This window comes from Lissotriton vulgaris, unplaced genomic scaffold, assembly GCF_964263255.1.
Source record: "Lissotriton vulgaris unplaced genomic scaffold, aLisVul1.2 SCAFFOLD_2510, whole genome shotgun sequence".
NCBI lineage: Eukaryota > Metazoa > Chordata > Amphibia > Caudata > Salamandridae > Lissotriton > Lissotriton vulgaris.
Genome location: NW_028243377.1, coordinates 86,376 through 361,131, shown reverse-complemented (window position 1 = coordinate 361,131; position 274,756 = coordinate 86,376). Strand labels below are relative to the sequence as shown.

The window sequence follows — 274,756 nt, the reverse complement described above, 5'->3', positions numbered from 1 at the left end:
AGCGTTCTGCCCGCTTGTGATGACGTTAGACTCTCTCTCTACACTTTGGTGAGCGGGTTCTTTCACGCTCCTTTACACATTAGCGTCGCATTGTTGTTTGACTGCATGTTTCTCTTACACTTTGGCGAGTGGGTTCTTTCACGCTTTTTTGAACATTTGCGTTGCATTTTTAGTCACTGTTCGACATTTACACGGTGATTCTCTGGGGTTTTTCCCGCGATTGACACGAGGGTATTCCTAGCTTTCCTAGCTTTCAGTTTACTTGGCCTTCCGTTTTGAACTTGATCAGTTTGTTTTGCATTTTCTCCTTTCACTTCTATCACACGCACCATGGGTAACTTGGCCATTCCATTGAACACACTTTTAGTTTTCATGTGTTTTTCAAGTGATACCAGTTATTGTGGCTTGTGTAGGTTGTTGATGATACTTGATTTGATTATGGCATTTCCTTTGTTTGTAGTGCGATCCCCTGAGGAAGGGCTTTGCTGTAGCCCGAAATGCATTGGGATATTTAACTTTCGGACTATTATTCTGCTGACGTCAAACTTCATTTGCTTTTGGATCACGATGTTGTATACATGGAACTTAATGTATATATACTAAAACCATGATGAACTAGTAAATCATTTGGATTGAACATTGATTAATTTGTTTCAAATCATTAGACCTGTGTGTCACCTCAACGCTGTGCACTGGGGGGTCTACCTCTCATCAGGGGTAGCCTTGTATTAGTCTTTGATCTCGCGCTGACGGTCCAGACAGCGTTTACCCCTGGTTGCACGCTCCACTGCCCAACCTTGTTGGAAATTGATCACTAACAGCTGTGCAAATACCTCCCCATCATACTTTGAGAGTAGAAATGCCCTCATCTACGTTGCTGTCCACCTCGTCTTCATCCGGCGCGCTTTCACAACTCTCTGTAATCTGGTGGTATGAGGTGCTGATTCATCTTGATCATTGTTAACCTCTCCACATTTTTGGGCGAGAGGCGGCTCCGTTTGGGAGTTACAATGGCACCAGCAGCACTGAAAACACGTTCAGAAGACACGCTTGCGAGTGGGCAAGACAAGTAGTTTAAAGCCAGGTTGGAGAGCTGTGGCCACAATTCTTTTTTCCCATGCCAATACGCCAATGGGTCAGCATTAACATAGACCTCTGTTGAGTCATTCAGATAGTCCTTCACCATCGACTCAAGGTCCTCCTCCAAGGTTCCTCCACTTTGCTTAGCTGTTGCTGTGACCTTTTGAGAACCAAACCCAAGCCGAGCTAGCCAATCCTCTTCAGCCTCCTATGTTTCTGTTGTGTCTGTTGCAGATGATCAGGTTTCCGGTGTCTTTAACGGCTGAGAGGTCACTTGAGCCACAGCCACAGGTGCAGAAGTGGATTGTTTTGACTGGGGATGGCCTGCTGATGCTGATGTACTGCCTTTTCCTTCAATTTTCTGCCGTTCTCTTTCAAACCTCTTGGCTGACAAGGCTAGCCAACGTTTGTACTTTGGAACATGTTCATCATCAAAAGGAAAGAATGCTCGGCCTGCCAGCGCCTTTCTGTAGCGTGGATCCAGAATAGTAGCACAAATGTAATGCTGGTTTGAGTGGATCATTTTAAGACGTTCATCAGCTTGTAGGCGCTCTAATAATACCTCGTACGCTGGACTGTCTTTATCACTCAAGAATTTTTTGACAACCAGGTTTATACAGTGCGCCAAACACGGCACTCTGAATTACTGACCCAGCTCCATGGCCTTAACTACATTGGCGCCATTATCCGTGGAAACATAACCAATCTGGCGTTTTTTTGGGGACAGCCAGTCAAGGACCTTTGTGTTAAACTCATCCAAAATGTTTTGTGCTGTGTGGCGTTTCTCCAAACCAAACATGGCTAGTGTTGCATGTTTCTGAGCAGCTTTAAAAACTTGGTCCGGGTCAACACCTGCGTTTAGCTTTGCTTTAACCCCTGAAAAAGAGACCCAGTGTGCAGTGATGCACATGTAATCAGCGCCTGCGCCACTGGTCCACATGTCTGTTGTCAGATGTATAGTGTGAACAGCACTCTTCTGCAAAGCTGCCCCAATCACCTCCAGAACATCTTCATGTAGTGCTGGAACCACAACTCGGGCAAAATAGAAACGGCTAGGAACCTTCCATTTAGGGCAGAGCGCTGCCACTAATTCTAGAAAACCAACCCCTTCTACAAAAGAAAAAGGGAGAAAGTCCAGAGCTAGCATTTTAGCCAGCTTAGTGTTATACAGACGCGTCAGTGGGTGGTTGCGTTCATATTGCACTTCTGTAAACAACATCTTTTTAATGTTGCCCTGGACAGAGCATTTACGGGATAATGATGATGATGATATCTTTGACCCAGTTACGCTCGCTGATGAACTTTTTCTTATTGGTGTCTCACTCTCTCCCACACTCTTAGTGTGGCTCACATGGGGTGTGCTGCTGACAGGGGTACTGGGTGTAAGTGAAGTGTTTGACACATCTTCTTCCTCCTCGTCATCATCAGATGAAACATCAACATTTTCTTGACTTGCAATTCGGGCTTCCTTGATCTCCTTTAGGTGTGCAAACCATTGGACAGCGTGCTGTCTCTCAAGATGACCTCTCTGGCCCCCGGTACCATAGTTGGTACCAAACTTACAACGACTAACTGCAACCTTACAAATGCTACAAATGGCGAAGTTTTCCCTTTTTGGGCAAACACTAAAGAAGTCCCAAGCTGGGGACTTGAATTGTCTGTGGGGGCCGGAGGAGGCGGCGATATTGGTGGTGGTGGTCTTGCTGCTAATGCCAGATGAAGTGGAGGATGTGGATTGCCGAACTTTAGTACGTTGTGCACTTTCACCACCACTAATTGAGGTCGAGGTGGATGGAGGTCCCTTCTTGCGAGGAAGAAATATGGAAGCGGTAGGTGTTGGTGTACTAGTTAACTCCAATGATTGTTGTGTTTCCATTGCCTCCTCGTCGACATCATCATCACGCTCAGCAGCTTCTCGGGCTAGGGTCAAAATGTCTCTTTGCTGCATGCCCGCTGGGGCTGCAGTGACCTTTATGATGACTGGCTCGTCGTCGTTAGAGGCTTCATCAGCAGCAGTATCCGCCACTTCTTGTTGAGCCTCATCACACTCCATAACTATGAGTTTTTCTACGACCTTCCTTTTACGCTTATGTACCTTTGTCAGATCATGGTGTACCTCACTCTCAGACGGCCGTGATGGTTCCCAATCTTCATCCAGATCATCAGAAGGAGGTGGGCTTGAAGAAGATGTAGACACCCCCCTGATCTTTTCCTTGCTAGGGATGTGGAAGACAATGAATGATCATCAGGAGGAGTGGCTTCCTCAAATGATACCTCGGCTTGATTGTCGATTTCCTGATGTGCCCCTACTTTGGGAGGAACAACTATTGTGGGCACTTGTGACCCTCCATGCACCTCTGCTTGCGCATCTCCTTGCGCTGCCTCTCCTTCCACATGTACTTGGGCTTGTACTTGCACATGTGGTTGTTGTTGCGGCTGTGGTTGTTCAACACTTGTCAGATGAGTTACAACAACCTATGTTGATTCAGGGACATTGCTGCTACTTTCTTGCGATAAGCCAACATCACTGGTCGATGGTGATTGAAGAAGTACACTGACTGCCTCTGCAGCACTCAAGGGCTTGGACTTAAGTTGGCGTGGTGGTGGAGGCACTGAGCCCAATGGAGCGGGGGTGCTGCTCCCAGCTTGGTCCCCAGCAGATCCCGCTGCTGCTGCAGGCGTACTTTTTTTTTACTCCCAAAAAATGCAGCGGCCGGCACACCAGCCTCCTTGGTAACTTGCTTCTTCTGCTCCTTACTGGCAACTTTCTTGCTAGAGGAGCTACGGAGAACTTTTTTTGGGGCCATCTTCTTCAGAAAAGGTCAGAACAGCAGGCCGCAGTTGCACGAGTTGCAGAGTTGTCTGTGGCCAGACGTGACGTCGCGTGATGTTATGCTGCACACACACACCGCTGCAGGACTTCTTCCTGGCACTGGTGGTTCTCTTGAGTCTTGTGCACCTATAAGCAATGGAAGACAGAGGAACATCAGTTCAGTTATACACCCCCAAAAAATCGAGAAAAAACAGAAATATCAGCACAATCCCATGCCCTCCATGATGTTTAAATTCAAGACACCCCACAGAAAGACTAGGCCCATGCAACACTCACTAGTCACTACCCCTGGTGAAAAGGCCACAACAACAGGCCAAAAAAACCAAAATCACAGAAAAATCAGCACAATCCCAAGCCATCCAGCCCCTCCATGATGTTTAAATTCAAGACAACCCACAGAAAGACTAGGCCCATGCACCACTCACTACCCCTGGTTAAAAGGCCACAACAGGCCAAAAAAACGAAAATCACAGAAAAATCAGCACAATCCCAAGCCATCCAGCCCCTCCATGATGTTTAAATTCAAGACAACCCACAGAAAGACTAGGCCCATGCACCACTCACTACCCCTGGGCATAATGGATGAAAGCTAGGCAAAATGGGTGCAGGCCTGAGAACACTGCCTGCATTCAAAATGGCCCCCTCCCTCCCAGCACATGACCAGGGCCTGTAGCAGCACTCAAAATGGCCCCCACCCACATGGCCTGTCCCCATGAACACCCCAAAAAATCGAAAAACACAGAAAAATCTGCACAATCCCAAGCCATCCAGCCCCTCCATGATGTTTAAATTCAAGACAACCCACAGAAAGACTAGGCCCATGCACCACTCACTACCCCTGGTGAAAAGGCCACAACAGGCCAAAAAAACGAAAATCACAGAAAAATCAGCACAATCCCAAGCCATCCAGCCCCTCCATGATGTTTAAATTCAAGACAACCCACAGAAAGACTAGGCCCATGCACCACTCACTACCCCTGGGCATAAAGGTTGAAAACTAGGCAAAATGGTTGCAGGCCTGAGAACACTGCCTGCATTCAAAATGGCCCCCTCCCTCCCAGCACATGGCCAGGGCCTGTAGCAGCACTCAAAATGGCCCCCACCCACATGGCCTGTCCCCATGAACACCCCAAAAAATCGAGAAACACAGAAAAATCAGCACAATCCCAAGCCATCCAGCCCCTCCATGATGTTTAAATTCAAGACAACCCACAGAAAGACTAGGCCCATGCACCACTCACTACCCCTGGTGAAAAGGCCACAACAGGCCCAAAAAAAACGAAAATCACAGAAAAATCAGCACAATCCCAAGCCATCCAGCCCCTCCATGATGTTTAAATTCAAGACAACCCACAGAAAGACTAGGCCCATGTACCACTCACTACCCCTGGGCATAATGGATGAAAGCTAGGCAAAATGGGTGCAGGCCTGAGAACACTGCCTGCATTCAAAATGGCCCCCTCCCTCCCAGGACATGGCCAGGGCCTGTAGCAGCACTTAAAATGGCCCCCACCCACATGGCCTGTCCCCATGAACACCCCAAAAAATCGAAAAACACAGAAAAATCAGCACAATCCCAAGCCATCCAGCCCCTCCATGATGTTTAAATTCAAGACAACCCACAGAAAGACTAGGCCCATGCACCACTCACTACCCCTGGTGAAAAGGCCACAACAGGCCAAAAAAACGAAAATCACAGAAAAATCAGCACAATCCCAAGCCATCCAGCCCCTCCATGATGTTTAAATTCAAGACAACCCACAGAAAGACTAGGCCCATGCACCACTCACTACCCCTGGGCATAATGGATGAAAGCTAGGCAAAATGGGTGCAGGCCTGAGAACACTGCCTGCATTCAAAATTGCCCCCTCCCTCCCAGCACATGGCCAGGGCCTGTAGCAGCACTCAAAATGGCCCCCACACACATGGCCTGTCCCCATGAACACCCCAAAAAATCGAAAAACACAGAAAAATCAGCACAATCCCAAGCCATCCAGCCCCTCCATGATGTTTAAATTCAAGAAAACCCACAGAAAGACTAGGCCCATGCAACACTCACTACCCCTGGTGAAAAGGCCACAACAGGCCAAAAAAACGAAAATCACAGAAAAATCAGCACAATCCCAAGCCATCCAGCCCCTCCATGATGTTTAACCCCTTGTATGCTGATGACGAACCCCAGCCGTCATGCACTACGGTGCTCGTGTGCTGATGACGGCTGGGGTTCGTCATGGCCCGCCCCTGTTCGTTTGTTTACCGCACAGCGGCGGAAACGGGCCAGCAGCGAAGGGGTTAAATTCAAGAAAACCCATAGAAAGACTAGGCCCATGCAACACTCACTACCCCTGGTGAAAAGGCCACAACAGGCCAAAAAAACGAAAATCACAGAAAAATCAGCACAATCCCAAGCCATCCAGCCCCTCCATGATGTTTAAATTCAAAACACCCCACAGAAAGACTCAGTGCACCCACCACTGATTACCCCTGGGCAAAAGGCCCCAAAACAGCCCAAAAATCGAAAATTCCAAAATTGTAGTTGCAGCAACTGTAATGCCCCAAACAAACTTACTTGTGACATTTCTAATCCAAAAGTGATCCAAAGAAAGTCAAAAAGGCCTCAAATCCAAATATCCAGCAGCATCCACAAAAAGTAATCCTTCCAGCTCCAGATCCAAATGAAAAGTGACCAGGAGATGGACAAAGCACTGGGAGGAGCCTGCTGGACAGGAACAGGAAGTTGAAGACTGTGGGGCACTTCCTTCCTCCCACCCCCCCTCCCCAAAATGGACTCCTCGCAAAAAAAGTGCAGGCAAATGTCAACCTGAGGAGTTATTCAGATAAAAATCATCATTTCCAGAAGGTTTATGCTGCTTGCTGGTGGATTTCTTGTGCAGAATTGCAAATTTTGTATTTTCGTGAGTGCGAGATTGTTGCTGCTCGCCGCATCTACAAGCTCGCAATTGCGAAGTACCGCGATACGTGATCACGGCGTACTCGCGTTGACAAACTCTCGCTGTGCAAGTTGGCAAGCCGCGATTACGTAATCGTGCTCGCCAAATTCCCGCGGGATCCCGCAGCAAGATCCAAAATGGCGCAGCACTCGCAAAATATCAAGAAAAACAACTCGGCAAACGCTGAATGACGGTAAGTAAACGCCGCGCGCCGCAAAATTGTATCACCAAGAAAAAAAAATCTGCTGCGTGCAAATTTGCGGATTTTCGGTAAATTCGCGAGCGTTCGCGGATTGCGAATTTACCGAAAATCCGCAAAATCCGCGAGCCTAACGGATATTCCGCCCATTCTTAATTAGCACCAAAGAATTAGGAAACAAATCAGCATAAAAAATTTACAAGAGAACAAATCTGCAGTAAAAATTTCACAGTACGCCAGTAGAACACAGCAAATGAGTCAAAAACATATTAAATAATTACATTAAAATGTATTCTATGCAGTTATACAATGCACATTTTAAAAAATCATTATCTACATGTTGAAAACAATACACAATACATTTTTAGAAAACGAAAGTCGGCGCAGCATTTCGGTGAGTGGTCAATTGATCACCTTCTTCTTTTCTAAAAATGTATTGTGCATTGTTTATACCATGTATATAAGGAATTTTTTCCTTCAGATCAATCCATAATTTATCCCATTCCTACTCTGTTGGGCCTCTGATCACCCACCTATCTTCTCTAAGATCTAAACCTGACCTCACCACGATCGCAGTAAATCATTCCAAACCACTAAACTACAACAGCCACTCCTTCTGTTTAGCTCCTTTCTTTTCTGACTTCTATCCAAGACAATGAACACGCTTGCAGAGCAGTCTCCCAACTCTCTTCCTTGCCATCCCCATTCAATCTCAGCTCTCAACACTTCCCTCAACCCAGCCTTTATTATCTTAGGAACAACTCCGGGAACGAAAATCTACCTAGGAGTAACTGTGACCTTAAACTTAACAGAATAAAACCTGCAGTGAATAATGATGATCTCAATGAACTTGTCAGAATTTATGTTAAGTTAAAATGTGGTCAACATACCCTCCATTAACCGAATCTAGGATACCTCATCTAGCCCTACCCTTCAGAACCACAGCACTCCCCCCTCATGCCCTCACCTAAGGAATAAGGGCCCTACTAACCTCACAAAGGGTTCAACTCACCATCCTGATTGCCCTTCTTCCATATCCACTGATTCAACTCTCCAATGTCTGCTGCATACCTGGCATTCCACAGTTGATACTGTCTAGATTTTCAGACATGATTGTGATCTACAATCTTGATATCCTTGTTCTCACAGAAACTTGGCTCAATGAGGCTTGGAACAATGTCCTAAACCTTCTTCTCCCCCCACACTAGTCCATTCTTCACTGTGATTGTGAATCCCAAGAAAGTGGTGGTCAGCAGTAATTTACAGGAGCTAGATTAGTTAAAATTACTTTAGAGTGAATAGTTCTGCTCCCTCCATTGCCTATCGCTTGAAATCTATGCTCTTAAGGCATGTAGTCTCAGGAAAGACATTCTGTACCAGCCACCAGGCGAAAATAAAAGATTTGTTTGGGTGATGCTTTGATTTGATATAATCGCTGCTGTTATGTACCCAGACCTTTATCTTTCCGGGTGACCCCAATCTCCACTGGGATGTAGACAATAAATCAGTTATTTTGTTCTCTCCTGTCCTCCATTACTTTCTCCAACACTGTTAGAAATTGACTCACTGAGAAAGTTATGTCCTGGATCTCATTATCTGCAAGGGCATACTTGAATGAATGAATGAATGAATAATACACTTGGTATAGCGCATGGCTACCCTAAGGCATCCCAGCGCTTTGACCCAGGGCAAATCACCACCACTCATCGGAAAAGGAAGGTCTTAAGTTGTTTCCGAAACATAAGATGGGTTGGTTGAAGTCGGATGCTCTCAGGTAGATTGTTCCAAAAATTGTTCCAGAGTTTGTCAGATTACTTCTGACTACTAAGCGCTCCAGTCCAATGGACTGGTCTGATCACCTCCAAATTCCTATCAAGTTCCTTTATCCTTTTCAGCCCAATGTAAGAATGAGAAATTCGGGTCCAGCAACACCAAAATAATTGACACAATCAACCTTGCTAACAAAGCTTGAGATACCCTTCCATCTCCTGTTTCCCAATGGAACATTAATACCAAAATATGGATAACAATAAATGCATCGAAAATCTGATTAGTAAACACGCTCCACAGAAAAGCAAGAGGAAATGTTCCAAACTTTCTCTCCTCAGGTACTTGATGGTATTATATTCCCAAAGGTAACATCTGAGACTTCTTGAGAAAATTGGAGATAAGCTCCCTCTCCCTCTAGTATATCTACTGTAAGTGCTGCTAGAAGAGACTACAAATTGAACATCTTCAAAGCTAAATCCAATCACTTTAAAATGTATACAACCTTCAACTAGTGTCAAAATGTTCATGCTTAGGGAAGGTGTTAGAAATCTAATCAACCTTTCAACTATCTCTCCATGTCCAGACAAACAACATCCTTGAAACAAATGTTTCTAAAAAACTGTGGAGTATTTTCTCTGCTTTCTCGTCTCTGGTGAATCCTGCCTACTAGTGCTTCTGGACTTCTCAGGTGCCTTCTGTACAGTTAGCATCCTGTTCTGATTAATATCCTTCAGCTACTGGAGCCAGTGTGGGCGGGTGCTCAGGGGAGTGCTCTGTGCCCCGCCATGCCTGTAATTTAGGGGGCCCGTGGGATCGGAGGGTGGCAGGAGGCTTGACCCAAGCCTGCTGGGACCTACAAGGGATGTGCAGCTGCACCTGCTGAGGCTGCGCTGTGACTTTTGTGCTCTCTCCCCCTCAGATTGTGTGTGGCTGTGGGGAGCACTCTGGCACCTGTCTTTGGCCCGGAGCCAGCTGCAGTGAATGAGAGTACTGATCCCATCAGGGACCTGGGAAGCTACCGCCCCAGACCGTGGGATGCTGCCCGAGGCCTGGGAGAGCCTCGCTTTGATGATTTTTTGGCCCTGTAGCTGCTAGAGCAGAGATGCTTCCTGGACTGCTCACAGCAAAAGGGGCCCAAACTAACATTAGCTAACATACTCCTGGGGGCTGAGAGAAGCCCACTTCCCCATGGACATTTTGACGAGATGGTGCTCCTGGTGAGCCATAACATAACATATATTGGAAATCAAGCAAAGCACACTAGGTGCCCCATGGAGCAATCTGGTGACCCATCCCCTGGCTTTTAATTACTCCCCCGTCAAGGACTTATTTTCTTCCCAACATAAAGAAAGGGGAATGCAGGCCTTGCAAACTGGGAGACCTCTGGGCCTGGACAGCATCAGGAGGCCTCAGGCTCATTCAGCTGTGTATGGAGAGATGCACCTCTGGCCACTCAGGGCGGTCTTCGGTCTGTGTGTGATGCTCAAGCAGGTTGGGCTGGCGCAGACAGCCGATCGGACTCCCATCCAGCATTGTCAGCATCTAGCGTGGCCCCCTGAAAAGCAATACACCTCTGGCCCCATGGCTAGACGCAGGAGTTCTTGAATACCCACTGTCCAGTAGAGCAGTGCGGTCCTGCAAATTCCCTCCATCTCATTCACCTGTATCTCTTCTGCAGACTCCTGAGAACTTTACCACTGTGCCCTGGCTCCTGATCCCTGATCACTGAGGACAGCATCTGGTAGGGCATGTTTAGGCCAAAAACGTCCAAACCTCTGTAAAAAAACAATAATGGCTATGCTGGCGGCTTCCCCAGCACTGGTAGACACGATCCGACAACTTGAAAATACTCTTGAGAAGCACACTGGGATGTTTGATTGGCCTGGGATTCAAATTTCGCTCTGCTCATGAAATCTACAGAATTCAGGAACTCCGGTTTCTGTGTAGAATGCAGAGTTACTGAAAAAATTCTGCTTTCTGCCTCATAGAGGAACTTATTTTTGGTTGGCGCGTTCGAGCTGGGTTATTGCGAGTGCTTGTGAGCGGATTAGCGGGCAACCCCTGAGTGCCAGCGACATTTGCCTGCCACCCGCAAGCACCAGCAATACTTGCTGACTGCCCACAAGCACTCACCAGACTTGCAGGCCACTTGCACAGCTTTTGGCCATGCCTGTGACATCAGGAACCTTTTTTGTGATGATAGCAAGCAAAAGAGAGTGCCAGTGACTGTGGCTGCTTCCGGCTGCATCATCAAGCAGATTTTCTCTGTGAGCGCTGGTTGCACTCAATTTCGAGAGCAAGAGTACGCTTCACATTGCCGAATGTGAAAAGCATAGTGTGAATGGGTGCGTTGAGCAGCTCCGTCCACTCGTGGAATTCTTCTGAAACTCACAGAGTTTTTGGGCTACTACACATAATTCCGCGTAGCAGAACTCCATTAGCTCTGCCCAGGCCTAATGTTTGATTGAGTGCTGCAGGCCATCCAGGACTCTTAAACCGCCGTGGAGACCCACCTTGGGGCTATCTGGATGAAGACGGGTCTATTGCATATTGATCATGACAAGCTCGCATAGAGGGTGAACAATGTGGTGTCTTCCCCGGCTGCCCTTTGATCCTCCTTGATGGCCGTATGAGATCAACTGAAGCTCTTACAAACGGATGTGCGTGACCTCATGGTGAGGGCAAAAGATGTGGAGGGGCATTCGAGTTGAAAAACATCAGTTTTCTAGGCTTACCCGAGAGAGTGGAAGGCACCAACATGGAGCTATTTCTGGAGGGCTGGTTATCTCAAAAATCTTGACCAACTAGACACCTAGGTTTTTCTCAATAGAAAGGGCTCATCGTATTCATGGCCATTAACCTGTTCCGTGGGCCCCTCAATGGCCGGAGAGTGCATGCTTGCTTAACTACAGGGACAGAGATGTCCTCATACAACTGTTCCGGGTGAAGGGGCCCTTGCCTCATATTTGGAACACCATCACGGCATACACTGACTACACATCTGAGGTGTGGATGCGCTGCATTACCTTTGTAGCAGTGAAGGCACAACTGCAGTGAATAGATCTGGCGTATACCCTTCTTTTCCCTGCATGACTCAGTGTGGTGGAAACCGACATGACTCACATTCCTCTCTTCCCCAGAGGAGGCCTGGATGTGGTCACTTCCCTCCAATGAACAAGCAACAAAAGAATGAGCGCAGGCAGCGGCAGAGGTCTCGCTCCATGGAACTTTTGATTTCAGGCGCTGGTACCTAACAGCAACCAGGATTCTGTGCTGGGTGGGTCCGGCTCAGTGATGTGACTCTTGTCATGCCGGTGAGCGAACTGCATTGAGCTTGCGATAGGATGCAGAGGATGTGGGGGTGATCACTTTCTGGACACCTAAGGCAGTATTATACAAGTGCCCAAGAGGGGCAATAGGCATTTGCGTCCAACTTTGCGCACCCGCAGGGCACTTTGGTATTACAGAAGGCACCGCAGACACTTGTGTGGCCACTTCTGTAATACCGATAGCGCTGGCGCACATACAACAACAGCACTATCTTCAGAGGGCATTTCCTCATTTGCATGGGGGTGTGCCCCATACAAATGAGAGAATCTGATTGCCTCTATTCCCTCGCCATATTACAGGCACGGCACAGAGACAAAGAAGCTCTCAGGAGACCATTGACACTGTTTGTGTGCCACTGATGGCAGCCCTCTGGAGGGGAAAAGGGGGTCCCATGGACATCTCCTTGCAGGCGGGTGCAGTCTCTCACTGCACCCGCCTGCAAGGGGATCTCTAACCTCCCTTCAGATGAATGGTAGGTTGTCGCCTGCATTGTGAAAACACAAAGCGGTTTCAAAGCAGCTGCTCTGTTTTTCACATAAATGCGCTGTCCCCAGGTCAGCTCGAGTTGGCGGCTTCCCTGAGGGCAGTGCATTCATCATAATACAGTGCATTTTCCTTCATTGCACCAGAATGCACCTTTTAAAAAGTGCGCCCAGATGAAAGAAAATGTGCTGCGTGTATAATATGGCTCCAGTAGTATCTGACTGTAGGTAGATTCTGGGAGCTGGATGCTATGTATGGGTGAAAATTGCAAAAAACACAGTTGATGGACAGAATGTAGAACAATGTCATACATTCACCCCAGTACAAGGATCTGGGCCTAAATCCATCGTTTTTTTGCACTCCACACCACCCTGGGTTAGACACTGGCTATATGCAAATCAGCTCTGACCCTGTGCCTCATGGGAACAGTCCAGTCCGAACTACCAAGCCATGTCTTTCCCAGATCGGAATCAGGCATCCAAGGACCGGTTTCTGGCTATCAGCCTTCATCAGCCTGGATAGATTGACTCCAGTGGTGTGGAGAGCCTGACTCCAGTGGTGTGGAGAGCCTGGGACTCACGTCTGAGCATCCCCAGCACACTCGGGTGAAAATTGCAAAAAACACAGTTGATGGACAGAATGTAGAACAATGTCATACATTCACCCCAGTACTAGGATCTGGGCCTAAATCCATCGTTTTTTTGCACTCCAACCCACCCTGGGTTAGACACTGGCTATATGCAAATCAGCTCTGTATGGGTGGCTGGGCTGCTCAGGGACACATTGGACCTTCACTTTACTCGCCGTTTGACCTGACCCTCAAAGACTTCCGCAAAGAACTGTTTAGCATTAACATCTTGTTTTAGTCACTAAATGCTCTGTTAGGGACATTGTGGCATGATGTCTGTTTGCCTCCAAGCCAAGGGGGTGGGTGTTACTGTTGTTTTTTGTTGGTTGTTATTTACTGGAACTGAACAGGGTGGCAAGGAGGCAGGTGGGGGCATTCAGTTCCAAGTACTGCATACACACATTAACAAGCCTCAGAGATGGGATGCTTTGTCTACCACATGTCCACCATGTACAACATATTGACATGATATATAAAGGATATTGTGACTCCTACACGCATATATGCATATCTCAGGCAAAGAGACATACACATAACCTGCCTGAAGGAGACCCCCCTCACTGCCTCTGAGTTAAATCAAGTATCCATGTGTTGGAGTGGCAGGTGTTTGGCACTAAGTACACTGCATTTGCTAGAGGGGTTATGTATTACTGGAAGGTTCATTAGATGGGCACTCACTATCAATGGTATCACTGTATGCACCCAACAAGCTCCAAAGGGACTTCCTATGCACACTGTCTCCAGCTCTGCTCATGAACCCCCAAACTTCTAGTCTTTGGGGTGGGGATTTTTGATTATGTATATTCCACTGAGTTGGACATATCGCTACTCCATCCACCTGGAACACAGGGCCTTCAGACGACCAAGCACGTTAGCCAATGTACATCCATGACACATCTCCATGATGTCTAGCGATTGGGCCACTCACGAGATGCAGAATACTCCTACTCCTACTAAGCACCGGGACATGAAGTACATACTAGGCTTGATTGCATCTTCGACAATGTGGATATCTGGCCCTGCGTGCAGAGCTTGGAATACTTGAGTCAAAGAACATCGGATCATAGCCCTCCTAAGGTAACATTTCACTGGGAGGAGGATAAGGCGCTGATACCAACCTGGTGTCTGCGGACAGAGGTCCTCCTTGATGCAGTATACAGAAACACCATCAGCACTCAACTGCTCCACTACTTTAAAGAGAATGAAGGATTCATAGGTTCCAAGGACATTGAATGGGATGTCATGAAGATAGTTATCAAGGGACACTGTATTAAGACTTAATGGGGGGAACAGGTGTCCCACTTTGCAGTGTACTGGTGCAAGAGATGCATCTGTGCACCACTGAATTAGAGGCTGTGACGGTGTTGGAGGCCTGTGAACGACTGCAGGTCCTGAATGCTCAATATCAGGATGAAGAGCGCTGTCTTACCAACATTGATTACAAGGAGTACCTAGCTTTACAAAATGCAGATGGGGACAAACCAGGCAACAAGCTGATGTGGCTTTTAAGCTCTAAGGTACCTAGCACTATAAATGGGATGGTTCGCACCCCTAAGGACGACAATGTATACTGTAAACTGTGAGGCAGATATATGTGAGGTCTTTGCTCAATACTATGAGACTGTATATTCCTCCCCCCGCCGAACCTCCCCCGGACTGCCTCTGGAAGTACATTGCTGGAGTTGCCCCCCCCCATTAACTCCTTTCAGCTGCAGAAGATTGAGCAACCCATACAGCTAGAGAAAATATCGGTGGTGATGGGTCAGATGGCTTGCAATAAAGTCCTGGGACTAGATGAGTTTCTGGTGAAATATAATTCACTCTACTGGGCCACCCTAGCGCTCGAATTGATTGATGCACCAGGATGTACACCAACAGGGTAAGCTGTTTGACTCTTTATCTGAGGCCCTTATAGTGGTGTTGCCTAAATCTGGAATGGACCCCTGGAGGTAAGCTCTTATAGCCCCTTGTCAATGTTAAATATTAACTATAAAATCCTGAGCGAAGTGCTTTCAAACTGCTCGCTTCTGACCCCCCCAGACGCTGGTTCAACCCGATCAATGCGGGTTCATCCCCCATAGAGCCAAATTCTACAACATGCAAAGACTTTGCCACATTATGGGTGCATTGCGGAGAAGGTGGATCACCCAGTAGTGATCTCTTTGGTCCTCAAGAAGGTCTTCAACACCCTTGGGTGGTCATATCTGCCATTGGTCCTGGAGTCTCTCAGGATGGGCCCCGAGTTTTTAAGATGGGTTAAACTACTTTACACAGTCCCGCAGGCACGGATGCACATGGGACGCCAAATAGCAGTTCAACATTGGTTGGGGTACTCAGCAGGGTTGCTCTGTCGCTCCCATAATCTTGGCACTGGCTATGGAGCACCTGGCCACACTGTTGCAGGTGAGATACCCTGACTGTGGCACAGCAGTGGGGCCCAAATGGCACATTGTACATGGATGATGTCTTAGTATTTTTCTGAAACCCTAGACGAGAGCTGCCAGCTCTTCTAGATCTCTTCAGAACTATGGCCGGCCTTCCAATGAACTGGGGAAAGTCCTGCATAATCCCCCTAAGAAGGGTGAAACGTGCAGAGAAACTGGAATTTGACCATTTACCCAGGCAGTTTGAAACATTTTGCTACTTTGGGTTGAACATATACCGCACCAACAAGGACCTCCTCGATGGGAACCATAGCAGAGCCCTGACATCACTGCGACAGTCCTTGGGCTTCTGGATGCACCTGCCTCCCTCACCTATGGTCCAAGCATCCATAGCAAAAGTGCTGACCCTCCCACTGCTCCTCTATTTCTTTGTGGCAGTGCCTGTGATCCCCACCAGGGCAGCAATTGCTCTCTGACCTAATCTGGGGCAGAGCTCGAAGCAAGTTTCTGTTTGAACACTCCGGCGACCTCGGGCACTACTCTGCAGTGGCTCAGCTACAGTGGCCCATGTGCTGAATGGTAGGAGATGTGATGGACGAGGGTAGACTAGTCAGACAGGAAATGGATGGCTCACGAATGTTGGAATAGCTGCTGATGCTGGGTGGCCCACCCCGGGGAACGAGCAGACCGGTGGGCATTGCAAAATACTGCTGGAACACATATATTCAACCGCGATTTGGAATGCCACCCTATGCCCCACAATCAGGGGCGGATTGGCACTGCGGGTACTCGGGCATGGGCCAAAGGGCCGGTGTCCCAGTGCCCTTTGTGGGACGTTTTTTTTTATCCCCTTTTCCAGTGCTCTCTGCTGACTGGGAAAGGGGAGGGAAAAAAAAAGGCCCACAGAGGGCACTGGGACAAAGACAGAAAGGAAAGCAGCTTCGCTGATCGGCCGTGATTATCAGCTGTGGCCTCCTTCACCCCCTGCCATGCACAGCAATCACGCAGAGGGTGGGCTGGGGAGGGGTGATTGTGTGGCCAGAATCGGCCTCCCTGGGGGCCAGGTGTTTCTCAGTTCTTTGACCCATTTTCTCATCGGCCCCCTGGGGCCCACGCAGCCCAGAAACAGTGTTTGTTTTAACACCTCGCCCACAGCCCTTCACATGCAGGGTATAGTGGGCAAGGAAGAGAGGAAGAATGGGTTTCGCAGTGGGGGCCATGTGATGTTTGGACCGAGCACATCCTCACCTCAGCCTCCCCCTGGCTACCATGGATGACCCAGCAGCTTTACTGCTTTACTAGCCTTACTGCATGATTAACCACTTTCCTACAGGCCTTAAATGAGATTGTGCAGCACAGGCCGAGAAGTTAAGCATTTGTGACCACCATCTGCGGACTGTCTTGTTGTAGCATGACCCTAGTGATAGCAGCTTTTTTGTGTTACCCTGCTAGGACATTGCCTTGAGGCCCTGGAGAGCTGGGGAGGGCTGAGTAATTTACTAATAGCAGGGTCCTCGCTGCTGTTCAGGTGCTCCTGCGCTGGAGGGCTAGAATAATTTTGCAAAAGAAAGGGGCCTGGCTGTTTTATTAGTTGCTCAGCTTTTAGGCCAATGTCACCTTGGCCCTGTGTCCTTCACAAGAACAGTTTCCTCCCACTTACATTCCTTGTGTGTGCATAGGCATATATGGCCTGATGCCAGAGTTGCAGAGATGGGGAATCATGTTTGAGTCCCAGCGTCTGCTCAACACCCTGTGATTCTGGGCAGATCACTTCATCATCCAGGCCCTTAAATAAAACATCGGATCTTGAGTACTGTAATTGGTGCTCATGAATAGAACTCAGGTCTGGTTTTCTAATGGTGTGGATTTCTGATTTATGTGATTAGAGGCAAGGACATAGCTGGTTGGGAAAGAGTATCTAATGACATTGTGCAGGGTGTTAAGACTGCAAGTAAGTATTCGGTTTTCAGACCTACAATGCTCCTAGTCTTTACCAATGTTACTGGCTCTTTAAGCTTTAAAATGCTTAATTTACTAAATATTTCTCTACAAATTAGACCTCAAAGAGTAACCAAATGACATTTCATGGAAGGGCGCCCCACTTGAATGTAGGGCACGCCCCTTGAATGTGGGCCACGTGTCTTGAATGTGGGCCAACCCCGCGAATGTGGGCCACGCCCCATAAATGTGGGCCACTTTTTTCATCAGTGCCCGGGCCAAATTGTGATCCCAATCCGACCCTGCCCACAATTGCCACTCTTGAGCATGTCTGAGATGAGGGCCCTGCTGGCAGTCCAAGACCCGGCACCCTAGCAAGAGGTGGGGGTTTCAGAATAGGATCCCTATACAATGATAGGCACCTGCGTTTCTTTCAAGATCTGCAGGATGTCAATGACCTGGGAGCTGGTCTATTCCTGACCTACAATGCTTTCATACAGGAGAATAGAAAACCCTGGATGGTGGGACAAGAGACCCCGACCCTGCATCATGGGCTGCAGTGTTCTAGCCGACATTAAGGGATCCTCCAAATACAACTTTTCAAATGGTCCTGATAAATGCCACCAACCCATCATGGGCGCTGGAAGGCTGAAACATGTAGACCTTGACCTCACTAAAAGATTCTCCTTCCCCTTCATGATGTTTACTGATTGGGCAGAAAAATCACTGTCAGTCCGCTAAAATGAGTGCTGGTGGGTCACACCGGCAACCATTGACTCAAAGGGGGGACCCAGGGAGAGCCAGGCGCGAGCTGGTCTTTCCCTGGGTGCGTTCGCACGAGCAATCTGGGAAGAGCAGGTGGGGTTGATTAGGGGAGTTCTTAAGGGGCGGTCAGGCTGGCGGTTGAGAAGTGCGTAGCGGGAGGCAAGGGAAGGAAGGTTCTTTTTGCGGCTTCGCGTGCGTGTTTACCTTGTCCTTGGCCATGGAGGAGGCGGTGGAGGTTAGAAGGGCTGTGCAGACGCTGTGTGCAGCCGGGCGAGAGGACCTTCTGCGGCCCGGCGTGCCAGCGGAGGCGTGGGTAGGGTTGGCCCGCCCCCCTCGCAAGGCGTCTGAAGGCGTGTCGCGGGCGGTGACTGCTTGCTTGTCACCTGGCCCGGAAGAGGAGGAAGACGGTGACGCTGCCATGCCGGCGGCTTTGCCGCTGCCGGCCCCGGTTCCCGTGGCCTTGGAGCTCCCGCCGGAAGTCCCGGGCGCCCACCAGCAGGTATGTTTACTGCCATTGGGGAATGCTGGTTTGCGTGGGGCGCCCGGGGGGAGGCGGGGGCGCTCCGTGGGCCGGCAGGCACAGCGATTGGGTGGGCCCCCTCTTGGGAAGGCGAAGAAGCCCTCGGTGGGTCCTGGTACGCGAAGGGGGAGGAGTCTCGATTCTAGGAGCCTCCCACGGGCCCATATTCCTGCCACTGTGTCCGGGGGTCCCCCCATCCCGGGGTCTGGGTTGCTTGATGGGGTCTCGCCCTGCTTATGGGTTAATGGGCAATGTTATTTGCTGTCCCCTGCGCCTGCTGGGCTGGGGCAGGCTCAACCCCCTTTGCCTGGTGTTGTGGTTCAGGGCTGCTCGGATGTTGGGGCACCCCTTGATGAGTTGTCTGGCTTTGCCCCCCCACTGGGGGCCCCCTTGGCCTCTGATGCTGTCCAGTTCAGTGATGTGCTTCCCCCCATCCCCCCTGGCCCCCAGGTCCACGACTCCTGGTCATGTTGGCCCCCTTTCTGCCCCACGGCAGTCGCTCGCTTCTGGTGGGCTGGGCCTGGATCTTCGGGGGGCGCCTCCTGTTCATAGCCGGGTGATATTCCCGGCTTTTCGTGAGATGCCTGGTGTTTCCCAAGGTGGTTTGGCGGACGGGTTAGGTGGTGCCCCTGGGTTTGCGACGGTGGGCGGGTCTTCGGTGGGTGTTTCCCTTGGCTCTGTGGGGGGTGGCATTCTTGCAGGTTCTTCACAATCTGGCTCGAGCGGCCGCAGTTTTCAGGTCGCGACTCCAGCTGGGCGACTGTTGGATGGTTCTTCGGGTTTGGGAACTGTCCCTACGGCTGTTTACAGTGGTGGGATCACGGGAGAGTCATCTGGAGCTAATCTCTCTTCTGCAGCGTTGCGCGCGCGGAGCTTTCATGACATTGACTGGCAGTTTTATGATGGGGGAATTGGTGATGGGGCGCTGCCAAGTGGCAGTGCAGAAGTTTCATTTTCTGGGGATGTTTTGCATATGGATGTACAAGATGATCATTTGGAAGAAGGGGAATACGAGATAAGGAGGTTGGGCTTTTGGCAGCACGGGCCCAAAGGGGTGGGATGGGGCAACTCCCTGTTTCTCGTATTTTGCAGGAGTCATGTGCGGGCCACGCAGCGGTACGTGAGACAGCAAGGAGTAGACCTAAAGGGGATCATGTTGATTTTCAGCAGAAGTCGGCACAGTTGCCAAGAGGTAAGGATGGATGGTGGGCTGTGTGGAAACCAGGGGAGAGTCTCCCGGCTAAGCGTACCAGATCAATCGGTACGGGTGATGGGGTTATTAGTGAGCGAGTCGCTCTGGCACCGAGGCTTGAGCGGCCGGTGTGTCTGAATGTTTCTAATGTGCAAACTACAGGGGAAGTTTCTACGGTTGGGGATGGGGTGGCTGCTACCAAACCTGTTACGGAGGATAGTATCCTGCCGAAGAAGTTGCCTTATTCCGGGGTGGGGATGCCTTTGGGGTCTCATTTGTCTGAAAAAAACAAAACTCGCATCTGGAGTGGTGAATTTGTGGATGTTTTTCGGCTTCTCAATAGAGATGTCCAAGCTAAGGAAGGGTCGAAAGAGGAGTTGGAGTTTGCTCGGAGGCCTCGAGTTCCAAGGTCATTGAGAACTGGACTTCGGCCTTTTTAATTTATGCCAGCGTGTATTGCCAGCGTCATCCGAGTAAGGCAGTGGACATGTTCAAATATGCTGATGTCATACGTAAGGCCCATAGTTATTTTGGGGGTTTTGCCTGGTTGTCGTACGAGGAGGAGTTCCGGGCCCGTATGAGTGTTTTCCAAGAGCGTTCCTGGGGTGAGGTTGATGCGGAGTTGTGGCTCCAGTGGATGGCGTCTGCTCACCTGCCTGCTACGACCCACATGGCTAGCGGGCAGCCGGTGCATTATCGGCCCTTTCAGTTTCGCCCCGCTCTCCCTGGGGCGGGGGTTTGGGGCAGAGGGCAGTCCTCCTTCTCTGGCGTGTGCTGGCATTTTAACAGGGGTTCGTGTAACCGCCCAGCATGCAGATATAAACATGAGTGTGCGCAGTGCGGGGGCGGAATGCTCTCACACAGTGTTTTCCCGGACAGCGTGTTGGAGACCAGGGGAGGGGTTCAGGGGGCAGGGGACAACCTCCGCACTTTGTACATAAGGAGTCCTACTCCTATTAAGCAGGACGTTCTGGATTTGTGGTTGGTGGACTACCCTGATTTTGAGGCTGCTAAGACTTTGTCCTGGGGTTTCAGAGTTGGTTTCCGGATTGGGTATCAGGGTCCCCGGGTGGACGGTGGTCTGACAATCTGAAGTCTGCGAAGGAGTGCCCTCCGGTTGTGCAGAAGAAGTTGGATGCTGAGCTTGCAGCGGGTCGGATTGCTGGTCCTTTTCTTAGTTGTCCTCTCCCTGATTTGATCGTCTCTCCGCTGGGTGTGGTACCAAAAAAGGCGGTGGGGGAGTTTCGCCTCATCCATCATCTGTCTTGGCCTGAGGGTGCCTCCATCAACGATTTCATTGACCCAGCTGACTCTACCGTGACATATGCTTCCGTGGATGACGCCTTGCGGCTCGTTCGCACGGCAGGTGTTGGGGCTTTGCTGGCAAAGAGTGACATTCAGTCGGCTTTCCGGCTCCTGCCCATTCATCCTTGGGATTTTGGTCTCTTGGGCATGCATTTTGGTGGCTGTTTCTATGTCGATAAAGTATTGCCCATGGGCTGCTCGGCGTCATGTTCCCTCTTTGAGACCTTCAGTACATTTCTTCAGTGGCGCTTCACTTTTGTCAGCGGCCACGTCCTGGTCTGTCATTACCTTGATGACTTTCTTTTCATTGGTGAGGGTCAGTCTGGGCAGTGTCAGTCGGCTTTGGCAATCTTTCAGGCTATGTCCAAGGATTTGGGCGTTCCTTTGGCGCCGGATAAGACCGAAGGTCCGTGTACATCCCTGACTTTCCTAGGGATTGAAATTGATACCATGACTATGATGGCGTGTTTGCCTGCTGCTAAAGTGTGGGAGATGACTGATTTCATCCGCTTGGTGTTGGGAGAACGCAAATTAGAACTGCGGAAAGTCCAGAAGCTTTTGGGGTACCTCAATTTTGCGTGTCGGGTTGTTCGGGCGGGTAGGACGTTTTGCAGACGTCTGGGCCTCTCGATGTCCGGCGCCACCCTTCCTCATCATCGGGTGCGCATTACAACTGCTGTCCGTGCTGATTTGAATATCTGGTTGCGTTTCCTGCAAGATTTCAATGGCGTGTCCTTGTTTTTTGCGGATGAGGACATTGTGTGGCAGGTTCAGCTTTTCACAGAGACAAAAAATACAAGTTCCCTTTTCATGTAGTTTAGAAGAAGAGACATGCGTCTCTGGGGAGTTGCAGAAAGGAGCTAGGGGTGAGCCAACCCGCGTATAAGAGTTGTAAAGGGATCAACAAATTTACAGCTAATTCAATTTGCATTAGTACACATCATTTTACCAATCTGAAATTAATAAGGATGTAACCACTCTAATGTGAATTGTATAAAAAAGGATTATTTATTTTTATATTAGTCTCTGTTCATACCATCTTCCGGAACAACTACGTACATTTATTCATAAAAAATATGTTAAAAACAATTGATATAACATTTTATCTCTCAACCTCAAAATACAGTTAAAAACATTTATTTTCAATACAACAAAATTATCAAACAAACAAATTGTCGACGCGGCGTTTCGGTGATTTTTGTGTCGTCACCTTCTTCAGGACAGTGTGTAAGTTAAAATCACTATGAATTTAAAAACACAGAAGAATCATATGTTAACATTTAATGTATTGACTCAGTGGCAGAACAGAGTTAGACTGTAACCTTCATAAATTAACACGCTATACATCCTACATCCTAAGTTGAATTCATTGAATCTAAACAGTACAATCGTTAACACTTTATATATTATAGATATTTAAACAAATTCTTTCAAGAAAGCTCTGTCGTTGTAAGGTTACTCTATTGGGAAAACAAGCCTTTACAATATTTGTAAATCCCACAACCTTAGTTTGGTCTCACCCTTTCACTTGCATCCTTTCGGGCCTGTTATTGTTAAGCAAATGGTTGGGGATACCTGTTTAACTTAAGGTATCACCTATTGAACATCTTAGTGTGGATGTTCCAGCTCTTACTTTAATTTAGAGTATATTGACTTAATCCATACCTCAAATTAAGTTGTTGCTTGGTCTGTCGCTTTTTTTAAATTTGGCGATATTTGACCTTTTCCGGATTATCTCAGTTTCTGCGAAATGATTAATAAAGATAGACTGGGTCATTGGATAACCTCAATGTATTGTCTCTAGTTAATCTCTATGTACCTTCTTAATTATTTCTTTACCTTACTTTAAAAAATGTTTTGTTCATAGATGGAGTGGGTCAGTATTCTTCCGTAACTCCGTTGATGTATGAATTCATAGTGCCTATCGGAAGATACCATGTATTAGTCATTATGTTTACATTTTAACAAACCATTGTTCACCATACTCAATTTAATACTATTTTCTCATTCAGTTCCCTACATTATGGGGTGCAAAGAGTAAGTACCTTGAATACTTTGCAGGCGGGTCTTATGCAGAGGACGGTCTTCCTTTTCTACGCCCGGTATTTCAGTTAGAATTTTAATTTCTGGTCTTTAAAAAACGGGATATAGAAGGATGAAATTTTTCAGTGAATATTAAACAGGGCTTTCTATCTATTAGTTCCCTATTCGAAGGTCGATAGATCTTACCTGAGAGTATGTCTTTTTAACCACGAAAGCTCACTCTTCCTTTTGTGGCGAAAGTTTCTTTGGAAACGCAGGAGAGATTCTTTTTTATCTGAAAAAATCGGAGGGATAGCGATTTTGGTAACTCCTACGGGTCAGTTCTAATTATTCCCTAGCAGAGCATTATTTAAGGCTTGGTTCTTCTATCGGGGGTTCGGGACAGAGTTCTACTTACTTGAAAGGATTTTTCTCTGCGTTTTCCGGGCGTTTGCCGTGACCGTCTTGCCGATAGTGTTTATTCTGCACTCGCTATTCTCGTACTTATATGAAATTAAATGAAATGAAATTAAAAATTCCACTTATATAGCGCATAACTGCCCGGAGGCCTCGCAATAGGTCTATTTGCATCAAATCATTACACCTGTGTTTTTTTTTCTTTTTAGACAGGCTCTATTCTCCTGTTGGTTACGGCGACCATCATTGCGTTGCTTTTTCATTCACTTTATACCATTTACTTATTACCGTCTCGGGTTTGTTTACGTTTTCTTTCCTACTTTAGCATTGAAGCGCAATTGTTTTCAATGGAGTATAGTATGCCCCAGTGGGGTGACAATAATTATCGCCTCCCATATAGATATGTTCGCTCATTAGTGGAAAGAAGGTATTTCTTGAGCAAAATGTGGTAGCCAGCCTTAAAGGTGTTGAGGGTGTTATTACTACTTTGTCCTGGGGTTTCAGAGTTGGTTTCCGGATTGGGTATCAGGGTCCCCGGGTGGACGGTGGTCTGACAATCTGAAGTCTGCGAAGGAGTGCCCTCCGGTTGTGCAGAAGAAGTTGGATGCTGAGCTTGCAGCGGGTCGGATTGCTGGTCCTTTTCTTAGTTGTCCTCTCCCTGATTTGATCGTCTCTCCGCTGGGTGTGGTACCAAAAAAGGCGGTGGGGGAGTTTCGCCTCATCCATCATCTGTCTTGGCCTGAGGGTGCCTCCATCAACGATTTCATTGACCCAGCTGACTCTACCGTGACATATGCTTCCGTGGATGACGCCTTGCGGCTCGTTCGCACGGCAGGTGTTGGGGCTTTGCTGGCAAAGAGTGACATTCAGTCGGCTTTCCGGCTCCTGCCCATTCATCCTTGGGATTTTGGTCTCTTGGGCATGCATTTTGGTGGCTGTTTCTATGTCGATAAAGTATTGCCCATGGGCTGCTCGGCATCATGTTCCCTCTTTGAGACCTTCAGTACATTTCTTCAGTGGCGCTTCACTTTTGTCAGCGGCCACGTCCTGGTCTGTCATTACCTTGATGACTTTCTTTTCATTGGTGAGGGTCAGTCTGGGCAGTGTCAGTCGGCTTTGGCAATCTTTCAGGCTATGATCAAGGATTTGGGCGTTCCTTTGGCGCCGGATAAGACCAAAGGTCCGTGTACATCCCTGACTTTCCTAGGGATTGAAATTGATACCATGACTATGATGGCGCGCTTGCCTGCTGCTAAAGTGTGGGAGATGTCTGATTTCATCCGCTTGGTGTTGGGAGAACGCAAATTAGAACTGCGGAAAGTCCAGAAGCTTTTGGGGTACCTCAATTTTGCGTGTCGGGTTGTTCGGGCGGGTAGGACGTTTTGCAGACGTCTGGGCCTCTCGATGTCCGGCGCCAGCCTTCCTCATCATCGGGTGCGCATTACAACTGCTGTCCGTGCCGATTTGAATATCTGGTTGCGTTTCCTGCAAGATTTCAATGGCGTGTCCTTGTTTTTTGCGGATGAGGACATTGTGTGGCAGGTTCAGCTTTTCACGGATGCATCGGGAGCTCACAGCTTCGGCATCTTTTGGGAAGGTTGTTGGTGCGCGGCTGGCTGGCCAGTGCATTGGAGGGAACAGGGTTGCAGCATTGCGTTTTTGGAACTCTTCCCGTTGTTGGTTGCTCTGTGTATCTGGGGGGAGGAATTTCAGAATCGTTCCGTATTGTTCCACGTGGACAATATGGCAGTAGTTGACCTTGTTAATAAACAGAGGGCCCGCGATTTGCGTGTCTTGAGGCTCTTGCGCGCCTTCATGTTGCGGTGTTTACAACTGAATATTGTCTTTAAAGCTAGGCATGTTCCCGGAGCCACTAATTGTATCGCTGATTCTTTATCTCGCTTTCAGTGGTCCGAATTCCGCAAATTGGCTCCCGGGGCGGACCTAGAACTGACGGCGATCCCACAGTACGTATGGGCATTGGGGGATTGAGGGTCCAACATTTGGTCAAGAATTCAGTGGCTGCCTCTACACGGCGGAGTTATTTGAAGGCCTGGCATGAGTTTTTGCAGTTTGGTGAGGAGATGGCGGGTCCAGCCAGGGCTGGGTTATCTTCTGAACAATTCTTATTGCAGTTTGTTTTGCATTTAGCGGACAATGGCCTCTCTCACACGACCATTTGGGCAAGTTGGCCGGAGTGTCTTTTTATGGTCAGCTTTGGTGGGGGAAGGATCCTGTTGGGGGGGTGTTGGTTCGAAAAGTTCTAAAAGGTTTGGGTAGGCTTCAGGCTGGTGGTCAGAAGCTATGGCAGCCGGTGACCTTTGATTTGCTTCAGCTGCTTTTATCGCAATTGGAGGTGTGCTGCTATGATGCTTTTGAGTGCCACAAATTTCGTTTGTGCTTTGTGTGGTTATTCTTTGGGGCATTTCGGGCCTCTGAACTGCTGGGTTTGAGGGGTAGAGTGGGTATGACCAGCAGTAAGGTGGTGGTGGAGCATGACAGGGTGCGTCTGTGGCTGCGGATGTCCAAAACTGATCAGATGGGGAGGGGTAAGTGGGTGTTTCTGGGTAGGAGCGGTGTGTCTTCATGCTGCCCTGTTGGGGAATGGGAGGTTTTTGTGTCCTCTCCTCATTTTACTCCGGGGGCAATTTTTTGTCATGCTGATGGCAGCCCCATCATTGTTTCTCAGGGATCTATGACAGAATTTCGACAGACAGAATTTCGACCTACACAAATATCGGCGTAATTATATCGATAGCAAAAATATCGACGCCCTATGTACAACATGGTAAGTTCCAAAATATCGAAAAAATAATATCGATGTTAAAAATATCGTTGTCAAATATATCGTTTTTTTGGGGATTTAAAATAACATAAAAAATACTGTAAATAATACTTATTAATTACTTAAACATATTTAAATATATATATAATAATGGTAAAACAAACAATAATACATATTTAATAAAAAAATAATATTTAAAAATCATATATAATATATACTTACTTAACAATAATTACTATTCCCACTCCAGTGGGTGCAACAGTAGGGAAAACTGACCCTGAACCCTAAAAATACCCCTTTACCCAAAAACCTAAAACTGACCCTGAACCCTAAAAATACCCCTTTACCCAAAAACTGAAAACTGACCCTGAACCCTAAAAATACCCCTTTACCCAAAAACTGAAAACTGACCCTGAACCCTAAAAATACCCCTTTACCCAAAAACTAAAAACTGACCCTTAACCCTAAAAATACCCCTTTACCCAAAAACTGAAAACTGACCCTGAATCCTAAAAATACCCCTTTACCCCAAAAACCAAAACTGACCCAGAACCCTAAAAATACCCCTTTACCCAAAAACCAAAAACTGACCCTGAACCCTAAAAATACTCCTTTACCCAAAATTAATTAATATTACAATTAAATTACTTCCCACCCTATTCCCCTATAAACCCACAACCCGCTCCAGTAGTAAAACATATAATTTAGTTAAAAATATACATAAATTATCAATTAATTATTCAATTAATCAATTAAAATAATTCATTGCCAATTAATATTTAATAGCAAAATAAATTAATCATTAAAAAATAATTATTTAATTACAAATAAATTACTTCCCACCCTATTCCCCTATAAACCCACAACCCGCTCCAGTAGTAAAACATATCATTTACTTAAAAATATACATAAATTATCAATTAATTAATCAATTAATCAATTAAAATAATTCATTGCCAATTAATATTTAATTGCAAAATAAATTAATCATTAAAAAATAATTATTTAATTACAAATAAATTGCTTCCCACCCTATTCCCCTATAAACCCACAACCCGCTCCAGTAGTAAAACATATAATTTACTTAAAAATATACATAAATTATCAATTAATTAATCAATTAATCAATTAAAATAATTCATTGCCAATTAATATGTAATTGCAAAATAAATTAATCATTAAAAACTAATTATTTAATTACAAATAACTTCCCACCCTATTCCCCTAAAAACCCACAACCCGCTCTGGTAGTAAAACATATTATTTACTTTTATATATTTTTTATTTATAAAAACATATTAAACACATATTATAACAATTAATTTAAATACTTAACTAAAATTTCTAATACATATTAGTAAATCGAAATTACTTACATCGATATATATGCTATCGATATAAGTAATTTCGATATTACTTACCTTAGGGTCGATATTCTGGCCATCGATATTCTGGACATCGATATTCTGTCCCATCGATATTAGCAACTCGATCTAAGTGTAAGTCGAAATTAAAATTTCGATATTTTGACTGTGTACCGTTTCTCAGTTGTTAGCTGTCCTCCGCAAGGTTTTGTTGGGCCTGGGGTGGGATCCTTCTCAGTTCGGCACCCATTCCTTCAGGATTGGGGCGGCGACAGAGGCCGCCAGGTTGGGGTGGGATTGGTCTCAAATTCGTCGTATTGGGCGTTGGCGCTCGAGATGTTGTGAGAAGTATGTGAGAAAGTAGACCACCTTTGCTTTGCCTAACATTTCTTTTTCTCCTAGGTCTTTGGCCCTCAGTCGCTGGATACAAAAGGAGGGTATGGATCCTGGGTCACTCTTTTGTTAAAAGGGCTGCTGTAGCCGCTGCACGTCAGCTTTGTGGGAGATCTCTTGGTTTAAGCAGTCTGACGCATGAAGTCTCCTGGCATGGCACAGGGGGTATGCGCTGGGGCGGTCTTTTTCCTGCCTTGGCTTCTCTGGTTTCAAAGGGTTGGGGGGGCCCTGCGGATCTACTGGTGCTGCATCTTGGGGAAAACGACTTAGTTTCACTATCAGGTTTGACTTTGCTAAAGTTAATGAAGCAAGATCTCGAAATCATCAAGACCACATGGGTGAGGGTGATATGGACTGAGTTCGTGCCTCGATTGCAATGGAGTGGGGTGAGGAACTATTCCGCCATGGAAAAAGCCAGACGCAAAGTGAATAGAACTATGCGACTTTTTTGTAATCATTTATGTATATACAGTTTGGCTCATCATCATTTGAAAGTTTCAGAAACGCATTTATTCTGTGAGGACGGTGTCCACCTGTCTACATTAGGCATTTCTTTTTACCTTTTGGAGCTCAGGGATTTGATTGCTAAAGTTCTTCAGGTGCAGTTGTGGTGTGCTCCTTCCCTTCCTCCTTTGAGTGGGGCAGGAAAACGCTAAAGGTTTTCCTGGGTGGCGGTTTTTGCTAGTGGGGTGGGCAGCCTGGAGCGGGTTGGCCAGCCTGAAGGGTACCTCGTTCGGTATCCAGGGGTATTAGTCAAGAGTTCGTTTCGGGTTATGTAGGTAGGGATGTTTAGGCATACGGTGTAGATTTGAATTTATGAAATAAATAAATAATTAATGTGTTTGAGAAATGTGTTATGCACCTGTCTTAAAATAAAGTGGCCTTTCTTGCTCTATGAAGAAGTCTGGACAGTGATTTCTTGCGCAAGGGGGGACCCAGGGAGAGCCAGGCGTGAGCTGGTCTTTCCCTGGGTGCGTTCGCGCGAGCAATCTGGGAAGAGCAGGTGGGGTTGATTAGGGGAGTTCTTAAGGGGCGGTCAGGCTGGCGGTTGGGAAGTGCGTAGCGGGAGGCAAGGGAAGGAAGGTTCTTTTGCCCTACTTTGCGGTGCGCTAGGTGCTGCTCTGGTCTTCGGGCCTTGCCACTGTTAGGACAGGTGTCTTGTTCTTTTAGGAGGCGGTTTTTGCTAGTGGGGTGGGCAGCCTGGAGCGGGTTGGCCATCCTGAAGGGTACCTCGTTGGGTATCCAGGGGTATTAGTCAAGAGTTAGTTTCGGGTTATGTAGGTAGGGATGTTTAGGCATACGGTGTAGATTTGAATTTATGAAATAAATAAATAATTAATGTGTTTGAGAAATGTGTTATGCACCTGTCTTAAAATAAAGTGGCCTTTCTTGCTCTATGAAGAAGTGTGGACAGTGATTTCTTGCGCGATGAAGCACTGTATAGAAATAGTAATTTTGCCAAGCAAATCTTTTAAACTGTCAGTCTGGGTTGCACACAGGTAAGATACTTAGAGAATCCAGAATTAAAACATACCGGTGGTAGTTTGTAGTGAGCCCATGTAGCATCAAAGAAAACGATTTCGCATGGTCCGACACACCTGTTACACTTTTTTGAAGACGGAATGGAGCAAATATATTTGTTTTTGTCACTTACATGTGTACAGTATGCTTTATCCGTTCTGCATTCATCAGAAAGCAAAGAGTGCAGAACCGATTTTCCAAGTTGCTCCAGAAGTAGCCCGTTCTCCTAAACAAAATGTAATTCTGCATACATATTATTGCCCGATGCTTTGTGGAGTACGCGTGGAGGTGTATATTTTCTTTTTTGTGAGTGTTATTGCTTTGAGTAGGTATTCACATTCCGGGCTATTTACTACCAGAAATCGAATAGTGCGGATCATTATACTCCCTACTTTTAAGTTTGACAAAGAGCACTTCTATGGTGATGTTGATTGTGAACTAAACAGAAAAAATAGAGAGGGTTGCACAACCACTTGAAATATGTACCTGAGATTGTGGACCAGAAAGTGACCTTGGGGCCAACAATGTATGTCATAGTGTCCCTGACACTCACTGAAAACACATGGGGGCTTATTTACAAGCCCCTATCGCTGCCGGTGCGTCACTTTTATTATGGGAAAAAGTGACGTACCGCCGGCTCGAGGGGCTTATAAAAAAGCCCTAAGGCTTCAGGGAGCCCTATCGACCAGTTTTGATTGGCCGGACTTTAAAACCAGGTAGACAATCAAGTACGCACAGGAAACATATTTAAATTAAAAATGAGGCATAGGAACTAGAGCAAAATGTGAGGAATGCCAGAATCGCTTGCACCATAGACGTCGCGTGCATGTTTCTGAGAGAGAGGAACCTTCGTGCCACCTCCTTGAGATTGGACTCGAGCAACTAAGGCTTTCTCGTTGACCCTCGCGTCACCCCAGTCTTTTGTCTACTGCTCCACTACTGTCTACTGGTGCGACGGGCGCCCGCCCCCTGGCGGAGATTTTGCGAAATTCGATGACGGGGGGTTTACGAACAGGTGAATGGGCAGTCTCAGAGCGCACCTGCGGCACCTGCTCAGCGATGCTAAACTAAAGGAAAATTGTGCATCGTGCGAGCGTTAATTGTCGTATCCCGTGTTCACATATAAACACCTATATGCACACGCAAAATGCTTTAGTATCCGCTGGGCAGGTAGATGGAAGCGAAGAAAACCGTCAAAATGATGCTGAAATGCCCGAGTCCCCTTGTGTATTAGCACCTTTGTCCACACGTAGTAAAGCTAAGCAGGGGGTCCGGATACATGTGAGTGTCTCGCATTCCCGAAAATGTTGGGGCGGGGCATTGGTCTTTCTGTCCTGTCAGGTGTTTTGGCTTGTAAATAAACATAGTGCGTCTAGTCGCCATTCAAAATACAAATACCTTTCCCGCTAATTCATTAGTGGTTCTCTGGGTTACCAGTACAGAACGGCGGAGGGTCGGACCGCTCAGCCCTGTGCTAAAGAAGGTGTAAGGTGAGGGATAAGTGCGTCTCGTAAATGCGAAAGTCACAACACGCTGAGAAAGAGGGCGCAGAGAGGGACACGAATCCCTCCCGTACCTGCCCTCCCCTTCCCGTGCGCCCCCGGGTCCCCAGAGGAGGAGCCGAGGGCGGCCGCTGGAGGCGCTGTTGAGCGCCCCCCACACCCGCAGCAGCTGCAGCGGCGCCTGCAGGATCGCGCCGGGCTCCACGCGCGTCTTGGGCAGCATGCTCTGTCTTCTCATCCGCATCCGCACTCCACGGGCTCCCGCGGCACTCAACACCGGCCATGAACTGCCAGACTCTCAGCCTCCTCTGCTTCGTGCTCCTCCTGTCAGCAGTGTCCGCCGCCCGAGGTAAGAGCAGGGATGCGCCAGGCATTTGGCGCGCTTCTTGCCCCCGAGCCTGTAATTAAATGCCCCAGGTTACCCCCCACTCAGCAAGTTGCACGTATTTAACTTTGCGCATAACTTGTCATTCTCAGGGTTTATGTTTAATTGTGCAAAGGTAAGGTATATGTAGTGACACGTGCAATGATACGTTTAGTGATATTAAACTATGAATTATCATGACGCCAATAAATTCTTCTCAGGAATTGAGCAGCCGGATATCATAAACCGTGTGCTTTTTATTCGCATTTTACCTGATATATTTATGTATGGTTCATTTTCTGTAGCTGCATCGTCTTTTTACAGCCTTTATGTATAATTCATTCAGTCTATCTATCTATCTATCTATCTATCTATCTATCTATCTATCTATCTATCTATCTATCTATCTATCTATCTATCTATCTATCTATCTATCTATCTATCTATCTATCTATCTATCTATCTATCTATCTTCCAATTCTGGTCTTCTACGTGTCTCTCCTTTCTTTTACCTATGATATACCTCTCCTTTTTATGTTTTATAGTGTAAACTCTATCTATCTATATATCTATCTATCTATCTATCTATCTATCTATCTATCTATCTATCTATCTATCTATCTATCTATCTATCTGTCTGTCTGTCTGTCTGTCTGTCTGTCTGTCTGTCTGTCTGTCTGTCTGTCTGTCTGTCTGTCTGTCTGTCTATCTATCTATCTGTCTGTCTGTCTGTCTGTCTGTCTGTCTGTCTGTCTGTCTGTCTGTCTGTCTGTCTGTCTGTCTATCTATCTATCTATCTATCTATCTATCTATCTATCTATCTATCTATCTATCTATCTATCTATCTATCTGTGACCCACATACAATGATACGTCTTTGCTGCTGCCCATCTATCTGCCTACAATCTGCTTTGCCCCTATCTCCTATTCTGAATATTTGCTTCCCACATGTGTGGCTATTTTCCTGTCTAACTATCGCATCTGCTCCTTCTAGTTCACTCTTTTCACTCAACCATGTTTTTAATAGCTTTTACTACAATATGTATGCCTTTGGAATGCTTTCCTGTAACGATGTTTACATTTAAATATCAGTTATTGACAATAGGCTATGTTTTTTTAACACAAGATCCAGAGAAAACATATTCATAACCTGTTATCACAAGCATCTCATATCTCACACGTATATTTCAAGGATTTGCACTCTGAAAATATAAATTATGTGCCATGTATCAAGATAGAAGAAATTCCTTATATGTAACCAAATAACCTCCCAGTCCCAGGACACTATATGAGTAATTAAGGTATAGAAGCATTGCAGTGTATTTGCAAATGTTGGAATACTGTCTGTAAAGTATGAAAGCTGAACAAATGCAACCATATTCGAGTTATACATTTGATTCATTTTTATTTAAAAAGTGTCCAACTAGACCATTATGTTCCCGTCTTGCCGTTGCTCATATATAGTGTGCATGCATTTTATATATATATATATATATGGTGATTTTAGAGGATGAAGCAAAAAAGCAAAACGCGGAATAGGTTTGAAAAATTGAATCTAAATAGCGAGACATCCATTTCACAATTCCTAGCTGGCCATTCTGATTGTGTCTGCATCACCTTCCTTAAGTGGTTCAAACAATAAGCAAGTGATTTCATTTTCAGTGCCTAATCATCTACACCATCTCGTGGCATCTTCTGTAGTTGAAAGTTTTACAACATTTTTAATCAAGTGAAATCTGACTGTAAATATTAGAATTCAACTGTTGCACCATAAAATCATCCCTTTAATTTTTGACTAATAAACCGTGATATTTCAGCTAGACTTTTTTAAAATCTGATATAAAATTGATTTTTTCGGTAGAATGAAAACTTTACGTGTCAATAATGAGCACATCATTTCCACAATTTCCCAATTTTACCATGCCTCCTGTGACGTGACTGGAACGCCTACTCAGGTGACACCAACAACACGGTACACTCTGCATGCAGAGCGGACCAAGGGGTGTGCAAGTTGTGAAATCAATATATATATATATATATATCTATATATATTTTTTAATTATGAGAGTCTTGCTTACACCGAAGATGCCGGAAGTTTTAAGAAATGTGAAACAGCACTAGCAGCGTTTTCCCAGCAAGCGCTGATTGTTCTTCCTGCCGAGAGTTGCTGCTCAGAGCAAACTGGTGATAGGTAAAAGATGGAAGCTGCCATCAGCCTCATGCTCTGAACCACCCCTCTTGTCTCAAGCAATGTGTCCCAACTGGTCTAGGCCTACCGCCAGGCTTTACTGCCACATATATTAACATGCATGGTTTGCCTGCCCTTTGAATACATGACCCTGACTGACCTTATACAAACCACTGCTACTGACCTCTCCAGGAACTACTAGGTACACCCTCCAAAGCCACAATTTCTGGCGCCAGATACAGGAACATCCTTGAAAAGCATTCAATTCGAAAAGGTGGTCTGAGTTCTCAAAGGCCGATATTTTATGATTTCCCAGACTCCCATGGTGTAATTAAAATGTACCCATCTCTAGTCACACAATTTAATACTCTTCACACCCATTCAAGGATGTACCTGTATGCCTTTGGAGGAGGAAGAAACAGCTCTACATGGCCATACCTCTGCATTCCGGACTAGCGTATGTTGATGAAAAATAAGACTTTTTACATGAGAAGAATACAGTGTCACCTTTTGTTAAACAATTTAGCTGATACCCTATTGAGAGTCAATACTTTTCCAGCCGAAGTTCACTGGTACTTTTGGTCTGAAATAAGCACCTTTCCTTCTGCACATTGGTTCCTATGTGCATAAGCAGTGAGTTTTTCTTAGATTTTCCTTCCTTGTAATATTCTTAACTCTTAAGAAGAAATGCTGTCCACCCTGGCATCACATGCAACAAATAGTTGGCATGCACATGCCCCCCTCCGAGGGCCTACTCTATGGTGGCTGCAGGGCCCGAAAGGCAAGCCTTTCTGCTGACATCCGTGCCTGTACCGTACCAAGCGGCAGGAACCCTGGTGCTCTCTCCTCCCCCATTACCCCATAGAGACCCTCCATGTCCTCAACCTCGGCTGCTGCTCCACATCCTGCGGCCTCATTGCACCACACAGCACAGATAGAGAGTTCTCCTGCGTTTTCTGCAAGATTTAATGTTCTTATCCACACCCAACACTCACAGCACCTTCACCAACAGCACCCAACACCCTACTCGCTCACACTCATACAGTCCTGCAACCACCCACACAACACTGCAGTCACATACATGCTCTCTAACACTTGCTCATTCACAAAACATGCAACAAAGATCTGGGACATGCTGCAAGACAACGGCCTGGACCAAAGTTTTCTCACTGAAACCTGCATCATCACATGACATCGTCGCAGCCACCCCCTGGCTACAAGAGCACCAGGCAAGAAAGACTTCACAAGCCCAGAGACGGAATCACCATCATACACAAAAACACCATCAGCTGAGCCACCTCCACAGACACGTCATCCTCCAACATGGAACACTTGTCGCTCAAGCTCCACATCACAGCCAACTTCTCCCGAAGGGCAATCTTGTCTACAGGTCACCTGGATCACGCACCAGCTCGAGTTAGAAGAAGCACTGTGAGCTGGTTGTGTCGAGCTGAAAGTTGTTGGAACACAGTACCCGGCCTCTGGAAATATTCTTTACCACCGAAATGATGCACTGACAACTGGAGATAATATCTGAATCACTCAAGAGGTTTCTCTTGATCTGCGCCTGCAATCAGTGACAAATGCCTTAAAGAATTAAGATTCACTCATCCTACAACCTTTCTTGTTATTTTAAAAACAAAACGTCAGGAACTTGTGGATCGTTTTTGTTACATGCTAAGCCCTGAAGAAGTCCCAAAAGGGATGAAACGCGTCCGATGACAAATGTGTGCTGTGATTTTAAGGAATTTCCATTGAATAAAAAAATAAAAAGAACTTATGTTTCCAGCAAAGACACCTAACAAAGTGTTTCATTTGGGAGATACCATCTTATTCTCATGTGTGATGGACTATGGATACTAATATCCATCTATAAAGTATTTATTTATTAGTTGAGTGCAGAGCCATGTGTGTCTTAAAAGATCTGGGACGTGCTGCAAGACAATGGCCTGGACCAAAGTTTTCTCACTGAAACCTGCATCAGCACATGACATTGTCGCAGCCACCTCCTGGCTACAAGAGCACTAGGCAAGAAAGATTTTTTGAGCACAGAGACGGAATCACCATCTTCCACAAAAACACCATCAGCTGAACCACCTCCGCCGACAAGTCATCCTCCAACATTGAGCACCTGTCACTCAAGCTCCACATCAAAGCCAACTTCACCCTAAGCGTAATCTCATCTACAGATCACCTGGATCATGCACCAGCATCACCACCATCATAGACTGTGTGGCACCACTGGCCCTCAACGCTAGTAATTACAAAATCCTCAGAGATCTGAATCTATATCAGGAGGATCAAGGCAATCCCAACTGAAAAGTACTCATCTGAGACTTTGTAAGGCTGGGCCTTACAGAACACGTAATGTGACCTTCCCATATCATAAGACTCCCTACCCTATTTATACCACATTCCACAACATCAGAGTTGACAAACCTACACCAACCTCCTAGACCGACTACTCCGTCATCAAGTTTAGCTTCCTGTTCTGGTCCAACGCAGGCTGACCACTGTCAAAACTGAAACAGCATCACTGACAAGGACTGCACCCCCAATCTCAGGACCCACTCACCAGAACACTGTGACAGCCTCCGCAAAGCCATCAAGAATTCCAACAACGTGATCACCTCCTGCACTTTTTACCTCGCCTTCCTCAAACAAAGCAATACTACAAGCAAGTGGGTACATGGAGGAAGTCAGGCTGATAAAATATACAACGGCAAACATCTGGAGCACAAACGGAGAATGAGCCAGGACAATACCAATATTGGTACATTCAAATTTGCCCTGAGAAGAAGCTATCACCAAATGACTCAGATCATGCAATGCATCACTATGGGGGACTGCATCGATGTCAGCAGCAACAGAAGAAAATAAATCTTCGCGATTGTGAGGGATTTCACCTCACTAGCAGCCACCTCCACTCGATCACCTCCTCGCAGTACATCTTCAGTAATATTTCTCGATTCTTTATCAACAAAATTGCTGCTATTTACAGTAAATTCCACCAACAACCAGACCCGACAGATCTCCCCAAACGCCTTCTGATCTAATCCAAAGAACCAATGCTAACCACATAGCCCACCCTCATTTTTAAATTTTTTTAAAATATATTTTTATTGTTTTTCAGACAAACAAAACAAGTGCACTTTATGTCTGATGTAATTGTACATTCAACATCATGGTATGTAAGTTGTTGTTGTTGTAATACTTTATTCGATATATTCATTTCATAAAAGTACAAACATTTCTAAGCATCAAACAGATTAAAAAAAGTATTACATCCATTTGAACATAAAAACAATAAAATACTATGTACAATTAAAAAGCCCAGTTAAAAATGCGTTCACAATAATATTCATATGGCTGGATATGGAAAGGAGGTTTAGATTTTGTTATCGTTTAACAGTCTTGTGCGTATAAACCAAGCACTCGCAAGGTACTTTGTAACCCCACAAACAATGTACAAGGATGATGTATCAGTTAAAAGGATACGCAAAACAATCCTAAAATCTCTAGCACCCAGCTCCCTGCACACAGGTTTTAGCCATCTTGTTCTAGGGCGTTTGCAGGCCTTGCAAGCAAACAAAAAGTGAGGTAGGGATTCTTTCCTGCATGGGCAGCTTGGACAAGCGAGTTCATGATCCCTCATTCTTTTCCATCCTTCTGTAAAAATTTTAAGAGGGAGTATTCCGTATCTCATTTTCAAGAAGAGAGATCTGTCTCTTGGAATTCAGAGGTAGTCTAGAAAAGGCTCAAACTTTACAGTGGGCTTGTGTTCCAAAAATTGGCTGGTCAACACCCCCCACTTTGTGCTCTTTAGTTCCTCAGCCTGCCCCCACTCCCAATAGATTTTTTTGACAATTTGCTTATACGGTGGGGACTGGGTAGCTCAAAATTCGGCCATTCCTAAACTCTCTACCAACTGTCTCAGTATGTTCAGCCACTGTATCTTATTCGAGGTATTCAGGATAATCAATTCATCCAGCACCAAAGCGTATTTTGCCAGTTCTGGTGTCCTTCTCAGGCGCACCCAGAACAGCAAAGGACGGAGGCGTACTCTATCTACAATTGAGCGTTTGCCCATATCATTAAAGAGTGGTTTCAAGGGGGTTGAGAGCGGGAGTGATACTAAGTAAGCATGGGCGAAAAATTCATTCCGCTCGCGGATTTTGCGGATATTTGGCAAATTCGCAATCCGCGAGATTCGCGAATTTCCCGTGAGCGGAACGGATTGGGTCAAAAGTTGAAGCTGACTTTTGTAACTATTTTAGAATGGCTCCGGCAAGCTGCCAGCAAGCTGCCAGAGCCATTCTAAAATAGTTACAAAAGTCAGCTTCAACAGGAAGCACTAATAGATAAAGTAAAGCAGGTGCTCGAGTTGAAGCTCAAATTCAGTTACTCAATCATTAATCAACCCAAACTTGGGGTGATTAATGATTGTGTAACTTAATTTGACCTTCAACTAAAGCACCTGCTTTACTTTACCTTGCCGGCGCCATTCTAAGTGGGGCTGAGGGCAGAAGGGAACAAAGTGGGACAGAGGGCAGAAGGGGACAAAAAACGAGTGGGGCAGAGGGCAGAAGGGCACAGAAATGAGTGGGGCAGAGGGCAGAAGGGGACAAAAACGAGTGGGGCAGAGGGCAGAAGAGCACAAAAACGAGTGGGACAGAGGGCAGAAACGAGTGGGGCAGAAGACCACAAAAACGAGTTGGGCTGAGGGCAGAAGAGCACAAAAATGAGTGGGGCAGAGGGCAAAAGGGCACAAACACAAGTGGGGCAGAGGGCAGAAAGGCACAAAAACGAGTGGTACAGAGGGCAGAAGGGCATAAAAAACGAGAGGGTGGCAGTGATGAACCAGAGGGCGCATCATGGTCTTGCCCCAAAAAAAACCAGAGAACACGCAAAGCGCCCTGCGAACATGCCAAAACACCCCGCGAACACGCAAAGCACCCCGCGCACACGCAAAAATAAAAAAATCTGCAAATTCGCACAAATTTGCGAATTTTGCGGATCGCGGTTTCGCAAATTCGCGAATCCAAATTCGCAAAATTCACCCATGCTTAATACTAAGTCTCTCACAAACTTGTTCTCAGCTCTTACCAGATCCACCGTATTCTCGCATCCCCCTAATCGAGAGCCATAAACCGAAGAAGCCAGCGCTTTACCCTCGTAGACGGTAAGGGCCTGGGCTATCTGCCTACTGGTGGACAGCCGTTAATTCCTCAGGATAACTCCAGAAACTCTATTGAGGTTTAGGAGCATCTTGGCCATGTGGGAGTCCCATTTCATTTTATTATTTATCCTGACTCCCAAGTAGTCAAATTCCTCCACCACCTCAAGCGGGGACCCATTTAAAGTAATGTTTACTCTCCTAGTTCTTTTTTTGGAGGATAAGACCATCAACTTAGTTTTAGTGGTGTTAACAGTTAGCCCCCGCACGTCACAAAACAGACTAAATCGGTCTAGTAATTTCTGGAGACCCATGGGGGTTTTGGACATCAGGAGGGTGTCATCCGCGAAGAGGAGGGTCTGTGTTTTCTCCCCTGCCAGGACTGGGGCATCCGCAGAGTACTCCCTAAAAGGGGCTACTACCCCAATAATAAAGAGGGAGAACAATGTCCAAGCCATCACACAGCCCTGGCGGACCCCCCTGTTCACTGGCACCCTCCCCATTAACTGCCCTTGACTACCCCACTGAATTCTGGCATAGTTGTCTCGATGGAGCCTAACAATAAACTCCAAAAGGTAACATGGGAACCCCATATCCAGCAACACCTTTCAAAGCTTATCACGGGGGATCACATCAAACGCGTTTTTTAAATCAATAAAGGCTAGATATAAGCTACCCTTCGCGATGGTCACAGATTTCCAGTATATCGCAAAGAACCTGAAAACCTGGTCCATCGTGCCCATTTTTTGCCGGAAACCCGCCTGAAAACGAGTCAGAATATTATCTTCATCAAGCCACGCCCCTATTCTAGTAACAACAACCCTGCCAACTACTTTCTGGATTGTATCGATTAGACTTATTGGCCTGTAGTTGGCAGGGTCCTCCCTATCACCTTTCTTATACATGACTACTACCTCGGCGCCCTTCCATGATTCAGGGACAGGATGTCCATGAAGGATCAAATTCATTAGGAGGGCAATAAAGTCGGACCATAGCTTAGGGTCGTACAAAAATAAGTCACCTGGTAACCCGTCCGGTCCTGCTTCTTTACCAGGTAGTATTTTTGTAATAGCATAGTGCACTTCCCGGGCAGTGAAGGATTTTATATGTGTTTGGTTCTCCATCCTAAATTCAATAGATTGCTCTGATGTTTGCTCCGAATCTACTTCACCACAATACAGTTTTAAAAAATGGGAATACCACTGCTGCTCCGTTATGTGGTTTGGCACAGGCTCTGCCCCCCTTCTATCAAGTTTATTGACCAGATTTCAAAACACAGGCGAATCTTTCATACTGGCAGCGTGCATAAGTTGCTGCCAGTGCTCTTCCTCCCAATCCCTCTTAGCTCTTTTAATGCTCATGCTGTACTCTTTTCTGGCTAACCTCACTGCTGTCACATCCTTCCTCTTAATGGAAGTTGCTATTGCCTTTCTCTTTTTCCTACATTGTTAGTTTAAAGCTTGGGTCGCTAACCAGTGTAAACCTATAAGATGTAAGGTCTCTAGTCTCTACTTGCACCAGCTCTTTAATGCTAGACAGTTTGGCCTCTTCACACCTTACCCTATTCCATTTTAATTTACGGTTGCAATTCGAAGGAATTATTTATTTTGTGATCATTGCCGGAGCACTCCTTACTTCAATCGCACTCCCCCAATTAATTTTCATACAAAGTGGGTTATGATCACTATACTGCGATTGTCTAACCTCAATATCCACTAGTTTGTCCCATGATCGAATATCAAGTAATATATAATCTACGCGTGACGGGCAACTTAGTCTATTATACTTCATTTCCCCTTTAGGATCGGAAATGGTCCTTCCGTTAAGCGCACGCCAATTATGTTCTAGTGTTAGGGCGTTTATTTGTATTGCTCTAGCCGACCATTTCCTGATAGGTTCCTAGTTTAGAGGCGGGATATACTGCTTCCAATCGTCTGCGCTAAGACCAAAAAGGTCTTCATCAGCTAGGGGTTCATATGTGCAATTAAAATCTCCCCCTACTATGACATTAGACCAGGGGGGTATGTAAGTAAAACACTGTCTGGAGAGAATCTCCTACTACTGATTATGTCTTAGAAGTTATGGAAAATACTGTCCAAAGCATACTGTCAATACTCAAAGCATCGTAACATCAATCAAGGATTCTGCAAACAATGTCTCAGTCAGTGCCATACGGTTGCAATTACCCATTTCTCAATGTATCAAATAACACGAAATGCAATCCTGTACCCTCCCACTTATTGCTCACCCTTATGTAAGAGGAAATCACCTCTACAATTAAATCTATCCACTCATTCTCTCCCTCATGGAAAAAACACCCAGTATCTGGATGAAGTTCAAAGTCTGCATAACTAAAATTGCTCACTGGATGAAGACCAATGGCAGAAAGCTGAAGACCAACAAGACCAAAATTGTGATCTTTGGAAAGAGCTGTTCTTGGTGTGACCCCACCTTGTGACCAACACAGCTAGGACCAACGCCTACCCACACCTCCTACGCCAAGAACCTCAGGATCATCAGCAGCAGCAAGCTCGACAGGACCGCCCAATACAACGCTGTCACCACCACATGCTGCCATTCCCTGAAGATGCTGAGCAAGATTTTCGAGTGGCTCCTAGGCAGCACCAGGAATACAATCACGCACATACTTGTGACAAGCAAGCTGGACTATCCCTCTATGCCAGGATCAGCAAAAAAGCTCACCAAAAGACTGCAAGCCATTCAGAATCAGAGGCTAGATTGCTCTCAACTTCCAAGGTCGCACTCATATGACACCACGCCTGAAGTAGCTCCACTGGCTACCCATACACAAACAAATACAATTCAAACTCCTCACCCACGCTTTCAAGGTGCTGAATAACACCAACAATCACATCTGTTTCCACAAAACTTCTAGACACCTCCGCTCATCCAGACTCCTACTTGCACACATTCCACGCACACAGAAACCCAGATCCTGTGGTTGAGCCTTCTCCTACATAGTTTCTAATGTGTGGAACGACCTGCCTACACCAAAGAGCCTTTTCCTCACTTCTTGAATTCTGCAAGAAGCTGACGACCTGGCTTTGGGAGTAGTACCTTTAGGCCCTAGGTTTGGCTAGATGAACACCTCCTTAGCACTACAATACCCTCCCATGTGCTATTGCGCTCTAAATGCCTGTATAACATAACATAAAAAGAACACTGATGCTTCAAAACAGATGCTAATTCCATACGATGGCACACATTTCAAATACTAGAAAATAAATCCATATGGTAAAAAATAAATCCATATGGCTGTCACAGAAAACAAGAGTACATTTAATAACAGGTCAATTTTATAATCACATATACTGACTTATTATAAATGTAATTTAATCCCCACAAGGAGGGACGGGATGTCAGCCTACAAACCAATTCATAGCAGGAGCATTAAACAGCAAGGCCTTGACCCAGGTTTGCATGGTTGTATTAAGAAGTGAGCACTGTACATGCTTCTTGGTTGCAAAATCGAAAACAAATGACAGTAAAATTCAGGTACAAGGGAGGTTTATGATTACTATGAATGCTTGTGCAGACATTCTTCTGTGGAAGCATACCGTATGCACAAGTGTAAACGGAACTGGAAAAGGGCACACGAGAGTTAAAATACAAGCAATGAGTGGTGAAGTTGAAATGGATGGAATAGAAAGAGAACAGGATGCAAAGAACTCAAGTAAAACTATGTAAGAGAGGGAGAATTATACAGGTGGTACAACAGTCCCATATGTGTCTTTGACTAACCGGAGATCCCTAGATATAGTGGAAAAACACTGGTGTAAACACATGTGGGGCTCTCAAGATCACATAATCCTCAGAGCTAATGGTAGGGTTGAATGCAATGAATTAAGATGTGCAGCTCATTTTGCGCAGCACTGCTCAGCTATCCAGATATATCAGCATCTCCTTATACATGTTTCTAGTTTGAAGTCAACTGCAACTACAGCGCTTGAAGCAGTGCATCTACTTACTGTGATACATTTCTAATGTTCACATTTATAAATGCAAGCTGTGCATTATGTACTTATAACATTCTAGATGATCATTTACAAAGAATAATTTATTCCTTTTAGGGACTGATTGCAAACCAGGATGCCATGATGTACATGGATTTTGTGAAAGTCCAGGAGAATGCAGGTAATGACTGAAAAATGTTTTATATACTGTGCAAAAGTGGAGGGAAGTGGGAGTGAATATGGTTTTTATGCAATGCATACGGCTAACAAACCATATCTCTTAGAAGATGCAATTGACAGTTCTGAAACTAAGTGACATGGATTTAAATTGTTTTCTGCAAGTTCAAACCATATGTAATGAGACCTTAGAGTGCAAGATGAGCTTTCAATTAATGATACTCAAATGCGCGGCATGTCGACCTATTCTACCTGAGGTTTATCTTTAGTCCTCTGGAGGCAGGAGTGGGCTAGCATGGGCAACGTTTGGAGAGAGAAAGTGAGTAATCTGATCAAATCTGTGTACAGACATTTTAAGTGATCTGTAGCACTGTGGTACAGCCTTAACAGTTAGGCAACTTTGGGAGGCAGCAAATGGGTCAGCTGTTTGTTCTCCTCCACGGATTCCTTAAGGAAAGAAAAGAGACCGTGTTTATTAATCAGCCCAAACGGACAACAGCACCTACGGTGTGCATAGCATCCCTAATTAGGGGGAAGATACCATATCGAATCAGAAAGGTTTCCTCCTTTAAGCTTCACAAAAGGTGTAATTACAAGAACAGATCGTATAAAGAAAAGAATAATACACAGAAACGATTTTTGCGATCTACACCCACTGCAGTAATAAGCTTTTGGGAGGCTACCCCTAAGCTGGAACCTTTTAACTTTGAAAACTATCAACAAGGGAGGTTTTACCCCCTTCTTTCTCCTACACATAGATCTTTGTATGAAAACATGTTACAAGATGCAGAGTGCTCATTATCTGAGTCTTGAAAAAGATGGATCCATAAATTTTTCTCCATCGAAACGCGTCGACGCTATATCTTTACACACAATCCGGTTTGGGGACAGTGGTGTTCAAAAAGCAAATTATAGAGTGCTTAAGCCCACGTCTTTGTGATGATACTATACTGGATGTGTAACCAGCTAAGACCAAGTTGTTTGGTCTAACTCTTGTCTTTTCACTCTTTTTACATTTTCATGCAAATTGTTTGTTGTTTTTTTATGAATTATTAGCTACTGTGATTTTATAAAGTTGTAATAACGGAGAGGATATCTTTGTGTTTTTACCTTATTAATTTTGGAATTAGGCAGAATACATATATGTCATTTGACTTTTATTCAACAGTTGAGCTTTTTCAATTTTTTTATGTGGCCTAATCTTGTAAGGAGTTAGTATGTTGAATGGGCATGAAAGTATATCTGAGCGATTAGCTTCACAAATGATGGTTCTTTGATTCATAGATTACCTAAGGGATACTCTCCTTATTTCACTTAGTAAGTGCCCTAATCCCTTTGGTTTAGAAGGGTCTCCTCTCTTTCTGCTATTATTATTTGACAATGTAATAAACGTAGGTCAAGAATGTGGAGAAACTTTAACTTGATTCATTTAGGCGTCATTGTCACCGATCACAACTGAGTTCACATTTCAAAAGTGCTGCATCCTCACATTCAGGGAAGAACTGATAAAAACAGAGAAGGAGAAAATGCTGCCTGCTTTCTGTGATAATTCCTATTTAATTGATGAGTGAGTATGAAGAGAGGGTCTCCAGATTTACTCTGAATCTCTTGGCCTGGATATAGTGTAAGGGTCATGGAAGGTAGCATCGAGATTACCTAAGTTGGAAAATGATTGCTGTCCTTACTAGGAGTGCCTGATTACTGTTGGAACTTTCATCTTGAGGTGGGAGAGCTTGAAAGATCAAGATAGACAGTGAAACTGTATCTACTTATAAGAACGCTAACAAACCACTGTCTACTAGGCATTCAGCTGTGTACCTGATTCAAAGCTGTCATAAGCCATTCATAACGTGATCATGTGGCCTAGTGAATAAAAAGACTATCCGTGAAGCTTTAGAACTTTTAGAGCACAGGGAAGAAAGTTACAGCTCTTTTGTAAATGCGGGGACTTTGAAAAATTTCCATCTTCAAAAGACTGGGACTATATGCTAAGCTTACCTGTGAGGAAGTCCCTTATTAGTTAGGGTGGATAGTAGTCCACCAAAAGTAATACATTAATTGTCTTTTTAGATCCAGTTTGAGGTTTTATTATTCAAATCTGAGCTCAATCTCTGGTAGCTATGGCACAGAACAGACAGGTGTAACTTGAAGCATTTAGAAGTACTAAAACTGTTAAAAAAGAAAAAGACACAACACAATAAAAATTCCACTCCAAATTTATAGAAAATATAGAAAAATCTAATAATCAAAATGACATAAAAATGATCTAAATCTAATCATGGGAACCAAAGATATGAATTTCACTGAAAATATTGCAAAACAGCACAAAGTGCCTATGGTATTCAATGGTCACAGTAGACCAAGGCCTAGGTTGGCCTCAAAACCTTGTTGGAGTGGGGGGTCCGATACATCAAGTAGGATTGTCCATACTAGTAAGAAAGTAGGGAAGTTTGAAAATGTTTCAACGTCGCAATCATAAAAGGGACTTTGTAATTTTTGGGAGAAAAGACTCTTTATCACACAGGACAAACTTAAAATTCAGTCTAATACAGTGGAACTGCAGGACAGATCATTTTAATGGTTGGTACCGTTGAAGCTTGGGAGCTGTGAAGCTAAAGCTTTGAAAAAGTTGCCCAGCATTTTTTGTTGCCCAAAGAACCACAGGTGTATACTTCAAAGGCACACAGGACCTCAGGTGGGGACACTAAGAGACTCTCAGGGTGTCATTCAGAGGGAAACTGAAAGCCACTGGTCAGCTGGCATGCTTCACAGGAATGTCCTCTTCAGCTTTTCATGTTCCTGTAGCCACCCAGGGGATCAGGCTTATAAACCTTAGAGATCTTTCTGTCCTTTAATTTCAAGTGAAAGGGGGTCCAGCTTCCTTAGGTTCTTTCACTCTTTTTACAAGTCTAGCAGTGTTCTGAAAAAAGACTGGGTTAGGGCCAACCATTGCATGGTGTATCAGTCTGTGGATTTTTGGTATCCCAAGGAACTTCTTGTTCCTATTGTACCAATGGATTAATTGTTCACAAGTACTGGCCTACCTGAGTTTTCAGAAGTTCCTGTTTTCATTACTGGAAACAGAATCACAATGCAATGTGCCAGGGAAGATCCAAGATGGTGAAGGTCTTCGGCCATAGTGAATTAAGTCTCTGAGGCTGGCGGCATGGGTGGAGAGTGTGCTGTGGTAATCCTAGTGTCTTCCCACATCTAACGCTAAAATCCATTTTGAAGCTGACACTGTACCCACGATAAACCCAGAGACAGAATTCTGGTAGAACACAAGAAGGGTCATTCTTCAACCAGTCAGAGAATATACAAGAATGGTCCTGGAATCTTATTCCTTTGCTTTCATGTGTACCAAAGTGTTTCATGTGGCCCAACAGACCTGCCAGTCAGGATTTGACACTGTGGTGTCAACAGAAACCACAATGCCTACCCTGAACATTCCATTGGGATCAGATGAGTCATCTCTGTCCATTAATGTCAGATTATTGTGATATTCACAGCTTTTTCACACCTCTTCCTGGGATGAGCGCAGGCTGGGAGTTGCTAGAACGTTATTACAAATTAGCCTCCAGAAACATCAGTCAAGAAAAAGTGACTTTTTAAAACGTATTTTGCTTTACTATTTAATAGAAAGCAGACTTAGCAATTGAATTGAATTTTCTAATGACTATTATAAATAGTTATTTCATTATTTTCGTGCTGGTCTCATTTTCAAGGTACAGTATTAGTATTTTAATCTGTACTCTGCTTGTATACATAGGAGTGCAAGGTCAGCTCTGCCTTTTGCAGCAAAAGTAGAGTTTATGTCACTAAAGGGACATGTTGACAATTTTCTTCATTTCCCACATTTAAATTCCGTGCATCCAACCTCGTGGGCTGCAAGGCCTACGCAGCAGTGACTTACTGATATTTAAAATGTAGGTTTTTATCCGTCAAAAAGGGTTATTTTAACAATTCATAATGTAGGTTTAAACTGCAGCAGTCAGGCTACAATGGTAGGCCTGAAACCATATTTTTCTTGTCACACGAAGGGATGGCAAAATAAGTAATGTAGCCCACAGGTGACATTTAACTTTCCATAAGATGAACTGTCAAATCTTCCTGGTCTTGTTTTATCACTGTTCAGCCTCAAAAGATCCCTAAATTCTAGTAATACTTTATATGTATAACAGGGGGGAAGAAACTGTCTGTTCGAACCTTACTCTATAGCAGGTCAACTTTAGAGGCTGTTTGAAACCTAGTCATTGACACACAAACAGCAGGTATTGGAGTTTGAGTTTCCTTTGGAATGGTTTGTGTTGTTTTAATAAGTGGTGATTTCTATATCAGATTCTCCTAATTCTGTCTGATTTTAATCCTTTAAGTATTTTCTTTTTAATTGAATTTGTTTGCAAATGCTAAGTTGCTTATTTCATTAACTGTTGGTTTTGCCATTGATATGCATGTACCACGTAAAAACTTTAAGCAAGGTTTTTCTGCTTCTGCTGAAGCACAGCGGCTGCCAGCTAAACGCCGTAGTTGCGCTCAGGGGGGAGGAACATGGCGGCCGCCAGATAAATGGCCGTAGTCGCGCTCACCTCTTCGCGTGGAGTAATGGATAGAGAACCGATGTTGAGTTGATTTTGCGCAGAATAATTTTCCTGTTTTTCCTGATTGGTGTGAGGGGGCCTTTCACGATGCTGCAGGGCTCAGTAAGTGCGGTTGACTCAGTGGACTCAGTGGGCTCGGTGGACACGGCTGATGCAGCTGACGAAGTGAGTGACTGGAGGAGGGAGGAGGCAGCTCGTCTTCGGAAATGCCGAGATGCTGCCTGCTTCTGTTTTCGGTTCGGAACAGGCAGCATTGGAATCAGGAACACCATTTCAGCTGCGGTAAGGTTACCATTAGTGTTGCCACCCGGACTGGAGGTTGGTGAGTTTTTTCTTTTGACCCGAAGAGCGAGCCCAAGAACGAACAAGGTACTTGATGTGGAGTGGGCCGGCCAGTCGGAGTTGACTCTTGGTTTTCTTTGTGGAGGGGAGTTTGTTGGAACGGCTGTCTCCCCGCATGGGCATTGCGAGGCGGGTTTCCTCTTTGGTAGTTCCTCGTAGTATATGGAGGAGAAAAGAGGGAGTAACGAGGAACTAATATCAGTGGAAGAGGGCAGAGGAGGAACATTCCCTTTAAAAACAGGGCGGTACACGCTCAGAACTCGAGCAGCTCTCTTAGCCCCTAATCTAGATATAACTTTACCCATAGTGACCCCAAGGAAATCTATCCCTATTGTAGAAACTAACATAAGGGGTCAACGGAAGATCAGAGCATTGTAAAAGAAGGAGAAATAAGGTCAAGGGAAATCCCAAAAAACAGAGGGATGAGCAAGGGGAGGAAGGTGGTTGCTCTAAAAACCAGAATAACACCCTCGCTGAAACTTATCAAAAAATAATGTTCTCCACAATAAGCCTAAGTAAAATGGCCAAAACAAACAGCCAAAGAGAGCAGGAAAAAGGGGCAGTTAAAACCAAAACCAAGGCCAAAGCCAAAATATCAGATGCGGACAAAGACTCAACAACCCTGCTGACTCAGTTTCAGAAATGTAAACAGAGGGGGGCTAAGCAACCTGTAGCTATGAATGTTACGAGCCAGATAGATTCTATGTCGGCTTTCTCTGAGTCACAGCCACACTCAGAGGTGCTTTTGACTAATAGATTTAAGGCGCTGGAAGTTCAGGATCAGTGTATACCCCCCTCGGAACTTCAGGATGTACAAGGAAATTTGGGTGAGGTTTTGAATCAGGATATAACAGATACGCATGCTACTACCGATCCCGAACTGGATTCTGAGCTTGAACCAGACCCTGAGCTTGGGGAAATAGAAGTAGATTTGGAAAATTTTGGAGCTTCAGGGGATACCATAAGGGCATCACATTCCTTATCGGATATCCTAATGGCAATGAAGAGGGAAATGATAACAGGCTTCAAGATTTCAGTGACAAACCAAGCTGAACTTGCAAGCAGATTTTCCGTCTCTGAAGCTAACCAAACGGCGATTAAATCTTCTTGTGAGGTGCTGGCCCAGAGGTTGGAGGAGGTTGTAGTTAGAACAGACAAAATTGAGGCAGAGATTCCTGTTATTAAGAAAGCATTGATCTCTGACGCATCGGGATTGGCAAAATTGGCAACCCAGAATAAGACATTGCAGGAGGAGTTAGAAAGATTGGAAAACCATTCTAGGAAGAACAACTTGAGAATTTTAAATGTCCCAGAGCCCATTGAAGGGACTGATCTGAAGGGGTTCATAATCTTACTGTTACAGGGTACAGTTTAAAAAAATTCTCCAGAAATAAATCTTTCTCAAGAGATTCAAAGGGTCCATCGGGACCCATTTAGGAGGAAGCAAGGTCAACTTAAACCCGGAAGATTCTGGTTAACTTTCTCTCCTATACAGTTAAAGAACAAATACTGTCTGCAGGTCTTAAGGCAGGCTCTATCTCCTTTTCCCTTACTGGGCAAGAACCAATTATTTTCCATATAAGATCTGGCATATCTCACAGCACAGCTACCAGACAATGGGAGCTAGGGAGCAGACTTGAAGAATTAAAGGGACTAGAAGTTAAGGCCCAACTGAAGTTCCCAGCTCAAATACGAGCCATGTTCAATAACAAAATGCACCAGTTTTGTACCACTGAAGAGGTTGATAACATCATAACAGAAATAAAAGAAAGTAGATGCGGGAAGCCCGGGAACTGATAGTGGCAGTGTGCTAGAATGTGGTCATAAGACATCAGGGAAAACAGGAATTGTTCCTCATAGCGATATTTAATGTTGTTTATCAATTTTTGTTTTAAACACGTTTAATTTGCTCTTTTGAGGTTGAGGTGGGTGAGACTAAATAGGCTTAGCCTATCTGGAAGGAAGGGTTCCTCAAGGGAGTCAGAGGGCACAGGTGGATGGGGGGTGGGGTGGGTTAGGGGGCACACGGGAGGGAAGCAGGGGGAAAAATGGAAAAATACTCATCTCACTAGGATTTTGGCTTTCGGACCGTTGGTTTTTGGGCAAAGAATTCAGAAGATATGGCGGGAGTCGAGACTCAGGGTAGGAAGAGAAGCTTTGTCTCTTGGAATGTTAATGGAATGAGGTGCCCCAGAAGAAAGCGATTGGTAATGAAGTATTTAGAACTCTCCGAGGCACAGATATGTATTCTGCAAGAGACCCATCTGACCCCTGAGGAAGCTGGAAAATTGTTTGCAAACTTTTTTTGGGTTAAGAGCTTTCGTGTTTCGGGTCAAGTAACAAATACCTGAGGAGTTGCAATTTTAATAAAATGGGGGTCAGTGTGTTCAATAAAATCTTTTCATACTGACCAAACCGGGAGGTGGGTTATCGCACATCTGGTGTTGGAAGACATGGAGTTGGTCTGTGTGTCTTTTTACGGACCTAATGTTGATGACTCAACATATATCTCAAAACTTTACTCCAAGTTAATTTTGGAAAATCTCCCTATAAACATAGGGGGGGATTTTAATGTCCTCCTTGACCCTAACAAAGATAGGTCAAATCAGTGCAACTATATTGGGGCACCCCATATACGCCGCGTAATGAAAAATCTGATCCATGATATAGGATTGGTAGATGTCTGGAGAGAGTTGAAGGGAGAGGCTGCTGGTTTCACGTTTTACAGTAAAAGACAGCATCACTTTTCAAGGATTTACTACATACTCATGAGTAGAGATTTTTTGCCTAAAAACACAGTTATTTCTATTCTTCCTAGTCACCTCTGAGATCATGCTCCTATTCTATTTTCATACAAAAGATCAATGAAGGTAGCTGAGTTGAGATGGACCCTCAACAGGAGAATGTTATCAGATCCTGAAATTATATCGGCCATCAAATTCTCCTCTCTCGAGTTCTTTGAGTTTAACATCGGTTCAACATTAATAGGAGTTGTATGGGACGCCTTTAAGGCTAGTCTTAGAGGTAGGCTTCACGGTCTTATATCCTCTAAAAATAAAATGGAATCCCGTGAGTTAATATTGAGAGAGGACAGAATTAAGATGTTAGAAGTAACCATGGGCGGAAAATCCGTTTCGCTCGCGGATTTTGCGGATTTTCGGTAAATTCGCAATCCGCGAGATTCGCGAATCTCCCGCAAAATCCGCAAATCCGCGAGCAGCGGATTTTGCTCGCACTGTTCGCACTGTTCGCGTGAGTTTGTGCCCCGCGAATAAGTGCAAAATTGCAGAAATACGATCTTAGCAAAACTGAAAGTAACTACTTACCAGGTTCAAAAGTTCAGGCTCATCATTAGTAGCCATTTCCTGTAGTGCTTCCTGAGGGGCCCCTCCAGAGTTCAGTTGCCAGTTGAAACTATTATGTGACCCTGCTCTGAACCTCAGAATAGTTACACATATGCCACAAAGGTCCTGAATTACAGCTAAGGGAGACAAGCAGGAGCCAGGCTGGAAGTTCAAATCCATTAATCAGCCCCTAATGCATTATTGTCAGTTGGGGCAGGGCAGGTGTTGTAACTAATTTTGCAACAATGAAAGCACTTAGCAAGTGCAAAAGATCACTAATCAGGAAGCACTAAGGAAGCAGGTGCCAGCTAAAAAAATATTCTGTGACACATTAATCAGCCCCAAATTAATTCAGGTCACTTGAGGCAGGGAAGGTGTGCTTGCGTTGCCACAATAATGTACACTGACTGGACAACCAGAGGGTGCTGTGATGAAACAGAGGGTGGCATGGGTGGGCCAGAGGGTGGCATGAGTAGTCAGAGAGTGGCAGTGGTGACAGAGAGTGGCAGTGATGAAGAAGAGTGTCTCAAACAGGCTGGACACGTAGAAACAACAAGTTCGCGAAACTTGCGACCCGACAGGTAAGTTCGCAATTTGCGACATTGTAAAAAACCCTCGCGAACTGGCAGAAACCCGCGCAAACACAAAAAAAAAAAATCCGCAAATTCGCGAGAATTCGCGGATTTTGCGGATTGCGAGTTCGCAAATCCGCAAAATTCGCGAACGCGAGATTCGCAAAATTCGCCCATGCTTAGTTAGAAGCAGATCTTCTCCTGCAAGGGAGTGGTCCATCAGACAGAGTAGGTAAGATACAGGAGGACCTCGCGAAAGCCAGATCAGACTATAGAGGCAAGCTTGATGAGAAATGTAGGGCCCAATGGTCAAATAAAAACATGGAGAACTTTGAATACGGGGAGAAGGCTGGTGCGTTGCTAGCATGGAAGGCCAGAATGGAACGCACTAAAAACTATATAAGCGAGCTAGTCATCAATGATAGGGGAGATACATTGACAGATATAGAGGACATAAAGACTGTCTTCTCTCTTTCTTTACAGATCTGTATAAAGAGGATCTGAAACCCCCAAGAAGTCTAATTCAGACTTGGCTGAGTTCTAAATCATTATCGTTTCTAACGCAGGAGTATAGAGACCTTATGGACTCCCCGCTCTCGTTGGAGTAAATTAAAGTGCAAAAAAAGTCATCCAAAAATAAGAAAGCATATAATAAAGAGAGAGCCCAACCCTTTGAGGCTGGTAATCTCAAGAACCACAGCACCAATCACAACACCTAATACAGCGTTGGAAAGGGCAGTAGCAGTAGAAGGACATAGGCTATGCAGACGCCCATCATAAACATTTAAAAGGTAAAAGAACCGTGCAGCAAAGTAGTCCCTTGTGGGCGTGTCTGCGTTGTGCTGTGGGTGTGTGCTGGGGTGTGACAAACGCTGGGGGTGTGTGGTACGTGCCGCCCTTCATGCCATATCTCATATCGTGTGCTGTGGGCATGTGCTGGTGGCGTGGGCGTGTGCGGGGCGTGGGATTACGGAAAAAAAGCGAGCGGTGTGCCCAATATTTTATTGTTTTTTCTTCCCAGGTTCTGTACATTCCAGCTCCAGGTGTCCACCCTGCTCCCTTTAAATACCCCTGCACCCCATAATCATAACCCACCCTTAATCCTTAAAATACCCCAACACCCTTAAACACTAACCCATCTTAACCCTATAAATATACCCTGTACCCCAAAACCCAAACCTAACCCTAAACCCTAAAAATACCCCTGTACCCCAAAACCCAAACATAGCCCTGAACCCTATAAATACCCCTGTACCTCAAAACTCAAACCTACCCCTGAACCCTAACAATACCCCTGTACTCCAAAACCCAAACCTAGCCCTGAACCCAAAAAATACCCCTGTACCCCAAAACCCAAACCTACCCTTGAACCCTAAAATACCCCTGTACCCCAAAACCCAAACCTAGGCCTGAACCCTTAAAATACCCCTGTACCCCAAAACCCAAACCTACCCCTGAACCCTAAAAATATCCCTGTACCCCAAAACCCAAACCTACCCCATAACCATAAAAAGAACCCTGTACCCTAAAACCCAAACCTACCCTGAACCCTAAAATACCCCTGTACCCCAAAACCCAAACCTAGCCCTAAACCCTAAAAATACCCCTGTACCGCAAAACCCTAACCTAGCCCTGAACCCTTAAAATACCCCTGTACCCCACAACCCAAACCTACCCCTGAACCCCTTAAAATACCCCTAAACCCAAACCTAGCCCTGAACCCTAAAAATGCCCCTGTACCCCAAAATCCACACCTATCCCTAAACCCTAAAACTCCCCCTGAACCCCATAACCCAAAACTATATCTGAACCCTTAAAATACCCAAACACCCTAAAACATATACCTCAGTACCCCAAAACATATACCGCTCTACCCATTCTTACCTTATCCAAACATAAAAAAACATGCTTTTACCATTCATGCATTTACAATGAATTTCGTAGTAAATGTATGCGTGGTAAAAGCATATAAAATGTAATGCCATGCGTTATAATGGTATTGCGGAGTCATGGTACTTTCATAATGAAAGTATGCGGAGTGATGGTATGCGGAAAGAAAGTTGCGGATTAATGGGTGTTTAACCTCCCCCGGTAAGTACATTGATGGCACGGCGGCCCACATCTCCAGCAACATACTCATATTTTTTCACCACCGATTTGAAAAATGCACAGGTCTCTCTCATTGATGGCCAGCACCGACATACACTTTTAAACACACCTCCCGTCTCAAGTTCTAGAATTGCGAACTTTGGAGCTGGGGAGCTACGTTCGAATCTCGACATCAGCTCAACATCCTGTGATTCCAGGCAAATCGCATTGTCTCCCTGTGCCTACCACAAATGAATGTGTTCTTCTTTAATGTAAATTGTGTTCATGCCATGTTGCGAGTTCACGCTATATAATATTGCAAGGAAAAATAAAGTAGGGAAACTCGAGTTCACACACTACTGAACGCGCACTCTTAAGTGCATCAGCAGTGCACTGTGAATCGGACCGTTTCACAGGCCTGTCACAGATAAGAAATGCTATCAAAACGAAATCCTACAAAACAATATACTACTGGCTGGCAGCAATTCATACCCGGACAACATCGGGACGGGCTGCTAGTGAAATATATAAACGTCTTGAGGATGAGATAGCTCCAACATTGGGCTCTTTGTTTCAATCAATCTATAGTCCTTTGGGAGTTATGCCAAGTTCTTGGCGAGAGGCAACCATTGTTTTAATACTTAAGCCTGGAAAGGATCCTTTGAGGGCTGATTCCTATTGGCCAATCTCTCTGCTAAACTCCGATTATAAAATCTTCATGGGTATTTTGGCAGGGAGATTGGCCAAACTGGCCCCGGGGTTGGTTAGCTCCGATCAAAAGGCGTTCATTAGTGGGCGTTTTATCGAGGAACAGACACAACTCCTTATTGGTAATATCGATCTGGCCATAGTAAGATCTGAACCCTTGGCGGTAGTTGCTTTGGATGCCACCAAGGCGTTTGATAGGGTCTGTTGGTCCTACCTATGGGAAGTTTTGGAGGTTATGGGCTTCGGCCCTGTATTTGTCAACACGCTTAGACAATGTTATCAGGGAGCGTCCACAAACATTTTGGTGAATTGGACGCTTACTTTCTGCTTTGAGATCCAAAGGGGAACCAGGCAGGGTTGTCCCATTTCTCACCTCCTGTTCGACTTATATATAGAGCCGTTAGCTCAGGCTATAAAGCTAGATGATCAGATTCTGCCCTTTAGATCTCAGCAGTATGTATCTGAAATGGCACTATATGCGGACGACATTATTCTCTATACTAGTGATCCGGAGGTAACAATGCCAAGGGTGGAGGCCCTCCTGGGGGAGTTTGGGTCAATTTCTGGATATCTGGCCAACTCCTCCAAGACAGAGGTAATGTGCTGGAATATAACACACTGGACGAGGCACACCAGCAAAGAGTTTAAATACCTAGGCGTTACAATAGAAAGTGATTTGGATAGAATTGCCCCTGTGAATTTGAAAAGAGTAATTAATAAATTGGATTGTCTGTTTGTAAGATGGAAAAATCTTCCTTTGACTATTTTTGGTAAGGTGAATCTGTTCAAAATGACTGCTCTCCCCAAATGAACTTACATCTTTAACGCTGTCCCTCTGAAGTTCCCTCAGCATGACATCTCTAAAATACAGGGTAAGATTTGGAGTTTTATCTGGGGAGATAAGGGAGTGAGACTGTCCTGGAAGAAATTGAGACGGAGGCTGCTTAAAGGCGGGTCAGCCCTTCTAGATATTAGTTGGTACTTGGTGGCTTTTCACTTTACAGTCATCAGGATGCTTCTAACAAAACTTACAACTTCTTCATGGGAGGTTCTTCTTAGTGAACAGGCGAGTGACACCGAAAGGGGCAGAACAGAAGGGTTTCTCTATAAATGTGGGGCACAACAATTCTTTAAAAAGGTGCGCCTGAAGATCTTGAAGAACGCACTAGAAACTTGGTGCAAAGTAAGGACAAGGTGCATGATAGGGTACTATTCTGACCACGCCCCCATTTGGGATTCCCCAGGGACTCCACTTTGTCTTAAAGATGGGTTGGATGCCCCTATTAGGGAGGCAGGAGTTTCCATCTGGTCGGATCTGAGGGACATCAACGGGGTACATCCGTGGGAAGTATTGGAAGCTAGGATAGGCCCTGGGTTCTCCAAATCAAGTTTTTACAACTGAAATCTTGGTTCGAGGCAGAGAGCGGGGGTATAATGGGAGACTGGGAAACTGAGCACCTCTTCATGTCAGAAAATCGCATTAAGAGAGAGGTATCAATTTGGTACAAGAAATTGGTTGAGGCAGACGACAAGGATATTCCATCTCAGGCCTTGGTGTGGAGACAATCTCCTTTTGAATCAATAATAGAGGAGTTACTAGAGCCCTCTTTAAATCTTTTATATACATTTACTAAATCTGCCAGCTTAAAGAAAAACCACTTCTTTGTGACTAACTGTATCTATTATACCCCAGCTAAAATAACAAAATTTGCCCCAATTCCGGAACCAAAATGTTATAGATCCAAAAGCAAATGATATCCATGTTTTTTTGAGTGTGCAAAGTTGGTAACATTTTGGGAGGGGGTTGGAGCATACCTCCGCAGGACTTTTGCTACCAACATCGCAGTTAATGAGACCCTAGTCTTCTTTGCTGATGATCGCTTATCAACAAAAGACCTTTCAGTGAGGGACAGAGGTCTGTTACTGTGTTTGATTTTACTGGAACGTAGAGAAATCTGCCTGAAATGGAAAGACCCCAACCCCCAAGAATAAAGAAATGGCTGAAGTCTGCATTTGAGATGGCTCGCCTGGATGTGGCCAGTGTTGGCAATGCCTCAAATAGCCTCTGGTACCCTTTTATCTCCATGGGCAAAGAACTGAGACTGTGCAGATAAAGAAAAGCAAAGGCCCCTAGTCCTATGATTATACCTTAAGACTCCAGTAGAAGGAGTTGGTCAGGGGACCTAAGCATCAGCAGTTGGCCAGAGGGAGCCCAGGTCCACAAAAACGGCTGTAACACTCTGCATAATGCTTAAAGGTGAGATGAGGACAAAAAAAATAACAGCAAACTAAGGATTAATTCCTAAAATATTTTTCTAATAAGAATTAGCATGCCTTTACTCTGAGTGAGTTTTGCCACCATTGCACACGTCATTAGCCTCTCTCTCTCTCCTACTACGGTAAACCAAGTTTCCTACAGTTTCCAGTAGGACACTATTGATCTCTAATAACTTTTATATTTGTTGATTTAGGGTTTCTGTATAGTGGTTCAAGCCACCAAGATATCCTGGAATGGTTATAAGTCTCTTACTAGTCTGGGTAAGGTGCAGATGGCAACAGAAGAGGGTCATTAATTTAATTGTTTGACTTAATGGTTTTTAACAGTTTTCTTACTCTGCAGAAGTGGGGCAGGGACATAACACAGGCCCGCAGCCCCCGCAATGCAGGGGAGGGCAAACTCCAGGGGGCCCCCTTGGCACAGCACTCTGGCTGCAGAGCTCCTGATTGAGCCCGGAGGGGGCCTCTCCGGGTGCCTTGCAGGGAGGCCCCCTCAAGTTTCGTTACGCCAATGAAGTGAGTTTCAAGTCCTAGATATTTTTAGAGGGATATCCATATGGATGATCAATACTTATGAAGAGTCCTGCCACCAAACCTCTTATGAAGGTACAATAAATTGGACAGTAAGTTATGGTTGCAAAATTCATAATTTTCTGAATGGAAAATAGGAGTGGTACAGCCTGGGCGAATTGAAACCCTGGGCGGAGTTCACAGAGTTGTACTACACGAAGCTACGTGAAGTGCAAAAAAAACTCTGTCGCACTACGCGGAGCTCAGTAGAAAAATGTTGTTCGCCGTGATTGCACAGTGTCAGATGCTTTTCCGCACTGTGCAATCATTGCGAACAGCACCATGCACAGCGCAAGCTTACCTTTTCTGCTGCTTGAGTGGATTTTTACTTGAGCAGCAGCTTTCTCATCGAGAACGGGCAGTTTCTCAACGTGAGCGGTCACGAGCATATGCGACCACTCTCAATGAGAAACCTGATCCCCGCGTTGAGAAATCTCGCCGGGAGGTTTATTTTCCATGCTCCCGCTCGCCAACTTGATGTTGGCGATCATGAACAAGGGAAAATCTCGCCAGGAGGTGGATTTTCCACGCTCGCGAACTTGACATTGGTGAACGCGAGCGAGGAAAAAAACTCCACTGCGCGGACCTCCGTGAGCTCCGCGTAACACTGAGTGCGGGATACTTCGCAAATTCTGCGAGTGGAGTGGAGCTCACTGCCCAGGCTTAGCAAATAGTCCATTCATCATCCATGCAATGATTTGTGGGCGAAGCATACGAAATTTAGGTTAACTTGTTCATTATCGGAGAGCCAGTGAAGGCTCTGTAGTGAAAAAGAGATATAGTTGTAGAGACTACTGCCAAACAGGTGCTGGGTAGCATGGTTTTAGACTTATTGAGGCTTATATAGAGTAACATCAGGGAGGCCAGTGTATTGGCTGTTACAATCGTTGAGTGGGAATACCATTACTGCAAGCAAAATGGCAATTTCTTGGGAAAGGTCAGAGTGGGGGGTCACCATGCAGTAGGTGAAAATGGTGGAAAGTAGAGTTTGTAACAGTATATATATTAGGAGAGAAAGAGACACTGCTATCCAACAGCAAACTAGGGTTATATGATTTTTCCACTAGCTAGTGGTGGGTACCCAAGGATCAGGCCAAGAAAAATCCTTATGGTTTGAGAGACAGATTCCATTAGCAGAATTATGGTTTTACAGCTATTCAGGCACAGCCAGTGTTTATGCATCCATCAATGAAGCTGAGATAAACAGTGAAAAAGTGAGAGACATTTAAAGAGCAACCATAATGCTTCATGTGTAACTGGCTGTAGCGGTCATTGGAGGGAGTATCCTGGGGCGGTGAGGTAGGGCGGGGGAGGGGCAGGCTGGGGGGTAGTAAACACCAAAATATAGATGAACGGAGGTAAGTAAACAAATAAATAAATAAAACACATTTTGTTGCGTGCACTGCATCGCAAAATGCAATGCAGCGCATGCAACAACATTTGTTTTATTTATTTAATTGTTTACCAGCCTCCATTCATCCATATTGTGGTGTTTATTACCCCCCACCCTGCCCCTGCCCACCCTTACCACCCCACGGAACTCCCTCCATGGGCCGCTACTGGAAACTGGGGACTTCCTTGTTAGTGGCTGATCTTAGTGGCATTGACATTTTGTTTCTTCTGCTTCCTCGTTTGAAGTTTTCTCCTTTTTGTTGTAGTTGTTGTAAGAAATCCGGATTATTGGTTGAGAGTGGTTGAAGCCCCACTCATGCAACAACCATGCTCCTTGTCAAGGTGAACCACAAAAGTCACTAAATTAAACTGCACATAACTCTCTGGTAGCTTGGCACAAAGCAGTCAGGCTTAACTTAAAGGCAAATATGTGAAGTATCTATGCATCAAATAAGTAGTAAATAAGTGAAAACACAACACAAGAAAAATCCTAAACCAATTTAGGAAAATAGAGTACATTGTATTAGATAAAATGAAACCAGAATGACACACATCCAATCAGTATAACTGGAGATATTCAACTTTGTACTTTTAAGTAAATATAGCAGCACAAAGCACTAATCACAGTTTTCATGTTGTGCTAAACCAGGAGATGTCACAAGTTCTTGCTGACCATGTTAAAGCGCAGGTTGGATACAGGGACAAGATTAGTCATGCTGAAAGTGTTACCTCCTCCAAGTCCTGCGCAAAGAGTTCCATTTGCTGTGGAGGAGGCCATGAGGAGCAGGGAGTGTATTGTTAGTGGTCATCAAAATAGCCCAAACAGCAGGCCGGGAGGCGCAGCCTATCATTGCTGTCGCGTGAAGAGCTGGTTGTGAGTTGTGGATGGTCATTGCTAGAGCTTCGCATTGCAGTTGCCGTCGGTTGTCATTGTGGTAGCAGCGAAGTGCAGATTTTGTACTGCTCGTTGACTCTGGCTGTAGCTGTAGTGTGAACAGTCAGGTCCACCGGAGGTTCGCGTTGGTGGTCATTGCGAGTGGCAGAGTTTTGGTGTGAACAGCTCTGTTTGCGGTTGCAGAGAGCCTTAAACATCAGGATTTCACCTTTCTTTTTTGGAGGAGCTCAATTGATCCTAAGTGTTCAGGAGTGGTGGACCTGGGAAGGTACATCTAGAGGATCAGGAACTCAATTCAGCAAAGGCCAGCAGTGCTTAGGCTCGTGCAGTTAGAGGTCCAGGAAGGTCCAGTGTAGCTGCAGGGGGCCTCTGGAGCTTGTTGTGTCCCTGTAGCTCAGACAGGAAGTCAGTCAACTGATCCTTGGAGTCACTCAGGTTTGGCTGGTATTAAGGGATCAGGGACCCTTACACAATGTCTTTTTAAGAGATTCTTCACTTAACAGAGAACAAAGCAGAAACTAAGATCTTCAGTGCTTCAGAAGCACAAGAGATCCATGGCCTCATCCGGGAGGTTCGTAAATTTTATTTAACACTAGGACCAGTAACACAACAACTCAGGCAGGTAGAATATTTGATGAGACCCGAAATTATTCAACGTCTCCATGCCACGACGTTAGTGCAGTATCACAAGGCCAGTAGAATACCCAGAGGCTTACGACTTCCCTTGAAACCCATGATGTTCAAGATGAACAGAAAATTTATGGACAAATGGTATGCCATACTTAATAAGTGTTCCTTAGATCTGATCCTCATAATAGTCGAGGAACTATCAAGTGTTCTATCAGGTCTAGAACAGGAGATTCATGAGTTACAAAACTCATTGAAAAAACGAATGTCAGGAGAGGATTGGTCGACAGCATTAGAGGACATTAACAAAAAGCTGGATCATTACCCTAAGTAGATACATGAACGTAAAGTTAGTAAATTTAGAAGGGACACCATAGACTACAAGTGGGATGAGGTGTATTCATGGGCTGAGGTGTACGTGCAGAAACATACATTCCAGAAACCTGGAGCTACTTCATCTGAAGAGAGTCTTGTATCCATTAGTGACACTAGGATGACACGTCCACCGGTTCATGAAGTGATTGACAACAGACAGATAGTAGCACCTTCTTCTTCTAAGGTTTCTTTTAAGAAACAAGCCCAGCAGCCAACAATGCTCAGACGGGTCCAGCAGCAGCAAAAGGGTATTTAGAAAAACCCGCAGAAGTAGTGGAAAGCTCAAAGCAAGTAGGGCGCAGGCAGAAGAAACACTAATGGTTAACATTTCTAACACCAGACTGACTAAAACACAGACGGCAATTTTTAACAAAAGCATTTCCATTGTGTCGACTTTTCAGGCTTTATCCTTAGACACTGACATAGAGTTGTATATATTTGTGAGAAAATTGCGAATCAGATACTTTTTTTCAAACATTGAATTGACCGCACCTCCACAACCCGAATACAAGGAATTTCGCCCCAAAAGTACGTTTGTGGCTCCCACTTCACACAAAGTCATAGATTCATTTGAAAATCTTGTAAAAAGAGATCTGGCGCTTTTACCCAAGATTAACACCAGAAGGCAGAATTTAACATCCACTGACAGAAAAGCATTAAAATCTCTTAAAACGAATGGGTTCATTGTCTTTCTACCAGCTGACAAGGGTGGCGCCCTTGTATTAATAGACCGCAGCTTCGATGAACTTAAGGGTAGGTTGAGACCATTTTATCTGATGAGACCACATATCTTCCTCTCAGTGAGGACCAAATAAGGGAGTTCCAAGAGTCTTTATGGAAAGTGTTGACACATGCATTAGACATGAAATGGATTACTGAGAAAGCCCGGGATTACCTGTCCTCCAAGAATCCGCACAGACCTTTAATCTACATGCTGCCCAAGATTCATAAGAACTTGAGGGACCCTCTGTTTCGTCCCATAGTACTGGGATGCAATTCGATCCATGAACCACTTGGGCATTATTTAGACACATTTTTGCAACCATTTGTCCAGGCAGGTTCAACCTATGTCCAAGACATGACTCATTTTTAACAACTGATTGGGGAACTGAAATTACCATCTGACCAAGATATTCAGCTAGAAACGATTGATGTGGTGTCACTGTACACCTTGATACCTCATGTTGAGGGTATAGAGGCCATTGAGTGGGCACTATTACAGCAAGAGGACATAGCAGCAAGTAAGGTTTTCTTCTAGAAATCCTTAAGTTTAGCTTATTCAACAGCTATTTCAACTGAAAGAGAGGTTCTTTTTGCAAACTAATGGAACCTCTATGGGTCTTCTGGGGCTCCCTGCTATGCCAACATTTTCATGATGAGATTCGAACAGGAACACATTCTTAATTACCCGACATGGACAGACCAGTTATTAATGTATCAACAATATATTGACGATATATTTATTATTTGGCAGGGATCTAAGAAAGACCTAGAGAAGAAACTCACAGAACTCAATGACAAAAATTGCAGAATACAGTTTACTTACACACTTGGCACACACAAGATCTCATATCTGGATGTTGCTCTAGAAATTAAGGGTACAGATATAGCAACTAAGGTTTATCACAAGTCTACCGATCGCAATAATACCCTTATGTATAGTAGCTTTCATCCAGAATTGCAAAAAAAAATCTTCCTTTCTCGCAGTTCTTGAGGATGAAATGTATTTCATCTGATGAAGCTGCATACAGAGAAGCGCTACTGGAATCTAAAAATAATTTCCTAGATTGGGGATACCCGAGAGAGGTAATAGAGGCTTCAGTAAGATGCACAGATAACTTTTCTAGAGTACAGTTGAGACAAGAAGTTTATGTGTCCACATTTTCCACTAGGTCGTCAGCTATTAGGAAGATAATGGGACATTTTTCAAAATGCACCAGACTTCAAGGATCTTTTTCGTGATCCTCCGGTTTTTGCATACAAGAGATCTAACTTTGCGAAATATTGAACAAAAAAACTTTGGTATCCACGGATTCACACAAAGGCATGCAAAAGTGTTATAATTGCTCTCATTGCAATAATGTCATAATTGGATCACAGATCCCACATCCTTGGTCCGGGAAACTGATATCTCTCAAATGTTCAGCCAATTGCAATATACAAAATGTCATTTACATGATTTGTTGTCTCTGCTCGCTCCATTACGTAGGGAAAATTGAAAGAGCGTTGAGAACAAGGATAACTGAATACAAAAGCAGAATAAAAACACGCACACTGAGCTGGCCGTTAGCCACTCATTGGGTGGAGGCAAACCATACGGTAGCACAAATATGATTTACCATTCTTGGGGTAGTACCACAGAGAAGTTACAGAAACATGTCAAGATTCATAACACAGAGAGAGAGATTTTGGATTAAACACTTGAACATGTTAATCCCGCATGAACCTAACGATAAATTGGAATTATCATGTTTCTTATGAAGGGCTGCTTGGGACTGCACTCACACGTGACATTCAGGTTGAACATGCTTTATATTAGCATTGGGACAGAACTTTGAGCACCCTTAAACGACACCCATACACACCAGGGTAGAGGAGCAGGACACTATGGGGATTATGGGGATACATAACGTTTGGGGGAGCTGTTAGAGGGCTCGAGGAGGCGCATCATACACTTTTTTATTGCATTTGTGTATATAATTGTTTTATTCATGTACAGTTTACTATGGTTTACATTTTGACCCTAGTCTGTCATTTTTTTGATCTTTCAGCAATGTTGTTCTGCAATGTTGTCACTTGATGTAGAGCCATGGTTAGATTGTCATTACTAGCAGAACAAGTCCAGCAGCTTCTCAATGCCAATTTTTATACAATCACGAGATATGATGTTGTTTATGACAATAGTTCAGTACATCCCACATTTGTGCTAAGTCCATTGCTATTACTTTGTTGTTTGTTACGATAACCAAGCTGACCATATTATGAGTATGTCTTATTGCAATGAAGCTTACTAATTGTTGAATCTTGGTTCAGACAGTATCCTCTAGCAGACCGGCATCATTTCGATGCGGATTTTGGAGTTAACAGAGATGTAACGTTACACCGCTACTGTGGTTGATTCTTATTATTATTTGATTTTTTGTCACAGCCTATTATCTTGTTCTATAAGGGCAGTATACCCACTGTAATTATTCTTGAACTTTAGCATTGTCAAATATCATGTTCTACCAGATGTTGGTTGTATGAGGTTTGTGTGATTTTGCTTTTGAAAATCATGTGTAACACGCCCACGTAGAGGGACTTTGGGGCATTATTGTGATCTAGACCAGACAGAATCGTTCACAAATCTCTAGGCAACCGCGCTCCTCTCGGTGTTTACATCTTCTGAGTACGAGGTATTAGTAGAAATAACATGATTGCAACTATTGCTGAATGGTTTCATTTATTGGTTTGCAAATTTTAATTTAGTACGCGGTTCACAGACACCTCACGGCACTATCACCAGTCTTTTACTAAACTTACTGTTAGTATCACGCACTCATCCAGATCTGTGCACGGGGCCGAAGTATATATATATATATATATATATGGAAGAAAGAGTTGCCCCAAGGTGGGAATGCACTTACGGGTAGGAATTAATGCCACCGCAAGGGCGCGAGCCGCGAACAAAGTCCTTTTCCTGCCAGACGCGTTTCGGGCTAACACCCTCTTCAGTGGCAGACCATGTGACATGACGGCAAGCGGCAAACACCAGTACATATCCACAGTAATTACACGCAGGTGTAGCACCTGAAGCAATGCTTTCTGGGACTGGTAGTTTATAAGTAGAACCCAAGTGGGTCGCCGCCGCCATTCACATGTGAAAAAGTATTAAAAGGATTGCCAATGTCCCCGCAAGCACCCAGCATGTAAAAGGCACCTCCCGTACCACAATACGCTGCCCAAATGAGGCAGCTGTGGACCCGCAGTTTGTCCGCGGTAGTGCAAACCCGCGACCGGGCTGGCCACTAACAAATGGAAGAAAGAGTTGCCCCAAGGTGGGAATGCACTTACGGGTAGGAATTAATGCCACCGCAAGGGCGCGAGCCGCGAACAAAGTCCTTTTCCTGCCAGACGCGTTTCGGGCTAACGCCCTCTTCAGTGGCAGACCATGTGACATGACGGCAAGCGGCAAACACCAGTACATACCCACAGTAATTATACGCAGGTGTAGCACCTGAAGCAGAGCTTTCTGGGACTGGTAGTTTATAAGTAGAACCCAAGTGGGTCGCCGCCGCCATTCACATGTGAAAAAGTATGAAAAGGATTGCCAATGTCCCCGCAAGCACCCTGCAAGTAAAAGGCACCTCCCGTACCACAATACGCTGCCCAAATGAGGCAGCTGTGGACCCGTAGTTTGTTCACGGTAGTGCAAACCCGCGACCGGGCTGGCCGCTAACAAATGGAAGAAAGAGTTGCCCCAAGGTGGGAATGCACTTACGGGTAGGAATTAATGCCACCGCAAGGGCGCGAGCCGCGAACAAAGTCCTTTTCCTGCCAGACGCGTTTCGGGCCAACGCCCTCTTCAGTGGCAGACCATGTGACATGACGGCAAGCGGCAAACACCAGTACATACCCACAGTAATTATACGCAGGTGTAGCACCTGAAGCAATGCTTTCTGGGACTGGTAGTTTATAAGTAGAACCCAAGTGGGTCGCCACCGCCATTCACATGTGAAAAAGTATTAAAAGGATTGCCAATGTCCCCGCAAGCACCCCGCAAGTAAAAGGCACCTCCCGTACCACAATACACTGCCCAAATGAGGCAGCTGTGGACCCGCAGTTTGTCTGCGGTAGTGCAAACCCGCGACCTGGCTGGCCGCTAACAAATGGAAGAAAGAGTTGCCCCAAGGTGGGAATGCACTTACGGGTAGGAATTAATGCCACCGCAAGGGCGCGAGCCGTGAACAAAGTCCTTTTCCTGCTAGACGCGTTTCGGGCCAACGCCCTCTTCAGTGGCAGACTATGTGACATGACGGCAAGCGGCAAACACCAGTACATACCAACAGTAATTATACGCAGGTGTAGCACCTGAAGCAATGTTTTCTGGGAGTGGTAGTTTATAAGTAGAACCCAAGTGGGTCGCCGCCGCCATTCACATTTGAAAAAGTATTAAAGGGATTGCCAATGTCCCCGCAAGCACCCCGCAAGTAAAAGGCACCTCCCGTACCACAATACGCTGCCCAAATGAGGCAGCTGTGGACCTGCAGTTTGTCCGCGGTAGTGCAAACCCGCGACCGGGCTGGCCGCTAACAAATGGAAGAAAGAGTTGCCCCAAGGTAAGAATGCACTTACGGGTAGGAATTAATGCAACCGCAAGGGCGCGAGCCGCGAACAAAGTCCATTTCCTGCCAGACGCGTTTCGGGCCAACGCCCTCTTCAGTGGCAGACCATGTGACATGACGGCAAGCGGCAAACACCAGTACATACCCACAGTAATTACACGCAGGTGTAGCACCTGAAGCAATGCTTTCTGGGACTGGTAGTTTATAAGTAGAACCCAAGTGGGTCGCCGCCGCCATTCACATGTGAAAAAGTATTAAAAGGATTGCCAATGTCCCCGCAAGCACCCCGCAAGTAAAAGGCACCTCCCGTACCACAATACGCTGCCCAAATGAGGCAGCTGTGGACCCGCAGTTTGTCCGCAGTAGTGCAAACCCGCGACCGGGCTGGCCGCTAACAAATGGAAGAAAGAGTTGCCCCAATGTGGGAATGCACTTACGAGTAGGAATTAATGCCACCGCAAGGGCGTGAGCCGCGAACAAAGTCCTTTTCCTGCCAGACGCGTTTCGGGCCAACGCCCTCTTCAGTGGCAGACCATGTGACATGACGGCAAGCGGCAAACACCAGTACATACCCACAGTAATTACACGCAGGTGTAGCACCTGAAGCAATGCTTTCTGGGACTGGTAGTTTATAAGTAGAACCCAAGTGGGTCGCCGCCGCCATTCACATGTGAAAAAGTATTAAAAGGATTGCCAATGTCCCCGCAAGCACCCCGCAAGTAAAAGGCACCTCCCGTACCACAATACGCTGCCCAAATGAGGCAGCTGTGGACCCGCAGTTTGTCCGCGGTAGTGCAAACCCGCGACCGGGCTGGCCGCTAACAAATGGAAGAAAGAGTTGCCCCAAGGTGGGAATGCACTTACGGGTAGGAATTAATGCCACCGCAAGGCACGAGCCGCGAACAAAGTCCTTTTCCTGCTAGACGCGTTTCGGGCCAATGCCCTCTTCAGTGGCAGACCATGTGACATGACGGCAAGCGGCAAACACCAGTACATACCCACAGTAATTATACGCAGGTGTAGCACCTGAAGCAATGCTTTCTGGGACTGGTAGTTTATAAGTAGAACCCAAGTGAGTCGCCGCCGCCATTCACATGTGAAAAAGTATTAAAAGGATTGCCAATGTCCCCGCTAGCACCCCGCAAGTAAAAGGCACCTCCCGTACCACAATACGCTGCCCAAATGAGGCAGCTGTGGACCCGCAGTTTGTTCACGGTAGTGCAAACCCGCGACCGGGCTGGCCGCTAACAAATGGAAGAAAGAGTTGCCCCAGGGTAGGAATGCACTTACGGGTAGGAATTAATGCCACCGCAAGGGCGCGAGCCGCGAACAAAGTCCTTTTCCTGCCAGACGCGTTTTGGGCCAACGCCCTCTTCAGTGGCAGACCATGTGACATGACGGCAAGCGGCAAACACCAGTACATACCCACAGTAATTATACGCAGGTGTGGCACCTGAAGCAATGCTTTCTGGGAGTGGTAGTTTATAAGTAGAACCCAAGTGGGTCGCCGCCGCCATTCACATTTGAAAAAGTATTAAAGGGATTGCCAATGTCCCCGCAAGCACCCTGCAAGTAAAAGGCACCTCCCGTACCACAATACGCTGCCCAAATGAGGCAGCTGTGGACCCGTAGTTTGTTCACGGTAGTGCAAACCCGCGACCGGGCTGGCCGCTAACAAATGGAAGAAAGAGTTGCCCCAAGGTGGGAATGCACTTACGGGTAGGAATTAATGCCACCGCAAGGGCGCGAGCCGCGAACAAAGTCCTTTTCCTGCCAGACGCGTTTCGGGCCAACGCCCTCTTCAGTGGCAGACCATGTGACATGACGGCAAGCGGCAAACACCAGTACATACCCACAGTAATTATACGCAGGTGTAGCACCTGAAGCAATGCTTTCTGGGACTGGTAGTTTATAAGTAGAACCCAAGTGGGTCGCCACCGCCATTCACATGTGAAAAAGTATTAAAAGGATTGCCAATGTCCCCGCAAGCACCCCGCAAGTAAAAGGCACCTCCCGTACCACAATACACTGCCCAAATGAGGCAGCTGTGGACCCGCAGTTTGTCTGCGGTAGTGCAAACCCGCGACCTGGCTGGCCGCTAACAAATGGAAGAAAGAGTTGCCCCAAGGTGGGAATGCACTTACGGGTAGGAATTAATGCCACCGCAAGGGCGCGAGCCGTGAACAAAGTCCTTTTCCTGCTAGACGCGTTTCGGGCCAACGCCCTCTTCAGTGGCAGACTATGTGACATGACGGCAAGCGGCAAACACCAGTACATACCAACAGTAATTATACGCAGGTGTAGCACCTGAAGCAATGTTTTCTGGGAGTGGTAGTTTATAAGTAGAACCCAAGTGGGTCGCCGCCGCCATTCACATTTGAAAAAGTATTAAAGGGATTGCCAATGTCCCCGCAAGCACCCCGCAAGTAAAAGGCACCTCCCGTACCACAATACGCTGCCCAAATGAGGCAGCTGTGGACCTGCAGTTTGTCCGCGGTAGTGCAAACCCGCGACCGGGCTGGCCGCTAACAAATGGAAGAAAGAGTTGCCCCAAGGTAAGAATGCACTTACGGGTAGGAATTAATGCAACCGCAAGGGCGCGAGCCGCGAACAAAGTCCATTTCCTGCCAGACGCGTTTCGGGCCAACGCCCTCTTCAGTGGCAGACCATGTGACATGACGGCAAGCGGCAAACACCAGTACATACCCACAGTAATTACACGCAGGTGTAGCACCTGAAGCAATGCTTTCTGGGACTGGTAGTTTATAAGTAGAACCCAAGTGGGTCGCCGCCGCCATTCACATGTGAAAAAGTATTAAAAGGATTGCCAATGTCCCCGCAAGCACCCCGCAAGTAAAAGGCACCTCCCGTACCACAATACGCTGCCCAAATGAGGCAGCTGTGGACCCGCAGTTTGTCCGCAGTAGTGCAAACCCGCGACCGGGCTGGCCGCTAACAAATGGAAGAAAGAGTTGCCCCAATGTGGGAATGCACTTACGAGTAGGAATTAATGCCACCGCAAGGGCGTGAGCCGCGAACAAAGTCCTTTTCCTGCCAGACGCGTTTCGGGCCAACGCCCTCTTCAGTGGCAGACCATGTGACATGACGGCAAGCGGCAAACACCAGTACATACCCACAGTAATTATACGCAGGTGTAGCACCTGAAGCAATGCTTTCTGGGACTGGTAGTTTATAAGTAGAACCCAAGTGGGTCGCCGCCGCCATTCACATGTGAAAAAGTATTAAAAGGATTGCCAATGTCCCCGCAAGCACCCCGCAAGTAAAAGGCACCTCCCGTACCACAATACGCTGCCCAAATGAGGCAGCTGTGGACCCGCAGTTTGTCCGCGGTAGTGCAAACCCGCGACCGGGCTGGCCGCTAACAAATGGAAGAAAGAGTTGCCCCAAGGTGGGAATGCACTTACGGGTAGGAATTAATGCCACCGCAAGGGCGTGAGCCGCGAACAAAGTCCTTTTCCTGCCAGACGCGTTTCGGGCCAACGCCCTCTTCAGTGGTAGACCATGTGACATGATGGCAAGCGGCAAACACCAGTACATATCCACAGTAATTATACGCAGGTGTAGCACCTGAAACAATGCTTTCTGGGACTGGTAGTTTATAAGTAGAACCCAAGTGGGTCGCCGCCGCCATTCACATGTGAAAAAGTATTAAAAGGATTGTCAATGTCCCCGCAAGCACCCCGCATGTAAAAGGCACCTCCCGTACCACAATACGCTGCCCAAATGAGGCAGCTGTGGACCATCAGTTTGTCCGCGGTAGTGCAAACCCGCGACCGGGCTGGCCGCTAACAAATGGAAGAAAGAGTTGCCCCAAGGTGGGAATGCACTTACGGGTAGGAATTAATGCCACCGCAAGGGCGCGAGCCGCGAACAAAGTCCTTTTCCTGCCAGACGTGTTTCGGGCCAATGCCCTCTTCAGTGGCAGACCATGTGACATGACGGCAAGCGGCAAACACCAGTACATACCCACAGTAATTATACGCAGGTGTAGCACCTGAAGCAATGCTTTCTGGGACTGGTAGTTTATAAGTAGAACCCAAGTGGGTCGCCGCCGCCATTCACATGTGAAAAAGTATTAAAAGGATTGCCAATGTCCCCGCTAGCACCCCGCAAGTAAAAGGCACCTCCCGTACCACAATACGCTGCCCAAATGAGGCAGCTGTGGACCCGCAGTTTGTTCACGGTAGTGCAAACCCGCGACCGGGCTGGCCGCTAACAAATGGAAGAAAGAGTTGCCCCAGGGTAGGAATGCACTTACGGGTAGGAATTAATGCCACCGCAAGGGCGCGAGCCGCGAACAAAGTCCTTTTCCTGCCAGACGCGTTTCGGGCCAACGCCCGCTTCAGTGGCAGACCATGTGACATGACGGCAAGCGGCAAACACCAGTACATACCCACAGTAATTACACGCAGGTGTAGCACCTGAAGCAATGCTTTCTGGGACTGGTAGTTTATAAGTAGAACCCAAGTGGGTCGCCGCCGCCATTCACATGTGAAAAAGTATTAAAAGGATTGCCAATGTCCCCGCAAGCACCCCGCAAGTAAAAGGCACCTCCCGTACCACAATACGCTGCCCAAATGAGGCAGCTGTGGACCCGCAGTTTGTCCGCGGTAGTGCAAACCCGCGACCGGGCTGGCCGCTAACAAATGGAAGAAAGAGTTGCCCCAAGGTAAGAATGCACTTACGGGTAGGAATTAATGCAACCGCAAGGGCGCGAGCCGCGAACAAAGTCCATTTCCTGCCAGACGCGTTTCGGGCCAACGCCCGCTTCAGTGGCAGACCATGTGACATGACGGCAAGCGGCAAACACCAGTACATACCCACAGTAATTACACGCAGGTGTAGCACCTGAAGCAATGCTTTCTGGGACTGGTAGTTTATAAGTAGAACCCAAGTGGGTCGCCGCCGCCATTCACATGTGAAAAAGTATTAAAAGGATTGCCAATGTCCCCGCAAGCACCCCGCAAGTAAAAGGCACCTCCCGTACCACAATACGCTGCCCAAATGAGGCAGCTGTGGACCCGCAGTTTGTCCGCGGTAGTGCAAACCCGCGACCGGGCTGGCCGCTAACAAATGGAAGAAAGAGTTGCCCCAAGGTGGGAATGCACTTACGGGTAGGAATTAATGCCACCGCAAGGGCGCGAGCCGCGAACAAAGTCCTTTTCCTGCCAGACGCGTTTCGGGCCAACGCCCTCTTCAGTGGCAGACCATGTGACATGATGGCAAGCGGCAAACACCAGTACATATCCACAGTAATTATACGCAGGTGTAGCACCTGAAGCAATGCTTTCTGGGACTGGTAGTTTATATGTAGAACCCAAGTGGGTCGCCGCCGCCATTCACATGTGAAAAAGTATTAAAAGGATTGTCAATGTCCCCGCAAGCACCCCGCATGTAAAAGGCACCTCCCGTACCACAATACGCTGCCCAAATGAGGCAGCTGTGGACCCGCAGTTTGTCCGCGGTAGTGCAAACCCGCGACCGGGCTGGCCGCTAACAAATGGAAGAAAGAGTTGCCCCAAGGTGGGAATGCACTTACGGGTAGGAATTAATGCCACCGCACGGGCGCGAGCCGCGAACAAAGTCCTTTTCCTGCCAGACGCGTTTCGGGCCAACGCCCTCTTCAGTGGCAGACCATGTGACATGACGGCAAGCGGCAAACACCAGTACATACCCACAGTAATTATACGCAGGTGTAGCACCTGAAGCAATGCTTTCTGGGACTGGTAGTTTATAAGTAGAACCCAAGTGGGTCGCCGCCGCCATTCACATGTGAAAAAGTATTAAAAGGATTGCCAATGTCCCCGCAAGCACCCCGCAAGTAAAAGGCACCTCCCGTACCACAATACGCTGCCCAAATGAGGCAGCTGTGGACCCGCAGTTTGTTCACGGTAGTGCAAACCCGCGACCGGGCTGGCCGCTAACAAATGGAAGAAAGAGTTGCCCCAAGGTGGGAATGCACTTACAGGTAGGAATTAATGCCACCGCAAGGGCGCGAGCCGCGAACAAAGTCCTTTTCCTGCCAGACGCGTTTCGGGCCAACGCCCTCTTCAGTGGCAGACCATGTGACATGACGGCAAGCGGCAAACACCAGTACATACCCACAGTAATTATACGCAGGTGTGGCACCTGAAGCAATGCTTTCTGGGAGTGGTAGTTTATAAGTAGAACCCAAGTGGGTCGCCGCCGCCATTCACATTTGAAAAAGTATTAAAGGGATTGCCAGTGTCCCCGCAAGCACCCCGCAAGTAAAAGGCACCTCCCGTACCACAATACGCTGCCCAAATGAGGCAGCTGTGGACCTGCAGTTTGTCCGCGGTAGTGCAAACCCGCGACCGGGCTGGCCGCTAACAAATGGAAGAAAGAGTTGCCCCAAGGTAGGAATGCACTTACGGGTAGGAATTAATGCCACCGCAAGGGCGCGAGCCGCGAACAAAGTCCATTTCCTGCCAGACGCGTTTCGGGCCAACGCCCTCTTCAGTGGCAGACCATGTGACATGACGGCAAGCGGCAAACACCAGTACATACCCACAGTAATTATACGCAGGTGTAGCACCTGAAGCAATGCTTTCTGGGACTGGTAGTTTATAAGTAGAACCCAAGTGGGTCGCCAACGCCATTCACATGTGAAAAAGTATTAAAAGGATTGCCAATGTCCCCGCAAGCACCCCGCAAGTAAAAGGCACCTCCCGTACCACAATACGCTGCCCAAATTAGGCAGCTGTGGACCCTCAGTTTGTCCGCGGTAGTGCAAACCCCTCGACGGGGCTGGCCTCTAACAAATGGAAGAAAGAGTTGCCCCTAGGTGGGAATGCACTTACGGGTAGGAATTAATGCCAACGCAAGGGCGCGAGCCACGAACAAAGTCCTTTTCCTGCCAGACGCGTTTCGGGCCAACGCCCTCTTCAGTGGCATACCATGTGACATGACGGCAAGAGGCAAACACCAGTACATACCCACAGTAATTATACGCAGGTGTAGCACCTGAAGCAATGCTTTCTGGGACTGGTAGTTTATAAGTAGAACCCAAGTGGGTCGCCGCCGCCATTCACATGTGAAAAAGTATTAAAAGGATTGCCAATGTCCCGGCAAGCACCCCGCAAGTAAAAGGCACCTCCCGTACCACAATACGCTGCCCAAATGAGGCAGCTGTGGACCCTCAGTTTGTCCACGGTAGTGCAAACCCGCGACCGGGCTGGCCGCTAACAAATGGAAGAAAGAGTTGCCCCAAGGTGGGAATGCACTTACGGGTAGGAATTAATGCCACCGCAAGGGCGCGAGCCGCGAACAAAGTCCTTTTCCTGCCAGACGCGTTTCGGGCCAACGCCCTCTTCAGTGGCAGACCATGTGACATGACGGCAAGCGGCAAATACCAGTACATACCCACAGTAATTATACGCAGGTGTAGCACCTGAAGCAATGCTTTCTGGGACTGGTAGTTTATAAGTAGAACCCAAGTGGGTCACCGCCGCCATTCACATGTGAAAAAGTATTAAAAGGATTGCCAATGTCCCCGCAAGCACCCCGCAAGTAAAAGGCACCTACCGTACCACAATACGCTGCCCAAATGAGGCAGCTGTGGACCCGCAGTTTGTCCGCGGTAGTGCAAACCCGCGACCGGGCTGGCCGCTAACAAATGGAAGAAAGAGTTGCCCCAAGGTGGGAATGCACTTATGGGTAGGAATTAATGCCACCGCAAGGGTGCGAGCCGTGAACAAAGTCCTTTTCCTGCCAGACGCGTTTCGGGCCAACGCCCTCTTCAGTGGCAGACCATGTGACATGACGGCAAGCGGCAAACACCAGTACATACCCACAGTAATTATACGCAGGTGTAGCACCTGAAGCAATGCTTTCTGGGACTGGTAGTTAATAAGTAGAACCCAAGTGGGTCGCCCCCGCCATTCACATGTGAAAAAGTATTAAAAGGATTGCCAATGTCCCCGCAAGCACCCCACAAGTAAACGGCACCTCCCGTACCACAATACGCTGCCCAAATGAGGCAGCTGTGGACCCGCAGTTTGTCCGTGGTAGTGCAAACCCGCGACCGGGCTGGCCGCTAACAAATGGAAGAAAGAGTTGCCCCAAGGTGGGAATGCACTTACGGGTAGGAATTAATGCCACCGCAAGGGTGCGAGCCGCGAACAAAGTCCTTTTCCTGCCAGACGCGTTTCGGGCCAACACCCTCTTCAGTGGCAGACCATGTGACATGACGGCAAGCGGCAAACACCAGTACATACCCACAGTAATTATACGCAGGCGTAGCACCTGAAGCAATGCTTTCTGGGACTGGTAGTTTATAAGTAGAACCCAAGTGGGTCGCCGCCGCCATTCACATGTGAAAAAGTATTAAAAGGATTGCCAATGTCCCCGCAAGCACCCCACAAGTAAAAGGCACCTCCCGTACCACAATACGCTGCCCAAATGAGGCATCTGTGGACCCGCAGTTTGTCCGCGGTAGTGCAAACCCGCGACCGGGCTGGCCGCTAACAAATGGAAGAAAGAGTTGCCCCAAGGTGGGAATGCAATTACGGGTAGGAATTATTGCCACCGCAAGGGCGCGAGCCGCGAACAAAGTCCTTTTCCTGCCAGACGCGTTTCGGGCCAACGCCCTCTTCAGTGGCAGACCATGTGACATGACGGCAAGCGGCAAACACCAGTACATACCCACAGTAATTATACGCAGGTGTAGCACCTGAAGCAATGCTTTCTGGGACTGGTAGTTTATAAGTAGAACCCAAGTGGGTCGCCGCCGCCATTCACATGTGAAAAAGTATTAAAAGGATTGCCAATGTCCCCGCAAGCACCCCGCAAGGTCCATTCCGCACCCATCCGTCGCACTGCGGAGTATCGGGATTGTCCCTTTCATTAAGTTGAGCTTTGTTATCTTGGCAGTATGGACCGCACCACTTTCTCCCGTTATGTAAACTTCTGTGAGTTGGGACGGCTCACAGTTCCGACCGCACGCACATAATTGAGGAGTTCTTGTTTAAAAGTCGAAAATCAACTCGAAGGGGAGGTGTGCACTCGTGTACTTTCTAAATTGCTTTGCAACATTGACTGTCCCTTAACGATAGCTGCACCCCATAGATGACTTGATGAAATTATGATGAGAAACAATGAAAATGAAAATACCACTTCAGAGACAGCAGAATATCACTGGGAAGATCGAGAGCGGACTAGAAAGTGAACTTTATTGACTATGGATTTGACATGGATTTCAGTGTGCACGTTTATTGCTTTTCACTAAACTATAAGGTCTTTTTTTAAAGATGAACAAGTCACAAGTTTCAATTCAACTTTATTTCAAATGTTTTATTTCGCCCAAGTGGGTAAATTATACACTGGACTTAACCTGTGTTTGCAAAAAAAAGTCTTTTCGAGATGCTTTAAAAGATGTGTGGATGTTTACGGTGGGTGGAGGGTTGATGCAATGCGACTACTTCCTTAGATACGATATCCCTTTAAGTCCTATTGGCCGTGAAAGGGGAGGACGGAGTCAGGGCCCAGGTGATACTGATTACTCACAGGTTAACGGGATTTGACTATATAATGGTGAAAAGCAACCGAGTTCAGTCAGAGCGCAACTGGAAAGAAAAAGACGTAGCGCCAAAATGTGGCTTTAAAGGTAAAATGTGAGGAGAGTTACGCTTATAACTGAATGGGCCGTTACTTAGTAGAATTCTAGGGGATTAAAGCAGGAGAGAGTAATAGAGCATTCACGTCATTTTTTAACTGTTCTTGTTAAGGGACGTTCTTTGTAAGATGCATTGACTAGATATTTATGATGACGAGCGCCCACTGTCAGGTAGAACTGTTCATCATTCGCATTGAAAAATTTGGGTAGTTTCTGTGTAATAATCATGACAACAACAAGTGTGGGTAATTAAGGGAACACAGATCGTTTGTATGATTTTGCAATAAGTTTATCGCATATATGACATAGTCACTTTTTTCATTTTCATTCTTGTAGTAACTCCTGACGAAGAACCAGATAAGGTTCGAAATGCATTGGGTGGATTGTAAAGTACCTGCTCTATATGGATGCTTTGTGAACACGTGCTGCTTGTAAAAGTCAAGATGACGCCAGGTGGCATTTGAAAATGATAAATAAAACATTCAAGTGGAACTATGCAGTCTCTGTAGTGGTCTTAAATACATGGTTTAAGATTTGGATGAAGACGGATGATTAACAATGGTTGACGAGATGTATACTGACAAGATAACAAAGCTCAACTTAATGAAAGGGACAATCCCGATACTCAGCAGTGCGACGGATGGGTGCGGAATGGACCGCACCACTTTCGCCACTCCTTTTTGTGCCATTCTGCCCTCTGCCCCACTCGTTTTTGTGCCCTTCTGCCCTCTGCCCCACTCGTTTTTGTGCCCTTCTGCCCTCTGCCCCACTCGTTGTTGTGCCCTTCTGCCCTCTGCCCCACTTGTTGTTGTGCCCTTCTGCCCTCTGCCCCACTCGTTTTTGTGCCTTTCTGCCCTCTGCCCCACTTGTTTTTGTGTCCTTCTGCTCTCTGCCCCATTCGTTTTTGTGCCATTCTGCCCTCTTCCCTACTTGTTTTTGTGCCCTTCTGCCCTCTGCCCCACTCGTTTTTGTGCCCTTTTGCCCTCTGCCCCACTCATTTTTGTGCCATTTTGCCCTCTGCCCCACTCGTTTTTGTGCCATTCTGCCGTCTGCCCCACTCGTTGTTGTGCCCTTCTGCCCTCTGCCCCACTTGTTGTTGTGCCCTTCTGCCCTCTGCCCCACTCGTTTTTGTGCCATTCTGCCCTCTGCCCCACTCGTTTTTGTGCCATTCTGCCCTCTGCCCCCCTCATTTTTGTGCCCTTCTGCCCTCTGCCCCACTCGTTGTTGTGCCATTCTGCCCTCTGCCCCACTCATTGTTGTGCCCTTCTGCCCTCTGCCCCACCTGTTGATGTGCCCTTCTGCCCCACACGTTGTTGTGCCCTTTTTCCCTCTGCCACACTCGTTGTTGTGCCCTTCTGCCCTCTGCCCCTCTCCTGTTTTATTTTAGAATGGCGCCGGCAAGCTGCCTCTCATGGGCGGCAGCACTTGTAAACCCCCATGAGTATCGCAAGGTAGAGCATGGCTTCCAGTCTGCCACTGCAGACTGGAAGATCAGTTTAAACCTGCTAAATCGACTAGGCCCATTAGAGTAATGGCAAAGCACAAACCTTGCCTTTTAATGTATGTAAGTTACCCCTATGGCAGGCCTATTGAGCCCTAAAGCAGGGTCCCCAAATTTAAAATGTGGAGTATGTGCTTTTACATGTTCCAGTAGTAAAAACCCTAAATTGTTATTTGTACTGCAACCAATCAGTTTATTGTACGGTTAATAAAAACCTTAATAAACAAACATAGAAGTTAAAAGCATTCAGCATGCATAGTTAAAAGATCACATCAGGACAAAAAAATCTGAATTTGGCACAAAGAAGATTAAGCTGAGCCATTGTTAAAACAGAAGAAACATGATTTGCAGCTTATTTGATTGTTTAAAGGCGAAGTGCAAATTGCAATAACAGCATAGACCATAACAAGTCTGTTTGAGGCACACGATGTTGGCAATAGTGCATTGTGCAACAGAATTTAGAAATGTAACATGTATCAAGACATTTTTTCAAGCACAATCCAGCCCAATGTAGAACAAGCAATATTAGTTTGCATGGGTATTCATTTGTTTTTTTTTAAAGTGCAATATGCAAGGCAGATAGAAGATGTGTTTAAACCGCAACACTTGACATCAGGTTTTTTACAACACAGATAGAATTAACATTGTCCAGTTTGGCAGCAGCCATCAGAAGAAACTTAACAGTTTTAACATTTAATAAGGAGTTCATAGGGTTCAGACTGGCTACTAATGCATGTCGGCATGTACGAATTCCAAAGCGAATGAAGACAGTGCAGAGAAGGATTTTTCTTTGCTGCAGAAAAAAGGGATAATGCATAAGATATGGAAGAAGCATCCTTTTTCCTGACCACAGGGACAACATCTTGTATCATGGAGTTCAAAGTGATGCCATGCTTAAAAGTGCATACATCGTTGGCTTATAAGGCCCTCATGTGTTCGCCCACGATGTACGTTACCCAACTACAGCTAATGCTATGGATTGTGATTCACAAGCTGTACACAAGAGCTTCACATTCTGTGGCATTGATCATGTTAGCAGAGACCCCAGAGGGGGAAATAGAGAATTATGTCTTAGACACGGAGAAGCGATGTGGATTATGCGATTACGCTCAGTTAAAAATGGTCTAAATATAAACAATGAAATCCAATATTTCCTGGGAGATTGATCTTATCATGAAAGGATCACTATTGCACTCCGGTAAATGTCAGTTGATTCCACAAGATCATTGGTTTCTAGCAATCATTGGTTGATATTACCAAAGGAGTAGATCATGTATGTAGGTTAACTACACTTAAGGCTAAACTGTCGTATCATAGCCTTCTTTTTCCTTTAGTTAGCATATTAGGAAACATACATAAGTACTACCTTTATACTCATGTTTTTGGAGAATTGCCACCACTGGTTTTATTCATATAATATTCTACTATGTAATGAACTTGTGTTCTTTTAATTTTTGATCCCCACGCGTGGACACTGTCTTTATTTAACAACAAAGATATGATGAGATTGAATTGAGGGGCCTCTAATTATGTGCATTAATACATAACTGAGTTCAATTGTCACAACATATCAGCTGTCTTCCTTCACATTTCATTTTCTTTTCTTTTATGATAATTTTGGAATTGTATATTTGTTTTAACCTCATCGCTGCGGATGATATTTTCCTCCTGTGCTGGGCCCCAATGATAATGGGTTTGGTCGTGACGGAACCATTCCGTCATCAGCACAGCTCAACCGTGACTGATGATGGAATTGTTCCGTCATCAGCATCGAAGGGGTTAATCAGTGATCCCTTTTCCTATGGTACTAGTGTACCTGCCACCTCTCCACTCCATTATGTTACCTTCTGTACTGGCTACTAGTACTAACAAGGGCGCTCATACACATTCCTGATTATATAAGATAATGTAATACATCTGCAGTTTGGTGTCTAGTTTCATTAACATCAATGGTATACTGACCTTGAATTGAAGAGCCTCCACTTATGTACATTAATACATATAACTGAGTTTAATTATTGTTCACATGTGGCACAAGCTCAACAGAAATTCAGCTGTCTTCCTTAACATTTCTTTTTCATTTTAATGATCATTTTGAAATTGCATAATTGTTTTGTTGGTTATTCCCTTTTCTTTTGGCTTTAGCACAAAATATAGCAAGCCAGATTATATAACATAACGTAATATATACGCAGTATGGTCTCTAGTTTCCCTTAGGGAATAAATATCCTCTTTGCATCACTCACAGATAATTCCTAGTATCACCTTCTGTATCTAGTACAAACATCTTTGCTCGGAACTGTAGAGCTTTATTATCTCTTGTGTCCACCTACTTTATTGGAGGTATGAGGTTTATACTGTAGCCCCGTCTTATAACCTAGATGATTCATTAACTGTAAATATGTTCATCTTTAGTACATAGCGATATTGGATTGAAGACTACATCACTATAGCTGTGTTATATATAATCTCTGACGTTTGCCAGATGAAAGTATATATTCTGTTGATTTTGATGTCTGGTTTCTGGACCTCTACATAGCCGGTCAGAGGGACTGTAGTTTGAGCCCACATTACTTCTAGTATGAGGAGATCAAAGCCACTCCAAAACGTTGCAACTTCATCATTTTCCAAATTTTGCATAAGACCGTGAATATTTCATGAGCATAGGCTAAGTATAGCCTTGGGTGGGCATTGATTGGCATTGCTTTTTTACTTTGTCACAGAGAATTCTGTGCCTGAAGGGCATTTGGCAGCCACTTCCAGTCCGTTTGGTTGATCTCAGTCTTCCTGAGTCCATGTCTTCAGTGTGCATTTCCTAGGATAGAGTAAGTGGATGGGATGGGCTGACGGGGAGAGCACAGTTGGATACCCTTTAACCTTCACGCTTTCGACTTTTATACCCCAGCCTTTTATAATTGCAGATTTCACAAGAATTGATTCAACCCATGCTGGAGAAACAAATGTGACCTGAGTGGGTTCTGGTTCTTGCTTCCCTCTTAGCTCTAAATCGCTATCACAGAAATATCAGCAGATTTTATGTGGTGTAGATCATGAATCAATTTAAGCAGAAAAATAATGATAGCCCTATTTAGAATGTTGTGGGTCCCTCTTGTTTCATATTCTGGTATAAGAACCAGCTGATTGAACCAGCTGATTGAACCAGCTGAAAAGTCAGACAAGCAAATGTGGGGGGTCCCAAATGCTTGGCATCATAGGAGGAGAATGATGGGGTGGGAAATCAATGTGGAAACATTAACTTAAGGGAGCTCTTATGGACAGATGAGAGTAGGGCTTCTGAGAAGTGTCAGACCACTTTAGACACCCCTAAGTTGTTGGGTTTTCTGTGGAAAAGCTTGTCGCTCCATTGGCAAGTACAAAGTTACAAGCTGTCACTCCAGCCCTACTAACGTCTGAATGGGACTAGTAAGGTTGGTATTGTTTGGCATCAACAGAGTCAGTGCATTGAATCTGATTTAATGGTTGAATCAAATTTAATGTCACTGGTGGGCAAAGCACAACCTATGAAGTTGCCATTTTAGTTGTCCAAGGTTTCCTTTCCCTATTAACTGATGTACACAGGGCTTGTCCTGTAGGCAGCTTTCTGTCCTCCTCAGGAGATATGCTAATGACAGGCGCAGAGATACTCCTCCGGGAGTTTATTCTAGTGCGATACAAACCTACAAATAAGGAAAGGACACAATAGGTGCCTGCATGGGAGAGAGGGGTTACCTCCCCCCTGCAGGAAGCCACATGGGTGTTAGCTCAAAAATTGAGCTTCAAAGCAGAAGTCACCTTTGAAGGGCAAATGGGTAACCCTCAGGAGAGGGGATGCTCTTTTGTTTAGGCAGACAAGCTGTCACTGGGGATAGGAGAGGAGTAGCCAGCTGTCAAACTGTTTTTTCCAGGAATGTGTAGCCCTTTGGTAGCCATTCTTCCTCGTTGGCTAGGGAGCTCTGCGTGTTGTGAGAGGGGTCTCGCTATCTTGGGAGTGGGCAGAATAGTGCAACCTGGGGTAGCTATATGTCACACTCAACAGAAAAAGTGAACTTGGTAGCCCTGTGGCTACCAACCGCATCCTAGCCTGAGGGCATTTTCCAAAAATAAATATGGCACCCCTGGCACCCAGAACACATATCTCAAATGGCTCAGAAGCTGTATTTTGCTCAAGGAGAGCCCATCTCCAGAGAGCAGTCAATTCAACAGAGCTCCAAGGGCCAACTGACTTGCCACCTGTTCACAGCACAGGTACACAACATATGAAAAAGACTGCTGGGCAAGTCTGTAACCCAAAGCCTTCAAGCCACCATGACCACCACAGTGCACCACAGAGGACAAGAACCACTGCACAAAGTTGCATCTGCATTTGCCGAGACCAGTAGTGCTGGTGGAGAGTTGCTGGGATCCTCTAAAGGCAAGTTACCAACTAAGGATTGACCTGTGACTGCAACAAAGGATGACTGGTAGTCCAGTGGTGACTGGAATTTAGCCAGACTGTAGAAGACTTCGCAGAGGGTCAACCCTGCAAACAGGACTCCCTCACCATCTTCGTGGACTGAGGAGTCCCTGAAAGAAGACCCCCTTTGACTGTGTCCCATCAACAGCATCCTTAGGGCATCTTCAGCAGCCTTCATCCCTTGCTTCAGGACTAAACCATACGAATATATTGCAACACAGATAAAATGTCTGAAACTGTTGTAGGACTGCTTCTTCTGTGAAGGTAACTGTTCTTGAGGACCTTGCTGGTCCCCCTGACTAATTCCTTACTGGCCACTCCAGGTATGTCTAACCAACCACATTGATACTTACCTAGGTTTTCTTTGAAAAATAAAAGTTTGTAAGTTTCCAATTCATTGACTTTGCCAAGGCTTGTTTGCAGTTGAGTGAAATTGCACAAAATAATTTTTACTGGTAAAGTCTATATCTTCATTACCTTCCAGTGGATCTTTTTCATCCTATTGTCTAAATTGCTATAAAATACAACCTGTTTTTTTAAATTGGTGTTGGACGTCTTGAGTGTCAAGTCGATATCTTCAATTGTTTTGGTGGTGTTCAAATGCTTAACACTTGTTCCTCTGTATAAGCCTTGCTGCTCAGTGCCACAGCTACCCAGTGTTGAGCTGAGGGGTTTGCAGACAAGCCTTATTAGACCTAAAGGGGTTGGTAAGTGTATTACACGATAAGCGTGCAGAATCACACCGTTTAATAAACCCACTTTCCACACATCTCTTCAAGTCCCTTTTCTCTTTTTTCTCACCATCTGCTGACCTTTTCTCTGTGGATCTTGTCGATAAGCTGCACCGGCAAGAAGTTTCTCTTTTTGCACTCATCATGCCTCCTGACAATCATAAAAAGAGAGTTACCTCATACATGATAAGACACAATACATCTCAAATTGAACCATGTCGCCATTTAACAACATGAGAAGAAAATTAGTTCCCCAAATACCAAGGGACTGATTCACAAAGGGCCTCTGCACTCACGGTGGAAGTCCAGGAGTCATGGGGGAGTTTCCACACTCAATGCAAAATCTCTGTAAACAGAATTCTCATTGAGGAGGTTTCGCCTGAGGGCCCAGATTCTTGCACGACTGCAGGGCCTCCACCAGGGGTGCGGAGTCCCTTTTTGAATCAGGCCCTTTGAGTCTAAACCATCCTGGAAAGAGGAAGAAAATAATGGACTATTGTTTTGAACTCAAAGGCGCCATTATTCTCCAACAGAAAAGAAGTAAGGGGAATGTAGCCTTGTGGCTAGAGCGGTCGACCTCAAAGCTGGGGAACCGTGTTCCAGTCTCGGCAACAACGCTCAACATCCTGTTATTCTGGGCAAATCACTTAATCTACCCATGCCTTACAAAAATATGAATTACAGTGATCTGATACCCGATGTCTCGGGTCTAGATCGCGCTATATAAAAATCTAAAAAGAAAAAGTATTGGCCCTAGAGAGGCTCTAAAACTTAATTACAACTGGATTGATGGTTGATCTACTTCCCCTGTGCAGAAATATAAAAACAGGGTTTTAATGCTTATAACAATGAAATCAAACAGTTGCATGATCTCATATCAAAGGGGCAAATATGGGAGATGATTGATCACTCTAGCAATAAAAGACAATACTGAGTTGTATATTGTAAACAAAGTCATCACTGATCTCTTTAAGTGCATAATCATTCTAGGGGCTAACTTTAACCTCCCTTTAGATGGTGCACCAGACAGAATCTCCAGTGCTAAATTCTGTCCTAACAGATCCCATGTTTAATTATCTAGTCTTTGCAACCTTAATGATGTCTGTTGATTACATTTCCCAACAGGTAGTGATTTTAAATTCTTTTTCCATCCACATAATTATTTCTGTAGGATTGGCTACTACTTGCTAATAGCCATATTATTTACCATACCTCCAATCCTATAGTAGAATTGTTTCTTGTTTCTGGCCATGTGTGCAGCTCCATTGACCTGGATCTTCAATCTTCCATACCCCCTACAAGAAATTGGAGAATGAATGACAATCTGCTGACAATGTAAGTCCAAGGGAGTATATCAGTATAGAATTATAATGAGGAGGATAATATTGAAGGATTCCCGCCAGAAATCTTTTGGGACACTGTGAAAGTCTCCGGGTCAGGAATGTGATAGATGGCATCAGTTCTGTGAAGGGTAAGCTAAAGAGAAGATATAAGTTGGTCAGAGCTAAAAAAATATCCTCACTGGAAACATGATCAGTCTTTTTCCAATAACCTGTTGAAACAACTGTTTAAGTCTCTGCAAACATGCCTGAACTTGAATTATAAGATGGTAGACATTGCAAAAGTAAAAATGTGTTAGTGGGCTAATTTATTTAGCTCAGGTTAGTGCTAGAAATCATGCTAAGCAAGTTCATTTGTTGTGCATATTCTGATAAAAATCCATGTGAGTTGTGTCTCATCACTGTGCTTACTCTATAAGCAATCATTATTGAATTTTCCTTCAAAGGTAGCATGTGTGTTTGAGTTTGAGGAGAGACTCAAAGTAGTGTTCCTGCATTGCAGCACCCGTTTGTGACAAAATTGGCACCTCAGCTTGTATCTCATTAGAGAAGAGCATGGACGTTGAATAAATACATATTGACTAATTCATCCTTTCTGAAAAGAAAAGGCTTTGGAAAATACCTACTTACATAACCAGTAATAAGAGGTAAGTGAATCGAAAATATTCAAAAATTTAAAAGTGAAAAACCACTAAGACTTGAGAAAGATATTAGTGACTCCCATATCCACCGATTACAAGTTATACCAGAATATTTATTTATAAGAGAGTAGCGCAAGTCTTGTAAATATTGGGTAAAGAGTGAGATTAACTGCATATGATTACATAAATATATATTTCATGATTTTCAGAGCATCAGAGTTTATTGTGCATTTTCCAAAGCAAGGTTATTGTTTACTCCAAACTACAGATCCAGTGTAGTGAGAAGCTTCCATAGATGAATAGACCCCAGAAGATGAGCAGTACCCAACTTGACAAGGGAGTCTCTATTATTTTTCTCCACTTCCCCTTTCCCCCGCTGATGCTTGATGCTGGAGCCATATGGAAATTCACTTCAGACAAGGGTATTAGGACCACCTTCTGGTTTTTTGGACATCGCATGACTCGGATATTCCTGACCGATTGAAGTGCCCAAAAAGTGATATAGATTGCACCTGAGGAGAATGGCTGAAGGATTTCATATAAAGGCCATAGAAGCAACTTAGAAAGTATGCAAAAGTGATTCAATAGCACTATAGAGGACATTGAAACCTTAAAGGAAGAGTAAAAAAGGTCCCATCAGGAAGCACACCATATTTTGCAAAACCTGGATGAGTTAGTGGCAGAAACATCATCTGTACCTAGAGGAGCTGAAACCCCTTCCACCACACATACTTATCAACTCAATAATTCATGCCATTTCCCCTATTATTCTTTTAGCTCCTCCTAAACAATTTGGTGATGACCTCCTACATGGCCATGGTCCCGCACATGACATTATAATGCCATCGCCACTGTTGCATGTTTACCATTGCGGTGGGTGCTCCTGGCTGCAGCACCCACTGCAATGGTAAAAGTACATGTTGTACATTTCCCTGCACAAATTGGCAGGCACCACACAGTAATCCACACAGGAGCCAAGAGGGAATTAAGGGTAATAACAGGGTAGCACCCCACTCAACCAATAACAATAACAGAAAAACCTTGTACCCAGGATGTAGGATAACACTCTATTACTTAGCGTCAAATGTTATTCACCTGGAAAAGCCCACTGTCAAAATCCAGTCTCGCACCCCCTCTTTATGTAGCTGGGTATGCTTAATGTGTATCGTCCAAAAACAACTCTTTGTATAAATAAGGGAAATTCCTGGTGGAGTTCAACAAGACAGTCACACAGAGAATTATACGATGTCTGCTCCACTGAGACAGTACATCCACCCACACTTACTATCGACAATTTGTTTTGTCTGCACCAAAGCACAAAGTCTGCAATGGCAGCATGAATGGCATTGGTTAGGGGACCCTAGGGTGGCACATTCCGAACTGCTACTCCTTTACTAGGGACCTACAATGGGTTACTGAAGTTGTGCCAATTGGGAAACAAAATATAAAGTTTAGGGAAGGAGCTTCTGAAACAGGGACCCTGTGCACTTCAAGTCAAAATTACATCATTTTCCAGGCAAAGAGTGGGGACTAACCATGTCCAAAAGAGACACTTTCCTACACTTTTTCTGAGAGCTCATTCCTTGAACTGAGCAGGCATATCTGCCATTTAAACTGAGGCAAACATGGTGGGGAATACTGCCTAATTTCCCTATGTCCTGTTGGACTCATTCATCAACGCTTCTACGTTTGCTTTCAAAGTGGAAAAACTCAATTAGTAACTTGTATCATAAGCAATACTATAGATGTGAAAACAATCATCACACATAATATACTGTGTCCTGTACCCTTTTTTAATTATATTGGGTATGATACAAATAACTAATTCAGTTTTCACACTTTCAAAGCGAGTAGAAGTATTGTTTAATAAGTGCCATGGGGCATTTCTATGACTAATTGCACCTACTCCGGTTCTCATGGGCAATCAGTTTGGTCCTTGTGTTGTACACATAAGTTCTCTAAAAAGTACTTCACAGTCTAGTCAAGCCTTTGAAATGTTGTCACACAAGGTACTCTTTGACAAGATGGCTTATGTTCCGTCCACCATTATGTGCAGTCTGGGACTATAATGCACTTTTCAATCAGCGAACAGAACACCAACCAAGTTCTGATGGTGGATAAAGGTGTTAAGCAGGCCATAAGCAGCTCCATGTTTTTCTCAAGTAGAGACCAAAAACTCTCCAGCTCCCTGCCTAGTGAAGTAGTGACCTAGAGAGGGTAGGTATTCATGCACAGCCAGTAAAAGGTTTTTGTAACAGCTGCTCCACCTCGTGCGTTTTCCCAATAGTTTACTTTTGTATGGTACAATGTAAAGCAATCATGAAAACATAGGACTGGGTGAGATGGGCACTGGGAACATTAAATATGACTCTCGTACCTCTTTCTATGCTAAGAGCAGAATTTACAGCGATGAAATGGTCGAGTCTTTTTAGGTGTTGCAGGAATGTCATTAGCAAAGTGTTGCTCCTTTAGCCTTGCCACGTCCCACAGAGCATGTGAACTGGAGACTGCTGGTTCTGTAGCAGACTTTCAATGATGGCCAACAAAAAGTCAAGGAAAGGCAAGAGTCTTCCTGGGGTTGCCTAGTGATAAACAACATCAGCATTATATGTTGCCATATAGATCAGGGGGGTAAAGAGTTTCTTTTACCAAGTGTGAGTTTTACGACTCTGATTGTATGGCTAAAGAACCTGGTTGTTCTTATCCACTCAACCCATGTACTTGTTGTATTCAAGTATCATGTGGGCTTGGGAACTTCAGCCATCAGACCTCAACCCTTGACTGGAGAAGTGTTTACATCATAAATTGTAGGGAACACGCACACATCACACCTATCTAAGAACTTGACTGCAAGCAGTTCATTGAAATGCAACACAGTACTCTTTGATTTCTGGAACTTCCTACAAACAATCCTTTGTGGTGACAACAAACTGTACTGCAGGCCACACAGCCAGCTTTGAACAGCTTACTGGACAACCCTAGTCCTATATGGAAATTGTCCACATAAAGATTATAACATGTGTGAAGGAGAGGCTGGACAAGGTCCCATACAATCTTCCCAGTGACTCCTAGTGTGGGATGGCCACCTACAGGGTTTAGTGTAGAGTCCTTTCCTGTATACCCTAGCAAGCTGTACTCATAGGCAGCAGAAATCTCATACAGCACGTACAGCTCGATACCATAGCAAGCTCTTTCGCTTGCTATGTATTGTCTGAACAGCAGTAGCTCTTTGTACAGAATCAAGGACTCATTGATGGCTATATTCTTTTCAGGAGTATAAACGTCTGGAAGCCTGGCAGACACATGATCCACAACAGTCTGCATTTTGAACAGCCTGTCGTGGTCTGGATTGTCCTGTGGCAAAACAGAAGAATTGTCATTGAAATGCAGCATGTGCTGCAAAAGCAAAAAAACTATCTCTGCTCATGTCCAATGCGAATGTGGGGGTTATCCAAACTATTCCAGTAGACTAGTAGTACTGTAAGGTTGGTTTATGCACTACCCCCATTTTGAGCGTGAGGACTAAAAACATCTTCAACTCATCTAAAGAAATTGTTTAGCACTCAGATTTGTTGGCTGCACAATTTGCTTGAAGAAGTCAATATCCAAAAAGAGATGGACATAGCCAGTTAGCAAAAAATTGACCATATTTTCTTTAAATCCTGCGTTGCTGAAAGGCGGAATTTGAGGCTTAACTAAATTTGTCAGCTTCCAAGAGAGCATTCCACCTGTGCTTGCCGCTACACGCGCCTGCTCTCTGGGTTGGTCTACCTTGCTACTGTTGTTCCACTGCACAGACTGTGCTTGCAAATGGACAGCACAACTGTCATCTTCATGTCCCTCAGTTTGGCTGGAAGATGAATTGTTGCATGAAACTGCGCTACTGAAAAATCACTTACAGGTTCTGCTATATTGTCTTCTCCCTCAGATGATGTCTCAGTATCTGCTGTCTCAGTCTCTGATCCTGCCTCAGAGCAATCTTCCATAAGCAGACTTAGGACTTGAGCAGCAGTCATCCAATGAGACGCCATCTCTGCAACGACCCAAAACATTCCTTCTAAAACACTATCCTAAGTAGAAGGCAAATAGGTTGTTTGGAAACAGTTGGTGGGTGCGTGCGAAAATGATGTGTGCAACAGTAAAATAATTACAGATTCACCATACCTTGTCTTCTTTCCTAAATCAGCAGGTTCTGAAGACACTACAAAAGATAAAACAATACACAGTATTGCTTCACCTTGCTACATACCCATCATCACAGCCTTAAGCACTGGTGAAACCCAGTACGACAGTCGTTTTTGCGGCCCCCAATGACCACTTCCTTGTATTGCCTAACTACCACCCAACAAAAGTACCCCCATCTCTCCATAGTCCCTCTCTCACATACATTTCATTTGTTTTAAAGCGCTGATAATGGCTGGCTTTACTAATTTACTCAACTATCCACATAAAATACAGATATGTTCTTGTCAAAATTACCATTAGACAAACCTACGATCTCTCTCCATGGCAGAAACATAATCACGAGAGTCTTCGTGACATTCTGGAAGATATATATGTATGTATACATACATCTTCCAGGCTACAATAACAATGTCAAGAAGACTTTTGTGAACATGTTTCTGCCAGGGAGAGAGATCGGATATATTTATATTTTTTTATCTTCAACAATGAACTGTTCCAACAGAAGTGTGGTACAGATGGGCAGCTGCTTCGCCCCCAGCTATGCAAATTTGCATATGTGCTGGTGGGAGGAGCAGGTGATCCAGACGCAGTATCGCGAAATATTGGAAAATAATGTGGTCCATTGGTAAAGGTATATAGATGACCTTTTTGTTGTTTGGAGAGGCACAAAAAAAGAGGCAGAATGTTTCTTGAAACAGATTGAGACAAACAATTTGAATTTGCATTTTACTAGCACACTCAGTCCATGTAGTGTCAATTTTCTAGATCTCACAATATATGTGGCAAATAACCGATTGGAGACTAAGCTGTAAAGGAAACCTACAGAAGGCAACACTTTGTTGCACACCGGTAGTTTCCTTCCCACGAGTTTAGTGAAAAGTTTACCCTATGGTGAGGGCTTAAGGGTAAAAAGAAACTGCAGTGAAAAAGCTGAAGCAAAAAAAGAGATCAAAATCCTCAAATCCAGATTTCGTAAAAGAGGTTACCCCAATGAATGAATTGACAATGCCCTGACTAAAGTAAAACATCAGGACTGAGAACAAGTGTTGTTCAAGAATAGAGAAAAAGACAACCAGAAAAAAGATCATGAGTCTCATTTTACACTAATAACTACATATAGTCTTCAACAAGCCAGCATAAGAAAGATAACAAACAAATACTGGTTTTTAATACGAAAAGATCCAATTTTGGGTAAAAAGGATCCACGAAATACAGCAATCACTTTCATAAGAGCCCCTAATATGAAACAAGGTCTTGTGAGTAACAATCTTAAAGATGTAAAAACAACCAGTGGTCCCACATGCCTAAAAAAGAAACAAGGATTCTTAAAATGTGCAAAGTGTAAAGCCTGACAAGTTGACAAAAATATGGAGGTGTTTAATACAACCTTAAACCCTAGATTAAAGAAGATCAAAGGTAAATACACGTGCAAAACATATCATGCAGTGTATATTCTGCAATGCCCATGTAAATTAATATATGTGGGTAGTACAGTCCTAGAAGTACATAAACGCGTGCTGCAACACATCCGTGCCATAAAAAATGGGGATAAAAATTACCACGTAGCACGGCATTTTGGCGAAAAACATATTCAGGACACTAAAGGTCTTACATATTATATGGTCGACTCGGTGCCTGTAAGAGAAAGGGGAGGCAACCAAGAGAGGAGTCTGAGGAGATTTTGAAAAAATGCACGATGTAGGTCCTTTTGGGATCAGTCCCTTCATCAGTTGGCTTAATTCGGTCAGGAACCCAGGCCAGTATGAAATGTCTCAAGTTTTACAAAGATTGAAAATGTGCACTCGGAGGGGAATTTCAATCACCAGGTTTTAATCTATGATGGCGTTAGGCGCTTCAACACACAACGTTGTCTTCGTCACACAGTTGTGTGACCAAGACACCGCCGTGTGTCGAAATGGTTAACGTTATCATGGATTAAAACCTGGTGATTGAAATTCCCCTCCGAGTGCGCATTTTCATTCTTTGTAAAACTTTGGATATATATATATATATATATATATATATATATATATTCAATGAAAAAACCATAGGTTTTAGCCCATATATAGTTAGGGATTAGCATTTTCAAAACCTTATTTTACTCGCATAAAACCATTGAAATTCGCATATATAGTTAGATGCGCTAACTATATATCGCGCACCCGCAATCCACTGCTGATGATGTCACATATTACATCATTCATGACATGCTCAGTGACATCACTGATGACATCACTGATGACATCTCAAATGACATCACTGATGACATCATCCAGTGACTGTATGTTTCTGTAAAGGTAAAATATGTATTACATATTGAAGAATGAGTGGATGTATAAGTGTCTGGATGAAGGATTTAGTAGGTGCATGACTGACTGTATGAGTGAGTGATTAAATGTGTCTCACTAAGTGCATGGGTTAGTGACTAAACTGTCTTAATTTGTGCATCATTGTGTCTGTTGTTCTGTAAACTGCTGCATGTGTTGATCAGTAGCTATATGAGTAACTATATGGGTTATTGATTGGTTGCCCAAGTATTTGTATGGGAGACTGAGTGTGTGTGTGTGACTGGGAGGTGTATGACTTTGTGCATAGATGTGTGAGCAGTTGATTCACTAGATGTATGGGTTAAAAGTGCATGTGGAAACAGCTGTATGGGCGGTTGACTGTGTGCATGAGTGTATTGGTGAGTGAATGGATATCTCAGTGCTACATGTCAAAGTAAGTACATATGTAAAACACAGTACATGTGAGAGTTGACATATATAAATAACTGTGCATAAGAGCCAGTGAATGTGTGAGTGGCTGTATGGATCATTGTGAACTTGTATCAGGGATTGTATAAGAGAGTAAATATGTGTTAGTATATGTTTGAATAAGTAAGATGTGTATAACTGTATAGTAGAGGAAATGGAGGTGTGATTGATTCTTTGCATGACTGACTAGGTGTGTGAGTAACTCCATGGATGAGTGACAGTCTGTGAGTGTCTGTTTACACTGAGTGTATCTAAGGTTATATTAGAGTCTGAAGAGGTTCATCGTATTATCACATGAATGATGTCATTAGTGATGTGCTCAGTAATGTCAAATGAGATGTCAAATGAGATGTCATCAGACATGTCATTTGAGATGTCTTCAGTGATGTCATCAGTGATGTCATCAGTGATGTCATCAGTGATGTCATTTGAGATGTCATCAGTGATGTCATCAGTGATGTCATTTGAGATGTCATCAGTGATGTCATCAGTGATGTCACTGAGCATGTCATGAATGATGTAATATGTGACATCATCAGCAGTGGATTGCGGGTGCGCGATATATAGTTAGCGCATCTAACTATATATGCGAATTTCAATGGTTTTATGCGAGTAAAATAAGGTTTTGAAAATGCTAATCCCTAACTATATATGGGCTAAAACCTATGGTTTTTTCATTGAATTTCAATGGTTTTTTAATAACAAATATCAAAAGCTGTCAAATGTCAAGTACGTGATAGGTAAAAACATTTTCGTGTTTATGCACGCTGATGTGCTTTAAACGCTGCCCTCCCCCTCTTTTCTCTTAGAAGTACTCTCTCTTTGCAGATAGTGAAGGGTAGTTAACGCAGGCCTTGCCCCCGTTGTAATCCGTCGTGCCTGCTTGTCTCTCCATTTGATTGATTGTTATCCAAGCATTTACTATTTTAGAATTTATTCTCTTTGGTTCATTCTCTATTTACTAACAAGCACAAAGCCACAATACTCTGTTTAGTCTTTGCAGATAGTGAAAAATCGTGTTTAAAAAAAAAAATAATCGAGCAAAATCAGTAGGCCACTAATGGGATCTCTTTTTGACCTCGCTAAAATAGAAACATTAGGAACAACCCTTCATGAGAAATACGAAACTAGTGAGATGAACTGAGCTCCACACCATGATGGCTGCAAAACAGCTCGGCTCCGCCACCCACCCCGCCCAAAATAACGATAAACTCTATGCAAATATTATAAATATATACAACACACCAGCAAAGTAACAGGGTAAAACATTTTATTAAATAACTATTTACATAACTATTTTATACTTTTTGTTGCCTGATCCAGGCTAGCTCAATCGATCGAGCATGAAACTCATGCATTCTGATAGCAAGCGTTGCTGCTGATGCTATGCAAACAAAAACTGGTTTTCAGTTTGTACATTCTTCAAGATTTTTCATCCAAGGCTGGTTGAGAGTTTGTAGAACGATGGCTTCAGATTTTCAACATACGGTGTGGTGGCGCGGACTGGGAAGGTGCGCTTGACTTCTGCCCCCTCCCCAAGTCGTGTTGCCCTGACGTGGCCTAAGATCGCCCCCGACATAGGCGGCCGGCTCCCGGGGTCCGGCGGAACTTTTTGCCTTTTGATGACTCTTCCATTCTGGACCTTATCCCACAATCCGTTTGACCTGAAGACACGCTGTAGTGGGGCGCCCCTTTACCGTTTCAGTTGCCATTCCGCCCGCTTTTGCTACACTGTGCCTCTTCCGCCATTCAGCTGTTTACTGCCCACTCTTGCGACTACAGCGTCTCGCTCACCATGTAGTTGAGTTGCTCCCGCTCTTGCGATGCAACTATAGGCGGCTGCCACAGGACTCTCAAAATGGCGGCCGCCTCTTCAGATTTGGGCGTGGTCCACTAAAATGGCCATGGGACACCTTGGAACTCGGACGCTTGTCTGCTAGGGCTTCGGCCCCATTCTCGAAAGCGTCCACTGAGCCTTGAAGATTCTACAAAAGTCTTGGGGCCCCCGACTCCCGCAGGCTTCTGGTGGGGAGCGGCTGCCATGATTGCTCGTGGAATGGCCACGACTGAGATACGAGATGGTGGTGCTCTCATGCTAACGCCAGCTTCAGTCTGAAACATCCAGAAACACTGTAGACTACCAATTCGATCAGTTCCGGTAGCGCCCCAACGTGACCCGGTAGGGAAGAACTTGCCCTCCCCTCTTTGACTGATGGTTCTTGTTGCCTGTCCCTTCTGTTGTCATTTAACAGAACTTTTTAGACTGCTGAAAGGGGTTGTGTTCCGACCGCTGGTTGGTGGAGACATTTTGACTATATTCTGGACCTACGTTGTCGCGTAATGCGTTATATGACACGCCGCGTTAGCGCACCCGGAAGTACTCCAGTGCGCGAAGCGCAGCTTCCCGGAAGGGATCCGGGGCGCGGCGCGCAGCACGTAACGTAAGCATAACAGGTCATGTGATTTGTTAATAAAACTTTTCATTGGTTCATTTTACTTTTGTTATACTAATGATGAAAGGCTTGGTCATATGACCTAAAAATTACGCTTTTTATTGCTTTCGAACATTATTTTTTCTTAAACATATATGTTATAATGTTCCAGGCTAATGTATTTTCCCGGAAAATTTACAACTGTCCTGCAAGTAAAATATATTCCTTTTTCTAGCAAAAGGGCGTTTCTTCGTCCCATGACGGAGCCGTTGAGCAAAAGATGCTCGGCCTATTGTCTTAGTCGCTGATACGCCCAAATATCAGATTCTTATCGATCACTTTATGTTGCAGGAGTAAAAAACACAACAGCCCTTGACCATTTATCTTTACTGCGTTCCTGCGTATTATACCTTTTATCCGTCATGTAATTGGACTGCTTTATTTCACTTGCCTTTTACTGATTCGAACACAGTGACTAAAATTAAAAACTTTACCAATGTAAATACTACTACCATGTTTTGTTTTAAAAACCTTTATTGTGAAAATGTCAGTATACAAATACGGGCCTATAACCACGTGGGCCGGCCACGGAGCAAACTGGAATCGTATATGATGAGGAGACATTTACACTGTAGAGGAACGCAACGAGCGGGCCATTAGGTTGCAAGAACTAAGGTGTCTAACAGTTGCGGAATCGGTGGACGTACATTTTGTAATTAAAATACGACAGGGCAACTTACAATAAAATTATCTAGATATACATTTGCGGGCAAGTACCATGGGTGACGTTAATTCGAACTTTCAATATTACAGTAATCAATAACACATCAGAACTTAATATCAATAGGGATGTCGAAATATTCAATCAATTCTCATTCCCGCCCGCCATGTGCTTCAAAACTGCATACGTATCTCGTGATATCAAGGTTGTGCAACCAGTACACAACAAGGAGGTACGAGTCCCATTTATACCGGCGTCATTTTGGGCGAGGCCGGGCAGGTCCAGGATATAGTCAAAATATCTCCACCAACCAGCGGTCGGACCAGAACCCCGTTCGGCAGTCAAAAAAGGTTCAGTTAAAATGACAACAGAAGACATAGGCAACAAGACCAACAGTCAAAAGAGGGGAGGGCAAGATCTAAAGCCATTGTTCTACAAACTCTCAAGCAGACTTGGATGGAAAAATCCTGAAGAATGTACAAACTGAAAACCATTTTTTGTCTGTATAGCATCACCAGCAACGCTTGAGTCAGCTTTGTGTGAAGCCGCCATTTTGATTCAATCAATAGCGTCCCCCTGCACACATTCAGGGACCTGGTCGTGTCAAAAGGTTAAACGGATTGTGGGACAAGATGCAGAAAGGAAAAGGAAAATAGTTCCGCCGGACCATGGAACTTTCGGCGCAGCATTGTAGGATGGCCACACCAGTGCAGCAACTTGCTAGACACCACCTCGGTGCCATCCAGATCTCGGCGCGTTGTGCTTCCTTCGGCCTACTGTAGCCGCAGGTGCGGACGCAACTCAGCTGGATAGCGAGTGAAACACCAAGGGGCCCCCCACTGCAGCCGAGGCGCCTCCATCTTGGGGGTGACGCACAGCATCACATTGCTTTCTCAAACAGCCCCCACTGACTGACGCGACCTCACAGGCCAACGGGGCGCCCCACGCCGAATTTCGGCGCAGCATTGTAGGATGGCCACACCAGTGCGGCAATTTGCTGGACACCACCTCGGTGCCATCCGGATCTTGGCGCGTTGTGCTTCCTTCGGCCTACTGTAGCAGCAAGTGCGGGTGCAACTCTGCTGGACGGCGAGTGAAACGCTAAAAGGCGCCGCACTGCAGATGAGGTGCCTCCACCTGGGGAGGCGAGAGAGGCCAGTTTGCTCCACCTCCCCCCCCCCAGGCACCCCACGCGGACTTTCGGCACAGCATTGTAGGATGGCCACACCAGTGCAACTTGCTGGACACCACCTCGGTGCCATCCGGATCTCGGAGCGTTGTGCTGCCTTCGGCCTATTCGCACATCGGTCCGCTACTGACGCCGCCTCACGTGCCAACGGATTTTCTACGCTTTTTATAGCAGCGCGTAACGTAAGCATAACAGGTCATGTGACTTCTTTATAAAACTTTTCATTGGTTCATTTTACTTTTGGTTTCCTAATGATGGAAGGCTTGATCATATGACCTAAAAATATCACTTTTCATTGGATTAAAACATTTTTTTTTCCCAAACGATGAAAGCCCCAACTTGTTTCTAGATGTTTCAGACTAAAGCTGGCGTCAGCCTGAGAGCACCACTATCTCGTGGCTCCGTCGTGGTCATTCCGCGAGCAATCATGGCAGCCGCTCCCCACCGGAAGCCTGCAGGAGTCGGGAGCCCCCAAGACTTTTGTAAAATCTTCAAGGCTCAGGGGACGTCCGAGTTCCAAGGTGTCCCAGGGCCATGTTAGTGGACCACGCCCAAATCCGAAGAGCCGTCCGCCATTTTAGGAGTCCTGTGGCAGCCGACTATCGCTGCACCGCAAGAGTGGGCGCAACTCAACTACATGGTGAGCGAGACGCTGTAGCCGGAAGAGCGGGCGATAAACAGCTGAATGGCGGATGAGGCACAGTGTAGCAAAAGCGGGCGGAATGGCAACTGAAACGGTAAAGGGGCGCCCCAGTACAGCCGACGAGCCTCCACCTGGGGAGACCCGTTCATGCCGCCTCCCCCCCACCCCCGGGGCGCCCCACGCCGTTTTTCGGAGCAGCATTGTAGGATGCCAAAACCAGTGCGAAAACTTACTGGACATCACCTGGGTGCCATCCACATCTCAGCGCGTTCTGCTGCCTTGGGACTATTCGCACAACAGACCGCTACTGACGAGGCCTCCCCACGCACCCCCCGGGACGCCCCACGCCGTTTTTCGGAGCTGCATTGTAGGATACCAAAAACCAGTGCGGCACCCAGGTAACATCACCTGGGTGCCCTCCAGAACTCAGCACGTTGTGCTGCCTTGGGACTATTCGCACAAAACACAGCTACTGACCATTGTTGCTTCTTTTTTCAAAAAAAATGTTTAAATGTATTTACTGTTTTTGTTGCGTTCTATATATTTAAAAGTTATTAAAGTGTTATAATCCTACTTTGTTGGAGTACTATATATTTATAATGTGACACATAATTGTAAAAACTTTGATGTACAAAGAGGCATCCCTGGAATCTTCCGCTTCAGGCTCGGTCCCACACACCCTCACAGTGAGAATCCCCTCCCCAAGCACAATACAGGATGGTTATCAGATAGTAGGAACGCGTGTGGTGTGACAGATCTACTGTAACTCCTTTGAAGAGGGGTGATTCTCTACAGCTGGGGCCATAAACTACATCTGCAGGGCTAGGTGATAGCCTGGGACCGGCCTGAACAATCGGACACAGAGGAAGAAGAGTGTCAGAGGGTGCGGTAGTGAATAGGATGAAAGGGTGGTGTCGGGCGGGCACAGGGTGCGATTCTCAGGGAAGAGCAGCGCACATGGGAGGAGGTTTCTGGCCCATGTATGAGAGAGAGAGCGGGGGTGACCAGTGCGTGGGGGAGATGCTTGCGAGGGTGAGGAGCCATGCTGAGGATCGGCATCGTGCAGAGAGTGGGTCTGGTCAAGGCATCTAAAATGGCTGCCGTGCTCAACAAAAGTGTGGCATTGCAAAAAAGACAAGATGGCGCAGACAATGTTTATCAATAAGGATTAATTTATAACAATTATTTAAAACAAAATATTTACTCGCATTGACAACATGGCGGTCAACAGTTCCTGATTTCCATCGAATCGAACGTTAACAGACGTCACGCAACAAAAAAAAAAAACGCTCACGCACAGCCGCTGGAAGACATGTATCAACATATATGAGCCTCCTCAGCCACCCTCAGAAAACAAAAGGGGTCAGGATACGTCTCCCGTACCCCCTTATACCTAGTAATTTAATGAAATCGAAACACAAAATGGCGAATTCACGTTTCGCTACCAGTTTGCGAACCGAGAAGCGCTTCTACCGCGAAAAATCAAATTTTTATTATTTGCCCCACGGGACCCTTTAATAACCCCAACATCATTCCTATGGGGTCAAGAGAAGTCTACCTAGCCCCCTTTCATTAAATTCCCCCTTCGTTTTTCTCCTCCTCTTGTCTATCGATCCTACCGACAGACAAGATGGCGGCCGCACCGGACTGTTTAGAATGTTGACAGACACTGGCGAGCCAATCAGCTTCGCTACGCAAAGCTCCGTTACGCGAAAAGTGCGCGATCTGGAGCGCTATCTGGGACGCTGTCACAGATATACCTGTTTTTCAAACGTTAATTCCTCAAAATCCACTGGAGCACATATATTGAGACCCAGCAAAGGCACATCGGACTAACAGTCCCTATAATTTTGCCAAGTTTCGTGCAAATCCATTCAGCCGTTAATTTGCGAACCGAGAAGCACTTCTGTTTTGAAAAATCAAATTTTTGTAATTTTCCCCACGGGACCCTTTAATAACCCCAACATCATTCCTAGGGGGTCAAGAGGGGTCTACCTTGCCCCCTTTCATTAAATTCCCCCTTCGTTTTTCACCTCTTCTTGTCTCTCGATCCTACCGACAGAGAAGATGGCGGCCGCACCGGACTGTTTAGAATGTTGACAGACACCGGAGAGCCAATCAGCTTCGCTACGCAAAGCTCCGTGACGCGAAAAGTACGCGATCTGGAGCGCTATCTGGGACGCTGTCACAGATATATAAATTTTTTTAAACGTTAATTTCTCAAAATCCACTGGAGCACATATATTGAGACCCAGCAAAGGCACATCGGGCTAACAGTCCCTACAATTTTGCCAAGTTTCGTGCAAATCCATTCAGCCGTTCGAGCTAAAAGTGAGGCCAAACGCCCTATGGAAATTAACATGGGAAAAACGCGTTTTGGGACCCCCCTTTTTTCTCGGCCCCCGCTTGACGAACCCCCCCCCAAATTTTCAGGGGCTGCTCAGAAACAAAATGTGCCATTTTCCTGAAAATTTCAGCCGATTCCGTCCACAAACGCCAAAGTTATTAGACATAGAATTTTCAAAAGTCCCATAGAGAAAAAATCCTAACTATATATACCTACTGGCGACAGCCAGTAGGTAATATATATATATATATATATATATATATATATATATATATATATATATATATATATATATATATTCACTGAAAAAACCATAGGTTATAGACCATATATAGTTAGGGATTAGCATTTAAAAAACCTTATTTTATTTGCACAAAACCATTGAAATTCCATATATAGTTAGTTGCACTAACTATATATCGCGGACCCGCAATCCACTGCTAATGATGTCACATATTACATCATTCATGACATGGTCAGTGACATCACTGATGACATCAGTGATGACATCTCAAATGACATCACTGATGACATCACTGATGACATCTCAAATGACATCACTGATGACATCACTGACATCTCATTTGACATTACTGATTACATCACTGATGATATCATTTATGTGATAATACATCTTCAGACTCTAATATAACCTTAGATACACTCAGTGTAAACAGGCACTCACAGACTGTCACTCATCCATGGAGTTACTCACACACCTAGTCAGTCATGCAAAGAATCAATCACACCTCCATTTCCTCAACTATACAGTTATACACACCTTACTTATTCATACATATACTAACACATATTTACTCTCTTATACAATCCTTGATACAAGTTCACAATGATTCATACAGCCACTCTCACATTCACTGGCTCTTATGTTCAGTTATTTATATATGTCAACTCTCACATGGAGTGTGTTTTACATATGTACTTACTTTGACATGTAGAACTGAGATATCCATTCACTCACCAATACACTCATGCACACAGTCAACTGTCCATACAGCTGTTTCTACATGCACTTTTGAACCCATACACTTAGGGAATCAACTGCTCACACATCTATGCACAGAGTTATACACCTCCCAGCCACCCACACACATACTCAGTCTCCCATACAAATACTTGGGCAACCATTCAATAACCCATATAGTTACTGATATAGCTACTGATTTAAACATGCAGCAGTTTACAGAAGAACATAAATAATGATTGCCAAATTAAGACACTTTAATCACTAACCCATGCACTCAGTGAGACACATTTAATCATTCTCTCATACAGTCAGTCATGCACCTACTAAATCCTTCATCCAGACACTTATACATCCACTCATTCTTCAATATGTAAGACATATTTTAACTTTACAGAAACATACAGTCACTGGGTGTTGTCATCAGTGATGTCATCAGTGATGTCATTTGAGATGTCATCACTGATGTCATCAGTGATGTCACTGACCATGTCATGAATGATGTAATATGTGACATCATTAGCAGTGGATTGCGGGTCCGCGATATATAGTTAGTGCAACTAACTATATATGGAATTTCAATGGTTTTGTGCAAATAAAATAAGGTTTTTTAAATGCTAATCCCTAACTATATATGGTCTATAACCTATGGTTTTTTCAGTGAATTTTCAAGGTTTTGTAAATGCAAATTCCTAACTATATATGGTCTATAACCTATGGTTTTTTCTGTGAATTTCATTGGTTTTTTAAAAGCTAATATCTATAGCTGTAAAATATATTCTTTATTAAGTGACGTATCACGTAGCCCGTGAGACGCCTCATGATGCATCGCATAACCGTGACGTATCGTCTCTGCAGCGCAAACCAAACCCAAAACGTAAGCGCGCCAGAACACGCTTAAAGATATATATATTTTTTTTAACCTTAATGAGACAAAATCCACACGTGCACATGTCACAAACGTTTTATAATGTAACTAAAGTCCTAAAACCCTCTATTAACTACAATGCTTTTTAATGAGGTGCTATCATGTATATTGGTCCCAAGATGGCTGCCAACACTTCTTGGATGAAGTGCTGACAGCCAATCAGATCAGATGTGTGGTTAGGCTCCGCCCAGATATATATCTTTTTTTGAACCTAAATTACTCAAAATCCACGGGAGCACATATATTGAGATCTAGCAAAGGCACATCAGGCTAACAGTCCCTACAATTTTGCCAAGTTTCGTGCAAATCCATTCAGCCGTTTGAGCTAAAAGTGAGGCCAACCGCCCTATGGAAAAATGAATGGGAAAAACGCGTTTTGGGACCCTCCTTTTTTCTCGGCCCCCCCTTGACGACCCCCCCCAAATTTTTTAGGGGCTGCTCAGAAACAAAATGTGCCATTTTCCTGAAAATTTCAGCCGATTCCGTCCACAAACGCCAAAGTTATTAGACATAGAATTTTCAAAAGTCCCATAGGAAAAAAATCCTAACTATATATACCTACTGGCTATCGCCAGTAGGTAATAGAGAGAGAGAGAGAGAGAGAGAGAGAGAGAGAGACATATATATAGAGAGAGAGAGAGAGAGAGAAAGAGAGAGAGAGAGAGGTATAGAAAGCAATATCTTTCTCTCTGTCTCTCCATATTTATATATACATACATATATATGTTCACTGAATAAACTGAAGGTTACAGGGACATTATAGTTAGGCTCAGATCGAACACACACAAAACCAGAGAAATTCAGCAATTATTGTTAGCTGAGCTAACTATAACTTAACACCTTGGGTGCTAAGCTGATCCCCCTCCTGTGCTGAAAGTTATTGAATCCCCTTTTTCATGACGAGCTCAGCTCGTCATGAGCACACAAGAGGTGTACCTCATGATGAGAGCATCGAAGGGGTTAAACCCCCCACAATGCACTACTTATGACCTCACATATTACATCACTCATGACATGGTCAGTCACATCACTCATGACATCTCAAATGAGATCACTGATGACATCATCCAGTGACTGTGAGTGTTTTTTGAATATTTATGAATGTTAAATATATGTATAAAGGTGTATGGATGAATCAGTGGGTGCATAAGTGCCTGTATGAGTGATTCAGTGGGCGTGTGACTGACTGTATAAGTGAGTGATTAGGTGTCACAGTAAATGCCTGGGTGAGTGACTTGTTGTGTGAATGTCTGTATCTGTCTGTTAGTTGGTGTCTAAGTGGTTGTATAGGTGTGTGAGTGGGTACATGAGTTTTTGTATGGGTGAGTAATTGGTTGTCTGAGTATGTGTATGGGTGTCTCAATGTGTGCAAGGGGCTGTATGGGTGAGTGAGCATGTGTATGGCTGTTGGTGAGTGAATGGATGTGTCAGTGGTCTATGGATGAATAACTGCATATATGAAAAGCAGTATAGGTGAGTGTTGGAGTATATGAGTGACTATATTTGTGACTGTGTGATTGAGAGAGTGGCTGTATGGGTGAGTGTGTACTTGTGTCAGTGATTGTGAGTATGTGTTATTATCTATGAATAAATGATGGGTGTGTGTATAACTGTATAGGTGAGTAAATGGCTGTATAATATAATCTATAGGTGAGTGAGTAGGCGTATCAGTAGCTCTATGAGTGACTGACTGTGTGTAAGTGGCTGTATGGGTGTATGAGTGGATATATCAGTTGCTGTATTATTGAGTGAGTTGGTGTATGAGTGGCTGTATGGGTAACTGAGTAGATGTGTGTGTAGACCTATGAATCTGTGAGAGAGTGTGTAAGTACTGGTATGGGTGTGTAATTAGTTTTGAGAATGCTACTGTTTAAAATAGTGTGGGTGCATGAAAGGTTATAGTGAGGTGTGAGAGGGCGTGTCAGAGATTCTGTGGATGATGTCATCAGTGATGTCACTAACCTTGTCATGAGTGATGTAATATGTGAGGTCATGAGCACTGTATTGCGGGGTGCAAGTTGTAGTTAGCCCAACTAACTATAACGAATTAATTTCTCTGTTTTGTGTGTGTGGAATCTGAGGCTAACTATAACATGCCTGTAACCTATATTTTTTCTGTGAATTTGTAATGTTTTATTAATACTATTTCCTAACTGTAATGGCCCTGTAACATTGTTTCAGTGAATTTCTATGTTTTTTTATTAGCAACAGTCTTTGCAAAGTGGTGGGGAAAGGGGGTGCAGCCTCTGACCAGCTCTCAGGAATCCTACTGTTTAGGACTTACAGAATGTACCAGGAGGGCTTCTTGGTCCCCAAGGTCCCTTAGCATCCAAGAGAACTGCATTCTCCAACCAGTAGTGTGCCAGGAGGTGTGTTTGCATATTGGTGCAGAATTGGGGCATGGCTTCATAAGACCTCTAAGCAAACTGACTCTGTGGGACTTGCTTGAGGTAACAAGAGGGGTAATTGGCTTCCAACGACCCTCAGTAGCCAAGGGGACTTCATCCACCAACTAGTACTGTGCCATGAGGTGCGTTTGCTGAGTAGTGGAGAAAGGACACCCTAGATGGCTGCACTGGTAGGGCCTGTATAATTCTGAGTGCCCTTGCCATGGACACGCTGTGAATACCCGGTGTTTTTGACAAAGTGTAAAACACATATATAGACATTTTGTTACATAAAGTTTTAGTATACCTATTTAGTAATATATTAATTTAACTTTCCCCTTTGTATACATTTGTCGAACTAACTACATCAAAAATGCATTTTTCTTCCTCACAGCAACACCGAAGGTTGCAATTACATCAGTAGTCACAAATACAGGACAAAATGTTAAACAGATATTTAAACACATTTTACACAAAGTTTGAGTCTAGCTGTTTAGTAACATCATTGTTTAACTTTATTTTAACAACACATTTAACAAAAACAACAATTTAAAAAAATAACTGTCAACATCTCAACTCACGAATAGAACATAAACACAAAACACCCCTAAAACTAACCATTCTTACCCAAATTCAACAAGGATCAAAACTAGTACAGTGCACTCTGTGAAAAGATCCACTCTAAAGGGACGAGTACAATTTTTTCTTGTGGGATGACGTCTATGGATGTATCATCTTAAAACCTGACAGAGAAAACATCTCTAACTGGCAATCAAGTAGAGGGAAGCTGGAGGACCATCGACACCAGAGGCACCAGCAACAATTCCCACCAAGAAAATCCTTTGAGAGGTACAGACTGCTGCAACAGATATGGCTCTAGAGTTTTCAAGAATGGCCACGTACAGCTCCAGAGCTTTCAAGAATGATCACATGCAAAACCACAAACCAAAAATCAAAAACAAAATAATCATGTCAAAATAAAAAGAACATGCCCATTTATATATCTTGAACATTCTTTAAGAGGAGATCATAGGGAGCAGATCTGCACAATGCACAATATGTTACAAGACATTGTCAAGGGGTACAAATAGAAAATATTTTTGTGGGATTACGTTAATATTTTACAATCTAAACACATACTGAAGCAATAGTGTAAAAGCAGCAAGAAGGCAACACAAGGCTGAAGGACCCTGAACTTCAATATCAGCCACAACAGCACTGGGGTAGAGAGTCCCTGCAGAAGTTCAATCTCAGCTTCCAGATTTGGTCCACAGTTTTCCCAAGTGGCATCATACTACATGGATTGTGGAGTTGTAGTGAGTGCTGAGGAGCAGTCCATAAGAGCACTTCGTAATGCTGCAAAGAATCATGAATGTATTTTTTTTTAAAAGAATTGGGGCCCTTCATAGTTTTTTACATTAGCAGTCTTTTTATTATCTTACAAAATGGGCATCTAATTAGCTATGTGTTGTTAATTTTATTATCTTCTAATTTATTGTAGCATGAGTTACATATAACTTGCCATGTGGATAGGTAAAAGTGTTTTTCTACAAATGAATGACTGAATGAATGTAATTTGTAAAGCATAAACTCATGCTCAAGGGAGTCTTGGCGCTATAGGGGTGGAAATGGATGCAGAGCTGTTGGAGGGAAGATTTCTTGCAGAAGGTCGAGTGCCTCCTAGTTTTATGAAAAAAGCCAGGTTTTCAAGGCCTTTCTGAAGGTGAGTAAGGAGGAGGCAGCTTTTAGTGTCAGTGATAGGCTATTCCAGAGCACTGCCGTGTCCTCTTAAATGGGGAGACAGTCAGGATCTTGCCAGAACCTGAACATAGAGTTCTCACTGGGTCAGACCATTTGAGCTTCTGCTTGAAACGGACTGGTCCCAGTCCGTACAGTGATTAGGTGGGTAAACAGAGGTCCTTGAACCTGCAGCATAGTCCGACCGGTAGCCAGTGGAGTTTCCTGATGTCTCCTTTAGAAGATTTATATTCACAAACAAATGTACAGCTAACTTTTGCCAGTTATCATTATTTAATTTTTCACTGTTTAGTCTGTGTTTAAATCTTCTAGTGAGAGCATCCACAACATATACACACATAGGGGCCCATTAGGATGTTAGGCGGATCTCCACCGCCATGCAGGCGGTGGCGATCCGCCCGACATCCGACCCCGGCTGCCACCTATTTCTCCCCCACCATATTACAATGGCTGGGGGGACCGCGGCGGACGGAAACACTGTCTGCCGCTTTTCCGCCACAGTCGCCTTGCGGCCAGGGCAGAAAAGGGTTCATATGGCTGGCGGTGTCTTCCAGACACCGCCAGCCATATTAGGATGGCCTCATGCAGATGCCTTTCCATGGCGGCAATGGAAAGGCATGCGGTCTTTACTTTGGGGGCCCCCTGCGGGCCCCCATGGTGAAGGCAATATGGGGGTTACCTGTGGTACCCCGCTGGATTTGCATCCACAAAGCGGCAGGCACCGCACGGTGCCTGCCGCTTTGTGTATGCAAATGCATGCCTGCATGTGGAGGGCGCATCATAATTGGCATGGCGGACGGTCCCGTTTTCCACAGGGATGGCAGGTGGGCAAAGCCCGTCGCCCATCCTAATCGGCCCCACAGTTTAGTTTTTAGACCACACTGTGTAAAATTTTGTAATTTCTTCTGAACTAACAACTATAATCTCTGTGTCCTGTTCTACAATTCCTTCACTTAACAACTCATTTTCCCTAGAACCCTGCTGAAGACCAAAGAAATGAACCTGCACACCATCACAAACCTTTTCTACATCTACCACAGTGCCATACAAAAGTGCTCTATTATTTTCTCCTAAAAATAAAGCAGGAGTTTTCACACACTACAGCCTCCTAACTAAAATTCACATTGTTGAGTGGTGTACAACTAACACCCTGAAATAATTAAACGCGCTTTGGCACTCTTCGTTTGCTAAACATGCTAGTGAGTGTCCCTGCCAAATTGTATGCTTTCTAATATTGCAAAGATCCAATCCTAGGACAGTACTTATTTTCTTATTTTCTATTATAAACTTTGCCCTGGGAAGATATGTAGAAATGTCCTCAATATATCAATGAATTGCTGTTGAATAATACAAAGACTACTACAATTCCATTTCTATAAAGAACTTGTTCTACATTTGTAGGTACAATCACCTAGTTCCCTATAGGAATGCCATTCTTCATTTCATTACTTCGTCCTCAGTAATCAATAGAATGAACTTATCCATTATCCTGGAGCTAGCTTTCTTCATTAAAGAAAGATTCTGTACTAGAAGAATGTATGTATTCTCCACTAAACACTGCACAAACGTTACTTCTATTCACTAATCTTTTTTTCTAGTTTTGTCTCCTCAAGTACAACACAATTTTGTCAAGAGTTTTCATTGTATTTATAAACAAAAAGAACCCTTCACCTTCAAATCCTCATCAACTATGCCCTAAACTCTTTCCTTCTGTTTCACTGCATTTCTCCTTCATCTATACTTCTTAATATTTCTCAGTAGATTTCTAACTACTCTACTATGAAACTCTATGATTTCCTTAAACTGCTTCTGTCTCCTTGTTAAGGTGTATGCATCTTTATTACATTCTTTCCTGTTCTTGCTATATAGATTTTGCTCATTGTTATTATTTTTCATAGTTGTAATTTTATTTTCATTCTTTCATAATCTTTGGACATGTCCACATATATTTTATAAGAAATGAGTTTGTCCTCTTACCAGTAGCCCGATTTTCATTCACCACTTTTTCTTCATGTTTTCCATTTTGAGTCTCAGTTCTGCATAGATGCTGTACTTGCTTCTGTTCCTTTTCTCACCAAGCCTTTGCATGCAATCTGTCTGTAATCATGCAGATATTTGTCTGTAAAAATCACTATATTTGATTTTTTTTTCTAGCCAGTGTACCAGCTACTTTACTACTGGCTTACACATAATACAAAAATATTTGTATAGGTTGTGTTGAAGTTTAAATGTACACATCAACCTACCTATATAACTACAAGCACTTACTTCATTGTACCAATCCAAAAACTAAAACACAAAACTTAATTTATTACTTACCTTTTAATATTATAGCACCGTCTCCTACAACACAACAGCACTATATCTGAGTTCTCACTTAAAAACACTAAGACACCTCTTTAACTCTAATGTACTCAATTTTAAAATAAACATCAAACAAAGTCTAAAAGTACATACAATGTCTCAATGCTGTAAATACAAAAATACAAAATAAGACCTATTTCTGTGCCTCTGCACAACTGTCTTGTCTGCACATTTAGTGTTTCAATACTTTTCTACTTGGATGTGTCAGATTAAAATTATGGGAAACACTCCATATAAAAATCTGGACATTAATGAATATCACAGCATGTAGCTCACTAAACAGTGTGTGACTGGTTACATATATAATTCACCATAGGTTCTAAAAGAGTGCATATGCCTCACTAAAACTTGTAAATACATGTGTTTCTGAAGTAGTTCAACAATACTTCCTGGATGATTGGATGAGTGCATAGATAGTGCCTCAGAATTCCCTCAGAATATAGGTAGCGCCTGCATGATAGCCAGAGTATAAAGGAACTACATCAGTGGTTCCATATCTGCATAGTTAGTGACTGTGTATTCACATAACTATATTGCTACTATCTGGTTGATTAGATTAACGCATGGGTGTTTCCTGCGTAGTTCAATGAGTACATAATAAGTCCCTGTGTGATTGGAAGAGTGCATGTGTAGTACCTGGGTGATTGAATAAGTCTAGATATCACACTTGATATATAATTGCATATATGGCTCTCTAAGAGTATACAATGCTCTGTTACTCAGTGTCCATATGCATCAATACATTTCTAAAACTGAAAACAGCAATTATCACCTTTTAGAATGAACAAAACCTTTTTCCAAATGGCATTCTTACATCATTTCTTGACTCTTTAATACATATAGGGCCATATGTATCAAGCACTTTTGGGTTCGCAAACATGGCAATTTGCATAATCGTAAGCCCGAAACACAAAAATGCTTGATACATGTATGGAACCCTATCTTGCAATTCTACAACCTGCTACCAAATCGCAAAATGGGTTTGCGATTCGTTATTTCGAAGGGGCGTCCCTTCCAAATAGCGAATTCTTATGATATTTATAAATGTTTTGTGACTGTGAATGTGGTTGCAAAACATTCACACTTTATCACCTACTACAAGTAGGTGGTAATCCATTCGCAAATGGGAAGGGGTCCCCAAGGGAATGGCGGCAAAAATGTTTTTTCAGAGCCGGCAGTGGTCCATCGGATCACTGCCTGCTCTTAGAAAATGAAAAGAAACTTTTCATTTTCTTGTATAAATGCAACCCGTTTTCCTTTAAGGAAAATGGGCTACATTTAAAAAAAGTTGCCTTTATTTAAAAGCAATCACGGACATAGTAGTCTGGTGACCCCAGCAGGCCACCATCTCAGTGATTTTAGCGATTCCCTGGGGGTCACAAATTGCAAATTACCTTATTAATATTCACGAGGGAGGTCGTTTGCGACTGCCTAGGAATCAAAGAAAGTGTTCAAACACTCTTTCAAACATGCCGTTTTGCTATTTCCTAATTGGGAATTGCAAGGATTCGTAATTAGTGAATTACAAAACGGTTTCTACATACATCTGTCCCCTATTCAGAATTTCTCAAAGATAAGTTAAATACCAAGTGAAGCTAGCACACAAACTCTTAAAAGACATTTTCCACGAGTACCCCTCCGCAATTTTAAACACAGCATGGTGAAAGAAATACACCACCCTCACTATATACATGACATCTTCAACAGGCTTAAAAATGTAGATCACCATGTAAACATATATGTGATTTCATTAAAGATATACACCTTCAGGCCATCTTTCCAAAAGTATATTGGTTTCTGCATCTTTAAGTAAGTCTCATTATACATATAACTATCAGCAACCAGAAAAAACATATCTCACCATCTAAACATATGACAACCAATCATATAAGTCAAAAACCACATTGACAAACACTTCCTAATACATACCTGTTGGACTTAGCACCTTTTGGCAGGTTCATCCCTTCACTTTTTGCCTTTCTCCCTGCCTTATTTCTGACATGGTGTTGGTGGTTTTAGGCCTCTGGGCACTTTAGCTCTGCTGTCCAGTGTAAAGTGCGTGCGCTCCCTGTATTACATTGGTGAGATTGGCCTGCCCTCCCATAGGAATGCATTGGAGATTCCCTGATCAGTTTGCGTCAGTCGTCATTCATGGAATGGGAGGAGCAGCGTGGTCGAGTTTAGTATCTTTGGAATTGTAATAATAAATGCTGCACAATGGTCTGCGCAGATTTATTGTGGTTATTTTAGAAATGCCACTTTTAGGAGTTGGCATTTCTGTGTGCTATGTGTCTGCCTGCCTGATGTGAATTGCATGTCTGGCTTGTGAGTGACAGGTGCTGGGAGGTGTGTGTGGTTTCAGGAGGGGCAGAGTGAGTCAGCACTAGGCTGAACATGACATCTCTGCTGGGAGGAGCGGGAGTAGTAATCCCCTGACTCTCAATAGGACTGTGCCCAGCCTGGACAATGTTAGATCCGCCCCCTGTGGTGTGTCTGATCACCAAGCCCCCACCTGACAAAGGGGAATAGGAGCTTGGAAAATAAAGTGCTCCAATTTCCACCTGAACCAATTGTATCTGATTCCCCATGCCCTGTACTGCAGATAAAGTGATGGTGTAGAATAAGTATCTGGGCTGTGACCCCATGAAAGTGTTCTTGTTCCATACTGTTGTGATGTACCTGAATTGGGGGTGTACTGCTGCTAGGGCCCAGGAGGAACCATCTTTGGATCTTACCTCCCTGCCGGAGGACCCTGTGTGCTAGCCTTCCTGAGCTCAGCTGTACCCCTGGACCTAGAGGAACATTTTGCGTGGGCTTGTTCTTTTTCCAGGACCTTCAGGACTTTTGCAGAGAAGCTGTGACATCTTGCGCCCTGTGAGCGCTATATCTTGATTTTCCCCAGAAGAGGTATGGATGGGTTTTTACAGTGCTGAGCTGCTCGTCCTGTTGAAGGGAATCCCTGCGTGAGCGATTCCTCCATGATGCTGGAGATGGCGGGTGTCCATCCCGCCTATTTTGGTGTTGATTGCGGGAGCCCACCCCTCTTTGATGCCGCTATTGCCTTTGTTTCATAGCGGGTGCCCACCCCACTTTTGGATTTCATTTGCGTTGGCAAGCGGGTGCCCACCTTGCATTTAGGAGTCTTCACACGAGCCGTTGCGATCGAGCGCCAGCAACCCGAAAGCCAGGCAAGCTGCCTGGTTGTGGGCGGGGCCTCCTACGGGCAGCTGGAAGTCTGCACGGGGCTTCCATAAACCTGGGAGAGCCCCGCATATCTGGAGGGAAAAGTTCTGGGTCCCAGCAGGGGGCCCGGGTGAAGTGCGGCGAGGACCAGAGCCCTACGGAGATCACTGGCAACAGGAGGAGCCCTGCACCAGAGGCTGGTGAGTAAGGGCTTGTTGTTGGTGCCCTTCGAGGCACGATGCCGGTGTTGATCTGAGCGGACCCACCTGATTTCCAGTGCCCAGGGGGCACAGTGGTGCCTGTGTCTTCTCGCTGAGGTAGTTTCTGCACAGCTGCACCGATGTAGCGGGCAGCTGCATCGAGGGGGGCATGTTCTTGATGATAGAGCTCCAGTGGGGCCCCAAGTTCACAGTTGTGGCAGGGCCCCTTTACCTGATTCCCAGCTGCGCCACATCAGAGCGGGCAGCTGCAATGCTTTTTGTCATGTTTGTCCAAGGGCACGGGTAGTGCCACGGCCCACGTTTGGCATCACAGCTGCACGGCAATTAGCGTCAGTTGGAACATTTAGGCCAACAGTTCTTTGGGGGTATTTTTGTATGAGATAGGAGTGAGGTACACTTCTCTGCCCCAGCACAATTGCGCACATGTATTCTGCTGTATTGACAGCCACCCTGACATTTGGGACATACAGCATTTGAGTTCCCGGAAGGCAAGTTGGCCAGCGGGACTGTTAGGTTGATAGGTCACCAGGCTCTACAGTGATTTATGTGGTGCGCAGGAAATGTGATTTATGTACTGTAAGTGATACACCTTGTTTTATGCCTCTAATGTGGTTTGTGGTTTGTGTTTAGGAGGTTATTCGCATACTGTGGTTTCGGTGTATAACTCCCTTGCCCTGACTAGAGTGTCTGGCTTTGGTGCAAGCCTTAGCCAACCAGAAATCCCATTTCTAACAATACCTAATAAGTATTATTACTACTTTATTATTTACATACAGGCACAGAACGTTTTCTTATGTTTTATTCATGACTACAGTACTTCTGTTTAGTAATGTGACTAAAACTACCACTACTCCCAGAATGCAAAAAATATAGATGTAACTATTTTGCTTAGACATTTAAAACACTGTAATGGTTAAAGGAATTGTTCATGGTAATTTTCCAACAGTACTAACATCTTAAACACATACCCTCTGCCAGAAACAGTTCATCTGATATATTTTTTTCACATCACTGTGATACTCTTTTTAATCAAACTCCCATACACATCTTCTTTTTTAATGTACATATTTATATTATTAAAAACGTATATACATACCAGTGAATTGAGCTTGTAGATTATATTGTTCTTTAAAAAAATGCCCTATCTCTTTAACACTCTCCCCCCCTCCAATACACTCTTAGCTCTTTAACTCATGTCTAATTAATCCTAAAGGAGGAACACAGTGCAGATAATGGATGCTCTAATTAAGGTCTACACATTCTTTAATGATCTTTTGGCATCTCTGATCACCTAGAAAAAGTCTGACATTTCCCATATCCAGACAATACTGGTCCTTTTCACCTCCCTTATTTTCATCTTGGAGAAAAGGTCGAAAGAGGTCCCCTACCAATATCCGAATAGGGGTCACTCCTCATGCAGAAAAAATACAGTTAAGCCTCAGTGTTAGACTTGGTATCTGGTGGCGTAAATAAGAGAACTAATTTTAGCCAAGAAAAAATGACCTTCACCTAAGTCCGAAAGGAAAGTAAAATGGCTCTTGTTTGTATCTTCATAGTTTGTATGCCCTAATGCTTCAGAGACTGTCCTGAAGAAGAGGCTTCCTAAGGGTTTGGAAACGATGGAAATTATCAGGGGAAAAGCTTCGGGGGTGGGAGCTGTTTGGGGTGTTATACCCACCCAGTAAATATAATTTATGCTAAATGGTTGGGTCTAATTGTTTTCAGTCGGTTATGGTGAGGTGTCTGTTGGATTTCAACAGGAATCGTTCCATACACATAGATAAAAACGCACACAAACTCCCTCTTTCTTTGTTTTAAAAAGCTTCAAGAATGTTGATTAATTTACAACATTTTGTTTTTTCTCTCATTTCCTACCCCTACCAATCCACATTTGTCTCCCTTTCCACAGCCTCTTTAGCACTTCTCATGCACCCTGCTTGTCCTGTAATATATTTTAATATTATATGCCAGTGCGATTATTGGAGAATCACTACCTCAAACACCCCAGCCCCCCTATTCCACATTTAATAAACAGCTACGCCCCTGGGTATTAAGTGTATAAAGATCCCCTGAAGAAGATTCAGAATCACCTGATACATAGGTTGGGATTTCATAGGTGGCAAAATGACCCAGCATCGACCCATGTTTCTCTGTTGCTTTCCACCTAAGTGCAGTTGCAGCTATTTTTAAAATAGGGAATCAACATCTTTTTTCTAAAGAGAGCCAACTTCTCAGGCTAAACCTACACCCATAGTGGTGTCTGTTGGGGGAATTAAATAGGTGGTTTCAAAGCATTAAACCTCCAAGCATGCACTGGCAAACCTGCTCTTTCTGTCAAAACAAAGGGCTATATTTAAGAGTTTGGTGGTGCAGGGCAGTGCAGGAAGTCACCTTGCTGAAATGCCCTGTGTCACAGGGAAAGGGCAGCAATGTGCATTATTTATCCAATACGGCAAATTCCTATCCTTTTCCCTTGTGCAGTTGCTGTTTTGACAGCCTAGCCCCAACACACGCATTCTTGCACCATGGTGCAGGATGCCTATGTTGTAGGCAGGATTGTTTTTGTGTAGGAAGGGGCATTTTTCTGTGCAAACACAAGCCCCAGAGGTATTTTCTTCTTTCTGTATGCTGCAGAATGCAGCACACTTTGAAAGTGGAAAATCGAGGAGAGATAAAGATATTTCTCCTCATCACGCCACTCCTGGGAGGCGTATCTTTATGATGCATACTAGCAGCCCGTCCCAACGTTGTCCGGGTATGAATTGCTGCCGGCCAGTAGTATATTGTTTTGTAGGATTTCGTTTTGATAGCATTTCTTATCTGTGACAGGCCTGTGAAATGCTCTGATTCACATTTCACTGCTGATGCACTTAAGAGTGCGCGTTCAGTATTGTGTGAACTCGAGTTTCCCTACTTTATTTTTCCTTGCAATATTATATAGCGCAAATTTGACAATATGGCATGAGCACAAATTACATTACAGAAGAACACATTCATTTATGGTAGGCACGGGGAGACAAAGCGATTTGCCTGGAATCACACAGGATGTTGAGCTGATGCCGAGATTCGAACTTAGCTCCCCAGCTCTAAAGTTCGCAATTCTAGAACTTGTGGCGGGAGGTGTGTCTAAATGTGTATGTCGTTGCTGGCCATCAATGAGAGAGACCTGTGCATTTTTCAATTGGGTGGTGAAAAAATATGAGTATGTTGCTGGAGATGTGGGCCGCCGTGCCACCAATGTACTTACCGGGGGAGGGTAAACATCCATTAATCCGCAACTTTCTTTCCGCATACCATCACTCTTCATACTTTCATTACAAAAGTACCATGACTCCGCAATGCCATTATAACGCATGGCATTACATTTTATATGCTTTTACCACGCATATATTTACAACGAAATTCGTTGTAAATGCATGAATGGTAAAAGCATGTTTTTTTATGTTTGGATAAGGTAAGTATGGGTATAGGGGTATATGTTTTGGGGTACTGAGGTATATGCTTTGGGGTGTTTGGGTATTTTAAGGGTTCAGGGCTAGGTTTGGGTTTTGGGGTACAGGGGTATTTTTAGGGTTCAGGGCTAGGTTTGGGTTTTGGAGTACAGGGGTATTTTAGGGTTCAGGGGTAGGTTTGGGTTTTGGGGTACAGGGGTATTTTTAGGGATCAGGGGTAGGTTTGGGTTTTGGGGTACAGGGGTAGTTTAAGGGTTCAGGGCTAGGTTTGGGTTTTGGGGTACAGGGGTATTTTAGGGTTCCGGGTGGTTTTGGGGTACAGTGGTATTTTTAGGGTTCAGGGCTAGGTTAGAGTTTTGGGGTACAGGGGTATTTTTAGGGTTCAGGGGTAGGTTTGGGTTTTGAGGTACAGGGGTATATATAGGGTTCAGGGCTAGGTTTGGGTTGGGTACAGGGGTATTTTTAGGGTTTAGGAATAGGTTTGGGTTTTGGGGTACAGGGTATATTTATAGGGTTAAGATGGGTTAGTGTTTAAGGGTGTTGGGGTATTTTAAGGAGTAAGGGTGGGTTATGATTATGGGGTGCAGGGGTATTTAAAGGGAGCAGGGTGGGATTAGCACACAATATGAGACATGGCATGAAGGGCGGAACGTACCACACGCCCCCAGCGTTTGTCACGCCCCCAGCACATGCCCACAGGACAACGCAGACACGCCCACAAGGGACTACTTTACTGGCACGGTTCTTTTACCTTTTAAATGTATATGGTGGGCGTCTGCATAGCCTATGTCCTTCTGCTGCAACTGCCCTTTCCAACGCTGTATTGGGTGTTGTGATTGGTGCTGTGGTTCCTGAGATTACCCCCCTCAAAGGTTTGGGCTCTCTCTTTATTATATTAGTATAGATACAGGTTTACAAGGTGTGTAAATATGGGAATACGTCAAAACCCATGGGAGTTTCATGGGAACACCAAGCCGAACTGAGAACTCAAAGCAATTGCCAATGTGAGACCCTTATCAATCCCACAGATGTTTCTACCAGTGATGACGATCGTTGTTGGCTTATTCCTGCCACTCAAATTCCGCCGGTCAAGGCCTGGACACCCCTGGTTCTTCAGATCAATGCTCTAACTTTCGCCCGTTGATTAAGGTCGTGCAATGGCCGTTTTAAGGCAGACCAGCCTGGGAAGTCAACCTTCAACGGAATAGGTCAGTCCTCTCTGTTGGATTATATTTTAGTAGAAACAAGCATATGGCAGAGGGCTGTTGACTTTGCTGTCATGCCGAGACATGACAGTGATCATAACACCTTGATATTGATCTTACTTCTTGCCCCGCACAGCTTACATTTTGATTACACTTGCCTCCATTCTTGCCTACACCCTGGAAATAACCAATATCTTTGGAGTTATAAATATTCTTTCTGAAATTTCTTCAGGTAAAATGCAGAGTAGCACATTTCAACAATTATTAGCATTTGGCTTTGTCACTTATAAATGTGAGGGTTAAATACTTTGTTAGTTGTGTTTCTAGCTTTCACCCGAAAGAAAAGTAATCAACAGGCCCTTAATATCATCAGTCCTTAGGTTGACATGGTGTTCTTTGTGTGTTCATAAAAGTAGTTCTTGGAAGTGTTTGACAGTAATTCTCAGACATCTTAAGCTACTTCTGTCAGTGTTTGTGAGTTAGAAATGTTGAAAGAAAGTTGCTTGAAAAACCAATCCCCATCTTTTTTGCCTCATGTTTAGAATAGTTTATCATTTTTGATAACTTCTTGTAGATTTTCACAGAGGTGGAAGCACCAGGGTGTGTGCGTTTGTGCACTAAAGTCTTAGCAAAAGAGATGATATTGTTTAGCTAAGATGACATTGCGTGTGTGTGTAAGTGTGTGTGTTAGGACTTTATACTGTAAATAAATGTTATGATTTTTAGAACGTGGAATCAACTCAGAATAGGTATTTTAATGCAGAGCATTCGTCTAGGCCAGGGGTCTCCAAACCAGTCCTGGAGGGCCGGATCCATGCCAGATTTTTAAAATTACTTAATGTATCTCAATGGGAGTATCCAAAAAGTCTGGCATGGATCCGGCCCTCCAGGGCCGGTTTGGAGACCCCTGGTCTAGGCTATGAGTGAAGCTATTTCCTTTACACACCAATCTCTCTAAATGTATAGAATTCATTGGGTGGGCTTTTTTTCCATGACAGGTCCCACCTCCATTACAGGAGTTACATTAAAAATGACATAAACATAAAACACATTGACAGTAGATTGACCATACCATGGCAGCATGGCATGCTTTCATCCCTTTTTGATTCTCTTAGGACAGATACAAAAAGTAGGGGGTTTCTGATAGAAAATACAAGCCCAATGACCCTGAAATCATGGGAGACATTTGACTGACTTTCATGTCTGGCATCACCATGGTGTACGCGGTTGACCTAACAGGAACCAGAAATGTAGAAATGGCATTGGAAGGGCAAGAAATAATACAGCCAGACCAATAGCACTTACAATGGTGGCATTTTCTGAATAGAGAAGACAGTGAACCCATCATTAGGAAATCAGCAATCCTGGACTTGTAAATGAGTCAGGGCCTATGTCACTTTGCAATCGCGACACCCAGCATTTCTGTGACCAGTAAATAATTTTAAGAACCTCCCTGGTTCTAAAAGATTCAAATTATATCTATTTATGCAGTAGGTCGCAAATTAGGACTCTAAGATTGGAGGAAGTCACAGGGATTGTGGCCTGCTGGGGTCAGCAGACCACTATATCTTTGTCTGCTTTTAATAAAGCAAACTCATTTTTATGCTCCAGCTTTGCAGCACAAGTGGCTCCAGGCAGTTATGTGTGCATTAATAGAGAGAGGCTTTGGCTCTCCTCACATGTAGGTACCTAGGAGTACACCCACAGAACATTGAAATGCTACTAAAGTGTCTTAGATAACTAGATAATGTATCTTGTTTTTCTCTAGCAGCAGCACAGATGAGAAGAGGGAAGTCATTAACTTGCATGACATTTTCTGTCTGGCTTCACAGTCCAAATGTCACCTGACCTTTTAACCTTCACCAATATTATTTTACAGTTCTAATGCTTCTCCATAAATACATATTCATTCCCATGCTATTTACTTGTAGTGTTTTACATTACCATACAACATTATTTTAAAGCAAGACCTATTCACTTTGATAATACTTGGTTTAAATGCAGCCTGTTTTACTTAAAGGAAATGAACTGCATTTAATAAAAAGGTTTACTTGTATTTGTTTGTTTAAGAGTTGCCAGTGGTCCCCTGTTCCTCTGCCTACTCTTTAACAACCTATTCTTTATGTTCATGAGGGGGAATTGGTCCTAATAGACCCCTTCTCTTTTGTAAATGCAGTACAACTTCCTTTAAGGCATCAGTGGAATAACAATGTTTTGCGATCGGATTTGGGTCAGAAAACATTGAGTAAGATACCTTTTGGGTATATGAAAAGGATGCTTACAACACTCCCCTTCCAGTTACTGAATCAGCATTCTTTTTGAATCCCATTTTCAGAATCAGATTCAATTTTGTGACTCTTACAACCGGATTAGTTCATAAGAAAAATCATTTTATTGGTAGGAAACACAGAATTTGAGTCTTTGCGACTGTTAATAGGCTTTGTACATAGGGCCCGGTTAGCTAACAAATGTATATACCTTGGCAGAGAAATAAAATGTATGTCTAAGATCACTCATGCTAGGAAATACACTGCAAGATAGGCCAAATAAAACATTGACTTTAGTACTGAGATGGGAGGACAGCTAGAATCCAAGAAGTGCTGTTACGTAATTTGGTTGTGTATTTTGAAATAGCCTCTGATGTTCCTGTTTGGAAGAAGAGATGATCAGCCTGCTGGAGAAGGAGATTACAATACCAGAAGTGGTAGAGGATATTAGATCTTTTAAATCAAGTAAAGCCCTGGGCCTAGGCGATCTCAGCATAAAATTGGATCTGTGATACACATCCGTGTTGACCACTAGGAAGAACATACAAAGGCTATGTCCTGTGCAGACCTACCCACATGTCTATGAAAGAAGCTTCCATAGTAGTATTTAAAAAAACAAAGACACCATGAAATCTGTTCATCACTGAAAAATGTTGCTGGAAACATATTTTGAAAAATCATGGTAATGTTGCTGACAATGCATATGAGGGAGATTCATTCAACTAGATCTGACCGGATTCATGCCAGAGAGGTGCACATCATGAAATCTGAGCTGGCTGTTCAATATTGTGCATGTAGTAGTGCGCCAGTCAAATACTGCTCTTACAAACATAGAACCAGTGGCTCTATATAATATATGTATACATACTCAAATTTTGTCAGTGGACTGTTTGCATAGAAATCGGAGGTAGCAGAAATACATGTAAATGAATGGGTGACTGAATGGTTTGTATTGCAATAAGGGACAAAATAAGGTTGCACGCCATCACGGGGCCCTTGACATAGACCATTCATGTAGAAATTTCAATGTAAATATATAGCTAAAGAGGTATAGAATTAAGATTTTTGCTATTTGCAGATGGCATATTGCTTTACATGCAAAACTCTGGCAGAGATATGTAGAAGGCATTGGATTTCTAGACCAATTAGGCTACGTTTCTGAACCATGAATTAATGGGTCCATAAACTCCAAATGGTCTTACTTGGATTGCTGAAGGCTGATGATGTAGTACACCTATCATTTTAGTGGGTGTGAGACCTGGCATTTTTGGCAGGTTTATCCCCAGACTTTTTGATTTTTGGACACTGTTTGTGACCCCTTTTTTATTGGTTTTAGGACTCTGGGCACTTTACCATGCTAATCAGTGTTAAAGTGCATATGTTTTCTATGTAAATTGAATTGTTGATTGGTGTACCCATGATTGGCATATTTGATTTACTAATAATTCAATAGTAACATGCACAGGTGTGCCCAGGGCCTGTAAATCACTTGCTGCTAGTGGGTATTCAGCACTGGTTGTGCTAACGACACTGGTAGCCCTTCAAAGGTATCTCAGAATTGCCACTGCAGTGTCTGCGTGCAGTTTTTAACTGCCATGTTAACCTGGCAAGTGCACCCACTTGCCAGGCTATAGCGTTCAATTTACTTACATGTAAGGCACCCCCAAGGTAGTCAAAAGGTACCCTATGGGCAAGGTGCAGTATATTTGAAAGGTAGGAAATGTAGCAGGGTGTTTTACATGTCCTGATATGAGTGAAATACTGTGCATTTCGTTTTTCACTATTGCAAGGACTAGCTCTCCCATAGACTAACATTGGAGCTGCTGTGTGACATTTTACAAGTGTAAATTTCAATTGGGAACAGCTAGAGATTTGGAGTTAAAGCTCTCTGCACCCAGAATGTAATACTACACCTTTTAGTAAGGTGTTTTTTTAATTGTGTGTTTGGAAATGCCATTTTAAGAAAGTGGCCATTTTCCTGCTTAGCCATCCTGTGTGCCTCTGCCTGTTTGTAGATGGACAGTCTGGGTTTAGACTGACAGGGGCTGGTTTAGCATCCCCTTCAGACTCTCACACAAGGGGAGCAGAGGTGCACCCTGTGTATGCAGATGTGCCCTCCTGGGCTAGAGTGGTGGGAGGAGTTGGCACTAAAACCTGAATAGGCTGTGGCTGCCTTCCGTAATGTTGTCACTACCTCCTGCAGTGAAACTGGTCCAGGAAGGGCAGAACTGGTTGTTACTGAGTCAAAGAGACTTTCTGCCTAAGACTTCAAAGGGAAACGTAGTTTAAATAATGGGGCTCTCACCCCAGACCTTTAGAACACTTTTGGACTAAGGACCCAGCCAAGAGGAAGAGCTTCCAGGTGGATACCGATCCTTTGCTGTTTGTTGCTTTGTTGGGTTATCCTGCAGTTGCTGCTTCTGACTTGGATAGTGAAAGGACTGGACTGAACTTTCGTAAATCCTGCTGTTAAGGTATCTCCAAGTGCTTGAAGTATAGTTTGCCTCCTGCTGGAAGTCTCAGACATACCAAAGATTTCACCATCCTTTGCGTAGCTGCATCTGGAACTGCGTTTTCATCTGCCACAGAGGAAAAAGCAAACCTGACGCCTTCAATGAAGCCATTAACAGTTCCATAACCTGTTGGCACCGCAACAAGCACCGTCACACTTCGCACCGCAATCTTGTTCTATCTGGCGCTGAACGATGTTGTCACTGAGCCGCTGTTTGCACCGTGACCTGCAGGCAACGTACGCCACACTGCCTAGCTTTACACTGCCGCTCTGATTTCTCCAACACAACCACTCCAAGTTTACATCAACGCTGCTGCCTGCACAGTGACCTAGGGCCACCGCTTGTAAGTTATTAGACGCACCACCTCATGTCCCAGTCTGCAGCCTTGGCCCACCGATGCCGGCACCATTGACTGCAGATCGTCAACTGACACCCCTGCTTGCATCATGACATGTGGGCCCCACATACTGTATTGCTCCACTTCGCACTGCAGCCTTAGGACTGACTACCAGCAACAGAGCTTCAACAAAAACAATGCCATTGCTTGCACCACGATCTCCCAACACTTCAACGATCACCACTCCACTTCGCACCGCAGCCCTGGTCTCAGCGATAGCGCTGGATGCCATCGCCGACCGCTGCCTACACCGCGACTTGAAGACACTGCACACTGCACCGCTTCACTTCACACTGCAGCCCTGACATCTGCTGATGGCTGCACTCCTGACTTCAACCTCACAGGATTCAAACTGCAATGTGTGTGACTTCAGGGGTCCAACGACTCCTGCACCGACCTTCGGAACCAACACCTGTTGATGTTGTCTCTTCAGAGCTCATTGCTAGGTCCATGACACCCTGCATTTTCAAGGTAGTGTTTGCAGGTCTCCCGACACCGTACTTGGCCCGCGACCTCGCTGTCGGCCTGAACTGTTAGATTTGTTTGTTCACGATACTGTGATAGCCCCAGACTACGCTTCCGACTTCAAGGACTGTATCTTAATTTTATTTTTGCAATATTCAAATCTTGATACCTGTATGTTGGATTTATATTGTTTTCTTTTTGTTTTACAGAGATATACATTGGCTATTTTTCAAAAAATGTTGCTGTGTCCTTTTTAGGTCTCGCACTTGGCGACGCATATTGCCAGCGAGACCTATTGTTGTTGTTTTCCCTCCCAAGTGGTACAGACCGGTGCACAAGCCGATCAGGGTCTGTGGACGCGCTTACGTGTCTCCCTTGAAAGCTTCATGGCATCATGCTGATTGAGATTGGGTCGCGTGCCATTCATTGACTACACGACAAGCATGGTCTTGGGTGGAAGAGCAGAATATATTGTCACCTACAATGGAGCAAAGAAACCACCACAGACATAGAACCTGCCCAAGGAGAGAGGCAAAAGGAGAGACTCAAGCAGAAGTAGTGCGAAGCGCTCGCAGACGCTGCAGTGCCGCTACTCACTCGTCTTGATGGCCTCCTGATAGCTCTTCTCGGGCAGGGAAGCTCCTCCGGCATGCAGCATGGCGTGCAGGGGCTGTTTTTTCTTTAGCTTTGGCGGCCCCCTCCCATAGCCTCACAAGCCGTGCAGCAGTCCTCCAACACAGCGAGCGAACACCGCACAAGCTGCAGGGCACGGCAATGTGCATGCTCACGGAGTCTCGCTCCCACGTCTCTTCTGTTCCGTCTTATTCTACTATGGAGGCTGTTCTGCGCTCCAGGCCGACCTGTTCCCCAGTCCCGCCCAGACTGTGTGCCTCAAGCCCAGCCCGAGAAGCCTCACTGCGATGGGCTTGTCCTTAAAGTGTTAAGTATGTGCACTATTGCCTTAGTAAATAGCACCCTGTCACTCTTCTTCCCCCCTCGTCATTTTGAGAGACCTGTGAATCAGAGGGCATGACCTTTCATCTTTACAATGTCGACAAACTTCATAAAACGAACAAGGTTTCCTGTTGAGTTATGATGAATCCTATTATTGAAATGTCTAGCAACACATTTTTTGTGGAAAACACATTTCTTGATGGTACCACATTAAGAGCACATTTCGCATGGAAAACAGCAATCATTTAATTATTTTATAATCTTTAAGAGTTGTGATTTACTTGGTCAATGTAATCAAGGGCGTGGCTTAAAAACACCTAACCTAAAAATCTGTGTTTAGCATAGTGTGCTGCCCGACTTGAATTTTGCTGTTCCTTGCATTGCGTCCAGAGATATGATATGAGTCACATCATACCTACAAGCCAGGACTATTGGCTTTGTAAATGTTTGCTAGTTGCGTAAGATAATAAGCAGCAACTATGGCTTATATATAATATTGAAAAAACTTCCACTTAAAGCCCTGGTGATACCACAACAATGTTGCTGCTGCTGACTTTAAAAAAGAGACGGGCAATCCAGAGAGAAAATTACTCTCTCTAAAAGGATTTCCCTTCCCCAACAACTCTCACCTGGCATGACGCCCTAAGCCTCCACTAGTGAGAAGTGAGCAGTGTGAGCACGTGCACGTCGGTGTTCCTGCTGTCACTACAGTCTGGGAAAAACCGGACCGCCTGTGCCAGGGCACAAAACAGAGCCTGATAGAGACCCATTTCGAGGCCCCCTCAAAAAAACTGCCGGCGCTCAGAGCCAGTGAGACCCGGCCCACTTAAAGCCCCAGGTGAATGATTCTTTACTACAGAGGTTCTGATTATAAAGCCTCCAGGCCTCCTTGTCAAACAGGAGATCTCTGACAGTCAGGAGGAGCCTTTAGGAAAATTGATGCTAACCCCTTGGGAAAGTATTTCATGCAGACTTGCACTTAGTAAACAGAAATAGTTTAAAGATGCTTGTGAGGGGCCAACATTTATTTAAGTGTTTATATTTTGTGGCTTTTGGAGCTGCAGCAGTGAAGTGTCCTTTCCAACACTCATACTTCTCTTTTTCTGCATCGCTTCCCAACGCCGCAAATATCATCCACCCTTTTGATATCCTATCTACTCCCTCTTCAGTTGTTGCCAGGTGGCAGACCCGAGTTTCAAGATTTGTAAACTATGTTGCGGCAATGAAGGAAACCGACCCTGCCACAAAGCATGCCCTGCAGCTCCATTTCGCAGGGGAGGAAATACACAAGATGTTCATTACTCTCTCCAAAAACGAGACAGTAAACTGACTATGATGCACTGCTCACAAAACTCATCAGGCCATTCAGCACCCAAGATTACAGATTATGAAAGGTGTGTATTGCTCCAAGCCATCTATTGCCCTGACTCTATCTATCTATGGCCCTCACTCTATCTATCTATCTATGGCCCTCACTCTAGCTATCTATCTATCTTTCTATCGCCCTCACTCTATCCATCTATCGCCCTCACTCTATCTATCTATCGCCCTCACTCTATCTATCTATGCCCTCCCTCTATCTATCTATCACATCACCACAGCATCACTCAGCATCACCACAGCATCACTCAGGGGCACCACAACTTCACTATGCGCTACCACAGCATCACTGAACGCCACAGCATGATTCGTCGCCACCACAACATCCCTCAGCGCCACCACAGCATCAATTTGTGCAACCATTCAACAACAACTGGTTAAAATAGGTTCTCTCAATGTTTCAAGCTCCATTACAAATGTCACAAAAAGATGTTAATATTTCACTTCTGTTCTTGGATTTTCATCACAGTAAAATACACTGAACATAATCTTCACAAAAGTTATTTACAAAAGTTTTAACTATTGCCATTATAAATGAAAATAACTTTTATTTAAGTATTAATTATTAAAAAAATTAAAAGCCATTGTTATTTGTAATATCAATACATCTAAGTCACGTAAATACAACACATATTGCGTTACAAATGCTATAGGTGTCACATTTGCGAAAGTTAAAACTATTGGCATTGTAAATGACAAAGCTATTAATTTCACTATTTTCAAAACCAACACATAAATAAAAAAATTGTCATTTACAATACCAAAAACTCAAACTGTCCTAATGCGAGACCTATTGCATTGCAAATGCTTGTTTAGTGTTTTCACTATATGTGTTATGTGCAAATGCTTTACACATTGAATCTGAGATAAGCCTGATTGCTCATACAAAACTAACAAGGGTTTTTTTTTAGAAGTGTAATCCCCTTTCCCTGTCTAAAAAGAAGGGTCCCTACTTGGATAGGGTGCAAACCTGCTAACCAGAGACCCCCATTTCTAACAGTGGGTGATTCATGTTAGTTAGAGTCTGGGGGTTCACACTGTGGCGTAACACAGGCCCCCACAGCCACCGTGGTGCGTGGGGCCCCTAAGCTCCAGGGGGCCCCCTCAGCCCAGTACTTCACCAGGGAGCTCCTGATTGAGCTCGGAGAGGGCCCCTCTATGTACCTTGCAGGGAAGTCCCCTCAAGTTTCTTTACGCCACTGGGTTCACATATCAGGGTGACAAATGCATGTTCCAGCAGACTTTTTATAACACAATAGAAGATTTCAACCGAAAGTGAACAAATGGTTCAGACTCTCAAACTAGATAGAAGGCAAAATAGTCATCAGAAAAATGTCCATTGTACTAATTTACTTGGATTCAGTATTTTAACATTATTTCGGAGTACATCTCTTTCTTAGCGGATGCAGATTTCATAAGGCTCCCTTAGCTGGGAAAATTAGTATCAAAGAGTAGTACATGACCAGATCTATTGAAAGCAGCCGCTTGCAAGTACAAGACCTTAATCATAGCTTGTGGTGACCCATCTTCAGAGTAACTACTTGGGAAGATTTAATTGATGCAAGACCATATGCTAGGATATTAAAACTCAATTATGAGCACTTTGATAAGGAAATGTACCTGATTTACCCTGTCGAGTGATAGAAAACTAGAAAGAGTCATTGGACTGTACTTTAGTACTATGGCAGAGAGATCTGCAGTCCAAAGAAGTCATGTGGTATTCATCGTTTCTCTCTGGGGTTTGATGCTGTTTTGGAACACATATTTGTCATTAATTTATGTCAACAGCAGACTACTAGAGATGAATGGTGATTACACCATCTGTTGTTACTACAGATGAATAGTGGTTTGATTATGTATTAGTAGAGATGAATGGGGGTTAGATCATGTGTTTGTAGAGAGACATGATGGTTAGGTCATGTATTAGTAAGAATGAATGTTCGTCAAACTATAGTATGTGGTATGCCTGAAACCTAGAGGAGTATCTTTTGAAGAAATACATTGACTAGCACTGTATGTCTCTGATGAGAATGGGTGTGACACCAATGTTGCTGCACATATTAAATTCAAAGATCCAACGCGTGCTGCATGCAAAGGGTCTCAGCCCACATTACTTCTGCTAATTTTGAGATTGCTCAGTTCTGTAATACTTTTTGAAAAAGGTGTTCAAAGCCTTTTGACATTTTAGTGAGGTTACACATACCGGATGAGTCAGTGGCTATGCGTACACATTGTGGTCCACATAATTCATTTGAAATGTGTTGACTTGGCAACCGCTCTGGCCAAACGCAGCGTTGCTATTGGCGGATCTAATCACGGCTTCCTGGTCTGTTTCTTCGCAAGGCCGCGGTACTCTGCTGCTTGTATTGAGCCCGAGGAATGCGGCTGCTGCCTAGCGCACCCCATGCAGAGGTCTCGCGCAGTCTGGGCCAACTTCTGTTGCACTTGAACGCACGTAGAATAGTGAGGAGGTTTAGTGGAAATGGCGACATAATACATTTGAAGAGGTCATATGGGCAGATTTATGAAGGACTTGCGCCGCCGGTGCGTCACTTTTTCCCATGTTAAAAATGACGCACCGGCGGCGCAAGGCCTTCATAAATCTGCCCGGAGTGTTAGGGTAACTGTTTCGTTCTACGGCAAAAGCAGGTATGATGTTTTTTTTTACTATTCTGATGCACATCAATAGATTATTTGTATACAGATCATTATCTCTAATGACAAGGATTATTTTATTGCATAGCGTTTACACTCCTTTTTGATAACTTTGAAAAATAAAAAAAATAAGCAAATTTAAATGGTACGCAGACAGTCCAGGTGTTGGATGTATCTTGTGATAGCTACTTGATTTTAAGAGCAATTTAGTCTTTTCGATTTCTTTAACATTTAGCTAGAGCATGTTTATGAAAAACCTTGAAATAGGCTTTTAACAATGATTATTTGTTGAATGTTTATGTTTATAAACATGGTGCAAGGCAAGACTTCTCAAATGCTTTTATCTCGTTGTGAAGCCCCTTCAAACATTTTAAACAATCTGTGCCTTTATTCTGTTTCTTTTGCAGGTGTCAACCAGGGTGGCAGGGAGAACTTTGCGACCGGTGCCTGCCTTTTCCTGGCTGCCTGCATGGCAAGTGCACCAGCCCGTGGCAATGCGTCTGTCAAGAAGGATGGGTGGGAAGCCTTTGTGACATAGGTTTGGAAATACTTTAACATCATAAGTCAGTTAAAAAGCATGCATCAGCACCGCCATCTAGTGGACAGAAGGGAAAGATTCACTGTATAGTCTTGTTTTGGTTCCAAACATGAATGAAGCACGTTACGACCGAACGACTATTTCTAATAAATTGTGTACAGCTTGCAAATACAATTGGGCAGATTTACAAGCCCCTTGCGCAACTTTTGCGTCACTTTTTCCATGTTAAAATTGACGCAAAAGTGGCGCAAGGGGCTTGTAAATCCGCCCCTTAGTCTGTTCCAGTAAAGCCTACACTTTTAAAAGAAACGTTTGCATGGAAATAAATACGTGCTATTCTTAAAAAAAAAACACCAATTCACATTGTTTCACTGTCTTGGCGTCGAGTCAATTTATCATTTATAAGTGATATTTTATAAAATGTATAAATGTGTACTAGAAAACGGATTTACAAATGTTATGTAGTTATAATATAAATAACATTATACTTCACTGCCATTTCAGTTCGTTTGGGAATTTTAGTTGCATACTATTCTGCTACTGGAGTGTCTCTCTGTAATCTCTTGATCAAACATCTTGGCAAATATGTTTCGGAGTGTGCATTAGATACATATTTATTTCCACATAGAAGTAGGGAATTCAGCGCCTGGCGCAATATGGTTCATGACCAATACATACGGTCCACGTTTAGAGTAAACTGAGAAGAAAGACAATGCAACCGATAAACAGTGATTGCTATACAAATCCTCATTTCTTATATGGGATTTGTCTGAGACAAAAATGCAACAATCAATACTCACTTTACCTATTAATACGTACATTAAAATTACTGTGCTGCACAGAATCTTAAAAAGTTGTAATATCTATTTCCTGTCTCCAACTATCCATCATTTCACAATGGTCTGTCTGAACATGGAGTTTTGGCCCAATTCTATATTGCTTTCAAAATGTGAATAGAAAGTTTCCAGAGGGCTGAAGACCAAAGCGCATTCAGCACAAAAAGCATGAGCAGTGCACTATAAAATAATCAATAACCTAGGGAAAATTGATTACAATTCAAAGAGATTGAAAGGGGATTTAGTACAACGTATGCTCTCATTTTATAAGGCTGCTTTCAAATTATAATATATTACTATTCCATTTTTGATAATGTAATGGATCTTGGTCGACGTCTTCATATATGAATATTAGAATGTCGGCCATTAGCAATATAATGTAGCAATTAAAGTAGCAAGAGAGCCCATGTACGGGTGGCATATTAAAAGAATACTAAGTAGTCTCCTGAGTTTTGTTAAGTGTTTCCTAGAATTTGTTCACAGCAAAGGCAAGGGGCCTGCTGATTTTTTTTCAGTCAGTCAGTCAGTCAATAACTTTATTTCGGCAATCTCGGACCACAAAATTACATCATTGCAATCATCATTCCACACAAAAAAAAATAACAGTAGACTGTACAATCATGTATTTACAATCATTATAATATTAAAAATAAGGGTAAAACCATTATCCTAAAATCAAGTAAAAACTGTTGTAAAATTAATTTGAGGCTAGTAATTATTAAGATCAAACGAGGAGTAGAACCGAGAAGTCGCACAAACTTCCCAGCTAGCTAGACCTACAATAATTGATAAAACTAATATACAGAAAGCTCTCCGTAGATTCACTTCAAGAAGCCTCGGCGCCTATGCCACATACCATTTAAGAAGTGCGAGACAGCAAAAACAACGGGGGGGATGGGTGTCGTATTTAAAAATCCTGTAGGCCTCTGACAGTGCCTAAACCCTAAGTTTCTGCATATTGGGGCTAGCCATCGTTTGCGTGGCAAGTGGTATGCGGGGCAGACAAAAAGCACACGAGTTTCAGACTCTACCCTATATTTACACCCTGGGCATTCTCCCTTATTTTCTGTGGCCCATTTACTAGAAAGGGCCATTAGTGGAAGCGTCCCCATTCTAAATTGCATGTATAGTTTCCTAGCTGGGGGGGGGGCGGGGAATCACATCCAGGCAGTGTTCTTTTCTGTATGCAGCCTTTACGTGAAGGAACTCTATTGTTATTCGACCGCCGGTGGCCCTTTCTTGGAGTGTTAATAAGTTGTGTTGCCTATAGTGCCAGACAAGATCTAACCCGGATATTAAAGGACATGCTGACTCAGGCGTTTTCCCGAGGTCCTGCTTGCCTAGCCTAGCACAGAGATCCCTTATGTGGATAAGCCATGGTATTTTCTTGTTAGTTTTAATTGGACCTCCCTGAGCTCTGCTCTATAGCACGACATCTACTGCGTCGCCCATATCCTGCGCCAGAATGTAATGGGCCTTAAGGCAGTCTCTTCATCAACAGATTGCAGACTCAGATCCATACGGAGGGGGACTAAGAGGATGCTACGAGGGAGGCCCCATAATTGCTCATGAAATTGTGCTCTATTTTCATGAGGTTGGAGGGCCTGCAATGCCCCCACAATTCAACTCCGTATAGGGTATCCCCCCTGGCTTGGACTTTGTATATTTCAATAACAGGGGCAGCTGGCTTGAACGTGGAGGTTCTATGCAATTTCATGATCTCCCCCCACCGTCTGCGTTACTCTGAGACCTGCCTTAGCCAATTGGGTATCCCACTCAAGATGTTCCGATAGTGTAATACCAAGGTACTCAAATGTCCTTACTCTTTCCAGAGGTATACCCTTCAGGAGGGGATTTGGGTGGGTGGTTTTGGGGGGGTTGAAGATCATGAATTTGGTCTAAGTTAAATTGATCTCCAAACTCCTCAAGCTGCAGAACTCAGCAAAACCATCCAGAGTGTGTTATATGCCCATTGGTGTTTTGGACAACAAAAGAGTGTCGTCCACGAACATCAACGCAGGGACTTTCCCCGAGACTAACCTTGGTGCATCGCTGTCTTTGATGCTATTTAGATGTTCGATGAGCCCATTAATGTAAAGACAGAATAGGGTAGGGGCAAGGACACATCCCTGGCGTACCCCCTTTTTGACAGGGAAGCGAGCAGAGAGTTCCCCATACTTTCCACATCTTACTTGCGCATAGTTCATTGCATGCAGCCTCACTAGCATGTCAAGGAGGTAAGGTGGAATCCTAAGGTCGCATAGTACTTTCCAGAGTTTTTTCCTGGGGACTAAGGCAAAGGCCAACTTCAGGTCGACGAATATGAGATAGAGGCTGCCACCCTCTATGCTCACTGTCTTCCAGTAAAGTAACTGAAGTCTAAATATCTGGTCGACAGTTGATGTACTCGCCCGGTGCCAGCCTGGTATAGACTTAGTATCTCCAACTCCTCTATCCAACCCTGTATTCAGTCCAAAATGACCCATCCCATGAGTTTTTGGGTTGTGTCTATTAGACTAATGGGCCTACAGTTTGAGGGTAGGAGAGGGCAACCTTTTTTGTATATAGGGACTATTTCATCCCCACGCCAAGTATCGGGGGATCCATGGCCTTCAAGATGGCATTAAACAGAACACACAAATAGGGGGCCCAGATTTTAGGTTCCATCTGGAAGAGATCTAAAGGTAGTTTTTCTAGGCCAGGTGCTTTATTGGCTGTAGATTCGTGATAGCGTGTTCGACTTCACTCAGGGTAATCTCACACGCACCTTCCAGTTGGGACTCCTGAGAAGACGTTGGAGAGACATTAAAAACAGCCACTTCATTCTGCTCACCATATAATGCCCCAAAATGTACTTCCCAGGCTTCGGGCGCTATATTAGGTTCTAGGACAGGTCACCCTCCCCTATCCCCACAACTTACTATTGCCCAAAATGATTTCAAACCTTTATCATTCTGGGCCGTCCTAAGGGCTTCCCACTTCTCCACTTCTCCAGTACCCAGTTTTTATTTTCTGTTTCTGTTTTCTGTTTTCACTTACACCTTGCCCTAGCTGAATGATTGATGACTTGACCTTTGCCTTCACTGCATTTAAAAGATCCTCTTTAGCTTTACTGCAATTTGCGTTAAACCAAGGACATTTGGAACAACTGTTTTCCATGGGATTTGTCACTGGATAAAAAACGTCCAGCAATTTTGCCGTTAGCTGCTCATGGATTTTTAGGGGCCTGTCCTGTAAGCCTATTTGAGACTCACCGCTCCCGGCCTGCCCCATTTCTATTAGCAGTGGTAGTGCATGCTGGTATATGTTGGCTAATTTGGGTAGGGATTGCTGTATGTGGCTCCATCTTACTCTCCGTCTATTATTGGATAATATTAGTGCATTAGGCTCTCTGATAAGCACTGGTGGGGGATTTGAGAGCCCCATACTCCCTGCTTTTAGTGTCATTACTAGGGCATTATGGTCGCTATCCTGCCTCTGGTGGACATAGAAGTCAAGAACTCTATCCCAAGTTCTAGTCTTGACCAGGATATAGTCAAGCAAGGAAGCCTGCCCCACTCTATTAAACATGTGCTGGCCCGGTCTATCAGATTTGGTCCTCCCATTTATGCCCCCAATGAGAGGGCCAGGGTGAGCGAGTTGAGTTGCATGACCAGTGGTGTCCAGGCTTTAACCAGTGGAATTTGTGGGTCGGGTATTGACCAATGCTGGTCCTCCTCAGTGGGCACATCTAGAGATAGATCAATAAGAGGCTCGAATTGGCAATTAAAATCGCCTCCTATGATCAACAAAACTGCTGGGTCCAGAGTTGATATGAGATATCCCAGCTCCTCTATTGCACCTAATTCCTGTCTGTTGCTCATAGGTCTGAAGTAGACATTGATTAGGGCTATTTGTGTCTTTGAGGGGAGTGTTAACAGAATGCATTGGACGTCATCGGTGGAAGATGGAATCTGCTCAGCTTTAACGCCAAGATGTATATCCACCCAAATAGTTGAACCGCCTGACGGTCTTCCCCTCCCCTTCATGGTGGCTAGAATATTAAAGGAAGCGGAGCCTACTCTGTGATGTTCTTCCCTGGCCTATGTCTCTTGAAACATGCAGATATCATGGTTATCTACAAAGCATCCCCAATCTGGACAGGGTAATTTGTTCTAATGTTCCAGGTTCCATGACAGGATCCGAGTACTATCATCCTGTGCTCTGACTCTATTCTGGACCTCAATGCCAGTATCACATAGGGCCAGCAGATCACTGGGATTAAGTTTGTGTGAGTTGCCAGGTGTCCCACCCGATTCTCCAGTAGGGCCCCTCTGGCTACTAGAGGTGATACAACCATGGCCCCCCTTTCTGGGTAGTGGCTGATGATAGACCAGAGCTCGGAGCACCATCTGCACAACTCCCCTCAACCAAGCAAGACCCACTAAACTCCAATGCTGCCCTTTTTGCCTTCTGCAGGATTTCCCCTTCATGGTGCTCCCCTCCCAGTCAGCCCACTTCCTCAAGACCTTCATACCTGTTATTCACCCTGATGTTGAATTGGGGGTACCTACTACACAAGTCCCATCTTCTCTCCTTTACAATCTCAGGGCCCATTTTCTGAAGTATAGGTGCTACACTCTCTGTAAGTATTGTAGGTTGTTGGGGATAGAAGACGTCTAGGGAACTAATACTAATACCTGTTGGGTCAATCTGTTGGTTAGCTGGGGTGTGAAGTACATTTCTAAAAGAATTAGGTTTTTTAAAGTTTATAACGACACACTCCCCTGAGTCTATTTTGCTACGGGTTCCCACCCACCCTACTCTTCCCACCATAATTATTTCCCCTGCTCTGGCATGCTCAAATTGTTTGTATCTTGCGAGCCAAAACAGGCATTTATTTCTAAGTTCGAGTGGGGTCTCTTTTAGATTGGGTGCAATTGACAGAGTTCCTGTCAGTATGTCAACATATGGGGCACATGCCGGTGGGAGGTTTATATGAGGAAGATCAGTTTCACCAGGCACGCTCCTAGCAGCTTGATGAACATACTCTTGTTGCCCACTGTTGTTGCTATTGGTATCCAGCATTGGGAGGTTAGGGCTAATACTACAACTTGCGGCAGGGGGACTGGGCCCTGCTCTTTGGGTCTGACTGGGGTTACTATTACTATTCACATGTCTACTCCTATCTAACCCCTCCATCGCGTGTAGTAAGTGGGCTCACCATAGTGCATACTCCCCTACTGTGTGTATTAGCAGTGGAGTGACTCCATCACAGCCACTTTCCATCCCTCCCCTTACATTCTTCTTGGTGGAATTCAATTTTGCGGCAGTTCCTGCATCCCCCATTGCCAACACCTTCTCTAGTTTATCTAATCAAGGGATTAGTTGAGCTAGTTCGGCTCTGAGTGTAGCCCTTACTTTGTCATGTAAAGCGTCCATTAGGTTACATGCCTACGGTGGATTGGGAGTGTCTCCACACACAGATTGATGGTCTACCTGTACAGGATCATGCCCTGTGCTCTTATCCTCAATGGCCAGAGTCTCCCCACAGAGTTTTTTTCCTTTCCTAGGGCCAGCCTCAGTGGTTGACTTGCGTTTGGCAATTTTGGGGGCGGATGTGCCTGGTCTACTCTTACGCAGGACCTTTTTGGGTGGAATGTCCCGGGTGGGCGTCTTATTTTGTTCGACCTCTGGTGATTGGGCCTTGACTTCTAATGTGGGTGGATCCAGTGTTTGAATGAAGATGTCTGGAGTAAGTGAGAAGCTCCCCTCTGTTAGCTCAATTTCATTGTTACCACCCCAATAGCCCTGTGTAACATTTTATCTATTGACATTTGTGGTGGTGGGGGAGCACAGCTCATTTTGTTTCTACTAGAACCCACCCTTTTCCCCATTTTTCCACTACCTAACTCTTGGTACATAAACCCAATTAGGACCTGGGGGTAAGCAAGAGGAGTACACCACACAGGGCAACTTGTGCCTTTTTTTCCTCACTATTCGCAACACAACAATCCTCAGTTTTTATAAGGCCTCTCACACTCCAAAGTTTTGCTTTGTGGCCCAGATCAGTCAAAAATATGTTTGGAACAATGCTTTAATTGCCTTATGCTATCTCAATTACACTGCACTTTGTCGGGACACGGTAACTACTTGCCTGATGATCTCCAAGTCCATGCGAAGGTGATGGAAGGTTTGCCCGCTCTTGTCTTTGATTTACAGGTGCGAATAGGAACTACCCAGAGAGGTGGCCCAGTCCAGCCTCTTCCTGCCTGTGACGGGCAAGGACGGGCCCGCCCTTGGCCCGGGCTTTGCCTGGGCACGGCCCGCACACATCCTGCGCTGCGGGAAAGATTGCAGCGCTTAAGAGCGCATTGAGGCTCCTCCCCCACACCTGGGTCTGATTGAAGGAAGCGCTGGGCACCCTGGGACTTGGAACCTCACCAGGGTGTGATGACCAGTTGGCAGTGGCAGCGTTTGTGGCACAGGCTGCACCCTGGGACGATGTCCCACCAGGATCTTAGGTATATTTGCAAATTTCCCCCCAGAGGCAAAGCAATTTGTGGCGTCCCGTTTTTTACAATTGGGGACAATTATGAAGCATGCACTTCTGTTCATCATGTGGTGGGTATTAATTCAATAGCACAGCAAGACGCCCGTGGGTGCTCATAAAAAAAGTTAAAACAGGTCCTACGGTCCCCTTTTGGAAAGTAGAAGTCAGCTATATTAAGGGTTTTGTGGTCCCGTCATATTCCTGTGCCTTGGTTCCATGCCACCTACCACTCTAATAATATCCTGTATCAATTTAAGGAAATGTTGAGTAGTAACGCTAATAAAAAATTTACGGCTAATACTACCTGGATGACATATCTGTTAAATGCCAGGGTAGTAGAGATGGCATCACAGAACCTTAGAATCCTGAAGACTTCAAAATGATTACTTTTTCCTCCACGCTTAGCCCCGAAGTGGCCTCATAGTTGATGCTAAGGGCGAGGGGAAGGCCAAGGAGTGGAAACTACAGAAAGTAAAGAAAGTTCACAAAGTCATGTTTACCTTCAATTCCTATGACAGTTTTCATGACTCTGAAGAAAACGGGTAGCAAGGGTAGTGACAGGACTACCAAATGGTATCCAGGGGTAGCAGCTGATGCCATTGCCTAGCCTTACTTGATGTCATGGCAACATCAAAGATGTATGATAAACAAACAAAAGAAAAGTACCTGGGTTTTTCCAAAAATCATATGTAGAGCAGTTTCTTAACATCTAAATATGAAATAGCGAAATTTAAGAACGACTAACCAGGATTTTGTTTGAATTCTTACTGTGGGTTTGTGGAATTCTTGTTGTAGTCAACCAATTCTGTCAAACTAGTGCGACAAAATGTGCGCCTCTTCAGTATGAATGGAAAGTTGAGCAATGTTCTGAGGAAGGCTGGGGAGATCCATCTTTATAGGGTTCACTAGCCTGAGTGTGGGCTACACACCAAGATTCTCCAAGTCCATTTCTGACCAATGGGGTACATGGTCCCATGTGCTTGCTTGCCTGCTTTTGAGTAGATCCAATTTACCTTACTGCACACATGTCTAAAATGCTAAGTATAAGACCAAATCCAAGATGGCCAAAGCCTTTAGCCACACTAAACATGGTCTCTGAGAGCTGGGGTGTGTAGGGGAGTGTGAGAAGTTGACCTGATATATGATGCTCACTAGTTCTAGTGATCACCTTGTACCATGCCAGCAACCCTTATGATGATTGGCTGTTAGTCAACCTTATAGACCAGCTTTCCTAGTGGTAGCGTGGACAAAGCAGTCTTAGGCTAAACTCTGAAAGGCATGTGAAGCATGCTATTTTACCATATACAACCCCCTTGAATACCAAATGATAGGATCAGTAGCTTTACTAGCAGCCATGCGTCATGCTATAGGCATGTACTTGCACTGAGGATCAGATACAGCAGACATACCAACATATTTTGCAGCCTTTGTTACTTTCCACCAGAGCCTCAGGAAGTCCAATATATTAAACAACATCGCCATAGTTGAACAGTTAAAAATAAGTGTGATACTGATATTGGTTAAATCACGCTGTAACGGGAGCAGAAGAACCATATTTTATGAACATAGGTGACCACGTTTTTCAAACATCATCTCCAGGGTTTTTGGCCCAAATGACAGAGGTGAACAGAAAGCAAAGTGTATCTAGTCACAGCCTGTTAGATGAGGCAGTCACAACTTCTCCGGTAATCTAAACTTCATTCTTATCACTTTTCAGTGTTAAATAGTTGAAATCCATCAAACATTTGACAGCCGTAGGGCCCTGTCTCAGCTGTTCCACATAATAGGAAGACTAGTGCTCAGATTTTAGCAACATCTGAGTGTCATCGGCATGGGAGAGTGCCTTGAAATTAAACATTCATGCAAGTTCCACCAAAGTTTGAACATGTAAGTTGATCATCGTGATCTCTGGTGGACTTGATTTCATCCAAAGTCGCCACCAGAACTGCTTCAGTGTTTTGTTTAGAAAGTTAGCTAGCCTTTTTGCCAAATGCTGTCACATGAGTATGGCAATGGTAGGCAGAAGGTAAATGATCCTGTAGTGTTGTCATTCATGCATGTCCAGCTCCAGTCCTAAAGCATTGGTTGTCTTCTGACTTCTTACAAACCTCTGACATTACTCCTGAGACAAGTGAGGTGTTAAGGAAGTCACACACGAACGGTGATTGGGGTGCGAAAGCAAGTCCAATTGCAACAGACCTTGTTTCATTCATGAACCAGACTGCAGAATTAGTTAAGTTGAGATGAATTAATCAGGGGTCACCACAGGCAGGGCTGCAGTCCAATTAAGGAGAACAGTGGCAGATTTCTAAGAGCCAAGCCTCAGCCTTGCCATCTGGGATAATGTAATGTCCAGGTAGATGTTGCAAATAGCTCCCCAAAAAAATGCCCATCATAAAGGTTCCGAAAAGAGCACATTGAGGACACACTGTAGATGGTAGACACATAGGTCTTTTCCAACAAGAATAGTTCATGAGGCTAATTAGTGGCAGAAGTGAGGTGGATGTTAATAAATGCTACTGTAGTAGACTGGAATAAGACTTTGTAGTCTTTCAGGTGGGTTTTATAACATGGGTAAGCCTCAGCATTGTAACTTTTGCTCCACTTGTTTCATGTCTAACAATTAGCCCTGAGCTATTTTCTAGGTTTTGATGTAAACCCCCCGGTTCGGATTATCTTCAACCTTTTGGTTTCATTGGGACAAGCATTGGGATGATCAATAGATATGGCATTGGCAATCTGGTGGATTTTTTTAAATTTTGTTTTGCAATCATATATCACAAAAATATAAAGAAAAAATAAACCATGCCTCTACCTAAATATGTTAGCCATATGCGTGCAATACAAATATAAAAATAAAATAACCATTGCATATAATTAGAATAGTATTTTATAGGTGCTTTTTAAACCGCAGACTTAATTTAAAACACAAAAAGGTGGTTAAAAATCATAAAATGAGTAAAGGAATGATATAAAAAAAAGTCTTGACAAAGGAAAGAATCGGTCTACCAGTACTACCACAGAATTGCACTTATTTTTAGGGGGATATGTGCAAAATGCTGCCACTCGCAGTGCAAGAGAGCCAATGGCTGAAGTTGGCTAACACAGTGGCCCATGTTGTATACAGTGGTGAGCTGAAGTAAATGTGAGAATTCAACATTCCAATGAACGAAGAGGGTTGACTCAAAGTTCCTCTGAAGATGTTTTTTTTCCAATTAATATATACTTTTGATTACTTGAAGCCGGCTTGCCAATCCATCCAGTCCTAGGGTCTGGTGGTCTGTGAATGTCACCGGTGCTCAAACTGATACACTACTGACTGTTACGGAATGTAAAAACATCCCTGCACAGAAATGAAGCCGATGACCATCAAGGGCAATTGATCTATCCTGAGAACCGACCAAGTCCTGGTCCTGAGGAGAACCCCTAAATTGCTGTGGGTTTGAAACACGTTGCTCTATGCCTCTGGGGTAAGAATATCCACAATCAAATCGACATTGTTTGGTAGATTTTGATAATATATCTAGTCTCATAATGAAAACATATAGAGTTAGCAGCTTGCATGCATATATTTGAATTCTTCTTCTAAAAAAGTTTTGCCCTTCAAAAAAACATGTAATAATGTAGTAAAAGAAAGCTTTTTTTTTTTTGAAAAAACTTTATTGTCAAGAAGGCAGAAAAGTTATTCATACTGACATTTTCGATCATTAGTATCACATTATTACATGTTTTTATCAGAGAAACGGATGAAACATACCACAACCTGACGTTTGTGTTTATCTTCACACTATGGATATGGAGGAAATAATAGCAAACATTTCGCACAAAATCTCACTTATCAACATACCATATCCTGTTTCAATTCGTAATCTGCCCATTTATGATACAGCAATCTGTTCCCAGCAAGTTCAACTAGCAGAAAAAAAATTTTCATCTAAAAAACCCAACTAATGTCATCACTTCAATAGAATGTTGTACCCGTTCCTAGGTAGTTGTCTTCCATTGCACCTAATCAGTACATTGTCAAAGGTAATGTCACTTTCTCGCTCCACCCCATCACAAACCAGAGTTCAATATACAAGTTCGCCCCTCCTAATCTTCTTCCTCCTCTGACTCTAAGTCGTCGTCCTCCGGCAAGGGTGCACACGGTTCCCCCCTGTATTTATTCCAAGGCATCCACACCCTATTCCATTTACGGGGACAGGCCCGCAGTACGTACACCGCCCTTTCCTTCACCATCAGGAGGTCCATATTCCTCATCCATCCAGTTACCGTAGGCAATTCTGGAGTACCCCATTTTTGTGCAATGTCCCTCTTGGCCACTGTCACAGCCAACGTGACCCACAATTGTCCATATCTGTTCAGGTCAGTAGGGTCCCAAATGTTCAACAGGCACTTATGGGGCTCAGGCAGGAGTGATACCTCAAGGGCTTGGGAGACTGTGCGCATAATTTGTCTCCAGACGTTCTGGATCAATGGGCAATCCCATATTGTGTGGAGTAGAGTTCCCTCCTCCCCGCATCCTCTTAGACAGAAGGGGTGTGGTGCCCGCTGTATCTTGTGTAGAAGTGTTCTGGTGTAGTAGGTGCGGTGTAGAATCTTAAGCTGCACCAACCTGAACCTAGCCGAGATGCCCACTTCTCTTGGTGACGCAAGCGCCTCGTTCCATTCTATGTCGTCCATGCCACCTAATTCCCCAACCCATCTCTCTCTAAGTTTCTGCGTGGGGTCTATCAGGTTGTTAACCAGTTTTTTGTATGTGAGAGAGGTTGCCTTTTGTTCCATAAAGTCCGTCAGTAACCTGTCCTCTAGTGGTGACGATTCCGGGAGTGTGGTGTCAGGTGGAATTGCGTGTAGTAGTGCGTGCCGGATTTGCACGTACCTGAACGTTTCAGTGGGCCCCAGACCATATTGCTGCTGGAGTTGTGAGAATGCAACCACCGATCCCTTGTCCCAAAGGTCTCCCACCACAGAAATCCCTATTTGGTCCCATTGTGCGAAACCCCTACTGGACCTTAAGTTTCCTAGTGATTTTGCGTCCCATAACGGCGTCATCCTGGTGATCTTCCCCTTCCAACCCAGTTGAGATTGTGCTGTATGCCATAGGGTCGCTGTATGTAACATCGGTCCAAGCAATTTCCGAACCTCTGAAAGGTTGTATAACACTGAGAGCATGCCGTCCGTCCCCAACTGCGACCAGTCCGCCTTGTATGCGGGGTCGTCCCGCGGGACGTGGATCCAGTGATTAATTATCTTAAGTTGGGACGCCCAATAGTACAATTGAAGATTGGGTAGCGCAATCCCTCCTTCATACCAGCTTTTTACTAATTTGTCATGTGCTATACGGGCTGGGCCATTGCTCCACAGCAGAGCAGACACCAGTGCAGCGACTTGTTGGAAGTAGCGTAGAGCCACCACATAAGGGGTATTTTCCAACACGTAGAGAAATCTAGGGAGCGCCATCATTTTATATAACGCTGCTCGCCCAAGGAGGGTGAGCGGCAGGGTAGCCCAGTATTTAACGTCTGCACGTAGACGTGTCAGAGGCGGCACCAAGTTTGCGGTGTAAAAGTCCGCCGCATTAGTGGTGACGAAAATACCCAGGTATTTAAATGAGCCAGTCGCCAATTGCAGGGGGCAGTCATCCCGCAATAACGGCTCTGGGCCTTTAAGCGTGAATATTATAGATTTGGACCAATTCAGGGTGTACCCTGACGCTTTCCCGTGCTCGTCGCACAGAGCCAATAGGGCAGGAATACCTTCATTGGGATTAGTCATGTAGATCAGCATATCATCTGCATATAGGGAAACTTTATCCTCCCATCCCTCCTCCCAGGCGATGCCTCGAAACAGTGGTGTTGCTCTGAGCAGGATAGCCAGTGGCTCCAGTACCAGCGCAAAGAGTAGGGGTGATAGCGGGCACCCTTGTCTGGTCCCGCGTCCTAGGGGGAAGGCCGGTGAGATGTGACCATTCGCTACCACCTGTGCCATTGGCGATTTGTATAGTAGCCGTACCCACGCGATATATTTCGGGCCGAAGCCCATACGAGCAAGGACCGCAAATAGATATTCCCACTCCACCAGATCAAAAGCCATTTTGGCGTCTAGGGATAAGATGACAGCCTGCTCCGAGAGGAGATGTGCTCGTGCCAGGACTCCATGAACCCTCCGCAGATTCAGTGCCGTGCTTCTATGTGGCATGAAACCCGATTGGTCGGGGTGTATTAGGGTGTGTAGGTGCTTGGTCAGGCGACTAGCCAGGAGTTTTGCTAGGATCTTTGCTTCCACGTTGAGCAAGGAGATGGGTCGGTACGAGGTGCATACCGTCGGTGGCTTGGCTGGCTTAGGAATGGCTACTATTGTGGCTGTGCGCTGGTCCAGAGGGAGTTCTGCCCTATCCACACTCTCAACATACATATCCAGCAGGGGTTTGCTCAACAGGGGAGCTGACGCTTTGTACCATTCTACGGGTATCCCGTTAGGTCCTAGCGCCTTGCCGGATTGCAGCGATTGTATTGCCAATTGGATTTCGTTTTCTGTCAAGTCAGTGTCTAGTTCTTGTTGCGCTTCTTGTGAAAGCGCGGGGACAGTAATGTGGTCGAGCGATGCTAACGCCTCCCGTTCTGTGACAACCCGAACCGGTGAGTATATCTCCTGATAATGGCGTGCCAGGGTGCGTACTATTTGTTCAGGGTGTGTCAGCAGCTGGCCATCCTGTGTGTAGAGTCTCTGAATACCTCTGTTGCTACCACCCCGCTTGTCTAACCAGGCCAGCATCTTCCCGGCTTTATCGCCCACGTCATATATCCTGTGCGCGGTGCTAGCCAGGTGCCCCTTAGTAACCGATGTGAGATGGGCCAGGTGTTGTTGTTGTCTGAGGTGCAGCACATGTGTTGTGTCAGGGGTGGGGTCTGACATGTGGGCGGCGTTCGCGGTGTGAAGTGCCAACTCCAATTGAGCGAGTTCACTTCTGGAGTCTCGTTTGTGTCCCGTAATAGCCGCTACGGCTGCGCCGCGCAGGACTGTTTTGTATGCCTCCCAGAGTATTGAGGGTGAGGAAACTGTTCCTACATTTTCTGTAAAATAGTGCGATGTGGCCGATTTAAGCTTCTTCCTGATACCAGGGACTGTTAAATAGTTGGGGTATATTGGATAGAGTCTGGCACGCTTCCTCTCTTTAGTCGTAATGTGGAGGGACACTGGGGAGTGATCAGATATACCTCTGGGTAGGATCTCTAGTTTGTCTACTGATCCCAGTCCCACCCCCAAAAAGAAAAGGTAGTCAATACTTGAGAGACTGTTTTGTGTCGAGGAGTAGTGCGTGTATTGAGTCGCTGTGGGGTTCAATTGACGCCAAACATCTGTGAGGCCTAGCGCGGTCAGAAAACCAGGAAGCGTGGCAGTCCCCCTCTGACGTTCCCGTACGGGAAAGGTGTCTAGCAAGGGGTCTGTTATGGCATTAAAGTCCCCCCCAATGATCATGTCCCCCTCTGGGAGGTCAATGAGAAATTGACCCAGCGCCGGCAGTGCCGTAGAGTGCAGCGCCGGGGGGATGTACACGGACACCACGTTGAGGGGTCTCCCTTCCCACTGGCCATACAGCGCCGCAAATCGACCCTGATCGTCCGTCCTGCGGCTCTCAACCATAAAGGAGGAGGACTTTTTAAGGAGTATCCCAGTTCCCCTGGACCCTGTAGTGAATTCCGCGTGTACCGCCATGGCATACCCACGTCTGTCGAGTGCTTTGCATGTAGACCCAGCCAGGTGCGTTTCTTGCAACATCACCAAGTCAGGCCCGTGGCGTTTAATGGTTTGGAGGACCAATCCCCTTTTAATTTTGTCCCCTAGGCCTCTAACGTTCCATGTGAGCAGTTTTAAGGGGGGCACCACTGTCAACCGCGGGCTGCCCTCAGCGGGTGTATCTCGATCCTGTTGGGCCATTCGGGTATATGACTAATGTTACTGATGTGTGGAAGTGGAGCGTAACACATATGCAATGACTTGTGCTAGGGTACCAGGAGTGTACGGCCTGTAGTAGGACCGTGTGCCATACTGAAGTGGCGATGACTGAGAACAATAACCATAACATTACAACTTCCCCCCCCCACCCCCTCCCTGCTCCCCTGCACCACGGACGTAATCCCGCCCGCTTCCCCAACTTGGCAGAGTGCTTAATCCCATCCCCGTTCATCTTACTTGCTCGTGGGGTTGGTGAGACCCCTACAGGCACCGGCCAATGCCCGCCCTACTCAGCTCCATCAGCGTCAAGTTCCCAAGGGCTACAAACAGGCTGTCCTTCATGCAGTCTATTCAAATCAGCCACTAACAGGTTGTCCAGAGTCAAGTGGGTCCCTTTCAAGATCCGATTCTAGTCCCGCTGCGCCTTCCTCGTTCGCGGGGCTGCTGGACGGACGATCTGTCGGCCCTCCGCTGCGCTGGTGTTGTCTGTCCCTGTGCGGGCGCTGGGGTTGGCCCACCTGTCTCCATCCATCAAGCCATTCTCTAGCCACCTCCGGCGTGTCAAAGAACCACGTTTTTCCTTCGGCCACAATGCGCAGTTTGGCGGGGAAAAGCATTGAGTATGGCAGGCCTTTGTCTCGCAGCGTCTTCTTCACGTCCGTGAATGATTTCCTGCGCCTAGCCACCTCTGCTGTGTAGTCTGGAAAGAAGGCCAAAGTCGAATTTTGAATTTTTACAGGTGGGGAGACCCTTGCTGCCTGCAGGATGGCGTCCCTGTCCCTAAAATTGAATAGTCTAGCCAGTACAGGTCGTGGACTGGCGCCTGGCTTGGCCGCCCCACCAGGAACTCGGTGTGCCCTTTCTACAGAAAAGAAGTGTGATAGTCCTTTAGGTTTCAGCTGGGTTTTGATTAGGTCCTCAACGTATAAATCCATTGCAGCTTTACCCTCCGATTCCGGCAGGCCTAGGATGCGGACGTTGTTTCTCCGGGAACGCCCTTCCTGATCGTCGAGCTTCTCCTGCAACTGTTTAGTGACTCTTTCCATGCGCTCCATGGCTACTTGCAGGTCCGAGGTGTCCTCAATGAGCGATTTCGTAACTACCTCCACTTGAGACACTCTTTCCGCCATTTTCTTGAAGTCTGCCCGAAGCAGAGTCACCTCGGAGGAGATGGAGCCCACTGTCGTCCGGACCTCGGTAAGGGTTTTCATAACGTCCTCTAAGGTCACCTTTGGAGTTCCGCCCGTTTCTGGAGCTGCGCCAGCAGAGTGGCGGCCGCCACTCTGGGATTGTCCATGCTGGCTGTACGCAAATTTGTCGAGCTTCGCTTGTGTCGACGCACTCCTTGTACCCTTGCCTGCCATGTCGCTGCGCTGGTGAGGGAAGTATGTGCACTCGGCTGCTGGGTCAGTTCTCGGCCTACGAGCTGCGTGGTATCCCCGGGCGCCAGGCAGTCAACTGTGTTTTCCACTGGTTCCGAGGGGTTCCGTATACCCCCCACAGTGCCCAGGCGTGTTGCAGCTGGCGTTCGTGGCGACCAGCACGCCGGCCTCTGAGTCGTTCTTGTGCGGCTTACTGCGCTACCCCTCCCGTCCTTCGCGCTCTCTGTAGCGCTACTAGCCGCGGTGCTGCTGTGCTACTTCAGTGGGCCTCTTCTGGGGGACACCCTGCGGAATGCGCCAGATCTCCTCGTGTATTAGCGCAGCATCGCTAAGGCGGGACTGTCTGAGCTGGGCACCACTATGGACGCCCCCACACGATGTCTCCCCTTCGCCAGGATATTGGGGCTCAAACTCGTCCCTCCGTCAATTTGGGGTGAGTCTTGGATCGGTAGTGGCGCGGGGGAATGGCAGGGCCCTTGACGCAGATTGCCTTACCCTGTATCATGAACGGCGCGGCTGGTCGCCCGCTCCGTTCAATATGGCGCCGCCCGGGACCCAGGGAGACCCTCGTCCCTGCCGGTAATCGCGTCGCTCCCAGACGGTGCCTGCAGCCAGTCCTGGTCTCGACAGTGCCCTCGGCCCAGACAGGGGTAGACGCTGGATAGGTGGCGCGTACGAGCACCTCTCGCAACAGAGTTCAGCAGCGGCCGGCCGGTACCACAGCGCCCGGGCCGAGGAGGATGGACTTCCGTCCGGGTCCGCCAGCTACTTTAGGTCGGTGCAGCCAGGCAGGCGCAGGCCCCAGCACGTCGATTCAGAATGGAGCAGTTCCCGGCGTCCGATCACCACCGGGGTCGGATCATGCAGCGCCGCTCGGGTCCCCGAGCCGATGTCGCTCCTTCGAGCGGGCTAAAAGTCGGATCAGTGTGCGGATTTATAATGCGGGCCGTTCTGCCTGGAGGAGCTCCCGCTTCAAGCTGCCGCCATGCTCGGCAGTTGGCCACGCCCCCCACGTAAAAGAAAGCTTTTAAGCGAACAGAAAAGAAAAGTGAAATAAATCACAAGGGTTAATGGAAATAAGATTATTGATCCCTTTGTTTTGAGTAAGCACACCATACATTTGGCAACTAGCTACTTTGTCAGGTTATAAAGTTTAAGGATGCCCAATCTAGTTTGCATCTAAGTGCCCAACCCCCTCTTTGTTATCACTTTTATAAAGTTGGCATTTTCTTGTCCTAACCACTTGTTGCCTGCTGCCTGTGTCCTTGGTCACATGACTGTGAATATCTTAACAAGTGGACTTTGTGTATTCCTCCCAGACAGTGAGACAAAGGAGTACAAGAGTGTTGGCAGGGTGGAGCATCCTGCCTGGATGGGTGGAACAGTGCTGTTCCCTGCCCCAATTAAATTTCAAAGGGCAACCTCCTGCACACACACAAAGGGACCGGACACCAGTCTTTTATCACCCCATATTACTTTAAGCCTTTACAGGTGAAGAGAAGAACTTTCCAGTTCCAGTGTGTGGATAGCGAGGATGTCCCCTCACTTCAAAGACAGGCACCAGGTATAAGCATTAAACCTCCTGAACCACCTCTTCAGTAACTTCTGGCCCCATGGATTTCAGAAGAAGGACTACCTTGTTCTCCAGAGGACTACCCTGCTGTTTGAGGTCTGCCCTGCACTCTGAGAAGGAAGAATGGACCTGCTGCCTTCATCTCAGGCTAACCTGAGTTACTCCAAGGGTCAACTGGCTGACTTCCTGTTCTGAAGTGCAGGTACCCAGCAAGCTCCAGAGGCCTCCCTACAACTGCCCAGTTAACTTGCTCCAACTGGACCTGCCTGAGCCGAGTGAGTTCCTGAACCCTGTTCCCCAAGAGGTACATCCCTAGGACCTGGACCATTGGCTTTCATCAGAGTGCACTCATCTGTAAAGAAAGGATAACTCCTGAAGGTCATATCCATTTTATGCCTACAGCCTGTGTCCTGGTTCACATAACTGTGATTAGAATGACAGCTGACCTTTATGTATTCCTCTCAGACAGGGGGATTAGGTGTTGGCAGGATAGGCCATCCTACCAGGATGGGAGAGGTGGAGCTGTTACCTGCCCCACTCACAAGACTGCCTCCAGAGGAAGTGGATGAAACTACTGCCCTATGTTGTAGGTTGTTTTGAACTGAAGCAAATTGAGTGACAATTTAACTATCCAACTTTTGGAAAGCCCTTCCATATTTTTAAGTATATATGTTTTCTTAACTAATACAATAGGTCTTAGCTAACCTAGACCTAAAAATGGAGTTTGTGGTTTCTTAGCTGATATAGCCAGTTTTTATCATGAGGCTCATGTTAGCCAAAGCATTTTGAATCACTAAAAAGAAATCTTGTGTAACAATGGCCTGATGTACATAAATCAGTGCTTTTGTTTAGAATACATTACGCTTCAAAAATTATAAAAATTCTCTTAAGTGGGAACATTGAGAAAAGGCAAGTCATGTGTTGGCAAAGTTTAAGAAGAAACACACGCAAAATCTGTTAACCCGGTATGAGCAAGGTGAGTCAGGGCTTGTTAAAAAACACAGGGCGGATTGCTTTTCATCTTTTGAAAAACTTAAAGTAATATGCAGAAGAATATTTTTAATATAAAAAAATAATATGAATTATTTTTAAAAACAACCCATGGTGTTCTGACAAGACAATAGATAGTAAAAATATAGAAATATATTGTGACACAATAATTTGTATTTTTTTCTTGTACATCGACTGTACGGGTTACTAAACATTGCTGATTAAGGTGAGCACTACACTTGTCTAAGCCATTGTAAAACTCACAGTTTAAATTTAGATGTTCACCCCATAGCAAATATTTCATTAGAACAATGGGATAATCCACTCAACAATAAGTCAGATATCCATCAGTGCTTTTGCTGAGCCATCAAGTATGTCCTCTGTATATTGTCAATGGTAATAAGAGTTGTCTAGATCTGTGTGCTAACCTCAAAAGATCCTGGATCCCTTTTCTATGAAACAACATTTAATTAGCTTGTTATATATTTGTGTGCAGATAGAAGAAACATCCTCACTCACATCTGTATTGTTGAGGATAGCCAGTTGCAATAGCAACAAAACCAAATAGGTTGCACGTCCCAATTGTGATGTTAAAAAAAACATCCCAACATAATAGACTCTGCTTTGCAATGACTGTCCTGCTAACAACATAACCTATACACTAAAATATTTGAGTACAGTAATCTACCAGTAATGGGCAAATAGCTATCCTGTGAACTTCATGAGTCTCCTCTACATGGCATCAAGGGAAACTAGACGTGTCCCTCCAATTGGTGTACATGGATAGGGGAATTGGTGTATAGTACGGCTGAAAGGCAGCGCAATAAAACTATGGTATTAGTTGTGCTGTCTTAAAAATGCAACAAACTACTATAATGGATTTCCTAACAATTTCACAGCTAACCTGATCAGATAGCAGTTATTCTCATTTTAAAACGTTTTCATCCAGGTTTTGAGGTAGCAGTGAGATGTACTTATGCAGAAGGCTCTAATAGTGTGGAGCTCTTCACTTTCCAACATAAATGTCAATACATGGATACTATAGTTGACATCCTCAGCGATTTTATTTCTCAAACAAAATCCTATATTTGAAAATAAAAATGAAAGACTTTTCTTAAAAATGTTCCATACTTAATTTCTCTAAAGATTGTATAGCCCTCTGTGTGATCTTCTGGGAAACTGTGTAACTCCAGCCGTCTCCATGACTGTTTGTTTAGGATCAATAGTGATGGGAGGAAGATGCCAATTGTGCCTTACAAAAATTCACACAAAGCTATCCTGGCTGATTAGGTGTGAAACCCCAAAACCGGTCCTAGGAAGCTTGTTTCCAGTCCAGAGAGGACTTGGCTTGGCAGTTTGGGCTGGGTTTTTCTCATGAGGTACAGAGTCAAGACTGATTTGCATATGGCTAGCTCTAAACTGGGATGACATGGTGAGCAAAAGAATGATGGATTTAACTCAGATCGCTTGACTGGGGGTAAATATTTTGATTTGATCTGCATTCCATCCATCAAATGTGTGTCTTTTGCTTCCTTGCCCTCAGTTTGCCATGTATGCCCAGATGTGGGTCCCAGGCTCAACGTGCCACTGGATTCAAGCTATCCTGGCTGATGAGGGGTGAAACCCCTAAACCGGTCCTAGGATGTGTGTTTCCTGCCCAGAGAGGATCTGGCTTGGCAGTTCCGACTAAGCCTGGGCGTAGTTCGCGTAGCCGCACTCCGCGAGCTACGCGAAGATGCACTTGCACTCCGCGAACTACGCATAACTCCGCGAACATGCGTAGTAGCTTGCTTGACCCGTTCGCGAGCCGGTTTTTGTCTTCGGGAGCGCCGTGGAACTCTGGAACCTGCTCGACACCACATCTCCAGACGTCGCCTTCCTCACGGAAACATGGATGAACGCCTCCTCAGCGCCCGACATCGCCGTCGCCATCCCGGACGGATACAAGATCACCCGGAGAGACCGCGTCAACCAGACAGAAGGAGGCATCGCCATCGTCCACAAGAACACCATCCGCATCACGACCAACTCAGACAACACCCTCATAGCCGCCGAGCATCACTTCCAGATACACACCGACCCCAAGACCACACTCAGAGGCACCCTCATCTACAGACCCCCAGGACCTCGCGCACAATTCAGCGAAGACATCGCAGACTTCATCAGCCCGCACGCCCTCGCCTCCGCTGACTACATCCTCCTAGGGGACCTCAACTTCCACCTGGAGAACAACAACGACAACACCACCACCACCCTGCTGGACAACCTCGCCAACCTCGGACTCATGCAACTGGTGAACACCCCCACCCACTACGCCGGACACACGCTTGACCCAGTCTTCTCCTCCAGCAAGTACATCTCCTTCAGCCACTCCACCGGACTCCACTGGACAGACCACAGCTGCGTCCACTTCTGCTTCAGAAAGACCACGACTCACCACCACCCACAACAGGTTCCCCGCAGGAACTGGAACAAGATCACCACCAACCAGCTCACAACTTCACTGAGCCAGAACCCTCCCGCCAGCTCAACGGACCCCAACCAAGCAGCCAACAACCTCACACAGTGGATCACCAATTGCGCTCGCCCAACCAGCCTCGACCACTCGCAGTCCGGCTTCCGCGCCAACCACAGCACCGAGACCGCCCTCATCGCAGCCACTGACGACATCCGAGCCCTGCTCGACAACTGGGAAACAGCGGCCCTCATCCTCCTGGACCTCTCCGCAGCATTCGATACGGTCTGCCACCGCACTCTAGTGCAGCGCCTCAGCAACATCGGAATCCAAGAGAAGACACTGGAGTGGATCATCACGTTCCTCACCGGAAGAACCCAGAGAGTCCGCCTCCCCCGTACAGATCCAAGGGCACCGAAGTCATATGCGGCGTACCACAAGGATCATCACTCAGCCCCACCCTCTTCAACGTCTACATGAGCCCCCTCGCAGCCATCGTACGCCAACACAACCTCAACATCATCTCCTACGCCGACGACACCCAGCTGATCCTCTCCCTCACCAACGACCCAGGAACCACCAGAACCAACCTACACGAAGGGATGAAAGACGTAGTCGAGTGGATGAGGAACAGCCGCCTGAAACTGAACTCAGACAAGACGGAAGTCCTCATCCTTGGATCATCACCCTCCGCCTGGGACGACTCCTGGTGGCCCCCTGCCCTGGGCAGCGCACCCAAACCAACAGACCACGCACGCAACCTGGGCTTCATCCTGGACTCCTCCCTCTCGATGACCAGACAAGTCAACGCCGTCTCATCATCATGCTTCAACATCCTACGCATGCTCCGAAAGATCTTCCGATGGCTCGCCACCGAAACCAGGAAGACGGTCACACAGGCACTCGTCACCAGCCGACTGGACTACGGAAACACCCTCTATACCGGAACCACAGCCAAACTCCAGAAAAGACTCTAACACATCCAGAACGCCTCCGCACGACTCATCTTGGACATTCCCCGACACAGCCACATCTCCGGATACCTGAGAGACCTTCACTGGCTCCCCGTCAGCAAGAGAATCACGTTCCAACTCCTCACCCATGCACACAAGGCCCTCCACGACCTGGGCCCCAGGTACCTCAACAACCGCCTGACCTTCTACACTCCCACCCGCCAGCTACGATCGACCAGCCACGCCCTCGCCGCCGTGCCACGCATCCGAAGATCCACCATGGGAGGAAGATCCTTCTCCTACCTGGCAGCCAAGACTTGGAACTCCCTCCCCATCCACCTCCGCCTGACCCAGGACCACCTCTGCTTCAGGAAGCAACTCAAGACATGGCTGTTCGAGCAGTAGCGGACCCCCCTCCCCCAAGCGCCTTGAGACCCTCTGGGTGAGTAGCACGCTATACAAATATCCTGATTGATTGATTGATTGATTGCCTGCATGCTCGGGATGTGTAGCGCGTGAAGTTACCTATGAGGTTTGTCCCGCCCGCTCGAGTCCCCTTATTTCCGGTCACTACTTACGTGTTCGCGAGTTATTCTGTGCCAGATTGCAGTTTCTGCGTGTTCGGCAACTCGATCTTACCGACAAGCATCCTCGCGCACGCGAAAATGCTATTGAGCGCGCGAGAACTACGCTACGCAGCAGTTTGCGGAGTATTCGACAACTTCGCGTTCTCCGCGGAGCGCGGAGTTGCCGAAACTCCGCAAACTCCGCGAACGGAGCGTAGTTCTTCGCCCAGGGCTAGTTCCGACTAGACTTTTCCCATGAGGCACAGGGTCAAGACTGATTTGCATATGGCCAGGTCTAAACTGGGATGACATGGTGAGCGAAAGAATGAAGGATTTAACCCAAATCACTTGACTGGGGGGTGAATGCTTTGATTTGTTCTTGATTCCGTCCATCAATTGTGTGTCTTTTGCTTACAATAATTCACAACAGATGAATATAATACTGAAGCAGGGGGCAGCCTCTTTCCATAAGTTTATTATTGCCTATAAACTTTAAAGTTCTCACCTTTCAATGCACTAAATTAAATGATTGCAATCAAACCTTTAGACAGTAGATAGAAATAGGAGACAGCTGCAGTTCACCATAAATAAATAGATCCATGCTAGGGCTGAGCTTACTCAGGCATAAAGATGGAAAATGCCATGGGTAATGGTAAGTAGCTACAAGTCCATTGTAGATGATGATAACCTAAAGCAAAATGACACCTAAACAACTCAAATGGAAAAAAATACATATCTGGAATATAAAGTGGGCATGTATATGGAATATGAGTATTTGGAAGCTATGAAGTGGTGAACCTGATAGTGGCAATGGTCTTTGTGTGCAGTGTGGCCACGCTACAGCTCACATATAGTCAACTGAAGCAATTGTAATCATTGTTTGAGATTGCATTTGTCACAGGGCTCAATTTGAGCTGATGCTTTCCAGTGCTTGGCACCAGTACTTAAGACAGTCTGCCACAAGGTGGCACTGTTTGTCTAATTTAGGCTTGAGTGCAAAAACTGTTCTTTTATTAAATCAGCATACATTAAAATAACTAACATCTGTCACTTAGGCCATTCGCATAGCTTTAGGGACCTGAAATAATCTGAACCATCACACTTGTAGGAGTATGATGGTTCATCAATTATTTTTTTTTTAATTCAAATAAATGTTATTGATTTTACTTACAAACACAAAATACATAAAAGAACGGACGAAGTATTGTGTGTACATCATGTATTTCATGTAACAAATACTAGAAGACAGCAAGTGGTGGAATGGACAGCATATTACAATCGGCTAAACGGAAAGGGACACAAGAAATTGAGTAAGCAACCAGGCAAGCAGAAGGCCTTAATGACAGAGTACTTTGACGAGATAGCATGTACACTGGATGAACTTGGCAGATCCGTGTCAGGTCCATATGCTGAGTTGTACTTTCCTCGGTAATGTTTCATTGGGGTACAAACTGAATGAGACCGGTCATCGTGCACATGATATTATCCAAGAATTTGCTGACAGACCAAATTCTAGCAAGGGTCAAATTCTGAAAAGTACAAGGCCCGCAGAAAAAGATTAGAAAGAAGAAAAGGAGAGCGGAGAGCAAAGAGGGACAGAAGGAGGAGAAATTGAGAGGAGAAAAGATTAGAGCACAGTGCCAAAGAGCTAGAGGTAGTGTATTAAAGTCAAATAAAAAAAGGGGGAAGCCTTCAATTAGCTCCAGTGGGAGGTCTCCATGTGAAGTTAAGGACATGAGATGATATGGACCGTGATCATTTTGGCCGAGCAGCTCAAGGGGGTTTAAAACCTTAGGGTTAGCCTAAAGCACCTTCCATAGTTTCCTGTGTCTGGGCTTCCAGGGGGAGGTATTTAAGACAATATTATCTGCTCCTCTTAAAAAAATTAACCATTCTTGCCGTTACTTGAATGTGATTTTCCCAAAGCTCTTCCAATTGCAAAGGACTATTTTACACGCAAGTGTTAGCATTAAGACAAGCAGAAAGCTTCCATCCTCCCCTGTCAAATCAGGGTCCAAAAAGCCAGCCTAAGTATAAGACAGTTCCTTACCCGTGCGGATGTTAAAAGTCAGTGAAATGTATTTGAAAATGTATTTCCAAAGCTTTTCTAGCATTGGGCATAACAGAAGCATGTGAGATAAGTCACCTGTGTGGGTGTTGCAATTCCAGCAGAGTGGGGATTAGATTAGATTTAATCTAAATAGACTTTTGGGGGTCCAGTATGACCTGTTTATGATCATAAATTTTGTTTGTGATACAGTAGGGGAGATTTTGTGTTTAAAGGGCATTGTGTGTATTTGCTTCCAGTCCAGTGTAATTGTTTTGCTGTTTGGTTCTGCTTCCCACTTTGCCACATTATTCAAATGTTTTTTGCATGGCTCTCGGATCAGAAGTTTGCAAATCCTTGAGACTGTGTGGCCTGCCTCTAGTAATTGGGTGCGTCTTGAAGGGAGTGAGGGGGGGTTAAAATTAGAGGTAAGTTTCGAGATCTGGACTTTCAATTTCAGGAAGACATAAAAATCTAACTTGGTTAAACCCTTATCTTTTTTAAGTGTGGAGAATGGAATATGACCAGTCTCATTATATAAGTCTTTAAGGAAGTTGTTCCCTTTGTGTGACCAATCTTACCAGAAAACAGTTTCTTTCTTAATTTTAATTGCAGGGTTGTTCCAGATCACCTGTAAATTTGAGGCACCCATTTTTGTTGTGAGGACAGTCTCCAGTCGTTTTAGGGCTTTTTTGTTTTTGCTATGATGTATTTAGTGTGTTCCATTTTATTTGTCTGCATAGTCATAATCGCTTGGAGGGGATTCCTTTAGTTAGCTCTAATTCCACATCTACCAATTGTGGTTTTTTGATAGGGTTATCTATAAACCATGCAGCTCCCTGATTGCAGAGGAATGCTATTTGATAATTTCTGAAATTAGTTATCTTGACAGCTCTGGCAGGGGTAATAGGTGGTGCAAGCTGCAGTTGTCTCCTGGTGAGGGTCCTGGCATTTATCATACATTTTACATTTTTACTTATATATTGTGTCAATAGATGCTTGTCATTCAATACGCAGTGTGCTGCCACTCTATCCTAAGGTGTGTATGGTTGGTGCTGTGCACACACATCCTTGTGTTTTGTAATGTTACTGTGCAAGTTGCCACAGGGAGTCTCTCATGGTTTAACATCCCATTCAAACTGTTAGCATCTGCCATAACCCACATTAACACATTGGGATTATTGTAAATGCAAGAAAATCTGCCATTCACTCTAATTAATTCTTACAAGAAAACTAGTCTTGCTTAACATTGTGTGACATAAGAAGAGGAGTGCTGCAGTGGAGAGCTATCATATTCAACTAACGGACGGGAATACCTGGCTGCAGATGGTAGAAACAGAGTAGGTCAAACACACTAGAGATGATGTGAGGAATGCTTGCAATAAGTCTAACCACTGGAAATCGACCAAGTTTGCCTTCTAACCCATCGTTCTTATGCCCGTGACACCTCAGTTTGGACACAGCCATATGCAAATCAGTCTTGACCCTACTCCATTAGGAACAGTCTAACCGGAACTGCCAGGCCAGGTCATCCCTGAAACAAACAAAAAGCAAATCAGAGCCACTTTCCCCTCTGATTTGGGCTCCTCAGTCAGGTGCAAGTATGCTCCAGGGGCACAGTGAGTATGGGGCTCACACCACGGCATAGCCTTGCCATTGAGGGTCTAGACTGATTTGTGTATGGCGGATTCCAAACTGTGCTGGCATGGAATGCAAGCTAACAACTATCCTAAGTAATTACAAGTGCCTGAGATTAATTCAGCATCTCATCATCCATTTTTTGTATGAAACAGCATATAGTCACTCCCAGTAAACAAACCCAAATTCACGTTAGTAACTTTTAGCACATTGTAAGGCCACCTCTGACAATACAAGAAAGTACTCTGCCTTCTAGTGTGTATGGTTTGAGTGAATGCTGATGCGCAAGCTGTATATGTGAAGTATCGCAGATTTTATACATTATATTCGAATTTTTCAATTGTGTAATATGTGCTAAGTAAATTATTGGATGTTAACCGCTTCTGTGCGTCGGACGGCCGCCGGCCATCTGACGTCACAGTGGGCGTGTGCAGAGGATGGCGTGGGGGGCGTCCGAACCACGCACGCTTTGAATTTTTCAGCACCGCAAGGGAATTCCGGCCGCAGTGAAGCGGTTAACTAATAATAAAAGATACTGTCTTATACACCATATAAATATACACCATATAAATACTCTATTGTGCCCTGCTGCATATTCTTCTAACAAGAATGTAATTGTAGTTACATTAGGTTTTTGTACACGAATGCAAGCAGGTAATATCATTCAGAGAGTCCTAGCTAGCTCTTAACACCCATCACACAAACCACTCAAATGTTGTTACCTGTAACATGAATCCCTAACTTTATTGCAGGTGACCCATGCTTGTGATTTCTTAGATGAATTCATACCTGCCATTTTGTATAAGTTATGGAATTTTGTTTCTATACTTTAAACTTTTAAGTTAGTATTCTATAAGACAGTGGTTTACAATGTTTGGAGGAGAACACTTTGTTTAAGACCACCTGCGCTCTATCCAAAAGGAAGACTTGAGACAGAGCCATGCATAATTTGCATTGACTTCCTCTATTCTTATCCATGGTGATGCCTGCCACTGCTCCTGACTGCAGACTATAGAATCGTTTTATGACTCCACTACAAGACTCAGCACATACTAATGCCTTTCAGTGGGCATATGAATTAATACATTTTCTTTAGGAATTCTGGAAATTGATAGAAGCAATGCACACTTTCCATTGTTCTCCCATTATCGAATTGTACAATCCAAGCCTTGTTTCTTACTTCCGGATATTATTAGGGCGCATCGGCCAGCCATTTCGAAACGTTCCTTACTCTCTTCTCTTCACTTGTGAGTGTGTGGGCTCCCCCACAGTCACCATACAAACATGAGCAAGCAGGTCTGGCCTTCGTGAAGGCGTATGTAGTAAAGGAACCCACCACCCTAGTCTCTCCTCTGCAATGCTTTTATCAATATCTGCAGGTGGAGTGATACTAGCAAAAGAGCTAGGGGCCCATTAGGATATGGGACGAATCTCCACCGCCCTCATGGCGGTGGTGACCTGCACGAGATCCTTCCCCGCCCGCCACCCATTTCCACCCACCATATTACTATGCTGGGGGGAACAGCGGCGGAGGGAAAGACTGTCTGCTGCTTTTCAGCCTGGTCAACAAGTTGGCTGGGCGGAAGAGTTTAATATGGTGGCAGTGTCTGTTAGACACAGCCAGCCATATTAGGATGGGGCGGATACATGCCTTTCTGTGGCGGCATTGCTGCCATTGGAAGGCATGCAGGGATTGCTGGTGCGGCCCCCAGGGACTCTGGGGGGTGCACACGGGGGGTACCTTTAGTACCCCCCTGCAGTTCCATGTACAACATGGCAGGCACCGCACAGTGCCTGCCATGTTGTTTATGGAAGTGCATGGCTTGCCTTCCTGGCATTGTGGTGGGCGGTGCTGAGTGCACCGCCCGCCACAATGACAGGAATGCATGATGCACCTGCCACTGTGGCGGGTGCATTCTAATGGCCCCCACGTGACCCACTCCCTTATGGCGGGCAGTCCATTTCACAATGTCCTCCCGCTATTCTATTGAGTCCCCTAGTGTCTTGATGGGCCTTCAGTTTTTGAAAGCAGATATTGTTTGTTTGCAAGAGACACATATTGAAGGCTCATGGAGAGATGTTTTAAATTCACTTGGCTATAGATTATTAGGGCATACATCACAAGGTATGCGTATTTGGCAATCTTAGCTCGAGGTCGTGGCACACAGTTCTCTCAAGTACGGGTTGACAAACAAGGCAGATGGGTCATTGTGGAATGCCATTCTATAAACAGAGTTAAATTTGCACTGTGTTCTGTCTATGGGAGCATATTGGATGAACCGTATGTCATAGAATGGTTATACAATGATCTGACACACTGACCACTGCCAGTCATTTTATTTGGGGATTTGAACATTAATCTGTCTAGCAACTTGGATATGGGAGAACATCAAAAATATACAGCTCATAGACCCAAAGTGCATCGAGCCCTAGGAGGTATTTCTAAGGATCACAAAAGAATTGATGTAATTGATGTATGGAATAAGTCGAGACCTAAAGAGCACAGGTTTACATTTTATTCAGCTCCGCCTACAACCTACATCTCACAATAGTGGGAAGATGTAACATAATCAAGATGATTTCTTTCCTAAAATGGTATACTTTTTTAGAACTATTTCATTAGAATTCTCGAACTATTGGTTGAAGACATTTGGTGTTATATTACAAGGTTTCTTTGGGCTTACTCCAAACCTAGAAGAGCACTGATATATCTTTCACTCCCGTAAGAAAAAGGCAGGTGGGGCTCACCAAATTTCAAGCTGTATTATTGGGCTACTATGTTGCAATACAGCACTATTTTACTTCGGGAACCACCGATTAATGAGGCACAAAATATATCCCTTCTGTATATGAACTGTTGGTAATTGGCAGGGAAGCATGGGGCTGCCTTTGAAGGCAGCTAGAGCTTACCGCCCGATTCATCAAAGAAAATAGCGCTCGCAAAGGGCCTCATTCTGAGAATCTGGCCCTTTGCGAGAGCGATTTTTGCATTTGGGATTCAGCATCCCAAATGCAAAAATCGCTAATTGCGATCTCGCAATTTTGCAAGGAATTACATTTAAGGAATCTCTATTTGAGATTCCTTAAATGCAATTCATCATCCAATTTAATTTTGCGAATTCGCAATTTCTAGGCGCAATTTACCGCGAGGTCAGACCTCGTGGTAAATTGCGAAAACTCAGAAAAATGCATTGAAATGCATTTTTCTGAGTTGCATGTTACACACACACATGTCCTTTGGACATGTGTGTGTGCAACACCTGTGTATAATTTCATTTGAGGGGTGCTACAGGGTGTCCTTTGGAAACCCCTGGCACCCTTCAAATCGCTATCTTATTTGCGATTAGCAAATTGCTAATCGCAAATAAGGAATACTCCCCATTCATTCCTATGGGCCTTTTGGCCCATAGGAATGAATGGCGAGTTATTCCTTATTTGCGATTAGCAATTTGCTAATCGCAAATAAGGAATATGTGGGAATCGCATATCTTCATGCAATTTCTCTATGAATCCCGTTTTGCGAGTCCTTAATAGCGATTCGCTATGAATCGCTATTAGGGCCTCGCAAAACGGGAGAATGATGAATCAGGCTGTATGTTACTACAAAAAAGTGCAATTTATTTGCCTTCTGGGAGTTCATAAGGTACAGGCATCATTTCTTAGACTGATGGGATTAGGAAGAGATTGAACTTTTATACAACACTTCAGGATAACATCAAACTGCCATAGATTTTTAGGGATCAGGGCATTCGAAGGTGGTTTAAAGCACGCTTATGTAGAATAGGTGTATTTTATTCTCCTTTCGGAATTGTAATATTCAACGATCTTAAAAAAGACTTTGGTATTAGTCACGAGGAGTTTTTTAAGCACCTTTAAGTAAGAGGTAAAGGGGCCGGACCCACAGGCTTTCTCATAAATTAATTGGTAGAGAAATTAACAACTCAGAGTAATAGCAATATTGTGATATTATATCATACACTGGACTCTGAAATGAAAGATGATCATCTTGATTAGTACTCTTTAAAGTGGCAAGAGAAACTGACAATAGCAGAATCAGATATGTTTAAAGCTCGTTCTCTATCTCAAACTGTTTTCTTGTTGGCTAATTTGCAAGTGTAATTTTTTAAGACTAGTTTTCTGCTATATTACAAATCAGCCAGGATTGCCAACTGGGGGTGGGTGGGGGGTTTGGCAAAGGGACTGGTTGCCCCAGTGTGCTTTGTCTTCTGTAGACATAGTACACATGTTTGATACATGTAGCACCCTAATCCCTTTGAAGAATGAAATTACAAGGTTTTCGTATTCCAAATTGGAGACGAAAATATCTCTGACTCCAGTTTTGATTTTACTAGGAATCCAAAAAGAAGTGGCATAGGACAGAGAGTCTTTTCTCGGTGTTTGATGGCTATTTTAAGATTAATAATCGCATTTGCATGGCTAGATTTGAAACCGAACCCCCCCATTGTTCCAACAATGGCTGGCCTGGTTATTACCAGTTTACAACTTAGAAAAAGCGGTGTACTCCAGGAAAGTGGTTGTGGTGATTCATTATGCATGGGAACTCAGTCTTTTGGAGGAGGCATACAAACATCTTTTACCTCAGCACTGTGCACTTTTAAACCATATGGAAACAGGCTTCAACTGACCAATTGATGAACTGAGATTATGACTTTGTGTATGTAATTGAAATCAAATCATCTTAATTGTGAAGCACTGGCTGTATATTAAAATGCTGGTTGTACGCCAATACTTTTCAGCATGGGGAGTGGGGAGGGTGGGGGAGATGTGTTGTTTGTATTTATGGAAAATATGTAATAAAAATATTTAAAAGAAAAAATAGAAAAAGAAATTCTGGAAATGAAGGTTAATTCTAATTATTCCTAAAGTTGTGTAAGTCAGGATTTGGCCATCTCAACAACCTAACAATATTTCCTAATACTACCATCTATAGTGAGTTAGATAACATGTATTTGTTTACAATTTTCAGTTTAGTTTTGATTTAACATACTTTGATTTGGCTCTATTTGCAGGAAATTTAAATTAATAACTTTATTATTTGTTCATGTTTTTTTTTCTTCAGATGTTCATCCTTGTACAGCAAGACCATGTGAGAACAATTCAACGTGTATAGAGACAGGAGATGGTGGACACATTTGTTTGTGTGCCCAGGGATTTACTGGGAAACGTTGCCATCTTAAAAAAGGACCATGCCTCACAAATGGGTAACTTGTCACAAACTATGTTTATGATGTTAACAATGGTTTTTCCATTCATTATTATTAATTGGTTGTCCTTTATTATTTATTTGCACACTATGAGCCTGATTTATGATAGTGAGCTTATACATTTGCGACTTATAGTTTATAAATCACATAGATATATGCACATTTCCATTTCGCCGTGCATAGGGAAATGCCTGATTGAAGTGTAATTGCTACACTGTATCCTCCTGACTCGCTCTCCTTAATTAGTAATGCTGTTTGACTGCTCCTACTGCTTTAATATTTATATGTTCTTGTGAGAGAAATGTAGTGGGGATGGGGTCTGTTGGGATCAACATTAGGATTATGCAAATTGCTGGTAATTTACTTTTGTGTAAGGATGTGTAACTTTGGCAATATGTGAAACTATGCATATAAACGCAAAATGTGAAGCGGTTATTTGATCAATATTTACCTTGAAATGTGTCCATGCAGCAATACTTAACGTTAAGATGTATTTCATGCTAAAAATTAACATGGAAAACATAATTACTGCAAACAGCAGTCACTTGCGTTCTGTTTGTTTTTGTTGTTCTCACACACCTGTGCTGTGATTTTCCCCAAACACCAATATGTGATGTGCCATAATACATGTTTATCAGTTTGGCAGGGCTAAAAGATTCAGCTAAGTACATCTGTACTCGTGTATTACAAAGTAGAAAGGGGCATCTTTTTGCCCTGCAAGCATTGCACTTTTTCGTACAGAAGTCTTGAAACGTGCTAAAATGCATGTTGATGACAATGTGGTGCAAGAGATGCTGGCCTGTGTGAATACTCGGTCGGAAAAACTCCGGATCTGGATCGGTCGGAGAGCTTTCTGACCCAGATCGGAATCGGACCCATAGTTGTTAAAAATATTGTTTTTATTACTATGTATTTTAGTATATATTGTATATGTATGTGACCTATATTTTTTGTATAAGAATTGCTTGTATTTTTAATACATGTGTTACATTTTTAGTGGTTATTACATTTTTAATTAGAAGTTTCACTTTTAGTTTTGTAGCAGGTTTGGGGTTTTTAAGAGACTAGGGTGGGGAGTAATTTTATTATATGAAATGTATTAAATGTTTTTATTTGAATTTTGTATTTTTATTTTTAATATATGAAGTCATAATTGGTTGTTAATCAATATTAATTAATTGGTTATCAATTTGGATTATTTTGTAATTCATTTTGGGGTCTATTGTGGTTTTTATAGGTGTAAATGGTGGGAAAGGTGGTAAGTAATTCATTTTAAATTGATGATTCAAGAAATGGCTGTTAATTAAATTTAATGAATTAATTGGTAATTAATTATGGAAATTGTGTAATTAATTTTAGGTGTGTGTTGTGGTGTTTATAGGAGTAGAGAGTGGGAAGTAATTTGTGTTTAATTCAGGGGCCAATTCCGATTTCGGTCAGGAGGGCTCCGAACGATGTTCGGAGCCCTTCCAACCGGACTGGAATGTGTGTCGGATTTCTTTCCGACCGAGCCATTCTGATGGGCTAGGTCAGAAAGGAATCCGACTTGGATTTCCGGATTGTGGACGACAGGCTCGGAGAGCCTGTCCGCAGTCTGGAGATACCTCAGTACTCCCACTGTTGCGGCTTTACAACAGAGGGAGTACGATGGCAGCTTTTCACTGCCTTTTCGTGCCGGTGTGTCCGGCACAAAAAGGCAGTCGGAAGCTGTTTCTGGGGGCCCCCAGCAGGGCCCCCATGGGTGTGAGGCTGCCGGATGGCGGCCTGGGGCCACCTATGGTGCCCATCCATTGATCTCTGCACCTGGTGGAAGGCACCTTGGGGTGACGGCCGCAGGGTGCAGGGATGAACTGCACCCCTGCTTTCAACAATGCAGGCCTGCATTCCACTCGGAATGCATGCCTGCATTGTTAAGTATAGCAGGGCTGTAACCGACAACAGCAGGTCGGTCGGTTACACCTCCTGGCCGATGTCGGACAGATTTGGGTCCGTCCGACATCGAAATTGGCCCCTTAGTTGTTAATTAACGTTAATTATTTGATATTTATTTTGAGTAATTGTTTAGTTTTGTGTGTGTGGTTTTTACTTTTAAAGGAGTAAATGGTGGGTATTACTTACTACTTTTTTATGAGTTGTTAATAGTGATAGTTTTTAATGTTAAAATACGATTTAATTGGGTTATATTATTTTATCGTTTAATTTAGGTGTGTGTTGTGGATATTGTAGATTTAAAGGGTTTGTAATTAATGTTTGTTTTTTTATATAAAAAATAGTTTTTAATTGATTATTAATTATGTTAATTATGTAAATAAATGTATTTAAAAATGTTGAAACTTTTGTTATTGGTGTGGTGTCATAGGGAAGGAAATAAAATAAAGACATGTATGTTTTATTTAATTATTTTGTTTGCATTGTCTAGTTTAAAAGATTTTTTATTGTAAATGCATTTTTTAGATTTTTGTCATATATGTGTTTGTTTTGTCATATATAATTAATATTATATTATGTGTTCTTTTCATATGCTTATTCTTATATTTTTTTTAAATATTGTTTATCATTTTTCTTTTTATATATATATATATTCATTGACACTCAGTCATCAATAATTGCGCATGGTTATATACTTCGCAAGTTATGCGATAAGGGGAATCAACTATATGATTACCTTTACTGTGCGCTTCTCACACGCTTGCAATCATTAATAAGCGTAAAATATACCCCCCATTGTCTCGCAGACTGCTGGACACCGGTTATCCCAAACACCAGGATAAGCTTTGAATTAAGCAGTGATCATTGCACTACGAAGCCCATAATGCATCATTACTAGCTAGATGGAGTCTTTCGTATAAATAACAAACACAAATGAGGGACAACTGTTTGTTAACCGTGACCAGGGACCGTGTAGGTCCAAAAAGCATAGGTGGGGAACCTACAGGAAAATAAATAACTGAAGAAAACCTTTTGAAGTGGTGTGCGGGGTCTTCTTAACAGAAGGTCCTTGCTAAAGCATAGTCATATATATATATATATATATATATATATATATATATATTTTTTTTTTTTTTTTTTTAAGTGTTTGAGTATGAATAGTATTTTTTTCCTCCGGTATCCAACACTTTCCCTAATGTTGCATTTACTGGAGTGGGAATAGTCATTTTTATCCCTCCGCTATCCAGGACTTTCCATACTGTTGCACTCACCTAAGTGTAATTTTTATCTCTCCGCTATCCTGCAATTTCCCTACTGTTGCACTCACTGGAGTTGGAATATTCATTTTTACCCCTCCGCTATTCAACTCTTTTCCTACTGTTGCTCACACTGGAGTGGGAATAGTACATTTTACCCCTCTACTATCTAGAACTTTCCCTTCTGTTGCACTCACTGGAGTTGGAAAAGTAATTTTTACCCCTTTGCTGTCCAGCACTTTCCCTACTGTTGGACTCACTGGTGAGCGAATAGTAATTTTTACCTCTCCGCCAGTCTACACTTGTCCTAATGTTGCCCTCAGTGGAGTGGGAATAGTAATTTTTACCCCTCCGCTATCCAACACTTCCCCTACTCTTGTTCTCACTGGAGTGGGAATAGTATTTTTTCCCCCTCCACTATCCAACACTTTCCCTACTGTTGTATTTCTTGGAATAGGAATGGTAATTGCTACCCCTCCGCTATCCAATACTTTCCCTACTGTTGCACTCACTGGAAATGGAATAGTAAATTTAATTATTTTGCTATCATTGGAGCTGCCTTGTAACACATTGCAAGTGTAACTTTCAATTGGGAAGTGATAGCGATTTGGAGTTTCACTTCCCTGAACTCAGGACTTAAAAACACATCTTTCCGTGAAGGTGGTTTTCAAATTGTGTGTTTGAAAATGCCACTATTAGAAAGTGGGCATTTTCTTGCTTTACCATCCTGTACCTCTGCCTGCCTGTAGAATCCACGTCTGGTTTAGACAAACAGTTGAACTGCTTGCGTATTCACTCTAGACAGTCACACAAAGGGAGCTGAGATGTGCCCAGCATATCCTGATTGCCCATCACCAGGCTGATGGGCCTTCCTAATCTAGAGTGGTGGGAGGAGTTGTCACTGACATCTGAATAGGGTTGTGCCTGTCCTCACTCAAAGCTTTCTACACCCCCATATAGTGTGTCTGAAGCCAAGTCAGGGCCAGGGAAATGGGTATAAGTATGGGATCTGTAACCCCACATTTTGAGAACACTTTTGGATGAAGAGAATATTCTGCCAAGAAGAAAGGCTGGAGAAGCTGTTGGAGGGAAACTTCCACTCTGCTTGTTGCTAGCCTGCTTCTTTCTGCTTCTGTCTTGGGCTTTGGAAGGACTAAACTTTACTTTCTTACCCTGACTGTCAAGGTCCTACAAGAGCTTGTGTGTGCTTGCCTCCTGTTGGAAGTTTCAAGGCGATCAAAGACTTCATCTACAACTCCCCGGAACTCCTAGGCTGGGAGTTCTAACCTCCGAAGTGGTGCCAATCCCAGTTCTGGGCCCTTGAAGGAGGTTTTGCTGCATCATGTACTGAAAATGCATGCATCACCCTTCAGCGCCTATTTTTCCCACCACAGCAACGCAGTGCGGTTCAAAAACCAACGCATCACCGTGTGTAGCCAAAGAATCAATGCAGTGCCTGTTGTGCGGCTAAGATCGCTGCAGCTTGAGCACTAAGCACTGTTTCTCTGACATACGAGACTCCCGCTCTGACCCCAACATGGGCCTTGCTGTGTGGCTGAAGGAATTGACTAATCACCTGCCTTCGGCTGGGAGAGTTGACACAGCACCTGTTTCAAAACCACTGCATCGACCTAGCGCTCCTGGATTTTCTATGCGATGCCCCTGTGCACCAAGTCCCCAGCAACATCATCCCTGAGTAGGGAACTGAGGCTTTCTGTCCTAAATTCAATGCACTGCTTCCCCTCACATAAGGAATCAACCCAACACTTCTCCTGCTGTTCAGCAGAACTGACATTTCCATTCCCTCAGGATCAGGAATTGATGTATTGCTTATGATTTCTGACACTTCCCTCCTCGGTGGCTGTTTTTCATCTTGGATGTTGCTGCATCAAAGGTACCCAGTGCTAAAATCAATGCATCCATAAAGTTCTACGGACTTAACTTGCTAAACATGTAAAAAGTGATTATTCTGCTTATGTATGTTCAATGCTTGTTGTTTTGGTCTTGTTTGGTTTAGATAAAAAATGGTTATTTTTCTAAACTGGTGTGGTGTCAATTTGTAGTGTTTTCAGAGTATTACTGTGGGTTTTATGTGTAAAGTAAAACCTGAGATCTCATGTCAAGCTACCAAGGGGTTGAGCAGGGGTTTTCCTGGGTGTGTAACTCCCTTACCCTAACTAGAATATGGGTTCCTACTTCAGCAGGGTTCAAACCACTGCCAACTAGAGACCCCATTTCAAACAGGGGCGCTGGAAAAATACTGACTGACAACCATTAAACGGTGACTGGCTCACGTCGCTGTTTAAAATAAAATGCTTGCACTTGTTCTTTTTGCTTTTTTTGCCCTAAGTTGGAAGGATATGCCCAGATGTGGGTCCTGTGCTCACTGCTCCACTAGATTCAAGCTAACCAGGCTGATGAGGGGTGATGCCCTGAAACTGGTCCCAAGATACTGTTTCCGGTCCAGGGACGACCTGGATTGGCTGTTTGGTCTGGTCTGTTTCCATGAGGAACAGGGTCAAGACTGATTTGCATATGGCTAGGTCCAAACTGGGGTGGTGTGGTGAGCAAAAGAAAGATGGATTGAACTCAGTTCCTTGTGAATGGAAGTGAATGTCTGCATTGTTCAGCATTCCATCCATCATTTTCTCCTTTGCTTTTGTTGCCCTAAGTGGGAAGGGTATGCTCAGACATGGGTCCTTTGCTCACTGCGCCACTGGATTCAAGCTAGCCTGTCTGATGATGGGTGATGACCCGAAACCGTTCCCAGGATGCTTGTTTCTGCTCCAGGGAGGACCTAGCTTGGCAGTTTGGGATGGACTGTTCCCGTGAGGAACAGGGTCAAGACAGATTTGCATATGGCTGGGTCCAAACTGGGGTGGCATGGTGAGCAAAAGAACAATGGATTAAACCCAGATCCTTGTGACTGGGGTGAATGTTTGCATTGTTCAGCATTCCGTCCATGATTTGTTCCTTTTGCTTTTGTTGCACTGAGCAGGTGCTTTTTAGAAAATAATCCCTGTGATCATGTCAAGGATCTCTACTTATATGTGGTGGTCCTCCACAGAGTGAGAAGAACCATCAGTCTGATGAGCCGATTGCCAAGGTCTCAACAGCCCCTTCTGTTCAAACATGTAATCCTTTTGCAGGCCCTATTATTGTATGTTTGGCTTGGCATCCTTGGAGTCATTTCACTCTACCTCTTTTCCTAAGACCTCCTGTTTTTGCTGACTTTGTTTTTCCTGGCCTTAGGACCCTGCACTCTGTCGCTCCACCCTAACTCCTGACCTCGTAGCACTGTCCTGGTATTGTAGCGCTGCTTCTCCCCACTGCCATACCTTTAATTTGATTTAATTTGCACCCGGTTTGTGGCGTAGCGCACCACATTGCTTTGACTGTTTTAATATTTAAATTGTGCCTGTGTGCTCCACCGCTCGCTCGCATTGCCCTCATTGCCTCCTGAGCAAAATTGCTGCCTGATTGCGCCCATAGCGTCCTGTTGTCCTTTTGTTGTTGTTACGACCATTTTGTTGTGCCTGCAGCCCGTCCCTCCCCCTACGCTCCCGCCTCCCATCTCCCCCTCCCACCCACTAGACACCAGGAACGGCCCGGCTGGGGATTCTCTGTGACCAGCCTGACTCCTTCTGAAGCGGTCGCTCCACTCTACCTCCTGACCTTGTAGCGCTGTCCTGGTATCGTAGCGCTGCTTCTCCCCACTGCCATACCTTTAATTTGATTTAATTTGCACCCGGTTGGTGGTGTAGTTGTTGTTACGACCATTTTGTTGTGCCTGCAGCCCGTCCCTTCCCCTACGCTCCCGCCTCCCAGCTCCCCCTCCCACGCTCCGCCCCCTCCACTTCTCCATTTATGACAGATGGACCTACGCGCAGCATCCACGCGCAGCGGTCGCGCCCCATGCGCGCCGAAGGTGCGCCAAAGGTAAGCCCGTCTACGCCCGTCCGCGCCTGGACCGCGCCCAGCGCCAGACCCCCTGGCCCCCACCGTACCCAGCCCACTAGATTCACATACGATGCCGCAACTCTCCTCGCCCTCAACCCCGGACGCACACCACAATGCCGCGAAGCCACCCCAGGACGTACCCACGGTCCATTCGCCTGCCACACCTGCAAGTTCACCTGCTTCAGGACCCACACCAAATCCACTTCCTCCAAACACAGCTCCGACTCTAACCACCAGAAGTGCATCCTGCTGAACACCCGCTCGGTCCACAGACACGCAACTGAACTCTGGGATCTACTCGACACTGCGTCACCGGACATCGCCTTCCTTACAGAAACATTGATGAACACATCATCAGCACCCGACATCGCCATAGCCATACCGGACGCTTACAAGATCATCCGAAAAGACCGCACCAATCAAACAGGAGGAGGCATCGCCATCATCCATAGGAACACCATCAAAATCACGACCAGCTCCGACGATAATCTTGCAACCGCCGAACATCTCCACTTCCAGATCCACACCGACCCTAGGACCACACTTAGAGGCACTCTCATCTACAGGCCTCCAGGAACCCGCACTCAATTCAGCAATGACATCACTGACTTCATCAGCTCACATGCCCTCGCCTCCGAGAACTACATTCTATTAAGAGACCTCAACTTCCACCTTGAAAACAAACACAACAGTAACACCACCTCCCTTCTGGACAACCTGGCCAATCTCGGACTCAAACAACTTGTTGACACCCCCACCCATATAGCCGGACACACGCTCGACCCTATCTTCACCTCCAGCAAGCACATTTCCTTCAATCGCACCACAGCTCTCCATTGGACGGACCACAGCTGTGTTCACTTCAGCTACAAAACCACCTTGACCCACAACCGCCCACAACCTATTCCTCGGAGAAACTGGAACAAAATCACCTCCGACCAACTCCTCACATCACTCAACCAAAACCCTCCCACCCTCTCATTGGACCCAAACCAAGCGGCCACCAAACTCAAGCAATGGATCACCCACAGCGCTGACGAATTAGCACCCCTGAAAAAGCAACAGATCAAATCAGGCAGCAAAAAGGCTCCCTGGTTCAATGATGACCTTAAAAAATCAAAGAAGCTATGCCGCACCGTAGAGAAAATATGGAGAAAAAACCCAACCACCGACAACATGGCCACCCTCAAGGCAGCCACCCGCAAACACCACCAACTGATTCTATCCACCAAGAAATCAGCATTCAAGGATCGTCTCGACAACAACGCCCACAACAGCAAGGAACTTTTCAACATCATCAAAGAATTCACCAACCCCACCGCAGCATCCAACGATATCACTCCCTCCCAAGACCTCTGCGATGCGTTATCCTCCTTCTTCTACAACAAAATTGCTGACATTCACAACAGCTTCGAGAACACTCCCTGCAAACAACCCTCCCCACCCCCCTCAGATCCTACTCCGCCAACTAACAGCCTCAGCGCCTGGAACCCAATCACCACTGAAGACACTATCCGCCTAATGAACTCAATCCACTCTGGCTCGCCAACCGACCCCTGCCCCCACCACATCTTCAACAAAGCTGACTCCATCATCGCACCCCATCTCCGTGATGTCATCAACTGCTTGTTCAACTCTGCCACCTTCCCAGAAAGCTGGAAACACGCCAAACTCAGTGCCCTCTTGAAGAAACCCACAGCAGACCCCTCTGAACTTAAAAAATACTGACCCATATCCCTCCTCCCTTTCCCCGCCAAAGTCATTGAGAAAGCCGTCAACAGCCAGCTCGCCGCCTTCCTTGAATCCAACAACTCCCTCGATCCCTCTCAGTCCGGATTTCGAGCCAAACACAGCACCGAAACCGCCCTCATTGCAGCAACAGACGACATCCGAACACTACTGGATAACGGAGAAACAGCGGCCCTCATTCTACTCGACCTCTCCGCCGCTTTCGACACAGTCTGCCACAGCACCCTTATACAATGCCTCAGCAACATCGGCATACAAGGAAAAGCCTTGGGCTGGATCATCTCATTCCTCACCGGGAGAACTCAAAGAGTCCGACTTCCCCCATTCAACTCAGAGGCCACTGAAGTCATCTGTGGCGTACCATAAGGATCATCACTCAGTCCCACCCTCTTCAACGTTTACATGAGCCCACTCGCATCCATCGCTCGCCAACAGAGCCTTAATATCAACTCTTACGCCGACGACACCCAGTTAATCCTTTTCCTCACCAAAGACCCTAACACCGCCAAAACCAATCTTCATGAAGGCATGAAAGAAGTAGCCGAATGGATGAAACATAGCCGCCTAAAACTCAACTCAGACAAAACAGAGGTGCTCATCCTAGGATCTTCCCCCTATGCCTGGGACGACTCTTGGTGGCCTTCCGCTCTGGGCACAGCACCCATACCCACAGACCACGCACGTAATCTTGGCTTCATCCTTGACTCCTCTCTCTCGATGTCCAGACAAGTCAACGCAGTCTCATCCTCCTGCTTCAACGTACTTCGAATTCTCAAAAAGATCTTCCGCTGGATCCCCCTCGAGACAAGAAAGACTGTCACCCACGCACTGGTCACGAGTCGACTGGATTATGGTAACACACTATACGCCAGAATCACAGCAAAATTACAGAAAAAACTCCAACGCATCCAAAACTCATCAGCGAGACTCATATTGGACATCCCTCACCAAGATCACATCACCGGCACCTAAAAGACCTCCACTGGCTTCCCGTCAACAAGAGAATTACGTTCCGTCTTCTCACCCACGCACACAAGGCCCTCTACAAACTAGGACCCGAATGCCTCAACACTCGACTGTCCTTCTACACACCCACCCGCCAACTAAGATCGTCCAATCAAGCCCTCGCCGCAATCCAGCGCATCCGAAAATCCACCATGGGTGACAGATCCTTCTCCTTCCTGGCGGCCAAGACATGGAACTCACTCCCCACTCACCTCCGCCTTACTCTAAACCACATCTCCTTCAGAAAAGAACTTAAAACCTGGCTATTCGACAAAAAATGAACGCCCCCTCCCCAAGCGCCTTGAGACCCTCTGGGTGAGTAGTGCGCTATATAAATCCCTGAACTTGAACTTGAACCTGAACCATTGCTAAAGCTTGTGCTCCTTGTTCAAAATATTTGCAACTTTACCCCCGCCATAGCTTATAGCCATTGTCAAAACTGAATTTGAAAAGGATCCAAACTATCGTCATTAAAACAAGTATGTCATGATAACTAAAACACTGAGGAAACTAGGCAGCACGCCTAATGTTTCTAATTGCACCGATACGTTTCATCTAGTTACAAGGAATGTTAAATACCAGATTATGAAACTGTTCAATTGAAATTATATTGAAAAAACATGCTGCATCCAAAAACACAGTGCTCTCAGGTTTGTTCGAAATAATACATTGTTTTAGATTTGGTTGCTTACTGCTGTCCAACCCCATATCACGTGTCATAGAATACAAAGACAGTGTTTCAACCATGCTGATTACTAACCTTTTCTTTTTCTTATTTCTACCCAAGCTCTCCCTGTCAAAATGGAGGAACCTGTGTCGATGCCGATGGTTTTGCTGCCAAAGCTTCATGTCAATGCCTACCAGGATTTGCTGGCAACTTTTGCGAAATCCACTCAGACAATTGTAAACCCAACCCTTGTAGGAATGGGGGGATTTGTGTTAACTCTGGACCTGGCTTTCGGTGCAATTGCCCTACACATTTCACCGGTGAATTATGTAAAAGCCCAGTACTATTCTGTGGCAGCAGTCCTTGCGAAAATGAGGGAACTTGCCACGAGCACCCAGTGAGAGGGTTTGTATGTACTTGTAAACCAGAGTTCACGGGGGATAAGTGCACAAAGATTAATAAAAATACAACCACGCACATCATGAATGTAGGTATTAAACATGTCCAAAGCCACAATTTGCAGCCACATCCAAGGCCAGTTCGCCACCAAGAGCATGAAGTGCTAAAGATAACCGTGAAGGAAACCATTCACCACACTCACCCCTTTCTCAATAAGAGCCAAGTGATATGTTTCATTGTGCTGGGCCTGCTGACATGCCTTGTTGTATTAGTGACAACGGGTATAGTATTTTTCTCCAAATGTGAAATGTGGATGGCAAATGCTAAGTACAGCCACCTGCTGCGCAAAAAAAAAGATTGCTATCTGAAATCCAGCAGTGGTGAGGGTCTTTCTGTGAAGATAATTTTCCCGGAGAAGGTTAAACTCAGCAACCACAGCAAGAGTTACATAGCTATTTGAGTTTTTTCGAAAAGAAGAAGAGAGCAAACTTACTCCTGGGCAGTGTAAGACCCCCAGCTACTGTATCATGCAGTTTGATACATTATTTTTCATATACTTGTGCAAATGTTTTGGTGAACAACTGTACTGTATGTTGCAGATGTTGGTAAACATTTTGTGTTGCAGTAATTTTCATCCACAAAGAGAATACTTAGTACAAAGCATTTCCACATGCTAACAAAAACAGATATATTTTGTACATGAAAAATAAATTTGTGCCAGGGACTTACTTTGCTTTTCTTGAACCAGTACATTATGTTTAAATAACTAAAACAGTTGCATTTATAATAAAATACTTTAAGAAGTGATGATATCTTCTTCAATATGTAGTTTACATTTATTTTATTTTTTGTAAGCATTTCTATTGTAAGCATGGAAACGAAAATATGACATCTTGAAATACAAGAATGGAAACAAAGATGTACTTGTATAAGAAAGAAAAGAAAAGAAAGAAATAAAGAAAAAGTGCTGCAGGGAGTCTGTTTGGACACAGAACTGTGCATTGGAGAGGACAGGATGTCAGGATGCAGGAACTGAATCTCTCTACCACGTCAGAACCTGTTGAGCCAAATCCGATTAGCCTACAGTGCCTCATTTGCACTCCTTACCTTCCCAGAGTAGCAGGTGATTTTGACAAACCTAGAACATGAACGTCTAGTACTCAAGAGAACCGTGGAAACAGATCATCACCTTGCGTTCAAACTCATGCATGTTCATAGCAAACAGAAGAAAGACACAAAGGACGTGTACAATATGTTTATTGAACCTAGCATAGTCTATTTAGAAGCAGCTTTGCTGCTAATGGTAGACAGATAAATAGGAAAATGTGTCAACATTACAAACAGGTCGTAAACAATGTACAATTCAACCATGGCAACTAATATATCTATCTAAGCTTACCTTCATTATATGAATACTGGGATATATTAGTGATCTCTGGGATTAGTGCCAAGCTCCATACCTAATATGTGTGGTATGGTGGTCCGCATCATAGGTGTAAACTCAGAGAAAGAAAGAAAGAAAGAAAGAAAGAAAGAAAGAAAGAAAGAAAGAAAGAAAGAAAGAAAGAAAGAAAGAAAGAAAGAAAGAAAGAAAGAAAGAAAGAAAGAAAGAAAGAAAGAATACTGTTATCTGATATAGTGGACAGGAAGAAACAGTACTTGATTATACTGGGGTGATTAGAAAGTAGTTCAACGAGATCAAGGTGTGGTCAACATGGGGTATATATTTACCTGTGATCAGGAAGGGTCCAGAGGGTTGAACAACATGAAAATCAAATGGGGGGGGGGAGACAGTAAACCATATTACTTAATGATCAAGCACCAGTTATCAAGTGGAAATCTTAAGAACAAACATGTTCTGGGATTAGGTCGAAATGCATCACAATGTACCATCTAGAATAGGAGTTTGTGATCAAGAAAGGAGGGCAGTATCCAACAGTGTACTATGGGAGAGGGTAACAAACCAAAGAAAGCTAACTCCAAGGGAATTCAGGGGCAGTGGTAGGAGGCAGAGAAGGAGGGGTATGCCAGTACCATCTATTAGGTCAAGTCATGCCAAAGGTAAGGGACACAAATTGCAGGGTAGGTACAGTAGATAAAGAGAAGGGCATAATAATTAACTATTTTTGCGCAGGAAGAAAGTTCGATTTTTTTCAAATCTTTTTGAGTCATCATTCAGTATATAAATCAAAGGTTTTGTCCCACCATTTCATCATCTCTTGCAAATAGTTTGAGTCTGTATGGAGTTTTGCAAGAGCCATGATGTTGGAAATCATCTCCTCGAATTTAATTAATTCTATGAAACTTGAAGATATTGGGTAGTATGTCTAATAAGGCAGATATCTAGAAGAACATAATATAACAGTCCTGCATTGAACTCCATACTGCCAGCCAGTAGAATGATAGCTCTGGTCAGGACTAAGGATTATGCATATAGTACCAATCAGATTCCAGGCATTTCCAGCAGTGCTAGTTAGGGTTTAGATTCACGTAAGGATGTGGCTCTCAGTAGCATTCTGTTGTATTTTGAAATAGCTTATATTGAGCATTGCATCATTGAATCCTATTTAGAAGGGTTTGTGAAACATAGCATGCAGTTATTTTCTCTGTGTGTCAAAAATATTTTTTTTAAATAAATTATCAGATCATTCTTGCCAATTGCCTTAGAATATTTCAAAGATAAAATCCAACATATGTAATGTCTTTCAATTACTAAACTTAAACTCCTAATAGATCAATAAATATGTTAGTTTGTTAGGAGGTATATCTGTTGCACCAAGAGGTACTCCATCACAGAAGTTTTACTATAGGGTTCTCTCCTCAGCTACGTTGGATAGTGCCGACGATAAAGCTAATAGGATGGCCACAACTAGTACTCTTGCTGGCGTTATTACCCCAGCCACAGCTCTCTTTGTAGCTCCTGCAATTAGTACTTCTCTGCCCTCCCGGTCCTGCCAGCTTTCTCAGCCTTTTTTGTCCCCTCGGTCTGCTCAGCAAATAACTGTTCATTCATCAGTCGAACTTTCAAACAGTTTTTCTGTGTTAGAAAGCCAAGATACTGAGCAGGGTGAACAGAGGGCTGCTGCAAGTAGTTCTAGAGAAGAAGGGGTCCCTCTAACCAACGATGGGGCATCTACAATTAAAACTCTACCGACAGTGTCTGTCCCGGGGACTTTGGCGGATATTTTGTTGGAGTTGAGGGAGGACATTGGGAGGAGATTTACAATATCGGAGACAAATCAGGTTGCCATTCAGGCATCATGTGAAGCACTGGCCCAAAAGGTTGAGGAGGCTTCACAAAGGACGGATGCATTGGAAGCAGAGTTACCTAAGATTAAAGTAGCATTAAGTACCTCCTCTGTTGCCATAGATAAACTGATACAGCAGAACCGGTAGATGAAGGATGACATCGAGAGGCTTGAAAACCACTCGAGGAAAAACAACTTAAAATTTTTGAATGTCCCTGAACATCTTGAAGGGAGGGACATTAAGGCATTCATGGTCGCGCTCCTTAAGACGACTATCATGAAGGACTCTCCTGATGCGGATCTGGATCTATTAGGGGACATTCAGAGGGTCCATCGAGATCCATTGAGGAGGAACCCAGGGAAGGAGCACCCTAGGAAGATTTTGGTGAACTACCTCACGTATGCTACTAAAGAAAGGATTTTGTCCTTAGCTTTAAAAACAGGCTCCATAAAGTCAACCTCCTTCTCCAGTCTCTTTGCCTTAACCATTCGCTCGGATGTTTGCCATGTAACTGCTACAAAGCAATGGGAGCTGGGCAAGAGATTGCCAATTTTTAATTCCTTGGGGGCTCGGGCCCAGTTGAAATTCCCTGCATCACTTTGTGTAATGTGTAACAATCACATGTAAAATGTACGTCAGATGGAGGAAGCAGATAACCTAATTGAAAAGATTAGGGAAGGCAGTAGGGGTGGAAGTGACGAGGGGGCGCTAGCAGCTGGGCAGTAACGGTAGCTGATGTAGTTGATTAGAGAAATAGCAGGGCCGATAATTTTTATATAGTCTGCATTACATGGCCACCCACCAAGCAGCAGCCATTACTTGTATAAGGTAATTTGCTTTGTAATATCCATGCACTATATCTAATCACACACAGAGGGGGAGGATATCCGTCTAAGAGCGTATGCTCAGGAAAGAACAGAGGGTCCCCCAGGGAGGATGGGGGTTTTTGGGGTCACGGGGGGAGGGGAGGGGAGGGGAGGGAAGGGAAGGGGGCACGGGTGGGGTTGCAAGGGGAGAAAATAAAAAATGGAGTCCTTATTTCTCCTAAATCTTTATGAGTTTCTTGTTGAGCAGATGGGAGTTTGGGTGTTTAGTTAAGGTAAGAGGGGCGAAGGTGACTTAATGGCTTATAATAGGATAGTATTCATCTCTTGGAATGTTGATGGGCTTCGGTGTCCACGGGGACATAGGTTGATACTGAAGTATCTGGAACAATCTCCAGCCCAAGTTATTCTTCTTCAAGCGACCCACTTAAGCTTCAGTGAGAGTAAGGGGATATTCGGGAACCTCAGATGTGTAGGATCATTCTGCTGTTCGGAGCAGACAGTGGCTAATAAGGGGGTTGCAATCTTAATCAAGACTGGGACTGGTGGTTCAATAAAGTCAGTATCAACAGATCAGTCAGGAAGGTGGATACTGGCGCAGGCTGATTTTGGTGGGAGGGAACAGGCAATAGTATCGTATTACGGCCCCAATATAGATGATCCCGCCTGTCTGCTCAGAGTTCAGGCCAAGCTGGTGGAGGTCACTTCCTCTGTAGTTATAGGTGTTGATTTTAACGTTCTCCTTGACCCCCACCAGGATTGATCTAATGATATTCAGCATATTGCTGCTCCGCGATCCCGTCGCTCCATGATCAATATGATCCATGATCTAGGCCTAATAGATGCCTGGAAGGCCAAGAGGGGGCGGTCCTGGGCTTTACTTATTTCAGCAAAAAATATGGACATGCTTCAAGACTGGATTATATCGTAGTGGACAGGCCATGCTTAGAGACTATGGTTGACATTAATACACTCCCAACCATTTTGTTTACACTCTTGATTGGCAGATCTAGGGGTAATATAGCATATAAATAGACCCTGAAAAGGGCAATGCTTCATAATCAGGGTATAGTCACTGGGGTCAGTACATCTATGGATAATTATTTTCATGATAACACCGGATCAACATCACCTGAGTTCGTTTGGGATGCATTCAAGGCCCATACTCGAGGGCAGCTCCATAGCTTGACAAGCTCAAACAACAGGGAGGAGGCACTGAAATTTAAAAAACTGGAAAGACAAGATCTCTTCTCTTGAGGTCGCCAGATTGAGCGCTCAGTCAGATAATTTGCCACAAGTACTCGATGACTTGGAACGCTTACGCGTAGAATATAGAGGGATGCTAGATCTAAAAGTTAAGGCGCAATGGGCTGTCCATGGTATGGAGAATTATGAATACGGAGAAAAGCCGGAGCAATTTTGGCCCGTAAGATCAAAGCAGATCGGGCGAGAAATAATATAAACAGTCTAATTATAGACAATCAGGGAACTATCTCCTATGATCAGGAGGATAAGGATAGGCATCTGCTCTCCCTGTTCTCTAAACTTTATGAGGAGGATTTGTCTCCAAATCCTGATAATACCCTAAAATGGTTGGAGAGCAAGGCCTTACCAAGCTTGACAGAAGAAGGCTGAGATATGTTGAATAGCCCCTTCACAGAGGAGGAAATTAGATCCCATATTAAGAAAAAAAAGAACAATAAAGCAGCCGGGACAGATGCTCTTCTTGGTGAGTTATTTACAGTTTTTCAGGAGGTCTTGGCTCCAAGGGTTTGCGAGCTGTTTAATTATGTTTACAGTTCAGAGGGTGTAGCATCCTGCTACAATAACCACAGACACTATGGGTTACTAGTACTGGAGCTTTATTATCATACATCCAGCCTGTCTCCTGTCCCTACTCTAACTAACCCTGGTTCCTGTTCCCCGGCTCCTCCTGTTCCTGCTCCTCCCTCTGACTCCACCCCCCAACCACTAGACTACATCCCACAATATTACATCTCCCCCTTTCTTAACAAAATGAGCTTAATGTCCTCAGTGTTCGCAGTTCTTCAATCCACCACACGGGTTGGCGGACAGCCTGTTCTTCAAGCCTCAGTAGTGTTGAATCCGCGGTGGGCTTGACTTTGGTCAATCTTTCTGTTGTCTTAATCGGGGCATTCTTGATCACGTTGCGTGTGAACTGTCTGCTCTCACATTCCGCAGTCAGCATGTCTCCTTCCAGTGGTGTAGGTACTGTTGGTTCAGATGTTCGATCTCTTTCATGAGTGAATAATGTTCTGGTCCTCTTCCGAGCACCCGCATCCACTTTTACTCCTGTTTGTCTTGTCCGGTTGAGGGCACCACTGCCCTCCAATTCAGGGTCATGTATACCAGATAGTACGGTGTTATCTGACGAGACTATCTTGGTATGATTCGATAACTTATTCACAGCCTCGGGTTGTCTGGCGAACTCGTGAGCTATCTGTGCATAGGCATGTTTCTCTCTTGTCTGATGATCTCTCTCTACTGACACGTCCGGCTTTCCTTGCGGGGTGGATGGCTGGTCCCTTCCCGTCTGGTGATTAAGGTCCAGTGTCTCTGTTTTCCTTTTGTAGGTCCTTTGAGTCAGCCTCGCAGACCCCTTCAGGGGTGACGGTGTCTGATCTATGTCCAGATATACTTGTGACTGACATGACAGGTTGTCTTGTGGCGTGACTGAGTATTCAGAGTCCTTAGTGTGTGACGTGTTGCTCTTGACGTGAAGGATGTCCTTTGGTTCCATGGTGCGTTCAGGTGGTTGACGCCATGACTGTTGTCGGGACCATGACTCGGTCAACTCACGGGATTGAACAGACGAGCCCTCTGGGTCAGAGAGGTCTCTTGTCGACTTCCAGGATCGGACAGACGTGCTCTCTGAACCAGAGGAGTTCCTAGCCATAGACGTGCTTTCTGGGTCAGAGAAGTCTTTTGTCAACTTCCAGGATCGAACGGACGCGCTCTCTGAATCAGAGGAGTTCCTGGCCATACTCCTTTTGAAGCGTTCCTTTGAGGGTGTGTCGGGTAATGGATGTCTGAAATGAGTGGGCCGTGACACGTTGTTCTTTGACTCAGGGTTATCTTTAAAACGATTCTCCGGGCGCCTTCGTCGACTTGTCTTTGGCATTGTTTCGTTTGAGAAGTTGCTCAACAACCACGTGCTTGTTCTTTGTGTTTGCTCTTGAGATTTTTCATCTTTGCCTTTCTCACATGTCAACGACGTCTTCTCAGTTTCTTCGTTGTCCCCGGTGTCATTGATGCGTTGGTCTTTTCCTGTTCGTTGTTGGGGAGAGTCAGTTCGTCTTATGCGACCTATTTCTTCTTCCCACTTATTTGGTGCTCGGATACCCATGATGTGGGTGTGATGTGTTCTCCTGCTGGATGATGTTCCCTCAGACTCATCTTCACAACTTGACGAAGAGTGTTCTTGCGCCAACTTCCAGTTGTGACCATTTTGAGCTCTCCTTCTATAGTTTGTCTTCCTTACTCTCTTGTGGTGTAAGTTACCATCTTGTCCAGGGGTGCGATCTGTCCCACTTGACGCTCCCCCCTCGTCAGACTTTGAATGACACCTTGAGGGTGAAGAACTCCTTGAGGTTGTCCTTTGACTGCTTGACTCGGAGTATTCCTTGTCACTGTGTCTCTCCCGTTGGTCAGACTTTGAATGACACCTTGAGGGTGAAGAACTCCTTGAGGTTGTCCTTTGTCTGTCACTGTGTCTCTCCCATTGTCTTTTCATTGGTCTGCCTTCCCTCTCTCTCCTTTTTGTTTTGTCTGTTTTCCGAGTTTTATCTGTCCAGGCATCTTGATAATTTGCCTTCAGATCCTTCGGGTCCTTTGATCTGTCTCTTGCCTTGACGTGCATTCCAATTTCAGCCTTCCTGATGATTTCTTCTAGCGACCACTTTCCTCGCAAGATCTTGAGCTTTGTGTCGGGGTTTGCGCAGCCTTCAATTATTCGGAGTCGAACTGCGTCCTCATTCGTAAAGGTGTTGAAGTGGCAGCCTTGTACCAGGTTTTGCAACCGAGAGATGAAAGTTGGCAATGGTTCACCTGGTTCCTGCCGAGCTGTGTTTAAAGCGATGCGCTCTTGATCCACTTCCGCGTGCGTGGAGAGACGGGCACATAGCTTCTCTTGGAGTCTTTTATAGATTTCTGTGTCTTCTTTGGAGAATGTTTCGATTGGGCATCAGCCCTCTGGACCCACCAAATGGAGGAGCAGCATTAGACATTTCCTCTCTCTTTGTTCACCATTGGCGTCCAGGAAATCACCCAATGTCGCCAGCCATTGGTTCCTTTTGAGACACAGACTCCAGGTGTCCGTCTGCACCCCTGGGGGTGGTACTTCAATGCAGGGATTGAACCGTTGTGTTACCTCTTCCCCCGCCATGAGAGGAGGATTTTGATGGATCATATTTGCAGGGCACGGGCTGTTCACTCGTCTTCGCGTCTTCGTAGTTGATCTTCTTTAGTCGAAACCTGCGGTCTGATCATGTGCTGGGACGTTGGTAATGTCTTGCGATCATCACGGTCTGTGCCAGTGAATCACATGGAGTTCGTGCGTTCCGAGGTGTCCACTTGTTGTAGTTACCTGGCTCTTGAATGCATCAGTGCTCGTTTCTTCTCTTCACTTGCGTTGGCCAGTGTTTGTTGCATCACCTTTATAGGTGCTCGTGCTGGTTTGTTGTTTCTCGCCAATGTTTGTTTGCTCGCTTTTCAAATGCTTGTTTCTAGTATGTTCGCCAATGCTTGTTTGGTTTTCGCCAGTGTTTGTTTGGCCTTCACCAATGCCGGTTTTCTTCCTTGGCCACGATTTGTCCAATGCTTGTTGATCTGCATGTATCAATGCTTGTGTCTCTTTGCATGGATCAATGCTTGTTTCTTTGCATGTACCAATGCTTGTTTACTCTTAGCCAATACTTGTCTTTGCATGCACCAATGCTTGTTGATTTGCATGTATCAATGTTTGTCTATTTGCATGTATCACTGCTTGTTTATTTGCAGGTATCAATGTTCGTTTACTTGTATCTACCTTACGGTTGTCAGTGCTTGTTGACTTCCTTTTACCAATGTTTGTTTCTTTGTTCTTGTCAATGCTTGTTCACTTTTGCTGTTGCCTGACTCCAAGATGGCCGCCTATGGATCACACAGGGTATGTCCTTGAAATCCGCCTGACTCAAAGATGGCCGCTCGCCTGAAATCTCACCCCTCACGAGACTTGCTTTCATTCAGTCTGCCACTCACAGGAATCTCCCCGGCACTCACCGGCAGCCGATTTCTTCAGGCAGCTCACCCTCCGCAGCTCTCCAGACGCTCCTCGGGTATCGGAGCAGTCAGACACGATGCAGGTGAGCTCCCGACTTCACTTCACGGCTCACCTGCGATGTCTCACGCATCGGGGGTGAGCTTTTCTTCCGTCTGGCGCGAACAGCGCTCTTGCTTCTGGGCACACCCACGGGGCTTCTGCAGTGCTCCAGGCACCCTCTTGTAGCCAGGGCATTAGGCAGGATCGGGGTGGGCTCCCGATTCCTCCTTACTTTTGAGTTCCCGCTTTCCTTCTCTGACACCGTGCCAAACCTCACGCATCGGGCGTGAGGTTTTCCGACCTCGGATCTCCCTCGGGCTCCGCTTTCAGCGTTCTCAGCAGCGCTTGGCAGGCGATCTTCGTGGGGCACCGTCCTCCACGCTGAGGCACTTTTCTCTGCTCTTTGGAGCTTGGCAGAGTCGGGGTGGGCTCCCGACTTCTGCTCGTGCAGCACTCACTAGTTTGCATGCTTCCTGCGTGAGTCGCGTTTTGGCGCGAAGGGGTCTCTTCTTCTTCGAGCGTTTTAACGCTCAGTGCCTCGGCTCCCTCTTGGATCCCTCTCAACTGCTGGGGGAACAGGGTCACCTGCTGCTGGTTTCTTGTCTCAGGCAGCAACTTTGTTTCCCTTGGGCAGCGTTTTCTTCTCCTCGAGGCTGCCTGGGGACAGGGCTCTCTTGTGGGGTTCTGTGGGCTATGATCATGCCCATCCCACCCTCGTCGCCAGTTGTAGCATCCTGCTACAATAACCACAGACACTATGGGTTACTAGTACTGGAGCTTTATTATCATACATCCAGCCTGTCTCCTGTCCCTACTCTAACTAACCCTGGTTCCTGTTCCCCGGCTCCTCCTGTTCCTGCTCCTCCCTCTGACTCCACCCCCCAACCACTAGACTACATCCCACAATATTACAGAGGGTAGGGCTCCCCTGTCCTGGCAATAGTCCATAATAGTACTTATCCTAAAACCGGGGAAGGACCCTCTTAAGGCAGATTCCTATAGGCCGATCTCCCTGCTAAACGCGGATTATAAGATCTTCACCAGCGTTTTGGCAGGGAGAATGGCTAAGTTGGCCCCACAACTTATTAATTCTGACCAAAAAGGCTTTGTCCCTGGTAGGTATATCCAAGAGTTAACTCTGCAATTAATAGGCAGTATTGATTTAGTGTTGGTGCAGATGGAGCCCTTGGCAGTGGCTGCGTACGACGCTGTGAAGACCTTCGACCCTCTCAACTGGGGCTTTCAATGGGAAGTGTTAAGTACTATGGGGTTTGGTACAACCTTTATTCAAACACTTTGAGGGTGCTATGAGGGCGCCTCTGCTGCTATACTTTTAAATGGCCTCCTGACACCACGTTTTAACATAAAGAGGGGAACTAGGCAGGGATGCCCTATCTCGCCCCTTTTGTTTGAACTCTATATTGAACCTCTGGCGCAGGCGTTGAGGATGGATGATTCGATCAGTCCCTTTAGAGTTAAGGATTACAGCTGTAAGTTGGCCCTGTATGCTGATGATTTGCTGGTGTATACCAGCAATCCAGCAGAGGTGTTACCTAGAGTGGAGGATGCTCTGACTGAGTTTGGCTTGTACTCTGGCTACTTGATTAACAACTCTAAAACCGAGGTAATGTGTTGGGGGGTCGATAACTGAGCAGGGGTTCGAAGCAGTCAGTTTAAGTATCTGGGGATAACAATAACACAAGACCTTAATAGCATCACTCAGACTAACATAAAGAAGGTGGCTAAGGAGATCGATCATCTTTTTTCGAGATGGCAGAACCTCCCGCTGACAATATATGGCCGCGTGAACTTGGTCAAGATGGTAATCTTGCCCAAGTTGACGTACCAGTTTAGTACTATACCTCTGGCACTTCCTGATAAAATTCTGGGGAAAATAAGCAGTTTCATTTGGGCAAACAAAAATTCAAGGTTATCCTGAAAAAAGCTAAAATGAAAACTGTCAAAAGTAGGTCTAGCGCTTCCGGATGTCCTCTGGTACGCATTTTCTTTCCAGCTCAAAAATATTCGCTGCCTCCTCACTAGCCCCGACGACTCCAACTGGGGGCGGATCTTGACTATAATGGTCGGACTCTAGGGGGGTGGTACTGGCTTTTTGTAGAAGTTCGGTGCACCAAAATTCTACAAAAAAGTATGTCTCAAGGTATTAAAACTAGCTCTTCTTGTCTGGAATAGAGTCAAAGGGAGAAATGGTATATAATACAATTCCGACTTTGCCCCAATTTGGGAGTCCCCAGGTTTACCGCCATGCCTTAGGGATAGTTTAAATCTTCCCATTAGGAGAGCAGGGATTAAGGTATGGTCGGATCTAGTAACATCGGAGGGGGTTCTCCCATGGGAGGTGCTGGGGTCAAAGATTAGGGACTCTTTCGCCAGATTTAAATATATACAACTTTGTTCTTGGTTCTTGGCTGAGAAAGAGAATATTGGCGGTAATTGGGATATAGAGCATGCTCTCCTATCATCTGACCCCAGGAAGAACAAAGTGATATTTTGGTAAAGAAATCTGCTCGATGCTGAGGAACTACAGTCCCCCCCACTGCATCTAGTCTGGAATTCTTCTAGGCTGGAGGATGCCTCAGTTACTCATTATGAGACATCCCTCTGAATTTTGTATAAGTTCGTTAGGCCAGCCTCTCTCAAGAAAAACCATTTCTATGTCATCAATAGGCTTTACTATACGCCGAAAAAAATTGCAAAGTTTGTGAGTCCGTCCCCTCTGTGCCCCAGATGTGGACTAGTTGAGGCGGATGATATTCACATCTTTTATGATTGTCCTATCTTGGGACTCTTTTGGGCTAATGTAGAGAGGGATATGGAGGGTATTTTTAAAGCTAAATTGAGCCTGAATATAGCTAGAGTATTGTTTGGTTTAGACACTGATCTGTTAAGGGGGCTAATGGTGTCACAAGTGGCCTTGTTTTTTAGTTTGATTCTTATTGCCCGCAGAGAGATCTGCAAATTATGGAAGGATGCCAGCCCACCTCTGTATGAAAACTGGATGCGTGCATCATTGGGTATTGCGCGCTTAGAATCTGGCATGGCACATAATGTAAATAGAATATTTTGGGAACCTTTGACAGTGTGGGGCAGAGAAATGAGGCTGGTCTAAGGCCTCGAAAGGTCCTATGATTACACCATGCCTCGGACACAGGGGCAGGCCGGGACGGCTCCAGGTGAATGCAAGAACATCGGCCCTGGGCGCCCAGGATGGATTGGGGTTTAAAGTGTTCATTTGCAGATGCCAATGGTAAAATGAGGACCCAAAATAAATAAATAAATAAATAAATATGTTAGTTTAGTGGTAGCTTTCGAAAAAACCTTAGTTGTATTGATTAACCATTATAAATATGTACTGAATGTCATTGAATGCCATGTTGTGATTTTGTTTAAATTGAATGTAGAACAATTTTAATGCATAAGTTATATTTAATCCTGAGGTCATCTCAGATGAACAAATAATTAGCTAGAGCATGACTTGGCAGCCTAAAGATAACCAGTATATTGACTTCCAATTGACCAATAAATTCGAATCCCTTCACAAACTACTTTTTTAACCTGGATCGGAATTCCAATATTTTTTATTATTACCACCCTTCTAAAATTTCCTCTCCTGAATTTTAGAAGGTCTAGCCAACTGAAATTTAGAAAGTCAAAACATGAGTGCCGAAAGTGCCAAGTTACGAATGTGATCCCTGATTTTCTAAAATAAACCTTGGAATAGGAGGTATTTAACTCACATGCTAAATATTACACCATACCCAGGTGCAGTAAACACTTCAGACCCTTCTGACTCACTTGAAATTAGTGCCATAGAACAATAGACAAAGGCGGTCTGCAACCGCACCACCTAAAGTTTTCCAGGCCCAGAGCCAAAGGACCTGGGGGTCTATTTAGAAACTTGTGTCAGCGTTTAGCTCAGCAAGTCACCTTTCTACGCTGCACTGCCTTTCAGTAAATGCGCAGGAATGCACAGCTTTTAAAGCAATATGTCACATTCCTGCCTTATCCACTGCACTGGTGCCTTTTGGCAGTTTACTCAAATGCAGGCAGCATTGTACCACGTTGCAAGGGTGCCTGTGTTGCATGCAGAATTGGCTTTGTGCAGGAAGGAACACCTTCCTGCACAAAAAAATCCTGAGAGGCACATTCCTCTCTCTATTTGTGCGGCAGAATGCAGCATGCATAAAAAGAGGAAGTAACAAAGAGAAATACAGATATTTCTACTTGTTACAGCTCTCCTGGGAAGTCATATCTTTTTAGTGCATTCCCAGGTCTACCAGTTCTGGTAAATCTGGGAATGCGTCAAAAACCAAAGGCGTTGCATAGGAACACCAATGCAACGTCCATGGAATAACTGCCCTGGGCAGAGTAAGGCAAAGACGTCATTGGTGCTGTATTATCTTAACACAGATTTAAGAAGCCACTCAGAGCCACGCAAAGTGGTGTAGCGTAGCTTCATAAATCACATGTAAGGTTTAAATCACTCAAGAGAGTGACAGAAGTTTGCTAGTAAATAGGTCACCTGGAATTTTTAGCAGGACTTAAGGGGCTGATGCTCCCAGAGTGCTGAATAGAATGGCTATCAGAATAACGATATTGATCTGTTTTTTGTTATTTTATCATAGTCCCTCAAATTATATCCATCACTGGTGGACTCCTTGGGGGAGAGAAATCCAAAACTGTTTTTCTTCTGCGTCATTTAGTCTCTGGCACAGCTTTCTCCTTGCTGGAACCCTCAACCTACTTTTTAACTTTGAGATGCAGATTAAGATTTCATGAACCGATGGTGTTGTGCCCACAGAGGTGTAAACGTCTAAAAACATTTTGGGAAGTTCTCTTTCAAGATCCTGAAGGGAAACCTCTGCTATCTCCTGGTGCACCAACAGAACGGTGGCTTCTATGTGAACATTACTCAGGACTATTGAGGGGACTTCCTGGAAACTGTGCATCAAGTTCATCCCTAAATCTAGAGCAGGTGCAGCTCCGTGCTCATTCTGTACTTCTTTTAACTCCTCAGGTAAGACTGGCAAGGAGGGGGCAACATGCATGGTACAGTAAATACTCACTAACACGCTAGGTGGTATAATCCTCCATAGTTGGTACCATTACAAGGGGAAGAGACATGGTCAGAATTATATACCTGACCTGAAGTGTTGTATGAGAACAAACCAAGTCCAACTAGTTAGTCTGGTGGGAAATCCAAAATGGAATTTCTTTCTATTTTTATGGGTGCTTTGCCCATGATAGTATTAATAGCCTGTAGACTAATTGCCTGTATTGCTGCATGTACATTTGATGCTGGTGCAGGATCAACTGCCCTCATAACCATAGAATTCACTGATAAACAGACACTACCTGTGTCAATAACTGTCTTACTTCTTGAAATGTCAGATTTGGATATGGTTAATACCCAGCTAACACAGGTCAGGTGGACACACTATTGCTTAGGTACACATTTTAATATTCTGCAGTACATGTGGTAGCTGCCCACCAAACCAGGCTTGTTACATGTTGAAATGTGGATTATTAGTAGGTATAGGTAGGTATTTACTACTAGTAATAAGGCCACAATCACAATATAAGGTCCAGTCAAGGGTTCAATAAAATATTCCCTTGCTCAGCCCTCAGTAGCTAAATGAGAGCAGACACTCTTAATTTAGGAGACAGATGTTTAAAGCATTTAAAAACACCAATATAATAAATAAGTAAGACACAACACACAATAAAAATCCAACACCAATTTATAAAAAGTAAGAAATATTTTATGATAAAAATCACATTTAATGTAGGGAACCGGAGACATGAATTTTTAAAGATTGAATACTTTTTTGTTCCTGAAAACAGAAAGAGACAACTTGCAACATCTGGTATCGCTAGACTGGGACAAAGTCACAGTTTCAGGCCAACCGCAATGTAGCGCAGGTCAGATACAATGAGAGGTAAGCCCTGGTCCCATTTTTGATGCCTGACTCAGTCACTTTTTGGGAGCTTTTTTCTCAACATTGAGCGAGGCTCCTCTTTAGGCCAGTCTTGAAATAGGCAACTTGGCTCTGCGCAAGTCCTCAGTGAAGACCTGGAAGTCTTGAGCTCTGGAGCTTTCAGTGGGACAAACCTGAAATCTGAGCTGGGTCGTTGTTCAAAATTAGCGGCTTGACTCTTTGCGATGGGTAGGTAAATTTAATGATGTTTTTTTTTAAAAAATTCTCCAAAGTTCTCCAAATGTCTCAAACATCTTGCAGAAGGTCCTTTTGGGTTTTCAAAGGGTCCTCAACACCAATCCAAAGTACCAGAAGCTCTTAGTTGCTCATTGGGATATTAGGACAACATTTCATCAATGCATCTGGCCAAATCTTTAAAAGTCCAGTAGACACCATACAGTTTGGTTCTTCTTGGTGGTGAAGATGCAGGTGGAGCTCTCAGGGAATCCACTCCTTCAACTTTCCAAGCAAGGCAAAGTCAATTTTGGGCTGAAGACCAAAGCGTGCAGTAGGTGCAGTCCTTTTCAGTGTGGACCAAGGGTCCAGCAGGGCAGTCCTTCTTCTTCTTCTGGTATTTTCAAGGCAGGGATCTGAGATGCTGCGTAGCTCTCCCATATGTATCCAGTGTTCGTGGATGACAAGTGGGGGGCACCCCTGACCAATTGGGTACAGGGTGACACCAGAAGTATGACAACTTCTTCCAATGTGTGGCACATTCTTTTCCCAGAAAACACAATTCCTTTTGAATCCATAATTGGAGAAATTCTGTCCTGGAGGTTAGGATTTGGCTAAGCCAACCTACTGTCATGGCTCAGTTTCCCTAACACTCTCCTTCCAGGCCCACTGCGAATTCAATTACTGCAGGAAGTAGGGGTGAGCCTGTGTACTGTCCTAACTGTCATTTCTTCTTTGAAGACTAGTTTGGCTACCAAGCCCCCTTCCTACCGTTTGCTCTGCAGCTTGCAGATCTCCTCTCACACCACATCAGAGCAGTTTGGCTCAGACTGCCATAGGGTGACAAACCAGGAGAATCTGCTGGAAGAAAGGAATTTAGTTTAACAGAAAAGAAAGTACTATATCTTTTTTTCTGTGATTGTTATGATAAATCTAAACTTGACATGTTTCTGGATTTATTCTAACTACCATTTTGATACTTTTAAGTCACTTTTTAGCTGTAGCCACCAATATGTATACTTTATTAAAGTATTCCCATGTTAGCCTATGGAGTCCATGAGCTACAATGGGGAAACAGAACATTTGCAGAATTTCCCTCACCAGGTCATATAAAACATCTTTTTAATGTACTTGCTTATAGTTACAAGGCACCCTATCCCTGCGGCACCTAGGTGTGGCATTTGTATGAATTCTAAGGTCGAATTTCCATATAATTTACTTTTCAAAGCAGCCTGCAATGCAGGATTGCCTTTTAAGTGACAGCAGGCAACACAATAGTGCACACGTAAGTGCATTAAATCTGCTGGGCCTCTAAACCTGCTTGCCATACCATATACTAGGGACTTACATGTGCGTTGTTAGTACCAATTTTAATAATACCTAATTACCATGTACTTTTAATCAGATCTCTGGTTAGTAGAGCCCAGGGCACAATCAGAGTCAGAAAACTAGCATCTAGTAGTCAAAATGGGAGCAAAAGGGGGCCCTGCAAAAAGTCCTGTTTTCTTACTGTTCATGATAGGGTACATAACTAGCTGGTAATGCAGTATTTTTGTAAGTCTGAAAATTACCATTATTGTGCCTACAGCATCAAATTCCACACATATGTACAATATTTCAAAGGGATATGCTGCAGGTGCATTTATGACAAGTGGTCCCTCACCCCCTGTTTAGGGACCCACCTTGCAAGGATATGTTGTGTAACTGATGCCCTTTAATTTTGACCTATTGAAATAGGAGCATGCAAAACTTTCAACAAACAGATTTTAAAAGATGAGATTTAAATAATTGAATGGAAAATGGGGAATAACCTTTTATAAGTGAAGCACTTGACAAACATACAGCAAATAATAAGTGCCTAACTGAGTTGAATGATTGCATTATTACAATGGACAACTTCATTATCTGTAGGACTTGGGGGCATAGTTGCAAGGACATTGTGCCACAGGAACGTCACATCTAATGTCGTTCCGGTGACGCAATGCCCTGCTCCATATTTTCAAAGTGGTGTTAAGCTACTTTTTGTGGTTTTACGCCACTTTGTAAATATGTCACCCTGTCATGCAAGTATCTGCGTGAAAGGGGCATGCAATAGCTACACCAGTGGCTTTTTGATGCTTCCCCAGATTTTCAAGGATATGCAAATCTGAGGCAGCACCAAAAACTAACGCCATACAAGAGCAGGCATTAGAATAGCAAAACAAGGCTAAATGCTTTAATTTCTCCTTGTTTTTCTATTGCATTCTGCAGCACACAAAGTAAGAGCAAAACACCACTAATGTTTGTTTAAGTGCAGGAAGGTGTCCCTCCTTGATCATAAACAAACATGGAATAATGAGGATTTGTTACTTCTGTGTGTGCTGCATTCTTCAGCACACAAAGGTAACAAATAGCCTTTATGGATTTTTTATATGCAGGAAGGGTCAACTTCCTACACATAAAAAATCATTACCTGCAACACAGACTGCCTTGCACTATAGTGTAAGGGTGTCTGCGTTGGCAATAGGCAGCTAATGTGAGCGCCATCGCTAGGGAAAACAAAGGTGGGCATTATATTGTAGTAAATATGGTGCATCCCTGCGTTTTGGAAACGTTGGAGCGCGGCGCTGCCAAATTTGGTGCAGCTCTGTGCTTCAACCTTTTGTTATAAATATGCCCCTTGGTCTCTTGAGAGATACATTCAAAATTACTCAAAGATCTTGAAAATTCATGCCCTGTGGCCGAGCACCAAAGGATACATTCTCTAGATTTTCCTAGAAACACAAGAGTTCGTTTTCTAAATCCCCATGGAACCAAGTCATGGAAACCACTTTTATTGCAACCGCTCTACAACGTGGCACAGAACAATATTTGAGCGAGATCTGTTTCAGTTAATCAATCCCGTGAGAAATTGCAACGATAGTTAGTGAAACCTCAAACACTCTGTCAGTAAAGAATTACACCTCAAGAACACTAGAACATTAGGGATATATTTTATAGATGTATTTTAAAATCAAAATCCTAGTGTGGTGACAATGATATAAATTATAAATAAAATCAAGGCAAATTAAATGGCAGCAGCAATATTTGCTCAAAACTTGACTATGAGGAACCACTGCAACTGATAGCTGTTATAGACTTACAGCAACCTACCCTCACTTTGTTACTTCTAAGTGCTGATCCAAATTTAGCACAGCAGAAAATAAACGTCTTAGAGTTTCAGAGATGGTACACACCTACTTACTTATTTGTAAATAATGTTCTATATTCAATACAATCGCAAGGTCTGCTGTTTTGGCTATGATGCTAGCTGACCCGATAAGTCAACGGTGAATGATAAGTGCCTCGCATTCCAGTAGGCTTCCACTGGAACTAAAGATATGATTCTGTATGGCCTGTCCCAAAGTCACTTGATTTGAAGATTCCCCTCCAACCTGCACTCTTTGTATCTGGCTTTTCAAAATTTATTTTATTGCTATTGAAACAACTCGAATAAACAATTAACTGAAAGTGCCTTCCACTTATTTTGAATCTGTAAGAATGTGTTCTTTTGAAAACAAACAATAAATGAGGCACATGATTGTCAATCTTCTGGAAACTCTTAGAAAACAATAACCAAACACTGAAGAATTAAGCAGTCAGCATTTAGATCAAATGCTGATTTAGAAAATAGAGTACGTGACCATTCGGGCCCACTATTTAAACCAATGAATGCATAATTGTACCAAAGAATATATAATTTGATCAGTAAATGTTTACTAACAGAATAAAATGAGTATTTGAAAATGTGCATCACATTTCCTTGAGGCAAATAAACGTACTGAATGAATAAAGCATAAATGAAGCCATAAGCATAACAAGCAACTTTTGGTGCTTTTCACACCAAAATCCATATATTCCGGTATTTATTGGGCCTCTTTTCTCTTTCTAAATACAAGCAGTTTTCACATACTGAAATTTAACTATGGAAATTCGTGGAATTGCAGTGCTAGGTGCAAAATCCATAATTCCGATATGTTCTGTATCCGGAGCTACTGAGCATACTGGAGTTAACAAGGCCAAGCATAATCAGGGCCACAGTCAATGAAACGAACTTACTGTAAACATTTAAATGGAAGCTAAGGGTACAATATTGTAGACCACAACGCATTTAAATATCACATATATATTGAAATGCATCTAATTCTGAATGACTACCATTATTCTACAATACATGACATAGCTCTACGCATCTTTCAGGAAGAATTATGATACTTGTGGGGAAAAGGCTACAATTTTTAAAAGCAACTTAACTGATACTTTTCTTTACTTTTAAGACTTTTACTTATAGGTGTTGGAGTACAGCGCACAGTGTAATTTTAACTTTGATAGAAATCTGTCTTTTTGAATCAACACATATATAATTTATACTCTACAAAGTTCCGAAGACTATAAACATTCTGTAGTGTTATCCATTGTATCAATACCAGACAGATGGAAGGCTGAGATGCTCATCCTGGAAATCAAATTCACGTTAAATGGCTTTAGATCCCTGCTGAAGTCATGCATGCCTATTTCTATACAGTTCCATATGCATACGCATATGTTTTGTGTGTTTTCCAATAGCATTTATAAAGCTCTTCTTACCCCTTTTGTTTCAGGATGCTATATTAAGGTTTCCATTTATGAAGTGGCACTGCTTTTTGTGAGTGGTTTCACATTACTGGGAAAATGAAAGCAACTGCTTCAAATATTAATGTGTTCATGACCTTCCTAGTTCTACTTTCATAAGTATTTCCTTTACAAGGTGAAATCCTTGAGGCATGTAACTCAATCAAAATTGCCTTGTTATGGAGGCACATTACCAGGCAATAGGTGCCCTCCTCCTGTGTGTTTGTAAACCTTTACAGTGTCTGACTGCAGGCGGCATTAGCAGCCCCAGGCCATCCAGCCTAGCCCACAGTAGAGTGACAGGGAGAAAGGTGGGGAGGTTACAGTCATTCAGCCCAATGGGTGTTGAGTGCCTGTACACCCCGCATACACAAATACCAACATCATTTATGCCGCTTGTAGGACAATGCCTCTTTTGACATGGTTAGTCCCCACGTTTTGCCTGATGCATGATGTGATTTCGAATGGAAGTGCAATGTGTCCCTACTAACAAGGCTCCAGTGCCAGATCTCTTTTCTAAAACTATACTATGATTGGCATAACGTCAGTAACCCCTGTAAGTCACATACAGCCAGTGGGACCCCTAAGATGGGGTAGGCAATATGGACACTACTTTTCCAATTCCTCTATCTTGTGATGGTAGGAAATCAACCTATCAGAGTCAGGGTAGTGACCCTTCCCACCCTTAAGGTAGGTAGCCCATTGGCTACTATCTGTCACTCCCTTTAATGTCCCTAAATGTAGTATTTAGGTGGCATTCTCGGACCCTGAACTTAGATTCAAATCATCTAAGAATAGCACTGGACAAAGAGCTGCTGACCTAAGAATCGAAGACATGCTGCAGAAAATTAGTGCCAAATCCAGCTAGCTCCTTCCTGGACTCAACAATAGTGGCATGCTGTCTCCTCCTACCATTGTGAGGCCTCCAGGAACCCCGGAGCATCTCCAGCCTTCGAACAATTGCACACCTCCCTTGGAGTAGAGGAACTACTCATCTGAAGCCTGCAGGCACTGAACCACGAAGTCTAGTTTACCGATCTACTGCTCCCCAAGGACAACAAAGCAGCAACCAAGCCAGAAGATGTACATCAGCTCCAGAGGGTCAGATGTGTCCCCCATGAAATGAGAAGACACTAGGACCTACCAGAGCCATTCAATACCCAATCCACTGGACCCTCTATATTGAAGATCGAGAAGAAGGAGTCAAATCCAGACTCCAGACCCCAGAGACCCACTCTGTGACTAGCTCAGATGTCCCGGAATCCTCCCTGCAACCTGCCTCCCTCTAACCAAGAGTACCAACTTGATGCACAACACTTGGCTGCCCTATCTGCTCTGCACCCAGACCATCAAGCCTGGGCAGCAAAGAACCAGCTGTGGTTTAGTGGTTCTGAGACCCTTGTGACCTGCTCCCTCGAGTAGGACCCTCAACCTTACCTTTAATTCCCTTTGTGCAGTGTCTTTTCAGGTGTTCCCCTTCTGCATAGTGCACTGGCTACCAAGTACCTCAACACCCTGCTCCCCGATGAATCTGGGACACTCCTGATCTTCTGTTGCTGGAATGAAAATTGGACCTGGCCCTGCTACTTACCTAAATACAGAATGTGAACCACGAGAACCCACTGTGTGATTTTATATGCGTTTTCCTATTTTCTCCCATTGACTCCTATTGTGCGTAATTATGCACATCAGGGATTTTTTTGCAAACTCTGAAAGTTCATATCTTAAAAAGCACTTACCTTAGAACACAGTTCTGGGTCTCAAAAATTATATAAAAATCAATGAATTTTACTAATTGGTCTCGGATTTATTCTTGAGTGTATATCTCATTTATTGCATCTTCGAGTACAACAAATGCTTAGTACTACCCTCTGATAAGTCTAACTGCTCACCCATACTACCACAAAAAGAGCATTAGTACTATCCACTTTTGCCTCTGTTTACCAGTAAGGGATCCACTAGATTTTCTGCATAGTGTACCTCGTGTTAGGACACCATGTAGAAAGCCAGCCTCTTACACCAATCTTATCTTATTGTGACGCAAGGCTTACATGCTCAGAACTTCATTGGATAACACCTGCTCCAGATATATACCCTTGCAAAGGTTGCTCCAACAAAACTGGTGCTGTCCCATGGGTGGGCAAAGAGTATGGTGCTCACATGTACAGAGCTGATCTGGAAGAACATGGTTTCCGATTCTTGAAGCCTTTGGTGAGATATACCCTGTTTTGTATAGCAAAAGTTCTGGGAAGGCTACTAGAATTCTTATGATATGGTGTACCTCCTTGAAGGTCATATGATACATTTACAATCGGTAAGTGCTGGTTAACTGTGTCACTTGCCTCAGTGTATTGGATGAGTATCTAACTCCTGTTTAGCCAGGTATGCCCTGAAATCTGGAAGCTTTAATATTACTGTAGCACTTACAAAAACTCTAAAATTAATGCACTTTAAGCACTACTCTCTTTCGTCAATCAGAACGCTTTTGCACAAAGAACTTTATGTTGATACAAGGTGAACATTTGAAGAGTCACAAGTGGATGGATTACAACTGTACTGAGCTGAACATAATTCTCTTGCATGCGGAGGTTGTTTTTTAATAAGTGCATGATTTCCCACAAAGAATTAACCATTGACCACGTAAACAATAAGCACTGGAAGATAGTTGACATTTCATTACATCAATATGAAATTCCAGCTGTAAAAAGACGTAAGCGGGGCGCGCAACCCAAGCCACCACAACACAACTCCTTCTTCAATATACAGAATCAAGAAAACCAAAGAAACTAAGTAAAAGGACTTGAACTGGAGGCACGAGGAAGAATGCCATGTGGAAAAAACATTACTGCACATCAGGGAGAACATAAAGACACACCTAATATAAACAGAACTACAAAACAGTAAAACTGTAATGAAACATCATTGTGTTGACATTCTACATGTCACTGAGAAGTTACCCCTGAATATCAAGATTATTTGGAACAACCTCAACTTTAGCAGACTCATCAAAATTGTGCACTGACAAAGAGCCATCAGACAGGAAATCATTTTGCCAATCTCAGTGTAAAAATTAGGATTGTGTCTGTATAATTTCTGACTTAAAACAGTTCTTTTGAGATTCCAAATTTTAACATCACTCAAACGCACAGCATTCACTAAAAATTCTGTACCTTCTATGGTTTAAAAAATCGACTGACAACTTTAGGAACTTTGCCAGATTTTTTTTAACTCCTACCCACTGGCCTACATGAATGTGTTGGTGTTATGTTAAAGGTTTCATAGAGCACCTGGGTACTCCATTCAGAGTGTCCCCTTGCTAAATTCCAACACAAGAGGCCTCAAGAAACCTACCGTATACAATCTCATGAATCAAATTTGTCTGAAAAAACAGGTCTTACGTTTTTTATGAAACGTGACTTCAGAAGACTCCATTCTCAGGTGAAGATGGAGTGAATTCCCTAGCTTAGTGGTCAGGAAGCTAAAGGAGCATCCTTCCATCCCTGCTCTGTTTATTTCCAAGATACCCGCCATTGCAGTCCCTGAAGATCTAAGATACCTATTAGGTCGATAGGGTTTCATACAAGAAAAGAGGTAACGGAGATCTTTCAGATTCATGATTTTACTGCAGAAACAGAGTGCTTTAAAAGATACTCTTTCCTTAATGGGAAGCCAATGGAGTTTTAAAAGAACTGTGCCAGTGGAAGAATATCTAGGTATGTTCAGAAGCATCTGAGCAGCATTATTTTGCACCCTTAGTAGCATTCTCAGCCGTCTCTAAGAGGCCCCGATGTAGAGCACATTACAGGACTCCAGTTTAGACACTAGAGGAGCCTGGACTACGGTCTTCCTTGCATATTCTGGGAGGAGCCCCAAGATCTTGCGGAACATCTTTAAAATGCCAAAACAGGTCCCAGTGAGGTCAGTAATCTGGCTGTCAAAGGACAGGGTGGACTCTTTGGTATTGTGTTACTCTTTGGTATTGTGTTTACTCTCATATTGCTCTTTGTACCTGTTCTGAGTAGATTTTAATCCTTCACAAACTTTATCAACGTGTCAGTGTTCAACAGAATTAAATAACCACCCAGGGTTGTATTTGATCCTGGGGTACCTAACTCTCATCTTTACAAAAGGGGAAAGTCCAGTGGCTTGGTTCTCAGACACTCTATATTCCCTAACGGGTTTTCTAATGAATATCCCAGCACAGATTACTATTCATAGCCAATTGGATGGTATTTGTTTCACATTATTAAAATTTCTCTATCATACAACTTCCACTGGGATTAAACAGTGATGTGGTTTTCTGGCTTAATCCAATTCTGGAAAAGTATTCTGGACAAAAAATAAACACTATTTTTGCTCAATGGAGAAGAAGGGAGACCCTCATTGGTAAACACACAATTGAAGAATTTCAGTACTGAATCAGGTCAGCCCTATCAACCTCTTCCACAACAGACCAAGGCGAATATAAAGCAATTAAAACAATGACTTATTTCTGAGTGTCCCAAATTGGGCACATAAAGCCAATTGCTACAGACTCTCGTTAACACTTGGGAATTGAACCAACAAAAATTGCAGGCTTTACTGTTCTTAAGCATTCGCCCCCCACAAATAACATAGACATGTCCCTACAAATATCTCTATATCTAAGCTTATTCCAGGACACCAGTACCATTTTTAACCCCTTGTTTGAAATACCAAAATGGCCTTATGAACACTTACAAATACTGTCCTCTATGTAAGAGCTGGGTTGAACTATTCTTTCTTTTCTCAAAATAACACCCCACGTATAGACAATTTGGATTCAATCTCACAAAAAGGTATCTCAGCAGAATCTAAAATGCATTTTCAAGGTAACCTATGTTTGCACCCTACAACTTGGAGGAACGCTCTGTCCTTTTTGTATTTAAATACACACTTATCCTTACCAATGGCACAAGAACTAAAATTGTGGATATGTGCTATTTGAAATTCATCTCAAACATCATCCTCACACTCTTATATCTGTTTAGGAATCCTAGAAAGGAGGTCAGCAATAACATTCTTATTCCTAGGAACATAAATGATTTGACAACTGAAATCCTGCAGTCTTATGACAGTTTTGCTACCCTTGACAAAGCATTCACCATCGCTTCCATAGTTAAGATTTTCAACTTATTTTATGGTCACATCTAAAAGTAAAAGGCTTGCCCCATACAAAAGCTCCGAAGTGGTTAGATGCCCATGCACACACCAAACATCTCTTTTTGGATGAGGGAGTATTTCTCCTGAGGTGGGGATAAAGACTTGGAAGCATATGCAATGACACATTTCTCACCATCTTTACCTATGTACATTAGTACAACACCCAATCCTTTCTTGCTAGCATCAGTGGTAATAATACTACTAGCACTCAGGTTAAATCCCTGATGCCTGCCTTTCTCCTTCCCAAAACAATAAAACATAAGCCTTTGAGAAACTGCAGGATCTGAAGCTGATTCAAAAGGCAAACATTTGAAATGGAAGCACCCAATAAGAGTTATGAAGGCAGTCAAATTCTTGAACTCATCAAAACGTGGCATTCATGGTATGCCAAGAACAGATTCACCATTGAAATCCACTTGAAACCATTAAACATGGTTAACATCTAATTTATCCTAATGCTTTTATGAAAATGACGGTACAAAAGGGGGTGGTGATGGACGGAGCATCTGAATCAATCAAACACTCACACCCAGTCAAAAGATCTGGGTTTAATCCATCACCGTTCTTTAGCCCACTCTGCCACCCCAGTTCAGACATGGCTATATGCAAATCAGTCTGACCCTGTGCCTCATGGGAAAAGTCCAGCCCGAACTGCCAAGCCATGTCTTCCCTGGACCGGAAACAAGCTTCCGAGGACCGGTTTCTGGAATTCCAGCCGTCTTCAGCCTGGCTTGCTTGAATCCAGTGGCAAAGTGAGCAAGGGACTCACGTCTGAGCATACCCTGCCACACTTATGGTGGCCAAAAGCGGTACAAAAGGGGGTGGTGATCGACGGAGCATCTGAATCAATCAAACACTCACACCCAGTCAAAAGATCTGGGTTTAATCCATCACCGTTCTTTAGCCCACTCTGCCACCCCAGTTCAGACATGGCTATATGCAAATCAGTCTGACCCTGTGCCTCATGGGAACAGTCCAGCCCGAACTGCCAAGCCATATCTTCCCTGGACCGGAAACAAGCTTCCGAGGACCGGTTTCTGGCATTCAAGCCGTCTTCAGCCTGGCTTGCTTGAATCCAGTGGCAAAGTGAGCAAGGGACTCACGTCTGAGCATACCCTGCCACACTTATGGTGGCCAAAAGCGCTTTTGAAACCGGTCCTCGGAAGCTTGTTTCCGGTCCAGGGAAGACATGGCTTGGCAGTTCGGGCTGGACTGTTCCCATGAGGCACAGGGTCAGACTGATTTGCATATAGCCATGTCTGAACTGGGGTGGCAGAGTGGGCTGAAGAACGGTGATGGATTAAACCCAGATATTTTGACTGGGTGTGAGTGTTTGATTGATTCAGATGCTCCGTCCATCACCACCCCTTTTTGTACCGCTTTTGGCCGCCATAAGTGTGGCAGGGAATGCTCAGACATGAGTCCCTTGCTCACTTTGCCACTGAATTCAAGCAAGCTGGGCTAAAGACGGCTGGAATGCCAGAAACCGGTCCTCGGAAGCTTGTTTCCGGTCCAGGGAAGACATGGCTTGGCAGTTCGGGCTGGACTGTTCCCATGAGGCACAGGGTCAGACTGATTTGCCTATAGCCATGTCTGAACTGGGGTGGCAGAGTGGGCTAAAGAACGGTGATGGATTAAACCCAGATCTTTTGACTGGGTGTGAGTGTTTGATTGATTCAGATGCTCCATCCATCACCACCCCCTTTTGTACCGCTTTTGGCCACCATAAGTGTGGCAGGGTATGCTCAGACGTGAGTCCCTTGCTCACTTTGCCACTGGATTCAAGCAAGTCGGGCTGAAGACGGCTGGAATGCCAGAAACCGGTCCTCGGAAGCTTGTTTCCGGTCCAGGGAAGACATGGTTTGGCAGTTCGGGCTGGACTGTTCCCATGAGGCACAGGGTCAGACTGATTTGCATATAGCCATGTCAGAACTGTGGTGGCAGAGTGGGCTAAAGAACGGTGATGGAGTAAACCCAGATCTTTTGACTGGGTGTGAGTGTTTGATTGATTCAGATGCTCTGTCCATCACCACCCCCTTTTGTACCGCTGTTGGCCGCCATAAGTGTGGCAGGGTATGCTCAGACGTGAGTCCCTTGCTCACTTTGCCACTGGATTCAAGCAAGCCGGGCTGAAGACGGCTGGAATGCAAGAAACCGGTCCTCGAAAGCTTGTTTCCGGTCCAGGGAAGACATGGCTTGGCAGTTCGGGCTATACTGTTCCCATGAGGCACAGGGTCAGACTGATTTGCATATAGCCATGTCTGAACTGTGGTGGCAGAGTGAGCTAAAGAACCTTGATGGATTAAACCCAGATCTTTTGATTGGGTGTGAGTGTTTGATTGATTCAGATGCTCCGTCCATCACCACCCCCTTTTGTACCGCTTTTGGCTGCCATAAGTGTGGCAGGGTATGCTCAGACGTGAGTCCCTTGCTCACTTTGCCACTGGATTCAAGCAAGCCGGGCTGAAGACGGCTGGAATGCCAGAAACCGGTCTTCGGAAGCTTGTTTCCGGTCCAGGGAAGACATGGCTTGGCAGTTCGGGCTGGACTGTTCCCATGAGGCACAGGGTCAGACTGATTTGCATATAGCCATGTCTGAACTGGGGTGGCAGAGTGGGCTAAAGAACGGTGATGGATTAAACCCAGATCTTTTGACTGGATGTGAGTGTTTGATTGATTCAGATGCTCCGTCCATCACCACCCCCTTTTGTACCGCTTTATGAAAATGACTGCAGCTCTAGAAAACTTCTCAAAAAAACTGGGTTGGAGACCCCGCATGTGCTATTGCAAATCTATAAGGCTAAGTGTGTCTCAATGGCAATATATGGTGCAGGGGTTGGGGAACATTGTAATGTCCAATTTATGCAAATCATTGAAAATTTATTTTTAAGATGTATGTTGGCACTTACGAGTAGTGCCCCGTCGTATGTTTGCCATTCAGAACTGGGGGTTCCTTTTATTACAGACTTAATTAGAATTTAACCAATCATGCTTAGGTATAGGAAATGGTTATCTGCAGAAACTACTTGAAATAGCGATATTTTAACAGATGTTTTAACAATGGACGGTGTTTTAAGAATTAAATGGTTAAAGTAAATTCAGAATTTTTTGTATGACTTAGGTATCCAGAATTTTTTAATGAACCTAGCACAATGAGCAGCATTTCAAGAAAAGAACTGAAAGCAAAAGTCATGTCTCTACTCGAATCACTCAGATTAGCAGAGGAAATTTCCAAACCCACAGTATTGCATAACTAATTAATTCTAACCACCCATAGTATCCAACCTTACCTCATTGTGGTCTGTGGTACCTGTGATAGGTTATTACTGACAAGATTTAGATTAGGGATTCTACACAGAATATTCAGTTTCCCAAATATGAATGACTGGACCTGGGTGATGCAACTATGCCCCTGTGATGATAGCTCGGAGCAAACAACACTCCATGTGGTTGTTTTCAGTAAATTTTATAATGCACAAAGAAAAATATGGATATTACTTCATTTAACTCCGGCGGCGCTAGGGGGTGCTGTGACGGAACCACTTCGTCACGAGCCGTGGTGGCGCTGTGCTTGTGACGGAATAGTTTCGTGACGGCCCTGCCCGCCTAATAGAACCCTCAGCGCAGGCGCAAAATCAGTGGCGTGCAGGCGCGGAGGCCAGGCAGTGACAGAACCATTCCGTCACCAGCACAGCACCACCGTGGCTCGTGACGGAATGGTTCCGTCACAAGCATGCAAGGGGTTAAAGAAGCTTTTTTTAGAAAATGCTGACCTGCGTTTTTAGTATTACAGTTTTTAGAAAAGGAGTACATGATATGAAATTTATCAATGTTTCTGAAAAGTATTGCAAATTACAGAAAATCTTTAATATTATGATGGCTAAATGGTTTAAATAGTCCAACTATTATAAGGGTGTGAAAGTAAGCAATTTAAGTTTTTTATAAGAGTCTGTGAAATAATGAGATAATGATTATGTAAGCTGTATGGCATGTTATTATGTGCTTTTATGATTTTCTTTTTTTTTTACATTTTTTTATTGGTTCAGTTCAAAGCCAGATATAAAAAACATTAAATCATGGCTGGACATCATATATACGAACTTATGGTGCAGATATACACGAAAACAAGAAAAATGAAAAGAAAGCAATACAAGGAACAATACCATCATATACAGTTAAGCAAAAAGTCATTCTAACGGGCCTAAATGGTCTATCATTGCCTGCCAAATTTTACACCCCTTTGCATTTTCCAAAGTGATTTAATACGATAAAGATTACATTCTAAATAAAAAACATTATAGAACTTTGCCCACCACATTTCAGATACAGGTGCTTCTGGTTTCAGCCACATTGAAGAAATTCATAAGCGAGCTACTGCCATAGCCATAGATAAAATATATCTATTTTCATGATACCCTAGAAAAAGATCGGTGTCATTAGATAGACCATAGATAATCAACTCTCTGGAAATAACCACATCACATTTTGCAATATGTGCCACGAATTTTTCAATAGATTTAAAAAAAGGTTTTAACACTAAGCAATCAGAAAAAATATGCACAATATCCGCCTGGTCAGATTGACACCTATAGCATTTCCCATTATAAGCATGACCCCATTTCAGCATTTTAAAAGGTGTATGATAAAGATTAAATAAAGTTTTATAATGCTGTGAGTATAAATTGGCAGACAAAATAATTTTAGCAGCCGTATAGATTGAATCTTGAAAGGGTACTACAGAAGCACCCAGTCTGATACACCATTTAGACTCCTGTGACCCCATGTCGTCCTGCTGTATATTCAACAAATGGTTATATAAAGTCCCTATTCGCGATGGCTTTTTAAGTATTTCAATAAAGTCATTTGGACATAGCGGTAGAACATTTGGATGTTTAAGAATAAAGTTGCGTAATTGTAAATACTAATGATGCTGGGAAACAGTATATATATCTTTTAGCTCCTGAAATGAAGCAATTGTACCATCTTTAACCATAGAGCCAAGAAATACCATGCCTTTTCCCCCCCATGTACGCATCGTACGATCCCAAAATATTGGAGGAAACAATTCTGTAGAGTTACATGGAGTATAAAAATTAATGCGTCCTAAAGAAATAAGCTTCCAAATTGATCGCCATCCTTTAAAGGCAGACAATACTAATTTGAATCTGGTTCTTTTATAATAACTGGAATCTAAAAAACAGAGCAGCATTTGTTGTGATTGAGGGCCAAGTAAAAGAGAAAAGATATCAGGGCTCTCAAATATAGGTGGAGTCCCCCCAATCACAAAATATTTAATATTCTGCATAAGACAAGCCAAATAATATAATGCAAAATGTGGAACCCCCCATCCACCGCGTAGAATTGGGAGTGTCATAAATTTGGAAGCCCTACGCGCAGATTTCCAGCCCCATAAAAATCTATCAGCTATAGATTGTAATTTCCTCTGTTACGTCTCCCAACCAGAGACAGGTGTAAGCTTTCGAGTTTCTCCAGCTGGTTTTTAACAGATTGTAATATATCTGTCCAGTTCACCATAACTAGCTCTTGAAGCGATAGCCTCATTTTAATGCCAAGGTATTTGGCCTCTGGGGTAACCCGACAGTCATTAGGGCAGAGTCCTGTTGAGCAAATAACCTGCGTTTTCTGAATATTAAGCTTATACCCCAACACATTACCAAATTCACGAGTTAAATTTTCAATTTCGCGTAATGCTCATTCTGGATCAGATGTTATGACAGCAACGTCATCAGCATAAGCTAATACACGTATTCTGCCCCCGGGTAACACCATAGATTGTATGTGTTGAGATGACACCATCATCTGTAAGAGTGGTTCGATGTACATAGCAAATAACTGTCACGATTCGCTCCCTGTGTTCTCGTGTCCACCACCAGGGGGCTGAACTGTGGGACTCTCCAGTGTTCTAATATGCTTCCTGACACTCCCCTGCATGCATATCTTGACTTCCAGCCATTTGGACACTATTTGGGAATTGCCATCCATTCCCAATCCATGCCGGGTTTTGTAAAAGCCAGCCTACCCATGCCTGAAACTCCATTACCCAGAATTCCCTGTTCACTGCTTTGTCTCCACCCCTGCAGGCCAAGGATGGGTGGAGGAATTCAGCTCACCTGTGGCTGGCTGCTGCTAGCCTGCTCACACCAGCTGCATGTGATTACTGTGAGCTCTTTTAAGCCCCAGCTCCCTTCAGGCAAAGGTTGGTCATTGTAGCTGTTTACCGGTGAGACCAATCCTTGTTTCCAGAGTTCCCTGAGCTTCTGCTATTCTTGTTTCCAGTGTTTCCTGAGATTTAATTATGACTTGTTCCTGACCTGCTGCTGTTTTCCCTGTTCCTGAATTAGCACTGCCTGCAGTGCTACCCTGACCCCATGGCCTTAGTATTCCTTGTTCCTAAACTGCAGCAGTTTCCCTTCTCCTGAATTAGCACTGCTTGCAGTGCTACCTTGTTTCCTGAGTTCCTGAGCTATAGCTATTCCCTATACCTGAATTAGCACTGCTTGCAGTGCTACCTTGTTTCCTGAGTTCCTGAGCTATAATTATTCTTTGTTCCTGGGCTTAACTATTTCTTGTTCCTGATTTGCACTGCTTGCAGTGCTCTCTTGACTCCTTGTTTCCTGAGCAGTAGCTATGTCCTGTTTCCTTGAACCAGTATTACCTGCCGTGCTACCTTGACTCCTGAAGCTTTGGTAGTTCCCTGTTCCTGAACCAGCACTGTCTGCAGTGCTGCCTTGACTCCTGAGCCTTAGCTCACTTCTTGTTCCTGCCCCAGCACTGCCTTTTATGCTACTTTGTTTTGTTGATTCCTTAACCTGCACTATTCTAATATACCCTTGTAGCCTCCCCTTCTGTATATCCGTTTCCAGTCCCTGCCTTGCTTCCCATTTCCTTGGTTCCAGTTCTAGTTTGCTGCCTTTCTATTCTGCTGTCTTACTTCTGTTACCTTGTATGTTTGTTACCTGCTTTCTGCCAAGTGTGCCCTGTCATTTCCTTCCTTTCCTGTTAAGCACTCCTCCTTGCTAGCTCCTTATCTATTGTGCTTGTGTTTAGTTCTACCCCTTTGCTGTTACTGCCTTGCGCGTTCCTGTTTGATCGCCAGGATCCGTAGGCTCAGCTGACTACCTAGGTGGTGTTTCTTGTTCACTGTGAGTTTTGTCTTTGAGTTACATTTATAACATCACTATAGGTATTAGCTCCACAGACCCTGCCTTTGCATGCATATCCTACATGTGGGTATTTGCAGTCGTCAGTATCTGTAACAGCGATTGCAGGTAAGAAACTTACTGAGCTTCAGTCTTACCATGTTGAGCTCCTGAGTGCTTTACCCCACACCCCCCTTTATTGTTAATGTTGTATTATATATGTCTTGCACGTCCGTCCTTGGTGTAGTTAGTCTGAATGCTAAATTGTCTTGTGAGTGCCCTTCCTTTCTGAGTCTTACCCCTCTTGTTCACTTGTACAGGCTTCCCCTTTGGATCCCTTTTTCTCCTCTGACTCCCTGTATGATCCTGGGCAGCACTGTACTCCTCCTTTCTGTGTACGTCTTCTACCCAGTTCCCAGTCCTTGTCCAAGTCCCTGACTATGTTCCCCACATAGTCCCGGACAGTCCCTGACAGAATGACCAACCCACATTTCCAGGGTCACTTCTGAGGTTTCTTTGCATTCAGTTAGCTACCTCATTTTATTTTTCAGAGCTCTCCCAGTCAGTTCTTGCCAAGAGGTTTAGTGTCAGATCCAGAAAGTCTGCACATGTTGGCAGACCTCCATTACCAAATCACTGTTCTATACAACCTAGTAGAAAGTCCTTAGACTCTAGCGATCGATTCATTGAACAAAACTGAGTCTTGCGTGCTGAATATTGTTCCCTGTGGTTGGCTGATCCTTCTATGTTAGATTTTCATTTCATCTGTAATCCTGATCCTCACCTGATGTCAGCCTGTGACCTACAGGAGGAAAACGAATTTCTGCAAACCTTGTTAGCAGCAGAAAGACAAAATAGTAATTTAGAGACTGGTACTATTAGAGGACTTTTTCCTGATGTTTGTAATTTAGAGACCCCATGTAAAGACAATGTTTTCTTTGAAGATAATTTCCAGACACCGTATTCATCAGCATCTTACCAAACTGGTAGTTCAATGACCCCAGTTAAAGCAAGTTTAACCACGCAGCAGCCAAGGAAAGAGCAGATTCATTTCATAACCTCTGTTTTCCATTCAGATGATGTTACCCAGTCTGTTAGTCCAGTACAGATCACAACACCGAATACTAGAGGAACCTTGTTAAATACTACTTTCAAAGTAAACTGTGATCAGTTTGTCAAAAGAGAAAGAAGACCTATTAAAACACAGACCTCTAGTAGCAAGTTTAAACAAAATCCAAGGTTTAGTTCTGTTGATTGTTATGAAGTTTCAAAGTCCACCGCTGTCCTTGTAGAAAAAGATCTTCAATCTTCACAGGATATATTTGAAGCGAAGATTTTGGAATTACAAATGGAGAATAAAATGTTTCAGACTCTGTTAAAAAATTATAACCCAGAGTTCAAGTGGGAATCCAAAACCCTGGAACAAGACTACTTTTCAGCTTCTATGTTAGCCTCCTTAGAAATGGAGAATGAAACCTTGCACGCTCTTTTGCGGTCTCCTCAGAGCTGGTCTAGTAATTGTGTAAATAATCCTGTGGCTAATCACTCAGATTCTACTCAGGACAGCCATAGTAACATGTCTCAAAGTGCAGTTAAGGAAAGTATTTGTTTGAGTCCTGAATTTTCTAACTCCTCTGTTTTGTCTTCTAGTTCTTAATTACATCTAGGTGCTACATCTGAGATGTGTCCCTCCAGTTTTGAGGAACCACAAATTTCAGGCAAGACCCAAAACATCTCCTTGCTTTCTTTTTCTGGTAAGGCCAGTTCAATCTCAGAGATAACCCATAGACAGGCCAGTAACATACAGACAAAGCATGAACCAGTGCCCCACATAATCCCTGATGTGACAATGTCCTGTGACTCAGACGATGCTCTTGATTTAACGGCTGTGACAGAAGTCAACCTCCTTGCTGAAAAGGAACAAAATCCTGACCCCTTCTTTGCTGTTTTGCCTTCAAGCACACCACATATTGAAAAGTCAGGAAATGACAGTACTGTATGCTCCGATGCACCTGTACCACCTTCTAATGCAGAAGAAAATGAGAACATCTCCAAAGACCAAGTGATCTCTTACTTGTTTCCTCTGACTAAGACATGTGAACTGCCAAATGGTAAAGGGAGTCTGATCATCACAGACGCTAAGACAAGCACTATTCTGAGCCATCCTGAAGAAAGAACTTCAGCGTGTTTTAATGTGCAAAGCAACTGTGAAGATTTCACTACAGACAACAAGGAAGCTACTGTTAAGGGCTACCGCCCTTTCCAGAATTTAAAGCCTATCATCCTTGTGCCCTTATGCCACCAGCTTGTCGTCTTTCAGAGTCTCCAGAATCCTCAGTTTGCTTGGCATCTCCCCAAGCCTGCAGCCTACCTGCTATCTGAGCCGGAACCTGCAGCCTTCCTGCCATCAGTACCGGGGCCTCCAAACTACCTTCCTCCAGAGCCTGAGTCCTCAGCCGGCCTGCTGCCTCCAGCATCAGAACCTGCAGGCTTGCTGCCTCCTGCACCAGAGCTTCCAGGCTCCCTGCCTCCTGCACCAGAGCTTCCAGGCTCCCTGCCTTCTGCACCAGAGCTTCCAGGCTCCCTGCTTTCTGTACCAGAGGTTCCAGGCTCCCTGCCTTCTGCAGCAGAGCTTCCAGGCACCCTGCCTTCTGCAGCAGAGCTTCCAGGCTCCCTGCCTTCTACACCAGAGCTTCCAGGCTCCCTGCTTTCTGTACCAGAGCTTCCAGGCTCCCTGCCTTCGGCAGCAGAGCTTCCAGGCACCCTGCCTTCTGCAGCAGAGCTTCCAGGCTCCCTGCCTTCTGGACTTGAGCCTCTACTGTGCCAACGTTTTGACCCTGTGCTTCCAGTTTCCCAGCCTTCAGAGGTCTCAATACATATACATTCAGAGACTGAACCTCCAGCACCAGAGACAAAACTCTCAACATGTAAACCTCCAGGGCCTGGGTCTCCTGCATACCTGCTTCCTAAGTCTCCTGCATGTGTATCTTTAGTATGTTTTCTTCCGGGGCCAGAACTTCAGGTCTGCTTCCTATCACCTACTTCATTTTCAGCCAGTTTGTCTTTGACCTCTGTGCCTCCTGCCAATCCGTTATCTGCTTTTGACCCTACAGTCAATCAGCCTTTGTTTTCAGAGTGCTACTCTAGCCTGTCATCATCAGGACTTCAAACACATTTAATGCAGGCTTCTAAGCCCTTGTCACTGGATTTGGACTCTTCAAGTTCTACCTTCAATACTGCTGTTAATTTACAGAGTATTATACAACTCTCCAGAACATCACAATTTACCTTCAGTCCTCTGATAGCGCGCACTGAATCTATGATGGGAATTGACTTAATTCTTAGGAGCAAAGGCTTTAGATCCAGTTCCAGACTCTGGGAGACGGTCTTTGGAGGGGGAGTACTGTCACGATTCGCTCCCTGTGTTCTCGTGTCCACCACCAGGGGGCTGAACTGTGGGACTCTCCAGTGTTCTAATATGCTTCCTGACACTCCCCTGCATGCATATCTTGACTTCCAGCCATTTGGACACTATTTGGGAATTGCCATCCATTCCCAATCCATGCCGGGTTTTGTAAAAGCCAGCCTACCCATGCCTGAAACTCCATTACCCAGATATCCCTGCTCACTGCTTTGTCTCCACCCCTGCAGGCCAAGGATGGGTGGAGGAATTCAGCTCACCTGTGGCTGGCTGCTGCTAGCCTGCTCACACCAGCTGCATGTGATTACTGTGAGCTCTTTTAAGCCCCAGCTCCCTTCAGGCAAAGGTTGGTCATTGTAGCTGTTTACCGGTGAGACCAATCCTTGTTTCCAGAGTTCCCTGAGCTTCTGCTATTCTTGTTTCCATTGTTTCCTGAGATTTAATTATGACTTGTTCCTGACCTGCTGCTGTTTTCCCTGTTCCTGAATTAGCACTGCCTGCAGTGCTACCCTGACCCCATGGCCTTAGTATTCCTTGTTCCTAAACTTCTGCAGTTTCTCTTCTCCTGAATTAGCACTGCTTGCAGTGCTACCTTGTTTCCTGAGTTCCTGAGCTATAGCTATTCCCTGTACCAGAATTAGCACTGCCTGCAGTGCTACCTTGTTTCCTGAGTTCCTGAGCTATAGTTATTCTTTGTTCCTGGGTTTAACTATTTCTTGTTCCTGATTTGCACTGCTTGCAGTGCTCTCTTGACTCCCTGTTTCCTGAGCAGTAGCTATGTCCTGTTTCCTTGAACCAGTATTACCTGCTGTGCTACCTTGACTCCTGAAGCTTTGGTAGTTCCCTGTTCCTGAACCAGCACTGTCTGCAGTGCTGCCTTGACTCCTGAGCCTTAGCTCACTTCTTGTTCCTGCCCCAGCACTGCCTTTTATGCTACTTTGTTTTGTTGATTCCTTAACCTGCACTATTCTAATATACCCTTGTAGCCTCCCCTTCTGTATATCTGTTTCCAGTCCCTGCCTTGCTTCCCATTTCCTTGGTTCCAGTTCTAGTTTGCTGCCTTTCTATTCTGCTGTCTTACTTCTGTTACCTTGTATGTTTGTTACCTGCTTTCTGCCAAGTGTGCCCTGTCATTTCCTTCCTTTCCTTTTAAGCACTCCTCCTTGCTAGCTCCTTGTCTATTGTGCTTGTGTTTAGTTCTACCCCTTTGCTGTTACTGCCTTGCGCGTTCCTGTTTGATCGCCAGGATCCGTGGGCTCAGCTGACTACCTAGGTGGTGTTTCTTGTTTACTGTGAGTTTTGTCTTTGAGTTACATTTATAACATCACTATAGGTATTAGCTCCACAGACCCTGCCTTTGCATGCATATCCTAAATGTGGGTATTTGCAGTCGTCAGTATCTGTAACAGCAATTGCGGGTAAGAAACTTACCGAGCTTCAGTCTTACCATGTGGAGCTCCTGAGTGCTTTACCCCACACCCCCCTTTATTGTTAATGTTGTATTATATATGTCTTGCACGTCCGTCCTGGGTGTAGTTAGTCTGAATGCTAAATTGTCTTGTGAGTGCCCTTCCTTTCTGAGTCTTACCCCTCTTGTTCACTTGTACAGGCTTCCCCTTTGGATCCCTTTTTCTCCTCTGACTCCCTGTATGATCCTGGGCAGCACTGTACTCCTCCTTTCTGTGTACGTCTTCTACCCAGTTCCCAGTCCTTGTCCAAGTCCCTGACTATGTTCCCCACATAGTCCCGGACAGTCCCTGACAATAACAACGGCGAGCATGGGCACCCCTGCCGTGTACCCCGAGTGATATTAACAGCTGCTGATCTTGGCCCTGGGACGTCTGTACATAACCTGTATAGCATATATAAATCGAGGTCCAAATCCCATTTTTTCCAAGATTGCCCATAAAAATGCCCATGCAACGCGATCGAGTGCTTTTTCGGCGTCTAAAAACACCAAACCAACGTTCATACGAGTTACAGTAGCATAGTCCAGAGCTGCAATAACACGATGTATATGATTGATCGTGCCACGGCCTGGAAGGAAACCATGCTTTTGTTCAGAGACTAATGCCGGTACAACTTGAATCAGCCGGTTCGCAAGGATTTTAGAATATAGTTTCGCATCTACATTAATAAGTGAAATAGGTCGGTAAGACCCAGGAAGATGCGAAGGCTTATCTTTTTTTCAAAATACAATTATACTTGCATCATCCCATGATGGGGGGGGTGTCTAGCTTGGGCATCAATAAATGTCGCCAACATATCAGCTTTAAGAATGGGAAATAGCACATGATACATCCCTAGAGGAAGTTTATCGGGGCCAGTAGCTTTCCCCAAACCCAATTCTTTAAGTGCAGTCTCGAGCTCTTGCATTGTAATTGGTGCCTCTAGCTCTTCTTTATGTATAGAATCTAGCCAAGATAAATCCAATGTATCAACAAACTGACCAATTAAATCAAAAGAAAGGTCTTCTTGGGTATAGAGGTCTGTGTAATAATCGTGAAATACCTGGAGAATACCCTCCGATGACTCTACTAGAATACCTTGACTATTTTCTATAGAAGCTATACGCTGTGCAGTCTGGCGCCCCCGCATTCTTTGAGCTAAACATCTTCCCACAGTCTCACCGTACTCATATCTCTCAGCACGATGAATTTTATATTGTCGTGCTATATCTTGACTCCACGCCCCATTAATCTTTGCCTTGCATCTTGCAACTTTATCTTGTGAGGCACTACAATCCTGATGCAAACTAATATCACGTGTCAATTCGCGCTCTGCATTTGTTAGATCATGTAAAAGTTGCTCAGTTATGTTTTTTTGTTTATGTTGTAAACTCCAGCCATAGCTACATGTTTCACCACGTAATCCTGCCTTAAAACAGTCCCATACCATTGCATGAGAGGCAGAACCCCTATTAAGATCCAAAAACTGTTGGGCCCAGTCTAGAACTTGACGCACATAGGTTTCATCTGAGAGGAGTTTCCTATTAAATGAGAAAGACCGTTGCATGCGCTGGATTTTAGGCAAAGGCATGTCTATAACAATCGGAGCATGATCAGATGTAATACGTGGCATTACAGACATTCGAGATCCTTCCGCCAGATGGCTAGGTAAAAAAATGTAGTCTAAACGCACAAATTTCTTATGAGATGAAGAAAAAAAAGTAAAGCCTGGATCCCTCGGATTTGCCAAGGGCCACCCATCAATCAGCCCATGTTGAAGCAATAACTGCTGTAGCTCTCTGAATACCTTCGGCTTCCTACCTACATAGCCACTAAATTTCGAATCCCAGGTATTCAACTCACCATGAATATTAAAATCACCAAGTAGGAATAGCGGTGTACCCCAAAGAGCCAGCTCCACATTAAAAAACTCTAACACTGCAGTATCATCAATATTTGATCCATATACCGTGCATATCGTAGCAACAACATTCCCTATAATACACTCAGAAATTGCCCAGCGTCCTAGACTATCAACTTTAGTTTTTCCTGTTGCAACTATGGACTGCCGCCCCAATATAGCCACCCCCCGGTTCATGGTAGATTGTTGTGAGGCCGCCAATACTATATACCCGAAATCCCTCAGAACCTTCCTATTCGCCCATGGAATATGCGTCTCCTGGGACATATAATATCCGGTTGGATCAAACGAATTTCATGCATCACTCGTTTACGCTTAAGAACATTGTTGAGACCACATAGATTGAATGAGCACATACGAAAATTATAACTAGCCATCGCTTCTTAGTTGACTCATTAAACAGTTGCACCAATAATTAAAGAAAAGCAATATATTTAGGCTTGATATTTTATGGCTTTGACCAAACTTTTCCCCCTTTACTCCTCATAGCATCCCCCGTGACCCCCCCAGACCCTCCACCTACCCCACCACACCCACCCCATGTGACCCTCCCCAAAACTAAGGCAAAGGGGCCTATCGCCCGTTGATGTGTGTGAGAACAGCTCTCAGGTTTGGACATATCCGTTAACATGAAAAAGTAGAGCATGAGGGGAAAGACCAATATAGAGAAACAGATATACAAAATTCATAACATCCCGCACACTAATGAATTCAAGTACTCCTTTGCTGGGGCCTCAGCTGTAAAAAAACAATTCTGCCCTTTATACACAGTTTTTAACGTAGATGGTTGGAGAAGAAAGACCTGAGCACCCTTCTGTTGAAACGGAGCAATCAGCTGGCGCAATCGCCAGCGATTTTCTACAGTGGTGTGGCAGTAAACAGGGCGCACAAAAAATTCAATACCCTTCCCAGAGCGCTTTTTATCCGGTCTTGCAAGATCATATACTGTTTGTCTTGCCAGAAAATTGTTTAAAGATATCAAAATGGCACAAGGATATTGATGGCCTTGAGTGCCCCGTGATGTTCGCTTTTGAAATGGAAAACGGTGTGCCCGTTGGATCTCCTGAGACCAATGCCAATCCTTAACCTTCGGAAAAGCTTCTTCAAAAAGTTCAACCACAAACTGTCGCATGTCCTGTCCCTCACGTCCTTCAGGCACTCCCAAAATCCGCAAATTATTAAGGCGTAATCTATTCTCCAAATCGACCAGTTTTATATTGACATCATCTTTCTGAGCCTTAATACCATCAATGTCAGTTTTGTTATGCGTAACTTGATCTTCAAGTGAAGCAATGCGCCCTTCTGCCTCTGCCATTCTATCCGTAAAGTCATTACAAGATTTCGCCAGCCGTCGCACTGTATTCTGGAGTTTTTTGCAAGCAGTATGCGTTTTCAAATGTTCAGCTTTAGCCTCTAGGCGTTGATCTGAGATGGCTTTCAAGATAATATCTAATGGGGCTTGGCTTGAGGTCCCAGGGCTATAGCTATAACTAGCTTGATCAGCAAAACCTGTTTGGCCCTCCTGGCCACATTGGTCCGGTATAGCCTCTTGATCTACTTCGGTCATACCCCCATTGGATATTTCCTCTCCCCAATTACTATCCGCTTGTTGGTTTGTCATAGAGATAAATGTAGCTTCCTTGCTGGTATTTTCCATTGACGAAGTCTCCACTTCATCCTCCAGGTCACCCTCCAAATCAGAGCCCCCAGAGTGTTCTGACAATGAATAGAATTCGCTGTTTTTAATGCCTTCTATCCCTTCTGCCCTAGAGGGATTCAGAGGAATACCCAGAGTTTGTGTAAGTTCAACACTATTATCAATATCAGCATCAACCGGATCGCCCAAACGGAGCTCCTCACACGCACACCTGTCCTGCAGGGGCCATCTTGCCCGCCTTTTTGATTTTCTTAAATAGAAATCGAATAAAGCTTGTTGTCTATCTATCGATCTATCCAAAGCAATCAAAAAATTGTTCTTACTTTTGGGATCAAAAACAGTTTGCAAATTCTTCTGATCTAAAAAAAGTTGGACCTTTCTTGGCAATGTATAATTTTCCAAAGGCACTTCTATTTTTTAATTTGAATCTGAATCACTTGAAACCAAAAATATTGATTCTTTCCCCACTATCCATAGCAGGCTGAATATCTATGAGAAATAATGTGTCCCAAACTTCAGTTACAAATTTGTTTCTCCAAATTTTTCATTCAAAATAGTGAATGGGGAACCTAAATCAGTGAATGTTTTTACCTGAACGCCACCAATACAAATACAATGTTCTTGTTTACCTTTTCCAATAACAAAACATCCATCCTTAATATTAAAAAATAGGTTACTGCTTACTTTCTTAACTATTTCGTTCACTCTGTCTTAATCCGAACACTCATCTGAGTTCAACACCTCCAGGCATTTCACTTTTTTTTTCTCTTCAACACTCTTTAGCAATGTGTCCTAAAACACCACATACTTCATTTAACTTTCCTGGCATGACATCCCTTAAAAAAGGACCTATCTAAATTCAAACACCACCTTGTCTACCCATATACCAGTGATACATATACGGCTCCTGAGTACAGAAAAAATGGTTCCAACTATTCGGGGTCAAGTTCAGATACTAGCACTGACTCTGATACACCTTATATATCCCATCCATCGTCCTACATGGGGAGGGCTCGCGGGAGACCCAATAGATTTCAGAATCAAAGAGGGCAACAAACAGCACAGTTCCAACCATGGTGGCCGCCGTCACCATGGGGGAATCCGGCTCAGCCCCAATATCCTTTTCAACCTCCCATGGGACCTTTTCCCGGCTATCAACCTAACTATAACCATCAGCCTTTTTTAGGTTTTGGCCAACGGAGGTCAAGAGGCAAAAGGAGAAACGCACAGATACAGGTGCATTGGGATGAGACCACGGGGCCTCACGCAGGGACACGCAGTCACACCAGAAGGAACCCTCCCTCGACAGTGAGCGATCCTAAGTAAGTCTTGTGGTAAACCTAAGCAATAAAACATTGACTGCCATTGAAGAAGTTGTCCTTAAGAAGGGTTTAGGTTTTGTAATCACCAACAATGGCGATCCTTTTCAGCTACAGGTTGAACTAGCCCAGTTCTTCCGCAAACTTTGGTTGCACTACTTCTTTCAAGATAAGCAGCTGACTGTGGAGAATGCTAAAAATGACTACACTGGTTTGAGGAATAAATCTACCTTTCTAGCTCCTATTCACTCCATACCTCCCCAGGTAGCCACTTTTGAGAAGGCAGTAAGGGATGATATTGAGAGAATCTGGAAGACTCAAAAGAATGCTTATAATAATCTATCAAGATTAGAACATCAAGCCTTGCAATCCCTAGCACAGGATCCTTTGATCACCATAAAGCCAGCCGACGAGGGTGGATCTATTGAGATCCAAAACACCGACTTGTATAGGACTGAGTGTCTACGCCAGCTGAACGACAATACTTCCTATGAACCTCTATCGATAGATCCTACCGATAGACTGCGTAATGAAATTAAGGTCTTAGTGGAAGAAGCCCTCAACGAAGGCTGGATCACGAACCAAGAGGCACAATTTTTACAGATCCAATATCCAACTATGCCGTATTTTTATACGTTGCCAAAAGTGCACAAGGCCCTTGAACCACCACCTGGGAGACCGATAATATCTGGTCAGGGCTCAATTTTGGAGCCGTTATCAGCATTTGTGGACTATTTTCTTAGGCCTATTGTACACACCATGCCTACGTACCTAAAGGACACAAAGGATGTTCTGAGGCTACTTCCGGAAATTGATTTTAATTGTGAGACAGACTATCCAGTCTCATTCGATGTTGAGTCCCTATTTACTTCAATCCCCCAAGATGAGACTCTAGATACCATCATGTCCATCCTGGAGGAGACTCAACTCGATTCTATTACACCAGCTCAATTCATCATGGCTCTGGCCAGACTCGCCATGAAAGAAAATTTCTTTAGTTATGAGGAAACCATCTACCTCCAGACATCCGGGACCAGCATGGGCAGTATTTTTGCGCCAAGTTTGGCGAATCTTTACGTCCATACTTTTGAACAGCAAAACTTCTTGACGTCCACCAACTCTTTTTTTCCATCTATGAAATGGTGGAAACGTTACATAGACAATATTTTTGTCATGTGGAGAGGAGACAGAGACTCGATTTTGCAGTTTCACCATTGGCTGAACACGCAGAACCACTATCTACGATTTACTTTAGAGATTCATAAGGAGAGAATATCTTTTTTGGACCTCTCTATCTATGCAACATCTACTGGATTAGAGAGTGAATTATTTCATAAACCAATGGCTAGAAATTCTCTTTTGTTGTATGAGAGTCAGCACCCAAAAGCTCTTCGGGACAACCTGCCATATGGGCAGTTCCTCCGTATACGGCGGAACTGCTCCACCCAGGCAACTTTTGCCAAACATGCAGAGAATTTGTCCTGTCAACTGCAAGACAGACACTATCCTAGGAAGTTGATAAAGCGCTCATTGAAACAAGCTTCTAACAACCATCGGGAAGCACTTTTAGAGCCGCCTGTGGAAAAACCTTCGCTGGATCGACTAACGTTTGTTAGCACTTTTAACACCAAATCCAACCTTATTCAACAGATTGTTCGGCGTCATTGGCGTGTCCTGAACTGTAGCAATGACAAGATCAAACCTCCTCTTTTTGCTTTCAAGCGATCGAGCAGTTTACGCGATCGCCTAATACACACTCGACCCAAAGAAATCCGAAGAAGAGCTGTTGGCACCCTATGGGACCTACCTGCTGTGACAGGGCATCATCCCTGTGCAAATTGTTCGGTTTGTGCACACACTTCACAAACAACAAAGATAGACATAGGTACAGATTTCCCTTGGCAACAAAAACTGTTCACTAACTGTAATAGCTCACATGTAATTTACCAACTTACTTGTCCATGTGCAGCTAAATATATTGGTATGACAACTCCAAAAGTCCGTACACGCATGTTGGAACATAAAAGTGCATTTAGATGCAAGAGGACAGTATCCAAACTCACTAAACACTTTTTAGAGCAGAACCATTCTGAAAGAGATTTCAGTTGGACAGTACTGGAGAAACCATACATACCCTCGTATATTGGGGACATCTCCAAATACTTGTTCATGAAGGAACAAAAGTGGATATACAAGCTTTCCACAGACACAGCGGGCCTAAATGATGAAATACCTTGGACTACTTTATAGGTAGATACTCTGTGCCAGCTGTTATGGAGTCAGTCCCCTCTCTCTCTTATTGATATGGAAGATTGGGGCTTTGTCAGGCTGGCCCTTTCTCTTTTCTCCTGTCTCTTGTCCCTTTGCCTAAGGCTTGATTTAGTCCAACTGTATAAGCAGCATTACTTACAGTCACTATATTCATTGACATGGAATTGGATTGATGGATAATCCCCATTCTTAAACTATTTTTTGGTATTCTTTGACTGTTATTGACATCACCAAGATATGCTTATATACCTGGTTGGATAAGCAATGAGTCATGGCCAACTCTATTTCTGTACTAAAGATTGTTTTGTTTCTTGCTTAGACGCTTTGACATTCATATCGCCACTAGCTGCACGTATTTGTAACACTTGTTGGACATAGGAGTTATCATTTGTCCTCGTATTCAGATACGTATCTTTAATTACACTCCCCTATATATCTTTGGGGTTTAAATACAATCATTACCACGACTTATTCTGGGAAAGTTGAAGGTGCCGTTCTTCCAGGACTACTTATCGTCATTTTGTGACATCATTGAGTAGTTTGCTTCCATATCGCGAGATTACGCGTTACGAAGTTAAACGCTCAGTAATTGTTGTTTGACTATTAAGCTTATTTGTCTGGGGATGAATCCAATGTATTTCTTCATATAACTTTTTATAAATAATTGAATCGGGATCCTTTGGCAACTAGATAATGGCTTATACTAATGTCTTGTTTGGAGTCCATTATTTCCATCGGAAATTCTAGGCTTCATATCGAGTCACGTCTCACAATCCTGGTTTGACATAATGGACTATAGGTCTATACCAACAATATTGGGCATTAACTTGCACCGATCATACACGTGGTCAACTTTGTGTATTGTTGGAGTTACCGTTGTTTTGGGACAGCAAACCACCATGTTATGACGGCATGCAGTAGATTACTTCGATCTCGCGAGATTACGCGAAACGAAGTGAAACGTTCAGCAAATGCCGGTTTTACAAAGCCAGTTCTTCAAAGGAGCGGTTTTCTGAAACTCCATCAAAATTGAAGTAAGGGATTTAGCACTCTTTATAGTTAGAGTGTCACTAATACCAGTGCTTTAAATGGGCCGGTACTCACCGGTACTGAGTACCGGCACTTCAAAATTTAGTTCAGGGAGAGTACCGGTACCCTGATTGATGGCACATCAGGAACATGGTAGCCATGACATAGCCTTTTGCGGAGGGGCTGCTAGATTAGCAGCTCCCATTTGATTTTCGCAGACTGCTGGGGTTAGTAAGGGCTTGCGTCACGCTGTGATTAACAGGACAGGGTCTCGTCAGACCCTGCACTGTTAATTAGCCGTCAATGACCATTCAGTTGAAAGTGCTTTAGCCTCTCCCCTGCTGGTCAGTAATTCAGTCCCATTTAGGATATTGCACTAAAACAAGTAGCAGGGAAACACAATCCTTCACCTTCGACAAAGCCGGTTTTCTTTTCAACACAGGAGCTACTTCCCTTTGTGTGCCCCTCCAACACTAGTCGCTGAATTTACATGATAACAGCGACATTACAACAGGTTCACGAGTGTGAAGGTGCCCTGCCCAAAGAGCAATGAACAGCAGGGAATGCTGCAGCACTCCGGGAAATGGATCTGGTTGGGGGAAAACGACATAAACACTGAAGGAAGGGGGGGGAATGGAAAAAAGTGAGGTGACAGCTGACGTTAGAATTTTTCCAGATACAAATAGCAGATATTTGTTTATGTCTGAAAAGGGTGCTTAGAAATGATATGTTAACACAAATCTGTGTAAAGTATAAATATGTTGTATTTCTTGAAGTAATTGGTTTAACTATTGAGGAACCACATGTGATTTCAATCGAATTGCCTCCTTTAATGCTTGGAAGCAGTCTGATCAAGAGAAATTAAATAACCTTTAGCCTGAAATCTAGTTTAAAACGCTGCCTTGCAGAATTTACAGGGCCCCGACGGCGCTTGCAGGCACAAGCACACTTTCACAGCTTGGAAATACTTTTGTACTTTTGAAGTGATTAATGATTCATGCTTTTATTTACTGGAAAAATTATAAATCCTGATTTAGCAAGTTTTTTTTCTGCAAGCCTATATTTAAAAATAAAGCCCTCAGCAGTAAGCTTACTCTATCAACAAAAAGAACAATGTATAGCACAACGAAATACTCCTTTGAATGTGGGGAATAGGTTTGTGTACATGTCTGCTTGTTTCTTTCTGTGTGTGTGTGTGTTTGTGCATGCTTGAGAATATATAGCATTGTGCCACACAACAACAAATAATGGTATGACATTAAGAAGTTGCAAATATTACAAAACTAGAAAAAGTTACCATAATATTCTGTTTGGCTTTGATTTTGTGTAATGATTTAACCTGTTTTGTTTACATAAATACATTTCTGTTGTGTTTTGATATGTGCTGCAAGTGGTATAGAAGTTATTATGTATCATCCTGTCTTGCCGCAAGCCCCGCCCATAGCCCCACCCACTTGCCACACCTCTAGCTTATTTTAATGAGTACCAGCACTTATTTTTTCCCATTTAAAGCACTGACTAATACGAATGTTGATATTGGTCGGCCATTATTACTAACTTAGCTCGAAGGGGCGTCTCCCTTTAAAAATGCTGATCCTGAGCCGGTCGTTGCCTCCCCCTTGACTCGGGATCTGCCAGAGGCAACGATGGACAGGTAGGGTCTGAGAAGCACTGTGAGCATGGATAGATAGCTCTAATGTGCAGCTTAGTTGTTACTGACTAATTGTGATCACTACATGGTTCTTTGCAAATAGAGGTACGATACCCTTTATAGCTACTACCTTGAGTATTGTGTTTAGAACAGTCAGTTACACCTAGTGTGTGTGCTCTGGATCTATAGGTGAGCCTTTACTATTTATGAGACAAAAGAGTGATGTTCACTGTGAGGGATCGAAATGAGAAGGATACATATAGATAACTAGTTAAAGCAGACGCTTCAGGTCTCTTTTCGTGGTTTTGAGTATCCCTTTCCTTGCCTTCACAGAGCGGGGCCTCCTAATTACTGAGCTTGGTCCAGGAGAGGTGAGGTCTAGTCCCTGGTCAAACTGGGTGAGTGAGATAATATTTGTATTATACTTGAAAAAATCATGATTGTTATACCACAGATCTCATTATGTTTATTTGTTTGCCCTTATAGATGTGAGACACACCATACTGACACGGAGGAATAGTAAATGAGATGGTTTACATATATCCTTTTTTTGTAATTTGATTGATTCACTGATACATAGGTTTTCACTGTTTGTCTGTGATTGTTTCACGCAGTAGCAAAAAGGAAAGAACAGAGGCCCTGAAGAAAGCAGTTGGATCTTTTCCTTTTTGGCTGAAACATGTCGGCCCCGATGCAGCTATTAGTTGAAACTGCTTTTTTGCACTGTTCTTCTTGTTTTTAGCTAGGGAGAGGCCAATACTTATTAAAAATATATCTTTTTTGTCCTCTACTAGTCACCACACATTCTTCTTTTGATACTGCACTATACATGTTCCCATCAACATCATATTCTCATGCACGCCAAAAGGTTGTGTTTTTGACTCAGTTGACTTTGGGAATGGAACGAGTCTCGATGATCAAGAGACATACCATCCCATTTTTAGACGACGAAATGAGAAAATTGATCATGACAAGACTTTGATGGGAATCCAATGTTCTTTATGAGTCTCACCAACAATCTTCTGTGTTTCTGTGGTATTTCAACACTTTTTTTCTCTTAAGTTTATAGACTAGAGAAGTCTTTGTTCTTCTACTCACCTGTGAGGGAGGATTAGTCTGCTGGGAGTTTCCCTGAGCTCCCCCCGGACCCCCAGGTTTTCTTGTTATGTATCCCTTAAAAAAGCCCAGTGTTCTAGACTTACCGCAATGGTAGCACTTGAGATGTTCTATAGATTTGCCTTTGACCTGAAATGTTTTGTGACTTTGTTAGGAAATGCAGTTTTGATTTTGCTGACTACTTCAGTTACCTGCTCTTCTGCTTTTAAACCTCAAACACATCTACTATATAACTCTGCTTTATGTACACTTGCCAAAATATCATCTAATTTAGAATTCCTGTTAGCCCAAAATTGTTCTTAAAATGCAGGGTTATTTGTATGCATTGCAACATTAACTCTATTAAAATCATCTAATACCATTCTAAATTGACAATCTACTCACAATGTTTTAACTCACCCACATACTCATCAATAGATTAATGCTTGTTTTGCTTCATCTGAAATTGTATTTGCAACAGTTAATCCTAGTACAGACTTTTGACAAAAATATCCCCCCTCCACAAGAGTTACCTTTGACATCTGATTGTAGTTTTGAAGGCCTAGGGGTCCTAAAGAATATAACAAGATTATTTTCGGTTGGTCAGGGGACATCACAGCTTGCTCATTTACAGTGGCTATTTAATAAAAAAATTCATTTAATGCGCTCCAATGCATTGAATGTTCAGTGCCCAAAGACCAAAAAAGCTGCTGTGGACCTAGGGCCTGATTATGCGTTTGGTGGTCTAACCTCCGTAGCACCGTGGCGGCAATCCCAAGAAGACTGCTGGCTCGGCAGTCTCCCACCCACTGTATTATGATGTCACCACCGCGGTGATTCTGACAGCGGTGAATGTTTTTTATATGTGTCGAATCATGTGTGTATATTACGACTGCACAATCGGATACACCTCATCATACACTAGTATAACCTTTCATCACTCACTGTAAAATATAGAGTACCATATTTGAATCCATTGGCACACCAATACAAGTTTCTAAAAACCCACCAGTGATTCCTAGTTCTACACACACATCTAATCACTTACATATAGATTCACTCATACATGCTGTCAATGATCAATAGAACACTATATATACTTATACACCTATATCGACATTACATACCAGCACACATCCTATTCAATTATGCAGTCATCCTACTCACTTATGCAAACAATGGATCATACTTACATTTACTCAGCTACACACTTATACAAACACCACTTCATTTATTTATATAGATAGTATCTCATACTTAGTGTGTTATAAAATCACTATTACAAGTATACAGTTATCCATACAGTCACAATCACTGACTCTTATGAATACTTATTTATATACAACTGTCACATACACTGCCTTTTATTTTTATAGTTTGTTGGACATTTACCATTGAGAGATATATTTGGACATCACCACACCCATAAAGATATTCACTCACCCAAACAACTGTTATAATATGTAGTCTTAGCGCCATATACCTACTAAATCAACTATTCACAAATCTTTGGGCAGTCACACACCCCCCACCGACCCACACACATTCACTCTCCCATACAAATACTCAGTTAACTAATCTATAACTAATATAGACTTTCACATAGCTAGTAACCAACTGGTGCAGCAGTTTATACAACAACTGACAAAGTGATACAGATATTTACACAGTTTAGTCATTATCCAATATATTTAGTGAGACACTATAAATTAGTCAAGTAAACAGTCAATCACACTGCTACTAAATCCTCCATCCAGATATTTATATATCCACTCATTCGTCAATGCAGATTGCTATATATATAACACATATTTAACACCTTGGCTGCGGAGCATATTCCCCTCCTGTGCTGAAAATGCTTGAATTCCATTGTTCATGACAAGGTCAGCTCGTCATGAGCACACGAGCACCGTGCCTCATGACGAGCTGAGCTCGTCATGAGCATGGAAAGGGTTAAATAACGAACCAAACCACATTCACTGGATAATGTCATCAGTGATGTCATCAGTAATGTCATTTGAGATGTCATCAGTGATGTCACTGACTATGTTTTGAATCATGTAATTTATGACATCATCAGCAGTGGATTGCGGTCGCTCGAGTTATAGTTAGTAGAACTAACTATAACGGAGGAATTTCAATGGTTTTGTACGAGTGAAATGTCCAGCTAACTATAACACCCCTGAAACCTATTGCTTTTCCAGTGAATATATATATATCTATATATCTATATATCTATATTTATATATATATATATATATATATATATATATATATATATATATATATATATATATATATATATATATATATATATATATATATATATATATATATATATATATATATATATATATATATATATATATATTCAAAACTAGCAGAAACCCCAATTAGGATTGAGCCATGCGGACACCGAGTGAAAGCAACATCTTCTTTATTGGCGGCTTGCTGGCAAATCCTAAACACGATGAGTAAAAACAAATTGCAGCCATCCTGGAGCCATACGCGTTTCAGGAGTTATATCCCTTCCTCAGTGGCTTGAATGAAGGGCTGATGTGAAGCGTTCTCTCGGCATTCGGATTTCAAACATGCCCCCACCCCAATCCTAATTGGGGTTTCTGCTAGTTTTGGATGTTGCAACGGCCTTCCCGGGTCGTGGAACGAGCCTGTCGCTTGGAAGAGCGGTTCCGTGGCGGCGCCACAGAGCACTGCGGATCGCGGAGCGGACCTGACCCGGCACCTTTGCAGAGTGGTGTCGGCTCTATGCTGTTGGGGACAATAAAGCAAGGGGAAAACTTCAACAGGGAGAGTTGCCTTACATCAATGACATTTGGGCTCAATGTGCAAGCACCCATTGTGGTAGGAGCGGCATGGACTACAGCTCCCATAATGCCAAGTTGGCCACGCCTATCGGGGCGGGGGGCATGTTTGAAATCCGAATGCCGAGAGAACGCTTCACATCAGCCCTTCATTCAAGCCACTGACGAAGGGATATAACTCCTGAAACGCGTATGGCTCCACGATGGCTGCAATTTGTTTTTACTCACCGTGTTTAGGATTTGCCAGCAAGCCGCCAATAAAGAAGATGTTGCTTTCACTCGGTGTCCGCATGGCTCAATCCTAATTGGGGTTTCTGCTAGTTTTGGATGTTGCAACGGCCTTCCCGGGTCGTGGAACGAGCCTGTCGCTTGGAAGAGCGGTTCCGTGGCGGCGCCACAGAGCACTGCGGATCACGGAGTGGACCTGATCCGGCACCTTTGCAGAGTGGTGTCGGCTCTATGCTGTTGGGGACAATAAAGCAAGGTGAAAACTTCAACAGGGAGAGTTGCCTTACATCAATGACATTTGGGCTCAATGTGCAAGCACCCATTGTGGTAGGAGCGGCATGGACTACAGCTCCCATAATGCCAAGTTGGCCACGCCTATCGGGGCGGGGGGCATGTTTGAAATCCGAATGCCGAGAGAACGCTTCACATCAGCCCTTCATTCAAGCCACTGACGAAGGGATATAACTCCTGAAACTCGTATGGCTCCAGGATGGCTGCAATTTATTTTTACTCACCGTGTTTAGGATTTGCCAGCAAGCCGCCAATAAAGAAGATGTTGCTTTCACTCGGTGTCCGCATGGCTCATTCCTAATTGGGGTTTCTGCTAGTTTTGGATATATATATATATATATATATATATATATATATATATATATATATATATATATATAATCACCGAAAAAACAGAGAAATAGTTGAGCTAACTATAACTCGCGCGCCCGCAATGCACTGCTGATGATGTCACATATTACATTACTCATGACATTGTCAGTGACATCACTGATGACATCACTGATTACATCTCAAATGACATCACTCATGGCATCATCCAGTGAGCGTGTGTTTCTGTAAAGTTTAAATATTTTTCATATATTTCTATGCCAAGGTGTATTGAAGAATGAATGCATTTAAAAGTGCCTGAAGGGATTATTTAGTAGGTGCTTGACTGACTGTATAAGTGAGTGATTGAACATGTCTTACTGAATGCATGAGTTAGTGACTAAACTGTGTGAAAGTCTCTATTAGTCTCTCAGTTGCTGTGTAAGCAACTGCATGGGTTGCTGAATAGCTACACGAGTGTCTATATGGGTTATTGATTTGTTGTCTGAGTATCTGTATGGGTCTCTGAGTGTCTGTGTGACTGGATGGGGGAGTGTATGAGTCTGTGCATTGATGTCTGAGTGGGTGATTCACTGGCTGTATGGATTCAAAAGTGCATCTGGGAAGGGCTGCATGAGTGAGTTAGTTTGTGTATGGGTGTATTGATGACTGAATGAATGTCTCAGTGGTATGTCTGTGACTAAATACATATGTTCTAAGGCACTACATGTGAGTGTTGGAGTATATAATTGACCATACACGAGAGTAAGTTATTTGAAGAGTGGGTGTATAAATAAGTGTCTGCTTCTATCAGTGATTGTATAAGACAGTAAATATGTGTTAGTATCTGTTTAAATAAGTGATGTGGTATGTCTATGAATAACGGAGTTGGTGTGTATAACTGTATTCATGAGTAAATGGGTATGTGATTGATTCTTTGCATTACTGACTAGGTGTTTGAGTAACTCTATGGATGAGTGGCAGAGTGTGACTGTATGTATAGATGTATGAGTGCATATTATAGTCCTGTATTGATGAGTAACTACATGTGTAAATGACAGGATGTGTGTGTAGACCTAGGAAATAGTGAGTGGTATGTAGTATATGGCATTCTTCTGTGTACGGTTTCAAAAATAGTAGCCTGCAATTTAGAATGGGTGTATCAAAGTTTATTTTAGGGCATCAGTATGTGCATCAGATTATCGCGTAGATGATGTCCTGAGTGATGTCATCAGTGATGTCATATTAGATGTCATCAGTGATGTCATCAGTGACGTCACTGACCATGTCATGAGTGATGTAATATGTGACATCATCAGCAGTGCATTGCGGGCGTGTGAGTTATAGTTAGCTCAAATAACTATAACAGGTGAATTTCTCTGGTTTTATATGAGTCAAATGTCCAACTAACTATAACGTCCCTGAAACCTATGGTTTTTTCAGTGAATTTCTAAGGTTTTTAAATGCTAATTCCTAACTATAACATCTGTAAAACCTGTGGTTTTTCAGTGAATTTCAAAGGTTTTTTAAATGCTAATTTCTAAGTATAACGTCCCAGAAACCTAAGGTTTTTTCTATGAATTTCAAAGGTTTTTTAGATATCGAACTACTATTGTGTATTTGTCATTAGTACTGTTTTTTCTAACTTTTCAACTACATAAAATAAACTGCAAAAGTGCTATGTGGCATAATACATTTCGCAGATTACATTGAGTTTTTTAAATAATACAAAACAATTTAACATTCAGATAACAATTTTTCTCCCTTTTTTTGCGGTCATCAGCTATTACTTAACTTCGTTATTCACAGTGATGTCAGTGTAGTTTCATCATAAACAGCAGGGGAAAAAAAATGAACTAGGTTGTAAAAAACGAATTCTCCCAAAAATACAAAATCCACACAGATAACACATCCAATACTGCTTCAAATGTTCAAATCTTACCTTTACTTCGTAGTTTCTCTGCATATTTTTCCAAAATGCCAGATAATCTATTGAACATTTCGCTTTGAAAGCATCCAGTATGAATTCCTTAAAGATCTTACGTAGTTTCTCTTCACAATTTTCCAATACGACAGATAATGTATCAAACATTTTGCTTTGAAAGCCTCCAATATGAATTCCCTAAAGATCTTACGTAGTTTCTCTGCAAATTTTCCCAATACGCCAGATAATGTATCAAAAATTTTGTTAGAAAGCATCCAGTATGAATTCCTTAAAGATGTTACGTAGTTTCTCTACACATTTTTCCAATACGCCAGAGAAGTTATAAAAAATTTCGCTTTGAAAACATCCAGTATCAATTCCTAAAAGATCTATACCCCTTCCCATTAATGCCGAATGTTGTATCTAAAATCTTTGTTTCAGAAAAATTAAGTATGAGTTGGGTAATTCATAAGGCAATCTCAGTTTCATTTCATAGTGTGTATCGTTACAGTGACTCCAAATATTAATACACTTTAAATAAATTGTATAACGTCCATTTGTAGTAGTACTTCCAGCATGGAAAACAATAGCAACTGTTGCAAAAGTTCTTCCAGAAATAGATACTTGATTAGCAACAACATTTTTAATTTTGGTTTCCACTTTTCTTCCATTTGGTCGACAGCGTTGCAGCATTATAATCATATATTTTCCTTATCTTTGAAGGCTTAATGTAGATAGCATTCTTGATTTACAACGAGAACACATCATTTAATGATCAGCTTCTTTTACTAATTTGGAAAATGGTACAGATTTGCAGTCAGGTATTGTTAAATATAAAAATCGTTCTCTGTCAACAATAGTCCTTGAAGATAATAAACACTCTTCACATTTATGTTACCATTTGTAACTGAGTCCAAATAAACTCTCAATCTGAATTCCTTCATCGTCTAGTACTCCAAGCATAACCATCAGAAATTCTTGTGCATCTTGCTGTATGCTAGCAATTAACGTTAAAGATCCAGTACATGTATCCAACAGTTGGCAAATACCAGAAGCAGAATGGATCTTACTTCTATTAGTTCATATTTCTTGAAATAAAGTGTAAAGTGCAGAAGATAAAGTTTTTTAATGACTTTCCAAAATTTCACCACAAACATCTTCAAGATAAAATATAATATTTAGAATAACATTATCATAGCAGTTGACACCAGAAGCATTTTCTAATTGGTATCCAACAAAATCATCACTTGTTTATATTTTCTGCTTCTTTACATCTTTTCTTGTCTGTTGATTTTCTTTCTGCTTTTCAACCATAGTTAACTCTTCCACATGTTTGCGTTTTGAACACACAACACATTTCTCATAAATAGGATATTCACCTAAATGGGGAGCATAAAGCCTTCTCAAATTATTATATTCTCTTACACAATTAACATCAGGACTAACCTTGTTCTCATCAATTAAATACAAACCAGGCAACGTTCTAACTCGAGATAATGCAACATATACCATTTCCTCTTTAAACACAGTTCTTCCAACATTTACCAAAGCATTATCTACACTTAAACCTTGTGATTTGTGAATAGTTATTGCATATGCTAATCAGAAGGGAAACTGTTTTATACAAACATACAAGTCTTTTACAAGCAAAAAACGTGCAGCAGATTGTTGAAACTGTCTTACCTCTGCATTCTGATCAAATTTAACTTTAAAAAATTCTATTTCATTTCTTTTTTGATATTTCACAAAATCAACAACTTTCCCCATTGCTCCATTCACTAAACCTTCTTTTACATTCAGATTACACTTCAAAATTACCCAACAGTTTAAACATACATCTACATTTTTTTCTAAGCAAGCAGTTTTTGATACAGACTTTTCCAAAGAATCCAATTTAGTCTGTAGTTTTTCTGAAAGAACAATTGTTATTCCTCGATGCTCGATTTTATCAATAGCTTCAATGTGTACTATTTCTTGATTTTCAAATGTTATAAGCTCTCTATTAAATGTATAACACTCTTCCACTGTAGGCATTGAGCAAACTATAGACTTTTCGTCTTTCTATTTCCTGTACATTACTTCTGTGGGTGAGTTTTCATTTCTAAACAAGTTCTTTAGTAGACAACTTTGCAAAGCTTGTTTACTGTGTTTGCTTAGAACACCAATTCTTACATCTTTTAGAATATTTGCATAATCTTCATCTCTTGCTTGTCGCATATTCTGAGTGAGTTCGTTATATTCTTTATATTGAAAATGTAACGGAGATTCACATTTCCAATACTTCCCAAAGATTTCTTAGTGTCTTCATGTAGAAGAGCTTTAAACACTTGTTCTCCTTTTACAGGGGTTAGTTGTAGCAGATCTCCAAATACAAATACATGTTTATCCCCAAAGAGAACGTCGTAATCTGTTTTTAATACCTGTTGCATTCTTAAGTGTGCAAAAGCAAGCATTAAGTTTGAGACCATGCTCATCTCATCAATAAGTAAAAGTTTGATTTTATTCAGCACTCTTGACACTTCATAAGAAGCTTCTCCAGACAACTCCTGATATTCTAATTTATTCTCATGCTCCACTGGTGACATCAATAATCTATGCAAAGTAACTCCTTTAACATTGTGTGCAGCTAATCCAGTTGGAGCTGTTACCACACAACATTAATGCGAACCAGTAGTTTTTTTAAGATAACTGGTCAAACCTTTAATTTAAAACTTTTTCTTGTCCCAGCTTGACCACTGATGTACATCAGAAGAGGTTTAAAATATGAACACAGACATTCTTTTTTTTCATGCAACAAACCATGTTCTATCCGTTCCCTCACTTGCACATATATTTCTTTCTGTTCAACATGTAAATGTTCTTCTAACTTTTCCAATGTTATATTCTCCTTGTGCGCTTGTTGCATTGCAATTTTGACTTCATGCATACCAATCACTGCTTCATTTTACAGCATTGGTTGTCCAAGAGGATCTTGACTACATGGACCACTACTTTGATGATCTTGAGAATTTTCATGAGCTATTTCAGCTATAATAGTCTTTTCCTGTTCAACTTCATCATTCAACATTTTTAAATATGTAGGGAAAATTGGACATGCATTGCTATCTTTACAAGCATTAAAAGAATATTCGTAGCAGTCAAACTCTCCAAGTACTTCACTTTTACTACACCATGGTTTAAACTGTTGCAGAAGTGCTAAATAGTAAAATTCTCGCTTATCCGGAGTTCCACAACTAATTTTCTTGTGGTTTATAAGATTACCCTTTGCATGTTTTACTAAATAACCATGACATCCAACTACTGCAAACTTTCCTTCTTTTAAATTCTGTTTCACATTTATTTTGAAGCTGTAATGTTGAAGTACTTCATACAGACATAGCTGTTGTTGACTCCTTTTCGGATAGTATTTGTCCAACATATTAGTTTTAAGAATGTCTGGACCGTCTGGCTCATTTGCTTTTAATTGCTCAATTTCTTCCAATGATTTTAACACTCTATTTTGTTTGCAGACAGGACCTAAACTTACCCAAATGATTCCTTGTGACTTAGAATATAAACTTGAAGAGCACAAGCGGTCTGATCCAATTTCTCGATGGGAAAGCATTTTCAAACCAAAGCGGTAGATTTTTTTGCTAAGGCTATTCTCTTGTGCAATTTCTTCCCACATTTGTTTCACCTCTGTTTTTTCAGATTTTGTTATGTACGATGTATCATAACGTGCAACAGCAATTGAGTTATCTGCAACATACTGGATGTCAATGTTCACATTCCACATTTTTAAAATGACTGGATTGTAGTCATTGATATACTTTGACACTTCTGTTGTTTTTAAGTTGTAGGAATTCTTTGGAAATGTCAGAGTAATTGTGTGACTTACACAAGAAAAAACTGAATTTACTCTTCCTTTAGAAATGACTGGACAGGGAAAACCAAACCAACATGTGGTGTAAAATTTTCCCTACACTTGTATTTTCTTCTGCAATACTTTCCACAACAATGACTTTGGAAACGTAAAACTTGCTGTCTCAAGCTTCTATCTCCTCCTTCTCTTGGAATCTCACATGTCACATACTGTTCGATGAAAGACAATACTGTTTCATCAGAATCATTTCCAAATTTAGGTGCATCCTTGAATCAGAGTAGCATATGCATATGAGGTGCACCTCTTGCTTGATGCTCCTTTCTCAAAAAGAAATTGGTAACTTCTCCAAGAGGTGGATTCTTTTTATTACACATAAAAGACATCATAGCTTGAATCTTATGATTAAAATATCTGCACACATTTACAGGATCCAATGAACACTGTTCACCAGGAGTCTTTATTTCAACATTTTTTGTATTGGAGTTCTCTTCTCTTAGAAACTCAAGCAAATGTTCCCATGCATACTCTGCACAGCTAAATGTGACAAACCATGTTGGTGTACCTAAGTTCTGTAACATACACTTGAGTTTTCCATGACGACGATACCAATACTCATTTGTTCCACGTTGACATGCCATCAAATTGATTAACTGTGCTTCTAAATTTTCATGTGTTTCTTGAACTTTCTCCACAAATTCTTTCACAGAATTAAGTGATTGATGAACTCCAGTTTTAAGTATATGATTCACTGCATACAAGAGAGAAGACTGATCACTTTCAAACAAAAGGGGAAATATGTATGGAATGCACTGTCCAAATCTAGGATCTTCAGAATATAATCTTGTTGACCAATATTCTGAAGTTGTAATCCGTACAGGTCAGTCATCATATCGTCCACCTTCTGCAGTAGGAGACAACTGTGGAAAACAATGAGCTTCCAAGCTTTTCTTCTATACACACATTGGAGTTTCCTGTGCTTTTTTCATTTGAAATAACTCAATGCTACTTCCTATCACTTCTTTTGAATGCAAAAGACATATTGTGTAATGTTCATAAATCTCTTCAGTCCTTGACTTGTCCACTTTCTCTATTTGACCACTTGAAATTTCAGATAGATTCATCTTCTAAATGTATTAACTGTTCATCCACATTTACATTTTTGTAATAAATATTGTTCTCTATAAGATATAAGGTAGACTTTTCAACTTTATTAACATCCACAAATTCTTGCCATATTTTCCGACTCTTTGTTGGTACACCATTTACTAAAATAACTACTGCCTCATTTTCCTCTTTCTCTCCAGCAATAGTTTCAATGTTTTTCTTAAAATCCATAGGTAAGCACACCAATCTTCCTTTCAGCCCTTTTTGCAAGTCTGTTGGTGGCAGTTTACCTGTTTTAGGATCCATACGAATTATAGTTTGAAAAGGATGAACAGATTGAATTAGAACCAACTCATATATATTCGATTTTGCCAGCTCCTCCGGAAAAGCTACTAATTCTAAGTTATTATGTACTGCTCTAGCAAGCATTTTGTTCTCTTCTAATTTGTTGTAACAATATTTCCATATACGTTGAGCACTACCTAACTCAAATTGACCTTCAACAAACAAGTAAGTTGAAAATTCTTCCCACTTACCATTGTTCTCCTTATTACTTTTCAAATACAAATCAACATTCCTACTTTGACTTTTAAAATGAGTACGTCGACAACAAACACAAACATAGTTTGGAATTTCAGAGCACACTACATTAAACTTTCTAAGTTCTTCTTCAAAATGATCAGTGCTGATAAGTGCTGATCAGTGCTAATCACTTTCTCATCTCCTCCAACATCTGTATTTGTCAAACTTTCACTTTCTATGAACTGCTCTTCTGAACCGAAATATCGCATTTCAATATCATCACACGTTTTTTGAACATCTGATAAAGAACCATATAAAAGACTTGTATTCAGTTCACTTAAACTTAATGCAGGATTTTTTATATAGTGCAGTTTCTTTACAAACTTCCGCATTTCTGAATGGTGTACTGCTAACATCCTCAAATGATGAAAAACACGTTTACAAACTTTTCTTGAAAGGCAAGCCAAAGAATGCCCATACTTCTCAGTATATTTTCTTACCTTACATGGATCTAGTCCTTGTAACAACTTAATATTCAGTTTTATACTTTTCTGAGTATATTCTCGTAGCAAATGTTGCATTATATTAATGGATTCCTGTTGAATACTACAAATAGTACTACAACTCCACTTATACACAGGAGCTTATGGACGCTTCCCTTGCACTTCTTCAGCTAATAACTTTTCTGCACTTTTCCCAACCGTTTCCTCCTTTGGAAGAGGACAACCATCCTGAACTTCATAGCAACCATCTCCAGTATCAACTACAAATGATAAAATATTTTCCTGGAAGTAACTTACCTCATTAAAAAAAGGCTCAGTAGTAGAAGTATGTCTCCAATGTCCACTAAAGATTTTACAAAAGTTGGTTCTGTTCACAAGTCTCTTTTTTCTACTTTTGTCTTAGAATACTTTTACTATTTTATCCAATAGTTTAATTTTCTTTAAATCAAAATTAATAACTTCTGTTTTAAATTGAATGCAGTATCTACTATACTTTCAATACGCTGCTTCTCTTTGAATTGCAACAATTTTCTTTTATATTTGCATCATGTTTTTATTAAATCCTGAATCAATCTTGATCGAAAAAGTCTCAGAGGAATTTCTTGAAATTGCTTTTGCTCCAAGTAGCAGATACTATTTCTTTATCGTGTTTCCTTTTCTTCGTATTTGACATTGAACTCTGCTTCAGCTTACTTGAAAAATTCTTCTTTTTGCTTTGTGTGATCTTTTTTTCATTAAATGTTTGTAATATTTTTTTCAAAAGTTGTCTTCTACTTTTAGTAGAACAAACTGTTTCTGTACTACTTGCATTTTTTTCTAACTGAACGTTTTTTTTCTTTTAATCGAATATATATTTTTTGTCTCTTTTCTTTTTCTTTCACTTCTTCTAGGCATTTCCAAATTTTAATCCAAAAGAGAAAAAAATAGATTCACTTATGTTTCACATTTGTTCACTATGTATGTTAAAATAATAACACACAATTACAAAACGTCCACTAACGACTTCCAGACCCAGTGCAACGTGATGGAGCACGACAGAGGAGCACTAGGATGACAAGTAGTGCCATAGAACATAGAGCAAGTATTTATTTAAGTATTTACATACACCTTTGCAATTTATGTATAACTGCACTACCTCATACTTTTCACCTCTCCGCCACACCCCACCACCCCACAGAACTTTCTCTGCAACCCACCGCAGACAACTTTATTAATGGTATTTTTAGGAATTTAAATCTATCTGCTTAGGATGATGTTATCAACCAAACAGCACACAGAAAAATGTCCATTATTAGCCTAACAATTATATCGACAACTTCGCAAATATAACACTGCACCCAGGTCTTTAAGTGGGGGAGTGTCTGTGGGGATCTGACCACCAGCACTTTATTTTTGTGGGCCTCGAAATAGGTCTTTAAGGGCCTCTGTTTTTAGGCCTCCCAAAGTAATCCGTTTTTTTTTCTTTGTTGCACTGCAGTGACACTGTGAGAGCATGCACATTGCTCACTACTTAGAAGTGCAGTCATCATGATAAGTGACTTGCATTGTAGGAGAAGGGAAATCCTTTAAAGAGAGCCATTTTCTCTTAGGATTTCCCTTCTCTTTTTGCAACGCAGGAGCAACATCATCGTGGGGTGATTAGCAGACAGACCATCAGACGCGCAACACCCATTGCCCCAAACTTGGGGGGTCATTACAATGTCGGGCGGATTGCCTCCGCCAGGCTGGCGGAGGCAATCCGCCCGACATCCACACTAGTTTTCCCACCCCACCATATTAGTATGGCGGGGGGACCTCGGCAGACGGAAAGACCTTCGGCCGCTTTTCCATCCCGGTCGCCTTGCGGCCGGGGCGGAAAAGGGATTATATGGTGGCGGTGTCTATCAGACACCGCCAGCCATTTTATGATAGGCATTTTTCAATGCCTTTCCGTGGCAGCAATGCCGCCATGGAAAGGCATGTGGACTTAACTCTGGGGGCCCCTGCGGGCCCCCAGAGTAAAGGAGAGTAGGGGGGTGCACACGGGGGGTACCTGTGGTACCCCCCTGCATTTGCATATTCAAAGCGGCAGGCACCGCGCGGTGCCTGCCGCTTTGATTATGCAAATTCTGAAATGCATTTTTAGCATTGTGGCGGGCGGTGCAGAGAGCAACGCCCGCCACAATGCTAAAAATACAGGATGTGCCCGCCACTGAGGCAGGCACATCCTAATACTCCCCACGGGACACCTGCCCTTATGGCGGGCGGTCCCGATTACCACAAGGATGCCGGGCGGGCAAAGTCCGCCCGCCATCCTAATGACCCCCTTAATGTCAACAGGTGTCTGCCTTAAAGCTCATCAGCAAAAGCTATTAAAACCTGCAATTTTGAGGGGCGTGGCTGGCAGCCGATCATGGCGGCAGCATAAGGGACGAGCTCCGCGGCTGAAGCGGCCTCTTCGTCGATCCGACACAAAATCCGTCACAATTGCAAGCCCCAAGGCAGGTACCGGACCCCAGGACCGGGCGGAGTGAGCAGCGACAAGCAGCGATAAAATCCGACATACGCAGCCAGAGATACGTCGAAGCCTCGGACCGGCCTGCTCACACCTCCGGAGCCGGGACCTTCCCTGGATGTTCACCCCGCCGGAAGTGCATCCTGACCGGAGAACTTGGGCCGGAAGTGCACGTGTGGCGGTGGACTCAACAGATCGATTGCACCTCGTGGAGTCGGAGACGGCGGCCCACACGGATCGAGGAAGCGGTGCTTGAAGGAAGGGCCGCCGGAGTCCTGAAAGTTTCGAAGGACGCCACCAACAGTGCCGAGAGCCTGGGCATTGACAACGGAGTGGGCGCCCGCCATCTTTTGACCTGAACAGTCGCTACGCACTCGGCGACAAACGGAGCACCTCGCTCCCTGGAGAAACACGCTAGACCTGATCATTGCTGAACCGGATTGGCCAGGAGGTCCACACCGATCCTCACATCCTGGCGCGTAGGGGCACGAGGAGCACGACACTCGGCGGCATGGCGGGGAAAGGCCCTAAGGGAGGCGTCACGCAGACTCGTATAGACCGATTTACCTCCGACAAACCCACCGGATCCCCGGCAGGGAAGGAACAGAATGGCAAGGCGGCCGACTCCCCAGGGGGGAAAAAGGCCACACTGGACGACGTCATGGTCGCACTGGCCCAGCTGCAAACAACCGTTGGCGGAATCTCCACGGACGTCACCCTACTTAGAGCAAACCTCCACAAAATGTCGGAGAAGGTCAAGAGCATGGAGGTGATCACGAAATCACTGGTGGAAGACGTCGCAGAACTCCAACGTGAAATGGGAAAGATGGCGCAGGACAATAGAATGCTCCGGGAGAAGCTGGATGAGCAGGAGGGGCGTTCTAGGCGCAATAACATTCGCATTATAGGGGTACCGGAATCGGAAGGCGTGAAAGCGATGGATCTCTTCGTTGAGAACCTGATAACTAACGAACTAAAGCCGAAGGGACTGTCCAACTTCTTTTCGGTGGAAAGGGCCCATCGAGTCCCGGGTGGTCAACCGAAACCGGGGGCTACCCCGCGACCCATAGTGGCACGCTTGTTTAACTTCCGTGACCGGGACGCAATCCTGCAGGCAGCCAGGTCCTCCCCTCCCATCAAGATCCAGAACGCCACCGTTGCCATCTTCCCCGACTACACTGCGGAAGTCGCCCGTCGGCGACGAACATTTTTCGACGTGAAAAAGGAACTGAGGTCCAGAGAACTGCCGTACTCAATGCTATTCCCCGCAAGACTACGGGTGGTAGCGGAGAACAAGACCTGGTTCTTCGACAGCCCGGAAAACGTGCAAGAGTGGCTCGAGGGATGGAGACCGGATCAGAACCACAGATGGACAAATCGTTCCAGAAAAGATCGGGCCGAAAGCCATCGCCGAGACTCACAGGCCTCGGGAGGGGGACCGGACAACAGTGACTCTTTGGGAGCTGAAGGCGGCAGGGAAGAGGTTGAGGAACAATGACCACTTGGGAACATTTCATTCTCGCTTTTGTGTTGAGACTCTTAAGCTGCGAAGCGCATCCCGCCATTGGACACTGGGTGAAGGGCCTCCGGGGGTGTGAATGGGAGACTGCCGGCTGCGGAGAGTCCCTCACCCCAACGCGCAAGTACACTGTTTGGGGGATGGGGTATGCACTCTGCTAAGTTGGAGGGGCCGGCAGTTTCGAGTCCGTGTAGCAGGGGGGCAGGGAGGGGGGGGGGAGTTGGGTAAGTTTACTCTAGGGGACTTCTCGGTCCTACAAGTTTATGTTATATGCACACTTTTGTATCTAGGCATGTCTTATGTAACTGAGAACTTCTGGTCCTCTCGGGGCACAGGGAGGTCTGATTGGGAGTTTCACTATGGCTGCAACGGATAGTCCAACCACGAAGAACTCGCGAATTGTCATGTCCTGGAACGTGAGGGGCCTAGGGGATAAGATTAAGCGAGGGCTGGTGTTGCAGGGGATACGGAGACGTGGGCTGGCTCTCATTCTCCTACAGGAGACACACTTGTCGGGTGCGGCCACGAAGGCCCTAGATAGGAGAGGCTATCATATGATAGTGCATGCCGAGTTCACTTCGGGGTCCCGTGGCACTGGCATCCTGCAGAAAAAATCATCCAAATTTATCGTCAAATCTACTGCAACGGATGACCATGGCAGATTCGCGGCGGTTCATGGCCAGTGGGAGGGGAGGCTTTTCAACATAATCTCTGTCTACATACCACCAGCCCTACACTCTGAGGCCTTACCGGATCTGGGCAAATTCTTGCTGACCCTCCCTGATGGGGAACTGCTCATAGGTGGGGACTTCAACATGACACTTACTAACACCGTGGACCGTTTTCCCCCACATACCACGCAGAAGGGCCCAACAGGCTCCAGACGTTCCTGAATGCACAGGGGTTGGTGGACATATGGCGCGCTCTACACCCTACTCAGCAACAATATACATACTACTCGGCCACGCACAATAGTCTGTCTAGGATAGATTACTTTTTTACTTTAATCAATGGTCACCTTACAGTAGCGGAAGCGGATATACAGCCACGGGGGGTCTCCGATCACTCGCCACTCACCTTGACACTCACCACTACGACCATGACACGACACAGATTGTTCCCGATTTTCCCTGGCTATCTCAAAGTGCCTCGGATTACTAAGGACCTGAAGAGGGCAACACGGCTATATTTCGAGGAAAACCAGTCTTCGGTGGCCTCCCCCTCTATATTGTGGGAGGCATACAAGACAGTGTTCAGGGGTCAGGCCATAGCTGTGATCGCGAATCACAAAAAGGCGCACAGGCAAGAGGCCCTAGATATAGAGAGGGCCAACACAGCCCATATGGCTAACCCCTCAGACGACACGCTCCATGAACTCCAGGTCCACCAGCACCGCCTTACAGACCACATGCGCAAGATCACGATGTCGGACATTGCGGCTACACAGCACAGGGTATATGACATTGGGGACAAGGCCAGTAAGTTGCTGGCGTGGTTGGACAAGAGACAGGGGGGGGGGGAGAATATCCTACAACTCACGGACTCACAGGACAACAACCACACCCGCCCTGACGAGATAGTAGAAGTCCTCGCCGATTATTTCACCACAGTCTATAACCCAGAGATAGTGGTGGGGGAGGGAGAGGTCCAGACTGCTCTTGCGCACGTTCCCTTGCCAGAGCTGACACCAGAGATGTCCAAGGACATAGATGCGCCTCTTACGGTGGAGGAGATACAGCTGGCTATAGGCGCCCTCCGTCCGGGCAAGGCGATGGGCCCTAATGGGATCCCCATTGAATGGTTGAAAATCATGGCCGAATCCCTAAGCACACCCCTACTCGATATGTACGAGGAATCTAGGCTGCAGGGTACACTGCCGCCAGATCAACGGTTGGCAACCATTGTGGCGATACCGAAACCAGGTAAGCCCCCCAACGAATGCTCGTCATATAGACCGATCTCCCTCTTGAACCCGGAGGCCAAAATTATCGCTAAGGTGTTGGCGAACAGGATCTTACCGAGTCTGTCCCACCTGATCCACCCGGATCAATCCGGGTTCATGCCACATCGTAGCACTGCTTTAAATCTCCGCAGGGTACATGGAGTACTGGCGCGCGTTCCACTACTGCAGGAACCGGCTGCCATCCTCTCCTTGGACGCCAAGATGGCGTTCGACATGGTGGAATGGAACTATCTTTTTGCAGTGCTTGCACGTATGGGTTTTGGCCCGATATTCCTCTCGTGGATGCGCATGCTGTGCAGAGACCCCGTAGCGAAGGTGACGGCCAATGGCCACATTTCAAGGACCTTCTCCCTAGGCAGAGGTACACGACAGGGCTGCCCGCTTTCGCCCCTGCTCTTCGCATTAGTTTTAGAACCACTGGCGGTTACGATACGTACCACCCAACTCCTGAAGGGAATACAATGGACCCCGTCATGGGAGGACAGAGTATCCCTCTATGCAGATGACATGCTGATCTATCTTACGGACCTGGAAGAGAGTCTCCCTAACCTCCTGGCTCTCTGTACAGCTCATGGGCGAATCTCGGGATACACCATTAACTGGACCAAGTCCATCATTTTTGAACTGCGGGGGCCGCTCCCGCCTCTCCCGGACTCCTGTCCACTAGAACTGGCGCATACATCGTTCAAATACCTGGGGATTCATATCACCCGGGATGAGGCGGAATTCGCACGATTGAACTTACAACCTCCCTTAGCCCGGCTCCGAGGGGACGTGCGCCATTGGAAGGACCTCCCCCTAACGCTGCTTGGCCGGGCAGCGCTATTTAAAATGATGGCTCTGCCACGTTTCTTGTATGTGCTGGAAAATGCCCCGTATTTGGTGCCAGATAGCTTCCTCCAGAAAATAACGGCACAGATCTCGGGCCTGTTGTGGGGCAACCAACCAGCCCGCATTTCTCACGCCAAATTAAACAGGGGGTGGTACGACGGGGGAATCGCACTCCCCAACGTACAGCTATACTATTGGGTGGCCCAGCTCAAGATCCTTAACCAGTGGATACATGCCCCACAGGACGACCCAGCATTCAAGGCAGACAGGGCACAACTGGGTGCGAACAGTTTACTGGCCCCGCTGTACCACCGTGGAGTGGCGGCGAAACTCAACGGTCCTACGAAACATACAGTTCGCATATGGTACAAGGCACAGGCAAAGTTGAAGTGGGATGGCATCATTACGAAACTTACACCCCTATGGGACGCGAAGGCGTTGGGCCATTTGCGGTGCTCTAAGGGCTTCACACAGTGGGACAACATCGGCATCTCCACGGTGGGGGACATGTGGACGAGGGAAGGAGTGATCTCCTTTGCCACTCTGCAAGAACACTACGAGCTGGGGAACACAGAGCTCTACAGATACATCCAGGCCCGACACGCACTGCAAGCAGCGATCCCGCCCGACACGTCCCTGCCCGAGTCCTCCCCTCTGGAGGACCGTCTACTTACAGACTACATGCAAGAAGGGGCGACATCGCTAACATACCGCAAATTGGTTAACAATATGCCTGATCCACTGGGGACACTGAAAGACAAGTGGATGGTGGAAGTGGGTGACTTGGACGAAACTGAGTGGAACGCAGCCATGGCATCCCCACGTGAAGCAGGCATATCTTCCAAATTTCGCCTAGTGCAGCTAAAAATCCTACACAGAATCTACTACACCCGCACGTTGCTTCATAAACTGCACAGGGCTGATCATCCATACTGTCTCAGGGGCTGCGGAGCAGAAGGGACCTTCATACACACGGTGTGGGAATGTCCACTGATTGTCGGTTATTGGCAACGGGTAGTGCGCACAATGGCTCAGGCACTCCACACCACCCTCACTCTAGACTCACGGCTCTGCCTGCTGAACATATGGGAGCCAACTGACCTCACCTTTTATGCAAGGACCTGGGTCACAGTGGGGATGGTAACAGCGAAACGGGACATAGCTCAGAGGTGGGGGTCGGCTGATCTCCCTACACTGTCCCAATGGCTCTGCAACATGGACATGCTTATGTTGACTGAAAGGGCGGTGTACAAGTTGAGAGGTAATCCGCGTAAATGGAATGGGGTGTGGAAACCCTGGAACTCCTATAGAGGGGATATCTGTGAACAGCTGGAAGAGGATGACCTCGAAGGATCTGAGAGTGACGAGGAGCATTGACTGGGAGTACATATGTATGTAGGGTGTGTGCAACGGAATTGGCTGGGACCTATCTTTGGGAGGTGGTAAGGGAGGGTGTGGGAATTGGGGGGCTTTGAAACGATTACTTGCTCTCTTTACAGATGGACTGTGCTACGAGTGCCAAAAGCTACTACTTCAAGTACGTGCCGGACTAAGTGTGCTGTTTTTACTGTTTTATGTTTGTTGCAAGAAAAAAAGGCAAGACTCAGACGAATAGTAGCCAACAAAACACAAAATTGCAAACTGTATTTCTACGACACATGTATATCCCTATTCAACACGTCGCCGATGAGGCCTGAAATGCTTTGCACTAACGTGAATGGTATAAGTTTCATCTTTTCTGTATATTGTATTACCTCGTTCACCTAGTAATTAATGTATGAAAACGCGATGGATGAAGATGTAAATGCTATCTTTGTTTTGCGCCAAAAATAAAAATTAAAAAAAAAAAAAACCTGCAATTTTGCAACTCACACATACACCATACCATAAGACGGTTTATAAATAGTCACAGTACCACTACACATCAACACCCACCCTTGCTTAACTTTACGCAATAAAAGAAAGAGCCCAAGCAAACGTAGAAGCGCCACTATAGCCATACGAAACGTGCATCAGCAAAATGTATTAAAACATGCAAATTTGCGGGTAAAACATATACCATGCCATAGGGCGCTCTATAAGTGCTCCCAGTGGTACTACATCACATTTAGTAGCTCCACATCTGCATGTTACTATATTCTGTGTTTCAATCAGCAACATAAGTACCTCGCCCACACCCAACCCCGCCTTTGGTTAACCGTACGAAATCAGACAGAAACCCCCCATTCCTTGCAGTGCCACTATACCCATACATAGGGTTAATTTTAACAGGTGTCTGCCGAAACACTTATCAGAAAAAACAATTCAAACATGCATATTGGCGGGTAAAACATAAACCATCCCATAGCACGGTTTATAAATGGGCCCAGTGAAACTAAATTACCTTTACTAATTACACATGCACACGTTACAAATGTCCATCTTATAATCAGCAACATACGCACCTCCCCCACCCATACTCTTGCTTAACCTTACGAAATCAAACAACGAGCCCCATCACTCTGTTACCGCCACTATAGCCATACATAGACTTAATGTCAACAGGTGCCTGCCGGAACGCTCATCAGCAAAAGAAGCACTCAGTGATGTCATCAGTGATGTCACTGACCATGTCATGAATGATGTAATATGTGACATGATCAGCAGTGGATTGCGGGTGCGCGATATATAGTTAGTGCAACTAACTATATATGCAAATTTCAATGGTTTTGTGTGAGTAAAATAAGGTTTTGTAAATGCTAATTCCTAACTATATATGGTCTATAACCTATGGTTTTTTCAGTGAATTTTCAAGGTTTTGTAAATGCTAATTCCTAACTATATATGGTCTATAACCTATGGTTTTTTCAGTGAATATATATATATATATATATATATATATATATATATATATATATATATATATATATATATATAACGTTTCTATGGCAAAACGAAACCCCTCATTTTGTTCCTTTTCAAATTAAATGTATTAAGTGTTACCACTTTATTCCAATCAAGATGACTTCAGGTGTGCCATACTTTTGTCATAAGTAAGACTGTTAGCGTTCTAGTTGTTCTTTAGAACACTCTGGGACATTCTGTCATTGGGCTATAGTTGGGCTACATCTGGCTGATATTTGGGCTACATTTGGGCTCTTTTGTCTCTGGTGGCCATCTTGGGAGACTGCATATCAGAATTTTTTTAATGAAATATAAGAGGATTTGAGAAGTCACTCAAAATGTGCCCTAATTTTTCTTTCTTCAGCACTAATCATAATTTCTATGGCAAAATGAACCCCCTCATTTTGTTCCTTTACAAATTAAATGTTTTAAGTGTTAACACTTTATTCCAATCAAGATGGCTTCAGGTGTGCCATACTTTTGTCATAAGTAAGACTGTTAGCGCTCTAGTTGTTCTTTAGAACACTCTGGGACATTCTGTCACTGGGATATAGTTGGGCTACATCTGGCTGATATTTGTTTTTTTTTGTCTCTGGTGGCCATCTTTGGGCTACATTGGGCATCATTGGGCTACATTGGGCTACATTGGGCTACATTTGGGCTCTAACATATATATAGCCCAATGTAGCCCAATATATATTTTTCAAAGTTAATTTTCGTAAAAACCACTGGAGCATATATCTTGAGACATAGCAAAGGCACATCGGGCTACCAGTCCCTACAATTTTGCCAAGTTTTGTGGAAATCCATTCAGCCGTTCGAGCTAAAAGTGAGTCCAACCGCCCTATGGAAACTCAATGTTAAAAACACGTTTTGCGACCCCCCTTTTTTCTCGGCCCCCGCTTGACGAAACCCCCCCCCCAAACTTTCAGGGGACGCTCAGAAACAAAATGTGCCATTTTCCTGAAACTTTCAGCCAATTCCGTCCATCAACGCCAAAGTTATTCAACATAGAATTTTCTGAAATCCCTATTCAAAAAAGTCCTAACTATATATACCTACTGGCGACCGCCAGTAGGTAATATATATATATATATATATATATATATATATATATATATATATATATATATATATATATTGGTGAGCAAGGCGGAGGTTGCCGCCGAAACGCGTCTGAGCAGAAGTTGAGACGCGTTTCGGCGGCAACCTCCGCCTTGCTCACCAATATATATATAAAACCCTTGAACTAAGATACACGGAGTCAGCGCCTTCTTGGATGGTGAAGTTTGGTGTGGTATTAATATATATATATATATATATATATTCACTGAAAAAACATAGGTTTCACACATGTTATAGTTATCTGGACATTTCACTCATACAAAACGATTGAAATTCCCTTGTTATAGTTAGTTCAGCTAACTATAACTCGCGCTCCCGCAATCCACTGCTGATGACGTCACATATTACGTCACTCATGACATCACTGATGACATCTCAAATGACATCACTGATGACATCACTAATGACATCATCCAGTGAATGTGTGTCTTTCGAAAAAATAAATATTTTTTTATATGTATATCTAAAGGTCGATAGAAGAATGAATGGGTAAATAAGTGTCCAAATTGATGGTTTTTTTTGTAAAATTGATTATATAACTGACTTATTAAGTATATCTTAGTGAATAGATGTATTGGCGATTAATGTTTAAATATTTAAATATCTGTATCAGTGTCTCACTTTATTTATAAGTGGCTGCATGGGTTGGTGAGTAGCTACATGAGTGTGTATATGGGTTATCAGTTGGTTTTCTGAGTATCAGTATGAGTCTCTGTATGGTTTGGTAGGGAATATTACTTATAGCATAGATGCATGAATGAGTGACTCACTGTTTGTATGTGTTTTGAAGACAGCATGTGTGCAGGACTGTATGAGTGGATGAGTGAATGACTGTCTCAATAGTGTCTTCATGAGTAAGTACATATTTTTAAACTAGTATATGTGAGTATTGATGTATATAAGTGAGAATATATGAGAGTGAGAGATTGGAAGAGTTCCGGTATAAATAAGTATGTGTTTCTATAAGTGATTGTTTAAGAGAGTAAGTATGTGTACGTTTCTGTAGAAGTAAGTGTAGTAGTGTGTGTATAGCTTTATATGCAAGTAAATAGATGTTTGATGCCGCTAGGTCTGTTATTTTTTCTAGGGGATGGCTTTGGCATGCTGGGGAAGCTATCTGTGACCTATGCACAAAATGATTCTAATCTCTGCATGGTTAGGGAGGTTTATTTGCATGTGTGAGTATGTGTGTGAGTAACTCTGTGTATGAGTGTAGGTGTGTAACAGGTTTTATATGTGTATGAGTACATATGATGTGAGAGTACAGGTATGAGTGACTATATAGAACTGTTGGTGAATGAGTGGATGTGTATGTAGATTTTGGAATTACTGAATAGGTTGTTCTAACTGGTATTGGTATCTTCATTGTTTTGAAAATTTTAGTTTCTATTTTTCAATGTGTGTATCAAAGGTTATATTAGGGTGAGAGGAGGTCTGCCTCTCTTTCATAAGGATGATGTAATCAGTGATATCATTTGAGATGTCATCAGAGATGTCATGAGTGATGTCACTGACCATGTCATGAATGATGTATGATGTGATGTCATCAGCAATGGATTACGGGTGCGCGAGTTATAGTTAGCTGAACTAACTAGAACGAGGAAATTTCAATGGTTTTGTATGAGTGAAATGTCTAGCTAACTATAACATGTGTGAAATCTATGGTTTTTTAAGTGAATTTCTAAGGTTTTTTAAATGCTAATTCCTAACTATAACTTGGCTGAAACCTATGTTTTTTCAGTGAATTTCATAGGTTTTGTAAATGCCATCTTTTAAATGTATTAATTGTTATATTTATTTTTTTTATACTAATTTCCAACATTTTTTAAAATAATTATTTTTAGTTATTTTATTTTTTAAATTATATGACATATTTTTACTGTAAAATAATAAATAAATAACATTCAATTTATTTTTTTTAAATTTTTCCCAATGTATTAAAATTAATTGTTATATATATTTTTTTGCATTTTTTTGTGGTAAACGTACCGTACACATACCGTCCTCGCACCATCCTTTGTATCTGTAATTGTACTGTATGCGTACCCGCACATATGTTACGAATACGTTTTGACGTTCTGCGCCGCATCAGCGCTTCCGCGTGACGTCATGTACGTTTGTACACCAAACCCACACGTACTCCGTGAAAGTTTCTTAATGTTTAAAAAGATACATCTATGTATTTAATGTAAATATTAAGGCAAGACATCATCTGAGATATTCATGAAAATAGTATTTATTTACTTTTAAGAATCATATATTTTAAAAGCAATTACGCAAATCGCGGGTACGTCATACGTACTCGCATCATAAGCGCACCCTACGTGACTTAAAAAAAAAGAGATTTGATTGGTTCATAATACTTCTTGTTCTAACTGTTGAAGGACCCCACCCATTTTAATCATTCTTCTTTGACTTTCGATGAAGAACCATCTCTTTCTGAAGCTCCTGTGTTTTTGAAGACATCTTTAATATGGCAGCACGCAAGGAGGAAGAGACATCTGAACACTCTTCAGAAGAAGAATTTCTTGCTGAGGATGCACAGCCAAAAAGGAAGGAAGCTCTGATCTGGAAATTTTGTACAATTCCAGACGGAATAAAGAAAGTGAATGCAGCCAAGGTCACTTGCAAGGTGTGTGGGACCATGCTTTCTTGAGGAGATCCAAATAAAAATATTCATTTGGAACCGCCAGCATGGTACGACATGTGAAGAATCTTCATCCCCGCAATTTTGCTACACCAGCACTTCCACAGCACCATCTAGTCTGCATCCGGACATCCGTCCCGATTTTTGAGACCTTATCATTCTTTGCAAATTTTGTAAACAGACATTATGTTATGGCAAACAGTCTATTGATTTGATTTGCAGGCGCAAACAGGAGCACCGTTGCACCCGCCGTTAATGTTTTTGGGTTTATTTGTTCCCGTTGCAGACTGTTTTGTTTGCGCAGTTCCTTTTTTTCCTTTGAAATAAAACAACAACAAAAACTGTTCAAAAAATCCCCCCAAAATACAAAACTACAAAAAAAAAGTTATTTTAAGAACTAACTTAACTGCTTTAAAAAAGAGCTATATTAGTATGATAGTGTGTAAAAGTTTTTTTCAATGAATGTGTAGTGTATAAATGAATGAAAGAATACATTAGTAGTGTATGGTAAATGTGAAAGTGCAGAACTATAAGGAAGTGAAAGACAAGTGAGCAGATAGATACAAGACTTCAAGCATAGTGCATAGGGGTTTGAAGAGGTGCATGTCCTAAGGCCTACTTCGCTGCATGAGTACTTGGGAACTGACTGAATGATTACAGTTCTGCAAGGAGAGTGCATGACTGAATTTATAACTGCTTCAGTTCTGGCGAAGTGAATGGATTAGTACATACTGCTGAATGGGTGACTACAACAATGGAACAGCTGTGACAGAAGTACAAGGATACAGACAGGGGCATTGAAGGTATAAAAGACAAGTGTGCAGGTAGATAGAAGACTACAAGCATAGTGCATAGCGCTTTGAAGCAGTCCATGCCCTAAGGCCTACTTCGCTGCTTGAGTTCTTGGGTACTGACTGAATGATTACAGTTCTGCAAGGACAGTGCCTGACTGAATTTACAAGTGCTTGAGTTTTAGTGCACTGAATGGATTAGAACAAACTGCTGAATGGGTCACTACAACAGTACAACAGCAGTGACAGAATGCTTTGTGGAAGTGTAAAGATACAGACTAGGGAATTGAATTGAAGGTATAAAAGACAAGTGGGCTGGTAGATAAAAGACTAAAAGCATAGTGCATAGCGCTTTGAAGCAGCCCATGCCCTAAGGCCTACTTCGCTGCATGATTACTTGGGTACTGACTGAATTATTACAGTTCTGCAAGGACAGTGCCTGACTGAATTTATAAGTGCTTGAGTTTTAATGCAGTGAATGGATTAGAACAAACTGCTGAATGGGTCACTACAACAGTGCAACAGCAGTGACAGACTGCTTGGTGGAAGTGTGAGGATACAGTCTATGGAATTGAAGGTATAAAAGACAAGTGTGCTGGTAGATAGAAGACTACAAGCATAGTGCATTGCTCTTTAAAGCAGTTCATGCCCTAAGGCCTACTTCGCTGCATGAGTACTTGGGTACTGACTGAATTATTACAGTTCTGCAAGGACAGTGCCTGACTGAATTTATAAGTGCTTGAGTTTTAGTGCAGTGAATGGATTAGAACAAACTGCTGAATGGGTCCCTACAACATTTCAACAGAAGTGACAGACTGCTTGGTGGATGTGTGAGGATACAGTCTATGGAATTGAAGGTATAAAAGACAAGTTTACAGGTACATAGAAGACTACAAGCATAGTGCATAGCAGTTCTGCAAGGACAGTGCCTGAATGAATTTATAAGTGCTTGAGTTTTAGCACATGAATGGATAAGCACATACTGCTGAATGGGTCACTACAATAGTGCAACAGCAGTGACAGAGTGCTTGGTAGAAGTGTAGGGATACAGACTGTGGAATTGAAGGTGTAAAGGACAAGTGTGCAGGTGGATAGCAGACTCCATGCATAGTGTATAGGGGTTTGAAGCAGTTCATGCCCTAAGGCCTACTTTGCTGCATGAGTACTTGGGTACTGACTAAATGATAACAGTTCTGCAAGGAGAGTGTCTGACTGAATATATAAGTGCTTCAGTTTTGGGACAGTGAATGGATTAGTACATACTGCTGAATGGGTCACTACAACAGTGGAACAGCAGTGACAGAGTGCTTGGTAGAAGTGTAAGGATACAGACTGCGGAATTGAAGGTATAAAAGACAAGTGTGCAGGTAGATACAAGACTGCATGCATACTGTATAAGGGTTTTAAGCAGTCTATGTCCCAAGGTCTACTTCGCTGCATAAGTACTAGTTACTGACTTAATCAATAGAATACTGTAAAGAGAGTGTCTGTGTGAATCTATAAGTGCTTAAATCTTAGTACAGTGAATGGATTAGTACATAGTGTTCAATGCTTTATTATTATTAAACAATACAATTATTTTTCAGACATCTCATATTTTAACACAGATTCTAAAAGCAGTAAATCTGGTACTTCTTCCAGATCATACTGCCGGTTTGTCATTTCAGAGTTTATAGCTTCCAGTAACTCTACGTCATTCAGTGCTTGCAAAAAATCAGCATCCTTGCTTTCATTTTCAAAATCTCAGGTGATGTCTGCAGTACTGATGTCCTCTGATTCAGTCTCGCTGCCTGTTATAGGTAGATTTTGTACTTCAATTAAGCTGTTGCTCATTTTCGATGTGTCTTCGGTAATATTCTCCTCTTCATCCATAACAAATCCGCTTTGTTCTAGGACCTTGCACAAAAACATAAACACTTCACTTTCACAGTTTTATTAGTACATAATACAAAAATAGGTTTATCAATTAATTTGGCTAAAAAAAAATATTATGTAAATACCATTGTCTAATACCATTCCAAAAGTAGAGTTTGAGTACTTCATAAGGGTATATAAATATAATAGCTTATAAAGATATCCTGTACATAAGTTTTCGTAAAATTCGAAACCAGTCACTGCTTATGACTATGGAAAATGACTCAGGCTCTTATACTAAAATGCAGTACTAAAAAATGTAGAATATGTGTATTCACCTTACCCCTTACAAACTAGTAAATGTGTTTTAGTAAAATGCAAGGGATACTGTTGTTTGTCTAGAATAACACTGTGAATCTGTGTGTATTTAGGTAGCACTCTCACACTCGTTTTTGAATACTTTATGTGTTTTCACACACATCAATCCTTAAAGACCTATCCAGTACTCACCTTTTAACATAATTTAGTTTCTTTTAATCCTGAAAGTCCCTGGTCGCTACTAGCCGACCATATCTTTCTATTCAATACCATAAAGGTGCTTTGCAGAGAGCTGTTCTGAAGCCATGTCCCATTTTATACATCTCTGTAATAAAACTCTCTGGCACTTTTTGAATATATCTACTAAGATAGTGGGTCCCCAGGGACACACAGTATGCATATTAACTTTATCATATATCTTTAAAAGATACAAACCATCTTTGCACAGATATGTACACCATCCATTCTTCAGCTGTATAGAAGCACAGCACATTGACCATTTTTTATAGTTACTTATACTTACCTTAAAAATAATAAATAATAAAAAAACAATATATTATAAAATTAGGGTCTGTGGAAGACAAGAAAAAAAACAGTTACAATATATATTTTACGACACAGAATAATTTGTAAAACATTTCATTCGCCTTTTTTGCTGTTCTCAGAATATATTGAATTTCACTAGAACAGTGATTGCAATTGTACTCACCACATAAAAGCTGGCAAAAAAAAGACAATCAATAAGATTATCTTAAAAAAAACCATTAAACATTCTCAATAACAATCTACAAAATAGAAATAAAACATATATTAAATGTTTTTTTTCTAAGAGCAATTTCTTACGTAAATATAAAACAACACAAACAATGATAAAATAACAAAGCGTTATTTTTAATTTGCATAAATTGTAAATAATGTTCTTTAGAAATATATACTGACAAAATATTCAACAAAAAGTCCTTCATTGTTTTAGGTGCTTTTCCTCAAGGCCAACTAGTATGCGCCAAATCCTTTGTTTGGAAGTTGTCCAATAGTAATCCTGAAAGGCCAAATTTTGTTCCTAAAACTTTGGTTTTAAGAATATTAAGTAACAATTTGGTAATTCTTTAGGCAAACGTTTAAAAACCAATTGACTATCATTGCAATGTATTCAACCGTTATCACATTTTACCACTATCACTGCTGCAGCAATTCCCCCTCTGTGCTGAAAGTCCTTGGAATCCATTGTTCATGACGAGCTCAGCTCGTCATAAGCACACGACCAGTGTACTGCATGACGAGCTGAGCTCGTCATGAGCATCGAAGGGGTTAAATAAGCAGTGTAATGTCCAGATGTTGTAGAAGGACCATCATGAAAAATAATTGCTACATCTGCAAAAGTTCTTCCTGATATTGATACTTGAGTAGCTACAAACATTTTAAGTAAAGTTTCCAATTTTCTGCCATCAGCTGTACAACGGTGCATCATTAAAATTATATACTGTCCATATCTTTGTATAAAATATCTTGATGATAATTCTGATTTACATTGCCTACACTCCACGTTTTGAGTTGCTCCTCTAACTAGGTTGTTAAAAGACACTGATTCACAGTCTGGTAAAGTCAAATAAATGAATCTTTCAGTGTCTTTGTTAGTGCTACATGTAAACAAACAATTTTCACAGTTATGTTCCCATTTATAAGAAAGGCCCAAAAAGATTTTCAATATCTATACCTTCATCTTCCAATACAGCAAGCATATACATTCAAAATTCCTGACAATCTTGCTGAATATTCTGCGTAAATTGAGTACAACCAGAACATATGTCCAATAGATTTCGAATATCAGAAACACTTTGTATTTACTACATTTCTCATAAACAGAATACAACAACAAACAAAATCTTTTTTCCCGATTCTCAACAATTTGCTGTTGCAAACTTTCAAGAAAAAAACAACCTTACTACATTAGCATAGCAGTTGACACCAGAACTATTTTCAAACTGATAACCAACAATCTCTTCAACAGTGTCCTTTTTCTTTTTGCTTGCAATTACAACTTTATCTTGTTTTTTTTCTTTCTCTATACCTTCACTACAGATATTCTCATATCTTCTTTTTCTACCTACCACACGCTTTTCAAATACTGGATATTGACCTAAATTGGGAGCATATTCTCTTCTTAACCTATTATACTCTTTCCCACAATTTGCATCTGCACTAATCTTTCTCTCATCAAAATCATTCAAGTACAATCCAGATAAAGTTCTGACCCGAGACAAAGCAACATATGCCATACCCTCTTTAAACAAGGTACTTCCAATATTCACCAAAGCATTATCTACACTTACACCTTGAGAATTCTGAATGGTCACCGTATACGCCAAAGAAACGGGAAACTGTTTTCTGCGAACATACAAATATTTTACAAGCAAAAACCGAACTGAACAACGACTAAATTGTTGTACTTCTTCAATTTGATTAAATTTAATTTTCAAAAATTCAATACCATCTCTATTTAGATAATTAACGAAATCAACAACTTTACCCATTGCTCCTTTTACTAAACCTTTTTCCACATTCAAATTACGTCGTAAAATCACCCGACAGTTTCTACATGCATATAGATTCTTTTCTAAACCAGCAGTTTTAGATATCGATTTCTCTAAAGAATCCAATTTTCTCTTCAACTTTTCTGTCAAAATAATAGTGATTCCTTCATGCTCTATTTTATCAATAGCTTCCAATTGTATAATTTCTTCATTTTCCAACTTTAAAATTTCTTAATTGAATATAGAACATTCATGCAGTGTTGGCATTAATCAGATTACAGATTTGTTTTCTGCAATTCTCATATATATTTTCTCAGGAACTATATTTTCATTTGGAAATAAATTGGAAAGTAAGCGTCTCTGTAAAGCTTGTTTGCCATGTTCAGTCACTTTTCCAATTCTTATAGCTTGAAGAATATTTCCATAATCAGCATCATTTGCATGTTGCATATTTGTAATAAGTTCCTTATATTTAAAATATGACCAAATGTTAACATTTCCAATGCTGCCCAAAGACTTTCTGGTATCTTCATGTGCAAGAGTTTTAAATACTGGTTGTCCTTTTACAGGAGTAAGTTGTAGTAGATCTCCAACAACTATGACGTGTTTTCCTCCAAATAACACTTGTACTCTGTTTTAATAATTTGCTGCATTCTTAAATGCACAAAGGCAAGCCTTACATTTGATACCATGCTTACCTCATCAATAATAAGAAGTTTCATTTTCTTTAAGACTCTTGAAACTTCACAACAAGCTTCTCTAGATAGCTTGTGGAATTCCAATTTGTTTTCATGCTCTACTTGTAGCATTAGTAAACAATGTAAAGTAATTCCTTTAATATTGTGTGCTGCCAACCCAGATGGAGCATTGACAACACAAGACAAATGCGACTCAGTTCTTTTCTGTAGATAAGTTGTATTTACTTTAATTAAAAAAAGTTTTCCTGTAGCAGCTTGTCCACTGACGTACATTTGGATAGGTTGAAATGACATGCATGAGCACTCTTTTTTTTCATGAAGTAATCCATGGTCAATCTGTTCTCTCACTTGTTCATATATTTGTTTTTGCTCTACATTTAGTTGTTCTTCCAAGTTTCCTAAGTTTGTTACATCTTTTTGAGCTTGATACAATGCTGTTTCCACCTCATCCATGGCAATAGCTGCTTCATTTTGAACAATTGGTTCTCCTAGTGGATCCTGACTCAACGGAGCAGAAGTTTGACTGTCTTGAGAACTGTCTCTAGCAATCTCAGCTGCAATTGTAGCTTCTTGCTCAATTTCGTCGTTCAACATTTTTACATAATTAGCAAAAACAGGACATTCTATAGTATCTTTAGTAGCGTTGAACAAATCTTCGTAGCTCTGAAAATCTCCAGGTAATTCCAATTTTGAACGCCGCGGCTTGAAGAGTTGAAAAAGAGCTAAATGGTAAAATTCCCTTTTGTCAGGAGTATCGCAACTCAGTTTTCGGTGATTAATCAAATGTCCTTTTCTTTGTTTCACCAAACATCCTTCAGAACCAATCACAGCATACATTCAATTATTGATGTTTTCTTTAATATTCCGCTGAAAAGTATAGTTTTGCAGCCCTTCATAGAGACAAATATTCTCAAGATGATGACTTCTATTTGGATAATATGTATCCAACATATTTGTTTTCACAATATCTGTACTTTCTGGCTCTTTTTCAGCTAAATATTCAATTTCTTGTACAGATTTAAGTACTCGATTTCGTGTTGCAGCAAGACCTATACTCACCCAAATGATTCCTCTAGATTTGGAGTATAGACGTGCAGATGATAAGCGATCTGAGCATTCATACGCTCCGATTTCTCGATGAGATAACATCTTCAAACTGTAACTCTATAAATTCTTACTTAGAATCTTCTTGTGGGAAATCTCTTCCCACATTTCCTTCAATTCCGTCTTTTCTGATTTTGTTATGTAGGATGTTACATATCGAGCAAAAGCAATGGAATTGTCCGCAACATATTGAATATCCAGGTTAGCATTCCCCATGGACAGAATAACTGGATTATAATCATTGATATATTTTGACTCTTCACTTCTTCTCAAATTATAGGTATTCTTTGGAGACTTTCTTGTCAAGGTATGTCGCATAGCTGACATAAAACTGTTTACTCTTCCTTTGGATATTACAGGAAGTGGAAAACCAAAACGACATTTGGTATAAAACTTTTCCTTTGACTTGTACTTTTGATGACAGTTTTTCCCACAATGATGGCTTTGGAATCGTAAGACTTGTTGTCTTAAGTTCTTTTCTTCTGTGCTTATGGGTATAGCACATGTAGCATATTCTTGAATAAAAGACACAACACTATCATCCAAATCTGTTCCGAATTTGGGAGCATCTTTAATCCATATTAGCATATGAATGTGAGGAGCACCTCTTGCTTGATACTCCTTTCTTCAAAAGAAATCCACAACCTCTCCAAGAGGAGGATTTTTTTTATTGGTGATAAAAGACATCATAGCTTCAAATCTATGATTGAAATATCTGCATACATTAACTGACTCAAAGAGCGCAATTCTTCAGGTGTCTTGTATTCAATATTTACTATATTTAGGTTTGCCTCTCGAAGAAATTCTAGTAAATCATCCAAAGCGTACTCAGCACAGCTTAGAGTAAGGAACCATGTAGGAGTTCCTAAGTTCCTTAGCATACATTTAAGTTCTCCATGACGACGGTACCAGTACTCATTAGTACCACGCTGACATGCCATGAGATTAGTCAGCTGAGATTCCAAAACATTATCTTTCTGGTGTACTTTATCCATACATTTCTTTGACGAAACATTTTGCAGATGTACACCTGTTTTCAATATGTGGTTGACTGCGTAAGAAAGTCCAGACAAGTCACTCTCAAACAAAAGATGAAACAAATACGGAATACATTGTCGAAATCTTGGATCTTCTGCATACAATCTTGATGTCTGGTATTCAGATTGACCCTGGGTGGAGAACTACGCTTCGTTCGCGGAGTTTGCAAATTTTCAGCAACTTCGCACTTTGCGGAGAGCGCGAAGCTGTCGACTACTTCGCAATCTACAGCGTAGCATAGTAGTTTTTCTTCCTCGCGTGCTCAATAGCATTCTCGCGTGCTCGGTAATGACTTACCGTGGTTCTGCGTTTGCTTTCTCGCTTTTCTCTCCCGGTCTCGTTCGCTACGATGTTTGGAATCCAGCCACACAATCCCATGCGACTTTGAGAACGCGATTACGTCATTCGGACGCGCGAACATGTCATGGGACGCGCGATCCTCCTTGCAGCGCCATGTTGGTAAGATCGCGTTTCCGAACACGCGGAAACTGCAATCTGGCACAGAATATCTCTCGAGCATGTTAAAATCTTCTCAAAAATTTTCATTTAACCCCTCAGATTGTGATTTGGCTGTATTTTTGTGGGCTAGGAGTCCTCTTTTTGTTTCTACTCTTTTTTTCAAGAGAAAGGAAGTACCCCTGAGTCTCCAACTTCCTGTTTCTGTCCACCAGGCTCCTCCCAGTGCTTTGTCCATGTGGTGTTCACTTACATTTGGAATTGGAGCTGGAAGGATCACTCTTTGTGTTTGTCTGCTGCATCATAGCATTTAATTGGATTTATTGAGGAATTTTGGATTTTAACTTTTCTTTCACAAGTAAGTTTGAGAATTGTGAATTGGTGTACTGTAAATGTTTGTTTGGTTTGGTTTTTTTTAACTATAGTTTTCTGTGCTTCTCAATCTTTCTTAAAAATTATTATTAAGGGAGGCCTGTACTGTTTTGGTATCTTTGCACAGTGCTACAACGCGACCTCAGGTTGTCATTTGCTTGTACTTTTTGGAGTATGGACCACTTACTGTTTCTGTCCTCTATGTACTTTGTTGTTTGAGGGTGGACTGATCATGTGGGCGGCTTGGCGCCATTTTGTCAAGCCAAGCATTGTCCTTTTGCCATAGGAATGTATTGTCTGTCTTCTCTTTCTTTTCATGTTTTTGGGGGTGGCCAGGCCATGTGGGGGCGGCCATTTTAATTCCTGGTACTAGTAGTAGCCTCTGTGTTTTTGCCATAGGCCTCCAAGCTTGTGGCCTACTGTGCCAGTAAGTAGGCCCAATGGTACTACTAGAGTCCTCATCATGGGTGCATGAAAGTTGTTCAACTGTTGTAGGGGTGTTTAAGTTGTAAGTGTAACATCATGTAGGTCATGGATGGCTTTGGATTAATTAGCAAAATGTGTTTTTAGTGTTGAATTGCAGGTTTTGGGTGTGTGTTGAATAATATGGCTTTTTCTGCGCACTAGGTAACCCTAGAACTCAGCTCGCGTAGTTTTGGTAACTTTGCACAGTGCTACAACGCGACCTTACAGTTTTTGTCTTTTTCACGCGCTCAATGTGCGTGCTCGGGCGTGCGATCACGACGTTTTGTACAGTTCGCGCTGCCGAACACGCCGAATTTGCATTCTCGCGAGCAAAATCTCTCGAGTTGCCTAAAACGTTCCCGAAAATGTAGATGCTGTTCATATTGCTAAAAGAAACTCCTCAGGTTGTCATTTGCTTGTACTTTTTGGAGCATGGACCACTTACTGTTTCTGTCCTCTATGTACTTTGTTGTTTGAGGGTGGCCTGACCATGTGGGCGGCTTGGTGGCCATTTTGTCAAGCCAAGCATTGTCCTTTTGCCATAGGAATGTATTGTCTGTCTTCTCTTTCTTTTCATGTTTTTGGGGGTGGCCAGGCCATGTGGGGGCGGCCATTTTAATTCCTGGTACTAGTAGTAGCCTCTGTGTTTTTGCCATAGGCCTCCAAGCTTGTGGCCTACTGTGCCAGTAGGTAGGCCCAAGGGTACTACTAGAGTCCTCATCATGGGTGCATGAAAGTTGTTCAACTGTTGTAGGGGTGTTTAAGTTGTAAGTGTAACATCATGTAGGTCATGGATGGCTTTGGATTAATTAGCAAAATTTGTTTTTGGTGTTGAATTGAAGGTTTTGGGTGTGTGTTGAATAAGATGGCTTTTTCTGCGCACTAGGTAACCCTAGAACTCAGCTCGCGTAGTTTTGGTAACTTTGCACAGTGCTACAACGCGACCTTACAGTTTTTGTCTTTTTCGCGCGCTCAATGTGCGTGCTCGGGCGCGCGATCACGACGTTTTGTACAGTTCACGCTGCCGAACACGCCGAATTTGCATTCTCGCAAGCAATATCTCTTGAGTTGCCTAAAACGTTCCCGAAAATGTAGATGCTGTTCATTTTGCTAAAAGAAACTCCTCAGGTTGTCATTTGCTTGTACTTTTTGGAGCATGGACCACTTACTGTTTCTGTCCTCTATGTACTTTGTTGTTTGAGGGTGGCCTGACCACGTGGGCGGCTTGGCGACCATTTTGTCAAGCCAAGCATTGTCCTTTTGCCATAGGAATGTATTGTCTGTCTTCTCTTTCTTTTCATATTTTTGGGGGTGGCCAGGCCATGTGGGGGCGGCCATATTAATTCCTGGTACTAGTTGTGGCCTCTGTGTTTTTGCCATAGGCCTCCAAGCTTGTGGCCTACTTTGCCAGTAGGTAGGCCCACGGGTACTACTAGAGTTCTCATCATGGGTGCATGAAAGTTGTTCAACTGTTGTAGGGGTGTTTAAGTTGTAAGTGTAACATAATGTAGGTCATGGATGGCTTTGGATTAATTAGCAAAATGTGTTTTTGGTGTTGAATTGCAGGTTTTGGGTGTGTGCTGAATAATATGGCTTTTTCTGCGCACTTGGTAACCTTAGAACTCAGCTCGCGTAGTTTTGGTAACTTTGCACAGTGCTGCAACGCGACCTTACAGTTTTTGTATTTTTTGTGCGCTCAATGTGCGTGCTCGGGCGCGCGATCACGACGTTTTGTGCAGTTCGCGCTGCCGAACACGACAAATTTGAATTCTCGCGAGCAATATCTCTGGAGTTGCCTAAAACGTTCCCGAAAATGTAGATGCTGTTCATTTTGCTAAAAGAAACTCCTCAGGTTGTCATTTGCTTATACTTTTTGGAGCATGGACCACTTACTGTTTCTGTCCTCTATGTACTTTGTTGTTTGAGGGTGGCCTGACCATGTGGGCGGCTTGGCGGCCATTTTGTCAAGCCAAGCATTGTCCTTTTGCCATAGGAATGTATTGTCTGTCTTCTCTTTCTTTTCGGTTTCCATTTTGTCTGTTGAATTTAACATCATTTAGGGCATGGGTGGCAATGCATTGAATTTTCAAATGTGGTGTTTGGGGTGTGGTAGTTAACTGTTTGGGTGAAAACTCCACATGTCTTTGTTGTTTGTGTTGTTGTGTAACTTTCAAACCTTGTAGCCATGGGGATTTTCTTTTTTGCATTAAGCTGTGATGCAGGCATCCTCCTTTTTCTGGCCATATAGGGAGGGATATAGGCCTGCTTGAGTTTATTGTTTTCTGGCCTTTACCCATGTACCTGTGAAGAGAGTGCCCATGTGGAGCTGTGGTGGTAGTAGTAGTGTGCTGTTTTGTTTTTGACAAATTGGCCTGTGTCTTGCCATTGTTCCTGTTGGCTTACTACTGTTCACATCCCCATTGCTATCTGCTGCAGGTCACTGATGCTGCATCCATCCGAAATTATGCACAAATTAAGGATAAACAAGTTCCACTTCCTCTACATTTGCATTTTAGTTCTTTGCTATTCTTACTCTTACTGGTTGTACTAATACTTCTAGTAGTAATTAAAATTAAAGCAAAAAAAATCCATATTCAACTGATGTTGTCCTGCCTTCTTTGCTTGTAGGTGCACAAAAGACTGAAGAGGAGGTGTCTGTCATCATTCATCGCCTGTTCTACTGCCAGACGGACGTCCTTCTGTACTACGTCACGTGTGGTGTGACTAACCTGACCAGACATCATTCTCAGCAACTTGTGCATTTGTACAACTGATTGCTGCTGCAGTGCTGACATCTGAAGAACATGGGACCAAAGAAAGCAGGTACCAGGTCCTCCAAGACCAAGAAAGTTGCTGAGAAGAAAAAAGAACAGAAGAAGGAAGTGACACTTAAGTCTGGTGTTGACCCGAAAACCTTTTTTGGGAAAAAAACAAGTACGCCTGAAGCAGCAGTGACCGGGGTCCAAGCTGGGACCAGCACCTCCGCATCAGTGGGCCCAAGCCACCAACCCAGGCCCAAGCAGATGAGTGGGGAAGAGGTAGCCAGCCTAATGGTGGAAAGCAGTAATACTGATCCTGACCTGAACTTATCGCTATGTCAAAGTAGTACACATTCCACGCAAGAGGGAACACAGCAGAAAAGTGGTGAACAACCGGCGCCCGCAATAGTAGATGTTCAACAACCACCGCCCGCAATAGTAGATGCTCAACGAAAAGAACAACCACAACCACCGCCTGTAATAGTAGTTGTTCCACAACCACCGCCCGCAATAGTAGATGTTCAACGAAAACGACTACCACAACCACCGCCTGCAATAGTTGTTGTTCAAGAACCACCACCGACAATAGTAGTTGTTGTTCCTCCCGAAGTCGGGGCAGTTCAGGAAATTGAGCCTGATGCAGAGCAAGAAGAGGCAGCACCTCATGCAGGAGATCTATTGTTTTCCAAATCCCCACCAAGGAAAAGGAGGGTTAGTGCATCAAGTTCTTCGCCAAGCATCCCTTCTGATGATCTTGACCTCAATTGGGAGCCACAACAATCTGAGCATGAGAGGGAGAGACATCCCAAGAAGACCAGGCTAGGGAAAAGGAAGGTTCCAGGAAGCCTACCACTTATGGAGTGCGATGTTGAGCAGCCGGATAATGATGGTGATGATGAGTCAGACCCAGTCATCACAAGCATTACTCCTGGCCCTGAGGACATGGAGACCAACATTTTAACCCTAGCAAGAATGGCTGCGACTAGGGATGTAGCACGCATATCACCAATACAGCCCACACCAAAACTACCTCCAGCTTCCATTTTTACATTTGCACACAGCCGGCAGCGTCCTACATCCTGCACAAGTTCCACCTCAGCAGAAGTAGGTAGTGGTACTACTGCGCAGCCACATAGTGAAATTCACCACACAACCTCCAGTTCATCCGGCATTGGAAGTGGCACCTCTAGCAGGAGGCAAAAGTTAAGCTCCTCAGTGTGGGACTTCTTTACAGTTAGCGCAAATGGGGAGAACATTGCTATATGCTCCATTTCTCATTCCTCTGTTAGTCGTGGTAAGCTTGGTACAAACTATGGTACCAGAGGCCAAATGACCCATATGAAAAAACACCACGCAATCAAGTGGGAGGACCACCTACGTATCATAAAAGCAGGAACCATTAATGTTGGGGGGAAGCAGTAAAAGGTACACGGGTCGAACAGGAAGAAGAGGGAGACATTCTATCTGGTAGTGGTACACTAAGTACCCCTGTCCCACTCCCCAGCACTGCAGTGGTAGATCCCACATCCTCCGCATCAGCAACATCTCTTTGGCACCAGAGTAAGAGTAGTAACCCGGAGACACCAAGGAATACGGGTGCGAAGTCTGCGACGCGAATGACAGCATCGGGCATATCTGAAAGAAATACCAATCAGCGTACCATTGTTAGCATGTTTAGGCAGGAGGGAAAGTATGAGCGCAACCACCCAATAGCACGTTTGTACAATGCTAAGCTTGCTAAAATGTTAGCTCTGGACCTTCTCCCTTTTTCTTTTGTTGAAGGGATGGGTTTCCTGGAATTTGTGACAACCCTCTGCCCAAAATGGAATGTTCCCAGCCGCTACTATTTTGCCAGAGTTGCTGTTCCAGCACTACACCACGATGTGCTGGAATTGCTTGGAAAAGCCTTGCAGCAGAGTGCTGTGCATAGTACCCACCTGACAACAGACATGTGGACTAGTTGCCAAGCCACTGATTACATGTGCATCACTGCACACTGGATCTCTTTTTCAGGTGTTAGAGACAAGATATCTGCAGGCATTGACACTACTGAGATTTAAATGATACTCGCAGACACGCTACTGTAGCCATGTTTGCTGTGGAGAAATCGCATACTGCTGCAAACATTTTGGATGAGTTCAACAGCAAGGTCTTTGAATGGCTGCGACCAAGAGGCCTCAATATTGGTTTTGTTGCCACCGACAATGGCAATAATGTAGTTAAGGCCATGGAAGATGGTCGCTATTTCAGGGTCCCGTGTTTGGCACACTGCATTAACATTGTGGTTCAAGACTTTCTGAAAAATGAAAGCAAAGTCAGCAACTTATTGACCATTTGCAGAAGAATCTGCATGCATTTCAATCATTCTTTTAAAGCCCGGAAGCAGCTACGGGTCATTCAACGTGAGTATAAAATGCCAGTCAAAGCACACATACACGTTGGAACTCTTCTTATTACATGCTTGATCGGCTGTTTGAGCAGTACATACCACTTAATGCTTATGTCATGACAATGTCAAGAAGATCAGGGGATCCAACTGTTATTAAAGCCATGACAGTTGAGATGTGGCAATGGGACCTCATTAAATGCCTGACGGAGATGCTACTTCCTTTTGAGGTCTTCACACGTGCAGTCAGCAGGGAGGACTGTACTATGAGCCAAGCTATCCCATTGTTGTACATGCTGGAGCAAGAGCTGAAGGAGGTGTCTGAAACATACGAAGGTGTGGAAGGAATACTTGAAGCATGTAATTTGGCGAAGTCCTTAGCCGGCCGCTTATCTGAGAATACAAGGATTCAAAATAAGATTGTGTCACATCAACATTACATTACTGCCACAATTTTGGATCCACGGTACAAATTATTTGTGAACAGTAATGCAGTAATTCCTTTTTCAGAAGGGGATGTTTCCAAGTACAAAACTGTAATAGCCAAGGAAGCCACTGATTTAGAAAACGAACGGCTCTCAATTAGAGGCCTGCCAATGCCAGCCCAGGACAGTGCAAGTACTACTGAGCATCCTACAGAGTCAAGTTCTTCTTCACAGCATGCGAGCAGTGCGTTTGCTTCCCAGCAGTCACCAACACAAACAATAACAACAACCGCACCAACAGGATCTGATTAATCAGACACAAGCAAAAAAATAGCTGCTTGGTTTCTACAGAAAGGGATGGGTAAGTCCGTTGCTGTCGCAAAGCAAAAAGAGGACGAGCAAACCCGAGCACCAATGAACATTGAGCGGATGGTCCAGGCAAATCTGGATGACACAACAGAGGTGTTCATGGAGCAAAGCCCATTGGTGTATTGGTATAGGACAAGAAGCAAATGGCCAGTGCTCGGCAGGCTGGCGATAAAGTATCTAGCTTGCCCTGTTGCAAGTGTCTCATCTAAGCGTGTGTTCAGTGCTGCTGGTGCCATTGTGACTGTGAGAAGGACCAGTCTCTCGCCCAAAAGCGTGGAGAGGTTAACCATGATAAAAATGAACCAGCACTTGATACCACCAGACTACAAAGTCCGTGAATCAGAGCTGGAAGAGGAGAGCGAGTCGGAAGAAATAAGTAGTGGGTTACAGGACCTACTTCTGTCAGAAAAACCACCAGGGTTTGAGGACGAGCTCCTCTTCCCTGACAACTAGGCTTTGAAATTGTTACATTCTCCCTTCCTTATTTGTGTTTATCTGTCTTTCTGACTCAAACTTCAAAACCAACACCATCTTCCTTTCTCTTTTAATTACCTATTGGAGTTGCACATCTGAGCATTTACTGTGCACTCCATTCATCAGAGTCCTGCTCCATCTTCCTGACTCACCCTAAATACATTTCCATCTTGCCATACTTTGGATGGAGATGGACAATAGTGCAATAATGTAGTCTCTAACAGTCCCTCCATAACAAGTGAAACGTACGTGACTATAGCCATCTTCTGTTTTGTTTCCAATCTTAAATGCATCACTGTCTTAAGGCTACACCTCTGTCTGCAGGCATACACAACTCTTCAATGTCAGAACTTGAGCAGGGCTCCAAAATTAAAGTAAACTCGTCATCACTTTCAGAAGACTCTGCTGCATCTATGATCTGACAGCCACAAAGAAGAGAAAGACAGGTACATGAAATGAATAATGCCATACATTGCATTGGCTGCTTGCTGACTCAGAGCAAATGTGCATGAAGTAGAAATATAGTATACTAGTATTTTAATATAATAACAAAGTACTTGTGTCTCAAGTGATGGTTAATGTTTCCCTGTTGTTTAATAATATGTATCCAATTGTACTCCTACTACTGCAGGTGCAGTCTGGACTTAATCGTAGTCACTCACTACAGACTGAGTTGCTGTTGGTGGTCTTTTGGAGAACACGTACACGTTCCACACCGGATGATGATGATGATGATGACCACCGTACCATCTTTGCACACTGTCAGTCAGTTTGATCAGAGATGATTGATGGAATATGTTCAGGAAGTGGAATACAAGGTAAACACACAACCAATCAACAAGAAGCAGAGCAGACCTAGGCTACATGTGTGTGCAGTGGTGGAATGGAATAGTGGTGTGATTGACTGACATTGGCGCATTGATTTAAATTAATCACTTGTTTTGGAAAATGCTAGGTTGATGTATATGCCTTTTGTCTGAAACTGTGAAAAATGTAGGTAAATGGAGGTTGGGCCACAGACTCACGGCCCGGTGTTGTGGTGTGGCCCTGTACTGTTCTGTGCTGGCTCCTATCTTGTTGTTCTTTTCGATGACTGCTGCGCAACTAGAAGAGTAGAGTTAAGCAATGTATCCAAGCAGCCTCAGTCTGAAAATCTTCTCGCTCACGAGTCTTGTCTTTTTTGCACTACACCGTAATTGATTTTTATGTTTTCATTCTGTTAACTTATTTTGTAATACCGCATTTCTTCTTTCATCAACACTTACAGGCCGGCCTTTCACCCAGCACTATTATACGTGGAGCGACAACTCACACTTACCTTACCAATCCTCCTCATCATCATCCAGCGAGAAGGGCCCAAGAATGATATAATCAATCAATCAGTCACAACAGTGTCCATGGAAGGGTGGAAAAAAATGAATGACGAGATACAACTACACATTTGGCCCTGGATAATACATTAACTTTAGTATCATTTTCATATTTTTCTTTGATTCCTTTTTCCTCTTCATTTATCTTACGCTTGTGTTTGGTAATTGATTGTTCACTTAAACTATCTCTTAATTTTCTTTGCAAGCTTTCAGCCCGCTACATCAGGTATTACGGTTTCTCAGAGGGCATACACCCTAGGCAAAAGTCATATTCATATCATACATAAGAAGTACTTCCTTTGAATTGTGTAGTAGTAGTTAAGTAATTACCACTTATTATTAACCATCAAGTTAATAATAAACCTTCATCATGCATCCATTTCGTTGTTCTTCTTACTTGACTTTACATTTATTGGGGAATTGTGGATCAGCAATCATCGTCTTCATTGTTTTGCTTTTGTTGTCTCCATGAGTACTGTTTTTCTTTGACAAACCTTTCCCCAAACCCCCGGTCCCATCCATTCATCAAACCCTAACCCTCTTCCCCCGGGCTGTGTGGTTTTATATTGAGGTGTGATGTTGCTACATTAAATCTACACCAACAATTGATCACACGCTTGCTGGGGCAGATGTGGTGAAACCAACACTAATGAAATCAAATGTCAACGAGGCAGGGCGAGCATCTTCTTCTGCTTGCCCACCCAAGCTCACTTTATGTACTAGTGTACAAGGCAATTCATTTCCCAAAGTGACCCAACGAATAAATGTTAATCATTGCTGGCATTGTTTGAATTTAATTTTAGAGCATTTAAGGTTACGATTTGTATTGTGTTTTAATGACTCCAACGCAACTAGAGTTATCTTCTTCTACTAGGCACAGTCCCCAACACCATTGATTTCTTTGAGTTCGTTTAGCAGTTGCAATATTGTTTGTATTTTTTGTCCGTATTATGTACTGTAATTTTCTATTTCTCTCACATACATTCTCTCTCAGGCAAATGACTGTCTCTTTGTTTTTGTTTGCCAATGCTAGTGCCAGTGTCTAGGACTAGTCTACTACTACTATCACACAGCCACGGCATATTCTCCATTGTCTTGGGAAACCATTCAGCCCTTGCGGTGCCAAACGTAATCATCATCAATCACAGGAAAGAAGAGAAGTTTGCTGGGAGGTATAATGAAGGAGAGGCTGGTAGTACTAATAGGACAAATATAACTGAGTGAGGGGTACAGCATCTATCTGTTTGCATGTTACACATGTGGTCAATTAATAAAGTATTTCAATCAAACACTGGCCGCTGCCCTGCATCTAGAGTAAACCTTGTGACGTACAACAGTAACCTCACCACAAAACAACATCATATCATATGTGTAAGTTGAAAATAAATAACATGTATTCATGTACAAAACATATCCTCCTAGTCCTCCTATCCCACCCCTATCCCCACCCCAACCCCAACCAATGTACAAGTCCAAAGAATGTCCCACAAAAATAACCCCAATACCCAATTCCCACCCACCAACAAAAGTAGAAAAAAAGGGGCAACTCAACAGGGTCCATTACAATTGGCGGGCTTTGAGGTGTTTGTCCACTATAATCTTGACGCGCTCCTCTAATTGGTCCTCCAGCTTGGCCACCCGGAGGAGAAGTTGTTGCCGAAATGCACAGCACCTACATTTGCATTTGCATCCATGCTGTGTGGGGGTGGCAGATGTTAATTGCCGGCGGTGAGCGGCTGCCAGGCCGCGGCGCCGTACTCCTGCAGGTGGGGCCTTGCTGGGGCCAGACGCATTGGAAGAGGCAGCAGCTGCTGCCGCCGCCTCTTCCTCCTCCTCAGCCTCAGCCACCAGCTTGCAGTACTCCTCCACAATGGCCTGCAGTTTCCTTTACTGGCCCCTGGCTGCCAACTCCTTCCGTGATGGTTTTGGGGAAGGAGTATGAGTATCTATAAAAAAAGAAACAGAATTGTAACTGACACTCTTCAAAATTAATTCAACAGTACATTGTGTCATAGTAGCACTACCAAGCGCAGTACATACAATTGGTGTCAACTTTTAGTATCTATCTAATCTATCCTCCTGCTTCCCCTGCCTGTAGCATTTGTTGAAGTTTTTTCCGGCATTATACTTGCCCTAGTACTGGGTGGCCTTGAGTACTCATTAGAACAAAAGTCTTTTTTGTATCTCCTTTTATTTTTTCAAAGTAAGACTCTGCTTCCAGTGACAGTCTTCACCTATGATGAATACAATACATTTAGGGGGCATCCACCCATTAAAAGTAAATGTCTATCATTCTTTATTATCGGCTTAGCTGGTTTCACTTTCACCAGCAACCACCCATGCGTCCACTCCTTCCTTGCCTTGGGTTTCATTGACACAAACTCCGCTCATGATTCTTGCTATTCACTGTATCCATGCACCCATAATGTTTTGCCCAACCAGGCCTGCATTTTCTTTGACCTTCCAGTTCTACCCATCTTTTAACAACCCATGCATCGGATTCATATCAGCCACGTGAATGAACCTTCCAAAGTATCCTTCTATGATAGTTAGTCTTATTATTACATCTCTTTAGTCCTTCCTCCTTCCACCCTAGTTCACTTCTTTCCCTTTTTGTTCAACACATTCCTCAAGGTCATCTGATCTGACTTTTAGTCTTCTCCATAAGTTTCACAGCTGAGTTGGAGTCTGATGGAAGAGGCCTTGTTTACTCAACTCACACTGGTAATGCTACAAAGGGTGTCTTCTTCAACCATTGTATATTGTCCAGTACAACTTTAAATTCATACTTTCTTAATAAGTCTCATAGCACAGTGAGGAAAAAAATGTCCCCCTTCCACCTAGTAATGCAAATAAGTAATGAATATAACTTACCACCGCCCACCGCTGCAGTTTCCTCCCGCACTGATGCTCCTGCAGGTGCCGCAGCCTCTGTCCCCTCCTGGATGGCAATCGCATCACCGCTGGCCCCGTCGGCACTGGTGGTTGGTAGTGATTGTGCACCTATAAAAGCAAGTACACCTTTTTAGGTGCCTGCACACCTCCCCCTATTTTACTAGTTGCAATTGTTTCTGACCAGGAAGGAAGATTGAAAAAACAGTTACGTACAACATGAATCGTTGTGTAACTAGTCCAAATTGCATCCTAATGTACAGCAGTTACATTAGACAGAGTTTAGTTTTAATTTATTAGATGGTCCCTACTAGGTCATGTAATCTCTACCCCTGCTCTAGTCTTTGGAAAGTTAGCCTGAGCCATATAACCATTTTAGATCCGGGTCTACTGCTTTGCACATGTTACCTCACAGCTTGTTGCACAGTAAGAAAGACACCATTGAGGCCACCTGAGTGTTGCATACAACTAAAGAGGTTGACAAACCAGTATTGTTAGTCCCTTTTGCTTATCCATAATGTTGCACTTTTTGCCATGACTGCTAACAACTGGCATAGTTGTATTCACTGTCTAACATGCAACATTTTTCTCATAGGCAGATAAGAAAGAGAAGATTGCCTTCTACGAAACAAGGGATTTGCAGAGCTTTCGAAAGATGCATGTGTAACCACTAACAGTATACGTTCAATGGTGAGAGGTCTCCCACAATTCACACATTTCTCTATCGTGCACTAGATGTACAAAATGTATAGTATTTAATCTTCTTCATTTTGCATGGTGGAGCAGGATGTTTTTCATGGAAATACTTACAAGTTACAACAATATAAAGCTTGTTATTAAAAAAATAAAGTTTTTGAACTTGCACATAGACTCTGTGGTATATTTTGAGTGTCTGGGGTGTTGTGGACTGAAACGAGTGAGTGAGGGAAAGGGTCTTCTTCTGTTCTGGCCTGGGTTGTGTAATAAAATAATTGGGTATATATATATATATATATATATATATATATATATATAACTATCTTCCTGTGGGGGTCGGGAGTGGGACAAATGACTATGACCGAGACACTTAGGTAGGTAGACGGTCATTGGATTATGGGTTCTTCTGACTGAGTTCTGTGACTAGGGTGTAAGGTCCAACCTCCCTATCACCAACATCAACATCCTATTTTCTTGTGCATAGTTCTGTATGTGTATGTGCAGAGAATAATAACCACAACAGTAGTAGAAGTATACTAACTGAACAAAAATTAGTAGGCAAACATCTGGTTGTGCATTTTTGTTGGTGGGAATTGACAAATACTGGAGATTACAGAGGACAACGCAAAATACAGGAGTGGACCCAGTGGCTACAGCTATTCTATCACAGCTTTATTCAAAAGAATACCTTAACTAAAGAGTGGCCAACAGGGCAAGCTTAGCTACACACAGTCTAATAGTAGTAGCACAGAGAGTCTTAGGGCAGAGGCAGTTTGAAGGAACTGAAAGTCAGGGATGGCATTGGATAGTTACCCAAAATTTGGAAAACAAATTTAAGACCAAAGAAGGTTTTGCTAACATTGAATTAGGAAGGAGGCTTAATAGGTTGGAAAAAATAAGGTGCGTTAAAAAGTTAGGGAAATATAGTTGTTAATAATATAAGCACTGTAGGACTTACTGGGGCCAGCAGCAGGATCCTCGGTAGAGGAGCGCTCCTCTTGTGGTTGTCCCGCCAACTCGGAACCCGTCTTCTTGCCCTTGGGTGGTGCTGATCATGTAAGAAATAATAAAGAAAGAGAAACATTAAGTGCTGTGAAACAAAGACCTCATTCAAAAACCCTCTCAAACATTTTAGGGAACAACAATTCCAATAAAATTGACTTAGAATTATAAATGACTACTGGCTTGCAGGATCCACAGACGTCTAATAATAGAACAATAATCAAATGTTCCATAAACATTCTGATTGCAGAATATACTAACCAAGCCAGTACCACCTGACCTACACCACCTATTCAAGAATCCAGACGGGCCAATTGTTCAGTAAGTCGGCATTTCAATTTTATTTTTGCCCGCAAACATGCATAGATGATGAGATGGAGGACACATGCATAAATTTGTGCATACACGGAATTGTTGGTTGCTTGCGTCATATGAACTGCTACTGACTCACCTGACCATGCTATTGCTGCTAAGCCTACCACTCAGTAAACAAACTTCAAACCGGTTCTATGGAGGGGTGGGGTAAATAATAACTAACTAAGCATTCAGTCACAGAGGAGGCGTCATGCATACGAATATAAAAATATGAACTAATACTATCTATCCACCAATATTTCACTAAAGGACAATGTAAGAACTAGACTCTAGCAATAGCATTAACTAACTTCAGTTCTCTAAAAACTCTAACATCAATAATCAGCAGTCCAAGCTAGCGCTAAGTTACAAACCAGTAAGAGAAGTGGCGAGCAGCACCTGTGTCATACAATAACAGAAGATTTTGAGACGGAATTGATCTCCAATGTAACTAAGCGCACCAGTAACCGTGTTACTTATTCGTCCAAGAATTATACACAATACTTATACTTCTATAATATATACTAAATTATTTATTACTAGCTACTCACCAAGCCCCACAACTTTGACACCTAGCAGCTCCAACAGGTCCTGCTCCCTGTCCAGAAAGTCTGCCCACCGGTGGGCCAGCTGCTGGTAGGTGCGCCGGATATCCGAGCGACGGTAGACTGCCCGGCGCACCTTCGCCCACCGGCTGTGACGCTCCTCTGGGAGGTAACCGGAGCCTGGCCTGCCGCCTGCTGCCAAGGTCAAGGGGAGGTGGCGCTGGATGAAAAAAACCAGGGCGGCCACCTCCGCCTCCCCGAAAAGATTCCGGGCCGGCACCCCTGCAGGTCGCATTCTGCCGCAAGGCACCTGGCTCTTTGGCGCAGGCGCCTTGCCCTTCGAGCCGGTTCTGCTGCTCCCCTTTGCCATGATTCTGGGGTGGAGGTGGAAAAGAAAAGTTAGAACAAAAGGAAAAAAGTTAGGGGGAAGAGGTAGGAGCTTAAATGAAGAAGTAAAATAAAACAGTAGAAAAGTTTAAAAAAAGGTGGAAAAGTAGAAATAAAATGCAAAATATAAACTTAGGGACAGAGAGAGATAGATAAGTAAAAAAAGTAAGAAAAACTGTGAAAATAGGTAAAGATTGCACAGATATCAGGTGGATAGAAAACTAGGCCCAGAACCATAGCATAGAGTGTGAAAAACAAGATGGCCGCGCCCATCGCGACCAAGTGGGTAAGTTCGCGCGCGATTTCACGCGAACACACACTTTGTCAGCGTGAACAAGTAGTTGTGTTCCCGAACAAGACGTGCACCGCGCGAACACATTATACGCGACCCGGAAGAGGAAATAGGGGACGCGGGCGGGCGGGACAATTGAAAAAACAAGATGGCCACGCCCATAGCCCACCACATGGGTAAGGTCGCTGTTGTAATGTACTATTTACTAATGCTGTCTCTTCACTGTGGTTCTCTGCCTGTCTGCTCAGCCTGTGGTGAGGTCACTTGGAATGTTGGGGTTGGTTTGTATGTAGCTGGTTCAGTTGGTGTGATGGGCTGAGCAGAGAGGACCTTGCTGCTGTTGGGGCATCTACAGGCTTTACCAAGGATCTTAATGTCATCTTGTAACTGTGAGCCTGGAGGATTACTATGTGAATAAATGTACTTGACTTACCATCTACAAGTGTCTCTGCGCTTCCATTCTTCGTTTTAACACTGGCGGCGATTTAAAAAGAACCCATGGAGCTACCTTGGATGGATTTGACTTTTAAGACTGAAGTAAATGAAGCTGTTTTTGAAGAAGTAAGAAATTTAAGAAATGTTCCTACTGTTTGGAAATTATTGGACTTAAAAGACTCAAGTAAGTGAACTTAAACTTTTGGATTTGTTGAAACTAGGCACCCTAATGCCCCACCAGTGACCCTGTCAACGGTCGCCCTGAATTGAAATCTGCCAGTTTCACATGAGTGGCTATCAGCTGACTCTCAGTTTCCAGTATTGAACTATTTAATTACTGATTTGGGACAATCTTGGTGTGAATCCAGAAGTTTTGTTTCAGCTCTGCTGTTAATTTTTGTAATGGCATTTTGTCTACAGCTGTGCTATGTCCCTCATTAGCAGAGAATAATTTTGGTTATGATTGATACAATTCCAAGTTTTAATATTTTTTTTTTATTCGTGGTTCGGGAACTGGAATTTGAACCTGCGTGTAAAGTGATGGATTACTACCAGCTGATGTGTGGTGCAGTGGAATAATCGAGCCTTGGAGCGTTAAGCTAAATGCAAATCCGCTTCTGCATGTTTTGTTTATATCCGGAGGAAAAATCAAGCCTTGGGGAGGAAAGTACGTAATTTCAGCCACTGGGTGGTGCTGATGTCTTGTTTATCTGTTTCTTCAGTGTAACTTTCGCTTAACCTTCGGAGAAAACGTAGTCTTACCACCTTCCTTCCTTTGGGTGACAGTTGACAGTTTCTCTCCGGAGTCGTCTTTCCCCTGCCGCCTCAGTTTGTGACTGATGATGTCACAGAATCTTCTGGCAGTATTGGTGATCTAAGACGTCATAGAATCCTCTGGGGCTGTCGTGTACAGAAGCGTTTCTTGCGCTGCCATTCCTTTTCCTCATTCTGTTTGACTGGCTTGTTGTGCGATATGCGTGTGATGTCATCGCGCATAAACATCGTCGAGCACGCTAGCCGCCATTTTTGGTATCCATGGTTACTGGACTGCCACAACATCGTACACGGAGATCTGGTAGTTTGTTTTGCTTCTCTAGTTTCTGTGTTGGGAAATATTCACATCACTTTAAGATTATCACCATGGGAACTAATTACTTCCTGCGAGAGTCTTACACATGGACTTTTGTGTTTAGTGGGGCTTGAATATACTGTTGCCTGCTTTGTGTCTTGCCTTATTCGGGAGAATAGATCGAGCTCCGGTTTTTATTACAGCATGACATGGATTTTTGATGACCTCGGGTGAGATATCGCTCACCAAAGCAACGCAGTTTGTGAGTCAGACAGTGTGTTTCATCCTGTTGTATGTCTTTAAGACCACGGTGACTACGTTTTTTGTTTTAGCTTTTTATTTTCTTGTGGACTGTTTATTTTCATTATGTTCACCTCACAATTTATGTGTAAGGGGGGAGTGTGGGTTGTGTTTTGTCTTGCATACATTGTGCGAAACTGGTATGTACAACAGAGAAACTATCCTTTGTTTTGGTTTTCTTTTAATGTTGGTCATGTATTATTTTGGAGGTTGGTGGTTGTTCCAGATTTGGCTTTGGTGTGTTTGCATTTGTTGTGCTAATAGTTTTTGTGAGACTGCCCTGGGTTTACATATATCCTTAGTTTAGTGAGATTGTCATTGGTTAAGGGATACCCTGCATTTGTTTTGGGTTAAGGAATATCCTTGCTTTTTGGTTTGCTTTGTGTAATGTATGCATGCAGTGTCTGTCAACTACACTTGTGGGGTTAAGGGATACCCTAGGTTTTTGTTTTTCTTTGTCGTATGTTTATGTGCTTTTTTTACTGTGTGTGACGGGTGCACACGTGTTGGGTTACCTCTAGTGTAGTGTAACTTCTCACATCAGTTTGGTTTTTACCCTTTGTTTTTTGGTTTTTCTGAGTTTATTGATACTCTTTGTATGATTCGGGTGTGTTTTGGGTTAAAAGGTTACCCTAGTTTTGTTTTGGGTTAAAGGTTACCCTAGGTTTTTGAGTTTTGTCTTGTGTTATTTACACATTACTTGGACTGTGTGTGACGGGTACACACGTGGCGGGTTACTTCTGTTTTGTGTAACTTCTCCTATTAGTTTTGCTATTGTATTTTACCTTTGGTTTTTGAGATTTGTGCAGCACTTTAGGAAATTGGTGTGGTTTTAGTTTCTTGCTATTTTTGTTTTTAATCATTTTCTTGGAGAAGGATGTAAGGGTGTATTACATTGTTTGCTGGTGCGTCCTTTTCTTCTCTCTGTCAAAAGTGTGTTTACCACCTTGATACATTTTTGTGTTTATGATCATTATTAAGGGGGAAGGATGTATTATATATTGTTTTAATGCATTCTTCTTTTCCTGACTTGTGTGGGGGAAGGGTGTATTATTTATTGTTTTAATGCATTCTTCTTTTCCTGACTTCTGTATTTTCTGTATTTTATCTGCTTCTTTTCTTGACTTGTGTATTCTTTTTCCAGACTTGTGCTTTTGTATTTTCTTTCCAGACTCGTGTATTTTATCTTCTTCTATTTCCTCATTCTCATCTTCTTCTGTTTCTTTTGAATGTTTTGTTTATTAAAAGGGGAGATGTGTTGTAATGTGCTATTTACTAATGCTGTCTCTCCACTGTGGTTCTCTGCCTGTCTGCTCAGCCTGTGGTGAGGTCACTTGGAATGTTGGGGTTGGTTTGTATGTAGCCGGTTCAGTTGGTGTGATGGGCTGAGCAGAGAGGACCTTGCTCCTGGTGGGGCATCTACAGGCTTTACCAAGGATCTTAATGTCATCTTGTAACTGTGAGCCTGAAGGATTACTACGTGAAAAAATCTTCTTGACTTACCATCTACAAGTGTCTCTGCACTTTCATACTTCATTTTACCAGTCGCTCGCTACAATCCCCCGAACACGCAGACAGCGCCCCGAACAGGCACAACGCGCTCCCGAGCAAGAAAAACGGCTCGCGAACGGGACCAGCAAGCTACTACGCACGCTCGCGAAGCTCGCGTAGTGTGAGAACGTCTTTGCGTAGCTTCGCGTAGCGCGACTACGCGTACTACGCCCAGGGTGAATTCAGATGCAGGAATCTGTACAGGTCGTTCATCATATCGTCTTCCTTTTCCTGTTGGAAACAACTGAGGGAAACAATGACCTTCCAAACCTTCTTCCCATACATTTATGGGACTTCCCTTTGCTTATTTCATTTGGAATAACTCAATAGTATTCCCCATCACTTCTTTAGAATGAAGTGGATTGGTTATCTAGTGATCGAATTCTATTGATTATTAAAATAAATAATTTATTTTTTAATTCAAAAGCCTTCTCAAAAATACTTTCAATATGTTTCTTCTTCTTGTAAAATGCTGATTTTCTTTTACATTTCTTCATATCCTTTAATAAGTTTAGGACAACTCTATTGTAAAACATTCTTTTTCTAATTCCCTGAAATTGATTCTTCCTCCTTTTACTATACATTGTTTCTTTAGAACATGATTTCCCATCATTTATGTTTTTTCTCTTGTTTTTCTTTTTTGTTGCAGATACATAATTTTTATTTTTCACATTCTTCACACTATTCCTAGTGTTTGATAGCTTTTTTAGAAAATCCTTAGTTCTCTTACCAGGAGATTTTTTCTTTTTCACCACAGACTGTTGTTCAGGTAAATCTTGTGGATGACTTCTCTTGAAATAATAAGCTTTATTACGTTTTTTCCTCTTTCCACTTTTTCTAGCCATGATGAATTTCTTTTAGCATTGATAAATAGAATCTGTTGTAAAAAATATATATAATGTTATAAAAATAAATCTATTAAATATACTATTTCATTACTAAACAAATACAATCTACAATGACTAAGTATAAAAAACAAATGTGTAACTAATAACAGGAGTGCATACATACTGCATATAAGTTTCAAGAACTACATCTTTTTTTTTAATTGTTTTTATTTATTGCAAGAGGAGAAATAAACACAATATTGAAATCACATTAGTTGTACATATATATATGGTTATCTATACAGTTTAAGTCTTTATGTTTAAAGGAAGAGAAGAAGAAGAGACAGGAGATTGCAAAATAAATATTCACAAGGCTCTGAAACATAACAAAAAAGAAAAACTAAAAGAAAGATTAGCGTGCCGGTCACACAATAAAGTCCTCTGTTTAGTCAATAAATGTTCCCCATATTTTTTCCCTTCCTTTCAATGCTTTTGGGCCTCTTAGTTTAGCCAATGAGAGCTCCATGGTATGTATTTCATGCATTAGATACCACCATTCCATAACACTTGGGGGTTCTATTGATATCCAGGTCCGCGTAACGGCCAACCTGGCACAAGCAAATATTATTGTTAGTAAATCGTTAAAGTTGCTACTGGTATCTTGTATATCTAACAGAACTAAGTGGGCGGATAGAGCGGTGATATTATGTGTTTTTTGTTAAGAACATCGGTTATTCCCAGCCAAAAAGTCGAGAGTTTCGGGCAGTGATAGAGCATATGTTCTATGCCTGCAGCTTCCTTATTGCATTTTAAACATTTGGTCCGTTCGTTAGAAATGTTGCCAGAAGTCCAGCTAGAGATTCTTTGTGGTGTGTAGTATATTTGAGTGATTGTCCTATAAAATTGTAACCTTAAATTTGAAGAATGCACCACCCGATTTAATTGTTTAAGTGAGCCCGCAATCTGGCTAGAGTTAAATATTAATACCCAACCTATTGGTCCATTTGTCCGCCATTTTCCCACAGTCACCCACTTGTCCTTTGTTTAGAAGAGTGTAGCTTTTACTAATGAGAGATTTAGTGTAGTTTAAATAAATACATTGGAGAATATCTGATCGCTCAACTGTTTCAATTTTCATTTTATTGATCAAGAAATCTTGTATCTGCATGTATTTGAAATATGTGGTATCTTTAATTTTATAGAGTAATTTTAGTGTATGAAAACTTAGGAATCCTTCCGGGCTGTAGAGATCTCCTAGGGTGTTAATACCCTGATCTATCCATTGGGCACAAGCACCGTCGGAGAAAATGTTTGGCATCCCTGGGTTCCCCCATATTGGCAATTCGGCATTAAAAAAAGATATTTTATCAGTGTCCATAATTTGTTCCCAAATTCTTTTGATTGCTCTAGCGGTCTTGAATTTAACTCTCTTATAGTAATTTGGGTCGTGTACCCGGAATAAGAACTGATTGCTTTGTGGCCCTAGCATGAATTGGTGGTAGAATAGAGGAGCTTCTTTGAACAAAAGGCTACGTATGCGTTGAGTAAAGGTGGCAAAGAAGTAGATTTTAAGATCTGGAAAGTTTTGTCCCCCTTTTTCGATTGGTAGTTTAAGTGCTGTCATTGACCTACGGGCTTTTTTGTATCCGCAGATGTAGTTGCTACAGATGCATTCTATTTTCTTGATGTATGACTTGTTTAATTGTAGCGGGATGGATCTGAAAAGATAAAGTTTTTTAGGTATTATCTTCATTTTGATTGTGTTAATGCGTCCGATCAGGCTAAGTGGAATTTTATGCCAATTTTTAAGTGTGGAAGTAATATCTTTGAGTAGAGGATCATAGTTTATTGGTTTTACCCCTAAATAGGTAGCATTAGAGCATGGCCCTATTATTGGATGTAAAGGTTGATAATTTGCTATCACTTGAGTTTTATTAACATTTAGCCGATAGCCTGAGACATCGCCAAAATCGCTAGCTTCCTTAATTATGTTGGGTATAGCTTGTACCAGGTCAGTAGTGTATATGGCGATGTCATCGGCGATGGCGGTGATTTTTAAGCACTTGCCTTCATGTTCTATTGGGGTAATATGCTCCTGAGCTGTTAGCGCATTTAGGAAGGGTTCTAGGGCTAGAGCGAATAACAGTGGTGAAAGAGGGCACCCCTGTCTAGTGCCCCTCCTTATTAGAAAGCTATCCGAGTTATTTCCAAGATAGCTAAATATGGCTGTTGGTGTCTCATATACAGATTGGATCCATCCCAGATATTGACCCTGTATGCCAGTTGACTTTAATGCTGCCCAAAGGTATTCCCACCCCACTCGGTCAAATGCTTTCTCTGCATCTAGCATGACCATTCCGAGTGGGGCAAGAGTAATCGATGCAACATCAAAAGCAGTTACTGCGGTGTTAATGCGGGCAGTGGTGTCTCTCCCCACCACGAATCCGTGTTGTTGGCAATTGACCAGATCGGGCATTATAGGGGCGAGACGGTTAGCAAGTATTTTGGCAAAAATGTTTGCGTCGGTGTTGATTAATGAAATTGGTCTATATGATCCCTGTTCTTCCGGTGGTTTTTTTTTTTTTTAAAGAAAATTATTTTAGCAGTACGCCATGAAATAGGAGCACTTCCTGATTCCCCAATAGAGTCTATCACCTGTTGGAATAGAGGGAGTAGTTCTTGTTCACAGATCTTATAGATCTCCATGGGTAAGCAGTCTTCTCCTGCGGCCTTGCCTAGGGGAAGTGATTGTATAGCCTTGCTTATTTCCTCAGTAGAAATTTTAGTACCGAGTGGATTAGTTATTTCTTGGTCCATTATTTCGAGTTTGTGTGTTTCTAAATATAGTTCTATTGCTTCTAGAGTAGGTGTGTTCTCTGGGGTATAAAGATGGCAATAATATTTGGCAAATTGTTCCAAAATCTGCTCTGGTTCATTGTAATTTTTAGAATCTAATCCTTTTATTGTTTTTATAGTAGTTTTAGCCTTCTTGTTGGCTACTTTGTAAGCCAGAATTTTTCCTATCCTGTCTCCCCCTTCATATTGTGAAAGCTTATATTTGTGCATTTTACAACTATATTTCTCCCTAAGAGTCTTCTTTAATGTTGCTCTTAATGAAACTAATATTAAACTTAAATCTTTGGTGTTCGTTTTTTTTTTATTTTCAAAAGATTTTTTATTAGGAGCTGCAAAGAGAATCATCAGTACAGGAATAGTCGGATCAGTACGAATAGTTACAGTCACATGAATAGGAATACAGAAAATTGTCACCAATAATGCAATTGAGTACATAAAACATAAAACAATGAGTCCATCACGTTACATAAAATACCCTTAAAATGTCCACAAACATTCCGATAATAACTGGTGTCATGTAGAGCCTGACCTTGAAGGAGATAGGCACCACCCCACTATCGCAGAGGCTACAGAAGCTGTACATTTTCGTAACCAAAGCCTGTAGTACATGTGAGAACTGGAGTCATCACTCTGTGGTTAGGAATGTGCAAAAACATAGATTGGCTAACAATCAGAATGAAACATTGTGTGATGACACGCACTAGGGCCTTGTAGACGAGATTCAAGGAGGTTTGTATGTATCAAAATGAGTGTCCAGCGAGGACCAGATTTTCCTCGATGGGGGTCTCCACGGGGTGGAGGTCAAGGATATATTGTCAGCACCTCTCAAGTACGATACCCAGTTCAACCAGTGAGGAAAGGAGGCTTTGTTCGTGCTTTTCCAGTTGTTAAGAATGATTTTAACCCCAGCCGTCAGCAGCAGGTCCAGTAGGGCTCTATCGTTTTCATTGAGAGTGACGGCTTTGGCAAAACCTAGTACAAGCGACGAGAATTCTCTTGGTAGAGTAATATGGAGGACTTCCTTCACGA

At 43.7% G+C, this 274,756-nt stretch overlaps 1 protein-coding gene across 1 annotated transcript; it reads left to right on the top strand.

Annotated features, from left to right (window-relative positions):
- The first annotated feature begins 31,325 nt into the window (after window positions 1-31,325).
- Window positions 31,326-170,543, top strand: DLK1 (delta like non-canonical Notch ligand 1). Its single transcript, XM_086948567.1, has 5 exons — window positions 31,326-31,731; window positions 43,201-43,264; window positions 126,485-126,615; window positions 158,627-158,768; window positions 169,458-170,543. Exons 1-5 carry the CDS (start codon window positions 31,665-31,667, stop codon window positions 170,194-170,196), a joined length of 1,143 nt encoding a protein of 380 aa, XP_086804693.1. The 5' UTR covers window positions 31,326-31,664; the 3' UTR covers window positions 170,197-170,543.
- The last annotated feature ends 104,213 nt before the right edge of the window (window positions 170,544-274,756 follow it).

Excerpts from the sequence above, each read along its gene's own strand:
- DLK1 (XM_086948567.1), top strand. The coding sequence starts at position 31,665 with ATGAACTGCCAGACTCTCAGCCTCCTCTGCTTCGTGCTCCTCCTGTCA. Across the intron at positions 31,732-43,200 it reads AGCAGTGTCCGCCGCCCGAG|GGACTGATTGCAAACCAGGA; the intron begins GTAAGAGCAGGG and ends TATTCCTTTTAG. Across the intron at positions 158,769-169,457 it reads GGACCATGCCTCACAAATGG|CTCTCCCTGTCAAAATGGAG; the intron begins GTAACTTGTCAC and ends TTTCTACCCAAG.